Raw genomic sequence first — 288358 nt, 5'->3', positions numbered from 1 at the left:
AATTTAACGCCTTTCTCGTGTACCGACACTGCAAGATGGAGGAAAACCATCTCTTCAGGGATATTTTGCAGAAAGGGCACTGGCTAACCTGCATAGATTTGAGGGGTGTCTATCTAGCAGTACCCATTCCTGAGATGCACCAGCAATTATTAGAATTCCTCTGGTGATAGCAAAGGTGGGAGGTTATGTGTCTCCCTTTTCGGACTAACTTCAGCACTGTGGTGCTTCACAAAGCTACCCAGGAGTGAGACTGGTTTTATACATCGATGATATGTGTCTCATGGCTCAGGATCCGATGCGGCTGACAGAGCAAATGGGCCTAACGACGGGTCTCCTAGAGAAGCTGAGGTTTCTCATCAATTGGGAGAAATCCGAGACCAGGCCACAGCAGAGAATGGAGTTCCTGCGGTTTATCACTGACTCAAATCTGGGGCACTGTCTCTGCCCCTGTAGAAAAGGAACGACCCTTTGAAGCATCACATTATTGGCTTTCCATTAAAGACTAAACTTTACTTGACAGTCTTATGTTTGCTCAATCACCTCTTCTGTTTAAAAGCTTGTTTAACTAACTGATACATTTTCAATCAATCATATGTCATAACAAGTTGCATTCGTCAGTCATTTTACAGTCACTTATCTAAGAAGGAATCTGCTGAACCTCCAAGGGAACCTGACAGCAGGTGCGGACACTAAACAGGCAGACAACAGATGGCCGCATGGACGATTCAAGAGGGGGCTCTGAATTTCACCAGTTTCCTGGCAGCTGGCCAGCAGGACATACACTTCCTTCTCCAGCTCAGGGAAACATACTTAGTGTTGCAGCCCCTTGGTGCCCTGTGTGTACAATGCTGATCATTGTTTGGATTAGTGATGGGGGAAATTATAATTCAGATACCCCCAAGTAGAACACCCTCACTGTCGATACACACTTCAGTGCAGACCTTCAATAGGCCCTACATGAATACCTGTGTATCTTCAATATCATGAGTAGAATCTGTCAATCAGGGTTTTCACTAACCCCTAAGCTGTTCTACGACCTTGGCTTCTGCAATGTCTTGCAAAGATAATTGATTGATTGATTTTTTATTTATTATGCATTATACACAAGTGTTCCAAAGCGCAACCATGCATGAGAGGGGAAGACAAGACAAACAATCTTACTAGGCATCGTACATTCATATTATGCAGATGACCCCTACACACCCACACCCACAACATACCCACAACACCCGCCCACCCACACCCTCAACACACTCCCACCCACACCCCCAACATAAACAAACCCTACTTACCCTTTTTACACGCTGAGTCCCTGCAACGCCAGTTCCCTTTCACTTCTGTGATCGGGAACCGGTGCTGCAGGGTCCTTTTTTTTGGGAGCTGCAGGGGTGTCCCCCGCAACCCTGGCTCACTAACCACACAGTAAAGTGAGCGGGGTGTTGTGGGGGACAACCCCGCAGCGCCCGTTTTTTAGTGTTTTTTTTCGATTGCGCTCCGGGGGTGTCCCCCCCAACACCCGGCTCACTGTACCACACAGTATAGTGAGCAGGGTTTTGCGGGGGACACCCCCGCATCCCCTGCAGTCTTTTGTTTTTATACTTACCTACAATGCTACCACCAAAGGTTTGAACATTTGGTGTTCAAACCTTTGCTGGTAGCATTTTTCTGGCTTTTTGTACGGTCTGACCTTTTTTTTCGGTCCGATCGTACAATTCCCAGAGAATAAAGATCTCCCCTCCCACCCCCCAAGTCTCTGCTTGGAGAAGTGGCTCACCCGCAGAGAGTTGGCAGAAGACAAGCGGAGGACTCGGGAAGGTGAGTATTTAGGAAGAGAGCGTTGCAAATAGTGTGGGCCCAGGCCCCTGAAAGTCTTGTGGACAATGCAAAGGGTCTTCAACTTAACCCGTGCAGCCATGGGGAGCAAGTGAAGGGATTTCAGCTCCAGAGAGATGTGGTCCCTGGGCTTGAGGCCAAGAATAAGTCTTGTGGTTCTGTTCTGGATGAGTTGAAGAGGACGGAGGGTAGAAAAGGGCAGGTTGAGAAAGAAGCTGTTGCAGTAGTTCAGCCTAGAGAGGACCATGGTGCTGGAGACGGTGAGCCTCTAGGGGAATGTGAGAAAAGGTAGAATACCTCTCAGAAGGTGCAGTTGGTATTGGGACTTTTTAGAGATGTCCGTGATGTGAGATGAGAAGGCGAGAGTGGAGTGAAGCTGACCCCCAGGGTTTCTGCCACGTTAGTAGGTGCAGGCGTAGGGCCAAGGGAGGCCGGCCAGAGAGAAAGAGGTATGGTGCGTGCAGGGGTCCCAATGAGGACAATCTCTGTCTTACTGGCATTGAGGCAGAGGTCATTTGGAGCACACCACAACTGAATTGGGGCCAGACAGTCAGGTATTAGTGAGGAAGAGGAAGAGGTCGAGGGTAGCCTGAAGGAGAGCTGTGTGTCATTCTTGTAACACTGAACATTGGAGGTGAAGATGGCTATCATATGGGGCAGAGGGGCCATGTAGCCATTGAAAATCCAGGGGGGTAGGTCAGATCCCTGGAGGAAAACGCAAGTAGAGGGATTGATAGGGGAGAGGAAAGACCCCAGTTCCACCTGGGATGGGCTGTCAGAGTGAAAAGAGGTTAGCCATGCCAGGGCCTGATCATTGATGACCAGGGTATCACAGAGACGTGCGATGAGGGTTTTGTGGTTCACTGTATCCAAGGCAGAGGAGAGGTCAAGTAGAATGAGGACAGAGGGAGAGATAGAACCAAGATTTGAGAGCATATCTTCACAGGCGTTCAGAAGAGCAGTTTCCATGCCTCTGGATGGTCTAAAACCAGACTGGTGGTCGTGGAATGAGCCAACAGATTCAGCGCGGAGGGTAAACTGGGAAATAGCAAACCTCTCCAGGAGTTTGCCCTGGAAAGGAGTGATAGAGATCGGGCGATAGTTTTCCAGGAGAAGGTGCACAAGGGAGTGCTTAAGAGCAGTGGTGGGGAAAACTCCAGTGGCGAAGGAGAGGTTGCAGAGGTCAGCCAAGGCTGGAGCGAGAGAGTCAACGTTGTCCTTGATGATTTTGGAGGGACACGGGTCCACCTGTTTGGAGGAGGCTTTCATAGACCAGACTTTTCTAGTAACCTCCTCAGGTGTGACAGGGGAGACAGAAGAGAGAAGAAGGGAGGGGTAGAGGTGGCAAAGGGTGGTAGAAGAGATGTTGGTGCATGAGGTGGTGAGGAAGAGAGGGAGGATAGGATATCCAGTGTTTTTGAGGTGAGTGTGCAGCCAGGGCCGAGCAAATTGCCTGGGTGGGTGCAATGGTGGAGGAGGCTGCGGTAGGGTTGGCTAATTCAATGCAAACTTTGAAAAGTGTGTCCGTGTTACTGGATACTGCAGAGATGCGGGCTTGTATAAAGACTCTTTTCTGGGAGCGGATGCAGAGTCTATACTGCCTTTGGAGGATGCGGCAGGCCAGTTTGTCAGAGGGTGCGTCTGAGGAATCCCATTTCCATTTGGCTGTCCTGCACTTGTGTTTAAGGAAAGCCGATTTGGAGTCATACCAAGAGTTGCACTTCTTGGTAGGCTTCAGTCGTACCCTCATGACAGAGGCAAGAATATAAACAGTATTGGAAACAGAGAAGTTAAAGTTTGAGAGGGCTGTGGCAGGGTGGGAGTCAGTCACAGGAGTGGAAGGAGCTTAATAGGTGGAGGCAAAGGCAGCTACTCAGACTCTTCTCATGGGTCGGATGACCTTGTAGATGGGAGGCAGTGCCAGGCTTACCTATGCAAGGGGAGAAGAGAGCTTCAAGTGAGAAGAGAGGAGAAAATTATCAGTCCAGGAGAGAGAAGTAGTGAGAGGGATAGATAGCGGAATGTCAGTTGAGAAGAGAGCATCCAAGGTGTGACCAGGGCTGTCACATCACACACATTCATGACTTCAAAAAATCAACAGCCTACAGAAGGACACACATATGACACATAGATTTTAAGACAGAGCTATATTTCACATGGGCCTGCAGTATACGAACATTGTTACTCTCTTGCCAACATGCACTAGGGGAAAAGCCATATAATTGCTGCCATTTCTTCCATAAAGCTGTGGCCCTGAGTGCAGTTGTCCATTTCATGCATGCCTTTGAAGGACAATAGAGTTCGGGCAGAGTGTGAGACATATGAGCCACAGCGACATTCAGAGGAACCAGTCTGTTGGGAAGTGTCTGGATTTTCCTTAGGCTGAGGCTTAAGGAAAGTGGACACTAAGGTGAAGTAGTCCCTCTGTGAAGCCTATCCCCTGACGTTGACCGGGGTTCCGCAGCACCGACCTGGTAGTGATGAACTTACACATGAAATCAATGAGAATTGCAAGGTCCTCTTCTTTCCTGATGTAACATTAAAAAACTAAAGGTCTGTCTTAGAAACCCTAAACTGTGCTTAATATGAGGCTGCATGCTCTGGTTTCTAATCAAATTTAGAAGTAAAGCAAAAATATGTCCTGTCAGACACTACAGTCATGTTTGTGTGCCAGAATATGCATGTCAGACCATCACATGGGCTGTGTAACCTCTCGCACACAACCTGTGCTGAAATTACACACATTATCATCTTATCCATCCCATTTATCCCTCTTTATCCAGAGTTGCCACTGAGATCAGCTGGAAATTCAGCAGTTGAGGTGTACAGGACACAGCTTAGCCCCAGTCAGACCAGAATGTGCTGTTGAGTGCTGTGTTCAGCAGTGTGTTACTTACTTCAACCCAGTGTTGCCACAAACAAAGGGACTGTCTGAGGCACAGCTGAAGATCTTTGCAGATATAGAAAGTAAATCCTGCTCTAATACGAGAGTGCAGGTGTCTGTCTCCTTTTGCTAGAGACTCCCACAATTTTAGGGAGATTTGGCAGCTCTGTTGACAGAGAAATGTAGGGGGCACTCCATGACACGATATGGAATACATTGCCAGAAAAAAGGGACTAGCCAGAAATGCTGTCTGATGGTAAACTCCATTGAGGCAGTTAGTAATGTGGTAGAGTCCACATTATCCATACTTTCGTTCAGGAAAGTCATGATTCTATTAAAGACACAGAGGCCGTATTATGCGTACTGTTCTTTATTAAAACTCAAGCAGCAATCTTAAAAAAGAAAAAAACATTAAACAAAAATAAAAAACATTTTCTGTGACAATGTGGTCTTTGCAGTTTGAAACTCTATTGCCCTCAGGCATGACACTTGTCCTAGTCCATGAATCACAATGTTATGGTCCTATCACATCACAATTCCTCGTCCCCAATTCCTCTTTCTTTCACTGTCTCGCTGTTGCTTCCTCAGAAATGACTCCATCTCGAACAGGGTATAACGAAGAACAAAACTCGCAATGAACCGCCTCCAAATCTGGCAGGGATCCGCCCTGTGTTGTCTGCCTCTTTAGTGTCCGCACCTGCTGTCAGGTTCTTGCAAGCCATAAGCATAGACTTCAGAACTATACAGCAGAACACGCAGTTGGGGTAGATGAGTTTTCCTGATATCCTGCCGGTGATAGAGGAAATGTGTGTAGATTAAAGGCTCCCACAGATGGTGAGAAGATATGATAGGCCCCCATTTCAAGGTGCAGTGAGGTCCATCTAGTCACACGTCTACCGCACACAGGATTGCCAATGGCTGTAAATTAAGAAATACCACCTCCTGACTACATGAAAACAATCCTTGTATGTATAAAATAAAGTCTCTGTATTATTGTCCCATAATAAAATTATATTTGGTTTTAAGACATTTTGTATCCATCTCTTTTACTCTTCTAGTCAGTTGTCCTTCCAATGTGCTTATTGCTGTAGTGTCTTAGATGAGGGCCATCACTGCCCTCATTCTTGTCAGCTGTTCTACCTACTGTGGCTTTTTGAGCCAGGGGATGTCAGCATCTTTGCCCTTACCCATCATCTTATACATGCAACGTTGGTCTTACTCAGAAAAAACACCACAGGTACACACCCTACCGCCTTTTTCATAGGGTGAGATGGACATCAAAATGATCTGACAACCTTTGTCTGATTGAAACTATCTTTCAAATGTCCTGCACAACAAAAGCACAACCCTGGCAACATTGCCCAAACTCCTTTGAAAAGGATGCACTCCCTTTAATGACCAAGTATCGATGCAGTTGTCTTCAACTACATAGTTCATTCTTTTTCAATATTTAATAATGTTTCTTTTAATTAAGCATCATCCAAATTGTAGTTATTCATGAGGTTTGGCTCAAAATCAACATAAATACCTAGTTTCTTAACAACACATTTCGGTTTTCGGAAGTTACCAAACGAGGGTGTCCAGCAGAGGGTTGTTCAACTTTTAGGCTTTTCATTTACCTCCAAAATTTTGATTTGCTTTTGTTGATATGGAAGGAGTTAGAGTCCTTCACTCTATAATAGACTAGTCAGTACTTTCGGATGTGGTCTCTTCACCCCCTTTTGAGTAAACCACAATAAGGTTATTTGGTGCTCCTCTCCAGAAAGAACATGGCATGATAACATGTTCTGAGAGGAGAGTTTGCAGCACATGCTTTTTTGCTCACTGTACCTTTCACAGATGGGAAATATCCATTTGCATATCAGTCTTTGTCCCGCCCACATGGGCAGTCCAGCACCGAAATGCTATGGCAATTCCTCTCTGACCAAGAGTACCAACAGCAACCCCATACACGTGTTTCAGCCTTGTTGGGCCTCATCAGTGAGGTGAAGCTGTGCCTCTCTGAGCACAGTGAGCAGGGAGTCCATGTCTGGTTGCCCCCAGTTAACTCAGGGTGACCAACCCCAAGTTCCTTTCAAATATTTCAAAAAGGTAGCAGGAGCTCCTCTCCAGAAAGAACATGGCATGATAACCTGTTCTGGGATGAGAGTTTGCATCACACGCTTTTTTGTTCACTGTACCTTTCACAGATGGTAAATATCCATTTGCATATCAGTCTTTGTCCCGCCCACATGGGCAGTCCAGCACCGAAATGCTATGGCAATTCCTCTCTGAACAAGAGTACCACCAGCAACCCCATAAATGTGTTTCAGCCTTGTTGGGCCTTATCAGTGAGGTGAAGCTGTGCCTCTCTGAGCGCAGTGAGCAGGGAGTCCACATCTGGTTGCCCCCAGATAACTCAGGGTGACCAACCCCAAGTTCTTTGCAAATATTTCAAAAGGGTAGCAGGCGCTCCTCTCCAGAAAGAACATAGCATGATAACCTGTTCTGAGATGAGAGTTTGCAACACACGCTTTTTTGCTCAATGTACCTTTCACAGAGGGGAATATCCATTTGCATATCAGTCTTTGTCCCGCCCACATGGGCAGTCCAGCACCGAAATGCTATGGCAATTCCTCGATGAACAAGAGTACTAACAGCAACCCCATACATGTGTTTCAGCCTTGTTGGGCCTCATCAGTGAGGTGAAGCTGTGCCTCTCTGAGCACAGTGAGCAGGGAGTCCACGTCTGGTTGCCCCTAGGTAACTCAGGGTGACCAACCCCAGAGAGTCAGGCACATAGTCCTAACAATGTCCCAGAAGGAGAGCTCAGCAGCAATGTGCTCGCCTTGGCAGCAAGACCACATGAAGCCACAGGTTTGATGCCCCCGTCCGCGCTTAGACACCTCTGGGTATTAAGCACGTTATAAATAACCTATCATATCATATCAATTCACACCTGCCACTTGTTAACACTCCCTGTGAGAATAAAAGGTGGCGTGCACAGGCACACTCTGAGCGAGGCTGGGTACCTGAAGGAACAGCTATTTTGGGGCTGATGTGAACCAGGCTGGAAAGTTGGAAGGCCAACGGGCTGATCAGCAGTTGCACGGATCAAGAGAGAGCCAGGCGAGAAATCCACACTTTCAGGAAGCCATCAGCGTTCCAAGACTGAAACAGGGTGTGTGGAAGAAAGAAACCTTCAAGTTGACTGAATGCAGCCTGCGACCCTCCCGGGTGAACGGCAGAGTTGTGGAGGAGCAGAGGAGGCATTAGTAATGTCCTTGAAGGTTGCATGAATAAGATGAAAGAAGACCAATTAACACGACCAATGAGTTATTGAAGGCAACACAAGCCTGGTTTGTGTTAAAAGCAAAGGTGACTGTAATCCGAAAGTTGAAGGTTGTGTGTGTGCTGATAAAATGCAAATAGAAAGGACAATTGCTGAATTGTGAAAAAGGAAAGGATACAAAGAAACAGTAGTCCTGCGAGCTAAAGTCACCAATGCATAAAGGTGCACACGAAAAATAAACACACGTATACAGCTACGATGAATGTAGCATTCCTGGCAGCAGTGATCCTGGGACACCGTAGGAGGAGGAGGAGAATAGTCAGGCCCCGCTTGTATTTTTACCCAGGACCAGCCTTTTTGGGATGCCTGATGACCAGGTCTATGGCAGGTATAGTTTTCCACATCATATCATCTTAGACCTGGTCACTGAGTGGGAGGATGACATCACATCACTGACCCTGTGTTCCCAAGCACTAAGCCTGTTGGAAAAGGTGCTCAATGTACTGCATTTTTTTGGCCACTGGGTCATTTCAGCGGACAACTGCCATAGTTGAGGGCGTTTTACAGCCCGCACAGTCACGCTCCTACACCAGGTGTTGGCAATCATGACTGCACGCCCCTCTGTCCGCAGGCACATATATATGCCCAGAACACCCGCAGAAAGGCAGGCCGTGGTCCAGGACTTTTATGGGGTGGCAAACTTCCCCAAAGTGCTTGGTGCCATTGATTGCACCCACGTGGCCCTACGTCCACCTAGGGCCATAGAGCACATCCATCGGAATCGCAAGCACTGGCATTCCATCAACATGCAGGTTGTATGTGATGCCAAGGAAATCATTACCTCTGTGTATGCCAACTATCCAGGGTCCACCCATGATAGTTTCATATTCAGAATGTCACCCCTGCACCGGGACCTGGAAGCTGGGAGGCAAGGCAACACATGGCTCATTGGTGAGTATAAATGCCTGTGCACATGCATGCATGTTAGACACAGACAAATAGACAAAGCCAACTAATGACAACCATTCGCACCTCCCCAGGGGACAGTGCCTACCCTCTGAGCACCTACATGGTGATGCCAATACCGAACCCCACCACACCACCCCAGGTAAGATACAACGCAGACCATATTGCCACTAGGGCCATAGTGGAGCACACATTCGGAGTGATAAAGTCACGCTTCCGCTCCCTTGACCACTCTGGTGGACAGCAACTATATGCACCACCAGTAGTGTGCAGGATCATTGTGGCAGCATGTGTCCTGCACAATGTTGCAACACAGCGTGGCATACTGGTGGACATGGTGGTGCCCCCACATCCCCAACCACATGCATGCCCAATGCACATGGTGAGGCAGCCCGTACCAAGCTTGTGGCGCAATTTTTCACCTAAAATCCCACCCCTGCAGAGTGCACATATGCCTGGCACATTCCAGGAAACAATCGATGTCAAAGGGACAATCAACTGTCCCAACTTTACCACCCTGAGAAGTGTCCTTGGAAGTGCTACATTGTGTACATCCCTAGCTACTTAAACTAACCCAACCCTGTGTGAACAAAAGGCACACATTGAAGATGCAACATGCCACTGACCCTGTGCAAAACAGCACATCTAAATTCTGGTATGTCACCTAAACCCTCCCAAACTTCATGTCACCCGGTTGCCACACCATGCCATGGCATGCAATGTCAAAAGTGACAAATAAATGGCCAACACATAACACTACTGTCACAAAGTGCACTTCGACAAATGGAACTAGGTCAGAAATAACTCACTCTGACACATCAAAATAAAATCGTACACAGGAACATCCATTTTCCAGCATAACATATCATAAACACAGGACCCAACAGTGTCAATGTCAGACAGTGACCAATCACAATAGCACAAGTGCCTCCATGTGACAAAGCTACCACATGGAACCCTTCTATCTTGAGTGCGTCTCTGCTATCTAAACGGGGCAGGGTAACGCATACAGCAGGAAGGGTATCAATAATGGAGACAGTCAAGGTAATACATGAAGATGTAACATGACAAAATGCACATTCACCAATGTCCAAACAAAAATGTATGCTAAACATACACTGGACAAACAATCATGAATCCCCACTAGGGTTTGTATACACATATTGGGCTTCAGACTGGCCACAGAAATGATGGAAGCCCAATGCCTCTGTAAGTTACTTTCACACGCTGCCCTCCTTGCAAGCCCATGGAAAGGGGAAGCAGGAGTGGCATATGTGTCTGGACCCTAAGGCACAAACAAGGAGTGTACCAACACGAGACAAGACTGTGTGGGCCTAGCCAGAACACACAGTGGATGCCTTTGAATGCCACACAAAGCAACACACTGTCACATGAATGCACAATAGACAAAAAAATAAAGTAAAACAAAAATCAAAAATGGCCATGGTGGACCGGGGGGGGGGGGCACCCAGGAGGAGGGAGGTGCAGGGTGCACCTCAACAACCACATGTGTGGATGTTAATAAAAATGCAAAAAAAATCCTTCATGGGTTCATGGCCTGCACGGCTGGCATAGAGTGGGAGAGCTGTTGATTCTGTCATCACCCTCTGGTGTAGCATTAGGTGTGCGTGGTAAGGAAGTCTGACCACGTATAACCCTGGTCTGATCCTCAATGGCAACGACTGTGCAGGCCTGAAAGGTTTGATTCTGCATCATGATGGTCGGGAGGACCACATGCAGCACTTCACGTGATGCACAGAGTTCTGCCTGCAAGACCTCACAGGATGCATGGATCTCCGCTTGCAAGACCTCACGGGTTGCACAGAGTTCAACAGAGACGTTGTGCGTCACCTGCTCCATCTGCTGTTCTGCCCGTCTGCTGCGGGCCAACTCGAGTGCAGCCAGAGTAGATCTGTGGGAGGTATTCTCTTCCCTCAGGGCAGCCCTGTGGGCCTCAGCCTCAGCAGCTATGGCTGTGCGCGCAGCCCGCAGTTCAGCCCGCCGGTCCCTGTTGCTGGCCTGTGCGAGCAGCATGTGGACTGCAATGCCTGCTGCTGGAGCTCCATCTGTCTTTCGGGGGGGAGAATGGAATTGGCCACCCTATCCATGTCCTGAGGCAACATCTCACATTATGTTTCCTGTTGCTGTGCAATAGTATACATGGATTGCTCCCACACAGTATTTCTGGGTGGCACACGGCCACTGGTTGCCGGACCCCACACCTGCCGGACCTAAGGATACCTGGCCCTTGCTGTGCTGGTGCTGCCTGTGGCTGCAGGACTGCATTTCTCCCTTGATCAGCTGCCCCAGGAACAGGAGCCAATACTGTGGAGCACGACCCTGGCCAGGATGGTCTGTAGCACCAATGGATTCTCATGGGCTGCCACACCACACCCTCCTCCACTGTATCCAGTGCCTCATAACCTGCACAAATAAAATAAAAACATGAATACACATGTTAATAGCACAGGCCACACATATAGGTATTACAATGTTGTCAGCCAACACATGAACCTGCCATGTCACATATGACACAAAGTCAGGCACGCACGCAGTGTCAATGAAATGGAAGGGGAGCCGGAAAGCAGACATGGATGTGTGTCAAAGGGCAAAATAACACATATACTGCATAGCACCTGCATCACACACAAGCATCTGACTGGCATAGTCCTTCCACAAACATGACTGATGCCAATACACAGATGGCACGTAGCATAGCCATGCCAGAACTGTCAACCAGCCTCAGATGGAAGTTGAATACTACTGACCATGAGCCATGTACAATGCATGTCAGATGACATTTTATGGAATTCACTATTAGAAAACACACAAGTGTCTCAGGGTGCAACAACACTAGGGTGTTGTAATACAGTGAGGGCAGGCACACAGATTCAATAATGCTAGGTCACATTGACATCACGTAAGTGAATAGGCATGTTGAAGGGGATAACAGGGTTTAGAAGTGTGTGGGTGCAGTGCATGGGTACAGCCTCAAGTATGAATAAAAACACAGATCCAGTAATGTCAATGTCATGGCCTGATGGCAGTGTAAGGGTAAGTGCCGTCATCATGTGTAAAGTGTTGGTAGTGGGTTGTAGGGATACAGTAGACCCCACCCCCAAGGGCGGGGGATGGCTGGGAGGCAGTGCATGGGTTAAAATGGTTGCTCAGATGACCGTGTCATAGCAGACAGTGTGGGCAGGTGGCAATTGCATTCTCTCAGTCATCTGGAACTACAGCAGGGGGGAGGAGGACAGAAAGCACAACACATGAGGAAGCATAAGAAGTGCCTGCAGACCCGGAGAAGCTACACCTCCAGTTACATAGAGGCAGGGAGGATGTACCAGAGGGAGGCCCCAGCTCAACACAGATGTGAACCACAAACTAATTTCCATGAGGAGCAACTGACACTGAGGGAGTATGAAAGGGATGATCAAAGACCATGAGAATTAAGTAAATACTGGAGATGGAGTTGAAGAAATTGCTGGCCCAGGACCCATAGGGACTTGCTAAGAATGCACAGGGTTCAGGAATGTTATGTTATGTTACCTTCACTTATAAAGCGCACGGTCGCCCGAAGGCATCATGGCGCTGATGAGGAAGCTACCGAGCAGGAAGAACAATAGTAGGCAGGGAGCTAAAAAAGAGTTGTTTTCAGGGCTTTCCTGAAAGCCAGGTGGTTAGAGGTAGACTTGAGTGGCGGTGGGAGGGTGTTCCACAACCTGGCCGCAGCGATGGAAAAAGCTCTGCCACCGAGTCTTTCCTGGTTGTACCTAGGAACCACCAACAGGTTGCTGGTCGAGGAGCAAAAATTGCGTTCCGGGATATATCGGACAAATTTGGTTTGAAGAAACTCTGCTCCTAGGCCCTGGATTGCCCGGTGGACAATACACAGTGATTTGAATTTAACTCGCTGAGCCACTGGGAGCCAGTGAAGTTGGCGAAGCACTGGCGAAATATGTGCTCCATAAAGAGAGCCTGTGGCCAGTCTAGCTGCCAGGTTTTGCATGCGTTGGAGACGCTGGAGAAGGCCCACTGGCTGAGCGAGATACAGGGAGTTACAATAGTCCAATCGTGACAGGACTAGTGCGGCTACCACAGGAGGGCGCATAGCTTCTGGGATCATTGCGAGGACCTTCTTAAGTACCCTAATCTGGTGGTGGGCGGATTGGCAGACCGCTGAAACCTGGTTTGACATGGACAGGGAGGTGGAGAGAATGACCCCTAGGTTCTTAACTTTGTCCACCGGACAGGGCAGGGGGCCCAGAGAGGTAGGCCAGAAAGCGGGGGTCCATAATGCTGGGCTAGGAGAGCAACCCACCAACATCACCTCTGTTTTGTCACCATTGAGCTTGAGCCAGTTTTGGTCCATCCAAACACCGACTGCTTTTAAACAGTCGTGAAGACAGGCTGAGACCTCGGTGTGGTCCTGATCCAAGCGGATCAGGATCTGAGTATCATCCGCGTAGGAATAGCAATTAAGTCCATACGAGCGGATAAGGCAGACAAGTGCCCAGATATAAATGTTGAACAGGATAGGGGAAAGAGATGATCCCTGGGGGACACCACAGGTGAGAACACAAGGGGAAGAAAGGAAAGGGGGCATAGCAAGGGTCTGAGTGCGGTCTGCGAGAAAGGAGGTGAACCAGGCCAGGACTGGACCAGATATCCCGATTTGTGCCAGACGTGAGAGAAGGATAGGATGGTCCACCGTATCAAATGCAGCGGACAGGTCCAGCAAAATCAGAGCTCCAACTCCACCTGCATCAGCAAGTCTGGACATATTGTCTTGCACTGAGACAAGCACACTCTCTGTCCCTCTTCCTGGCCTAAAGCCTGCCTGGGCAGAGTTGAAGATCTTAGAGGATTCTAGGAAGGAGGACAGAAGGGGCGTGACCAGAGATTCCAAGAGTTTAGACAGGAACGGGAGCAGGGATATGGGGCGGAAGTTCGAGGGGATAGTCGAATCCAGTGTCGGTTTTTTTAGCAGGGGAATGACCCTTGCAGATTTAAGTTCTGGCGGGACCAGGCCAGACTGGCAGGAGTTATTTATAGCCACTGTAATGACGGACAGAATGTCTGGGGCAATTGTCTTCAAAATGCTTGCCGGAATAGCATCTTCTGGGGAAGAAGATTTAATTTTGAGGATCGCTGCTAGAACCTCAGCCTCAGTAAACAGAGGAAAGGTAGACCAGCTAGCCGGGGGGTCAGTGGGGATAGGTGGCACAAAGCTAGTAGTGCAGGGGGATTGCATGGTGGAGGATTTAGCGATGTTAGATCGAATCGTGTCGATCTTCGTGATAAAGAAAGATGCCAGATCATTACATATCTTTTGCGATGGTTTAACCGTGGATGTAAGGGGCTCAGAGGAAGCGAGTGACTGGACAATAGAAAATAGTCTTTTGGGCTTACATAGAGCACTATCAATTTTTTTGCAAAAAAAAGTAGTTTTGGTCAATTTGACATTGGCTAAGTAAGTAGAAAGACTAAGCTTGTACAGATCTTTAAGTAAAGGGTCGTAACTAATCCGCCATTTACGTTCAGCTTGTCTAAGTAGCAGGCGGGCGCTTTTTAGCTGATCAATAAACCAGGGCTGAGAGGTAGTCTCTGGCTTTGAGCGAGTTTAGATGGAGCAAAGACGTTGGCGGCAGAAAGCAGCGACATTGAAAGCGTAGATAGCGATCCCGGTCCCAAAGAGGTGCACTTTGAAACGATACAGGCAGCAAGTGACTTAGGATCAACTGATCGCCAAGAGCGAAGTAGCATCTTGGGGGGGGGGGACTTTACAGACGGGAGAGACTGGTATAAAGGAACATGAGATCAAATGATGATCAGACCAGGTCACTGGCTCAATAAGGCTCAGGCCAAGTAGAGCATCATTGGCAAATACCATATCCAGAGTATTTCCATGTAGGTGCGTGGGTGCTTGGATCAATTGACAAAAATGAAGATCGAGAGGCTATCCACAAGAAGATTAAGTTCATCCGATCTAGGTAGGTTAAAATGCAGATTGAAATCACCTAATACCACGAGATTAGTGTACTGCAGGTTAAGGGCAGCGATAAAGTCTGCTAGGCCCTTCCCAAAAGTGCCTGTAGGGCCCGGGGGTCGATAAATGAGCAGGAGGTGGATGATACAAGATGGTGGCAGCACACATCGGCAAAGAAGGGCTTCCATATTAAGTGTGTGCGAGCAAGGTATCTGACTAACCGTATACGTGTCTCTGAAAACAACTGCAATACCTCCACCACGCTTTGGGGGTGGGCGATCATGGTGGGTAATGCGGTAATTGGGGGGGAGGGCTTGCACTACCGCAGGCGCCGAGCTCGGTGTCATCCAGGTTTCGGTTAGACATAGAAAGGCAGGTTGCCTATTTGTTAGCAGGTTCCCGATCTCACCCGTGTGAGCTGGAAAGGACCTAGTATTCAACAGGCACAAGGAGGGGGCATCAAGCGTGGGCGCAGTGCTGTGAGTACTTCTAGTGGGGGAGGGGGTTGGTGGGGCTATGTTGTAGCTCCAGCCAGTAGGCCACCTGTTGTTGGGGGGCGCTAGAGAGATCAAAAGACTTCTGTATGGGAAGCCCTCCCCGCACGTCCCGGCACGGGCAGGCACAGACGGGCTTGCCTTATGCGCGCCTTCGGCGTGCTGGCGGCGCGCCCGCCCTCTGCGCCCTCTGATCCAGCACATAAGTTCCTGGAGCGGGATGAGAGCGAGGCGGGAGGCGGAGGCTGAGCCCAAGGGCAAAGAAAGAGGACTAGCAAGTCGTCTGGCCCAAGGGATTCCCCCTCAGCAATGCCGACAGGGTTAGGCAAACAGTCCGTCCCTTCAGTCATTCAATATCTTCATTCACACACATGAAAGCACAATATCACACAAAGATAGTATCAAGTAGAATTGTAAAACAAGTATTAAACAGAGTATTTTAAAAAAATGGTTAAAACCAGTTTAGTGGCTGTCCTCGAGTGGAGCAGCTTTCCTCAATGTGCGGGGGTGTCCGATCCAGCGAATGAACACTCATAGCCACTGTGAGCCTGTGCCATCATCACAGTCCTAGGGAGATACCTTGCACCAAGCCTAAAGGACTTTTCACACAGTCCAGGACTGGCATAGTTGCAGAGGGAAGAGTGTAGAATCACAGAAATTCTGGTAAAGCCCATTGCAGTAGTTCACCATAGGAATTACCAGTCCTCTGGAGACAGTAAGCTGCTGGGGGATGGAGAGGAAAGGAAGAATGCCTCTGAGGAGGAAGAACTTGCAGGGTGACCTAACAGAGACGTCAGTTATGTGACGATAGAAGACAACTGTTCAGTGGGAGATCATCACAGGCTAACCGGCGCCGCGACCACAGGTTGGAGCAAGAATAGGGCCAAGAGAGGCTGGACAGAGAGTGTCATGGAAGGAGGGAGCAGGTGTGGTGATGAGGATTGCCTCTGTGTGCAGCACATGGTTTGTATGCAGTCTGCATGACAACAAGCACGTATCAGTCCAACATCACATGGGTCACACATGGCAGTCATGTCAATGTAGCCTGAACTGGCAGACAATCATAACACATCACCCAAGCAACATACACATGGCCTGTACACACACTCATCACCACTCACTGGACATTCCCTGATACATTGGCAGGTCTCCCACGCCTTGGATCTTCCCCACTGCAATGAAATCACTAGCGATCTCCTGATGTCCAGTGAGTTCATTGTCCTCTGGAGAAGAGGTGAACTTAGCAGCCAGCTTGTCTTTTGCTTGGTGTCGGAGGTCATTCCATCGCTTCACAATATCACCAGCTCTGCGCCTCTCATAGCCCAAGGCGCTAATACGGTCCGCAAGGCACTGCCAGTGGGTCATACACTGAGCAGATGTATGTGTGCTCCCTGCCTGCACCAGCATGTCACGGCTGTGTTCCAACATGTAGTCCACGAGTATGTCCAGTTCCTCATCACAAAAACTCCTTTTTCTCGACGTGTGAGACTCCTGTGCCGTGTCTGGGTTCTCAGCCTGTACTGCTGGAGCATGCTTCTGCTTCTTGTGAGGTGGTGCAGACCCTGAGTGGCTTGTACCGCTCTGGTCAGTAGGGGCTGGAGTACAGGTGGACTGGCCTATGGAATCAGCCACCAATGTAACTACAGAAGGTTGGCTTGCAGGTATCAGTAGCTGGGTGCTGTTGCCAGGACCCTGCGCCGCGCGTGTCTTGGTTTTAGTGACAAGGGACTTAGCACCTGAGTCACACTGGGCCGGGACCAATCCAGTCCTGGCTGGGTGACCCTGAGCCAGGGTGCCGGTTGCTACAGCTGCCCCTGCAGCTTCCAGACTCTGGCCGGTGTGAACAGCAGATGACACTGCTGCTCCAGATCCCCGGGTGCCGGTGCCTGGAACTTGCACTGCACGTGTCTTGGCCTTCGGGACATGAAAATCCGCCATTGAGTCACCCTGTCCCTGTGCCGGGACCACTACAGTCCAGGCTGGCTGAGCCTGGGAAGTGGTAGCCGCAGCTGCCCCTGAAGCTTCCACACCCTGGCTGCTCTGGACAGCAGATGGCACTGCTTGTCTGGCACCACGGGTGCTGGGTATGTCAGCAGCTGCTCCATCTCCCTGCCCCGGTTGGATGTGGGGCATAGCTCTCCCTGCATGGGCCTGGCGACCTTGCCCACGTTGGACCACCTTGGCCACCCTGGCCACGTCACCCAGCTTGGCCACGTCGCCCACCTTGGCCACCTCTGGCAAGTCTCCCACCTTTGCCTGCCTTCCCACTTGTTGCCCTCCCAGTCATGGCACTGATGGACTAGCGCAATGGGAGGTACAGGCAACAATTGTCCTGGGCAATTGGAGTGAGGGGGCAGGGTACGTGATGGAAAACGTACCACTGTGCTCCAGAAAGGCTCTATGAGACCCCTGGTGAAAAAATAACAGGTTGCACAATGCTCAGGCACCCCAAAAACAAAAATCAATGTGTACGCTACCCTCGGTAGCCCACGTCTGAGTAAAAAACATCCTGCAGTACGCTGTGTCACCCAGCAACACAAAAAATGCATACGCGAGGAACACATAGGCTACTATGACCTTGAAAATGGGTACGCGACACACAGAGGCAACCACAGTGGGAACAGTGCATGCACGACTCGCCGTCTCTCATAGAATTAAAAAAATCATATGCGCATTTCCGCGTAGGCAACTCCCCTGCCAAAACAAGAAGTACGCACTGCCATAGTAGTGAACTATTCACTTCCGTCCCCATGAAAAGCACATACAGTGCACTGTTGTCCTACGCAGACCTTTAACCCGATACTGAACGACAACGCCCAATGTCCAGCGTGTGCCACATAACTTACGCGCTTAGGGCCTTTCCTTTGATTACACGCTAATGCAGTGTTTCCGCACATGCAGAGTCACTCTGTTTCCAGCTGGCCACGCAAAAGAACATGGAAAACCCACGCTCCTGCCTACAAGGCCATTTACCTGGCTCCAACTGCCCGAGCTGCCTCCTACGAGCCATCTGCTGCTGCCAGCCCACCTTGTGTGCCTGCTGCCCACATGCCCTGCATTTTAGTGCCTGCTCATCGGCCATTGCCAGTGATCCTGTCATTGTGACCACCTCTGCTGATCCTGAAGACTCCTGACTGCCATACCACCACTCCGCAGCCAAGCCCCAGGACCACCTTGCCCACCCACACCTACCTCAGGGGTTGCCATGTCTGACACCACACCATCTGAGGCAAGTGGCAACCCCCGGCAGAGAGGCAGAGGGCTGTCAGCTTCTCATCCAGGGAAGTTGGCATCCTGGTGGAGCAAGTCCTGGGGCTTCATGATGCCTTCTTCCACGGGCCATCGCAAGTTGGCAATGAAGGACGGAAGAAGATCTAGGGGGACATCGTGGGTGCTATCAATGCAGAGGGGCTGGCACCCCGCAACTACCATCATGTCCACAAGCACTGGGAAGACTTCAAGTCCAGGACCCACAACAAGGCCCGGTGCCTCATCAAGGCTAGTGATGATCGAGCGAGGTGCCGGGGCCGGTTAACCACTTGACGAGATGAGAGTCCTGGAGCGCTTCTACCCAGTGCTGTACCCCCAGGTCTTGGAGTTGGTGCTCTTTCTGGAGTCGACTGGTAAGTGTTCATGTGTTCTTGTCCACCATTGTGCATGTGCATGTTGACATGTGGCTGGAGTGTGCACCTTGGCCTTATGTCTGGCATGCCTCCTTTACAGATGTCTGTGTGCATGTCCCTGACAGTGCTGCATGTGAGTCCATTCAAGCATGTCCTACATCAATGGTGTCTGTGTTGCAATGCGTGATGCGCACCGGCATGTAACGATGCGCACATGTTTGCATACCTGTGTCTGGCCTGGGGTATGCGAGAGGTGTGACACATGGGTGTTTATGTCACCATCATGGACATGCATGGTGTACATGTGCATGTGTCTGAGTAGTGAGTGTGTGACTGCCCAACACTCCGCACGTATGTTACTTGAGTTCTTGATTCGTGATTGCCTCATGCTGCCAATTTGCCCTCGAGTGCACTGTGACGTGATAGCTCCATGGCCTGCCTCATGACTGTCAAGTGATGTGTGTGAATGAGATGTGTATGTCCCATGATGTGTGTGAGCTGAATACACAATTATGATCTTGTGTCAGTGCCTTGTCCATGGATGTGAATGTCTGTTGTGAATGACAGACATGTTTGTGAATGTGTGTGAATGGCACTTCCCTGTGTGTATTGGAGGGTGATGATGGTTGTGACCTTTGACAGTGCCACTGATGTACATTTGCATTGTGACAAACACACATACACACATATGTTCAGTAGCCTGATGTTTGTGTTCAATGTTTGCCTATTCACAGTGACGATGGAAGAAGAGAAGAAGAAGAAGGAGAAGGCGCTGTGGAGCATCGCAGCAGGGATGCCTCCACCAGGCACAGATGCAGGGCCCAGTCCTCCTCCCAGGTACCGTCATGTTCCGAGAGCGAGGAGACTGGTGCCGCGTCCATGACAACGGCCACAGCTGCTCAGGGGAGGCCCAAGAGGGTGAAGTTGGTCATGGGCACCTCGGCAGTGAGAGGGACAGGTGAGCCCACAAAGGGGCAATCCGATGCAGAAGACAGTGTGGAGTCATTCAGGTTGGTGGTGGTGGAGGAGGAGGACGAGGAGGAGGCCATATCAGCCCAGCACATGGGGCCCGGCAGGGGTGATGAGGTACGTGTGTCTGATGCAGTCCAGGATCATGGGCCGGAGGCAGTGCAGGTCACCGTGGAGGGGCCTGTGACTGATCTTGTCCCTGGAACTGCGACTGCACCAGTATGCACCTGCGGGCATGCCTCAGGCCGGACCCATCCACAGGTGGCAGATGTATCCACGTAAACAGATCTACCACTACCTGCAGATGGAATTCGTGAGAGGGTGGAACTGTTGCTAGCTGGTATTGCGAGGCGTACAGGCACCATTCGTGATGATGTGCAGGTTTCCAATCGGGGGCTTGCACATCATCACGATGAGGTCTGTCGCCTCATTAACTGGCGAGCTCAGTTCCTGGTCACGAATCTGGTACATGTGCTGGCCACTGCTGCAACCCCCTCCTCCTTTTCCTCCTCTATGCGCCAGTCATCCACCCTGCCGTCTTCCGGCCCAGATACCACCACGGCCCCCTGTGTACCTGTCCCAACCCCGGCGGCCAGTCTGGTGGAGATCACATCCCTGCCACAGTCGGGAGTCGAAGGAGGATCAGCAGAGGTTGTCACCGCAGAGACAGGAGCTATGGCAAGGGAGGAAGTGCAGGCACCAAGCAGCAGGGCATGTGCACAACGGCCCCGGGTTGTGTCATCATCGCAGAGGCTGTCCCTGTGGCGCAGGCACCAGGCATTTTGGCAGCAGCAGGCTCAGGGGAGGAGGCAACAGGACTCGGGGCGTTCATCAGAGGGGCAGGTATCGGCCATTGGGCAGGAGGCAAACGTGGACCTTACGACAAGGATGTCTTCCGTGTTGGAGCGTTTGGGCCGTCAAATCGGGGCAGAGCAGCAGCAGGCACAGGAGGCGCGACTCACCATGGCCAGGGCGGTGAATTCACTGCGTCGGGCAGAGAGGAGGGCGGAGGTCCTCGAGGAGACTCGCAGGGAGTTCGAGAGGAGCATGGAGGAGTCCCTGCAAGCCCTCAAGGGGGAAGCCGAGGCCCGCCTACTGGAAGTGGACGCAGTGTTCGATGACGCCCTGGCGGAGACTATGAGAGAGCATGGTGAGGATGAGGAGATGGACTAGCCCGCTGCCTTTGTATATAGTGCTTTAGGAGTAGGTTTCATTTGTTTTTTCTTTTTATTTGGAGTTCCTGGACTTTGCTGTGCATCTTGTAGTTATTTTTGTATTGCATTATTAGGATTTTTCTACATGTTTTGGGACCATGGACCCTGGATCTTTGTAAATATTTGGTTTTTAATTTGAACAGTTATTTTTTAACCAACGAAGGAATGGTTTTCAAATGATATGTGATTTCATTTGCACATACGTTAATGGACAAGGATCACATTTTTGATTCTTTCATTTTTTACATCACATTGATTTTGTTTTTCACTTTCTTTTGGTTTTTGATTTGGTTCATGCATGTTTAATTTTATGTTTTTACTGTGTGTGACTTAGATACATGTTTTTTAATATAATTTTTTGACATTGAAATCGAAGTGGTATCTTGTCTCAATGGTTTAGTGCATGCTGCACTCCTCCATGACTCATTTGTGTGTCTCTGCTGTTAACCAATGTTGTTCATGTGTGTGCACATGCATGCATGTGTGATGTTAGGATTCACATTACATAGGGAGAATGACCAATGGATGGGTGTTGAGGTGCAGCAGTGGGATGCAACGTGTGGTGGCATTTTAGTTGGCATGTGCTGCGCAATTGTATGTTGGTCCATTGTGTTTTTGGGGTGGGGGCCGGGGACATGTGGTGGGGCCTGCCTGCAGGTTGCCGTCACTGGTGGGGGTTGGGGACATGAGGTGGGGCCTGCCTGCAGGTTGCCGTCACAGGTGGGGACTTGTGGCGGGGCCTGCCTGCAGGTTGCTGTCACTGGTGGGGGGTGGGGACATGAGGCCGGACCTGCCTGCAGGTTGCCGTCACAGGTGGGGACATGTGGCGGGGCCTGCCTGCAGGTTGCCGTCTCTGGTGGGGGGTGGGGACATGAGGCGGGGCCTGCCTGCAGGTTGCCGTCACTGGTGGGGGGTGGGGACATGTGGCGGGGCCTGCCTGCAGGTTGCCATCACTGGTTGGGGGTGGGGACATGAAGCGGGGCCTGCCTGCAGGTTGGCGTCACTGGTGGGCACATGAGGCGGGGCCTGCCTGCGCGGTATGGTCACGGGTGATGGGGTGGTCATGTGGTGCGGGCTGACTGCGGGGTGTGTTCACAGGTGATGGTGGGGGTCCCATGTGGTGTGGGCTGCCTGCGGGGTACGTTCACGGGTGATGGTGGTGTCCCATGTAGTGTGGGCTGCCTGCGGGGTATGTTCACGGGTGATGGTGGGGGTCCCATGTGGTGTGGGCTGCTTGCGGGGTATGTTCACAGGTGATGGTGGGGGTCCCATGTGGTGTGGGCTACCTGCAGGGTATTGTCACAGGTGATGGTGGGGGTCCCATGTGGTGTGGGCTGCCTGCAGGGTGTGGTCATGGGTGATGGGGTGGCCATGTGGTGTGGGCTGCCTGCAGTGTATGTTCACGGGTGATGGTGGAGATCCCATGTGGTGTGGGCTGCCTGCAGGGTGTGGTCACGGGTGATGGGGGGAGCCATGTGGTGTGGGCTGCCTGCGGGGCATGGTCCACTGTTGAAGTCTGGCTGTCCCGTGTGGAGGCGTCTGCTTTCAGGGGAGTTGTGCGTCTATCACGGGGCACACGCTGGCCTTCCCACGTGATTAGGCTGGTATGAGCAGGGTATGCGATTTTGCTGGGGCACGGACGGGGTACGTGCAGGCATTCCCACGCGATTTGGCTGGTGCGAGTGGGGTACATGATTTTGCTGGGGTGCGGATGGGGTATGCGTGGCCCTTCCCATGCGATTTGGCCGGTGCGAGCGGGGTATGCAAGTTCACTTGGGTGCGGATGGGGTAAGCGCGGGCCTTCCCATGCGATTTGGCTGGTGCGAGCAGGGTACGCAATTTTGCTGGGGTGCGGACAGGGTACGCAGTGGCCTTTTCACACGATTTGGCTGGTGCGAGCGGGTTATGCTCTGATTTTTCACGCCATTACGATGGGGGGCTGTGTGCTGGGTCACGGATGGCACGGGGCTTTGCGCCGTATTGGGCATTTCACTGGCTTTTGCCTGTGCATGGGGGTGTGTTGAGGGCGTTACTGGCGCTGCTTGGTGTTCATTGCACCACGGCTACTGATGCCTCGAAAAATCCATGAATACACGTGCCACGCAATTGCTGGTTCGCGCCACAGCTGGTGCACACGTGACACACGCTCCTTCTCGGCATGCAGCACTTGCGCTACTTCTGCGCAGGATTCTATGAATTGGGCCCTAAATCGGAAGATTTTGCAACATTTGTAAATTATGTTTTCATGATTATGCATATACTCTAATATATAAGTTATAAATATCTGTAGGATATGGTTGTACTGTATTTATCACAGTTTGTACAGTTAAGTGTGAACAGCATGAATTAATGTACAAACACACACACTTAAATATTGCGTCCATACTGTTTTGGAAAACATGTACACAATACATGTTTGACATTTAAAGCATTACACAGTAACAGGTTTTGGATTGAACTGTTTTTTTAAATGTAGTATTATGCAAGAAAAGCACAAGATGCAAATACTTTCAGTAAATTGTTTCTATCCTACAAACTTTCAGAATCGCATCCAGTTTGTTTTAAGATGTAACTTAAAATAAAAAAGGGAGCATCATTGAACCATGTGACAGTTCACATTAGAGGTAAAATTTGGATTTTCGCTTTGTGAGAGTAGAGGTGTAGTGGTTAATGGAGCTAGTCCCGCATGCACAAGGTCTTGAGTTTGAATCCTCAGTGGAGTCTCTCAATTTTTTTTTTTTAAAGGATTATAATTGGCGATTCGTATTTTTATTTTTAAAAAGGAGGATTATAATTTGGAAAACGAAGAGACAGACTTACCGTGACAAGTGAAACCTTTTTTGGGGGCATGGCTTGTGACACCTGCCAGTGGAACGTGTCACGGGTAGTGGTGACATGCAGTGGCGTGTCACTGGCATATGACACATGCCATATTCGGCTCCTACCACTACTGCAGGCCAGCGCAGGGATCTTCTGGCCCCAGCAATTTTTGGTGCGGCAGTTGAAGAATTTTAATTAAATTAAAAAAAATTAATTGTAAAAGTATTATTGCTGTCTTGAACCCTGGCCTGCAGGGTTGCGAGACCGACAAGGTAAACATTCTTACCAATCTCATATGCACCGGTTACTTCTTTTAACGTGGGTCACTCTGAATATGTTATGCCCAATATAAGCAGCTGTTGCAGATAAAATCGCTATCGTCGCTATGGCCTTGTCGTTAACTGTTTAGTCTCACAATTCAGAATGGCAGGTTCACGACCGTTCTAAAATTATATGGGTATTTTTTTCATTACAATTGCAATGCAATGCAAATTAAACTTGCGCCAAACTGGCTCCTACGGCGAAAAGTCCGCACCAAATCAGCCCACGCGAACCAGCAGCGCCGAAATATCCTGCTCGGCGCTGGGTATTTGTTGAACCCGATTCACAGTCATCGACAGCGTTGGATTGTTGTTCATGTGTTCCTCGCTTACCCACTAGGTGGCTCTGTAGGATGACAAATCACACATCTCGATTTACTGAGGTTAGTGGCGCATACAAACCAAAGCACGCCTTCCAAAAAAGCCTACGCTCCACACTTCCTCTTCGAAAGCAGAGACGTGCTCATTGAATATTTCATGTCCGTCACTGTGCATGAGTATTGTTCCTCGGCAGAAGCAAATAGATGTGCACGTCCACACAAAAAAATTCACACATTTACACTCTCTCCTGCTTTAAAGCACTTTCAGAAGATGGCGATAACAATATTTTATGATGGTTTTATAAAGCGTATCTGTAAAGTGTTATCCTAATGTTAACATACAATTGGTCAAGCACTATGCTACCCCACGGATACGACCTGTTACCACGGTGGGCTTCCTGAGTGCTGTGTGGTGGGGCAGGTTGGCAGTAACAAGCAAAACCTGAAATGCGTAGGCAGCAATGCTAAGTCACACCATGCGTGTAGGACTGCATGCTGAGTGAAATGCCTACAGTTGAACATTCCAACATAACCTTCTATTAAGGATAGGGAGAATAAAGCTAACACCATGCCCTTGTTGTTTATTTTATTGTAATACATGGCAGCCTTCAATATCCTTATAAAAGCCCGGAAATCATGTTCTTATTACAGGCTAGTTGTAACATCACAACTGACCTGTAATAAGAAAATGGCATCACAAGTGCTGTGCTATCAGTTATTACGCTTCAGTTATGATGTCACAATGACTGCGGCTTGAGCAGCACAGAGCTGAATTCCAGCTGTCACGGCAGCACTCAGTTAAAGCAGTTAAAAGCTTATCAAATTCCTCGTTTGCAAAACCGTTTTCTGTGACGCGGTACAGCCAGCCAGACAAGGAACTGTTTATGGTAGAAGGTTTTAATTTGTGCACTGCTGAAGTCTAGCAGATGTAAGCAAGAATGTTCACGTCATTGCTTATTTTAAAGCAAAGCACATTATGATAACGTTTGTTATATGTATTTTGATAAACTGCTTAAGCAATTTTTTCTGGAGCACATTGGGGGCTGCATATGGCTTTTTAAAATCCAGATAGATTCTACATTACTTAAATGAATCAGCAAATGGAAGATCTCCAGCAATAGCTTAAGCCAGAGGCTTATGTGGGGCCACGTATTATTAGGTTTAAAATACTTGCATGTCACCTCAGAGTTTCGTGATCTTATACATCTATTTGGTCACGGATCTCCTCGGAGACTTGCAATATCCTTATAACATACGGTGAGGGATACTTTATCCCATATATTATTTATTTTTTGCTCAACCTCTTTATACAGCAATTAGTGTCAGGTGTATTACATAATTGTACTTTTCAAGGCATCACAATAAAACAAAGTATTATTTATGCACATGAAACCCAAACCATAACAAATATTTACATGAGCTAACTCTTTAAAAACATGTGGTCAAGTGTTTAACTCTCCAACATCATGGGTTCACCACTTAACGAAAGTGTGTGACCCTGGGCAATTCATTTAATCCGTGCCTTATCTACAGTCCTCAAATTGATTCAGTTCTCAGTTTAGACTTATATATGCTGGTTTAAAAAAGCCTCAATCATAATTTACTTGACTATAGAGTTGCTCCATATGTAATAGTGACCATTCTCATATCTCACATCACAATTATTAGTCTCTTGACTTACGTATGGCAAATTCTTGTTATGACACACCCATGGAGCTCCTAAATTTCAAAGACTGAAGACACTCCTTGTTATTTCCTTTTCTGTGATGTCACTTCTGATGTTGTCAATACATATGCGATTTAGGGGGTTTGTGTTTATTTTGCTATTCTGCAAATGTCCAGGACCAGTCCCGGAGAGAAAGCTAACAGCTCAGTGCCCTGTATACATATTGGTCCTAGGCCAATATAGACTATAGGCAGAGAGAGGGGTAATTTTTTTCTCAATTTTGTTATAGTTAGTACATATTGGTTCTACAGTTTTGTGGTATGTATGTGTTACCATGCCATTTGCCACTCATTTTTCACCAAAACAGTGGTTAGGGGTGCCAAGATAGGTGCAAAATAACACCATACAGAGTCGTGCATACAGCAGGCCTCTTCTGATCCGCTTCTGTGCCTAAAGTGGCATGCAAAACCATTTTGTAAAGTTGGCCACCCTACTTAGACTGTAGCATCTTACAACTTCTGGTCCGTTGTGTAATGTCCATTCAAGGTCGGGGTGGACTGGGGTTCAAGACCATGTAAGAATGGGCCTTGAGTCATCCGAGTGAAGGTGTTTGGCCGTTAGCTAATGAAAGGTTCTCGGTGCAAGAAAGGGAGCTTACCCTACCTCCTTTCCACACGTTCCTCTGATACAGTAAAGACTGGGAAACATTGGAGTTCCAGTCAGCTCAGTCAGTGCGGACCCTGCTTTCCCTGAGAGGAGCTGCAGCGACGTTCGAGAGACACTGCACCTTTCATTCTAAAACTTTCCTTTATAAACGAACTTCCGGCGCGCAGCGTGGCGCGGAGTTCGGCGCTGAGTTCCAGTCAGCCCAGTCCGCCTCTGTGACGCGGGAGACGCCATGGATTCTACTTCCAATGTTTACAATGATCAGGAAGTGTTGTTATCAGGAGTTGGTCTACACACGCAAAACCGTCTACTAAAGCTGCGGCGGCTGCAAACCAAAGCAACCTGTAAAACAAAGGTAAGCAAGGTGTGTGATTCCTCTGGTCCCCCCCCCCCCGGGCAGCTCTAAACTACGGGGGACGGGACTAATGCGTGACTCTTTGCCTAAAGCAGGAAGCACCTCTGTTTGTACTCCTGCTGCAGCGATGGTGGTAGCTGCGGTACATCAGCCCTCTGTGGTGCAAATGAGTTCTTCTACCGCAATCACCGTCACTACCGCCATCAACACTTTGACTGAAAGCGGCAGAGACACATCAGAAGAAGTGATGTTGAAATCTACTGTAGACGCTGAAAGTGAAAGGGGTAATTATATAAAGAGCACGAACGAAAGAGATGCAGTATTAGAAAAAACATTAGCTCTTACCCAGCCAGGTCCTGAACTATTGACGTTGAATACTGTATCTCAGCAAGATGGTGACTCATCGAAGCAGGGTATAAGCCAAGGTGGGAGTGTAGCATTGCGAGACAAGCAAGTAACAATTTCAGAAATGAATACTCCTCCACCAGCTACAGTATACCATGATGCTTCAGAGACAACTTTCACTTTGACATAACAGACGCTGATATCTTAGCGATAAAGTCACCTGCAGAGGATGTACCCCAGAGATTATTTCCGAAGGAAAGCTCCTTTCAACAACAAAACAAGCATTCTACAGAATCTGAGAGAAACTGTAAAACACCAGAGGCTGCCACCACCCCAGAAGTGGTGATTACAAAAAAGCAGTTGAAACAAGACGTATACATCAATTTGGAGGAAAACATGGACCCTACGACCAAGGAGCAATTGGCTGAAGTAAATGCATCCAGCGGAGATATCGAATCTGCAACAGAAAAAGAAAATAATAAAACAGATCAGGTAGAACCTGCAAATACCCTGATACAAAGGCCCAATCCGAGACTAGTGGTAAACACCACAATGAACTTTGATGTGTCGGCACGAGAAGCGCGCCTTACCGAACGGTTAAAAGCAGACTTCATCCAAATGAGAGAGCACCTCAACGATAGTTTTCCTAAGAAAAAAGATCAGAATCTTTGGATCAAACGAAACGTGAGCACTCTGACAAAGGAATCTACACACAGAAACGGTAAAGAAACCTTATTGCAAAATCCGTTGATAACATTATGCCCCATCAACCTCGACATCACAGATGAGGGCCAAGAAACAAGCGGCAGTAACCTTGTAATGACCTTGGACCAGGAGGATGAAGAGCCAGTGTCAGGAGGAAAAACGAAAAAGCAATGCTCAAATGAAGCTCAGCAAGCAGCCAATCACCATCATGAAAATCCAACAACCTCCAAGGGGAACATTTCTATAGCCGCAGGGATACACATCCATAATAATGTTTTGGCTGCCACATCCATCTCGATGATGCCGTTTATGAAATTATATGAATCATTAAACAATGCACTGCGAGATCAGAACTCTGTTCTAGGAACCTTAAACAACAAAATCTCGGCAATGGAGAAATTGAATGAGCATTTAATTTCACAGTTGGACTCGGAAGCAGCAACTTCGTGACAATGGCATTCGCGACTCAACGAAATAACGAAGCGTGAAGCCCATGAAAAACTTGATTTAATGGAAGCCATTGTAGAATGTACAAAGTGGATCAGACACAATGTAGCGGTACAGCCGCTAGGCTGTTGCGAGAGAAGCAGACGTAGTAGCCAGCAACACTGCAACAACTTGGGGCTTCTTACCCAGACAAGCAACACAATGTCACAATCTACAAGGGACGTTTCACCAAAAGAAGCAGTTGCGCTAAAAGAGAAGTTGAGAGACAAGGAGTCTAGCAGTTCAACAACAACAGCTGAAAAGGATGGCCGTAAGGCTAAGACCTCAAAAACCAAAGTAAGTGCGGTTGCAGAAGTAGAGAACTCTAAATTGCCAGGCACACATGAGGCAAGTAAGAATACGGTAATCGAAACACAAGTGGGCAGTACATCTACTGAATTGGTAATTCTACCACAATCAAATCAAAAGAGTTCTGACATAGTAGAGGAACAAATGGCCTCCTTTGGGATCTTTTCTGGTACTGCAAAATCAATTAAAGTAGTAGCCACCAAGTCAGCATCGCAAAAAAGTAAAACAGTAAAATCTACACAAACAAAAGGCAAGGGACCTGCCTCCAAACGTCCCCGTACAAATGAGGCAAAAAAGTTCATACGAAATCTGACAACTCCCCCTCGACTAGAAAGTGAGAAAAGCAGTAAAACAACTGTGCAAATCGAGACTCCAGTCAAAGAGTCGAATCGTCTCTTAATATTACCCAAGGAAACAGTGAAAATCCAACAACTGGCTATAAACTCAGAAAATATGATAAAGACGAACGAAGATCACGAAACACTGACAGAGGAAGAGATCAGCAAAGATCGCAAAAGAAAAATTATGTGGCGCAGCCGGTATGTGCAGTTGCACCCAAAGGAACAACCACAAAACAGTAACAAGAGATACCCAGTCATTTCGGACGCCCGAGAAAAAACAAGTAATAAGTTGCAAGATGCATTACAAAATGCGCCTTCAAAGTGTAATCGCAAATACACCACTGCTCAAGCTCAAAAACAAAAGCAAAAAACGCAGAGTGAAAAGGAGACTGCGTATTCACATGGAAAAAACAGTTGGTGGAAACTGGAATTGGAAAATATATTGGATGATAACAGTGACCTAAATTTAAACAGAGCTAATGTAATGAGGTTATTACATTATGTACCAGCACTACGTAATATAAGATCGGACGACATTGCCATCGTCGAATACAAATCAGAAAGAAGATCAGATTGGGTGATGCTCCATATGAAATCTAAGAACGTAGCTAAACCACTTTTGGAAGCAAAAGAAGATCTTCTGTTTTTTGGGTTTGATCTGACAGTTTGGGATGTCCAACAGCCACCAATGAACGAGGCAAATGAGCAGAAGCAGAATAGATCCTCAAATAACAACAAAAGAAACAACTTATGGAAACAAATGAAACAGCAATCATCTAACGCAACTAGAATGCATGACAACAAGATCCATGCTTAGGATCACATAGGGTCAAGAGGTGTGACCCAACTTTTAACATCTTGGAACACCCATGGTTTTGCTCATTTATTCAAGGATGGCGATATACAAGATCTAAAAAGTACCTTTATTTGTCTGCAAGAAACGTGGCTGCGAGAGCCTCCATCAAGTGACGGATATACAATATTTCTAAACACAGCAGGAAAAAATATATTTGGACGTCCCTTTTCTGGCCTTCTAACCATGGTAAAGAACTCGGCAGGATGGGAAGTGTTATACACTCATAATCCAAATGTGTTCGCTCAAGCTTTAACATTGCAAACAGTAGTTGAAACCCAGGATGGGAAATCTTCAAATCAACAACTACTGCTATTGAACTTATATTGGAATCCTGTGATGATTGCCGAAAAAGAATTTCTAGATGCGGTTACAACGGAAATAGATATATGCTATGCATCTTTCTCTGATCCGTTTGTAATAGCATGGGGAGATTTAAACTACACATGGTTTGATAAGGTTAAAATGCGTAAGCCATGCAAACTATTAAAAAGTCCATCAGAGTCAGACAATCGCGGTACAAAATGGGAATTCCAGTTGATGCTGCGACAATGTGCAATGCTGAACGGTGTAATCAAGGGAGACATCCCCGCAGCCGATACGTGGCAGCGAGGGGACACGTCAAAAACCCTTGATTATATTTGGGCCTCCGAAAATCTTCTTTCGCATATTACAAACCTTGTGATAAAGAAGAGTGTAAAAAGTGACCATGATCCGCTAGTACTGTCGTGGGAGAACCCGTACAAAAAGCAGCTGCAAAGAGCTATAATTCCACTAGACATAAATAATGCCCAAAATCGAATACGAATTAACAGTAAGCAGATTGACAAATTAACAACGGATATATTCAAACACAGAAATCACAGAATCAAGTGGAATATATATCATTACTAAAAAAGTTTTCCCACATAAACAAACCAAAAGTAGGAAGTATCTCAAATACGCATCAATTCAGCCCAGCCTTAGATGAGGCAAAGAAACAGCTGCAAAAAGATCAAGATCCGTCCGCAGAATTGCTAAACAGCTGGGAAGAGAAATTGTTGTCTACTCTAGAAGCGGCAGACGTAAATATGCCAATGGTAATGAATACTCTGCAATTGGCAACAGTCAAGCTCAACCGATGGAACTGGATCATAAATACCAATATGAGAGTCGCATTGCCTATGAATATTGATCCAGGTATGTCTTCAACAAAAGTAGAAGACCTACCTAGTATCTTACCAGATTTCCATCACAATACCATAGAAACCAATTCTTAAGACTGTGACTCAATCTTTACCACACTCGCGAGATCTTGATGAAAAGGAAAGATCCAGCGACAACAAGTGACATCTGTCGCTATTGTTTGACAGAGATCGAATTATTGAAACATCTGATAATTGAATGCCCAAAGATTGCCAACCAGCGTTCACAACACTTGTCGTGCTTTGCGCCAAAGAATGGAAACATGGCTGAATGGTGGAGTTAGGTAATATCAGGGATTAACACCAATTTGACATGCTCGCTCATTAATTTTGTTGATATGATACTCCCATGGCAAAGGAAGCTGAAGTGATAGTGAGACGTGAACTATCAAATTCAAGCAGGGGGAGCTGATGAAGAGAACTGAATAGAGAATTTGAAAACTCATAATGATGAGTTGAGTGTGAATTTGATGACTGGAAGAGATAAACTGTGGTGGAAAGGCAAACAGGAGGAGAATTGATGGCCATCCTCTTGCCTTGTTGTTTTTCCATCCCATCGCTGGTTGTCCCATTTCTTGCTCCCCTTTAGGAAATTGGAATGTAGTGATGAAAACTGTGACAAAAAAAGTTTGTTTATTTTTCCAAACTAAAGTCAATAAAATTTAAAAAAATAAAATATGATATGATATGATATGGCATTTAAAATGCACCTATACACAAGTGTTTCAAGGCACGACAAGGCAAGGGAGGGGAAACATAGGGAGGACAAAGAACAATGATTTTATAGGCCTAGTGACATTGAGATTGCGCAAGTGCAGGAGAGTGGGGAGGGGAGAAGTACCCGGGTATTGGGGGTGGGAGGGAGGATAATCAAAACACAGGGGTGACTGATTCTAAATCCTGGTCCTTCAGGCTATATAGCATATACAACACCAAAAATATGGAGCAGTGAGTGGGGGATGACACTTAACACTTCATTTGTCGTTTCACATATATCAACAAATATATATCGTCAGAACAATTTCTCTTTTTATTTAATATGAATCTTTAAAAACAAATCCATTTTCAAATATTATTTACAATACCTAAATTTGTACAGAAATACAATAATACATTTTTATTTTCAATTCTTAAGATTTTTTAGGATTGGTCGCTCACACAATCAAATATCCCCACTATTCACTAGCATTCGTTCACTCTACATACACTTCCCAACATGCAATACTATGTGACCCTCTATATTGGTCATGTAGCTCTTATTAGCCATATTTAACACATTTTAGTTCCTCTTCTCCAGTAACAGGTAACCCAATCTGTATAATGGTATTCCCACAGATTTCTGGTGTCTACACATGGTTCGGTTGTCTTGATTGGACTTAAAAAAATAGTGTCCATTTAATGCTGCAACCTTCTTCAAGACAAAAACAGGACACTAACTACGTCCTATTGCTCTTGGTAGGGTGAGCCACACCACCTAGACATAGAACTTCATGCGGATGAACCCAGATGTATGGACAAATCCAAACTTCATTCCTAGGTTTTGACCTGATCAGTATGGTCTCTCCTCTGTCACATCTGACACTATTAAAGTGCTTCAATATGTCGAAGTGCTCTCACATGGTTCTCTCCTGGCAGTAACAATTCTTGCACCCTATTCCTTTCTGTTGTCCAACTTCGCCAACTCTTCATTGCTACCATAAAATGGCTTCCTTTCCATAAATTATTTCATCCTCTGTACTTCAATGGTTCATTACTCGCACCATCACGCTCAAACATTCGGAAGCAGCGTGATGCCCAGAAGTGTGAAGTGTATCTAGAGTGAATGAATGTGAGTGAGTGGTGGGGATATTTGATTGTGTGAGCCACCAATCTTAAACAATCTTAAGAATTTACATTTTTTTTTGTATTGTATTTTTGTACGAATTTAGGTATTGTAAATAATATTTGAAAATGAATTCGTTTTTAAAGATTTATATTAAATAAAAAGAAAAATTGTTCTGACAATATATTTGTTGATATGTGAAACAACAAATGAAGTGTTAAGTGTCATCCCCCACTCACTGGTCCATATTGTTGGTGTTGTATATGGGGTGGGAGGATAGACAGGTGTAGGACAAGAATTATCACAAGTAGAGCAGCCAGCAGGTGGCAAGTGCAAGTGTTAGAAGTGCAGACAACAGGTGTCTAATAAGTGCAGGAAAGGGAACTGTAGGGTTACAGATACAGACCACTAGTGCAGGGGGTGCCGGGAGGTAGTGCAGGTGTGCAGATGGACGGGCGGGGACCTGGGCCTGAATTCAGAGGGTAGTCAGGTGACCAGTGAGAGTATCAGATAGGAGATCAGCAGTGGAGAGGAAGAGAGAAGGCAGAAACAAAGAGGAAGGTATTGAGTTTCAAAGAGGCACAAAGGCTTTTCCAGAGGGAGGCCCCAGCCGAAGAAAGAGATCTGCCCCCAACTCGTTGCTTGGAGAAGCCACTGACCCGCAAGGAGTTGGAGGTGGAGGAGCAAAGAGTTCGAGTAGGAAGGTACTTTCGAAGAGAGAGTTGGAGGTATTGTGGTCCCATGCCCCAGAAGGCCTTCTGGACAATCCAGAGGGTCTTGAACTTGATCCTTGCAGCCACTGTGAGCCAATGGAGAGATTTCAGAGCTGCAGAGATACGATCCCTGGGCTTGATGCCAAGGACAAGTCTTGCAGTCTTGTTCTGGATTAGTTGTAGAGGACAGAGAGTAGAGGCATGTAGATGTAGAAAGAGGCTGTTGCAGTAGCCCAGCTTAGAGAGAACCAGAGCTCAGGAGATGGTGAGCTTCTGGGGGAAAGTGAGGAAAGGAAGAATGCCTCTGAGGAGGTGCAGCTTGTTTGACTACTTAGAGACGTCAGAGATATGAGGAGAGAAGGAGAGTGTGGAGTCGAAGATGACTCAGAGGTTTTTAGCCTCACAGGTGGGAGCAGGAAGAGCGCCCAAAGTGGGCGGCCAAAGAGTGACAGAAAAGGAAGGTGCTGGAGAGCAGATGAGGGGGATCTCTGTCTTACTGGCATTAAGGCAGAGATCATTGGCGCCACACCACTCCTGGATTGCGGAAAGACAATCCGGGATGAGAGAGGGCAAAGTGGCGGCTGAGGGGAGCCTAAATGCGAGCTGAGTGTCTTCCACATAGCACAGAAACGCATAGAAATAGTTGGACACTTAAGCCAACAAACTTACTACAATTTGACTTGGATATTAATAGGAGGGAACGCCTCCCTTAGAAGAGTGCACCTGCTGCCAAGAAGGAGACCATCTAAAAGGATGTCGGAGGGCTTATCACATTTTTAGGGTTTGTTCCTGTTCGTTCCAGGAAGCATCCACACTCCTTCATGTGTCCAGCATCCTTCCCCCAAGGGAGCTAAATCAAGTTCAGATTTGTGTTACTTCTAAATTGGCTCAGTTTGTGCAATGAGCCCATTCTGTCGCACAATAAGATCTTACCGACCTGTTCCGGGTTCTGTATGGCTCAATGGTTAGACCAAGGTAACCAGGACAATACTAAGTGTTGAGAGACACCAGAAAATAGCGTTGTTTATCCCCTCGTGTTCCAGTAGCTCACTGTGCCTACCCTGATAGGAAACTAAATCGGAATCTACAGACTCTGAAGGAGTTAGTGTCCCTAGTGTATCAACTGATACCACTACTCACTCTCCAGTTGCGACAATTAAGCTCTCTGCCGAGCAAAAGCTCCTTCTAAGGGAGGAGGGCGGGAAACACAGAGTGATTGCCATGCACCACCACTAAACAGAACTTGTTGTTACACAGCACATGTCTCAATTTCATCTTAGCCAAGCACAGAATGATGACACCATCGCTCTGGGCCACCAATTCACATGTTGGTCACTCTGTGTGTGAGGGGGGTTGGGAGGGAGGCAGAGCATCTGGCAATTTGGTTTACTTTTCCCCCCAGAAGCACCCCTGGCCTAGAGGTCTGCTTTCGGGGGACACTGTGTGGGGGCCGAGAGGGTTTGGGGAGGCCCCATAACCAGGCTGTCCCTGCACCCCGTCTCTAACCACACAAAAAAAGCATACATAGACACAGAAATAATGAAAGCAGGCATCTCCCCCATTGGCTCTTCAAGCCCATGTGATTGCCAGCCTGCAGATCTGTTTTTTAACAGCTTTTCCCTGTGAGCAGTATATTTCTCAGTGCATCCCAGAAGCCTGTAGCCAGCACCAACAACAGCTCACTCCCTGTTGGAGTTCGAGCTCTGCCGAAGAAGATCCTTGCACATGGACCAACATTTTGTGTGGCCTTTGTTTCTGAGTGGATATTTTGACATGATTGGCCCGTGCAGTCCCTATTCAGCCAGTGAACCCATGCCCAGCGGTGTCTCAGCACTTGTCGCCTACAGCAAAGGGCTGCACAGAGAAGAGCAGGTTTTGTTTTGGGCCTGCTATGGCCTGGCAGATCTGGGGGTCGCCCATTCTGTCCTAAAACCCCCTCCATCTATTTTCCCCATCATCCAAAACTACCATGTGAGTCTAATGTTATAAATCTGCACAATTACTTGTATGATCTTCCACCAATCGCCAATGTATATAACAACTGCACTTTGTTAATTGCAGTTCTAGGTGACCTGTGATTTCCTAAATTGTATTTCTTGGTTGCGTAGGACCCCGTCATTTATTAAATTGCATTTCTTGGTCACCTATGGCCCAGTGATTTCTTAATTTGGATTTCTTGGTTACCTGGTACCCTGTGATTTCTTAAGCAGCATTTCTTGGTTACCCCAGGCCCAGTGATTTCACTTAAGACCCAATGGTACCTTTGAGCATATCTTGGTCCAACTTCCCACTCCCACCCCTCTTACTATGCTTCTCGTCTGCCACCCAGCAAGCACACTTCTTCTTTGATCTTGGTATCTTAATTGAAACGCTCCCAGTTGACCTCCCTACCATCACAATGGGTGACCTCAACCTCGCTAATATGACTAGGTCCTAACAGCTCCAACCTGACTTCCCTTTACCGGACTACTCATTAGTCAGCCTACATGACTTTCCATCCCACACTCAAGGCAACTCTCTCAATCTCATACTCCTATCTTCCACGCTGGTCTTCACTGCGCCCACAATCGACCTCTCCCCTCTGGCCACTCTCTCATTCACTTCCACCTCTCTATTCCTACTCACTCTCCCATTACCCTTCCTCATCTATCACCAGTGATAAATACAAGCACGACCCCATGGTCGCCTACCGTGACCAAGTCAACATCTCACTCCAAGTTCTCCTCCACTTGATCAATCAATTGGACTTGCAATCAGCGAACTCAACTTTGCACTGTCTACCCCCTTCAGTGATCCCTATACTGCCCTCTTCTTTACCCTTACCACACCTGTGTCCTCAACCATGGATGTCCCCCACATCTAGGTGCAGGGGACAGCAATGCACCACTGCTTACGTCTTTGGTGCAAAGGCTGATCTCCCATTTTTCTCCTTGCACAAAATGACTCTCTACTGACCCTGACCACAGCTCTCAGCACTGGCAAATGCTTCTATTTCATTAATCTTGTCTCATCTCTCTCAGCATGCACCCTCACAAAGTATCTCATGACCCACGAGGCCATGCTTCTACCAAGATGATGGCCTCCTAAAGGGACTTTTGGGGCTAATTCCCGCTCCTTCATAGTCCTGGCATCCATCACCCAGGCCTACCTCCGGTTGACATTTTTGGTTACTGCTAAATTACATTAGTTTGATCAATGAGTCAATTACTTTATGCAATACAAGTTTATTGACCTATCTCAGTTCTGTATGTCTCAACGGGCAGACTATGGTAGGTGGCACAGTTAGAGGTGACAGGCAATGATAAAAGCATTGCTGAACATCTCGGTTCAGGTATTTTGATGTGCCTACCAAGTTAGGTAGCTAGATAAGAGCACACCAACTCTGTGTAATCAAATGCCATAAATAGTACCGCCACAGCTGCCAAGCCATTAGGCTCTCACTGGCTGGGCGGCACAGACCTTGTTGTGCACTGCCACCAAACAGAACTTGGCAGTGCAAGTCCCTCGCTATATTATTCAGGCACAAGGTGATGATGCCATCACACCAGGCTGCCGCATCACATGTTGGTTGCTGCTAGAGCTGGGGGTCCAGGAGCCAGGCTGTTTTGTGCTCTCGCCCGACATGTCTTCCCTTCCATAGAGGTCCCTGTCTCGTGGACATTCCCTTCAGTTCCAGGAGTGTCACAGGTTAAACCGCACAGCCATACTGTAGAAAACTCAGTTATATCCAATATCCCCTGCTAAAACCAATTTACGATTTCCACATATCAAGGGTGAGGCCTACTCTGTGGGTGAAGGAAAGGCTAAATATCTGATTGTGTGAGCAGAAGGATGAGAGAGTGCATTGAGTAAGTGCATGATTCAGTGGCCTAAGGCTTCAATTCAGATTGGTTGCAGTGAGGCTCTGAGCATTTCAGAGGGCAACATTGGGGTGGAATGGAATGAGGGAGATGTGTTAGGAGTGTACATACAGTGATATTGCATCATAGTGCATCATCACAATTGCCTGACAATCATGGTAGATAAGCTGAGCGTCCATCTCAGGTTGCTTCATGGCAAGTTGGTATCTGGATGTGCTGAGGGAATACTTTCGAAGCATGGGTTTGCGGAAAAGTGAGCTGAGTGAGCATGTGATGGTGTTTTTAAGCGTGAGCCGGATGAAACTGGAATGATGTTTGAATGCATAACACTGGCATTAGAAGATGTAGTGGCCTGTGAGCATGTAAGTCTCTCAAAAAGCCTTTATGGTCATTTTTTTTAAATCTTGGAAACCATAGCCTTTGAGATAAATTTAGACCGAAAAGATGCAGACAAAATGTTGTTCTTTTCCTTTCTGCCCATAGGAAACATTTTGTGCATTACTTTCAGGGCAATCATTTTTATGCTTGCCATACGGCCCCAAAACCAGATTCACATGATTCCATTACTTACTTGCTCATCACCTTCTCTGACTTAATGCATATTTTATGGCTATGTGTACATTACAATTCACAACTTTACGTTTATATCAATATAATATCATGTTACTTTCCCAAAGTTGCCGGAAAGAGGGAAGACAATCGTATCCTATCCATTTTTAAATAAGCACTGTGAGACCTAATCACCAGCCACATTTCATATCAGTAAAACTTTGGACTAAGAACCCAAAAATCTGAAAAGCGTGTTTTTCACAAGATGAGGGATGGATGAGAACAAGAAGGAAATTCCTCCTGAAGATCCACCTTTTATGTAGTGAAACACGTGTAGAGGACACAGATTTAATTAATCTAAAGGACCAAGGTCTAATGAATTCAGAGTTTCAAAAGAGGACAACAATTTAATCACTCTAAAGGAGATACAATTAATTCAGTGTTAAAAAAAAATTACCTGAAAAATAAGCACAAGGATTGACCAAATGTATAGCTTTTTGAAGACTATATCTCATCTATATCGAAAATACTGCATAATATTGCAAATTGGGATTGTTAGGAGAAAAATAAGTCTGATGATTTAAGATTAAAACACCTTTAATTTTCACATTGGAATTTTAAATACCAAGGATTCAATATTGCAAATCAATATTAAAGAATATTTCATCTAAAAACATCCACGTGTTTTTGCTTTTTTAGAACAATTTTGGGATTTGATCAAATATCACCCAGTCAACTGACAACTGAGCATTACCTTCCAGGGCCTTGAAGTAGATCCCATTCATTCAAAGTTTCCTGCAGTCTAATAGAACGCTTATTCAGTCTCCATTTGTTTGTTGCTGTATAATATTTCCTGTTGAAGTAAAACCCACCTTTTAATTTCTAATATCCATTGAGAAATCACTGAACATTTGGTGCATTTCCAAGAAATCACAGCTCTTCTCTTAGCTAGTAAAATCAAAAAGTAGGCTATTTTAAATGAATCATCAGACAGCGCCATAACATATGTCAAACTCCTGCAAACCTATGATGACATGTTGGACACTCGTGAAGTAATGTTGAGTTAAGGGCATGTCATTCTGCTGGAATAAAGTATACTTGTATAACATTACATTATTTTAGAATTTCATGTCTATGAACTTGTCTATGTATTTTATATTATCGTGTTTTATAGACTATTTAATGACAGTTTTTATTTCCCAAATTATGTTCTGTTGTGACATTTTATTGTTGTTGTGTAAAGGCAAAAAGCAACAAATCGCCATGGCTGTTATGTCACACTCCCCACCTTTAGTTTTTCAGACCAGTAGCATAGCGTTTTTCAATTTCCCTTAAAAACAGCTGTTTTTTATTTTGTAGTAGAACAACACATATATTTGTTTTTTTTTTAAAACAATTCATTTATACACATTCATTAGCCAAAACGAGGCCTTCATAAAATATTTTACACAATGATAACACATATCTATTGTTCGGTGCATACAGGCCCGAAACAGAAATCCACTTCACCTAAAAACCACATTTAAACATTGCCACGAAAAACGGCTGTGCTGGCCCTGGCACATGTGTGGCAAGCATTTGAACATTTCACCATAAATATGTCTGCGTTTGCTTTTCCTTCATCTGAATAATAAGAAGTTATGCCCTGCATTCAAAAACGGCCATGTGTTTGCTTCTCTTTCATCTGAATAACAAGAAGTTATGCACTGCATTGAAGAACAGCCCAGCATTTACTTTATTGCATCTGAATGCCAAAAAGATAAGCACTTCATCAAAAAAAAGATGGCCTTGTCTTACTATTAACTCACATGAGGGACAAGGATTTCTACATTGCAATCCGACATAGCTTTTGTTTTCCCTTTCATGTGAACCGCAGTGCTCTAAAACACTGCAAATAAAAAAAGCGGCTTGGCTTTTCCTTTTTTATTCCGTGTCAATGGACCAGCAGCCAATGCAAACCCACTCAAAAGGACAAATTAAAAGAATCCCATAAACTACAGAATCGCATTTCAACATTAGATGAAAAATACGGCTTGCACACGTGTGAAAGAAAATGAGAAAAATGACTTCAAAAGCCACTGTGAGAGGATAGCTTTGCTCGCACAAAAATGTCAGTGAAATGTGTTGTGGGTGGGGGATTGGTTAAGCAGTATACATTATATTTGTCCCCTCAAGACTTGAAACACCTTGGAAGAGGCTCTGAAGACCGTAAAAAACAGTTTTTTTGGCTGAGGCAGGAAACTTCTCAATTGAAAGCCTTACCTCCCACTGGAAGTCGCACCTATAAGTGAACCATTCTGCAATGACATGTGATGTGGCTGAGGGCGTTCTAATTCTTTGCTCTGCCAGACTGGAAGGCAGTACTAGCAGAGAGGACAAAGAAAGAAAGTGGGGCCAGAGCTTGACCAGGAAGTGTGAGTTTGTTCTGCACCCACTATCAAGGACAAACTGACAAACTTCAAAGGGTGTAATACAAGCATTTTTGTTGCAAGCTGAGCCAGGGGATGAAGCACTGCCCTCCCATATGTGACAGATCCTCCAAATTGACATTAAAGGATTGATTCATTTTAGGCATTTCTCCCAGCACCCATAATAAGAAATACATTTATTTTCTGCTATTTTCCCATGTGGTTTTCAGGTGGTTGTTTAGAGACTAAGCGCATGTTCCTAGGACTTTGTGGACTGAAATGCCCAGTAAAGACTCGTTTCTGGCTGATTTAAAAATGGGACGAATATGAAAATTGGTGGAAAGATGGAAAATGAGAGTATGAACATGCTTAATCATTTTCAGAGTTATAACTGTTAAGCATTTTATGAAAAGGAAAAAAAGGTGCAAAGGGGCCATGCTACCCTGCGATCGGCTTGCCTAATTCCCTACGACCCCCTGAAACCGCCTATCTATTTCTTATGGCAGTGGCTAGTATAAGTTTAAAATTAAGATACATAACTCACATAAAAAAGTGGACCTGAGAACAAAGAACTATGATAAATGATAAACAGACAGATGATGCTATCTCTCCATGAACCGATAAGTCCAGGGGGTGGAGAGAGGAATGGTAGGCTGCCCTATCCCAGGGTAGGAGTAATTCTAGAGCACTCCTCCTAGATTGTAAAGTGGATGATGCCATTTGTGCTACATAAGGGGGGACTCTACTAGACACAGACACACAAGAATCCAGGGAGACAGGCGAAAGAGGACGGAGGGAAAGCTGAACCTTACAATCTTGAAGAGTGCAGAGACCAGACCTCTTGCCTAGCTGCCCAGAGAGTCCTGAGAGCCAGCTGACTTTCCAGAATCCCAAACCAAGTCTTACTTTGTAAGTAGCAAATAACCCCAGCCCTAAATTGCATACCCCTCTCCTTTTGTAACATTGCATCCCATTGAAACCCCATTGAAATCCCATTGAAAGTCCCAAATTGCCAGTACAATTCATTTGCCTTCCCATTGTAGAATCTGTATTAGCCTGTGTATGTCAGCGTATTCCTTTGATAAATCTCTCAGTTGTATGTAGAAATCCTTAGCATTATTTTGAAGTCAATCAATTAATTCCCCATTGAAATTCACGGTACAAGTTGGTTAACATTCAAAATTAACGCCCTTGTGCCTAGTGTCTTTCTTTACTAACTATAGTCATTAAAGTATAGCCTCAACAGAATTAGTCTCTGTGTAACTGAAAACCGAATTTGTCCATGTATTGTGTGCATTCCCCACAAATTCCTATTTGGCATCTGTACTATTAAAAACCCCAAACCGTAGTCCCATTCAGAGCAAGCCCTTTTGCCTAAAATCCTATCTGTTATGTGCCTCTGTCCTTGTCCTTGAAAACCGATTTCCGATTTTGAAAGCAAAACCATTTCCTTAGCTACCTGTCAGTGTAAATCCAGTGTAAAACGAATTTCCATTTGCCGTTTGTATTTTTTTCTTTTGCATTTGCTGTCATCTCTAGGTCTCTCAGATTGTGTAAAACACTCTTCCAGATCCCACTCCTCCTCACCTGAATCTTAGGATGATGATTTCTTCTTTTGACCCTTCTTCTTCTGAGGCTTTTTCCGTGAAAAGAGGTATGGCTGTCCTCGGGTGGTAGCCACCCTGATACCCTGGAGAGACAGGGGAACAAAGGACCCCCTCCCGAGAACGCCAGTCAGAGGAAAAAAGTAGAAGCTCAAAAAAACCTCTCTTGTAGCTGGTTTGGATTGTTGAAGGAAGGTACCAACTTCTATGTCTGTTGTGGGCGTTGTTCAACAAAGTTCCCTGTTTCAGCACAGGAGAGAAGATGGGTGGAATATCCAAGAGGGGTTCTGTAGTTTGGCAGTCCTCTAGAGGTAAGGAAGAAGTTCCCATTGCGGCAGGAAAAAACGGAACGGAACCGCTAAGGACCGCTCCGAGGGAAGCACCTTAAAGAGAGGAAAGCAAGGAGAGAGGCAGAAGGTAAGAAAGGAAGCCTAAGGTAAGAATAGTAGAGAAAGGCTAGCAGCAACAAACGCGGGGAGCACGGGAGGAATCTCAAGGGAAAACGGAAAAGTAGAAAGGAAGGTAAATAATAGCCAGAAAAAAGAGTAACAGGAAAAGGAAATAAAAAGCTGGAGTAAGAAGAGATTAGCGAAAGCAAGGAGGGACCAACCGAAGCCAGTACCTGAAAGGAAAGGTACAAGCTGCGGAGAAGACAAAAGGCCAGGGGCAAAAAAGAAGGGCGAAAACAGGAGGCAAAAGGGCCGGGGCGAGACCCGGAGGATTAGTCAGCCAAAGCGGCAGAAAAGGGTGTGCGTTAGTACCCGGAAAAAAAAGTGAAGGGGTTGCAACACGCAGGTTAGAAAAAGGGGCGTGGTTAAATATGGAACCACAACAATAGAGACAGAAAGACTAGACCAGAGAAACAGGAAGCACAGAAACAGAATGGAACATTCTAATGGCGGTGTAGCCGCCAGCTACTCCATAAACTCCACAGAGATAGGTGTGAGGAGCACATGACATTTGCTTTTTCCCCAAAATCGATTTCCTTATCTCATTTCCACGTTGGTCTGTGTACTGATTAGTAGTCTTTAAGCTCCCCTATATCCTCTTATTCTAAGTAATAAGCAAAATCTGATTCTGCCGTCTTGCTCAGAAAACGGGTTTTCATTTTCTTTTCTGACTTCTCATCTTGGGGTGGTGGGCTTTATTTCAAATCCGATTTTTCTCTCTCTATCCTTACTCCTTGCCACTGCCGTCCATTCGAAGGAATTTTGTTGCAGGGCAAGTGCTACACCTTGATTCTATCACTTGATTGAAAACTGTTTCTTTTTCCTGTTTTGCCATTAAATATATGTGTAACTGTGCTAGGATATCTGAACCAATTGTTCTGTGGAAATCATTGCCTTTGTGTTGCCACATATTCGTGGCTGTTTTATTTTGAATATTTTTGCCTTTTCCATTAAATAATAAATTAATTAATATTTTATTGATACACACCAGCATGGTTCCTAGTCCATTGTGACACGGGGTATTTGTGAAGGTTGGGTGCGAGACGGGTTGGAGGCGTACTCAAATAAAAGAACCCGCAGTTTATAAAAATAAAAAGTGCTTTATTGTACGCCACATTCATTGTTGGGGAAGGAGTCCCTGGCTGGAGTGTGCCATGTTATAAAAACCGTAATAAAGTGGGGGCTCGTCCGGGATTGAGGTTAGAGATTTCACCTGTGACAGTCCAACACAGCGGACTAACCCATTGAAAGTAGTGTTACTTTTAGTGGCTAGAAAGCTGTGTTACACCGTAAAGGTGCCATCCAAAAACGTAGGCCAGAACAGGGTAGAGATTGTGTCCTTGCATAGATAACCAAAGTCTTCAAAATGAGCACTGTGGACATTAATATGGCTAGACAGCACCTTCTGTCCAAATTATTAATTAGAGGGGAATCTGCAGAGCAAAAACATGAAACCTGGCAATCTAGCATGATGCAACAGGTGACCTCTATAAATATGGATATGTGGCAGGACAGTGGCCTATTACATCAAGCCCTGAGTTCCGTATGACTCAGACCATCAAAGATGAGCAAATCAAAATGGTCAAACTCACTGCGTACATGTACTTCCAAATGATAGCAGGGTCCGACCTTCCTGGCTTTCTGGCCCACTGTAGCTCTGTACAGCGAATTCGACCAGAGGAGGGGTCCTGTCTTGCAGTTTGGGTGAACTGGTTGGTCCCACAAGCTCAAGGGAAGAAGTTTCCTGGAGGATCTTCTCTGTCGTCGGATTCTGAAGATTCGGACCTGCAGCAGGGCTTCACCGCGCGGTTCAGACGTTGTAGGGGTCCTCTTCTGTCAACTCCTCATTGGTTCTTTCGTTCCAGTGGCGACTCTGCCTTTCCAGTCCCAGAGACCTGCTTTTTATGCAGTTTTCCCCCATTCACAAAGCCTGGCTGTCAATCACACAGCAGGGTGGCTGTCCTGGCAAGGACAGTCACCCCACCAATCAAACAGGAGTGCGTCTTGGGTTACCAAGGGAACCCATGGCAGGGGTCCTAAGACCCCTCCCTCACATCCTGCCTACCCAGACTTTCAGGCGCCTTAAGGAGGGCTTCTGTGCAGAAACCCGTGAAAAGAAGGCGAACAAAGGGACCAAACCTGGTTTGACGCGCAGAGTAAAATACGAGAAAGACAAACCCAGCCGGAGCCGAAATAAAAAAAATTTGGTCAAGTGGGTTTATGTTCGGGGCTAATAAAATAGCCTAAAACAATACCATGGTTATATAAGCTAACCGTGGTATGAAAAATAGGGTAGTTACCACTGTCACCAGCCAAGTCTTGATGAAAAGGGAGCGAAACAGTGCTCCAAGAGAAACAGACAAAAAGGGATAAGAATTAACCCTTTCCAATACTCCATGTAAGATGGGTTGTACTGGGTCTGTGATTTAAAGAGACTACATAAAGTTAATGGTAACTTTACATGTTTCTAGGAAACAGTAGTCAGTCCCAGAAAGTCAGTGGAAAGTCTAAAAGACAACCCTGTGTCACTGCACTGAAGGTGCTGTGCAACACACATAAAAATGATGCTCAGGGAGTAGGTGAGGCTCCAGAGCCCAAGATCACACAAATGGTAAAAATACACACAGCAAAACACATGTAAGAGTGGAAAAAAGGCTCACACTCTTACCACGTAAAAAAATAAACCCTAGAAATCCAGCAAAGCTGCTGAGGGACTCATTAGGTAAGGGAAATTAGCCATTTATGAAAATTCTCCCTAACAGGTGCCATAACACAGCTATATGTAAAGTGTGAGGGGAATAAGACTGGAGAAAGAATTAAGAATACTGAAGGCCAGAACCCTAGAAAGAAATTATCTTGTGTAAGGTAGTCAATTCGTACGGTAAAAGCAAGTGAGCTCACCAATTCAGTCTGTAATCCAGAACCTAACGACAAATATGTGAATGAAGGTCAATGTATGCCTGAGTATAGTAGTTGAAAAGGTAAGGGCAAAGAATACTCAACGTACCCGGTATGATAACCGCTTGTAGAAAAGTAATAGGAAGGCAGCAAATTGGATGGTCCTTTTAGCAAATAAAAGTGGTACGTGATTTGGGGCTCAATCAAATCTGATTCTGTATGGTAAAGCAGGAAGGGGAAATCAACATTAGATGTCCCTTCTCAAACAACATAGGGAACATTGTCTGATGTCAATACTTAACAGTAAAAGGCAACCAGATGTGCAAGAGAAATAATCTTACCTTATGTCAACTCTATATTAAAGCTCCAAATCATGTTGGTCATGCAAAAATGTAATCAGCGCAGTTCCTGGTTTAAATCCCTTTAATGGTAACAAAAAGATATATCTGTAACAGTCCTCAAGAAACGTAACAGTGTATCTGAAGAACAAAGTTAATAAAGAGGGTAAATGAAACTAATGTTGTGTGGCTTACCTGAGTAACAGATTGAAGGACCCTGTAAGGGACGGCGTTCAGCGCGTGTAAACTAGCGCGAGCGCCATTATTAAAGGCAATGTGAATCTCCATACAGAAACGTGTGATGTCACTAGCTGGGTGCGCAGCATCACATGTTCAATGTATGATGTCATTTGTTTATTTTTGAACGCCCATGCGTGTTGCAAAATCCACGTGTCAAAGATCTACCAGAGTCACACGCTCAAACGTGTGACGCCATTTGTTTGTATCACCCGACCAATTTCTCAAACTTCTTTCTGCCCGCAAACCCTCCGGCTCTCCGCTAGACCCTTGCCCGGCCACAACCCTCAAAGAAATTTTCACTTCTACTTGTGCAGGAGAACATGCAAGATCCATCATAAATGACTCCCTTTCCTCGGGTATTTTTCCCGACGCATTCAAAATGGTCCATGTCAAACCTCTATTACAAAAAACCTTCCCTCGACCCTCTCAAGCCCAAAATCTACCGCCCCATCTCAAACGCCAGATTCCTTGCCAAACTCATTGACCGAACCGCCTACTCCCAACTAAATGCCTTTGTTGAAGCCAACAATCTCCTAGTCCCTGCGCAATCAGGTTTCAGAGCCCGTCGCGGAACTGAAACCACCCTAACTTCAATCTGGGATGACCTTAAAATCACGGCAGACTCTGCGGGATGCGCCGCATTAATCCTTATTGACCTATCCGCTGCCTTTGACACAATCATTCACTCAATCCTCCTTGACCGCCTCCACTCCCTAGGATTTCATGGAACCGCTCTAAAATGGATAGCTTCATTCCTCAAAGATAGGTACCAAATAATGATACTCTCCGCCTATTCCTCCCAAGCCCGACCAGTCGACACGGGAGTCCCACAAGGAGCATGCCTATCTGCCCTCCTGTTCAATCTCTACTTGACCACCCTCCCACCAATAATTCGTTCACACCATATCCTGTGTTACAACTACGCTGATGACACTCAACTAATTCTAAAACTCCTGAACCCAACTGCCGACCTGACCTCGCCTCCTGCCTCCTTGACATAGAGCTCTGGATGACCCAAAACCACCTCTTTTTAAACCCATCCAAAACCGAAATCATGGTATGCGACAACTCCGAACTTCTTCCACACCCACTACCCTGGCTATCCGCCATGGGCAACTCACAGACTCCCTCTAACTCAGTAAAAAACCTTGGATGCACCCTTGACTCTGACCTAACACTCTCGCGCCAAGTCAACGTCTCAAAGTCCTGCCACTACCACCTTAAAACTCTTAGGTGCATCTTTCCATATCTCTCCTTTCCCAACAGACTCTCTGTGGTCCAATCAATTGTTATGTCAAGACTGGACTACGCATACCCCCTCTACCTCAGAGTCCACGCTTACCAACTGAATAAACTTCAAAGGGCCCAAAACGCCGCAGCCAAACTGCTACTTGCGCTTGGCCCGAGAGACCACATTTCCGCCGCCCTTAAGACTCTCCACCGGCTTCCAGTGGCCCGAAGGGTGACTTTCAAAACCTTATGCATTTCCCATCAAGCATTGCATAAAACCGGACCTCAGTATCTTCAAGACAATCTAAAACCCTATCACCTGCACATACCCTAAAATCAAGCTCAGCTGGCCTCCTAGTCATACCTAAAACAAACTCAGTCAGGTTAGGCGGATCATCATTCTCAACCTTGGCCCCCACGCTGTGGAACGCACTCCCACCCCACATCCGCCTAACTGAAGATCTAATGTCCTTCCGCAAACTACTGAAAACTTGGCTCTTCCCCTAAAACCAACCCGTACGCAAACTAACCAAAACAAAATAGCAGCAGCTCAATGAGACCAATCCTACAAACTACTAGATCCTGAATAACAATAAGACAAATAACAATACATCATGATCCATGTGAGAAATCGAAAACTAATAACCGCTAATGTAAACTAAAAGGACAAACAGAATAGAACGAGTAAAGTAGACCAAAGCAGTGAAGTGGATAAAAAGAATAAATTGTACGGAAACAGTAATGAAGTTTAAATTAATGAAATGGATGTAATGAGTGCAATGGACAAAATGAACAAAAACGGGCGAAATGAATCAAGAGTAGAGAATGGAAAGATGAATACAAGAGACTGATGAGTACACAGACAGACGATTCCGACTGTAAGAGTGCATAGCATAAATGGAAAGAACAGAATAGAAGATTCAAGTACATGAGACGAGAGCAGTGCATGAAATGGATAGAGAGCACGGAACAGATCCAGTGCATATGACAAGTGACATGGCCTGAATCGATAAAGCATGATGAATGAACAAAGTGAATGGAGCGGATGAAATCGTTAGAATGGATGACGCGTGTGGAACGGATGAGCTCACTGAGCGGACGAACGCGTTGAGCAGATGAGTGCGTAGATTAGATGAGTGTATAGAACGGATGAGTATATAGAACAGACAAATATGCTGTGCGGATGAGTGTATAGAGCGGATGAGTGTATAGAGCGGATGAGTGTGTAGAGCTGATGACTAGAGCGGACGACTGCGTAGAGTGGATGAGTGTGTAAGTGCGGAGGAGTGTGTAGAACGCAAGAGTTCATAGAGCAGATGAACGTATAGAGCAGATGAGTATAGAACGGATGAGTGTGTAGAGCGGACGTGGCTGTAGAGCAGATGAGTGCAGAAGTGCGGAGGAGGTGTAGAACGCAGGAGTGAATAGAGCAGATGAACTTATAGAGCGGATGAGTATAGAACGGATGAGTGTGTAGAGCGGACGTGGCAGTAGAGCAGATGAGTGCAGAAGTGCAGAGGAATGTGTAGAACGCAGGAACAGATGAATGTGCTGACCGGATAAGTGTATAGAGCGGATGAGTGTATGGAGCGGATGAGTGCGTATGAGCGAAAGACTTTGTAGAACTGATGAGTGAATATAGCAGATGAGTGCGTGGAAATGACGATTTCATGGAGCGGATGAGTGCGCGAAGCGGATGGGTGCGCGGAGCGGATGGGTGCGCAGAGCGGATGGTTGCCACAAGCATGATGGGTGCGCAGAGCGGAAGAGTGCGCAGAGTGGAAGAGTGCGCAAAGCGGAGGAGCACGCAGAGCGGAGGAGTGTGTAAGGAACAGAGGAGTGTGTAGAACAGACTAGTGGGCAGAGCGGACAAGTGTGTAGAGCAGACAAGTGCGTAAGAGTAAATGAGTGTGTAAGAGAGGAGGGGTGCGTAGAGCGAGTGAGTGCGTATAGTTTGTGAGTGCATAGAGCGAGTGAGTGCATAGAGCGGATGAGTGCGTAGAAAGGGTGAGTGCGTAGAGCGGGTGAGTGAGTAGAGCGGGCAAATGCGTAGAGCTTGCGAGGGCATAAAGCGCACAAATGCCTAGAGCGGACGAGTCAATAGAGAAGACGAGAGCGTAGAGCGCATGAATGCATAATGTGGATGACTGCGTAGAGCGGATAAGTTGCGTAGAGCAGATGAGTTGCGTAGAGCGGATTAGTTGCGTGATGAGTTGCGTAGAGTGGATGAGTTGCATAGAGCGGATGAGTTGCTTAGAGCGGAAGAGTTGCTTAGAGCGGAAGAATTGTGTAGAACAGATGAGTTGCGTAGAGCAGACGGAACGGGTGAAGTATGTCGATGGAATGGGTGACGTATATGGATTGAATGAGTGATGTATGTGAATAGAACGGGTGAGTATATAGAACAGACGAATATGCTGTGCGGATGAGTGTATAGAGCGTATGAGTGTATAGAGCGGATGAGTGGGTAGAGCTGATGACTGTAGAGCAGACGACTGCGTAGAGCGGATGAGTGCGTAAGTGCGGAGGAGTGTGTAGAATGCAAGAGTTCATAGAGCAGATGAACGTATAGAGCAGATGAGTATAGAACGGATGAGTGTGTAGAGCGGACGTGGCTGTAGAGCGGATGAGTGCAGAAGTGCGGAGGAGGTGTAGAACGCAGGAGTGAATAGAGCAGATGAACTTATAGAGTGGATGAGTATAGATCGGATGAGTGTGTAGAGCGGACGTGGCAGTAGAGCAGATGAGTGCAGAAGTGCAGAGGAATGTGTAGAACGCAGGAACAGATGAATGTGCTGACCAGGTGAGTGTATAGAGCGGATAGAGTGCATATGGATGTCTGGCCAACTGTGACTGCAGGAGGAGTGTGTAGAAGGCAGGAACAGATGAATGTGCTGACCGGATGAGTGTATAGAGCGGATGAGTGTATGGAGCAGATGAGTGCGTATGAGCGAAAGACTTTGTAGAACTGATGAGTGAATATAGCAGATGAGTGCATGGAAATAACGATTTCATGGAGCGGATGAGTGCGCGAAGCGGATGGGTGCGCGGAGCGGATGGGTGCGCAGAGCGGAGGAGTGTGTAAGGAACAGAGGAGTGTGTAGAACAGACTAGTGGGCAGAGTGGACAAGTGTGTAGAGCAGACAAGTGCGTAAGAGTAAATGAGTGTGTAAGAGAGGAGGGGTGCATAGAGCGAGTGAGTGCGTATAGTTTGTGAGTGCATAGAGCGAGTGAGTGAGTGCATAGAGCGGATGAGTGCGTAGAAAGGGTGAGTGCATAGAGCAGGTGAGTGAGTAGAGCGGGCAAATGCGTAGAGCTTGCGAGGGCATAAAGCGCACAAATGCCTAGAGCGGACGATGAGTTGCGTAGAGCAGATGAGTTGCGTAGAGCGGATTAGTTGCGTGATGAGTTCCGTAGAGTGGATGAGTTGCATAGAGCGAATGAGTTGCTTAGAGCGGAAGAGTTGCTTAGAGCGGAAGAGTTGCTTAGAGCGGTAGAGTTGCGTAGAGCAGACGGAACGGGTGAAGTATGTCGATGGAATGGGTGACGTATTTGGACAGAACCGGTGACGTATGTGGACAGAACTGGTGACGTATGTAGATGGAACGGGTGACGTATGTGGATGGACGAGTGCGCAGAACGGTTGAGTACGCAGTACGGATGGAGTGGGCTAAGTATGTAGATGGAATAGGGACGTATGTGGATGGAATGTGGATGTATGTGGATGGAATGGGGACGTACGTGGATGGAATGGGGACGTAAGTGGATGGAATAGGGAATAGGGACATAGGTGAATGGAATGGAGACGTATGAGGATTGAACGGATGAAATAAGTAGAAGGTACCGATGTAACATGTGAAAGGTACGGGTGAAATATGTGGAAGGTACAGATGAAAAATATGGACGGGGTGCATAAAACAACTTAGAATTCACGGTAATGATCGAAGTACATGAACATATCCGAGTGCATGGAACAGATCCGAGTGCATGAAATGGACTGGAGTGTGTGGAATTGTTTCGGAGTGCGTGGAACGGTTTCGGAGTGCGTGGAACGGTTTCAGAGTGCGTGGAACAGTTTGGAGTGCGTGGAACGGTTTGGAGTGCGTGGAACGGTTTGGAGTGTGTGGAATGGTTTGGAGTGCGTGGAATGGACTAGAGTGCGTGGAATGGACTTGAGCGCTTAGAAGTGCGCGACATACATGAATGGTTTGGAATACAGGTAAGTTTTGAAAGAGCATGTAAACCATCTTATCACATCACCATGCTTACTCTACTCTTTACACCACCATTCAACTAGAACACAGAGATACTATGACACCATTCGGTATAGCTGTTCTCATACCAACATCTGCCTCATACTCCACATCACTCTTAACTAATCACTGCTGGTTTCACACCCCCAGCCAGGCGTTCTCCTCAGGCCTAACGTAGCCAGAACCGGTCTGGATAAAACCTGCCAGAACAAACACATAGCCCTGATCTCTCAACCACCACACCTACCGCTATGAAGCAGCTATTACACAAATGCCACACCAGCTGCACACATATCCAGTGCTCACAAGCACCTTTGACTCTCTCTACTCTCTCTACTCTTTGGTTCCCGAGGGCGTTCAACCTACCAGCGCCTTCAGACCATACCAATGGTACATAAGGCGCTATATAAATGCAAAGTAACATAACAAATATTGAGCTCTCCCATGTGTGTTACAAAATCACGTGCTAGAAGTCATGCCAACTCTAAGCCTGCATGTATTGTAAAGAGTGTAGCAGTATTTAAAAATGTGATAAATTAGTGAAGAAGGTGGCCTAAAATGGCAGATGTAAGATAACATGGAAATTCCAATTAGAGGTCTTTAGATGGTCTGCTGACAAAGGTTAATACGTAATGTAAGAGGGTAAATTTCATATTGCTTGTGGGGAAAATGTACCACTGGTTAGTGAGAATATTACTACCACAATGATTTTGGAAGACCGACCACCGCAGTCTGACAGTATTGGTGGTAATTCCTGATTGATGGCTAATGTAAAGGCTTATTCTAGACATCATAAGGACAGCTCATTATCCGGTTATATTAGGTTTGCCTTGGTTGAAGGAACACAATCCTGCCGGAGCCTTGTTTTTGGGCTCAGAACATTGCATCCACCGGTGCTTGGGCCATAAGCAAAGATTACCAGAAGATTCACCTAGCCACAATTCGCAAATCAAGGAGAGCGCTATATTAAATCAGGTATTTTCTCATTCTGAATATTCGGAACTTCCCCCACATAGGAGAGATGATTGCGCCATAGATCTGGTTCCAGACAGTCCACTTCCGTTTGGTCGTATGTACATTCTTTCAACAAAGGAAAAGGAGGTTATGAAAGAATATCTGCATACTATTTATGAAATGGCCTCATTGCAGAATCCACCTCTCTTGCTGCTGCTTCTTTGTTCTTTATTCCTAAAAAGAACACCTCAAAATTATGCCCGTTTATAGACTTTAGAGGCCTGAATAAGATCACAGTCCCTGACAGGTACCCCATGCCTCTCATCCCGGATATTCTGGAGGCAATCACATTTACACCAAGTTGGACCTCCGAGAGGCTTATCGTTTAATCTGTATCAAATCAGGGGACGAATGGAAGACAGCATTTAGAACTCCATTTGGTCACTACCAATACAGGGTCATGCCTTTCGGTTTGGCGAATGCACCAGCCGTTTTTCAATGATTTATGGATCATTTATTCACAGACATTTCCCTTCACTACGTCATCATCTATTTGGATGATATTCTGTTGTTTTCATCATCTTATGCTGACCATGTTCAGCATATTACAGAATTGCTACATAGACTACAACAGAACCATTTATTATGTAAGATTAAGAAATGTGAATTTCACCAATCTAAGGTAGCGTATTTGAGGATACATCCTTTCAGAACAAGGGAAAGAAATAGATCTGACAAAAGTTTCTGGAATAGTGGAACCGCCTACACCTGTTTCCGCCAAAGACATTCAAAGATTCCTAGGCTTTGCAAACTTTTATAGATGCTTCATACCCCACTTTTCCACTCTTAAACAACCAATGGCTTTTCTCCTCAAGAAGGGGGTCAAGTTTGTTTGGTCTTCGGAGACACAGAGATCCTTCGACAAACTGAAAAGATTGTTTATCAAAGCCCCTATTCTAATAACTCCAGACCAAAACGAAAGATTAATTGTGGAGTCTGATGCTTCCCATCACGCTTTGGGAGCGGTTCTATTGCAAATGGACTCACAAAACATGGAACACCCCATGGCTTACTTGTCTAAAACGTTATCACCTGCCGAGTTAAACCATACAGTTCTAGAGAAGGAACTGCTAGCCATGAAACAGGCATTCGGGGAATGGTGTCACCTCCTCTTAGGTGATCAACATTCCAATGAAGTCAGAACAGACCACCATAATTTATGGGCTCTTCAATATGCACAGACCCGCAACAGCAGGCAAGCCCAGTGGGCTCATTTCTTCTCTCCCTTTTGTATGTTTACTTTCATCCCAGGTCAAGTGTATCTCAGGGCAGATGCCTTAGCTAGAAAGGATCAAAACACAAAGAAACCCTTTAGGTCTGAACGATTGTTTCTTAAGGCAATCTTTGTTTCAGTTATCCACAACTTCTTGCAGAAGATAGAGAAAGACTTCAGATCTGTAGAACTTTCACAGCCAGAGTTGCTTCAGCGACATCATCTGACAAAGAGAAAGAGTTGTTTTTTCAAGGACCAGAAGGTGTTCATCCCGAATGAAGTCCTACTTAGGCTCTGTCACAATTCTCATGCTGGTCATCAGGGCTTTGTGAATACCCTCGATTTGGTACACCAACACTTCTGGTGGCCGGCAGTAAGACAAGACGTACAGGATTACATTGCTTCCTACACAACATGCCTTCAAACTAATGTCTTCAGGAGCCATCCAATTGGTGAACTAGTTAGAATGAAAATCCTGACTAAACCATGGCAAGTGATTGCAACCGATTTTATCTTTCATCTACCAAACTTGGAAGGTTGTACTGCTATTATGGTCACTGTTGACACCCTGACCAAGATGGCACATTTCATTCCTTTACCCATTGTACCTTCTGCAGCCAGTATGGCTCAGGTCTTTTTGGATTGTATATTCTCACTACATGGATTACGTGAAACGATCATATCGGATTGGGGTCCGCAATATGCATCTCAATACTGGAAGCAATTGTGTAACATCTTGGGGATTTCCTGTGCCCTTAGTTCTGGCTACCATCCACAAACGAAAGGGCAGACTGAACGTTTGAATCAAACCCTAGAGGGGTATCTACGTTGCTACATATCCTCCATGCAGGACAACTGGAAAGGGTTGTTGCCTATGGCAGAGTTTGCATATAACAGTGCTACTCATTCAGGCACGAAGGCCAGTCCCTTCTTTTGCACATATGGATATCACCCATCTGTGTTTCCCACTCTTGTTCTGACATTCAGCGGGGGCATCGCACGGCATGTAATGCTTTACCGGATGCACAGTCCTGCAGTAAGTGGAATGCTGGAATGCTGACATGCACAAGTCTCCAGCCACTCCTATACAGTTTGGCGACTCTGTTTGGTTGGCTAGCAAGTTTCTCTCCAGACGACTGGTGCCGTGTAAGCTGTCTCCTAAGTATTTTGGCCCTTTTCGGGTGTTGGCTCACAAGGGTTCTACAGCCTTCAAGTTACAGCTCCTGCATTCCTAGAATCGCATACATACAACCCACCTTTCATGTGTCACAAGTGAAGCCTGATCTAAGTAATCAATTTCATCGAAAAGGCTACCAGGTTGCCTCCTCCTATTCTGATGGATTCTGGTCGTGAATACGAGGTGGCTGGGATCTGTGATTCTCGCAATCAGAGAGGCATTCTGCAATATCTAGTGGACTGGAAGGGGTATTCACCTGCGGATCGTTCTTGGGAACCGGCTTCTGCGGTACACGCCCCATGTGTGATTCGTTCTTTTCATCGTTGCCACCCGAGTAATCCGGGGTTCTCAGTCCTTTGGAGTGGAGATACTGTTATGTCTAGGCGCCATGGCTGGTCTCTCTGGCATTGCTGGTGCTGTATAATGGGTTTGCATGTACTGCCTCTCAAGATTGTACCGGGAGGATAGCTCAGCGGCAAAGTGCTCGCCTTGGCAGCAAGACGACATGAAGAAACACAGGTTCGATCCCTGGGTCTGCGCTTAGAATCTCTGGGTATTTAAGTGCGTTATAAATACGTAACTAAGACAAAAACAATTCCAGTAACAGCGCCTCGATGCCCGCAGGCTGTGTGAGCGCTTTCGAAAAATGCAAATAAATAAATAAGATGGCGTCCGTTCTGTAGAGCTGCATTTCAGTCCTCCCAGAGGAAGTGAATAAAGGTGCCCCTCTCCTTCAGTCGGATCCTGTATTTCAGTTGCCGTGTCCAGAGCAACTGTGCGTTGCTACTCCTAAAGTTTCCACTCTGTGAGTCACGTATTAACTATTAGGTTTACTAACCATAGTCATAGCTTAGTGATTCTCATAGTCATTGCACTCTCTTTCGCTCTGTTGTCATCTAGCTTGCAGTTACGCCTTCTTTCCCGCTTCTGACTTTCTCATCTATTTCCGAATTCAGAACCGGATTACCCCGGAACAGCCACCGTACCCAGGACGTATGTAATCCCATTTTTCTCATCATACATTCCCCAAGTTTCGTTCACCTTTGGTCCCGTTTCTCACTTACACTCTCCTTACAGCACACGTGTGTGGATGTATGCACTCGAACTACATTACCCAGCAAGCATAGTGGAATATCGCTGGCAATCAACTCACATTGCTTCAGAAACATGGACAGGCTATTTGTTTCTGGTAGGTTTCTGCTACCTCTGCGCGCTATCTCTGATTTCCTCTGAATCTTTTTCACTAAGTTTTCCTCTATTGTTGGAACTGTCAAAGGGTTGCCTTTGATTTGGATGTCTTTCTCTTCAGCCCCCTTACATTGAGATCGATACCCAAGGACTCCTGTACCCAGGATAATTCCATTACCATTTGTGTACACATAAAGAAGGCGTTACGGAGCTTGTATTTACCACGCGCCTTTCATTACAGGTCGGATCAGCTGACTTCAGGAACGGGTCATTCAGCCACAGTTGTCCCCAAGTCCTGATGTACTTGCTCAATGCTCCCTAGCTGCACAGGGTTTTTCCCCCACAAGGGTTTCCCTGGCGACTGCACTCCGTTCCTGATTTTCCGGGTGTGGTGAGGGGTAGCTAGATGAATTGCTCACTTCTTCAAGCTGTTTCTAAAGAACAGGTAGGTGGGATACTCACTGCTTGACTGTGGCATACAGGGGGATAGATCCATTCTGTCATAGGTAACATAACAGGGTGCACACGAACAGTAGGGTGTTCATCACTACCTATTTCCATGCACTTCCTAAATACATTATGACGCAGTTGGTTAGGGACTTCCACAAAGAGATGACCCTGGACTGGGTAATAGGGCAAGCTACCCGGATCTATGAGGTCCAAAAGGAGTTGAAAATAAGAATTCCCCCAAAAAACCCAAACAAACCAATACCCCAGTCGCTGCCAAGTTAGTGGAGGTGATGGTTGCCCCCATTTTGGACATAGAAATGGCAGGCCTAGAAATACACCTCCCACTAACCAATCAATTCAGAGTCAGAGACGACCCTCTGACCAATCCCAAACTGGTGGTAGTCCGGCAGGGTACCCCACAAATGTGTCACCTGACTCTCCCACCTACATCAGCCCCAGGTACAAGGGGAATTGTAACGCTCACCTGATTCCCGCAGAGGCGCCGGTCTTGACTGGGTGAATGCCGTATCTTCAAAGGTGATGTGTAACACACGGTTGGCTCTTTGGGCTGGACCTCTGTGCACTGTATGTCTGACTCGAAGAGTAAGATGTCTGCAGATAGAAAATATGGGATTAATGAACTGGGGTTATTGGGTGCCTCTCTCCTCTTCCCTTTCTCTTCTCCTGTAGAACCCCAAAGGTTAACGCCCTCACCTTAGGTAAGTGAACGCCGAGCTCTCCATCTGCCTCGGGGCAGGGTGCCGTAACCAGTTCCTTCACTGGATAAGGGTGCAGGCCTCTTGACCTCAGAGAACTGCTGTCCGTCGTTAACTGCACGAACGGTAAGTTCTGGGCGCTTCAAATGTCTTAAAAGTCTTTTGTAATGATATCTCTTGTTTTGCAGAGTTCCGGCGATGGCGGATGGCGGGCTGATGAGAGTTGAGGATCGAACCCGCGTGAGGAATAGAAGCGCCTGGAAGCACGTAGGTAAGCGCTTGTAGCCTGCTTCACGATGCGCACTAACTGTCCCTTTTATCTTGCAGGTACAAGTTCGGAGCTTTAGAGAAGCTGAAGGGTGCTGGAATACCCACTGGATTCGGCGTGGGAAGGAGTAATGGCACGTGAGTAATAAAGTTGCCCAATGTCTTTAAACGCACCTTCTTTTGTCTTTCAGATGCGGGATGCAGCGCCGAAGGCCTCCGGAGCGTGCGAAGAGCTGGTAAGCTTTTGTCTTTCAGATGCCGGAATGCAGTGCGAAGACCTCCGGAACATGCGAAGAGTAGGTAAGCCTTTGTCTTTCAGATGCCGGAATGCAGCGCGAGGCGTTGGTGACAGCCGATGGACCAGGTAAGAGATGCGCTGCCACTGAAGACCGTAGTGCTAACCTGTTCTTTCTTTGTCTTTACAGGTGCTGCTGAAGACTGGATTCCAGGATGGTAAGCCTTTGTTTCCTTAGGCCCAGGATCAGAAGCAGAAGACACGATGAGCGTTCTGCTGCAGAGAATGCAGAATAACACAAAGCAAGATTCATCCATCGGGTGTGGTTTAAATAGCCTCCTGTAGTGCTTAGGTGTCTCCTTCCACAGCCACGCCTAGGTAAGAAAAGAGTTCCTGCTTTCCAGAAGAGTTCCAGTGTTCTGAACCTAGGGAGTGGCTCCTGCCCCACCCAACAGGAAAAGTAGTCCCAAACAGAAGAGGATCCGGGGTTCAACTGGCAGGTAAGTAAGCAGCATGGTCTGCTGCAGGTAAGTCCACCCAAGCATTATGAGCCCGGCGCTTCCAGCGCTGGGACTGGGCATCTTTATGAGCCTGGTGCCACTGGCGCCAGGACAGGGTCCAAAAGGTCCCAATTGGGACTGGCTGGCACTCGGAACCGGGGTTATGGGTCTGCTTCCAAGGGAGTTGGGCAAGTCCTGATCTTTTGGAAGCAGAGATCATGACAGCACCCCCCCTCAAGGCCCCTCCCAAACCGGGCTTCTCCAGGGGTTTGGGCTTGTTAGGAAATGTTCGATGAAATCTTTTGATTAGACGAGGCGCGTGGACATATTCTGCAGGTTCCCAGGATCTTTCTTGGGGACCGTAGCCTTTCCAGTCAATCAGGTAAAATAGTTTAGATTTGGAGATCTTGGAATCCAGGATGCTTTTGACTTCAAACTCGAGTTCTCCATCAACTAGAATAGGTTTTGGAGATGTAGTTAGTCGGGTTTGAGGTTGCACGGGTTTTAATAGAGAGACGTGGAAGACCGGATGTATCTTCATGTGAGGGGGCAAGTCCAACTTGACCGCTACTGGATTTACTATGGTAGTGATGGAATAGGGACCAAGGTATCTTGGGTTGAATGTGCGTGGTCCTTTTAGAGGTAGATATTTGGTGGATAACCAGACTTGATCTCCTACTTGATATTGGGGGGCTTCCTTCCGATGTTGGTCTGCTCCTTTCTTGTATTGTTCTTTAGCCCTTTGAAGGTGAGAAACGGCTTCCTTAAAGGCTTGGGTGATTGTAGAATGCAGGTGGTCTACTGCTGGTGTTCCAAGATCTTGGAGTGGATCCAACTCCGAGGTTCGAGGGTGACTACCCTATAAAAGAAAAAACGGGGTCTTCCCAGTTCCCGAGTGGACAGAGTTATTGTAGGCATATTCGGCTATCCAAAGGATATCTTTCCAAGTTTTTTCAGTTTGTTGTAGCATGCAACGCAAATACTGTTCCAGAGTTTGATTGGTCCTCTCGGTTTGTCCGTCGGTTTGAGGGTGGTGGCTGGTCGAAAGTCTCACATCAATTTGAGCCAACCGACAGCAACTTCACCAAAAATGAGAAATAAATTGACTACCTCGATCCGAAATTAGAACTGAAGGAAAACCGTGCAGTCGGACGATGTTTTCGAGAAATTCTCGGGCCAGAGTTGCTGCTGTTGGTAAGCCTTTGAGTGGAATGAAATGCGCCATCTTGGAGAATAGGTCCACGATTACTAGGATCGTATTGTATCCGGAGCATGGAGGTAGATCGGTGATGAAGTCCATAGAAAGCGTATGCCAAGGGCGAGGCGGGATGTCAATAGGGCGTAAGAGGCCGGCTGGTTTTTCCTTTTGACTCTTGTTTTGGGCGCATACTCCACAGGACATTATAAAGTCTCTGATATCTTTTTTCCAAGACGGCCACCAGAAGTAGCGCTTGATCTTTTCCGAGGTCTTGGTCATACCGGGATGTCCTTCCATTAAAGAATCGTGATAACAAGAGATTACCTTTTTCTGTAAATCTGTGCTGGGCAGGTATAACCGTTCTTGGAAATATAATAGGTTGTCCTTCACCGTAAAGTCCTTTCCCTGCAGATGCCAATTCTGTATGTCTGCTGGAGTTACCAGTAGCCTGGCTTTATCCTTAACTTCCTCTATGGATTGTGTGGCGATTACACCTAGAATTCTTTGTTCGGGAATGATAGGTACAGGTTTAGGATTGATCAAATGTTCTTCCACTCCCATCCGAGAAAGGGCATCAGCTTTACCGTTTTTTGTACCAGGTCGATAGGTAATTATGAAGTCAAACTCGGCAAAGAATAGTGCCCAACGGAGTTGCCTAGAGGATTGAGCTTTTGCGGTTTTCAAATATTGCAGGTTTCGGTGATCTGTAATCACAGTAACGGTGTGTCGGCCCCCCAGAAGATAATGCCGCCAAGCCTTAAAGGCGGACTTGATAGCTAGAAGTTCCTTATCAGTAATAGTGTAATTGATTTCAGGAGGCGAGAATTTGCGGGACCAAAATGCCACGGGATGCAACTGATTGGTTACTGGGTCCTTTTGTGATAGAACTGCCCCCATGGCAAGGCTCGAAGCATCAGTTTCAACGATGTAGGGGAGTTCTGGGCGAGGATGTTTTAAGATCGGTGCAGAGATAAATCTAGTCTTCAAATTCTGGAAAGCTTGTTCCGCCTCGGTAGACCATTCAAAACGTTTGTTTTTCTTTAACAAGGCGGTGATGGGCTGGACTATTCGAGAGAATTCGGGGATAAACCTGCGGTAAAAGTTAGCGAAGCCTAACATGCTTTGAACACCCTTTACGGAGGATGGCGATGGCCATTTGAGAATTGCATCGACCTTCTTTGAATCCATACGCACTCCGCTAGGTGATAATATGAATCCCAAGAATTCAACTTCAGTCACGTTGAAAACACATTTTTCCAACTTAGCGAAAAGTTTGTGTTGACGCAATCTCTCGAGGACCATTTTCACGTGTTTCCGATGTTCAGTTTCCGATGAAGAATAAACAAGGATGTCGTCAATGTAAACAACAACACACACATCTATGAGCTCTCTGAGGACATCGTTCATAAAATATTGAAAGGCGGCCGGGGCATTGCAAAGTCCGAAGGGCATGACCTGATATTCAAATAGCCCATACTTGGTGCGGAAGGCCGTCTTCCATTCATCGCCCTCTTTTACTCGTACCAAGTGGTAGGCTCCTCTAAGATCCAGCTTTGTATATATGCATGCTTTTCTGACTTGGTCCAGGAGTTCAGGGATCAAAGGTAACGGATATCTATTCTTAACGGTGATCTGGTTCAGGGCGCGATAATCTATACAAGTTCTAAGGTCCCCTTCTTTTTTTGGAACGAAGAACAAAGCTGAGGAAGCAGGGGACTTGGAAGGACGAATAAACCCATTCGCTAGGTATTTATCTAGGTATTGTCGGAGGTGAAGATTCTCAGGCTCAGTGAGGGCATAAATTCTACTACAAGGAGGAGTAGATCCAGGTATCAGGTCTATCTGGCAGTCATAAGACCTATGAGGAGGTAGAGAGTTAGCCTGATCCTTCCGGAAAACATCTTGGAATTCTAGGTATTCAGGAGGTAACTGGGGAGCCTCCGAGGAAATTGCTGCCAGTGCAACACCAGGTCGAGGGTGACAAGTAGAGACACATTCTGGAAACTGAACCGTTCTTGCTTGCCAATCGATCTGAGGATTGTGCTTCTCTAACCAAGGAATTCCTAGAATAATCTGGAACTGAGGGGCCTTGATCACATCGAACACGATCTTCTCATGGTGTCCATCTTGACTTACTAGCGTCACTTCTTGGGTGGTATGCGTTACTGGTCCGGAGGCTATCTCCGTACCGTCCACTGTAGTAATGACGTCCTTTACAGCCTTTGGACAAAGAGTCAGATTCATCCTCAAAACCATTTCATGATCCACATAATTGCCAATGGCACCGCTGTCGACGTAAGCTTCAATAGCATGTAATCGATCCGGATGTTCAGGGCTAATGAGGACCATAGGTATCACGAAATGCGAGGTCACGGAACTGGTTTTAACGCTCGGCAAGAGGACCTCTATTCTTGTCGGGCGAGGTCGTTTCCCTGCTCAGAGTTTGTGACCCTGGTAACTGCAGCTCCTACTGCCTTCTTGGCTGGTTTCACCGGACAGTCTCGAAGAAAGTGCCCCGAGTTTCCGCAATAGAGGCATAATTGCAGCTGTTTTCTCCTTTCCCGCTCCTTTTGTGTTAGTGGTCCTTTCAGGCCCCCTATTTGCATGGGTTCCCCGGAGTCTACTCCTTTGGTAGGAGTTGGTGGTTTGGAAAATACTCGAGCATCAAACTTGGAACGATCGGCCTTCCTGTTCTGCAGTCTGTGGTCAATTTGAACGACTAAGTCAATATAGTCCGAACAGTCTTGCGGGGGATTCACTACTTGGGCTAACACATCTTTGAGCTCTCCACGTAGACCTCTATAAAACAGCGTAATCCTTTTGTCCTCAGGCCATCGAGTTTCCACTATCAGTCTGTTGAAAGACGCAATATAAGCCAAAAGGTCTTGATTACCCTGTCGCAATGAAAGGAGCTCATTGTCCAAGGCCTGCCCCTGTGAATGTCTTGCAAACAGTTTTTCCATACTGAGCTGAAAAGCTTGAAAATCATGGAGAACCGGATCATCTTGATTAACTAGAGGGATCGACCAGTCTGCCGCATTGCCACTAAGGTACGAAAGCACGAAAGCTACCTTAGCTTGATCAGTTGGAAAGGCTGCTGGCCGGCATAAGAAGTGCAACCGGCACTGATTAATGAATACTGCAAACCTCTTTGGGTCACCAGAAAATCGTTCGGGCGGAGCCAGAGGTACATTCCCAGGTAGGTTGATCTGCACTGGGTTCGTAGAGGATGTTGAAGGAAGATTTGCCCCTGATGCGGGTAACGGAGTTTGTCCGTCTTGTGACTTTAGCAATTGTCTAGCGAGATCGTCTGTTCGCTCCTTGGAAATAATCAGTTCCCTTCTTAGAGCATTCGTTTCCTGACGGGCTGCATGCACTTCTGCTCTTAGTTCCCCAAGTAACTGGGCTAGTTGGTCGGTATCCGAGGTTTCCATAGCGCCTGGGTGGGAGTTTTGCGGTAGGCTTTGTGTTCTGTAACGCTCACCTGATTCCCGCAGAGGCACCGGTCTTGACTGGGTGAATGCCGTATCTTCAAAGGTGATGTGTAACACACGGTTGGCTCTTTGGGCTGGACCTCTGTGCACTGTATGTCTGACTCGAAGAGTAAGATGTCTGCAGATAGAAAATATGGGATTAATGAACTGGGGTTATTGGGTGCCTCTCTCCTCTTCCCTTTCTCTTCTCCTGTAGAACCCCAAAGGTTAACGCCCTCACCTTAGGTAAGTGAACGCTGAGCTCTCCATCTGCCTCGGGGCAGGGTGCCGTAACCAGTTCCTTCACTGGATAAGGGTGCAGGCCTCTTGACCTCAGAGAACTGCTGTCCGTCGTTAACTGCACGAACGGTAAGTTCTGGGCGCTTCAAATGTCTTAAAAGTCTTTTGTAATGATATCTCTTGTTTTGCAGAGTTCCGGCGATGGCGGATGGCGGGCTGATGAGAGTTGAGGATCGAACCCGCGTGAGGAATAGAAGCGCCTGGAAGCACGTAGGTAAGCGCTTGTAGCCTGCTTCACGATGCGCACTAACTGTCCCTTTTATCTTGCAGGTACAAGTTCAGAGCTTTAGAGAAGCTGAAGGGTGCTGGAATACCCACTGGATTCGGCGTGGGAAGGAGTAATGGCACGTGAGTAATAAAGTTGCCCAATGTCTTTAAACGCACCTTCTTTTGTCTTTCAGATGCGGAATGCAGCGCCGAAGGCCTCCGGAGCGTGCGAAGAGCTGCTAAGCTTTTGTCTTTCAGATGCCGGAATGCAGTGCGAAGACCTCCGGAACATGCGAAGAGTAGGTAAGCCTTTGTCTTTCAGATGCCGGAATGCAGCGCGAGGCGTTGGTGACAGCCGATGGACCAGGTAAGAGATGCGCTGCCACTGAAGACCGTAGTGCTAACCTGTTCTTTCTTTGTCTTTACAGGTGCTGCTGAAGACTGGATTCCAGGATGGTAAGCCTTTGTTTCCTTAGGCCCAGGATCAGAAGCAGAAGACACGATGAGCGTTCTGCTGCAGAGAATGCAGAATAACACAAAGCAAGATTCATCCATCGGGTGTGGTTTAAATAGCCTCCTGTAGTGCTTAGATGTCTCCTTCCACAGCCACGCCTAGGTAAGAAAAGAGTTCCTGCTTTCCAGAAGAGTTCCAGTGTTCTGAACCTAGGGAGTGGCTCCTGCCCCACCCAACAGGAAAAGTAGTCCCAAACAGAAGAGGATCCGGGGTTCAACTGGCAGGTAAGTAAGCAGCATGGTCTGCTGCAGGTAAGTCCACCCAAGCATTATGAGCCCGGCGCTTCCAGCGCTGGGACTGGGCATCTTTATGAGCCTGGTGCCACTGGCGCCAGGACAGGGTCCAAAAGGTCCCGATTGGGACTGGCTGGCACTCGGAACCGGGGTTATGGGTCTGCTTCCAAGGGAGTCGGGCAAGTCCTGATCTTTTGGAAGCAGAGATCATGACAGGAATAGAACCATCTTGGAGTACATATGGACTCCCCTGACCCAAGAGGGGGATCCAATCAGGTGAGTACGGCCCCAGGAAAACTCCCTCCACACTTCCCTCAGGAGGGCAGTAATCTTCCACCCTCTAGTTTAAGTTTCTACCCCAGGTACCCTCAAAATCCAAATGTTCAGAACAGCCGTCCTTTCTGTCCCCGCTTTCAGGAGTCTAGACCACCAAATCAGGGAGAAGGAATGCCAAGAATGGAGGGTTACCACTGAACCATCCATATCAAGGCTTCTCAGGGAGAAGGGAGACTTACCCTTCGCGAGATAGCAAAGAGTTGACTCAAGACTCTAGTATCAGCCCGAAAGGGTGTCACAACTGGAGCGCCAGGTCCAGAACCTAACCCAAGACCTGAGTCGTGTGTTGAGGACTCAGCAGAACCCTCAGAGGAACATGGCTGCTCAGAACAGCTCAAACGCAGGGTCTGGCACCCCGGAACAATGGCGGGGAGAGAACCCCGACAACCAGCAGGTTCCAGAGGAGGAGGCTCGGGAGGAAAGGGGATGCAAAGCCCGAGAGGAAGCTTCCTTCCTCACCCATGAAAAGCCCCTACAAACCTCTGAACCTGAACTCAAATCTCCTACTCCCGAAAAGCTGTAACCTAGGGAACAGAGGGTAAGTAGGAGAAACTGAGGGACAAAGAAGACCCATTTTGTGGAGGAAGTCCGCATCCTCCATTTTGGAGGGGAAGAATCCTTGGAGGATTCTGGGAAGAAAGTCTTCTCTTTCAAGGATGGGGGGAGTCTCCTAAGAGAGGACAGAAACTCCAAAGCCCGGACGCTTATGTACATTTAAATCACCATCTCCAACAGCATGGGTTGGGTTTGAACCCACCACCATTAGTTGACTTAGCACACAACACCATTCAAATAGGGGTGGATAACAGCGACCCTAGGAGTATCACTCTGTGCGCAGACACCTTTATTGAAATGGCGGTTGATGACCAACATTTCTCCATTGACCTAGGGAGTTAAATCATAGGACCGATCCCCAATGACTGCTATGACTGTGACAATGACATACTGCCAGAACAGATCTTTACCCGGCAAGGGGGGAATTTCTTGGTGTACTCTCCCTGCTCTTACGGGGCAAGAGGTGACCTGCGACATCAGGAAGGATGAGGTGGTATTCCAGGTCCACAGTGACTGCCTCTCCTACCTGAAACCTCCTGTCCAGGTCAACACCATAACCAGAGATCTCTCCACACAGCTGGAGGACACTGTGGAGATTGCAGGCTTCAAACAGATGGTTGAGGAATGGATCAACCTTGCTGATGCCTTTGAGGCTAAGGAGCAAAAGCTGAAGCAGGTGTTTTTAGATTTTCAAGAAATCTTTGCTGTGGACTCGTACAACTGTGTTCGCACCGAGATACATTCTACATCCATGCCCATGGACCCTGGGATGACTCCCGTATATCGATTGCCTCTCGCATCAATGGAGTCCCTCACAGAAATCATAAAGAACCTAGAGTCCAGTGGGATAATTCGTCCAGTCCACAGTACCTTTAACAATCCGGTACTGGGGATTCTGAAACCTAATGGCCAATGGAGACTATACGCAGACCTTAGGGAGCCGAACAAATGGGTCCACATGTCCCAATGCCTCTTCCCTACATTGACCAGGGACTGGCCCAGATCTAGGGGTCAAAGATATACACTGCCATGGACCTGACCAATGGATACTGGACAGTACCTGTAAGTTGGAAAGACCAGTACAAGCTGGCCTTCACCTTCAGGGGGCAGCAGTACATATGGACCCGAACTCCCTTCAGATATATAAACTCTGGCAATTAATTTAACAACTTTCTGCACAAGGCCATACCCGACTTGAGTGAAAGGGGTAACCTGGCCTATGTGGATGATGCCCTAATTAAAAGCTCAACTGTGGAGGAACACATAGCGGAAATCTGCTATGTTCCGACCCAGTGTAAGGTTGCCGGAGCCAAACTTTCCTTTCAGAATGCACAGCGGTGTACGACCCGTATGCTTCTTAGGGCATGAAATCACCCCGGAGGGTCTCTGTACCCAGGTGAAAAAAGTGGAAGGACTACTAAAACTGGAAGACTCCACAATTCTGTGTGAACTAAGGAGCCTTGTTGGACTGACTAATCACAGTAGAAAGTTCATAGAGCATTACGCAGAGGTCGCGAGACCCCTGGTCCATTTATTAAAGGCCGGTGTCAAGTGGGAGTGGGGTCCAGAACAAGCAGAGGCAGTGAAACAACTGAAGAGAAGCCTCTCACAGGTGCCTTGTTTAGCTTACCCCATCAAAAACAAGGAGTTCTTCTTGGAGACGGGGTTCTCAAATACAGCAGTATTATACCAAAAGCATGACAAGGTAAATAAAGTAATCTCCTATGCGAGTAAGACTTTATCCTCTGTGGAGGAAAAATTCAATGATTGTGAGAAGGCACTCCTGGCAATGGTGTGGGCATTGAAAAATTACCGCCCATTCATCCAGGGGGAGCACATCAACGTCGAGACTCCTCACCAGCCTTTGCAATACCTCCAAAGTGACAGAATCCGGGCGGGGAATGTGAGTAATTCCAAAATTACTTCCTGGATTCTGTCCATGCAATGCTTTCCTGTGGAGGTCAGAAATGGCCAAAACAAGAAGAGTCCCCTCGCGCAAGGTTTGGCTGGCTTGAATGATTGTGCCCGAGAAAACTGTCTCGACACCGATAGTCTCAAAACATAAGACAACATGGAGGCATACCTGAATTGCCCGAACAAGGTCTATGAAGAAGACACGTGCAAGGGGTTGCCCACAGTTTATGTGGATGGGTGCTCCTACCATGTTGATAACAAAGGGAAAAAAGGAACTGGCGGGTGGCGTTGGGAATGCCTGGGTGAATGATGCCCCGGAGCCCTCCTCTGGGTACAAGATCGGGCCCCAAAGTAGTCAGGTGGCAGAGTTGATGGCAGTTCACCAGGCCATCCTCACTGCCGTGCAACACCGACTCCATGAACTGGTCATAATCACTGATTCATATTATGTCCAGAATGGGTTCGTGGAGCACCTGATTAATTGGAAAACCAGATGCATGCTGTGTGCAAACAATAAACCACTCAAGCATGGCAAACTAATACAATCCATTGATAATCTGGTCACCTCTAATGGGATGACCATCTACTAGAAAAATATCAAGGCTCATTCCCGAATAGAGGGGCCAGACAAAACAGGAAATAACCTGGCTGACCAGTTGGTCAAAACCGGAGCCATCCAGGGGGATCTCCTTGAGATCAAGTCCCTGTTGGGGGAAATCCAGGTCGCTGCTGTCACCAATTCCCAACCGCTTGCCCAAAATTAACTCTCAACTGCCCAGTGGAGTAAGGAGACCCCAGATGCTGATCTGATTACGGCACAAAAAGGGGATACAGTTATTGGAAAATTTTATCAACACATTGAAGATCCCGTGATGTTTCCTCTGACCAAAACCAATTATATAGGGAAAGAGGATCTCCGGGTGTTGATGAAGTTTGCCAAAATGTTCAGAATCCAAGACGGTTTGTTGGTAAGGAGATCCATCTCTGGATATGACCAGTGGATGGTACCTACCTCATTCCGAAGCCTGATGCTAAGTCACCCCCATGACGCGGCCACAGCCGGTCATCGGGGGTTTCATACTACTTTGGAAATCTTGAGAGAGGTTGCATACTGGCCACACATGGGGCAGGAGCTCGACCAATATTTGAAGAGGTGTCTTGTGTGTGCACAATTTCAGCCAAGTTCACTCACACAGCGAGCTCCCCTCCAGTAAAGGGGGATGACACTGCCTTGGTCAGATTTACAAGTAGATTTCATCGGGCCCGTGATTCGCTCCTCTAGGGGAAACAAGTACCTGTTAACAGTAACATGCTTGTTTACCAAATGGGTGGAATGTTTCCTGGCCCCAAATTGCAAGGCAGAAACGGCAGTTGCTGTGATGATCAACCACATCTTAGCGCGTTTCGGCCTTCCCCAAAGGATTGTGTGAGACCGAGGAAGTCACTTAACCAGCAAGGTGATGACAAAGATGTGGGAGATACTTGGGGTAAAGATAAATCTCCATATTGCCTACCACCTAACCTCTAGTGGGGGAGTTGAGAGGTACAATAAAACAATTGTGAGCATTCTTAAGACGTTTGTGGCAGACTCTGGGCCTAGTTGGAACATCCGACTACCGCTTGTCCTGATGGCGTTCAGCTCTACACCATCTTCTGTGACCAAAATGTCTCCATTTGAGCTAATGACTGGACGAAAAAATTGTGCTACCCCAGCATCTGCTCTACAGAACACAAGAGCAGACACTGGTTAACGCACCCACAACACATGAATATATTGAGAATCTGAGAAAACACCTTCAGCATGCTTTTGTGTACGCTCAGTGGAATCTGGAGAAATCGGCAGAGGAGATGAAAACACATTGCAATTTAAAGACTACTAAAAAAGAATATCAAGTAGGAGACAGGGTCTACTTGTACAATTTTCACAGGAACCAGACCAAGGAGCGGAAATTCCACCCCTCCTGGCGTGGCCCCTTTGAAATTGTAGACAAAATCTCACCTGTCGCCTATAAGATCCACATCCCCAAAGGAGAACAGGCAGAAGATAAATGGGTCCACATCAATCAGTTGAAAATCTGTCATCCCAGACACGCTTTGCGACTGATTGATGAGCCAGATGAAAGTCGAGCAGGGGAACCATCTGAAGAATGAAAAAAAAGAAGAAAGGAGAAAGATCAGACGGAAATATATATATATATATATATATATATATATATATATATATATATATACATATATATATATATATAGTGAAAATGAAAAAGAAAAGTAAAGTGATATATGGAAAAAAGAATAAAAATAAATGTCAGATAAAAATTGCAAGTTATTGTCGTTGTAAACCCCTTGTAAATCTTCCGAGAAAAATATCAGTAAAAGGTACTAAAACTTGTTTTTGTCTCTCTTCTATTAGAGAATTAACATCCTTACATTTCAGCCTGGAGAGGAACACCCTGGGGGCCTGGAAGGGAAGGAAGGAAAGAGGGTGCCGCACCACACTCTTTAACATAAAGACAGAAGGGGATCCTGGAGTGCCACTCCCTGATGAAGGAAAATGACTCCAAAGGAAACCCCACTCTGGCCTACAGAGTCATGGAAGAGCGGGGGAGGGGAGATCTATGGGGTGCATACAGGCCCGAAACAGAAATCCCCTTCACTTAAAAACCACATTTAAACAATCCCTCAAAAAACGGCTGTGCTGTGCTGCCCTTGGTACATGTGTGGCAAGCATTTCAACATTTCACCAAAAACAACTCTGCCTTTGCTTTTCTTTCATCTGAATAATAAGAAGTTATGCCCTGCATTCAAAAATGGCCCTGTGTTTGCTGCTCTTTCATCTGAATAACAAGACGTTATGCACTACATTGAAGAACAGCCCTGCATTTGCTTTATTCCATCTGAATGCCAAACAATTATGCACTACATCAACAAAGAAACAGCCTTGTGGTACTATTATTTCACATGAGGTGCAAGGATTTCTGCATTGCAACCCGACACGGCTTTTGTTTTCCCTTTCATGTGAACCGCAGTGCTCTAAAACACAGCAAATGAAAAAAAAGCGGCCTGGCTTTTCCTTTTTTATTCTGTGTCAATTGACCAGCAGCAAATGCACATCCACTCAAAAGGATGAATTAAAAGAATTCCATGACTTACAGAATCGCATTTCAACATTAGATGAAAAATACAGCTTGCACACGTGTGAAAGAAAATAAGAAAAATGACCGTACCCACTCGATATTTTAGAGCACTACCAGACCACTAACCATGGCCTTGGGCCGTGCCCACTGTCCATTTTAGAACACTACCAGAGCACTAGCCATGGCAGTGGGCAAGGCCCCTGGCCATGCCCACTGTATTTTTTAAATCATTATCAGGTCACTTATCAATGGCCAGTGATTTTTACCCCCAAGCTCACTGTATCTGTTATTACTAAAATTACTAATACCTTTTTTATTACTTTTTTTGCCATAGACGCATGTATAATAATAATGAGTGTTTCCTGTTTTTAGTGTTTAATTTTTTTACTTCTGGTGTGTTTTTCCAGCATTTTTTCCCAAAGAATCTGAATCTTTGTTTATCAGCGTTTTCTCATGTGCCCCCTTCAAATAATCACTAACTGTTTTTTTCCATTGTAAACAAACAAATATTCTTTCATTGTTTCATTGCATGCATAAGTAGGGTAATATCTCCTGTGACCAGCTGCAAGAATAACATATGCGCAGGTTTAAGAGATTAACGTTGAAAAAAGCCCAATGCAACCATTGCTCAAAGATGTTCATCAATCACTGACTGATTTTGACCTGTTTTCGCAGTGGTATTGTTATGTTTAAAAGATGGCGAGCTTTGAGAACTCGCAATTATTTCAGGCAATGCACATTGAGATGAAATTATTTGCCAAGGATCACACACTTTGGCGAAGCAGCATGCTACAAGCCCCTTGTTTTATGGTCGGTTTCTTGGTGACTATTAAGGTACATCACTCGACCCCAACTAACCGCATTTAAGCAGCGTGGAAAAGGGAAAAGATTACTGGCTGCAAGAATAACATAAGTCCAGGTACTTTTGCACCATAGCGAAAAATCAAAAGCTGGCACCCATGAATATACGTACAGTAAGTGAACATATATATACCAGAAAAGAACTTGAGCGAGGTAATGTTCCAATAAATATGCTGGCAAAGTATAAAAGGTGCTCACCTTTTAAACCCAGCAATCTGTAGTGAAATATTCCATGGAAAACAAAATCCCAATACGAAACAAGTTCTTGTGGTCTTGTGGGTAAGCGTTTGCACTTGGAACATGACAACCAGAGTTAAATTTTGGTAGTCAAATACTTGAGCAAGCTTGCCAACCTAAAAACAACCCAAGGGGTTGAACCCGCCCTCTGAAAAAAAGTTACGTTGTCCACCCACATGTGTCCTTTACTTGTGCCCTGAAAAGCAGCCACAATCAGGGGGAAATAACTACACCAGTGTCCAGGATTACAACCGCTCGTGACAATTCCTGGGAAAATGACTTATTTTCCCTTGCATCATTTCTCCTCCTCACCCCCATATTTGGCTTTCAACAATACTTTGCTTTATAAAGATAACTTGAAAACTACACATACCATAGTGTCACTCAAATATATAAATCCTTATATAACTATGTTGGGCAAAAAGTGTACAATTGTGGCATTATTCCCGCCATCCTGACTGGCAGCTGCTCTTTTCATGTGGGCCTCATGGCAGCTTGCCCTTTAGAGTGCAATGCTGCCGTGTGTTTTCTTAGTGTGTTATGAGATATTTAAAACTAAGATATTTAAAACTAAGAAAAGACACAGCATCCAAGACTGAACTGTCTCCCATCCATGCAGTAACCGGGACCGACCCTGCTTGGCTTTAAGGCAAGGAAAGGGCTGGCCGCCTCATGCCAAGTGTCTTGTAACTTTTGTTCATTTTTTAGACAACACTGCCTGAGGGGGCCGGCCCCTTCCTCGCTTTGAAACTATGCCGGGTTGGTCCCGGTTACTGCATGGATGTGAGTCCCAGATGCCTATTTTAGTATGCACTACAGATAGCTGCTGGTATGTGTAGTTTTATAGCCACGAATATCGGAAAAACGGGCAAAACAATACTTTTTTAGCCCCCAGGGGCTCCCCAAGTGCCCCGCTCATCTGTGCCGACTCTCCCGCTCCCTGACTCCCATGAAGGCCTCCTCGCCTCCACTGCCCTCTCCCATTCCTTCCCACAACATGCCCCTGGTTATAGCCAAGGGTATGGGGAGAATGTTTGACGCTTGTGTTGCAAACTTGGTCCCTAACCACCCTACAACTCTCAGATTTCCCTTGGTGTCTTCTTGCCTCCCTCCCACCTCTAGCCTGTTGGCATTTGCATGTTTTCTATCTGCAAAAGCAATGTTTCTGTGTTTTGTTTTGCAATACCCTTGGCTATAACCTGGGCTATAGCCGTGGCAATCTCTTGCATTGAAAAAAAGAAAAGATGGCGGCTGTTTTATTCATAAACACCCGGATTCTTCTCAATGTACCAAAGATACAGCTATTTATTTTGGAGAAGGGGCATCCCTTTCTCCGGCAAATATTTAAAAAGGTACCGGACGGAATAACCCCAAACTACAAAAGGATCACGAGTCAACGCTTGGGGCCCAAGTTGTTTAGGACCTGGTCCAAATCCGTCCAGCGGTTTTGGCTGTGTGGCGTGACAGGAATTTACCTTTTTATGGGAAAATGAATGGGTATTCTGCTGAGATGCACCCTGTCTATGGAACAAGTTACCAATGGAGATCCTACACCTCAGGAAGGATCTGAAGACCCTAATCTTCAAATAACATCTTGCCATTGAATTGATCCACTCCACCCTGCCTCTCCACAGGGGATCCTCTCCCTACTCCTCCAAGCTCCTCTGCACCGTACCACTAACCCACCTGAGTACATCCCCTATGTACAGCAGTCCTTTACTTCCCAGCTAGGTTTGTGCTTTGTAAATTCCATGCATCCCTACATATACCCATATCGACCCTGCAGGATAGCTCAGCGGCAACGTGCTCGCCTAGGAAACAAGACGACAGGAAGCAACACAGGTTCGATCCTGGGTCTCCGCTCAGAAACCTCTGGGTATTAAGCACGTTATAAATACACAACTAAGACATATTCCTTAACAGTGCCTCGATGCCCCAGGCCGTGTGAGCGCTTTAAAAATGCAAACAAATAAATATAGTCTGTGGTCTGAAGATGTGATTTTTTTGGGTTGTCTGCTGCTGTTGTCATTAGCACCCATGTTCAAGCGACAGGGAGGTAGGTGACTGAAATTTAGGCCCATGGTTGCTTGTGTTGTTCTCATACTGAGAATATGTTGCTCTATGTAGCTAAGTCACTTTATAATGTGGAGTGTTTGCATGCGTTTCCCACCAATATTTATGTTTTTTACACGTTTGTGTTTTAGGTTGTGCCAAATCATTTTGTAATTTGTTGTGCAGTACTGTGTATGTTTTAAGTTGTCTTGTGTCATTATCTTACGCATTCTACATGTGATATTTATAGTATATTCATTATTGGTCACCACTAAGAGTAAGTCAATAGGTTAAGATAAACAGGGCCTGATTCACAAAGAGATGCACTGGAACTAATCGATATTCACAAAGCCTAAATATGGAGTTGCACGGGGCATGCCTGAGATGCCCCAAAGAGCGTTTTGTGCATCGGATGAGCACATGACCATCTCGATGATGCTTCAAGAATCCGAGGACTTGCTCCAGTGTCAAGCTTTGGGAATCTGGTATCAGGGAGCAAGTGCACGACCAGCCTCTGGTTTGCTTAAATGCTAACCTTGGTGAAAACGACCCATCATCTCCTACATAGAAATACGTCTATGAATACTAGACGTATTTCTTGGTACTCTAAGGACCGTTATAGACACTTATTAAACAACTTAAATAATAAAACAGGTTTACAAGAAATACAAAAATGTGGGAGCATCCCCTGACTGAGAACAAAGAATGCCAAAAGAAAATTGTTTGGTACTGACTCAGAGAGGAGAAATATCCATTTGCGTTTCAGAGAGGTCCTCCTCCCCATGACCCCACAAGTAATGCCCAGCACTGAAATGCCAGGCAATTCTCCTCTGAACAAGAGTACCATCAGGAACCCCATACATGTGTTTGTGTTCTGCCTTGTCGTGCCTATCAGTGAGGTGTAGCTTTGCCTGTCCAGGCATAGTGAGAAAGGGGTACACGTCTGGATTACCCATAGTAAGCACATTTTGAAAAACATGGGGGTTTAACACTAAACTACGACAGGTAATCCTCCTTGCTGATGGCACCCATTCTGGGGTATGGATTATAATTATAATTGGTTATTTATAACGCATGTTATACCCAGAGGTTTCTAAGCACGGAACCGGATCGAACCAGTGTTGCTCTGCGTCCTCTTGCTTCCAAGACAAGCAAGTTGCCCCTGAGCTAAACTCCTGGCCCTAGAAGGTCTGCTGCAAGTGCTCCCCACACTGTAGTTGCCCAGCCAGCTGTCAGAAGTGCCTCAGCCTAGAGTGGGATCTGTTCACGTTGGAAGGGGAACAGGGAATGTGGACCATCTCTCAAGCGTGCCTTTTTCATGTGATAGTATGCCTATGCAAAGGACACAAGTCTTACAGATGGCGTGAAGGGGACACAGGAGAACAAGGAGATTATCTTTAAATGTGCAAAAATGAAAGATCATCCATTGTGCCTGTTTGGACTAGGCGCAGGGGAAGGCCCAACCTTTCATGCAATTTGCTGCTCTCCTACTTGTATTTCTATCCTTCATAGAAGGATAGAAATAGATATTTATTTTTTACTGCATTTCACGGTGACAGGCGTGCGGTCACTCTGAAATACGCTCCAAACACCCACGTGAGTGCTGGGAGTGTGTAATACATTAGTGGCAGGAGCATACTCCAGACACTAAAGTATTTAAGCCGCTGGGTATTGCATCTTGATGCTACTCTTCAGCCACCCCTGAAATGCAGAAGTGACCTTTGGGAATAAGGTTACCTGCACATTTAATGAAATGGGCACAAATGAAAAAAGAGCATCTTCTGCCCTTTTTCCATTTGCACTCCATTTTGAGAATCTGCCTGGTTGACTGTTCGCCATAGCACTACACCTGTAGCATTCACACCCTTTTGTGGCAATATATATTGATCATGTGCAATCATGAAAGTTGAAATGCATATTGATACAGTTGAATGCCACGATTTTTCAGAAGTTCGCTGAGTGTGTTAAACACTCATTACAGAGGTTTGCGTTCATGTGCCATATCACAATACCAAATTCCAGCTAGGTAGACTCAAGTCTTTCCAATGTCTGAGGTTGATAAACGTATGTGTATATATACTTTTGTAATAGTAACACCTGCTATGCTACAAAACAATGCACCTCATTAGAAAGTCTTAGAAAGTACCCTCTAAGGAACACATCTCCAACAAAAGGAGAGAACACAAATGGCTTAAAATCCACGACCGCATCTCCCTCAAAACGGCATCACTCACCTACAAATGTTTAAACAACGCAGCCCCCCCCTATCTTGCATCCAGAATAAAGAAAAAAACGTCCACCCGCCCCACCAGATCGATTAATTCCTACTGCCTGCAGGTACCCAATTTCAGACAAAAGAAAACCGGCGGCAGCAGCTTCCCTGTCTTGGCAGCCCAACACTGGAACGCCCTCCCACTCTACATTAGGACAGACCAATCCTACTATAGCTTCAGGCGAAACACCCTCACTTGGCTGCGGGCCAATGATCCTCACGACTAACCCTGCCATCTAATCTGATCATGCCAGTGCTATAACCTGACTACCATGCACAGCCTTAAATATGTAAATATGTAAATGCAACCGAACTGCCCCTATGCACAGCACTAAATATGTAAATTTGTAAGCTTTCGCTCAATTATATGTATATATGCACATCCCACACAATGTAACTGTAAATGCAATGCTCTTTTTCTCATGCCTATCTTATTCTGTAACCAAGTTTTTATGTAATCCTATCTTCCTGACCTCTGTTGCGCCCTGTTACCTCTGGGTTTTGCGCGCTATACTAAATAAATAAACAAACAAACAAACAGAAAGTGCTAGCTATGAAAAGCAACATAGAAAAAGGATCCTCACTCAGATATTGATTTGAGTTCCCCAGATAATCCTATGCATGTTGCTGAAATCTTTAAAGCGATAAAAGATTTGAACACGAGTAAAGCACCTGGCCCAGATGGTTTCTCTTTAGATTTCTTTGCACATTTTGCTTCCACCTTGATCCCAAAATTAGACTATATAAATTATCTTAGATTGGTAAAGCATCAGGCACATTTACAGAAGTCCTTTTGATTCTTTTCCCAAAACCAGATAAGGCTAATGAGCTACCTAAAAATTATAGGCCATTAGTACCCGGCGCAGTTATGTTTAATGAAACAAATGCACTGATGTGTGCGTTTGCAAGCCTTGCCACACAGTAAGCCCACTTAATTTCTTGCGCATCCCTCGTGCCAGTCTTTGTTTTTTTTCTCTTTCCTTTCAGGCCACTATTGAAAGGGAGAAGGGACTACTATGGCAGCCATTTTTTTGTTTACTTTTGTTTATTTACTTGAATGATTGCCCTGGAAAGGGAGAAGGGACTATGTGTAGTCCCTTCTCCCTTCCTGTTTACTATGGCCGCCACGGAAAGGGAAAACAGACTCTATGTTAGCGGTGGCATTTTTTTTCTTTTTTTCTGCTGCGAAACCCAACACGTCTCGCAACCGGAAAAAAAAACACCATTAGTACCCAAATCTAACGGGCTGGGGTACTAATGCCAATAAGCCCCACGCTTGCAGGCCCTTACAACGTTCGGAAATGCCCCCGGGGCCTTCGTTAAGGCCATCGCAACACTCAGGCCTGTAACTATGGGCCCCGGAGGCATTACCTTATGCGGTAATGGCCTGCCGATTCAGGGTGTATTGCCTAAATATCACTAATTAACTTGGATTGTAAAATGTTTGCTAAAATATTAGCTGATAGAATTGAATTGTTCACACACAAATTGATCAAATCCGATCAGGTAGGTTTTGTCAGGGGAAGGAATAAATCTTCCAATGCTAGACTGTTTATGGAGGTGATTCATAGTATTAATTTAAAAAAATGATTAACTGATAGTTATATAACAATCAGTTGGATGCTAAAGAAAAAAACATTTAATCAGGTAGAGTGGGATCATCTATTTGAAGCACTGAAGTGGCATGGCATTGGGAAAGGCTTTCTGTCCATGGTTAATCTTTAATATTCTGACCATTCATCATTTAATTTCATGAATGGTAATTTCTGCTCTTTCTTTTCACTGCAAAGAAGTACCCGACAAGGTTGTCGCTTATCTCCAACTCTTATTGTTTTATCCCTTGAACCTCTGTTAGAATTTCTTCGAGTGAACAATCAAACTCCAGGTATTATGTGTGGCAAATCTAAAATTAAAATGGCAGCTTATGCCGATGACATAATGTTTGTTTTTTTAAGAATCCAAGGGTGATGCTTGTCAACTTAATGGATAATTAGTTGGTCTCAGGAGGATAGCTCAGGAGGATTGCTCCACGTCGCAGGTTCAATCCCCGGGTCTGCACTTAGAAACCTCTGGGTATTAAGTACGTTATAAATAACCGATCATAACATCATATCATACAATTTTCAGAATTCTCTTGTTATAAATCAAATAAGGACAAATCGGAAATGCTTCCACTTAATTCCTTGTGTCTCAAACATGACTTTGCCAACTCTGGCTTGAAGTGGTGTCCGGTTTCCATTAATGTTTAGGAATCTCTATAGCATCCTCGATTGCAGAAAGAATTTATTTGAATATTCAAACCCTTTTTTTATCAAGATTGCGTGAATCAGCTGCATTGTGGTCCCCACTATATCTAACGGGATATGGTAGGCTTTAATCCATTCAAATGATGTTCACGCCGGTGGTTCTATATTATCTACAGGTGCTTCATATGGCTTTACTAGCTTCCGTCTTTAAATTTATCAACACGATTCTTCTAGACTAGAATGGGCCTCATTATAAGTTTGCCGGGCCGGTAACTATGGTACCGGTAAGCTTGCCGGTACCGTAGTTACCGGACCGGCAAACTACGAGTTCTGCTCACGGATGCCTTCCCGCCTGCCATGGCTGACCTGGCAGGCGTACCGGCAGGGGCGAGCAGAGCATGTCGGATGCACCAATACCATTTGAATGGTGCCAGTGCGTCCGACCTCCCCATTCCCATATAGCGCTATGGGGCTCGATGGGAATGGGGAACATTTAATTCTGGCGCCCGCGAATGGTCAATTACCGGGTCGGGCAGGGGCGTAATAACCCGGTAATTGCCTATTCACAGGCCCCGAAAGATTTTGCAAGTTTGGCGGCAGCCTGACGGTTTTGCGGGCAAGGCTACTGCCAAACTTATAATGAGGCCCACTCTCTTTAAGTAAATAAAAAAACTCATATGAAAATGTGGGGGTTAGTTTTCTTGATTTCAAGTGTTATCACATGGCCTTTATACTCAAACAAGCTCAAAACTGGTTTCTCCCAAATGAACATGAGCATATACCCAAATGGTTGACAGTTGGAAAGAAGCTAATTCACCTTTTGATATTAAAGATATCACATATATTTTGAATCGATCTAAATCAGTCTATTCTAAATCAATTTATTTGACAATCTCCTATTTAAGGGAATTCCTATTCTATCATACAGATAAACCATCAAAGGCAAAGGCTTTGTCTCCATTCTTATAGTGTAATACAAAAATAACCATTAATGGTATATCAATACTATGGAAATCCTGTTTAAACAATGGTGTAAGGTATGTTAATCAGTTTATAATCTGAACTAATATACTTATGAAGAATTTAAAGTTAAATTTGCTATTCCTACCTTTACATCTAATCAGTATTTTAGTCTGATGTATACCTGTTTGGATTCTTTGAAGACAGAAGGCATAGACACACTAGCTATGGATCCAACCAGACTTTGAGACATGGCGTTCATCTGTTTATTTAAAGTATCTAATTTCTATAAAATATTGAATAATGGAAGACCTCCAAACTTTAAATGGTCATCAGAATTACAATGGTAGTCGTATTGTGAAATACAGTTCAATGAATTGGCATGGTCTTCTATTTGGTCCAAGACTAAGGTGGTTTCATCTTCAGCAAATGTAACGCAAACACTCTTCTATTTTGTTGATAGAGGCATTTTTTCTAACCCTGTTGAAGTGATGTAATGCTATATTCGTACATGATGATTTATGCCGGTCTTGTAACTTAGAAACTGGGTCATTTAAGCATATGTTCTAGGAGTGCTTTCTTATGAAAAAATGTTGGTCTCAGGTATGGAACTCCCATCAACATATATTTAAAATCTCCATCCCTTTAAGTTTTTCCAATATCTTATTAGTTAGTCAGGCTTTTCATTTGATGAAAGTTAAACAGTAGTATGTTATCTTTGATCTATTCCTTTTAATAGCAATCATCTGATAACTTCTCAATGGCAGGACTTTCAAAATATTACGATAGAGGGCTGGAGGAACAATATATGTAATATTCATAGAATGAGAAATGCATGCCTAAGACACCTGCTCTTTCTACAAAATATGAGAAGACATGGCATTTCTGTGTAATTTAGCTAATACCAATTTATAACAGACTTAAGGTATTATCTGAATTCGTCTTAAGAAAACAATAACTATCAAAATATTAGTTTATTGGAATATAAATAGATGTACCATATGCATTAGGATATTAGTATAGGTCTGTCTCGCATCTCTGCCTCTACCCCTCTTTTTCCGTTTGTAGCTGTTATGTTACGTTTTATATATCTTGAGTGTTCTTTAGTTTTAGATTTGATCAGATTCTTACAAGGATCCCTTTAATAATGTTATGATTGGATATATAAAAGGTATCAGGATTACTTACATATATAGGCTTGAATGTATTAATAGTATATGTTTATAAACTGGATACCTATACTTTGCCTACTCTAAATTCTACATTTTGCTATTATGGCAAGTATTTTGGTGACTATTGTTTACCCTTTTTCTTATATAATATGTTATTGTGCTAAGTGCTGGTCAGGATGGAAAGGCTCGCAAGAAAGCGAGTGCCACGGGAGGCCAGGTGGACAGAGCCAGGGGAAGGCAGAGAGTGCAGGGGAAGGAAGGTCCAGGAGCTAAGTGCGAGGTAAGGGGCTGAAAGGGCTACAAGGGTGAAGGTCCAGCCAGGCTAGTGAGGGGGGAGGGGCGCGGAAGGGCAAGTGCAGGATGAAGGGTGCGGGGGAGTCCAAGTGGCGGGGTAGACGGGACTAGGGGGGCCTTGTGCCCTGTAAGTCTCTGAAGGAACCAGGCAGCCAGTCAAGAGGCAGACAGGGACATTAGCAGGGGAGAGGGAAGGACAAAGAGAAAAGGTAGGTCTTGAGAAGTTCCCGGAACTTAAAGAGATCCGGCTCAAGTCTGAGAGGGGCAAGGAGGACCTTCCAGAGAGAGGCACCTGCGGAGGAGAGACATCTACCCCCCACTCTCTGCTTGGAAAAATGTCTGATCTGCTGGGAGTTAGAGGTAGACGATCGAAGGGCACTAGCAGGGAGGTATTTAGGGAGAGAGAGTTTGATGTAGCAGGGTACCAGGCCCCAGAAAGCCTTGTGGGGGATTCAGAGGGTCTTAAACTTGATCCTCACAGCAATCAGGATCCAGTGGAAAGAGTTTAAGGCTAGAGTGATGCAGTTCTCATCCTCATTCCATTTTTTGAATAATTCCAGAATACAGCTTTTATGTTGTATCATGGCCAACCCTACAACATTTGATAGGGAACCATCCAGGGTATGCTTAGTTTTGTAAATAGCTTCCCCCTATTTATCTTGATCAGGGTTTCTATTGAGATGAGCCCAAACTCCTTTCTAAGTGCTTCTATTGTAGTTGATCGTGGTAGCCCCGGGATCTTTCTCCAAATTGCACCTTCTGCTTAATCAGCCCATAGGGAATCATCCCTATATGATGTCTCCAATGCATACAGCACTGATGGATCAAGCTTCTGCTTGTATTCATTTAACACACCTATAAGACTAACAGCTGTTATTTCTGTTATAGCAACCGAAAGTGAAATTATTCTTGACCTTCTTTTCTTTAGTAAGAGTTCACTATTCAGTCCCACCTCAATGTCATAGCCCAGATAGGTATAGCTAGATACTCAGGCCACATCACCCAAATTAAGCCTAATTCTTTTATGATTAGAGCCTTTTTTCCCAAACACCATATATTGTTTTTTTCAAAGTTTACTATCAGCCCATTTTCATCTGCATAGTCAAGCATGACATGCGCACTATGGCATAAGCCAATATAAGTACTATGTAACACTGTGGAATCATCGGCATATCCTAGCCAACCGATTTTCCTAGTGCCAATCCTCGGAAAAGCATTCTTGAGTAATGTCAATGTGCTACCAATATCCTCAACATAAAGATTAAGCAGGAGGGGAGCCAGAACACAACGTTGTTTGACTCCCCTCCTGATAGGGATAGTATCTGTAAGTTCTCCCAATCCATTTAGTCGTACTCTGGCCTTATAACCACAATGCAGAAGCTGACATTCATACTGTAAATCATTGGGCAGGCCCATTTTCTCCAATTTGGACCACAATTTCCTTCTGTCTATGGTGTCAAATGCGGATGTGAAGTCCACAAAAAGGATATACAGATGTAAGGCATCTTCTATTTTGCATTGCTCAATCAATGTGTTAATGGTAAGGATATTTACATTTGTGGAGAGGCCCTTTCTAAAGCTGTCTGGCAATCGCTAAAGATATCATTTGCCTCAAACCACTTATTCATTTCCTTAAGTATTAACATAGACAAACTCTTGCTAGGCACACCCATCAGAGCCGGCAGTCTATAATTTTCCAGGTTATTGTGTAGGCCCTTGTTTGTGTAGGGCAATGATTTTGCACTGTGCATACTTGCCAATTCAGATAGCTACGGTCAATTTTTTGAAAGCTTTACATCTGGAAATGGTTATTGGTGTGATTTACGATGATGATCATGATTGTTAAACAAATTAGTCAGTTGAGCTGTTAGTTAAGATATTTTTTCTATACAAATTGTTATCCTTTTAATTTTCTTGTTCTTAAAGTTACTGTTTTGTATTTACTATGTAACACTTGTTGTTTATTTTTAAATTTGATTAACATTGATGAAAGGTTGATTAAGTTCAACTAATACAATACAATAAAAAAACAAACAAACAAAAAAAAGTGGGCCCTTTTTGAGAACTGGCACCAAGTGAGACATCATCCAAGAGTCGGAAAGCAGACCATATGTCTTTACCTTATTGGGTAGATCACACACAGTGTCTGCCCAGAGCAGAGGGTTCAATAACCTTTCAGGCCCGGGTGCTCGTGAATGTTTCAGTTTCCTAATTATCTCCACAATAGAGTAATGATCAAAAGCAAGTCTAACCCTGCCTGTAGCTCCAACAATTTCATCCATACAATCAAACTTCTTCTTAAGGAGTGACAGCCAAATAAGCCCACTAAAACAGCACTGCAAATCTGTTTGGTTCCTTTGAGTAATGGATTTGTAAGATGACCACAACTTTTTGCTGTCACTTTCAAGCAAGATTTTTACCATGGATTGCCACACCACATTTACAGTTGATACTTTGTACTGTTTCATCTTATTTATATATATTTTATATTTGTTTTTATAAACAGCACTTTTCTTCATCTGGGAGGAATAGCCTCTCCGGGCTCCTAATTTCTCGCCTCATATGTCTGTTTGCAACAGCTATATTTTTATTGTAAGCCTTCTTGGACCACCATTTATATTCATGCAGATAGTTTCCCATTGGTAAGAAATCATACGCAATAGAGTTTATCCATTTCACCATATCATTGGCAGTATGTAAATGGTCTATATCAACCTTGGTTTGTGACATAAAAGACTTCATTTTTACCAGGTTACGTCCAACCCAAGGAGGTTTCCACCCAAATTTTATTCTATGGCCACTACTTTATCATAGGTTTTAACCCTAGGCCCAGGAGGATTGCAGCAGAAGATAGAATGGTCACTATGAATATGCATCACCGCGTTGAGATCCATAGCCCACTCCATCACCTTTTCGCTAACATAGACATAATCAATGATAGAGGACAGCTCGCCATGTAGGTGCAGCAGGAACATCTCCTCACAGACAACCATTTAACACGAAGGCCATCTATATCTTCAAAATACTCAGACCATTCACCAAACCGCTTCATTTTCAAGGCATTTCTTTAGCCTCAACATAGCGTCAACATCAGCAGACAGACAGTTGGTATTAAGGACTCCACACAGAACAAAACAGACATGGGGTTCAGTTGGAGCTGTCACACACCATTCCATGTATACATATATATATATATAATAAAAATAGTACAGCTGATGCTTTCAAATCCACCATACAAGCCCTACTACCACTGTTAGGGAGAATTCTCATAAAAGGCTGATTTCCCTTACCTAATGTGTCCCTCAGCAACTTTACTGGATTTCTAGGATTTATTTTTCTCACCTGGTAAGAGTGTGAGCCTTTTTCCCACTCTTACATGTGTTTTGCTGTGTGTATTTTCACTTTTGTGTGATCTTGAACACTGGAGCCTCACCTACTCCATGGCCTCATATTTTCATGTCTGTTACACAGAACCTTCAGTGCAGTGACACAGGGTTGGCTTTGAGACTTCCCACCGACTCCATTTTCTGGGGCTGACTTCAAGATACCCAGAAGCCATACCTATGAGAACTGTTACGGCTCAGGCTCTACTTGATATTTTTACCAGAGTAGGGTTTCCTAAGGAAGTGATATCCGACAGGGGATCCAATTGTATGTCCCACTACATGCAGGCCATGAGAAAAGCTGTGGTGTCACTTACAGGTTCTCTACAGCCTACAATCCACAGACAAATGGACTGGTAGAGAGGTTTAATCGTACTATGAAGAGCATGATAGGTGCTTTAGAGGAACCCCTTAAGAAATAGTGAGACCTTTTACTGCCATGCCTTCTCTTTGCATATAGAGAAGTCCCTCAGGAGGGAGTTGGTTACAGTCCCTTTGAACTTCTCTATGGCCATCCAGTCAGAGGTCCATTGGCCCTTATCAAGGAGGGGTTGGAGAGTGCTCCTTCCCCCAAGCCAGTCAGAGTGACTGACTATGTGATAGGTCTCCGGAGGAGAATGTCACACATGATGGCAGAAGCAAGTGATAACTTAAAAGCAGGTCAGGCTCTGGTCAAACATTGGCATGACCAGAAGGCCAGCATGTTTGAGTTTACTCAAGACCAGCTTGTATTAGTTATGGTGCCAACAAGGCAGAGGGCCTTGCAGGACATATGGATAGGATCCTTCACGGTTGTGGACAAACTTGGAGAGGTGAACTATTTGGTGGACTTAGGCAGACCTAAGGAGGATCCCAGAGTCTTTCACACCAACCGTTTAAAGGCTTATGTCTCGAGACCAGAAGTGGGAACTTTGCTTCTAGCTTCAGCTCAAGAGGAAGAGGAGAGTGAACCTCTACCTGATCGCCTCAGAGGCGAACCTTTAGATGAACAAATAGAAGGAGTTAATCTCTCTTCTCAACTGACTTCTGAACAAGACGAGGAGTGCAAAGTTCTGTTGAATCAGTTCGCCTCCCTGTTTTCACTAACAATAGGCTTGACCCTTTGGGTCCAGCATGATATTCTCACTGGTGACTGTTTACCTGTGGAATGTAGAGGTTACAGAATGCCAGAACATGTGAGGTCCCACATCAAAGGAGAGTTCAACAAGATGCTTGATCTCTGGGTTATAGAGCCATCTACAAGTCCATTGTCTAGTCCAGTTGTTCTAGTACCAAAGGCAGGATCCAAGGAGTTGAGATTATGTGTGTACTATAGAGCTCTAAATGCATTCACTAAGACTGATGCCCATCCTTTGCCAAGGACAGATGAACTGGTGGATAGACTTGGTTCAGCCAAGTACCTCAGTACATTTGATCTAACCTCAGGCTATTGGCAAATAGCACTGACAGACCATGCCAAGGAGAAAACTGCATTTTCCACCCAGTAGGCCTCTACCAGTTTAGGGTTATGCCTTTTGGACTAAAAAATGCACCTGCTACATTTCAAAGGATGGTTAATCAAGTTATGAAGGGGATGGAGGACTTCTGCATGGCATACTTGGATGCAGTGTTCAGCCCTCCATGGAAAGAACATATTGATCACCTGGGATATGTTTTGCAGGCTCTTGAGCAGGCCCATCTGACCATAAAGGCAAGCAAATGTCAAATTGGTCTGAGTAAAGTGGTCTACCTTGGTCATGAGTTAGGAGTAGGCGAAATAAGGCCATTGCCCCGCAAAGTACAAGCTGTGCAAAACTGGGCTACCCCTACTACTCAAACCCAAGTGAGAGCTTTCCTAGGTATCACTGGGTACTACAGGAATTTCATAGAGAACTATGGGTCGATAGCTTCTCCCTTGAATGTGATCTCCTCTCCAAAATTCCTGACAAAAGGTTAGATGGAATGAGGAGTGCAATCAAGCCTTTGAAAACCTGAAGAAAGCCCTTTGTCAAGCTCCAGTCCTACGAGCTCCTGATTAGCACCAACCCTTCACTGTGCAGACAGATGCCTCCAATATAGGTATAGGTGCAGTCCTTAGTCAACTGGATGAGAAACGTAGGGAGCACCCCATTTGCTTCATCAGTAGGAACCTGAAGGAACCAGAAACAAGGTTGGCAACCATGCTATTGTGTGGTCTCTGAAGAGGTTTAGACCATACTTGTATGGATCTACCATTGTGATTCAGACAGACCACCAACCCTTGAGACGGTTAATGCAAATGAAAGGGGAGAACCTGAAGGGGCCCCTGAGGGACCTTCGCGTATGGAAACAAGGCACAATCACCACACACGAACTGATACGCCAGACACAAGGTTGTATTCCCAAAATCTAGGGATTATTGCAAAGCAAATAGTCTCAGTTGGCCAACTGGTCCCGCGCCCCGCGATGTGTGTCTACCAGACCTCGGGGGACGCAAGAGAGAGAAATTCATACAACATTTACATATATACAAAACAAGCATCTAGTAATCAGTAGTGTCACAACTTATACCGCCCCTACTGCATTTCCTTTGAACAAGGCACGATGATTGACAATGGTGACGAGTATGACACCTTCAAACATTCATTTAGTAACAGTTTGCAATTTTGTAAGCTCAGAGACATAATCTTTGTTTTAAAGAACACAATGCTTCTGTTTCTACAAGCAAGCTGTGCCTAGGGAGAGACACATTCCAGGCCTTGCTATCTCCTCGTTTCTATCTGTGTACTGGGGGTCAACTTGCTCTTCAGGGCTCTACCGGGCTCAGGAAAGGGGGGGCGCAAAAAAGAGCATAATTCAAGTAATTTAATGTTCGCTCTAGTATTCCCACTGTGCTTACCGAGACTAGCTGGCACCTGCTGTACTGATTAGAATGCCTTGCTGCTCACTCTCCAAGGATATGCGAGGGAGGGGACCGGGCATTTCTGTCTGGGTTACTGCGTTATGTTTCATCATGCCACTCGCGGCCTTGCATTGTGCAGCAGCGAAGCAGAATAATATTTCAGCAAAGCAGTTTTACATGAGGCAAAAAGGCAACGTTAGAGAAAACAAGAAGAAAACAAGATGGCGATTTCAGTCACCTTAAAATGGCCGCACCATGGTTAAGCTTTTGCTACACCTTTCTATTACTAAACACATGAGGTGGTTGGTCTTCGGCCAACAAAGTGTAGTGCCTCACGATCGAGGGGGTGTCTATTCTTTCTGGACTGACAAAACCCTCCTTTTGGCCGTATGCCAAATGCCTCATCCATACATTGCATCCTCCTCCGACCGAGTATCTGAATCAAATTCTGAATCTTGCACACTACTGGTCTCATCTTCATTATCATCAATATCAATTAACATGAATTCTTTTACTGTTCTTGATTCATCATTGCCATGAGTATTTGATTTAATAGTGCTCTCTTTTTCTATCATATGTACACACTCTTCACTTATTTCAGTGCATATTACAGGTAGGCAGTGTATGCAGCAGCAACATGTCATGAATATTCCTAGTACTGCTACTAGGATCGCAAATAGTTTCCATCCCCACAAATATAATAAGTCCCAGAACCAGGAGCCTATATCCCATCCCCCTTCTTGGGTATGGAGCTCAGAGCTCAAGACATGTAGCTTTTTTTATCGTTTCAAAAATCGTGGGAGAGGAGTCGTTTACGAATACACAGCACGCTGATCCCACGATTTTGCAATCACCGCCACGATCAACCAGGATTACATCAAGCGCCATTCTATTTTGTAGTGTCATTAACCTAATCCCTTTCTCCTCTAATGTCATGTTGTATAATATATCTGTTGTTCCATTTATTGTTTTTTCTAAGATTCTGGATAGTTGTCATATATTATAGGAGTTTATTGGTTGGGCCAAAAATGGTATAAATGATTTTGCTACGTCCTCTACTATTAATCCGTCTTCATTACTCCTCCGTGGCCTAGATCTAGATAGTTTGGCTACGTCTGTTGTTTTTAAAACAAATACCCCTGGGAACAAAAGTCCCAAATAACATGTACCTCCCCAGTTTCTAGGCAACCAGGGATATGCTTTTTCCCCACATATAAAATATACAGGGTCACCTACATACACTGGTTCTACTTCCCTATTAAGAATCGCTGTATTCATACATCTAGTAAATGTCCCTACTGAATAGGAGCCCTTCTTCTTTAAGCATAAAGGAACAGAACGTGGGCTGTAGTTTACAGGAGGGAGGCACTGTATATTTATTTCCTTCTGATCTCATACGAAATATCATTACAGATGACTTTTCCGGCACAAACAATCTGTCGTGTGGCATTGGTTTGGGCGTAGCTTTTGGCATTATCATTCGTGCTCTATGAAATATGGAGAAACCTATGGGTCTCATAATTATCTCCTCAAATTCATTCATGTTTGTGCTATCTAATTGACCCGTTTCACTTTTATTCCATTTCCCATAATATAATGTACTCAGGGATGCACTGCATGCAGAACTTAATGTTAGTGGCTGCATGTACCAACCTATTCCTTTGTCACCATGTTGTGGCAAATGAGCACACACCCAACAGTTATTCTTTTTCAAAATGGAATGTGTCATATTCATTATTTGCAGTAATGTGTTGTTTCCATAACCTTCCCTATGTTTTTCTTCCATTGGGGACAGAGTGTAAGTAATTACATGAACAGGGCTTTCAGTGGTGGAGATGTTTCTCATGGGCAAGAACATTTCTAATGGGTGCATTTCTTCTAAATACCATAATACCAATACTGTAATTATTGGGGCCAATATACTCATTATACACATTATTATCGTTAAGCTCAGCATACAATTTTTTTGACCATTTCCTTTCTGTGACCTTCTATGCGCTATGTTTAATTCATTATCAGTAGTGGTGCTGGAGGGGGCAAAAGCTGGTCCCGGCATTTTTCTCTCACGGTCCTTCTTCTTCTGCAGTCTTCGTCGTGAATGTCTCTCATCGTTGCACTTGTTGGAATGTCAATAAGTTCGATAAATGTCAACAGTCTGTTCTGCCAGTTCTTAGCAGCCTGGATTGCTGCACGCTGGGCAAGATCTCTGTGCGTCTACACATTGCTCAAAGAACTCCAGAGCAGTTATCAATTACCTTCGCACCATGTGCGCCCCGTTCGTTCGCACGGGTTCAGGACACATGGATTTTATGTTAGCACGAGGAGCCTTGTTTATTGGACTCTCCGATTTGCACAACCCTCACGTCGCTCTCCTCTAGGCCTCTGGTTCCTAGATCATCTGAGAATAGAAAACAGAGACAACAAAAAGATCAACAGAAATGCAGGTTTGATCACTCCTTCTTCCTAGGCCGTAAATTGTATCGCCTTGTATCGCCTTGCTCCTGGTATCGTGTGATCAATGAATAGTCCCAGACTGCAGCTTTCGTTTCAGGTTCTGGCGCAATGAAGAGGGTGGACGCCAAAGTGGTACACGTTCTACGTCTGTCAGCAGTGATACAGATTCTGCTGAACAACGTTGGGGCATTCCTTGCCCTTCCTCTTTTACAGCAATCTTTTCAGGCTTTGTTTCAGGATCGGGCAGATTTTGTAGCAAAGAACTGGCAATCGTTTCTTTCTTTCTGGGACCGCTGTCTCTTTTTGGTCGTCTCGATCAATCAGTCTTTCAGATGGTGCTGGGACCTTATTGGCGTGTGTTGCATGTATCCACGCCTTCCTCCCATCCACCCAAATTGCTGTCTGCATGGTTAGGAGGATCAGATAGGGCCCACGCCATCTGGGTGCTAACGATGTCTTTCGCTCAAAATTAGCACCCAGTTTCCTGGCTCCAGTGCGTGTCCCGGGCCAGTATCTTATTGGCAATGCCTCCTGCACCTGCTGACGAATCAAACGCAATTTTTGAATTAAAAGATTACAATAAATGCTGAGCACAGGGTATTCGAGTTCCCTTAGCCTTTTTGGCTGAGGTGCACACCAAACATTCGCCGGTCTCCCCATAACGAATTCGTATGGGGGGAGCCCAGTTCTTGCCTGCACAAAAACGCTAGCGGTAATGCATCTACCCAGCTTAACTTGTTTCCTGCGCAAATCTTGCCTATCTTAGATTTCAAGATACCGTTGTGGCGTTCAATAAGACCGGGAGACATGGGATGTCTAGAACAATGGAATCGCTTATCAATCTGGAGACCTGCACAAATCTGTAATATTACTGCGCCCACAAAATGTGGACCGTTGTCTGACCATATGACACGGGGCAGGCCAAAACGGGAGAAGTATTCCTTTAACATTACTTTTGCCATGCTCATGGCAGTGCAGTCTTTCAATGGATATGCTTCCACCCATTTGCTAAATGCACATATGACCACCAGAACATACTTCAAGTTTTGGCATCCCTCCATCTCTATGAAATCAAAATGGATTACCTCAAAAGGCATAGAGGGAGGGCCAAAACTGCCTGTTGGAGTCACCGTTCCCTTCCCCACATTGTGTTGTAGACACGTGATACAATTCTGGACCAACCTCTCTCCATTTTTCTTTATGTGCGTGTTCTACCATACTGTGGCTAAATGTTGGACTATCTTTTTGGCACAAATATGAGTAGGGCTGTGGGCCATCGTGACCATTGCAGTTAGATAGGAATTGGGCAGCATCCAGTTCCTACTCTTCTTGTCTACCCAGGAACCCTCCAGATCTAATTCAGCAGAGCCCTCAGTCCACCCTTTTATTTCATCTGCAGTGGCTTCTGCCCGCATCTCTTTGACAGTGGCAATTCCATTCTCTATCATGCAGGGCACTTACTCTGACTGTACTGTTAACATTTTGGTATTTAGGTCAGTGACAGTTTGTTTCGCAATTCTGTCTGCAAATGCGTTTCCCTCTCCCACTTTGCATGTTACTTTTTTATGCGCCTCGCATTTTACTATTGCCAGGTGCTTTGGACACGTAAGTGCAGACAACAATCGTACAATCAAAGGGCCATGTTGTATTTTAGCCCCATGTGATGTTAGGAACCCTCTCTCAGCCCAGAGTCGGACAAAGTTATGAACCACGCCAAAGGCGTATTTGCTGTCAGTATAGATGTTTACACTCAGATTTTCAGAAATCTCACAAGCTCTGGTCAAGGCTATTATCTCCGCTGCTTGTGCAGAGTTGTAGGGGATTCTTTTACTCTCCACAATACTTTTTAAAGTGGTGATAACGTAAGCAGCAGTTGATGTGCCATCCGGCAATTTAAACAAGAGCCCTCACAAACAACTCTCAATCTGGCTCTTTTTGTGGGGTATCTGTTAAATCAATTCTCCCCTTCGTTTCTTCCTCAGTAACCATTAAGCAATCATGGGGAGGTGATTCATTCCCATCAAGTTTTTCCATGGTTAGTGGCATTAATTCAGCAGGATTCAAAGCGCTACACCTCATAATTTGGATGTGTGGCGCAAAGAGGACAATTTCATATCTAGTCAATCTAGCAGAGGTGAGGTGTTGCGTCTGCGTTCTATTGAGTAGAACGTCTATGGCATGTGGCACCATCAAAATTAAGGTGTGCCCCAATACCATCCCTTCCGTTTGTTTCACTGACGCAGCAGCCGCTGAAACAGCTCGCAAACATCGTGGTAGTGCGCTTGCTACAGGGTGCAGCGCAGAAGAAAAATAGCTGCATGGCCTATTTCTTCCACCTTGTTCCAGTGTCAAAATAGCCAACGCGCAGCCTTCACTCTCGTGTACAAACAATCTGAAAATGTTTTCATAATTTGGTGTGCCCAAAACTGGAGCAGAACACATCGCAGTTTTGAGCATCTCAAATGCTTTCTGACATTCTTCATTCCACTGCAAAGGCATCACAACATCCTTCTTTGTCAACTCCACCATTGGCTTCACAATCAGGGCAAAAGTCACAATCCACTGCCGACAATAGGAAGCCATGCCTATTATAGCTCTGACTCCTTTCTGTGTTTTTGGAATAGGCATACCAGAAATGCTCTCTATTCTCTCTGGCATCAGTCTTCTCCCTTCGTTCGAAAGTAGGTAACCCAAATAAGTCACCTCCTTTCAAGAATATTGAAACTTCTTTAAACTCGCTTAGTGGCCATATGCTGCCAAGTGTGTTAATAGTAAAACAGTACTCTCTTTACAAATCTCTTCTGTATCTGCAGCGATCAACAAATCATCTATATATTGTAACAATACACAACCTGCTGGTAACGCTAGCATGTCTAGTTGTTCTTTCAATGCTCTGCTGTAAATACTTTGACTTTCTGTGTAGCCTTGTGGAATTCACGTGAATGTTAACGATCATCCTCCTAACGTGAAGGTGAATAGATATCTGCTTTCCTTGTGCACTGAAATGCTAAGAACGCATCCTTCAAGTCAATAACACTAAAATACTCAGCTGAGGCAGGAATCATGGTCAAGATCATGGTAACATCTGGGACTATCAGGAATTGAGGATCTACCACCTTGTTTAATGCGCGCAGATCAATTATGAAACGGTACGGTACCTCATTACCTCCTTTCTTATACACTGGGAGAATGGGACTGTTACAGGTGCTGCCTGTAATCTCTTCAATCACCCCCAATTCTACCAAATCAGAAACAATACTTTTCAATCCTTTCTTTCCTTCTACTGAGATTTTATATTGCGGAATACGCGGTAACGTTACTCCTTCTTTCAAAGCAATTTTCACTGGTTCTATCTTCAAACATCCAACATCATTGTCATTTATAGCCCAAATACAAGGTGGCACCTTACTTAATTCGCCTGGCAAAGGTTTAGACACGAATTCCGATACTGGTACATTCTCTGGTGAAATGGTCAAAAATACTCCATCTGTTGTACGGTGGATTACTGCACTCAATTTCTTCAATACATTCTCCCCACAGTTCTCTGTTAGAAGGAATGGACAGTATTCAGTGAATGGGCCTAATGTCACTGCTACTGGTTCGGACACTGGATTTATCACTGGGGTGCCTGCGAACCCTACTGAAATATTCGTTCGCCCTGACAGTGGTATTTCTGGAACCAAGTGATGGTCTATCAAACACTTTTGTGCCCCGGTATCGACAAGGAATTTGTGCTCACTATTCCCGACTTTCATTTCTTCGTAGGGTCCTTTCTGATTCACGGGAATAGACGCTGGCTCCAACCCCTGTCTTGGGCTGTCCTATTGGGGAAACAACACATCATCCGATGTGTAATCACTGCTGTTATTATAGTATGCTTTCGCATGAGTATCGAAAATGTTCTGCCCCTTCCTCTATTCCCATTTTGCATATTCTGCTGGCTCTGATTCTGATTAGAGGTTTGATTCTGAGCTTGGTTCTGATTTTGGGTACCATTCCCTTGACTATTTTGGTGCTGCTGCATGTTATTTCTGTTATGCCCATTTGCTCCTGAATGCCCCTATGCTGTCTTCACTGGCCATACCCATTTCGATTTTGCAAGTGTGGACATTGCGCTTGCCAGTGACCTTCCTCTCTGCAATACGCGCATTGATTCAGTCCCAGGGGCCCTCAATGCATGTTCAAATTACCTCTGCCCTGGGTGTTTCCTCTACCTCTATTGTGTCCCGCTACCTGCTGGAGTAGCACCTCAACTATTGTTCGTAATGCTGCTATTCTCATTGGCAAGGGGTATTCATTACATATCTCATGTATCTCCATTGTGGGAAACCTAGGATCTGAAATCCATTTCAACGCCTCTCGTATACACACTTTTAGTCGGTCGCCTGTCTGTCTTGACAACGACAAATATCGCCGCTGTATATAGGGCTCTACTGCTTCAGTTCTATCTCTCCTAATATTTCTACTCCTATACCCAGGTGTGGCAAACATTTCAGCATATTCATTGTCAAGTTCATTGTTAAATTCAAAGAGTTGGTCTACATGTTCCCTCATCTCTTCATCCCTCCCTCTACAATGTGCCAATGCATTCAAATCCAACAGTCGTTGCGGAGGCAGCTTCCCAATTAACTGTTTCCATCTAGCCACTAAATATTCCCCCATGCATTCCAACACTACCTGTCTTTCGTTGCTCCTCCTGAAGTCGAATATTGAGGCCATCGCTGACGTTTCATCATTCCCATCTATATACATTTCGGCCTGTTCTTGCTTCCTCTCCTTGATAATCGCACTACGAGTTACTCTTGTACATCCCCTTTGTTCAGCCCCTTCTTCTTTTTCAACAAGTTCAAGTTCAATCACGGAAAGTGCAGATGGGACAGAACCGATCTCTTGAGAGGGAGGTGCGGATGGGACAGCAGGACCGGGAGGTGACTGTTGCGGCGGTGACTGGCTAATGGGAGGCACTGTTTGTGCAGTGTGTAGCTGGGCTGGGATTTGGTGAATTGGGAGGGGCTGAGCAACAGGAGGGGGCTGAGCAGTTGCTACTGACGTGATCGTTTTAGTCTCTCTTCTTGGACCTTGCTTTGTGTCTGTCAATATTTTATCTATTAATTTGTCTGATGAATGCAACTATCTTTTCTATGCTCAATTGCTCGCGTCTATTTGACTTTCTCAAACTATCATTCCACTCCTCCTCTTCGCTCTCTCTGCTTTCGACTTCTCCCTATGCGCATGTTTCTCCTTACTTTTCCAACGAAGCATTGCTTCCCTTCTTCAGTCCCTAAGGATATCAAATACTGCAGGGCGTGTTTTCTTTTTCATCAACACCTTCTCCAAATTATCTATTCTTGTCATCTCAAAACTCCCATGATTCGGCCATTGAAGACCTTCCTGCTTTCTGGTTTGCTTATGCCAAATCTCACAAAACATTATCGCTCCCACACCATACTTCACATACATCTCATACGCCGGCGACCCCTCGGGTGGCGCGACCTGGCCAGTTTCCAAACATTGTCCGCCGCAGTAGAAAAATCCTGCTAGGGTGGACAATACCCCAGGCATGTTTTAACCTTACCCTTGGCTAATCAACCTTACACTGGGTGTTTGATATTGCAAAATCAACTCTCAACCAATATCAGGATCACTTTTGAATCGGGGCACGACTCACCTGATCAATCAAGTTGTCTTTTCAAGACACAATTCGTCTGTATACTGACGCAAACAATGACGTCGTGTATGCGTATCTTGGCTGACTCTGCCTTGTTTCGGGACCCTCGCCCCTTGTTCTCTGGCCGGGCACGTCGATCAGGGATCAGTTGTGTGCAGATCTGCAAAGGAATCTCTCATCGCTTTCGCAAGGGCACCCCGAACACCTCTTGATCCCGGCTCGATCGTCCCGTCCTCGCCTTTCTTTCCGCCTTCCTTATTTTTCAACGTACACGATGGAACAAGTGGGGGAGGGTCCCTATTCGGGCGCCATCTTGAAGGGGCCCCTGGGGGACCCTCGCGTATGGAAACAAGGCACAATCACCACCAGGGGTGTTGCTAGGTCTAGAAAGGATCAGGGGCTAAGCTAATGTTGGGACTGGTGGGACTCGGGGCTAGCTAGCATTTTGTTTGTAGCCCCTGAGCTTCTATCCGGGGCTACAACCAAGAGACCCGGGGCTATAGCCCCCTCAGCCCCCCCTAGCAAAGCCTCTGATCACCACACACAAACTGATACACCAGACACAAGGTTGTATTCCCAAAATCTAGGGTTTATTGCAAAGCAAATAGTCTCAGTTGGCCAACTGGTCCCATGCCCCGCGACGTGTGTCTACCAGACCTCGGGACAACAGTTACATATATACAAAACAAGCATCTAGTAATCAGTAGTGTCACAACTTAAAACGCCCCTACTGTATTTCCTTTGAACTAGGCACGATGATTGACAATGGTGACGGGTATGACACCTTCAAACATTCATTTAGTAACAGTTTGCAATTTTGTAAGCTCACAGACATAAGTCTTTGTTTTAAAGAACACAATGCTTCTGTTTCTACAAGCAAGCTGTGTGTACGGAGAGACACATTCCAGACCTTGCTATCTCCTCGTTTCTATTTGTGTACTGGGGGTCAACTTGCTCTTCAGGGCTCTACTGCGCTCAGGAAAGGGGGGCCGCAAAGAAGAGCATAATTCAAGTCATTTAATGTTCGCTCTAGTATTTCCACTGTGCTTACCGAGACTAGCTGGCACCTGCCGTACTGGTTAGAATGCCTTGCTGCTCACTCTCCAAGGATATGCGAGGGAGGAGACCGAGTATTTCTGTCTGGGTCACTGCATTATGTTTCAACATGCCACTCGCGGCCTTGCATTGTGCACCAGTGAAGCAGAATAATATTTCAGCAAAGCAGTTTTACATGAGGCCAAAAGGCAACGTTAGAGAAAACAAGAAGAAAACAAGACGGTGATTTCAGTCACCTTAAAAATACACCTTTCTAAAACTAAACACATGAGGCGGATGGTCTTCGGCCAACAAAGTGTAGAGAAAACAAGACGGTGATTTCAGTCACCTTAAAAATACACCTTTCTAAAACTAAACACATGAGGCGGTTGGTCTTCGGCCAACAAAGTGTAGAGAAAACAAGAAGAAAACAAGACAGTGATTTCAGTCACCTTAAAGTGTAGTGCCTCACGATCGAGGGGGTGTCTATTCTTTCTGGACTGACAAACCCAAAACTTCTAAGATGGTCAATCTGCCTGCAAGGGTTGATTTTACCATTGAGCACAGAGCAGGATGCCAGCACCAACATGCTGATGGTCTCTCAGAGATGTTTGTAACCGACTAGAGGTAGAGATTCATCCAGTAGTGGATTAAATCCTCCTGTCCCTTAGTCTGGAGGGCAGGGGGCGAGTGTTAGGAAGAATTCTCAGAAATGGCTGACTTCCCTTACCTAATGAGTCCATCAGCAGCTTTGCTGGATTTCTGGGATTTATTTTTCTCACCTGGTAAAAGTGTGAGCCTTTTTCCCACTCTTACATGTGTTTTGCTGTGTGTGTTTTCACTTTTTGTATGATCTTGAGCAGTGGAGCCTCACCTACTCCATGGCCTCATAGTTGCATGTCTGTTACACAGCACCTTCAGTGCAGTGACACAGGGTTGTCTTTGAGACTTCCCACCGACTCCATTTTCTGGGGCTGACTATTGTCCCCAGAAAAGGGTAAAGTTGCCATTAACTTTACTTTAGTCACTTTAAACCACAGACCCAGTACACTCCATCTTACATGGAGTATTGGAAAGGGTTAACTCTTATCCCTTTTTGTCTGTGTCTCTTGAAGCATTGTTTTGTTTCCTTTACATTACGACTTGGCTTGTGGCAGTGGTAACTACCCTAACTTTTCTACCGCGTTTATCTTATATAACCATGGTATTGTTTTAGGCTATTATATTAGCCTCAAACATAAACCCGCTTGACCAAATACATTTTATTTTGGCTCCGGCTGGGTTTAGTCGCCATTTCTTTTTATTAAAGTCTTTCTCGTGTTTTCTCTGCGCGGCAAACCGGGGATGATTCCTTTGTTCGCTGTCTTTTCGCAGGCTTCTGCACAGAAGCCCTCATTAAGGCGCCTGAAAGTCTAGGTAGGCAGGATGTGAGGGAGGGATCTTCGGACCCCTGCCATGGGTTCCCTTGGTAACCCAAGTCACACTCCTGTTTGATTGGCTGAGGGGACTGTCCTTACCAGGACAGCCACCCTGCTGTGTGATTGACAGCCAGGCTGTATGAATGGGGGAAAACTGCATAAAAAGCAGGTCTCTGGGACTGGAAAGGCAGAGTCGCCACTGGAACGAAAGATCCAATGAGGAGCTGACAGCAGAGGACCCCTACAACGACTGAACCGCCCGGTGAAGCCCTGCTACAGGTCTGAATCTTCAGAATCCGATGACAGAGAAGATCCTCCAGGAAACTTCTTCCCTTGAGCTGGTGGGACCAACCAGTTTGCCCAAACTGCAAGCCAGGACCCCTCCTCTGGTCGAATTCACTGTACAGAGCTACATTGGGCCAGATAGCCAGGAAGGTCGGACCCTGCTTGGGTTTTAAGGCGCGCACCTTTTATTTGTTGTTTGCTCTGCTGCTGGTTTCTTCTCTGGGTAGTGCAGGACCCTCCAGTCTTCCTACTTCTTGTCAATCCGACAGTCGCTTCAGGAACCGTGAGCCTGCAGGAACTACCAGAAACGCCTGCCTCAGCTACAGCTTCCTCTCCGTTTTAAGATACTGTGCATATCCGGTTGCTCGTTTCGTTCAACCGCAGTGAAAGTGTTTGAAATCTTTCTCCAAACCGAGGGCTTGTCCTTCTCTTCTCTTTAAACTAACTTTTGTATCAACCAACCTCGTCCGGAAACCGTGCCACGATCTTTACCGCGAACTACCCTGAACTGTGTGATCTTGAGCATAAGACTTTTCAACCATTGACTTTGGCCCTAACCCTTTTCTACCTCATTCTATCTCTGTAGTTCCTCTTGTTCAATTGCCCTGAGTACTTCCCTGTTGGTTTGATTTAATTTCTATTAACTTTGTCTTTCCCTCCCTTTCTAAATTGCTAGAGTGCCATTTTGCTCCCACTTCATTTTGCGAGCTTAACTTGTCTGGAATTTAAGTGAAGTGGTGTGGTGCATTAAGAGTGTGATTTTTAGACTGCTTATAATAGTGTACTGTTATACAACTGAAGAGTGAAATACATGTATATTTTTTTACTTGAAAACCTTGAGTCAGTGTTTGCCTGAATCATAGTAATTGCTGTCCTTTGTGTAACTATCTGGTACTGCTCACTTACTCCTGAGATATGTCTGGCTTCTCAGCCATCACTACCACTTTAACTGTGTAGTACAGGCTTGTACCAAAGGCGAATTTGTACTGTCACTTGTAGTCTTAATTGTGTGTGGTGTTCCCAAAAGGTACTGCATATAATTCTGCCTAACACTGGTTTACAGCAGTGAGGATCAAAAGTATAGTAATTACACTTAGAGTACTGCTATTACCTTAGATCAACTAACCACAAGGCTAACATCACTAAAAAGCAATATTAATCATGTCTGATATGGAAAGCCACAGGCAGGAGACCCTCCTGAGTTACACGGCTGATTATTTAAGAAACGTGTAAAGAAAGGAAACTCTCTGCCAAAGGCAAAAATATTGAATTAGTTCAAAGGTTGTTAAAGAACCAACGTCTGGGGATTGGGTCTGAAATGCCTGACTCTCTAGCAAATGTGGAAAGTATTGAGGATGATAATATGTCTGTCAATGATGAGTTGGAAGAGGTTGATGTGTCTATGAATGGAAGCCTCTCTGCCTCCTTGCCTGCTCAGCAACCTCAACCCTTGCCCACCGTGACCCCCACAGGTCCTACACTCAGTCCTGAATTCATTGCACTAGAGAAAATGAGGCTTGAACTGGAATTCAAACGTTTAAATGCTCAAACAGAACAAAAATACCAAGAACTTAAACTCAGAGAAATGGAGTTGAATCATGAACTAGAAATGAAAAGATTGTCTCTTGAAAATGCTTCTCTCCCAGAGTCTTCTAGGTCTTCCAGTCCTTAGAGACCCCGTATGCCTAAAGAAAGTGTGGGTATGTATGAGGTTAAGCTTGATATTTTGGATTGGTTGGCAATGTTTCAGTATAACCATGGTATTCAAGTTCTTACAGGGAATCAATTGCTTCCCTGGCTCTTCTCTAGGCTACACACTGTTGCATCTGATGTTGTGATGGAGTTGGGGGTTAGGGGGTGGATAGGATGGATTATGAGTGTGTGTGAAGCTAGCTTTAATTGCTAGATTTGGGAAGACCCCTTCCCAGTACCTTAAGAGGTTTAGGACTTTTAGGACCCTCAAAAAGTATGATGGCACCCCTTGGGCTACCTGGGTATGTGAGTGTTTGAAAAACGTAGATGGTTGGATTAAGGGTTACAGAGTAAACACTTATGAAGGAATGAGAAATCTTGTTATGTTGGAGTCTATTTTTGATGTCTGCTCTCCTGAGCTCAGACAGCACTTCGCTGATTTTAAGGAGATAGATCCAAAGAAGCTAGCTAAGGCTGCTGACTTGTGGGTTGCCAACAGGGCTACTCACAAGGATTCTGGGGCTACTCAGAAAAAGGATGAGGAGAAACAGCCAAAGAAAGATAACAAAGAGAATTCTAATACCTCCAATCCAAAAGAGGGCCACAAACAACAACCTAAGGGGAAACCACAAGGGAAACCAAATCAGGCTAGTGCACCAATGTGAACCCAAACCAGATGGAGGTCAGAACAAACCCCCATTCATCAAGACATTTGGGAAATGTTATGTTTGTGGGTCAACTGACCATGGGAAAGGGGATCCCAGATGCAAGGTTAAACCTTTAGGGGTCCACCCTATCTCTTTAGCCTTCTCCCCAGAGGAAGAAGTACTTATGGCAAGTGAAAACTTTCACCTACTGGCTGATGAACCCATGAACGTCTCAGCTGTGTTTCTTTAGTGTCCCTGGGCTTGTGGGAGCCACAGAATCTAGATGTCTATAATTCCATCCCAGATAATATTAAAGAGTATTATAAAGATAGTGTTCTTATGAATGGTCAGGAAACCCCTTCCATCAGAGACACAGGAGCCAGCATAGCTGTGGTGGATTAATCATTTTTCAAGGTGGGGGGTGTTGCTAAGGCACCCAAACACCTCACCAAGTTAGCTGGAGGCCCTGTGCAAATGCTTCCCCAGTTACCAGCTCTCATCCAGTGTAATGATATTACTTCCAAAATACCTGTTAGTTTGCAAAGTGAAGCACCTCGGAGAGTCCTGTTGGGTAATGACCTGAAACCTCTTGGAGTTGTGTCAAGCACCCCCAGGCCTCCAAGTAAAAGGAAACAGGAGCTCACTAGGTCTGCAAGGGAGAGAACCCTGAGAGGCTCTCCAGAGGAGTTGATAGAGGAGACTATCACTCCCACTCCACAGGAGTTGCTCACTGCCATTTCTAAGAAACAGAGGCAAGGGGGAAACCCAAAACCTCCAGGAAAAAGTCAGACAGCACCCCTGTGCTACCAACAAGGACATCCCAAGATTGTCCAAAGTCACACCTGTGACTACTCCACCTGCTGAGGCAGAGTGTGAGGTGCAACCTTGTGTGGTTGAGCCAGTATCTGAAGAATCAGATCTGGAAGAAGACACTGTCTTAGTTGGAGATCTTGACCCTGTTGACCATCCGAGCTGCAGTCTTTACCGGCAGAAGGTGGACCCAACAGGGCAGACTTTAGCAAAGGACAGAGAGAGTGCCCTACTCTTGAGGGTCGTCGAAAAGAGGCTGCTAACCTACTTGATGGGCAAGAAGTTGGCAAGCACAGGTTGAGCTGGGAAGATGGCCTCTTCTACAGTGAACCGACTGAGTCTATCCCTTGGGACTGCAAAAGAGTTGTAGTGCCCTTGCCAACAGACTCCAGTTCCTACAGTTAGCCCATGAGATACCTTTGGCTGGTCACTTGAGTTTCAAGAAAACCAAGGAAAGGCTCTCCCTCTACTTCTACTGGCCTAAAATGGGTGCAGAAGTTGACAAATTCTGTAGGAGCTAAGAGTGGAGCCAAGAATGTGACACCCCTGGTGCCTCTCCCGCGGGTTGGAAGTTCCTTTTAGGAGGGTGGGCATTGACATTGTCGGTCCCCTTGACCCTCCCACATCTTCAGAGAACAGGTGTCAGGAATCGAGGGTGGAAGCTGTGGGATCGATGGACGCTCTAGTCCTCACCCAACATGGCTGCCTCCACTATAAATTTAGGCCCCGCCTCCAGCTCGGCGCGTTGTATCTGTGTATTGCTTACACTTCTACCAGCGCTCAGAGTAGCTCGTAACTTTTCTCCGAGTATTCCTCCTAGCTCTCGTTTTTGGCGTGAGCTTGTTATTTTCTCCTGTGTCCCTCTCCCCTTTCTGTCCGCTCTGTGTTCTAGTTCTATGTGGTTTTTCGTAACCGACTATCTGTGTTCAGCCTTTCTCGCTAGCGAACCCCTTGCGCGTTCCGCTTCTTGCTTACCTTCTGTTTACTTTTTCTCCACTTGCGAATCCCTTCGCACTCAGCTCCTCGCTCTGCCTTTCTGAATCCTTTTTCTCCGCTCGCGATCTCTTTCGCGTTCCGCTTCTTGCTTACCTTCTGTTTACTTTTTCTCCACTTGCGAATCCCTTCGCACTCAGCTCCTCGCTCTGCCTTTCTGAATCCTTTTTCTCCGCTCGCGATCCCTTTCGCGTTCCGCTTCTGGCTTACCTTCTGTTTACTTTTTCTCCACTTGCGAATCCCTTCGCACTCAGCTACTCGGTCTGTCTTTCTGAATCCTTTTTCTCCGCTCGCGATCCCTTTCGCGTTCCGCTTCTGGCTTACCTTCTGTTTACTTTTTCTCCACTTGCGAATCCCTTTGCACTCAGCTCCTCGCTCTGCCTTTCTGAATCCGTTTTCTCCGCTCGCGATCCCTTTCGCGTTCCGCTTCTTGCTTACCTTCTGTTTACTTTTTCTCCGCTTGCTTATCCCTCCGCACTCTGTTCTTCGCTCTGCCTTCCTGTACAGTAAACTGCTTGCGGCCTCTATCTGCTTCGGTGTCCGAAGCATCTGACACTCCCGGCATTCTGAAGTGTCCTGACTTTGGAGAAAGCTCTCGCTTTTCAATCCATCATAACTGAACCTTCATCATCTCAGCCTGGGAGAACCTGCCTTATACCTGGCCTGGAACCACTCCTCACCTTGCCTGCAGATCTTCGTTCAAGGGTTTTTTCTGCCGTTCCGGCTTTTTCCCTTGGGCACCGAGGCTGGCCCACTGGGAGCCCCCCACGGCAGGTTTCCACTTCTGCCACGGTGGCCTCCGGAGGGGCCAGACCTTACTTGCACGATAAGAAGGTTAGATCACCTAAGGATCTTATCTCTAACAAGAAGAAGGAACGTCCCCGTATCCGGACTACGGTAAAGGACTCAATATCAGAAGATTCAGGTGAGAAGAAGGGGGAGGTGGAGCCGAAGTCTGACAACAGGTTTATCCTGGTTGTGGTAGACCATGCTACAAGATACCCAGAAGCCATACCTATGAGAACTATTACGGCTCAGGCTGTGGCTAAGGCTCTACTTGGTATTTTTACCAGAGTAGGGTTTTCTAAGGAAGTGATATCCGACAGGGGATCTAATTTTTTGTCCCACTACATGCAGGCCATGAGAAAAGCTGTGGTGTCACTTACAGGTTCTCTACAGCCTACCATCCACAGGCAAATCGACTGGTGGAGAGGTTTAATCGTACTATGAAGAGCATGATAGGTGCTTTAGAGGAACCCCTTAAGAAAAAGTGAGACCTTCTACTGCCATGCCTTCTCTTTGCATATAGAGAAGTCCCTCAGGAGGGAGTTGGTTACAGTCCCTTTGAACTTCTCTATGGCCATCCAGTCAGAGGTCCATTGGCCCTTATCAAGGAGGGGTTGGAGAGTGCTCCTTCCCCCAAGCCAGTCAGAGTGACTGACTATGTGATAGGTCTCCAGGGGAGAATGTCACACATGATGGCAGAAGCGAGTGATCATTTAAAAGCAGGTCAGGCTCTGGTCAAACATTGGCATGACCAGAAGGCCAGCATGTTTGAGTTTACTCAAGACCAGCTTGTATTAGTTATGGTGCCAACAAGGCAGAGGGCCTTGCAGGACATATGGATAGGACCCTTCACGGTTGTGGACAAACTTGGAGAGGTGAACTATTTGGTGGACTTGGGCAGACCTAAGGAGGATCCCAGAGTCTTTCACACCAACCGTTTAAAGGCTTATGTCTCGAGACCAGAAGTGGGAGCTTTGCTTCTAGCTTCAGCTCAAGAGGAAGAGGAGAGTGAACCTCTACCTGACCGCCTCAGAGGCCAACCTATAGATGAACAAATAGAAGGAGTTAATCTCTCTTCTCAACTAACTTCTGAACAATAGGAGGAGTGCAAAGTTCTGTTGAATCAGTTTGCCTCCCTGTTTTCACTAACACTAGGCTTGACCCTTTGGGGCCAGCATGATATTCTCACTGGTGACTGTTTTCCTGTGAAATGCAGAGGTTGCAGAATGTCAGAACATGTGAGGTCCCACATCAAAGGAGAGGTCAACAAGATGCTTGATCTCTGGGTTATAGAGCCATCTACAAGTCCATGGTCTAGTCCAGTTGTTCTAGTACCAAAGGCAGGATCCAAGGAGTTGAGATTCGGTGTGTACTATAGAGCTCTAAATGCAGTCACTAAGACTGATGCCCAGCCTTTGCCAAGGACAGATGAACTGGTGGATAGACTTGGTTCAGCCAAGTACCTCAGTACATTTGATCTAACCTCAGGCTATTGGCAAATAGTACTGACAGACCATGCCAAGGAGAAAACTGCATTTTCCACCCAGTAGGCCTCTACCAGTTTAGGGTTATGCCTTTTGGACTAAAAAATGCACCTGCTACATTTCAAAGGATGGTTAATCAAGTTATGAAGGGGATGGAGGACTTCTGCATGGCATACTTGGATGACATTGCAGTGTTCAGCCCTACATGGAAAGACCATATTGATCACCTGGAATATGTTTTGCAGGCTCTTGGGCAGGTCCATCTGGACATAAAGACAAGCATGTGTCAAATTGGTCTGAGTAAAGTGGTCTACCTTGGTCATGAGGTAGGAGTAGGCGAAATAAGGCCATTGCCCCGCAAAGTACAAGCTGTGCAAACCTGGGCCACCCCTACGACTCAAACCCAAGCGAGAGCTTTCCTAGGTATCACTGGGTACTACAGAAATTTCATAGAGAACTATGGGTCCATAGCTTCTCCCTTGAATGTGATCTCCTCTCCAAAATTCCCGACAAAAGGTTAGATGGAATGAGGAGTGCAATGAAGCCTTTGAAAACCTGAAGAAAGCCCTTTGTCAAGCTCCAGTCCTAAGAGCTCCTGATTATTACCAACCCTTCATTGTGCAGACAGATGCCTCCAATATAGGTATATGTGCAGTCCTGAGTCGCCTGGATGAGAAAGGTAGGGAGCACCCCATTTGCTCCATCAGTAGGAAACTGGAGGAACCAGAAACAAGGTTGGCAACCATGCCATTGTGTGGTCTCTGAAGAGGTTTAGACCAAACTTGTATGGATCTACCATTGTGATTCAGACAGACCACCAACCATTGCGATGGTTAATGCAAATGAAAGGGGAGAACCCAAAACTTCTAAGATGGTCAGTCTGCCTGCAAGTGTTGATTTTACCATTGAGCACAGAGCAGGATGTCAGCACCAAAATCCTGATAGTCTCTCGAGGATATTTGTAACCGACTAGAGGTAGCGATTCATCCAGGAGTGGATTCAATCCTCCTGTCCCTTAGTCTGGGGGGTGAAGGGGGGCGAGTGTTAGGAGGAATTCTCATAAATGGCTGACTTCCCTTACCTAATGAGTCCCTCAGCAGCTTTGCTGGATTTCTAGGATTTATTTTTCTCACCTGGTAAGAGTGTGAGCCTTTTTCACACTCTTACATGTGTTTTCCTGTGTGTATTTTCACTTTTGTGTGATCTTGAGCACTGGAGCCTCACCTACTCCATGGCCTCATATTTTCATGTCTGTTACACAGAACCTTCAGTGCAGTGACACAGGGTTGTCTTTGAGACTTCCCACCGACTCCATTTTCTGGGGCTGACTACTTTCCCCCATAAAAGGATAAAGTTGCCAATAACTTTACTTTAGTCACTTTAAACCACAGGCCCAGGACACCCCATCTTAAATAGAGTATTGGAAAGGATTAACTCTTATCCCTGTTTGTCTGTGTCTCTTGGAGCATTGTTTCGCTCCCTTTACATTAAGACTTGGCTGGTGGCAGTGGTAACTACCCTAACTTTTCTACCGTGGTTATCTTATATAACCATGGTATTGTTTTAGGCTAGTATATTAGCCTCAAAGATAAACCCGCTTGACCAAATACATTTTATTTTGGCTCCGGCTGGGTTTAGTCACCATTTATTTTTATTAAAGTCTTTCTCGTGTTTTTCTCTGCGCGCCAAACCGGGCATGATTCCTTTGTTCACTGTCTTTTCGCAGGCTTCTGCACAGAAGCCCTCATTAAGGCGCCTGAAAGTCTAGGTAGGCAGGATGTGAGGGAGGGATCTTCGGACCCCTGCCATGGGTTCCCTTGGTAACCCAAGTCACACTCCTGTTTGATTGGCTGAGGGGACAGTCCTTGCCAGGACATCCACCCTGCTGTGTGATTGACAGCCAGGCTGTATGAATGGGGGAAAACTGCATAAAAAGCAGGTCTTTGGGACTGGAAAGGCAGAGTCGCCACTGGAACGAAAGAACCAACGAGGAGCTGACAGAAGAGGACCCCTACAACGACTAAACTGCCCGGTGAAGCCCTGCTGCAGGTCTGAATCTTCAGAATCCGATGACAGAAAAGATCCTCCAGGAAACTTCTTCCCTTGAGCTGGTGGGACCAACCAGTTCGCCGAAACTGCAAACCAGGACCTCTCCTCTGGTCGAATTCGCTGTACAGAGCTACAGTGGGCCGGATAGCCAGGAAGATCGGACCCTGCTTGGGTTTTAAGGAGCGCACCTTTTATTCGTTGTTTGCTCTGCTGCTGGTTTCTTCCCTGGGTAATGCAGGACCCTCCAGTCTTCCTACTTCTTGTCAATCTGACAGTCGCTTCAGGAACTGTGAGCCTGCAGGAACTACCAGCAACGTCTGCCTTAGCTACAGCTTCCTCTCCGTTTTAAGATACTGTGCAAATCCGGTTGCTCGTTTCGTTCAACCTCAGTAAAAGTGTTTGAAATCTTTCTCCAAACCGAGGGCTTGTCCTTCTCTTCTCTTTAAACTAACTTTTGTATCAACCAACCTCGTCCGGAAACCGTGCCACAATCTTTACTGTGAACTACCCTGAACTGTGTGATCTTGAGCAAAAGACTTTTGAACCATTGACTTTGGCCCTAAGCCTTTTCTACCTGATTCTATCTCTGTAGTACCTCTTGTTTAATTGCCCTGAGTACTTACCTTTTGGTTTGATTTAATTTCTATTAACTTTGTCTTTCCCTCCCTTTTAAAATGGCTGGAATGCCATTTTGCTCCCACTTCATTTTGAGAGCTTACCTTGTCTGGAATTTAAGGGAAGTGGTTTGGTGTATTAAGAGTGTGATTTTTAGACTGCTTATAATAGTGTACTGTTATACAACTGAAGAGTGAAATAAATGTATTTTCTTTTTCTTGAAAACCTTGAGTCAGTGATTGCCTGAATCATAGTAATTGCTGTCCTTTGTGTAACTATCTGATACTGCTCACTTACTCTTGAGATAAGTCTGGCTGCTCAGCCATCGCCACCACTTTAACTGTGTAGTACAGGCTGTACCAAAGGTGAATTTGTACTGTCACTTTTAGTTTTAATTGTGTGTGGTGTTCCCAAAGGGTACTGCATATAATTCTGCCTAACAACCACCATTAGGTGGAAAACTACCCCTGGAAGAATTTACCACTGCTTTTAGAAATGCCACTAATAAAGTTTTTGATATTCTTGCACCTCTCCGCCCTGAAAAAAATAAGAAACAGAAAGGATTTAAACTCTGTTTCTCTCCCGAAATAATTTCCGCTCAGAAAAATAAAAGGAAGTGTGAATGTCAATGGCGTAACCACCCCTCCCCTACTACTCTGCTGACCTATAAAATAGCGATCAAAGAGTATCAAACACCTTACTTACCTTAGGCTAAACAACTGTCCCTCAATGACAATATCGAAAAGGCCTCGATAAAATCTAAAGAACTCTTTTCCGTTCTTAAAGAGCTTAAAGGCCCCACTACTGAACATAGGTTAAATATAAACAATGACTGGTGCCAGAATATACTTGACAGTTTCTGTCAGAAGACTCTGCTTCACCAAGATCGCATCAGGAAAAAGATTGACTCTCAATGTTTAACCAAGGTTTCAGTGCCTCCACTCTTGAATGAGCCAGATCAAATAATAAAACCTTTTACATTTACCAGAATGACGGAGGAAGAAGTTTTGGTGATTATTGAAGGGCTTAAACCTACATCATGTAAGGGGGATATCTTTCCTACCACACTTTTTAAGAATTTGCAAACACCCTTACACCATGGGTCACAGAACTCATTAATCGCTCCTTTGACGAGGCGGTTGTTCCTATTTGCATCAAGGAGGTATGGATTACCCCACTGTTAAAGAAGGATAATCTTGACCCCCTGATGCCGGAAAACTATCGTCCCATTACCAAAGTCCTGTTCATGCTTAAAATCTTGGACAAGATAGCTTATATACAGCTTCAAAATTTTGTTGAAACTAACAACATCTTAGCTAAGGAGCAGTCCGGTTTCAGAACTAACCATGGAACCGAGACAGCCCTTTTAGGTCTGAAGGGCAGTATAACAGAAATTATTGAAGAAGGAAACTCTGCTCTCCTGCTTCTCTTGGACCTATCCTCTGCGTCCGACTTGGTTGATCACAATCTCTTAGCAGAGAGATTTCAGAAAATAGGCCTATGTTCCCCATAAGCAGTGCTATGGCTAAAATAATTTCTTGGCCCTAGGAGTGCCAGTGTTGCTAAAGGATTCTCAAAGTCTCTGAAAGTTCCCGTTACATATGGTGTCCCTCAGGGATCATGCTTGTCTCCCCTACTTTTCAACATATATATTAAATGTTTATGCGACCTGTTAAAATCTGTGGGCATACAATTTGCCAACTATGCCGATGGCACTCAGATAGTTGTTAAACTATCTGGGTCTACAAAGATGTTCTCGCCACTATTAATAAGATTTATGAGGCAATCCAGAAATGGATGGCCCTTAACTCCCTTGCCCTTACTGACAAAAAAACAGAGTTACTGGTCATTAGTACACCTCATAGGCTAAAAATGATGGACGCATGATATAAGGCCTTTGAAATAGGTGGCAATAACATTTTAGTATCTGAACATGTAAAGACCCTGGGAGTGTTTTTTGATGCCCATCTGACTTTTCAAAAGCATGTGTCCTACCTCAAATCGTCATGTACCTTTTTCATTCACCTTCTGTGGTAAATACATCCGTATTTGTCAGAAGTCAATAGAGCGTCCATTGCAGAAGCTATAGTCAACACCAAGTTAGATTACTGCAATAGTCTTCTTATAGGAACCGCTAAAGGTAACATTAGGAGTCTTCAAACCATACAAAACGGAGCTGTATGGGCTGTTTGTGGATTGAGTCGTCAATCACATATTACAGTTTACCGGAAAAAACTACATTGGCATCCGATCGAGCAGCGACTAAAATGTAAAAGTCTAGTAATAGTCGTTAAATGTCTTTCAGGCAATGCCCCAGAATATCTTAAATCTAGGCTACAAATGGCCACACCAAAGCGCTACTGGCGCAACCACGCACCATCTCGAGGAAACTAGGCAGAGCAAGCTTTGCTACCTGGGCTCCGAAAAGTTGGAACATGATCCGGCTCCACCTTAAACAATGTGCAACACTGCAGCAGTTTTGAAAGCGTCTTAAGACGTTTCTCTTTGATGCCTAAATCCATTCTTAAGCATATGATAAACCCGGTTACTCTAAAGGACCCTGGCAGTCGCCATTCCAAGTGACGTCCTCCCCTACTCTGAGTTGATTTGTTTTTTGTTTGTTTGTCCTTGTGAGTGCCCTGAGACCTTCGGGTGAGTGTTGCGCTATATAAAAATCTATTTAGTTAGTTAGTAATACATGGCTGAATACTTTTAGTTACCATACCTCCAGGAGGGTCATATATATTCTCCACCAAAATTATATCTTTAGACCAGAGATCCACTGAAACCACAAGAACATTATTAATATCTTCTTTTAGGAGAATCTCCCTAGATTTAAAATCATTAGATATAAATGTAACAACACCGCCAAATGGACAATCCTTTTTGCCTTTTTGCAGGTTTAAAAAAGCTTGAATAGCCATTTAGTGTGGTGGCTTCCTGCAGCCAAGACACCTGCAGCATGATTTATATCCGCAGGCATTAAGAGTTCAATAGAACCATCCTGCCTGGATAGGTGGCTATGACCCCTGGTGTTCCAAGATTTTATTATAAGGGTAGATCATGCATGCTCTGGTAAGCACTGGTGGAAGAAAGGAACACAACCACTCCCAATGGGATTTCACAGAGGGATCACGCGATGGTGGTAATAATAATAATAATTTTGCATTTATATAGCACTACAAACCCTCAGGTATCTGAGCGTTGCTATTATTACCCACAGTGTGTGGTGCTCAATTATCGACCTCAGAAGGACGAAAGGCTGAGTTTGGCCCTGCCAGGATTAGAAACTGCATCAGCAGGCTCTGCAAAGATGTCAAAGCAAGCGCTCTACTTGCTCTGCTATCGGACCTGCTTACTCATAAATGATCCATCACAACCACTTCATTCCTCAACATCTTGTCAGGCAGTACCCTAGTTTCAATTGTTTCTCTGGGAACACACAATTGAGGTCAAAACTCCACTTTAATAAGGACTCAGCATTGGTTCTAATGAAAGTTGCAACCTCAGTAGTAGTACAATGCACTCTGTATACTTTAATTTCACAACATTTAGCCTTCTCTACATATACAAAGTTCTCACTTGTGACTACTCAGAGCCAGCACATTACTAAAAATAGAAACCGATCAGCTATGATTTATAGCCAAGTCAGAACTAGAGAACAGACTATTTATCGGGAATTGCGTTGCTGAAACGAACTTTGCATCCTTTTGCTGGGCAGAATGTTTCAATTGGGCCACACTGGTGCCCAATAGTAGCCTTAGGGATCTGTATAGAAGACTGAATTTGCAGTTATTATTCACCAAATGATGTATTCCCTTTGTTTTAGCAATCATTGGGACCATGTCCCCTTGCCGGCTGTCTTCTTTAGATGATACCGACACTTCATTTAGGACTGCTTGATGCCTGTCCGCTGACCGCTTTTTCTCTAGATTAGTAAGTAACCTACTTGTCAAATTGCCCCTTCTTTGGATGCCCTTATTATTTTTCCTGGCAGGCCTTCTCTGTGCTTTTTTAAAAAATTGCCAGTGAGTTTTCTATTTGTACTAGAATCATCTTAAACAATTATAGATACATCTTCTGATATAAATCTCAGGGACTTTGCTGTTTTTCTTTTTCTTCTAATTCTCCTCGAAAGATGCACCTCTGACTCTTCATCCTCATCACTGCCAAGTAGAATTCCTTCCTACTTTTGTAGATTCCAAGTTTTCAATATTTGTAGCCCCAGGTGCCGCGACCACCAGAGAAACATTGTGTGATGCTTTAGGAATCACTGAAGTAGAATTCCACCAACATCACATTTTTTCCCAATATTTTCCAAAATCATAGAATGTTTAGGCACGAGCAATGAGTATTGCGGGTTATTTTAAGAAGAATGTGTAATGCAAAACTTGTTGCCATATTATGTGCATCTAATGAAGAACAGATCTCATTTCGACTGTCCACTTTCTTTTGATCAATACCAAGCTCTCCCTCCATCCTGCCACTGAGGGGGTTGGACTTAAAGATTGGGCAGAACCTGCTTGTCTGGAATAGCAGAGGTTTAGTAATGAGTTATTGTTATCAAGCTCTGCTGTAGCAGAAGCCCCGGGTGTTGCTAGCAATTTCACACAAGCCTCGTATAGGATGAACATCAACTACCCCCACAGAATTGCCTCGAAATATTCAGTAATTGACCCGTGTTTTCCTGAGGTGCCAGGCAGCCGCTGTTTACTGACTTGATCAGCCGCTAGCATAGTCTTGCCTTTCCAAGCTGCGTTGACTGCACCTGTGTTCCCATTGGGCAAGTTGTAAACTGTATTGCCTTTCTTGCAGGGCACAAAAATAATAGCAAGAAAAATATGATGTGCCTTAACAGAATGAATTGCTAGCAGGTTTTATATATGGAAAGGTATTCAGCAATACGGTGCACCAAAGCACCCAAGGCACCAAGGCACACTCCTGCCAATGTAGAGTTAAACGCAAGCGTTCACGCACCACACCAAGCAATAGTCCAAAGTGAGGCCTACTTCTCCTTTATCAATTCATTGTAATACTGGCCTTTGCCTCTCCCATCTCAACTGCCCTTCTCTGTACTTTGCACCGGAAGGGCAGTACAGGGGCTCCTCTTCCTCCACAGGTGATAGTAGTTTTAGAGATCGATGAGGAACCACCAGTAGTTCTTGTTTAAAAAACAAGTGGTTCAGAATTGTGCAGCAGGAGTCCAAACACGCACCAGAAATGCTTTTCTCAGAGGCAATATCTCCTGCCTTAACTGTCCTTCCCCGCCCTTCACCTAAGAGAAATGTGTCCTACGTACATAGCTTATCCTCTTCAATTCCTTGTGAGCCATGTAGTTGCTCATACTGCGGCATCCTTAATTCTGAGCCAAGAAGATACCCTTTTTCTTGCATGAATTTGTATTCCTGCGCCTGTCAGCATTACAGCCTTGGTTTTCGTTCTTGAGGCTTCTTGCTTACTATTATACGATACTGACGTCCATTGTCTTAGTATGGCTGCTTTACTCGCGTTCTATTTCCTACTTTAGCAAGCTTCCATATGTCTTATCTACCTTGCGTTTCTGCATGTATACATCTATTACATCTCTTGTCACTTATTTTCTTAGTGTATATGGTTTTCTTTGTAGTCTCATATATGTTTACTTCGTCACTTTACTCACATCTTCTTTCTTTAGATATCCATGCATCGAGTTCAGTATGTCAATGTATCTTCTCTTTTTTAGTGGCGTCACTTTACATCTGCCAGACTTTACTTATAGTTCTTCTATGTCCAGTGGTGTCTGCAGGCTCATGTCTAACCCATCAGTTTGAGGGTACGGTTGTCTTTGATGTGGCATTGGGACGATACCAGGTGTCAAACACAGTGCTTTCTTGTTCTTCCAGTATGATGGAGGTGAAGGGGTGGGCTCCATAAATGACGTGTACATCTGCCTCCCTACATTGGCCATTTGAGTGGAAGGGGATCCAGATAGAAGAAAGCTGACCATATATTGCAGGCCTTTGACAAGCATACTTTGTGGTCTGCTCATTTACACAAATAGAAAATTTGTTTTTTTTGTGTACAGTTCAAAGGTATATCTGCACGTTTATAAATAACAATATCACAAGTCTGTGTTTTGTCCATATTTAAAGCTTTGAAATAGAAGAAGGAAAACCATACAACATATTTTAAGATCACATCAATTAGAATGCGGGTACTCATATACTTCCCTTCATGATGAAGACAGTGAAGATAGAATCCTTCCTATTTTGCATAATATGCTTCTATAACATTTTGCTTTTAGAAATGGTCGTGTTGGGTTCTGTGCTTTGTTTAATTTCCAAGTCAGTTCTATACAATTGGATTCTTTTAGCTAATGGTATAACTGGGAAATAAATTGGCAATGTGAAGAAATTGAAGAGTGGGCACAAAACCCAGCGTAACCTCTTAACCAATGTGTGATCCTCACCTCATTAATCTCGTATTGCCTTTCCTCTCAAAATCACCAGTCTCTAAACCTTTCAAAATGGTAACCCTTCAGAGTGATTTCGTTCTCAGGGCATGATCATCAAACAAGCCTCACTCATGGTTTCACTGGCTGCATAGTTGCTGACTCTATATAATAAGGAGCATTGTTGGATTGCACACCACAGCCACGTGTCTTTGCTCTGTAATGGCAGTACTATTTGAAAACTGTGTGCCTCTTCTAATCTCAGTCTGTCTGGAGACGGACACCTTTCTGGTAGCTTCTAATCTTCATCCACTATCTATGCTATAGTGTGTGCAGCTTTGGCCTTGGATCCAGTTGGTCTCCTTTATGCGTGCTTGAACATCTTTGCATTCTGTGAGGCAGCAAATCGGAGTCGTCTGTCTATTCTGGATTATGTGCACCTTTTGCATACGATCTGTGACCTGCTTTGATGATATGGCCAGTGTACCTTGCCTGTGGCTATGCTTGATTAAAAGCGTGCTCTACCGCTTCTAGGACACATTTACCCTTCTCGTGGATTGCTAATGCTGCCCTTGGAATGCTGCTTCTTTATCCTGATTACAGCAAGGATGAAGAGGGTAATGGGACTGAAAGGGGATACCCACGCTTATTTTGATCACTGGGAGGCAGCATATCAAGCTATGCGTGGTGGTCGCGGTGAGGGGGGACGCAACCAGATAATCGTATCCCTTCATCCCTTTGGTTCCGTGGAGGGGCCCCCCAAAGGTCTTCGTGCGCTGGGGCCCAAAAGTGCTTAAGATGGCCCTGCCTCGCCTGTTGGACAGAGTGGACACACCCCTTCCAGTGCTACCCTTCCTTGGCACATGGGGCTTTTGTGGCTACCATGTGTAAAGACTGGAGGGGGGTGTCTGTACTCCTGCTCTCTATATGACAGAGTGGAAGCAGAGCGCACCCCAGCCAAGATTCTCTATTCGGTAGCTATGCGCGAGCAATCAAGGTTTAAGCTCTCAGAAGGTGATGAAGGCTGGTTCTTAAGTACATTGTAGTCTCCAAGCACCCACAAAGGAATGTCCACACACTGTATTAGTGAAAAAACAGTCTATATATAATTAAGGTTCAAGGTTATATACACTATCACAATAACTCACGTTGTGCTCAGTTGATCTACAATGGCAAATATATAATATACACAGTTCTACGTGGTACCACAATTACTATCAGATTTCATTAAAGAGCATCAAAAGTACTTTGGTCAAATGTCACACAAATCAATTAATAAAAGGAACCAACAATAGGCACAGGAGGAAAACAGTTGGTTAGAACAACTGGCAGAATACTGGCCCTGTTTACCTAGACACAGTTCTGTGGGAGGATCCCCCCACCTGGGCAACCTGTAAATAAAGATATAATACAAGCCCAGTCCATACATTGTTTTACAAGAGTTTTATTTCCTTCTAAATAGTTCTACAACCCCAATGTACCTGGAATAGCAGAGATCAACGCCGGGTCGTCGACGGATCACTGTCGTTGCGGCAGCCGCTTCGGTTCTTGTGGTGCTCGTTTACAATCGGTTAAAAACGCCCTGCAAGCTGAGGCGTGCAGTGCACCTCGACGATGAGTGTTTGTTGATGCAGGGAGTCAATGAAGAACTTTGGCCAGCAAGGGTGAGGAGTCGTCAGCATCTCTGCGGTCTTCGTGTGGCAGGAAACCCACCGGTGGATTCTCCTCGGTCGTCGGCGGCCTTGACTTTCAATGGCAGGACGAAAGCGGTTGATGATGATGAGCAAGGGGGTCCTTGTTTCAATGTTCTTAGGCAAGGGAGCGCTGCGGCTCCGGTCGGCGACGGCGGTCGTCAAAGGTGATGGACTTCAATGTCTGGGCGCTTCACTTCGTGATTTCGCAGTGGTCCCTGTCTCCGGTCGGCAGCCTTTCGAGGGTCTGACGTCCAGTGAGATTTGGCAAAGCACGATGGTCCCTCGCAGCCGGTAAGAGGTCGCCTAGTCAGGTCCTCTCTTGGATCAGTTCCTTGAAGGCACAGCAGCGTTCAGATTAGCAAAGGACAGCAGCAGCGGTTCTTCTTCTTCCAGTGGGCTTCAAAGTTAAGCATCAGTTTCAACTTCAGCTTCTGAACGATTTCTAGCAGTGAGAGGCCCCCAGATATACTGTTGATCTCCCATTCACTCTGCTGGGTCACACTCAGGCAACCAATCATTCAGAAGGGCATTTAGGCAGTCAGGCAGCCAATCAGGCGCACGGTGCATTCAGGCCATTCTTCTCCATCCAGACACTCACAACACAGAATGTGTATTCGCACAAGCACTCTGCCATTCAGCACTACACACTGCATTCATACCATTCATGGCCTGAACTTCCCCACACTACCATATATGGAACTTCCACCCAAAATCCAGTCAGGGAGAATGGACAGAATCAGGGCTTCCCGGGACTTTGGGAAAACACAGTAACAGGCGATAGAAAGCAAGAGGCCACAGGGGCCATCTTGGTTCCTATCAGGAATCCACTGATTCCTATGACAGGGCTTGGGCATCCCAAAATGGAGGATGTGCAGGGGACCTGTCAATTCAGCATTGAGCTGCCACCAGCCCATACCCTGCTCTGTGGGTCACACACAGGTGTCCAAAAACATACACTAGGGGCACAGGGCTGTACCCCCACCCATGGGTGCCATAAGGGTATCCCAAGGGTCTGTACACTAAAAATAGGAAGAGGTGTACTGCCAGGAATCCCACATGGACTCCTGGGCAGAAAACAATACAGAACACATGAAAAAGGAGTACAGGACAAGGACAGGAAGGCCCTGTCCCTCCAATGCATTTCCAGCATCACACCATGTCACCATTTGGTATCGTGTGCCTGCTTTGTCTTGCTGAAAATATGGGGGGCAGGCGATGCACCGACTGTGGTGCAAGAATAGCAGGCGGCACTGGGCTGAGATGAGGGGTGGTGTCAGGCCCCCTCTGCACTCTGGGGAAGATCTCCTGCCTCAGCTTCCCCTGCAGAGGAAGTTGTAAGAAATGTGTCGTCTCCTCAATGGGTAGAGCGGGAGGTGTGTGTGAGGGCGGGCGGGGGTCTGGAGTCATGTGCAATTAGAACAGTAATTAGCACCCCTGACCCTGGCGCTAATCAAGCCCGGGCTCACCCCCTGCGCACCCTGTGCTCGTGTAATCAGACAGGGCAGTTCGAGGGCCTGCTCCCCGGTCTGAATGGGGCTAATCAGCGGCGGAACGCCGCAAATCAAGACAAATTAACAGCCAGGGGAGCCTGGATATGCGCCAGGGAGGGGCCGGGCCTGCCCCCTCTCCCACCAGGCCCCCCACCCAACCTCTCCCTGGGCCCTGCTCGCAAATCACCGCTCTCGCGGCACGGCAGAGGTTAAACAATCAGATCTGCCTAATTAGACTTTATTAATCAACATAGTATGCATGACATTAGAGTATTTAGGAACAATATTGCAGCGGGGGGGGCGGAGGGGTGGCATGTCTTCTTTTTTGGGTGATTAAATTTGATTTCCAGAACCACCTCCTTAAATGATGAAAATGTGCACCTCCCCCTCCCCCCCCCCCCCCCCCCAATTGTTTTGTCTGTGGCGAGGGAGCAAGAATGGTAGGGGTGGGGGCACTTCTTACTGATCTAACACTTCACATGCTCCCCCGTACCACTCGCCCAGTCTCAACTGGGCCTTGATGGTCGCCCCCCCTTATTGTTGTTCTGTGTCTCTTGCTTTTCAGTGGCCCTACCTAGGAGCACCCACCCCTCCCACTCCCCTAATTGATAACTGTCGCAACGTCTGTAATTCGCCCCCACGAAGTAAAGTGATGAAAACCGAGAAAGAAAGGGCCAGCCTCCGGGATGAGACCCCAAACATCTGCCCGGGCTCTGCCCCCCAGCTTCTGCCTGTCCGCCCCCTAAACTCCCACAAAGGCGCCTTGTTTGAGCCTCCGAGCCTCCGCCATTAGCAATCATCAATCAGTATTAATAATAGCTGATTAAACTGGCGTGGATGGGAGTGGGGGGGCGCCTTCCTGGGGCTGCTCCCCCGGGGCAGCGGGAGGCTCCACTCCCTGCCAAAAGGCGAAGGGACTTGAATGAGGAAGCCAAGCGTAATTTGAGGAAGATGGATGAGTCGTCGGGGCAACTCCCCCTCCCTGCACCCTCCCCCCGCGAGGGTGGGCAGGGGAGGGAGGACGCCGTGGAGGAGGGCAGAGTGTGAGAAGATCGAGTGTTGGGGTGCGGGGTGTGCAGCAGCCCCCTCAGTGTCTCCTGGCTCCCCTCCTTGGTTTCTGCCCCTAAGAGTGCGTCCATCAGTGTCTTGCCCCCAGTGTGTGCCACCCTGGGTCTGCTAGCCGGTCCTTCCACTGAAGATGCCAGCCTTCGCCTCTCTCTGCCAGGGCTCTGCCCGCTTGAATTCTCGTGTCTGTGACCTGGGGCAGGAGTGGCACTAGGGCAGGAGATGACTGTGGGATCGGTGGGTTGGCTGTGACCCCGGACGCCCTTGGCACAGGAGGTTGGACGCCGCTCTGGACTCCCCGGGACTAGGGGCTGGCTGGTGGCAGAAGTTCCCGCGTGCCACCATGCAGAGACCCAGCGGGCAGGGCACGGCGTTCTCCATCGACTCCCTCATCGGGAACCCACAGCCCCGCTCGGGGCACCTGCTCTACACCGGATACCCCATGTTCATGCCCTACCGGCCCCTGGTGCTGCCTCACTCGCCCATGCCCCCGCTCGCCCCCTTGGCCTCTTTCGCCGGCCGCCTGACGAATACCTTCTGCGCCAGCCTGGGCCAGGGCGTGCCCTCCATGGTGGCGCTCACCACGGCGCTGCCCAGCTTCAGCGAGCACCCCGAGAGCTTCTACCCGCCCCAGGAGCTGCCCTCGGCCCGAGGCGGCCTTGAGCCCCAGTGCAGGAGGCAGCCGGAAAGCCTGGACGGCGAGGAGCTGGCGGCGCGGGAGAGGGTCCCCGATCCGCCTCACTTCGAGAGCTTCGCGAATCCCACAGGTGAGAGGGGCGCTGCGGCAGCTCGGGGTGTTGCTAAGATTCTGCTTCAGCTTGCGCGCCTGGCATATGTGGGGGCAGCGCTGGCCTCGGGACAGCATCAACTTCTTGCAGCTGCGCGGAGTTCGGCGCGCTCCCGGACACAGCGCCTAGATGGCTCAGTACAGGATCGGGGCGCTGGCTCCCCACAATCTCGAGCCACAAAAAGTGAGATAAGGAGTGCGCGCCCATCCTCTCTCCGGGACAGGTACGGGTGCCAGTGGCACAAAGTGGATGCGGGCACCGGGCGCTCGTGTTTGCAAAACACAACGTATGACTTTCTGTAGAAAGTGCGCACCGCTTGGGCGTATTTTGTAGAACATTCATCGAAAGTACTAGCTGCAGAAGTGTCCCAAACTTATCAAACTGTCCAGTATTGGTCCAAAAACCAGCATATCAGGCTCTGCCCGTTCAGAGGGGGGTGAGGGACACAATACATCCTTATGCCAATCCGGACTGGGCCATGGGAGTGTGTGTGACGGGTTTCTGGGCAAATGGGGGAAGCTTTAATGAAATATTGGGCTGTTACGATGGTGATTTTAAACAATGGTACACTCCATTGTGCTTTAAAAGGCCCCCGTCCCCGCAAGTGGTTCCCGAAACTTCCCCCCGAAGTCATGGAAATACCGGCACTGCGATTAGTAAGTGTGAGACACTTGTTTAGTTTATTATTGTATTGTGTGTCGAGGGCCCTGTCTGCAATGTACAGGTGCGTGGCCCGTGTTGTGGTCGGGTGTCATTCCGCCCCCGCACGGCCCCGGCGGTCCTCTGCTGTCTCGGGCACGGCCCGCCGGGGCGGCAAGTGTCCTGGGCGCCGCGGGGGTCTCGCCCTTCAACGCCGAGCCTGGCGGGAGGAGTTGAGGTCTGGAGTGGGAGCAGAAGAGATGCCAGCCCGGTGCCTTGCCGGGCATCGGTCCGTCCCGCGCCGGGAGCTCATCTCGCCAATCATGCCTGCCCTGCCACTCATGCCTCTGTAATAAGGGGGGGGGGCATTATTACACTAATAATGGGAGCATCAATAAGTAGGAGTTCGTGTACTCTACAGGGCCAATTGATGGGGAGACGGCATATCTTTGGTGCTCTAGAAAAGTCGCGGCTTTGGGTCTCCTCGTTTCAACGCATACAATATAACCCTCGAAGGGGGGATAATGGACACCCCCTTTAATCGTCTCAAAATAATACCTCCGTCCTATGAGCAGGTTTTGCGCGTGTCTTGTTTTATGACCGGCGGTAATGGCTGTCGCGGAGATCCGTGCGTTAATCACCAGCGACCCTCCCTGGGATCGATCATTCAGGGATGAATCAATGGGGGGCCGGGGGTTTGTGTCAGCAGCCCTCGCGATAGGGACAAGAGGGGAGCTGCATATCCGCCCCGTCATCACAGCAGATACTTCAAATGGGCAGAACAAAGCTATGCCCATGTATGTCCAGTTCCCACGAGCTGCGGCGCAGGGGTCCCTGTGCACTCTTAAACGGGCAAGACAGCATAAGCGCCTGGAGTTCCGGCGTAGCATTTTAAACGCTGAAACAGCGAAACCCAAAGTTGCGACTTTTCTAGAGCACGAAAGACACGTCTCCCCACCCCCAATCAGTGGGCCCTGTAGAATACACGAACTCCTGTCCCTTTGGACCGACATGCGAACAGAAGTTTAGATGTAGGATTTGGGCCGTTGTATAGCGCCTCTCCTCTGGTACGGAAGCGCTGCGCTCTATTTTGCCGTCTTAACCACTTGTGGTGACTCTGGGGTCGGGTGCCAATACGCGTTTGCGCCCCAAGTTGCATTGGGTGGGGATAACCTGCGCCGCTAGGTTTAGTGGCCCGTGGTCGCCCCTCTGCCCCTCGTCGGCTCCATTCACCGGGTCGGTTACTTTTGGGTGACTTCAGCCTGGGGGTGGACCTAGAAGGGGAGTGTAGCGCCAGTCAGGGATAAAGATGGACTGTGTCCTTTCTTGTATGAGTTCCCTTGCCTCTGGACGGGCTTGCAGAATGCGTGGAGAGGGGCAAGAAAGAGGGGGAGCAATGGGGCTTAGGGCCAGACCCCCCGCCGGAGCCAGAATGCAGTTGAGGCGAGCCTAGCCCCCGTTGCAAGATTGGGTGAGAGAAGGCTTCGCACACTGGCGAGTGGTGGGGCCCGGAACAGAAGGAGTGGGTGGGGGATCGCGGCGGAGGTGAGCGGTGGGGATGGGACAAGGGAGGCAGTGTGGGGGGGGGGTACCGAAAGGTACGGTGGACGGAGGCAAAAAGAGCACATGCTAATTGGGGGTAGAAGTTCGGAATATGTGTAAAGAGGGGTGGGGCATGGGGTGGCTACAGGTTAAGGGGAGGGGAGGGTTGGGGAGGACTGAGGTAAGGGAGCGGTGTTGCCGGGATGGAGGCTCCGAAGTTGTGTGCGGGGTAAGGTCGGTCCGAGAACGGATGGAGACGCCGTAGCCGTGTGGGGAGGTTTGGGGGTATAGGTGTGGTTTAAGGACCGTGGGTCTAAGTAATGATAGTGGGGAGATAGCGATGCAAGGGGGGAGCCTGCGCAGGACAGGGGACAGAAACGCAGGAGAGTGGGGAGGAGTTGAGGACAAGAGCAGCGGATCAGAGCAGGGATGATATGGGGGGGGGGGGGGCTGGGTGGAGTGGCCACATCACGGATCGGTGTGGAAGTGGCACTGGGCAGCGCGCGCGTGTGAGGATCCGGAAGGGTCCCGGATAGGCGCAAGCAGGATGGTGACTGCATAATGCTGCTGCCGTCGGATTTATGCAGGTCAGAAAGGGAATAATGGCTGGAGAAAAGTCAGGCATCGTGGTGGCAAACGTCCGAGAAGGGGGCGCGGCCGGGGGTGTGAATTTGGCAGATGGGGGCCAGGAAGAGTGGGGTGGGACTGGCGATGCGGCACACGAAGATGTGCAGGTTGAGTTTCGGGCCACCTCGCATCCAGGGCTTTTTGAATCAATGTTGTTTCCTAATGACTAACTCGCTCTACTTTTAACCGTTTGCCCCTTGCCAAGTCCTTAACCTGCCGTCACGCCGGCATCCGGCCCACCCTAGTCTCTCTATATGGCAGTTACAACATGACGCTTCGACTCTTCCCTTTTCTGTCGCGATTCTCTGCACTGTTCTCCAGATCGCCAATGATTTTCTTGATCTGTTGAGGGGGATCCCCGATCTGTGACGTCATGGTCACCTCAAAGTGAAAGCGCTTCTCTGTTTCGGCGCCGGAAGCAGCGCTAAACCGTCTCGCCCTTTGCTGCTAAAATGAAGGTGTAGTTCGGGTCTCGGCCTGGAAGGGCTCGGGGGATCTCACCGAGATTATAACGAAAGACGCGGTTGAAATGCGCGTACGGCAGCCTCCGCCTTTCACCATTCTGAGGCGCAAAGCTTTTGCCATTCTACGAAGCAACGGCTATGTGGTTACGATTCAAGTTTTCGACAAAAACAAATATGAATATTAGTATTACACCTAGGTTCTTTCCACAATGAATAATGTCTCTTTATATATTTGTTATTTTGTATAGCGCCTACTGCCATGGTTATGGCTTCGTAGCGCTTTGGTGGATGAAGGCCGTAGTCTGTGTAAACATGAAAGTAAAAGAGCATTACATTGCATGCGACTGAAACACAAAAAGAGCATTATATATATATATATATATGTTCTACTATGTAAAGCGCTTAGGCGTAAGCGCTTTATAAATAACACATTATCATTATTACATTGCATGCAACTAAATTGGGTGACCATTCAGTTACTAGCATGGATGACTAGTTTAAAACATAAACACCATTCAGTGTTCGGGCGCAAAGATGACGGTATGTGTGTGTGCATATATGTGAGCGTCGATCGAGAGGCCCTCGCTTCTCGGATCTGTAATAAGAGATGTTACTTTTGAATGATACTTATTTTGACAGTGAACGAGTGAGTTTGCCCCGTGGGGGGGTGAACGTGTCATAGCAGAGGGCGAGATTTATTTCAAGTTCACAGGCCGGCCTCCTGCTTTCTGATGCTCCCCCCGCTCACCGTAGCGCGGTCTTTGCAGGGTTTCCCCGCGCGCCCTCCTTCCTAGCTCGGTACGTTCAGGACCTTTACGTTGGCTAATAAGTAATAGCACTTACCGGAAGGTATCCGGCAGTAAACGTGTTATTAATTCCGAACGTGAAGGCCGTGAACACATTGATATGTAACTGCGCCACATCTCGTCCTCTGTGCCCTTGCTGACCTCTGAAGTCGTTTATTTAAAAAAATAACAGTAAAACACGTCATAGATTCATCACCCAAATGTCTCATATATATGCAAAACCGCAATGGGTGACGTGTATTCACCACCTGAATTTAGTAATTACTTTTCTAGCTTTTTCTATCCTTAATATTTGTCGGTGGCATTGTTGCGGGAGTAACACAATCGTGCAATATTTTAGTTTATGTAGTGCACACCTTAGACAAAATCTCGTGGCACTTAATAACGGGCCTTGTTACATTCAGACACAACGGTAATACTTTTTGATGAGAGGCTGTCTGGGCTTGAACCCGTGTCCGTGGCTGCTCAGCGCGCCGAGCTGGTATTGACGGGGCTACATAACGAAGGGGGAAATTAAAGTGTACACGTAAATCCCTAAAATACTGACTAAAGTTTTCCCTATGCGATATCCTCGAAATTGGGACGTCTCTTGAAGCGCCTGGAGATCCTGCGTGTGCGCTTTATTTCCCGGCATCGATGCCTAACATTTCGCATGGGGGTTTCAGGTCGCTGTATCGTCAGATGGTCATTATTACACACGTTCAGGCAACGGATATCTACGTGTACCGGTTGCGCCCACCTGTTCAGCAATTCACGGAAAGGTTTCAAATCATTTAGCGCAAGCGTTGTTTTTAATATCATGGGCCGCACTCCCGTTTCAATCCCTAGACACGTTATTGTCCGTGGAAGCTGGCTTCGACGTCTTTCACGGGAGCTTGCAAAACTTTTTGAGTTGCCTAATTTTGATTCCATGTGCTCTAGTGTTCGCTGGCCGCATTTCATAATTGCGGGGGAAGATCTCACGCCCGAGACACGTCTCTTCTTCTGGCGGGGGAAGTTCGGTCTGGAGCATAACATTGCCTCTGGCACCAATGAAAGAGTGGCCCACATGTTGCAAATAGCAGTTCATTCCTTATGTGACAGGCTGAATAGTATCCAAGTGGGGAGATTTTTGATAAAATGTGACCCCAAGTGTGCGTTATTTATTCAGTAACACTGCTCAAAACTACTATCCGCATGGTGGAGGAGCTCATCAAACTGGAGCACATTGGCCAAGAAAGTAGCCCACTTTGACCCCCAAAAGTGGCCCACACTTGCATGTTGAGGTGTTGGAGGAGCAGGAGGGCGGGGGTGGTCGCGGCATCTCGGGGATAACGGTCCAAGCGGGGTTGGGTAATGAGGGGCTGATCGCCAAAGGGGTCACTCATGATTTGAGCGGATTTCCTTTCTGTGAATATCACGCGGCCTGTTTTTTAAATTGGCGATTTTGGGAATCGATCTGCCGAATAAACAGCACCGACAACCCCCCCCCCCCCACAATCTTTGCCCACAAGTGCACGAGAGTCGCCAAAATGAAATGCGGCATTGTTGATGGTAGTGTCTTAAAAACTGAACTTTTCTGTTCACCTCTGAAACCTTGTATTAAGGTCGCCGTTTTGCACTGTGCAAGATCTAGTGCCCCCCCCCCCCCCCCCCCGTGAAAGAGGGGTAGCTATTTTCACACGCAACCACATACACGGTGCATAATAATACAGCACCCTCATGGCAGGCGCGATACACGTGGCGCTGCACGTCGCTCAGTTACAGGTGGCCCATCTGTCTCCATGCAGTGAAACCGCATTTAAAAACACGGAGCAATATCGTCCATTTCAAAACGCCGCTTCCCGCGCGCTCCATGCGACCGTTACACGCCCCGCGGGTCGCGCCAGGTGCGCTGCGTGGCGTATTAATAGTAATCGCCCCCGTCGCTTGGCGTGATAGCAGAACAGCGTTTAATCCGCTGATCCCACTCCACAGGGAGAAGGGGTGCGAAAGGTCAAGACCATCTATATATATCTATATATATATGTCTGATATGTCACGCTGCCCCACAGGAAGTTTCTTTTTCATTATTTGCCACGGTTTCCTCCGGAAATCCAACCTGGGCGGGAATGATTTTCGCGGAATCAGCTAGCCCCCCACCCCGGATACAAGACTCCCCCGGACATCGCTCCCCGCTGTGCTTTTGATGCGGCCGCGGTGGGAGAGAAGTAGAACTGTTTTAAGAGTGATTCCATAACTCCATCTGACAAAATGTGGGGGGACTGAGGGTGGGGGGGGGGTTAATGGACAGAAAGTCATGTGAATCGGAGAGGCAGACGGGGAGGGGGAAGCGGGTAGTTGTGAGGACAGAAGGAAAAAGCAAAGTCGTTCTTATGTCAAAAAGTAGTGGCGAGAAGCCCATTCCCGGTGGCTAATTACTCAAAAATATGTACCCACGGAGAGCCATCTTGTGGACTTCAATAATCGAGGAGCAGGGAGGCAGCTGGTTTGTGGTCATGGGTGTCCAGTGCCAAAGTTTGGCAGCCTAGACAGAGAAAGGACAGCCTCCATTATTGTATTTAGCGCGTGTCTGCCAATGGTGTGGCCATGTAGTGTTGCTGCCCGCCTTGTGCATGGGTGAACACTCGTGAATGTTGTGCCAGATACCAGCTCTTTTGCCCCCCTGACCTAAGGTCGCATCTGCTGTCAGTCGTACCTACTCCCTTTCCCCTTCCGCTTTTCTTCCCCACTTATTCTTTATCTCCGCAGAGTAAGGTCTGCATACCTCTAGGGGGGTGGACAATACACCAATTTCTTGGCCAGCCTCGGTGCTCCGAGACCACTACAGTGGTTGTTTGGCAAATTATAAAAGTTTGGTAACATAGCATAACCAAGAGGGCGCAGGATGTGCTCGGATTGTGGTGCTTGTCATTTGCACTTGTTTCTGCGGCATTTGCAGAGGTTGTGGAGCAGCAAAGAGGTTTACTCGATAGTTTACAATGCTATCGAGGCTACTACAAATGTGAAGTCCACGCTTTTCAGTCTGGGTGTTGTAATGGGTCTTTGCTGGAGAGGTGGCTGAGCCTGTGCGCAGGGTTTCTAACAACCGTATTGGCCAAAAAAGAAGAAAGGCTTTCCTAGAAAGATAGGTGCTCCTTGGATGCCAGACGTGACTTGCAATCGAGTGTTGGCTTAGGCAGATGAGAAGGTTTAGTCAAGGTGCGGTTTGGAGGACCCCAGGGTTATAATTTGGAGCACAGGTTACACCCAAGTCGGTACAGTTGTTTGTTACATTGTAGGAACTTGTGCCCGAACGCTTGGAAGGCCATGCGTGATGCAGAGAGCTCTGAACAGGAAGCAGTGTGCATCAGGAAGCCGGCAGGTACATGTTGGGGGTCGGCGAGAGGAGCTTCCAGAGGTAGGGGGGTTGTTGAATTCTGTACACTGTGTAGTTTGCAAATCATTTATTGAATTCCTATAGCGCAATATTACTAAATAGTTTCCCTGGTGCATTTCCAGACTGCCAACGCTACATGTGCTGTTCTTAATCCTGAAAAGCTATTGGGAAGAGCCAGGTTTTCCGCTTACACTGGAGAGTAATCAGGGAAGAGCAGGTTCTCAAACGCCCTGGGAGGGAGTTCCTCCGCTTAGGGCCCACAACAGAGAAAGAAAGCCGACATCAAATCTAGGCCCCATAAGAAGGACCCGATCAGCCGAAAACAGCCTGTCCGGAGAAGTAGAGGTTATGCCCACGTTATAGAAATGCCGGCCCTTTTGTGAAAAGCAGCAGTAAATTATAATCAGAGTTTGAAATGCAATCCGTTGCTTAACACTCATACTATCCTCATAGAGGGGAAGTAATATGGTGATCGCGAAGCTCACTGAAAACCCATCGAGCCACCACATTCTGAGAAACCTGGAGCCTCCTGAGATGAGGCTCGGGAAGTTCAAGGAATAGAGAATTGGCATAGCCCAGGTTCCACAGAACCAGGGCCGGCACAGCCCTGATTCTTGCTCAGCCAGTCAAGACGGAAAAAAAGGGTCACATTTGACGGAAGTAAGAAGCCACTACCGGATTCATTTGAGGGGTCAATGTCAGATCCCTGTCAAGCCTGAAGCCTAGGTCTTTCGCACTGGTAACCAGGCACCTGCGTATGGCCATAGAGAGAGGCTGACATATATTATCCCATAAAGACTCCTGACCACCAAACACCACCACCGTTGTTCTCAGTGTTAATGATGAGTGAGTTTGACATACACCCGAAGCAAGGCACAGGGGTACCAAGCTCACCCTCTAAATGGATGAGCACCTGGGTGTCGTGAGCATAGGTGGCAAAGATTCAACCAAGGATGCCAAAGGCTGCACATGGATATTAAAGAGAGTGGTGGAGAGCCAAGAGCCAGTGCCGGATCAAACCCTCTGGAGGCCCCTAGGCGCACCCCCTCGCTAAAGATCTCCTAAACATTTATCATTTTTTGCACTGCTTTGGTACCTCTTCTTTTCCAGCGCCGACATTATGGGTCTACAAGAGCGACGACAAACAATATTTACTCGTTCAAGAAAATTAAAGAGTTCCTAAGTCTCAGCCAAAAAGGAGTAAAAGTGCCTGAATAAGATAGAATACGTGCATCTGATGTCACTGGTCTATGTACTTTAAGTTGTTAATGGGTGCATTACATCAATCAGTATTTTCTCTATAGAGCCTTTAATGTAAAGTTTTCATTCGTTTCTTTTGAGTTGATTCATATTTTTCTATCTTTTGGAAACAATTTAAGAATTTTCTTTCAAGATCAAATTAATATTATTTTTATACGTTGTCACAGGGCCCCTAAAAGGAGTGGGACCCATAGGACGGTGCCTACTTTGCCTATTCGGTCATCCGGCACTGCAAAGAACTCTGGTGGACCCTACATCTCAAAGGTGAAGCTTTGGCAGAGAAAGGAACAATAGAAACCATTTGTATCTGATTAGTCATAAAGGAGGAATGCCATACCAAAGCATCACAAGTCACCTCACCAAGGACTAGGCGCTACAAAAGTATGTTGTGATCAATGGTGTCAAAGTTCGCGAAACATCAAGCATGATGAGGCCCACAACACCAACCTCTTTCACTATTCTTTGAATATCCTTCCATGCACCCATCATTCTGGATTCCATTCCATGACCAATGGTGAAACCTGCTTGCAAAGGATGCAACCGGTAAGAAGACTCTAGATTCTATAAAGTTACAGAACTGGCTTATAGCTATTGATCCAAAGCGTTCAGCCGCTGCAGAGAAACTGGTATGTGGAGTTTGCTGCGGCTTTGGGATTATAGTGGAGGCTTCTTCAGAAAACGCTAGATACTAGCCTTCTTCAAGGTAGGTGGAACATGACCCTGAGATAGAGAGGAATTAATAACGTTTGCTAGCCTATCACAGCCCGCAGAGGAACACAATCTCAAGACTTCACAGGGCATAGGATCGAAGTTTCTGTAAACGACTGGCAACATCCTCTGAAGAAACAGGCACTCAACAAAAAAGCTGATTGCTTAGGGGTTGTAGTAGAGCTAGGCACATCAGTGGCAAGGTTCTCAGCCAGAGGCTCTGACTGATGCTACTTTATCATTACAATAAAGTGCTAGTGATTCACACCAAATCCAAACAAGGAACTATTTGAGGCGAAACAGCCTTAAGGAATGAGAGTTCTTAAAAAATAGAGACCGCTTCCCCTTTAGAGCATCTCGGGAGGATAGCTCAGCAGCACCATGCTCACCTTGAAAGCAAGACGACTCGCAGCAACACTGGTTTGATCCCCGGGTCCACGCTTAGAAACCTCTGGGTATTAAGCGCGTTATAAATAACCGATCATATCATATTTGCCGAAGAGAATATCCCCGGGTCCGCGCTTAGAAACCTCTGGGTGTTAAGCGCCTTATAATGAACCAATCATATTGTATTTGCCGATGAGAATAACATTGTTGTTTTGCTGCTACAGATGCACATGCAGAAGATATGTAAACGAAGTGGATGTAAAGCGTGTCTTCACTTCTTTCTGCATTTTCATCTTCTGCGTTTGCATCTTCTCCATTTCATTGATTGTGCTTATTTTTCAGGGACCACGCACAACCCATGGAAAAAAAGTAAGGGGATGAAAACATTTTAAGGTAGGGGGGGCGTGGGAGGCTTTCCCTCTTTTTCTTAGAAAAAAAAAAGAAAAGATGTAAAAGCCGGTGATGTAAAGACATGGGACAACTGCCACAATTGCTTCTTTGCAGACTTGAATATAGCTTTATAGACCCCGCCCGAGGGCCGTACCAGGCGTTATGGGCACTGAAGACCAAGGTAAAGGCCTGAGCCCATCGAGAGCCTTTAACGAGGTATGAGGGCCCATAACGACAGTAAGGCCAGAGGGCAAGGTCTATAAAGCTATTAGAACCCATGGTCAAAGAGAAAGAAGTTCATTTAAAAATATAATTTTGTTATTATTACATTTTTTGGGGTGGGGGCCTTGAATATTACCTATGGAATAAATACGTTTTAAAAAAACATGAAACATAACATTACAAAAGCTATTAGAACCCATGCGATCCAAACTAACCCCTCAATACGAATATTTTCACATCAAGGACTTTCCAATGCAGGTTGTAGAAAAGGTCAAGACACTGGGTATGATCATGGAGGCATCTATGTGGCCTGATGCTCAAGTCTCGCATGTCACAAAAAACTTCCTATATCATCTTAGACTATTAAGAGTAATAAAGCCCTACATTAGTGAAGAGAACTGTACGACAATAGCCAGAGAATTATACTACCGTGGCTGGACTACGGAAACTCACTAATGCTTAGTGCAAATAAACAGTGCACCACAAAACTCCCAACACATACAAAACATTGCCATCAGGATTATCAAGCAGAAACCCAAGACAGAACACATTAGTAATGACAGAAGGGAACTTCATTGGCTCAAAGTGGAAGACAGGGTATTGTTCAAGGCCATGACGCTGGTCCATAAATGCCTTTATGGGAAAGCCCCAGCTTACCTCAAATCAAACATTTCCATATATGTTCCAGGCCGCTCATTAAGATCTGAACACAGAGGCCAAATCACAGGAGCTGCCCACAAAAGATCCAACGGAATTGGCAAGGTTTTTCACATATCCGGAGCTGTCAAATAGAATAGTCTGCCTAAGACTAGAAACCAACATTTTGTGCTTCAGGAAAAAGCTGAAAACCCTCCTTTTCAAATAACTCCAGAACTACACTACAGTCTATATATTGTCCCGTCTCCATGTTAGTCTACTTGTTGTCTTATGTGTTTTTATGTGACACCCTGATGCCTGAGAGCGACCAGCGTGATACAAATAAATAAAATAAAATAAATAAAAATGGCCAAAGATAAAAAAGTTCATTAAAAATATAATTTGTAAAATTATTATATTGTTTTTGGGGGATTTAAATATTCCTTGTGGAATATTCAAGTTTAATAAAATATGAAAAATAACACGACAAAAATATAAGTCATGCTTATTTATAGTAAGCTATTCTTTTCACGAACAAACTATTAAACGAAAAAGGACAGTATTTGTAGGAAATTGGAATTTTCACCTTGGCCACTAGAGGGGGCGAATCACTGTTAATGCACAATTTTCCAAGCTGAAGAAAGCAAAGGGCAAATTTGCAGGCTATAATAAAACTACGAGCTATACTGTTTCTTATAGCCGGCAAATTGACCAACAAGAAAGGGGTTTTCACCGCCCCAGGGTTCTAATTTGATGTGGATTGATGCCTAGGAGTGCTGAGGTAGGGTATATTGACACAATCAAGGCGCTAGAGAACTTGATTCATAGTGGCTTTGGCATAATCGTTGACTAACAGGAAGATGATAATGTGCCACAGGATCTTTAGCAGGTGAAAGTTGGATCTGACCACAGAGCTGATTTGTGTTGTTAAGGACAGATCCTCGTCAAATGTGGCTCCTCTAAATATTTTGTGGAATTTGAAGGATTGGACTGACGGGCTCTCTTCTGCTAACCAGGGGGGCAGAGGGTAGTTGCTAGAGCAGTCTGCCTCTTCAGGTATTAATCAGAGGCACCACCAAGGGGTGGCCAAAGGGGCCACGGCCACCCTTATAAAAACGCTACCCTCTAGCCCCCGCACTCCCAACCGGCCTGTCTGCCTTTTATGAATGCAACTTTGTGTGCCACCCCAAGTGTCCTCATCAGGCCACCTCTATGGAAAATGTCTGGGGGTGGCACTGGTATTGATCTCAGTCTTGCCTGCAAACAGTTTCATTGACATCCTGGGGCTCATTTTGGACGATCTGTAGCTTTAACAGAAAGCTTAAATGTGACAAATCAACTTCCGGGGCACCAGTGGTCCAGGGATGAATATCGGTTTATAAACCATCAATCACCCCCACACCTCTAGTACACTAGAAGGGATCCAAACAGATTGGAACACACGTCAATTATAAACCTCCTGGTCCAATTTTGGTAAGTGGGCGGAGCGGTAGGCTTATCTCCACAAGGCTGTGGATCGTTGGTTAGCTGAAACACAGCAAAAATACAATTATTACCCGATGATAAAAGGGACTGTCCAGTCAAGGTTGTATACAAATACCTACTTTATTATCATTACTACAGATAGTTCTAGCACACAACAAAATACAACCCACACTGTAAGGGAACACAGAGGACAGACAGTTTCACGAAGGAAAGGGAGGCACTCTGGATACTGCCAGGAGGGTAGTCGGTAAAGCAATCAGTCTTAACTGTTCAAGGTTATTTGGTTTCAGCACCAAAGGGAGCAAGGGGTTGTAAATGTCACTAGGAGCCTTCGGAGAAGAACCAGGGGGACAGAGCAACAATGTACCTGGTGCTTGAGATGTTCTTGATCTTCGACAGCGTCGAGTCAGTTCCAGGATGCTTTGCAGCTCCTACGACAGAGTTCAACACGGGAGACAGCTGTGGGTATCAGGCGGCGGGCAGTTTGGCAATCAAGGCTGGACAGGCAGCCGCAGACTGGCATACACTGTGACTCGGAATCAAGAATCGTCTTTGTGCTGGATGGCGGATCTGGAACGCTGGTTGAGGCGTCTCGAACGGCTTTAGTGACTGCAGCGTGACAACAGTCAGTGGTGCAGTCAGTCGCAGTTTGATGGCTCGACTGCCTCGAAAATGTCCTTAAAAGATGGTCGCTGGTTGATGCTTGTGTGGCAGTCCTCCTAGATTCTTCGCAGGGCTTGTGGCCTCCTTTCAAGGTGGACGGCCCAAAGCTGAGGAGAGTGTTTGCAGGCAAGGGCCTTGTCCTTTGTTTAGAGATTCTCTGGCACTTCCCACCTAAGAAGTTTGCTGGCAGAACCTAGCAGGGCACCTGGTGTGCTGGCTGGGTGCCGGTTCTGGAGCTGCTGCGTGAGTCCTCTGAGTCTGGTATCTCCCTCTTTTCTGTGGGAGATGTTTAGGGGAGGGATCTTGCTTCCCTCTTGGAAATCCTAGCCTTCCTTCACTGTCGGAAGCTGTAAGGTAGACTGAACCTTCAGCTAGGGTCCATTGATGAGTTCTTCTTTCCTGCTTTTGCTGAATCCTTCAGATGATCTGCTAAGTGAGGGGCTCAGCCCTGATTTAAAGCCAAATGGGCCCCAGTGATTGGTGCAGGCTAAGCCTACCATAAGAAACCAATCCGGGGTCCCTACCAACAATCTTCTGTTATGCGTGAGGTCAAGGCCAGAGTGCTTTGCAACAGGAAATGTAAGAGGTGACAACTTGTACTCCTAAGTCCTGTTGTAGATCAAAGTTTCTCTCTGGTTAACTGAGCCCTCTGTGGCTCTTGATCAAAGCGCAGTTTTCCCTTGAGGTTTGTGGTGAGAACAGACTTCTCTCTCCCTCAAATCACATACTTCGACCCTCTGAAAGGGGTCCAATCTGCAGGGGTTGCCTACGGTAAATAGTGTACCCAGACATGCCATTCACTGTCCTTCATACATAGGGGTGGGAGCTAGCTTCAAGGTGAGACATCGCTTAGCAAAGAGGTGTTCATTTTCCTACCCATTGTTTAAGTTCTGTGACCAGGCCTATTTTCAGGCCTGCTTCAATTAACTCTCATCAGTATGCACCGCCACCACACAGAACTTAGTCAATCGAACAGAGCGATTCCATGGAGTCTTTGATATTTAATTAGGCTGGCCATGGGAGGAGGCAGGTGTTGCCCTTCTCCTCTGAATGTTTTCATGCACCCCTCGCTGTCACTTGTCAAATAAATGGGACAGGGATATCTGCGCTTGTAGGCTATGTCCCCCAGAGTACACTGGACTATATGTTTGTTGTGCGGCTAGCATCAGAATATGTGTGCGGGTTAGCCCCACACATTTTCAGGGGTTGATCTCTCCATCATTCATTTTCTTTTTCAAAAAATGAAAAAGGCCAGGCGTGCCTACACTCCCTGTGCGGATGGTCGAATTCCTCACGGTAAAAGCCATGCGTAAGACTTTCACGCCTTCCATTAAGGTCACAGCTAATTTTTCATCTATTTGTATGGTTGAGAGGAGGGGCGCAACACAACTTGCGTTTCCACCGCTCCCGTCCCCTCCATCATACAAATCCGCCAGCATTAGCGCCTGCATGCATTTTCATGCGTGCACAAATGCTGGGGATCCCTATGGAGCCTGCCGGCTGGCGGACTCCATACGGATCCATTGTAAATTTGCAAAGCGGATGTCCAAAAGTAGAGGGCAATAGGCTGCATACACACTTGTATGCTGCCTTTTGTCCCCCCTTGTTGCATTCTGCTGTGCAAATGACCAACATTCAGCAGCGGGGGCTGGTTTATGTGTATGTCTACACCTAACGGGTCCCCACTGCGGAATTACGCGGAGCAACAAAATGAGCTCACCTGTAATCTCTGGTAAGCAGACATTGGATGAGGTTACTGGTGGCAGAGGGTTGAGGGGGAGTTAGTTGTAGAAGTTGCAATTGGAAGGATTGGGTGAGGCAAGATGGAGGCTTTATTATTGTACACACTTATAATGCGTCAGAGCCCGCAAGCGTCGGGGCGCAGATAAATAAAAGTGAAAGAAAGAGAAGGAGAAACAGAAGGAAACTGCGAATCCCATGATTATTACTCATAAATTATGGTTTTCAACCCTTTGCAAAATTTCAATACGTCATTTTCTAGGCGCAGGAGTTTAGTAAGTTTATTCCATAGAGTGGCGGATTGTACAGCAAAGGATCTGTGCATGCCTCTGGCACGCTTACTCCTAGGAAGATGGGAGAAGATGGGGGGATCCAGGGGGAACGCAAAGCGTTTCCCACGGGGTGATTTTGGGCGCTGCACAGGCCAGCGAGCTGGCCCGTGCCTAGAGCGCCCTAGTGGGTATTTAAGGGGGGGGAAGGTTCTGGAGCAGGCGACAGTTAGGACGTGCGTTTTGAAGATGGAGGGGCATTGCCCCGGAGAGAAAGCGGGACTCATTGAGAAGATGGTAAGGAGACGGTAGGGACCAAGGGATAGGTAGGGAGGAAGTGGATCTAATTAATTATTTATTTGTTGGGGAAATGAAAGTGTTGAATTATTAAATTGGTTGTTAAAACATTTTTGTTAGTCTGTAAGGCCAAGGAGTCAAGTTAGCGGTTAATTGTGAGCTTTGGCCTGTCACATTAAAGCAACCTTTTCCACTACAAGCGAGTCTGGGTGTTTTGTGCAGTAAGCCAAAAAAGCAGACTGCTGCACTCGATCTGGTAGTTCTACCCGTTTGATGAACCTTAATGCAATCTTTCAAATAGCCCAGAGCTATTTAGGTACAGATTGAACAGAATGGGGTTGAGGGTGCAGCCTTATTGAGCCCAGATAGGGTAACAGGTGTTGTTGTTTCAAAGTGAGGAAGACCTTTTGGAGGGAGTCAGATAGAAAATTAAGAACTCAAGACTGAGACTTGCTCTTCGAATTGTAACCCTCCGTCCCGCCATTTGAAATGCGGCACATTTTAAAGGCACAACCTACAAAAGAGGCAGAATAGCTACACGTGTAAACATTGCGGAATCGGAGCACCCAAAAAAGTGGTCACTGGCCCCCTGATACTTCTGGCCAATCTCAGCTCTTGTTCGAGGGATCGTGGACTCACAGCGATTTCAGTGGCGTCTGGTAAATGCTCAAATTAACGCATACAACAATTTCAGTCTGCTCTTAAACACTGCACATTTTAAGCAAAATCCTCCCACGGGAAAGGCAGTCTCCCCATGCTGAATTAATTAAAATAAAACAATAGAAAACTGCCAGTGGAAAACAACAGATTTTCAAACAAATCTTCAGAGGGGAGACAGTGTGCCGCCACGGGAAACAGTTTACTAATGCGGCTCAGCTCATAGAGAGTCCGAAACACTGGGACCTGAGCTTCGAGTGTAGTAGCTCCTTAAAGCAGAAGGCATTCATTACACATATTTAAAAGGGATATTATAGATGCGAGAATCAGTTGATGGACTAATGTGAAGAAGGCTTCTTACAACCCCAGTGTTTGCCCTCTCCTCACTAGGTGTCAACTTGTCATGAACGGTTGCCATGAAATTAAATATCCAGACTTGTAACAATAATGGCTATACTTACATAGAACGCCTACCAAATTAATCATCTCTACGCTCTCACAACAGTCACTATTATTGTCCTCCTAAAGGAGTCATCATGATATGCTTGCTATACGTTGATGTCTTTTAACACAATTTTGTAGAGAATTTAATACATTGGAGGAGAATCTGATTTTGTGCTCGAGGTTCCGGTCCCTCGAAGAGTGCCCCTTGACAAGCCCATTCGCCACCCCTCCCCCACTCCCACCACAACTGTGTCAAATGTATGGTTTACATTTGTGGGTTGGAACCAATATTGGCTGCGGGAAGTTTAGGGGCATTCTGCAGACTTCTGTTCAAACATGTTGTTTTCATGAAGATTTCTCCCACTTTGTGCCAGAGTCGAGTGCAGGAGGAGGGGAATTGGCGGGGCGTTGGTGCTTGGATGTTGACTACTTCTTAAGGGGTATGCAATTAAAGAAACTGTAACCTGTATCCAGCTGAAATGTACAAAACCAGCATGACCCCAAAATGCAGTCCCTCCTTTTGCATTAATTTTGCAGGCTCAGATCAGAGAAGCGAAGCCTCTGGAATTCAAACCCAACACCTCCTGAACCCTGGTAACCAATGAGCGCTGCAACCCTGCCGCCTGTTTAGGAACAACTCCAGTCTGAGCCGGGGCACATCCAGGCAAGACCCCTGCTTCAACATTGCTAGGGCCTGGGATGGAATTTATAATCTACTTAATCCGGGAAAAGAAGTATGGCCCTCGTGCTTGACTGCTCATCCAGCCTTGCACTTGGGATACCACCGGCATATATATTTAATGATCTGTCTGATTCGCAGATAGAAAGTGTGACCTCAAAAGACCCCCTTGTGAACGCCGGCCGGCACATCCAACTGGTTGCACTCAATGACGGGAGATTTCTCACGCAAGAGACATGAGGGCACGAGCCAAGTAAAAAATAGGAAATTGCACCAAATGCTCATTCTGGATGTGTGTCAAAACTGTGCATCCGCTTCACCAGTAGGTGGTGTAGACGTAGCTGCCCGAGGCACCGCATGACCAACGCGGAGTGCCTTCCCATCTCGGTCACCCGAGAGAAAACATTCACCAAGCTATACTGCAAACAGTCCTGATTATACTATCTAAACAAATGTGCAACTCCTAACACATGCACATTCTAGAGCAGCCGCTCTTTCTTGGGGGCCACTGACTGCCAAACAGAAGAGAGTATGAACTCTTAAGTATTCGGTACTTTCCTTGCAAAGCGCACACTATTTAGGTTTTGCCAGCAACCGATTCTTGCAACGCCAAGATGCGTCCGAACTGAAGATGAATGAATCCAACTATGATCTACACAGAGGCGTTGCTAGGGGGGGCTAAGGGGGCTATAGCCCCTGATCTTTTGGTTGTAGCCCCGGATAGAATCTCAGGAGCTACAGCCAAAACACTAGCTAGCCCCCAGTCCCAACAGTTCCGACATCAGTGTAGCCCCGGATCTTTTCCAGACCTAGCAACTCCCCTGGATCTAGATATGCACTCATGCATTGGATAAACATATTGAATCTGCACAGTGTCTGAAGAATTGCAGGTGCATTGCCTAGGCCAAGTGGCATTGCATGATACTCGTAATGGTCAAATTGTTGTCTAAAGGTGTTCTTCCACTGCTTCCTAAGCCTTAATCACAAAAGGCAATAAGCCGCCTGCAGGTCCAAGTTTGAGACAGTGGTTGCCCCTCGAACAGACACAGAAATGCTGCCAATAAATGGTGCAGGGCATTGATTCCACATTGAACCACCACCAATATTCCCAGGCCGTTTTTCAGTAACTACTTAGCCATTTTTGTTCTGGCAAAATTGGGGTACATTTGTGCAAATTATTTTAACCACCCTCCAAAATAAACAGCCTGACACACACTGCTAGGCTCTGCCCTCATGCGTTAGCTAACACGCACTCCTGAAGCTGTCCTTCAGGCATCTTGTTCTGAGTCTCCCTACGCAGAGTGGGTATATGGGACTGCAATCTCTTGTTTGCTCTGCATAGGACCTTGAAGAATTCCTGATGGACGAGGCTGGTTGTGCATGGTGTTGCTCTTGTTATCTCAGGTAGACTGGATGCCATCCAACCAGTATCTCATCCCACCCACCGTTTTGACCATATCGTTTTCAATGTTTGTTTATTCTTTTGATAAATCGGTGGTCTCTGCTTCTCAGGAACTGGACGGCCTATCTCGGAATGCACTTGTCGTCTCACTGTATAAACTATGCCACAAGACCCCATAACACACTAACCAGTGTTAAGCTCAAGATTCTACGCTTAGGGGACATAAAATAGGCTAAATATCACTCTAGCCATTTGTTAAATGCTGTGCCATTTTACCAGGACATTTGCAGCTTTCTGCGGGATTAAAAGAAGGGACGAGGGGGCCCAGGGTCCTTCCCTGTGAATACAAAGCCCAAGAGTAAAGGAGATTCAGAGCAGCAAGCACAAAGAGCAGGGAGCAGAGGGAATAGTGGGCAGATGGTAAACACAAAAAGAAAACTGTGACAATCCATGATGCCTCTTGCTTTGGATCCTTAGGATCTTGGGCCCAGAAATGGTTACAATTTGACTTTGTAATACTCAGGTTTTTCTACGCTTACGCCCTAGCCAAGAAACTCACCTCTTCCATTGCAGCAAAATTACTGTTTTATAAAGTGCAAGGCACCTTGCACGAGAGCCTGATCTACTAGAAAACAAGCTATTTCTTTTCTAGTGGAATCCCCACATTTTCTCCCAATGAGCAAGTCAAACCTTTTTCAGGAAATTTAGAAAATATAATCTTTGACTGTTGATGGTATCCTCCATTCTGTTCCTCCTCCATCCACCCAGTACTCTGGGGAGCTCGCGGCACCAGGGAGTTGGCATGCTAGGATAATTATCCACCCCCTGGAGATCACGTTCAAAGAAGCAACTACCACAGAACAAGACTATCATCCCCATCAACAGTAGTTTGGCACCTAAAAAAGGGTTGCCCTCCTGGCACAATGGGGCAGCAAGAAGTTTGTTTTAAGTATTTCTTTAAAAACTTTATTTCCATTAGGTTTTAACAAATTATGCAACCAATACATTCTCTTTTATCAGCATATTGTGAGAATAAATATTTCTTACTCCTGCCCCCCTTTTCTCCATTACCCCACAAACAATATAAACTTAAGCCGTCTCAGCAGAAGTTTCCCATATTTTCTTTGAAGGTATTGTCTTTCACCAAGCTCACACCGCACACTCATGTCATGTGACCTTTCCAGCGTTTGTACAATGCCTGTAAGTCTTTCCCACTGTCATGACATTGTTTTCCAGGCATAGGCCTTAGCCAGTGCCAGGAGGATCCACCTCACCCTCTGGCGAGGCATGCTGTCTCTGTTTGTCAGTACACTCGGAATTGCCAGCGGACTCCCTTTGTCTATAGAGATCGCTAATACGCTATCAATAGTGCGAAAAACCCTCTGCCCGAATGGGGAGACCCGTGGTCACGACCACAACATATGTGTGAAGGATCCCCTCATTCCACAACCTCTCCAGCAGGTATCCCCCCGGGTTAGTTGAATGTTCTCGCTCTTGATGGGTACCAGTAAGCCAGTGTAAGACAGTGTAAGACACAGTACAATGGCCATTTTGAGTTTGGGTCTCTTGGTCCTATTGACCATCCTTTTAGGGTCTCTTACCAAGTGCCCCCCTCCCATATGCAGGCTAGTTCGTTCTCCCATTCAGGCTTGAAGTTTGGCAATGGAGTTCCCCCCGGATCTATGTGAAAATATCGAATCCATTACTGCGAAGCCAAAAATTACCATTTATTTTCTATTACCCTTTTTCTCCACATACATATGAGGATGGAGACACCCTGCAGCTCCCCCATGCCCTAGCCCACATTTGTTATTACCGTAAACCATCCCCCACATATATATGCAGTGAAATGGGGATGTTCCTTCCTCCTCCTTCAATAGGCTGCACGCCATTGCAATTGCTTTCTTTACCCCAGCATAGTGGTCTAGGTACATCTGAAAGGTCAAGTATGCTGGACCTTCGTTGGAAAGTTTTGGGTGTGAGGGTTTCAACAATCCCACAACTGAAGGTACTTCCAGAACTCATGTTTTTGGAAACTGAAACGTCCTCCACATGTTTTCAAAGAGTGCCTAAACCTCCCCTCATAGCACTCTGAGAGTGTTAAGAGTCCGTTGTCTAGCCATGTTCGCCACCATATTGGATGTACCTCTGTTTGCATGTGTTTATTGCGCCAGTTTAGAGCCTTTACTGTAGGCTCCTTTTTTTTAACCTTTTTTCCTGTGAATGTCCAGCCATATCAAGGCACACACGCTAGAATCTCATTTGTGTGATGTAAAGGGAGACCATGAACAAAATCTATGTTTTTGTAAGAGTGCACTATGTGGTCCTCGTACAAGGCACAACATTGTCCAGCTGTGCTAGCCTAGTGGCCCAGAGGTAGATTTTGGAGTTAGGCAGATTCACCCACCTTACCTTTGCTTTTATATAGTGTCTCCAATCTTATAATGGGTTTCTTTTCACGCCATAAGAATGCATAAAGTCTTGATTTTAATTTCTTGAAATATGATTACAGGATTGTGCAAGGGAGCATGCTAAAGCAATATAAGGTTCTAGGCAGTGTGACCATCTTATAGAAAGATGCTCTTCCCACGAGCGGGATTGGAAACCTACTCCATGTCTGCAAATCCTCTTTAATTCCTGACCAAGCCTCATCCATATTGAGTTTAACCATGACTGGTGTGGATCTAGTCAGGGTTACTCCCAAATAACTCATCTTATCCCTCGCCTGTACATTTAACATAGGTAGCCAGAGCATTTGTACCTCTTTTTCCTTGAGGGTGCAAACTTCTTGTTTTTCCTAGTTCATTTTATATCCCGAAAGATTACCATATTCTAATGTGATGTTTACTATTTAGGGTTTATCATTGTCCGGATTATATCAGTGTTTCCTCTGCGTATAGAATAATTGTGCGTATCTCCCTTCTCATTTTTAGGCTTGGAATTCTTTCCAGCTCTTTTGATGTGACAGGGGACATCCTGCCTCTTACAATTCTCCAATGTCAGGGAGGACAATGTTGATTCCATAGTCGCTATCGACAACTGGGGCGAATCATATAAGGTTCAGAGCCATTATACAAATCTGTCATGAAAATCAAATTCTGCCTGGGTGCATATTAAGAAGCGCCATACAGTCCTATCAAAGACCTTCTCTGCATCGCCTGAGATTCAGGTGGGCTTACCAGGAAGTTCTTGGGCTGAGGATATTATGTGTGCCAGCCTATGTATATGATCTGTAGAAGTTCTCTTTGCGATAAAGTCTACTTTAGGTGAATTATATACCTAATGTGTTCTTGTACTCCATCTGCCAGGATTTTAGTCAAACCTGGTTTTAGTAGGGCCAGAGTCCAGTAACTCTCCCATTTGCTAGCATCTTTTCAATGTTTTGGAAGTACCACCACTGTAGCTTGTTTCATGGAGGCTGCTATTTTCCCTTGCTCCAAGAATGCATTTAACGGACGTGTTCGGTGGAATGCCACTGCTTCAGCTAGACGTTTATAAAATTCTTGTTCAGAAGCATCTGGGCCGGGGCCTTGCTAGTCCCCATGCTTTAATTTTGCGCTGCACTTCTTCAGCCGTGATAGGTTTTACCATCTTGTTTGCAGCAGCGTTTGATAGTTTAGGAAGGGGGAGTGAGTCTTGAAATGGACAAAGCTCGAAGGCTCCCATTGGGGTGTTAATAAAACATCCTGAATGCTTTGTTAATTTTTCCTGGGTCTGTTGTTAGACTACCTGATTCTGACCGAATTCTGAGTATTTGATTCAACAATTGATTTTGTCTTAACTGCGCCAGCAGTTTTCCCAGTTTATCACTTTGCTGGCAAAAACAGGGCTGCGTCTGTGTACAAGCTATTCATTTCCACACTAGACTTGTTTAATGTCACAATGGTGGCAGCATTTAGGTGTGCACAGTATTCTTCTTCGAACCTCTTGATGGTTGAACCTCTTGAGTGTTGAACCTCTGGATGGTTTGCTCGAGCAAGGCATGTCTTGCCTTGTCCGCTCTTTTCTTGTGTGAATGCTCTTCTACCAAGAATCCCCCGAGGACAGCCTTGGCTATGACCCTGAGGGTGTGAGGCGGAAAATCCTGTATTATCGTTTAGTGACATATATTCTTGTAAGGTAGCTTTCATGGCCTCCCTGTTTTCTTGTTTGGTGAATAATGAGGGGTTGAATCTCCACAAAGTAGTTCCGCTTTCTACCCCCATCAAGTTTTACCTGACTAACATTGGGGCATGGTCTGGTACCACGCCTGCTAGGATGTTAGCCTTAACAGCTTTCCAAAAATTTCGTTTTTAAATGAAAGTAATATAGAGCCTAGAGAGTGCCATGTGACGTGGTACTTGGGTTATTGTGCCTCCATAGATCTAATAAGTCATTCGTTTCCACCATTTGGAGAAATGCCTATCTAGCTGGTGTCAAAGTTATCCCAGTTCCATTAAATCTCAAGTTGTCTTGTATTTGATATCTTTCACAAAGCAACCAAAAAGTATTTTATTATGCTGTAAGAACTTAATGAAGCAAAAGCCAAAGCGTGTTTTGACCTATGTAGTCTTCTTCAAGGATATAGTGTATGTTGTATTGAAGTTTCCGGTTCTCATAAATTACCAATCTTTCTTATTGTTTTATGGCAGTGGTCTGCCAATATAACCATTTTTGGGCTACAAGCGGATATTGCCTTCTGTTAGGAAGATTCTCATGTTTTTTTTTTGTGGTTCATCATTATATATTCTTTAATTATGTATCAGCTTGCACGCTGGGTTCGGCAGCAGCGCTAAGCGCCGTTCGGCGTGAATACGTCTGGACCATTTTCTATGTGAAAGATATCAAATAAAAGACAACTTGAGATTTAATGGGGCAGGTGCGCATATAGGCACACATACTCAAATCAACAATAATTTCGACTATGGCCTTGGGCACAGCCACAATGTTTTGTGAATGCTATCCCCCATTACAAGAACCAGTTCTAACTTAGCACAGAAAGGATAGTGTCTGTAGGCTCAGACACATATCAGCAGTTCCCTCTGTTCCTCCCGACCTGTCAAGTGATGTGTCCATTACTTCATCCAATCCCCCTAATATCAGTCTATGGTAATCTCCTTAAACAAGGGTGGATGTTTTGTTGTTAGGACCATAAAATGACAGAAAGAACTGTGTTCCTCCCTTGCAAAGTCCCAGCGACCAACACCCAACCCAGTGACCTCTTGGATCCATCTTCTTGTGCATCACTCTGAAATTAGTATTTGCTCGTAACAGGATTAACACTCAGTTCTTTTTTTTAGTGCCGGAGCATGAAACCCCTGGATATTCCATCTGTATTTTATTATCTCTGATTCTCCACTGTCTAGATTAGTCTCTTTGAAGAGTACAGTCTCTGCTGCTTTCTTCCTTAGGTAGATAGTTTAGAATTTTTCTTCTTTTCATAGGTTAACATTAACATTCTAGGATTGGATATTCAAACCAAAGCCTCTGGGCAACGAGGATTTATTTCAGTAACATCCAGGGTGAAGTCCCCAGAATTGGTTTTATGTAGATTCTTTGCAAAACCCACTATAATGTGGCATGGAGGTTTCACAGATCTGGCCTCAGTGTAGAGCCCTGTTTGCTCTTTCCAACTCTGTGGTATCTTCAATACCTATTCAGAGGGATTCAGTCAACAGTTGAGGTATAGAGGTCTTCATATTTGACCCTTCTCTCCCTTCTGGGATTCCAACTATCTTGATATTGTTGCATCTCCCTCTAGCTTCAAGGTCCTGTGATTTTTCTTCCATGATGGTTAGTTTCTGAAGAAGATGAGTGGGGCAATATTTTTGCGCGTGTATTTCATTCTCCAATCGTAAAATCCTCGACTCCGCTTCATCCATTCTCTTGGTGATGTTGGTCAGGTATGCCTTCATTTTTTGAATATCTGTTTTTATGAATGCAACACTGTTTGCAATAGTAGGTGTGAAGCTAAACATATCTTTGGGCATGTGGTCCCTTTCCTCCCATAATGACTGTAGTCTAGTGATTTGTCTGACAGTTTGTCATCAGTGTCTTGCCTTGTTTCTGCTTCCTGTGGGGTGCTTCTGTTTTGTTGCAGAGTGGGCAATTGTGTTGGGCTGCTTACTTTTTAAAATTGGGGTGGTGTGTCTGTTTGTTCTTTCCTCCATTGTGGGGGCCTCCGGGCAATGTTTTCCGATGCAATCTCTAAGCCCTCTTCCGTGTGTCGGTCAGGGTTAAGGTCATCCCTCCCCACCCCAGCACACCCCACCTCAGGCCCTCCAATCCATTCGATAACCAGTCCAAGGGAGGTAAGAAACACGCTGGTGCCCTTGCTCAATGCAGCTTTTCAAAGCAGCTTTGTCTTGTTATCAGCCCTGGGTGCTCGTACAAAGTATTTTTTTCTTTTTTTTAGAGGGAGCGGGCCTCTATCCCCTTAGTCCCTGGCACAGTGGTGCATGACCCATGCAGAGTTTCAGGCAAGATTTTCTGATTCCCTCAGATGATGGGTGTTTTGGAGGACAGCGCTGTCCCATTCACTATTGTGTTTGTCGCCACTGGGGTTGACAGTGCCGGCTGTCCCAGTCTCTCCTGTTTTGGTTCAATCAGCTGTTATTTCAGTTGATTTTGGTGGTATGGACATGGATTTACTGGGCATCACCTCACCTCAGTGTCCTGACCAGGAAGGCGTGAAACATTTTAAGTTATGTATTTATTTACACTTAAGTTGCATACCTTCTGCATTCTACCTACTGGCCTCTGCTCCTCTTCAAAAATGACTAGTGTCTATTTTGTCACCTCAGATCTGTCCCGAATTGCGAGCTTGCAGAGTCGTAGGACCCCAACTGTCGCTTTTTGGTTCTGTCCAGGCGGTGAGCTGATTTGCCTCGCTCCTCAGTGTGCAGAGCAGCTCACGATATTTGTACCTGCAACCTGCAAATCACACACACATCGCAGCAGCGAGCCCCCAACCTGCTGAGCTAAGTATCGGCTATAGTACATGAGCAATTACATGTCTGAATGTTCTCAAATTTAGAAAGCAAATTACACCCTGTATTGGATACCATTAAACTGGTAACTGAGATTTAACAGCAGGCCAGTTCATCTGCAGGTCTGCTGCAAAGTTGGCCACATGTCAAGCCTGCATGTTCTACTTTTCAGGCTTCAGAGGCTGGCAACATACATGCCATTGGGAGGGTTCATAACTGTGTAATAAAGAATTTAGAGTAGCGCAGGGAAATCAGCGCACTCACACGGCATCCCATACTCTGGGCACTCGTTACCTCAAACATGCAAACAAACATCCTGAACAGCATGCCATGGAGATAGGAAAGATAGACACATTGCAACAAAGCATTAATTGTGGCACTGTGAAATCAAGGGCCACTTTATGATCAAACATTTCTACACTATATACAGGCTTTTAGGCACAAAGATGTTGTCAAGTGACCGAGGACACCAAGATGGCATGTCTTGTGATGATCATAACAGAGACAACAGCAGAAAAACATGCTATAACTGCAACTTGCGAAAAGCAAAATACATAGTCTGAAATGGATGCTTATTCTACACTTAATTCTTTTTGGAAGTTTTTGCCTGCATTGTGAATTTGAGGTGTTTAAGAACAGACTAATGGGGTGATTCATGGAATGATTGTGCGCCAAAATGCTGTTTTGCGCTGCGCCTGGCGCACGCTCCCTCTTTGCGCCAGGCGCGTGCACTACTTCTGTGCTGATTTCGATTAATTGACCCTTAAATCAGTGACTCACCCCCTTAAGTGTGCCAGAAATGGATCTTGAATGGGTCTAGCAATTATTGTATAGAATTCCAGAAAGACAAATTATGAGTTATTCCTATTATTTCTTATTTAGGCTCAGTGCTTAAAGTGTTACACTTGTGGAACCCCTTGTTTTTTTTAAGAGGCCTGAACAAGAAAGCCAGCCTCTTCAGTAACAAAGAGCCACATGGCGCTGTCCACAGTCCAGGAGCTTCAATAAAAAAAGAAAATCTTTAAAAAAAACATTTGAGGAGTAGCAAAGGAGACCACAGGAGTTACAAGGGAGACCTCATGGGTTGCAGGCGCGACCCCCCCAAATGACATCCCTGGGCAGGAGGTTTATAATTTAATGCATATGATTGTTCCCATGCTAGGTAAGAAAAACACAACAGAACCTGAATTAGCTACAGGTGTGTTGTGACTACAATTTAGGTTACGAAATATGCCAGAGTTCAGTTCACTGTTGCAGCCTACCAGTTTAAATTTCGGCATGCCAATTTTCAAACTTGCAGAGTTACATACCAGCAATGTCAGGCCAACTTCAGTAACACAATTCATGCCAGTATTTCAGCAGCAAATCACTTTATCAAGGGGGCATGCAGTCTTGCCGCAAAAAATAGTAGTTCCAGTGTAAAGAAATCAATGCCAATAATACTGCAGTAAAACACATTGGGCCTCATTATGAGTCTGGCAGTAGCCGTGCGGGTAAATACCGGCACGGCTGCCGCCAGAGTCTTTTTTCCGGCGCCCGTTAATGGGGCCGTAACGTGGCATTACAGACCCGGCGGTCCCGGTAATTCACTATTGCCGCGCATCGGAAAAAATGACTCCCCATTCCCTATTCTATTCCTGCTTACCAACGATCCCACTTTTTGCCCTGTTTTCTTTTCTTCTTCATCCCCGGACTATGTTCTGGTTACCCAGGGAGGGCACACAACACGCCATTTTCTCAGACAAGGTACCAGCACAGTGAGACCACTACAGTGTTGATTGGCATACTGTAACATCTTTATAATATTCTCTGTCCAGTGCCCCCTGACCATGTAAGACCAGATGTGTCCAGAAGAGGAATCCCCTAGCACTTAGTGCCTCCTTTCACCCTGCCCGGTCCATGCTTGCGCATTGGGCTGGGGTCAATGAGTTGGCCCCACCTGCAACCTCAAATAGGGAGGCATTAATGACCCGATGGTCTCTTCAATAGACACCATATTAGCCATCCATGACATAACATATTGTTACAGACTTAATCATCTGGCAGCACCCTGCTCCCCGACACCCTGCACTGGGATGTTCATGCCATTGGTGGGGGCTGCACTTTGGCCAAGCACGGCACAGTGTGGGCTTTCTGGGTGGGAATCTCTAGTCTTTGTATTTGCAACAAATCTACACATTTATAGATTCTTCGTAAGTACAGAGATGGCGCACTGTAACTCCAGTTGCATTACAGAGCAAGTATCAGAAAGACGACCGAACTGTACTGAAACCTGCCTTACAACGAGCAGATAACCAGGGGGGCCCGGAAAGCTATTTGCATAGCGTTAGGGCTGAGCCCTCCCATCCCTTACAGCCTGTGTTGCCAGTGAAATATGCATACAATGCAGGCTATGTTATATGTTTCCAGCATACACCTTCTCCTTTCAGATGGTCCTTTAAGATCTTATCTGGAGCCCAAAGGAGTTGATGCTTAAGTAGCAGTGTTGCTTGAACAACGTGCCCTCATGTACCTCTTCACGCAATCACAACATATCCCTTCCAGGAGTTCACATCATTTTAAAACTTCGAGAGATACTCTTATTGCTGTATCATCCAAATGCTGACAGACTTTGCCCAATTTATAATAAGGCCCGGAAGGCTCTTTTGAACCAAGCGGTGGTGCTATAGTTGTTCAAACTGGAAAAGCAATGTTAGAAAGCATGTTTCCGGAGGCAGCAGGTAAGGGTGACACAGGTCCTTTTATTAAGATGACATCAATAGGACCGGAACATGCTGGAGCTGAGCCCAATGGCTCCAGCCACACTAGCTACATGGTTCTAACTGCCTGGCCTGGAACTCCTAGCTTCAAATCACAAGCACTCTGGAACATTTTCTCCATGACATCAGACCATGGCATCACCAGGTACATCCAGGCATTAAGACACAACATAACAAATGTTATCGGGTTCTGCATCTTAAATCCCAGAACCTTCACATTGTTTTTGGATTTAATTAACCCATTGAATTAGGAAATTATTACCATGTCATGATATTTTTATTCTCTTTACGTTCTCACTCCTGCCTGGAGTTTGTAATGGCATACAGAATCCTGCTTGCTTTCATTTTTTATAACATCTTATTGTAATGAATGAACTGAACATAATTCCAGTCATGTGTTGGACGTTGTTGTGCATCTTTATGTGTTGGTCTGAAGTGTTACAGTACCTGGTCAGCCTCTAACGCGGAGCTGTAGGCCTGAGTTTGAGTATGTTATTTGCACTCTGGATTGCTTTATTCACGGCTCATATGGGAGAGCTCAAGAGTGCATTAAGTCTCCAAGCACTGCCCTGTTCCCCTTCAAGTTTGGCCACTGCCGACATGTTTGGCCACTGCCGACTTTGATCTCCCCTTCAGCTGTATTCTTTTGCAGGCAGCACATGGATTTGGTTCTATGAAGGTTTGCTGCATTTTATTTGCCGAATGGCAACTTCACTGAATTTGTTTCCGCCAAATGTGCACAAACAGTGGGAGGGGGCCCTCCTCCGTTACACCCACCACCCCATTATATTCCTCACCCCAAATGGCCATATACCCGTGTGTGGTAAACACAAATCAGCAGAAAAAATACAGCAATACAGAATTCGACAAAATTGGCATTTGGCAAAAGTGAGCTAGACCTACGGATTCTCCCTGAATTATTGGATGGCGATTATAACTAATCAGGCTTTCATCTTTGCTGTGTTTTCTGTTGGTCAATTATTAGATTCTGTAGCATTAAAACGGACAGTCTGAACATTGGTGGAAAAGAAAAGGGATGCACCCCGTTGCTTATAGCCCTTTGCCCTTTGCGTTCTTTTATACCTGCCATGGTGGTGGTCAGTAATGCTCTCTTAAACCTGCCACATTGGTGACCAGCAATACGTTCTTAAACCTGCCACCGTGGTGGACAGTGTGGCGTGGTGGACTAAGGAGTCGGACAAAGGGGTGGCATGTTTCAACACGTTTTATTTAAAAAAAGAAAAGGTTTTACCTCTCCCTATCTCTAAAAGGTTATCCCTGCCTAAACAGATATCATTTGTATGCTCGCCGTCAGGCTGTTTGTCCAAATGAAAAGAGTCTGTCCTCTGTCCAAAACCTACTCGAACCCTACCACTAGTCTACAAAAGGGTTCGGCATCCAAAAGAAAAACGTGTCAGGAGAATGTCTCTCTTCTCGTGGTGAACTGACTCAGTCTTTATATCTTTCCCATCAATCTTTTGCTCTACTTTCTGATAAAAAAAAAGAAGAAAAAAAAGAGTATGGTCTCAAGAGAATGACTCCCTTCTCCTGACCCACTTGTACAGCCTTGTGGGCTGCCTTGGGATATTCTTTGACAATAGCCCTCAAATGTCTCTATGCTCATTCCAAAGAGCTTCTGAAAGCTTGCTTTACAGTTCCAGAAATTCTTTTCTGTTTTACGACGTTATGAAGAGTATATTGCACTGCCTACGGGCGTACCGCGCACTAGGGACTGTATCTGAAACCCCACAATCGGCTGCCCTTTCCCTTTCCCCACCCCCTGGCACTGCCCCTCTCCCTTTCCCCTGCACTTGCACAATCTGAATGACACAAGTCCTAGTAAGATCGTTGTTTTGTTCCCTTTGTCTTACCCTTTCCTTGTCTTGTCGCACCTAGAAACACTTGTGTACAGACACGTTATAAATTACTTAACAGTATCATATCTCCAGATAGCTCTTGTCGTCTAGGATCCTCTTTAATCTTACATTATCATTGTGTCAAGGGAGATTCCTCCTGATGCACTCTATTTTTTTTTTAAACCTTTGAATATCACTATTCTGACGAGGGAGATCACTCCCGAAATTCTCTTGCTTATCTGGGTATCACTACTGCGATGGAGGAGATTACTCCCAAGGCTTTCTTGACTCGGGATTTTCTGGATAGCACTACTTTGACAGGGGAGAATAACTGAGACTTTATTGACTGTTGGTTCTCTGGGTATCACTACTATGACAAAGGAGATTACTCCTGAGGCAACTTCCACTCTCTGTGTCTCTTTGGTAAATATTGTGACAGGGAGATTAATCCCCATGCAACTTTCACTCTCTGTGTCTTTTTGGTAATTACTGGGACAAGGGAGATTATTCTTGATGCAGCTTCATCACTCTGTTCATCACCGGACCCCACCCGGGTTTCCTAGCAGTTCCCGTTACCTTGTTTGTGTAGGGAACACATATCCGGTTCGTCCCGGGAGTCGTCGCCTTCTGGTTCTCCTGCACGGCTCGGCAATGGATTGGGTGTGGTGGTCTCGGCTTCGTTGTTGGATCAAGCGGTTCACCTCCCAGAGGTCACGCTAGCACCTCGACTTCCCAGGCAATGTACTGAGTCGGCTCTCTGCCGGCTCACAGGATTCTTCTGCTGCTTCCACTCTTACGCTTCCTCTATTCCGAGGGCCAGCTTCTCTGCACAGCTAACAGGTTCGCAGGTTCAAACTTCCCGGGCTTTGATGGCTCTTTGACAGCTTCTCTCCTCTTCCTTCAGTTCTTTCTCAGTTTTTATCTCACCTAGCTTGGCCGACACCAGCGCAGTGTCATAGTCTTTTGATTGTTTCCATGATGTTCTCTTCATGCCTCCTCGTGGCCACCTCTTCATAGTACTCTTAGAAAAAGAGTGCAATCAATCTTGTTCTCCCTCGGCTCAGTGGTGTCAAGTCTCAAGGAAGGAAGGGAGGGAATGTTACAGCAACACACAGTAGTACTTTCAATTACATTTTCTGCAGACTTTTGGGATTTTATGGGAGCAAGAGTGTTAGGGAGTTCCTTCACAGAACGGAAGTCCTTATCGCCCTAAGGGGAGTCTATCCCTGTAAGGTCCCGCTTTCCAGCACCCCTAGCGGAACTATTGGGGAGCAGCCTCGCCTCCCTAACCTCACAGGGAAGGGCTCCCGCCGGGAGAGAAGTGTCAAGACTCTGTGAATGCCCTCTTAAACCTGCCACGGTGGTGGCCAGAAGTGCTCTAAAAACTTGCTACTGTGGTGGTCTGCTATGCGTTTCTATTTTCTCAACTGAAGATTTTTTAGAAAGTACATTGTTAATTACTCCTCTTGCCAATACCCTAAACAGCAGACTTTGGCAGCTCGGACTAACGGAGGGACCCTGTCTAGTGTTGCTGCCTTATATAATGCTGAGAATGCAGGGCTCCACATCTCACTTGTGCACGGCCTCACAGCTCCCCTGTCTTGCCGCAGTCTTAATAGCTTCTAATTTGCAGTTGCATACAACGATAGTCCCCTTCTGGTCCATAATATTTTCTAAAAATGTGATGTTTTTTCTGCGCATATGCAATTGCTCCTATCTTGATGTTTAGGGACAGGTTGAACTTAGTTTTAAAAAAAAAGAGATTCAAAAAGATTTCAGTTCTGTTCAGTGCCTCATCCACGGGATAATTACTCAGATAACAACAACCGGCGGGAAGCTGAGCGTTTGTATTGTTTATCTGTTGAAAATAGAAATAGAAAAGAAAGAAGGAAGGCAAAAAAAGAAAAGGGATACAAACAGGCGCGAGAAGAAAAGGAATCAATACATGTGATGAAAATAGAAAGGGGGAAAGGCAAAGAAGAAAAGATACTAAGAGAAAAAGAGGAGGGAGCGATGGAAAGAAGAAATGATGGATTTAATGAAAGATGAAAATAAGTAAGGAAGGCATAAAAATAGGACATGGGAGGAAGGATGGAGGGATTGAAGAAACTATGGAAGGATGGAATTCATCCATGAAGGAAAGGCTGAAGGACAGAAGGAATGAACGAATGATAGAATACATGGATAAAAGACTGATGAAGGAGAGTATGGAAGGAAAGAAAGCTAGATGAAGTTAAGGAAAGGAAGTAGGAATGATCACATAAGGGAAAGGAAATAGGGAATGACGGAGGCAAGGAAAGAATGATAGAAAAAATGATGAAATAGGGAAGGAAAGAAAGTAGAAGATAATAGTAGGTAGCAGGATAGACCAAACGAAGGAAAGATGGAATGAAAGAAGGAACTGAAAGATGGCAGAATTATTGAAGGTTAAAATGAAGAAAGGAGAAACAATCAATTGTAGAAGGAAATATATAATAAAGGAAAGAAATAAAAAAGATGGGGAAAAGGGACCAAGAAAAGTAGGAAGGAATGTTGGACTACAGTCAAGAAGGGAAGAAAAGGGAAGATACCATGCATGAAGGAAGGAAAGAAAAGACAAAGGAGGAAAGCAAGTTGGGAAGGACCAAAGGAAAGAAGAAAAAGCAAAAACGAGAACAGGAAAAAGTAGAAGGAAGGAGGAGAAAAGAAAGAAACAGAAAGGAAAGGGAAAGCAAAAGATGGGAAGACGGATACTAAGAAGGAAAGAAAGAAGATTCGACAGATAAAAAGGGGAATTATATTGGCAAATAGCATTATGTACATATCAATTACAAATGAGTTCAATTTAGTATTGCATCACAGCCCTTCAGAGTTGTCATCCATTTTTCATACCTTGTGCCAGTACCTTTTGCCGCTCAGAGCTGTAGTAAGTGTCCTACATTGATCAGTCAATTCTATTATTGATACTGTTGAAAGGAGCCATGGCCTCATCTGAGACACTGGGAAAGAAGGCTGTTTCCAGGAGCCGACTGGGGGGCTTATGTTTGCACTAATTATCCTTTTATTTAGTCTGTTAGTGTTTTCCAAAGGGATTACTTCAATTCTTTAAAGTCAAGTGATTCATGGCAGTGCCACACTAAAGACGATCAGTATGTTTTGACTAGGAAGCCTGTGGGCAGCAGGAGCAGTGGTTCACCCAGTATGCAGGAGAGGTCGTCGCACCACTACTGGGGAGGTGGTCTCGCCACCGCACAGTTTTAAATTTGTGTGTATTGTGAATATTCCTAAGCATAAGGGGTTCTGTCCGGACATGGGCTTCATACTTGCTCTGACTAAGGAATCGAGCATTACCACACTGATGCCCAACAAGGCCGAAAAAGTCGTGTGTTGCCTGTATTCTAGTGGGAGTGGATATGGCAGGATCAAGAATGATTTGCATATTGCTGGTCTTCTGTAATGGTGGAGCCAAGATTAAACACAATGGACCTCATTACGAGGTCGGCGATAACCCACCAGTGCTACCGGCGGGTTGCTGCTGACCTTGTAAAACTGTTCCTGCCGCCTCATATCCCAGTGCCACCAGGATATTAAAGGTGGCGACGGGCCGCAATGTCAGTTGGTGGAAACGGACTCTACAGAATTGGGGACATGGACGAACAAGCCGGTGCTTCTGTGAAAACCATGCCTGCAGGGGCCGCTGCTCCCAGGATATCAGGCCCCTGCAGGCAATCTCATTGTCTGGTGGTCCGGAAAGAGTGCTGTTACGTTGCTACTGGCATCCTTATTTCCGTACCCCCAGACTGGAATGAAGCGCAATGTCATAAAAGCTGCCCAGAGCAATGCCGGAGCTTAAAGCCATCATGGTGTTTTCGGTACACCACAGAAGTCCTACTTGTTGTCTAGTAGTGTTGTTCGCTGGAAAATATAATAGTGATGTTGCATGTTTAGATCTTTGATGTATGTTGTGTTTTTGTTTTTGAAACACTTATTTTGGAAACAAATGTCATGAGCCTCAGATAAGAAAACAGCATAAACTTTTCATGAACAAAATGAAAAACAAATTTTATGAAAAATCAATTCAACTCTAAAATCAATATGCTTATAATACTGTGATAAAACCGTAATTGGACATCGGGGGAGCCATTACGTGTTAGCATCCATGTATGCGGCTATGTACTGCCAATGTTTCATCATTTGCACAGCAGAGTGCAAAAGTGCAGGGCAAAAGGTGGCGTACAGCAGAGGGATCTCCAGCATTTGTATGGCGGAGGGAAAGCGAGGCGACGGAAACGCAAGTTGATTTCCGCCCCTCCTCTCCACCATACAAATGAATAAAAATTGGGGGTAGCGTTAATGCAAGGCATAAAAGCAATAGGCATGTACTCCTTCCATTAACATTGCGCCCCGATAGAACATGAGCCCCATAGAGTCAATACAAATGATTTAATGATGCATTTTCCACCCGCACTGATGTGCTGTAAGTCGCTACTTTGGTACTATTCCTTGAATGCTTTATCATTTATGTATGTTTATGTTTACAAACACAGATTGAACCAGAGAGCCAAACATCGATACATGTTCAGAAGTATATTTTTATCAAGAATATGCGAGCGAAATGAACAATGTTCAATAAAAGCATTAAAAAATCTCCAACGTTATTTTGACTCCCTACCCTGTGCACTCACACAACCCACCTACCAAGGGTCCAAGAGACAAGAGGAGGAAAGGGAAGCAAAAGTAGCCAAATGTCCGAATGCCCCCCCATGCCGACGAAAAAATATATTTCACTGATCTACACTCATTATGTGGCCATCCACATGTCTTGGACTGCAACGCCAATCAGCCATAGTAAACATGGCCACTAGTATAATGAGTGCAAGTAGACCGCTGTTATGGCTACAATCAGCCCTATAGATAAGGGAAGGGGTCTATCGGCCTATTCTACTCCCTAAAAATAGGCTAATACTCCCCCCAAAAAATAGGCAGTAAAAATACTCCCAAAAGAAAATAGAAAACAGACAAGAAGAACCTTATGGCCTTGCTTTCACCCACATCTCTATGGATGTGTTTGGATCAGGAGTGAACACAGTAGCACAGCAAGAAACTACTATTCTACTGCCTCACTGGAAAAAGTAAACATGTATCTTTTAATGTGCATAAATAACTAGGTACCAGTAAATAACTATTATGATATGATACATATTTGATATTGCTGTCACGGTGCTTGCCCGCCGACATCGGGAGTAGACCAGCCTGCCCCAGGTACTGGCACTTATGGGGACCTTTAAGGCCCCAAAGGATTGCCTAAGGGATTCCTGGACTCAGTCCTGGCGCCGTTGGCTCCAGGCTCATACTGCCCTCTCAAGCAAGGCAGTTTGGAGGGGAAGAGTAATCATGTGCAGACCAGTCTGGGGCATGCTGGAGGGACTACTTTACCTGGGATTACTTCGATAGGCTGTGGTTGGAGGGACTACTTTACCTGGGGACTACTTCTTGAGGCTATATAAACCACACCCTCAGAACAGAACACGCTTCGTGTTATTCTGCACTCCTGCAGCGTAACGCTCACCGTGTCTGCTAGCTTCAGCCCGGTCTTCAGCCACGCCCGTCCAGGTCTTCACGAACCGCTGCCTGTAATTAAGGAAAGGAAGGGAGAGGAGAAAACAGAACAAGGCTCTTACCTGACGCTCCATCTCGATTGTTCTGGAGCCTCTGCCAAATAGAAAAGGAAAACACCCGGTTAGCCGTGCAGAACAAAGGACCACGTTAAAGACATTGCAACACTGCGCAGCGCTAATACTCACCAGAAGGCTGCTCACTCTTGCGATCCATCGAATCACCATCCCGCGATCGCCACTCCGGAGCTGCCGCACCTGCCGAACAGAAAAGAAAGCATCAGGTTAGCTGCGCAAAGGGAAAAGGCCTCATTAAAGACCTTAAAATCTTAAGCAGCGCTAATACTCGCCTGAAGGCTGCACTCTCTTGCGGTCCCTCGAGACACCATCATGTGATCGCCGCTCCGGAGGCACCGCACCTGCAGAATAGAAAAGGAACAGCAGGTTAGTTGCTCAGAAGAACAATACTGTATGTTAAGACATTATCGCATCACGCTAGCGTGGAAACTCACCTTGGAATTCTGCTCACCATTTTCGGAGAGGAGTCACGCTTCATTAGGTGCACCAAAGGGGATCCTGCAAAGAAAAAGACACAGAAGTGAACTTTTGGCAACTTTAACTTTAAAGCAATCCATACCAAGGAGTATTGGTATAAAGACTTACCCACCTAGTCATAGTTGTCTGGCACTCTTCAGGATCAGTGAAGTAACCAGATCCTTGAACTGCTACGCACCCCTGCATACAATCGCATGATGGAGATTCCGCCATTCATAACACTAAGGTGAGACATAGTAGAGGGGTGCATAAGGAGATCACGGGAGGTGGGAGTCGGTCCTCCTCCTTACGGCTAGTTAACATTTCATTTCAACATTTTAGGCAAATCTTCTTTCATGATGGAAGGGCAAAAAGAGAGAGGGCACGTGGAGCCATTCATCATCCCGCTACGTGTGACACTGGCAGAGACAGTTACCGTCCAGCTTCGTTCGGCGCCCCTGTGGAGACCAGGTGAGCGTAACAATTACAAAACCATTACCGTTTTCCAGTTAACACATATTTTTTACACGCTTTTAAAATACTCCCATTGGAAATTGGACTTCCAACTTTAAAAAATAGGGAGTAAAATACTTCCACTTCAAAATCTTATCTGGAGCACTGGTTGCCCTTTATGATATGATATGATATGCCATTTATAACGCACCTATGCACAAGTGTTTCAAGGCGCGACGAGGCAATGGTGGGGAACAGAGGGAAGACAGAGATAGCGATCCTACTAGGCCAGGTGACATTGAGATTGCGCAACTGCAGGGGAGGGTGGGAATGGGAAAAGTGCGGGGGGAGGGCAGGGGCAGTGCAGTACACAGGATAACAGTAAAATAAATAAGACAATAAGAGAGAGGAGTGAAGCAGGGGTGCCCGCTGGCCCCGGCCCTGTTTCTGGCATTCATTGGAGACATCCAAAACGAGGACCCAACAATTAGAGCATTTCCCCCAAAAATATGCAAAACCCCGATAACACGTTTGCTTTATGCAGACGACCTGGTCCTAATGGATCATACACCGATTGGTCTGCAGCGTCAACTGACAAAGCTCCAAGGGTATATGCAAGAAAACAAACTGGAAATAAACGTAAAGAAAACAAAATTCTTAGTACTGGAAAAAGCGACCAGGAAAACAGAAAAATTGAAACTAACTTTGGAAGGATCACTGATCGAGCGAGTGTTTAACTTCAAATACCTAGGAGTAACCCTAGACTCCTCTTCGCAAGACAAAGCCATGCAATCGGTCCTGATGTCCAAAGCCAACAAATTGGCAGCCCAAGCCAGGGCCATAGACAAAAAGTTTGGAAGATTCTCACTTATCCCTGTGCTAGAATACTACAAGAAAAAGGTGATGCCGACACTAACATATGGGGGAGATGCTATGATGAACTTACCACGATCCATTTGGACAAAAATTGAGGCAAAGTTCTGGCGAAAAGTCCTCAGTCTCCCAAACTCGACCCCAATAGCCTCAATTCGACGAGAGCTCAGTTTACCCTCTCTCAGAAGTTCAGTCTCACAATCGTCTCTAAGACTGTTCAGGAAATGCCGGATGGCTGAACCACCATCAATATACTTTCTCATCAACCTCGAAATAGAAAGGAATACAAGCAAAACCCTCAAAAAATGGAAAGAAGAAAACTTCAGCTTGCTAGAACAGGTCAATGCAGACGAAGAACAACTAATAAAGTACCCAAAGAGAACCTTCACCAAAATCAAAGAACTCGACTGGATAAGCACCCTGGAGACAGCAGGAAAAAACAAACTAACCTTACACCTGCCGTCAACCACGAAAAAACTCAATGAACTCCAGGAATATATAAAGAAGTTCCCATCCAGGAAAGGGAGAGACATGCTGATGAGAGCCTGTCTAAATGTCTTGCAGACAAATGAGATCCTGACAATTAGAGGCCAGTCGGAGAACAATAATTGTCGATTTTGTGAGACACAAGAAAAGGAAACAATCCGCCACTTGCTCCTAAAATGTGCCTCAAACCAACATATAAGAAGAAGATACTTAAAAGCAACCTTCTCAGATTTCATCATAGAGGACGAAGAAACATGTTGGTCTCGTTTGATTGGAGGCGACAAAACATCATGGCAAATAGCATCCTACAAAATCTTGGAAGCCATAAACTGGCCGATAAAGGCACATTTTTAGAGAGCTGTTCTCATTTTATCATCTTCTTTCCTTTTTATCTTCGCCACGCTCACAGACACAGACAGAAACCTCAAACTTTGTAAAAATCTTTTGATTAAATACAAATAAAAAAAAAAAAATAAAAAATAAGACAATAAATAATAGATAAAAGTGCGGCCAGCTAGTGGCAAGTGCTGGGGTAAGTGCAGACATCCAGTGTCAAGTGCTAGTAGGGGCTGTAGGGATCCATAACAGTCCCCATGTGCAAGGGTTTCCAGGGGGGGTAGTGCAGGTGTGCAACTGAGGGGGAGGGGACCTGGGCCCGAGATCAGAGGGTAGCCAGTTAACCAGTGCAGTTTCGGTTTCAGCCAGGAGATCAACAGGGGAGAGGAGGAGAGAAAGCAGAAGCAAAGAGCAAGGTCTTGAGGTGCTCCCGGAACTGAAGATGGTTCTCCTCAAGTTTTAGTGAGGCAGGGAGGCTGTTTCAGAGGGAGGCCCCAGCAGAAGAACGAGATCTACCACCAACTCACTGCTTGGCGAAGCGACTTACCCTGAGGGAGTTAGAGGCGGATGAGCGAAGAGCTCGAGAAGGAAGATATTTAGGAATAGAGGCCCCAGGCCCCATAAGGCCTTGTGGAAAATCAAGAGGGTTTTGAACTTAATCCTCACCTCCACTGGGAGCCAGTGCAGAGATTTCAGTACTGGAGAGATACGATCCCTGGGCTTGAGGCCAAGGACAAGTCTTGCAGTCCTGTTTTGGATGAGTTGCAGAGGGCGGAGAGTAGAGGCAGGCAGATTTAGAAAGAGGCTGTTGCAGTAGTACTACCTAGAGAGAACCAGAGCTCTGGAGACAGTGAGCTTCTGGGGGAAGGAGAGCAAAGGAAGGATACCTCTGAGGAGGTGAAGCTGGTAGTTTGACTTCTTAGAGACGTCTGAGATATGAGGAGAGAAGGAAAGGATGGAATCGAAGATGACCCCCAAGGTTTTTAGCCTCAGGTGGGAGCAGGAAGAGTGCCAAGAGAGGCCGGCCAGAGAGTGACAGGAAAGGAGGGAGCAGGTGTGCCAATGAGGAGAATCTCAGTCTTACTGGCATTAAGGCAGAGATCCTTAGTAGCACACCACTCCTGGATGGCGGACAAACAGTCAGAAATGAGAGAAGGAGAAGAGGTGGCAGAAGGGAGCCTGAAAATGGGTTGAGTGTCATCCGCATAGCACTGAAAGTTGAGGCAGAGAGCGGCAATGCGGTGGGCAAGAAGTGCCAGGTATTGGATGAACAGCCAGGGGGAGAGGGTAGACCCCTGGAGAACACCACAGGTAGAGATAGAGTAGAGGAAGGACCCAAGTTGGACCTGGGAGGGCCGATCAGAGAGGAAAGAGGTCAGCCAAGCCAGGGCCTGATCGGTGATACCCAGGTTATCACAGAGACGGTTGAGCAAGATGTCATGGTTGACCGTGTCAAAGGCAGAAGAGAGATCAAGTAAGATGAGGACACAGGGGTTGTTGGAATCAAGGTTGGAGAGCAGGTCTTCACGGATGCTCAGGAGAGCAGTTTCCATGCTTCTGGCAGCTCTGATGCCCAACTGATGGTCATGAAGACAACCAACATATTCTGCGTGAAGATTAAGCTGAGAGATGGCCAGCTTTTCCAGGAGTTTGCCCAGGAAAGGAGTGATGGAGATTGGACGATAGTTAGCCGGGAAGGCAGGGTCAGAAGAGGGTTTCTTAAGAAGAGGATGCACAAGGGAGTGCTTCAGGGGAGAGGGGAAGACCCCAGTGGCGAAGGAGTGGTTGCAGAAGTCAGCCAGAGCAGGGTGTCAATGTGGTCCTTGATGGTTTTGGAGGAACAGGGTTGAACCTGTTTTGACAAGACTTTCATAGATCGGACTTGTCTAGAAACCTCGTCTGAGGAGAACAGGGGAAAGGCAGAGAAGGAGGGAGGAGAGGTGGCTAAAGAAGGGCCAGAGGAAGAGCAGGGAGTAGAGGGAGGAGGGGGAGAGGAAGAGAGAGAGGACAGGATGTCCTGAGTTTTAGAGATGAAATGAGAAGCCAGAGCCGTGCAGAGGGTGTGGGTGGGGATAGGAGAGGTAAAGACCAGCAGGATTGGCCAGCTCCCTGCAAATTTTAAAGTGTTCGGCCGAGTTGTTAGATGCCGCAGATATGTGGGCTTGGATGTGGGCTCTCTTCTTGGTGCGGCCTTCGGGGCAGGCGGTAGGCCAGTTTGTTAGAGGATGTTCCAGAAGCACGCCATTTCCTCTCAGCCACCCTCCACTATAGCTTTATAGACCTGCAGCAAGGGCCGTACAGGGCATTATGGGCCCTGAAGACCGAGCCTTTAAAGAGGTATGATGGACCATAACGCGCGGTACGGCCCTTGCTGCAGGTCTATAAAGCTATTAGAACACCCTCATTGTTTAATTAAAGTTGAATAAATGAGACATGTTTAATTGAAGAACAAAGCAAAAAATTGTAAAATGGTAAATAATTGTTGCAGACATTTTTTGTACTTCAATTAAACATGTTTCATTTTTTTTGTAGGGTTCTGGAAGGTGCTAGGGAGGGAGGATTATCATAATAAACAGAAATCAGGTGTAGGTATGCCTGCCCCCTGCTCTAATTAAGTTTCCTTTAGGTGTGCCCCCCACTACACAAATGTTACAAATTACTCAAGCTACATCTGCAAACATATCACATTAACAGGCAATTTACTCACCTTTCTGTGCCCTTCGTCTCCATTGGCACTTCCTTGCTCCACTGAACGCCCAGAAGTGCACGCAGCATTTCATTTCATTTCACTCCTGCAAACAAGCTTTTCCACACGTTCCACATAACGCTGCAGTGCAGTTTATGTCAGATCCATTTTTATTTATGTGCAACGCTATGAAAGCGTTTCCTTTTCTTTCATTTCCCAATTAATTTCACTGTGCATGTCTACGTGCACACGTTGGTTTTCCAAAGTGCATTTCGGAACGGAAGGTTAACTCTTTCCGTTCCAGAATACACATGCAGCCGGAACTACGGGCTGTAATCAATTTGCCGGCTATACCAGTGGGTATAGACCGTAGATTGACCAATCACCATCACAGAAAATTCGCTAGGGTGTTCTAATTGCATTTAAGGGTGACAAGGTCTGAGTCGTACCAAGAATTGCACCTGGATTTGGGCTTCAAGCGGATCCTCATGACAGGGGCAGGAACATCAAGAGTATCAGAAATAGCAGAGTGGAGCATGGAAAGGGCTGTGTCAGGGTGTGAGTAAGCTAAGAGGGGAGGAGGGGGTGAGAAAGTGGCGATGAAAGCCTCCACTGACACACGCTTCAGAAATTACACTTAATGAAACAGAAAACGTTAGCAGGCATTGAATGGCGAAATACCAAAATCACCAAAAAAGGCCTTGGCACTTGGAGGGGAAACCCATGGCAGTTAACAGTTGGTGGACAAAGTGGAGGATCACAGGAAGGGTGATGATGCAACTGGAAGAGTCAGGAGTTCATTTGAAAGGAAGGAGATACCTTTTCAGAGCAGTCTTGTATCTTGATACTGTGGGGATGTACTTCAAGTGGTCGGAGGGCATAAAGAGACCCAATAATAGGGGCCAAGGAGGGCGAAGGAGCAAAAGTGTGAGACCATGCAGGGAAGATGGCAAACAGGGAGATAAAGGACCGCTTCAGATGCCCCCTAGCTTGAGAGGAAGTTCCCCAGTTTTGGGGACTGGGAGCCATTGATACTTATTTTGACGCCCAAATTAAAAGCTGCTAGAGTAAAAACATGTATTGTCCACATTTTTTAGAAATAAACGACTGAAATGCCAATTTCCTAATCCGTTCATTTGAGCTGTGGCTTTAAGGTGGGCAACCTGAACCAAAAAGACTTTAACCCCTTAAGTGCCAAGGATGAGGTATCTCGTCCTTGGCAACAGGGAGGTAATCCCAAGGACGAGATACCTCGCCCTTGGCACTTAAGGGGTTAAGATATGGAAAGGGTTCATGGTTTATCAATCCCTACTACGGCAGTGACAGCTTTGATGCACATTATTCATGGCCATGAAGGGTCAATAATTCTAGTTAAATATCTACATATCTATTTGATAGGCTTTTAAGACAATAGGAAGTTACAACGCAGATTCTACAATATGGCAAGTCTAGGCACCTGCCTGGGTTACCAGCGGGTCCTATTTTAGGCTAAAACCTCTCGAATCAAACCAGTGAGAAAATGAAATCTGTCCCCCTAGTCAGAGTGGTGGGCACAAAATCCCTTCACCTGTGGCTGCATGTCTTCCTGCACCCACCCTGGAAGTGCCACACAACAAACCCTCTGTCTCAATTTCTAGAAAGGAAGCCGAGATCAAATTGGAAACGTAGGTTTGGACCAAATTAGACCTGGACGGATAGCAAAGCTTCTTGGTCCTTTGACACTCGTTACCCAATGTCGCTTTGTGTTGATGGCGCACGAAGAGGGAGTGGCGAGTTATTCATCGAATAGACACAGATTCATCGGCCGGAGTAATTCATTTTCCTCTTTTACTTCTTCATGATTTTTGCAGGATTCATTTAGTCTAAAATAAACATGTTGGGCCAGATCCATAAAAAAATGTTTTAACGCAAGGGAAGTGATGCATGAAAATCCCTCTTAACTTGCATTGAAAAAAGATGACCTCTACCCCGATTTACAATGCCGATTAGAAGATGGCCTCACCACCCCACTGTGAAAGGGGCCTTTTTCATGCATTTCAAAAGCACATTGCAAGTCACAAGCGGGATTCGCAATTGAATGCATGAAAAGGCCTGTGGAGGAGAAGGGCCGGATTCATTGATCATGTTGGGCAAGATGTATGGGGGCCTTGGCTGCGCCTTGTGCTTGGGCGAACGTTTGGCGACGTTGACAATGGTGGACATCAATTGCTCAAAGATTCGCCTAGGCCTTGACGTGCTTACTATGGTGGCCATAAACTGAAGTCACAAAGCTCTTCCTACAATGTGAGGCAAGCAAGGAGTCCCTTCCTCTTCTGCCCCCTCATCCCTGCAGGTCAGATGTTTAATTTACTGGAAAGGGTCTTTATCAGACATAGAAACTTCACTAATTACAAAAGAAAATATGGGTCCTGCCCCATACCTCATATTGTATAACATCCCAACTTTCCCACTGAACTTATTTTTTCTGCCACTGATTCGATGCTCTGTGGGTAGAACATTGGGTTACTGCACCTGCACTTTGGTAATATTGACAGTGGCTTCGTAGTTTCCAGCTCACTGAAGGATGACTAGGGTTGTTAGCTCATCCTTTACATTCTGGCTGCTCAGAGTGCTGGCTGCGTTCACAGATACAAGCCCACATTCCTAGCAAGCTGTAGGGCGCTCCCTATCGCAGCTCTCCTTCTCCACCACCACCCCCACCCCCACTGTTTAAAAAAAAGATCTTTTGTAAAACGTTCAGCTCCATTCCATTGGTGAGGCAGCTCTTGTCTCCCTTTTCAGGCTTCATTATGTTTCTGTGGTTAAGACTGAGAAGGGACTTGCCCCGCGAGCATCAGTGAAGCTGTTATGTCCAGAGAAGCTTTGATTTATCATCATCACTATACTTCTGTTATAGCACTGTGCTAGTGGCAATGATAACCCACAGGATGGACCTTCTCTGTCGTCAGTGGTACTGCACTTCCCTTGCTATGGAACATTGCTGCGGTATACAGTGATTTCAACGAATTTACAATAACGAATCACTTTTATAACAAACCCTAAATAACAAAAACATTTCTAAGGGGTAAGGGAGTAAGGGAGTGGGGTAAGGGAGTAAAAGGGGTGGGGAGGGGTTTAGGGTGGGGTAATAAAGCTGGGGAAATGGTGGACTGGGGGGGGGGATCCCTCCCTCCCCCAAATTGAAAAAAAAAAGAATTAGTCTTTTTTCGTTATTTTAAATTCATTGTGAAACCTTTTGTTATTTTTGAATTTGTTAAACTCACATGGACCCCATTGCTGCAGTCCTGCCCTTAACATGACCCATGAATGGCCCTGTGAGCGTGTATCGCCTGATTATGTGTAGTATTTTATATTAATTTTATTTGAATTGCAATTTTCTTCCCTTGCCTCTTCACTGTACCGAGGCTGCTTACTCTGAGTAATCCATGCCTTATTGCCACTAGGCAGATGAGAGAGAAATGGGCCACGATTGAGGTAGGGAGGGGAGCGCCTGGAACAAGGTAGCAGTGGGGGGACTCTTTATCATAGTAAAGGGTTACTGCGTAAAATGCTCAGCCCCCATTGCATATAGGCAGGTAGGTTTAGGTAGCACTATGATAAAGGAACTAAAATCAGGTACTTATGATCACGGACGAACCTTTCGCTTTTTTAAAAGAAATAAAAGGAAAGAGTACATTACTTGATGGGTTCGTCCTATTCGAGAAAGCAGAGTCTGTTGAGAGGAAGCTTTCCAGGTGATATCAGAGGCCGGCTCACTGAGTTTTCAGTGAAGAGAGTCAAAGAGCACAGAATCCAAACTGGTTGTGAATGGGATAGAATAACAATATAGGGGAAGACTACAGAACAGGAGATGCAAAGAATCTGAGTCTAGAGTGGCCTTCAAGGATGGTAATTAGATAGCACTGGACATCTAAATCCTCTTTTGATCAGCGAATATACCAAATCTTATAAGACGGTAAACCTTGGGAAAAGTTAAGTTGATGTATGTTAGAAAAGTGAAAAATAAAGATTGAAAATCGGCAGTCCATTAAACTCGCCCTATGCCTGGAGCATAACATCAACTCGAAGTCTTTTTAAGAGAGAAAAGTTACAAAAGTAGGCCTTCCATCATGAACAATAAACAGAGGTAGTGGTGGCAGGGAATCCTCATTACTCATGAGTACAGATAGCGAGCTAGGATACCCCAGATTAACTCAGAAGAGCACATCTTTTGGGTAAATAAATCACCCTTTTTAAAAAAGAAATTAAAATCACGCAAATTAAACGGTAAAATGTCCTTTCATCGCGGGATGCTTTTTTTCGCTGGGGTTTTTACTGCAGATTTTTTAACTGAAAAAACTCATCGAATTTTTTGGGAGGTTAGAAATATATATATATATATATGGGGTGTGGGTGTTCGAGAATAGCAAAACAATTAAAGGGGATGAGGGCTTGGGGGGGGGGGGGGACAAAAAAGCATCCTGCGATGAAATTACATGGAACCAATTAAACAGCCTGAGGCTTAGTAGCTAGATATAGCATGTATTCTATTTATAATAATCATTCTGGTGGTTTATATAGCTCCACTATTACTGGGGATCCAGTTTCAGAACACTTGGTAAGAGATGTAAACAAGTACCCTCATTAGTAACCATATGGTGGTCCCCAGTTTGCATCCTTCGAAGGATGAAGGCACGAGTTGAACCCTTGTCCATGTGGCAGCTCATGTGTAGACCCCTCTGCATTTAACACTGGCTTCAGATATGAAAATGTCTCGTGGCCAACCTTTCCTTACAATTGTTTTTCTGTAGAGTTTTATATGTTCCACTCTGTACACAGTACGGCCACTGTCACAGTTTACAAATAAAAGATAACTATAGTAAATTAATCTGAAAGTTCACTTCTTCCTAGATTATGATACGTCCAGAATGTTCAACCCATTTCTCTCTTTGCTTCAGGAACTTGAATGATGACTCCCAGACCCACTTAAGTGTCCTCGGGCCACACATGTTACCTGCCTATTGAATTGGGTGTATGAGAATGTTCCGCAGAGCTGTTCAATTTTAAAAAAATTCAGTTGCAACGCAAAACAGGCCTCTCCGGCAAGGCCCTTATTCAGTTACCAATGTGTGGAAAATGCCATAGAACAGTTTATTTGAATCATATTTGTACTCAGTAAAGGGGCTCCCGTACACTCTTGAATTTTAGAAAACTTGGGGTTTCACCCTAAGAAACCCAGGGTAATCCAGACGTGGACCCCTTGCTCACTGTGCCTCAGAGACGGTCAGCTTCACCTCAGTGAGGAGGCCCAACAAGGCCGAAACACAGGCCTGGGGTTGCTGATGGTACTCTTGTTCAGAGGAGATTTGCCTAGCATTTCGTCTTGAACTGCTTTTGTGGGTTGGGCAAAGACTGATATGTAAATGGATATTTCTCCTCTGTGAAGGGTGCAGTGAGCTAAAAAGTGGTTGTAGAACCTCCTGAGGGGAAGAAATTCCATAGAACAGGGTATTTGATCCATGCTCGTTTTCAGTAGAGGGGCTCCCACTTTCTCTTCATTCAGTTACCAATGTAGTTTAATTGCAATGAGGGGTTCCACCCATTGCAAGAATAGCACATGAGGACTGTGGAAAGGATACAGGTCTCATTCCTCTTTGGAGGTCTTAATTAAGGCACAGAAAGTTGAAAAATACGGGATTTCACATTGAGGCCAACAGAGGTCCTCTTGCAATTCGAGTAGTGGCGAGTCAACACACTGAAAAAGACTATTAACTTAAAATTATACCATTAGTACAACATTAGTTGCTTATTCAAGTGTTCGCTATCCCTCTAGCACAGGTGCCATAATGTTCAAAGTTCTTCACAGACACAGCAGGCATCTGACTACCCCTCACTGATTCCTCAGTTTCCAAAAAATGCAACTAGGGACTACACGGATTCAGGATGGGAGGCAGATTGGAGCTCAATTATTTCATATGTAAGTAAGGTGTTTTTATGGAGGGCAAAGGGATAGGACCAAAAACATAAAGAAAGCTTGAAATGAGGATAGGCCACCAAGCTAAGGATGTACGCAACATTGGGACCAGTTTTCATGAACTCGGCTGCTCGTTAAGAACCTTCTAACTGCACTTTACAATATTCACCAAAGTGGTTTAAAGGCGACAAATGTGCCAGTCTACAAAAAGTATGCATGCCTAGATAAAACCATTATATTCTGCACAGTACCATCCAGGTGGTGCCGTCTTATTCCATGCACCAACCACATAGAAAACACTGGGTTCAGACTCACATATCCAGCAATAACTTTCCATGCACAAATGCATCTTAATAATGTAGGTACAATCTCACTCTAGAAGCCATTTGCTTCTTCACATGGCAAGTTTCAGTCTCCTGAATCTATGTAGTGCCATTATACACAGTCGCAATGCACTACCTAGGTATAGCAGTGCAAGCATAGGCACATCCTCATAGGCTTAGGTGCTTCCAGTGCCTCAAATGATGGTTCTAGCCACTCTTTCCTCAGGTTCAGCCACACCCTTGCACTCTCCTGCAAGCGGAAGGCACTGGGGAGGCAGGGGCTCTCTCCCATCAAATGTGCTCTTACTGTGCAGAATGCGGGAAGCTGCAGAGTGGGGCGCTAGGGGAGGCATCTCAACCTATGTCCATGCCCTCCTCTCCTGGCACCTGTTTGGATTGGAGGAGCAGATTTGGCATCTGCTATGGATTTAGAGCTATTGTTGATGCATAACAGCAAGAAGTAGGTTTTGGGCAAGGGTATAGGAATTCCAAAAAAGTGACTGTAGCAGCAGCCTGCCATCCATGTCCACCTCCCTTGCCCTGAACGGTAAATAGTTTGCGCCAGGGATGGGGCCAAAGGTGGCATCTTTAGGGGTATTCCGACAGAAAGGTGACAGGGGCAAGGGAGGCTGACAGCAGGTACTCCCTTTTCTAAGTGCATATTAAAGTAGCAAATCGCTATCATGATGGATGTTACAGCAGAATTGTTGAACCCCTATATCTGACCAGATTTCGCTGCTGTATGGGAGAGCAGCATGAGGTTGGCCTAGCGAGATCTTAAAACCCACTGGTTCATGAGGCTGCGGTTGTCTCCCTGTCAAAGGACAAGATGCTCTTAGTCTTTCCATCTGCAGCACATCTGAACAGAGCGAGCGTTTGCAATTGAGGCTGTGAACATGGCAGGAGGTTTTTATCTCTTAGAATGGGGAGTTGGGACAGCCAGGATTGTACCCTCGGCTGCCGAGAACCTTGTGACACAGTTCAGAACTTGATATTAGAGTTACTAAAAAAACACTGTGTTTGCAGAGCTTCCACTCGGACTAGTGCAGGAGCTGCAGTGCATGCCGAACATGGCTGTTTGGATGCAGAAACCTGTCTCTTGCTACAAGGTCATCACTACTACTTCGAGCTGCACAGGTGCCTAGACAGTCACCTTTCACAGTGCACTCTTGATACCAATGCCTATGACTCGCTGCTGTGTTCAGAGTCGCGAGAGGCACAGTTATGGTAGACCTCTACTTCATATGACCTCAGTGTCTAACAGTCCAAAACCTGTCCATCTACGACCGTGCATGCCTTCTCACATGAGGTCATCAGATTAAGGAACTCCCTTCCTCTAGCGGTCATGCTCTTGCAGGACCACACAACCTTCTCACACGTCACATGAATACCCTACCCGTCAAACAATATCTTGCTCATCAAGCCACTCAACCCTACCCCCCCTTTGCAGCCTCCCCTCCCTTGCTTCCCTTACCCATTCCTGCTCTTCTATTATCTAGGCACTCTACCTAAAAGCCCCCCAACCCCCACCAACCTCCTCCTCTTAGCCTCTCACCTCCACACAACTCTGCTTCTCCTCACCTTTGCTTCCACCAGGTCCCATCAACCCTCAACCAAATTTCTCTCTTATAGGGTCTCTCTGTGTGAGTTCGGAACTTCCCTTACTGTCTGTATATTTGGTAACAAACATGACTGGATTTTCTGGACTCCCAAGGCAGTCCTCCAACCACATGATGAGCTCAGCCCCTTCCCTTCATGGATCCAGGAGCACAGCCGATATATTCGGCCAGTGCCATCTTGGATCTGTGGTTGACTCGCTGTCAGAAGTGTCGAGCAAGGATGTGTGCTTTGGGAGTCTTCCTGGTGTGTGAGTTACTGCCCTCAAAAGTATTTTTCCCTGCGTGCGGAACTCGCAAACTCCAACCCGGTAACCTGCAGTCTGTCTGAGTCGCTCTTCACTGTGAGGTACATTGCCCAAGGACAGCTAATCGTCGGTTTCTTGGTTGCTCAGTATTTAGTCTGCATGTCTCAGAGTCCCTTAAAGAGACAGGTCCTTTTAATGGTGCCCTGTGACACGTCCCCACCATGGGTCTAGGAAAGTGTTGGGTAGATAAGGGGACACTTCCCACATCAGGCCTGGGGGATGTATCTGATAACCGCATCCCATGGTTACTCCATTCCCTTACCCATGCCTGAAACTCAGAGCCAAATTGGAATATTCGTCTCACCTGGCATCGTACCATTGGTAATATGTGCATGGATACTGTCCAGGGGAGATGAGCAGTACATGTGGTAGCAAAGTAGGATGCAGGAGACCAAACCTACATGTTGCAGTGGTGGCCTCTGAGACTCTGCTTCACCATAGATGAGGAAGATGCGGGTAAACCGCAGGAAACATGGTCATATAGAAGTGTCAAGATCACCATAAAGCCAGATTACGCCAAACTTTCTCAGATGAGGATGTATGAGGGAATAAGCTTTGAATGCAAACTTGCTTTTGAATACGAAATTTAGACGGCTGTGACATGGTCAGGTACCTGACCCTGTCAAGAGGGGATCGGGACATCTCTCAACCTGGGACAGGAGGCCTATCAGAGTGTGTGCCAGAGCCAGGCTTGCCCCAGAGAGGGGGCGTTGGTGTTGGGAGGGCTATGGTCTATGTCCCTTCTACTGGTGCCTGACTAAAAATGTCAAGTATCTCTTGCTATCACCTCCTACTTGCCGGGCCTTGCTGTGGCTAGTGTTCTTTTTCAGAAATCCAGATCCCAGAAGCTATTGTGGCAGAGGAGAGAGTAAACAACCCAGCAGTAGGAAAGCTGGCAGTGAAATGCAAGGCCCTGCAGCTGTGAGCGCTGAAGATCAGCCCTCCACTCCGAAAGCTCCAGGACAGACAAACAAACACAGGGCCTCATTCCGACCCTGGCGTTAACCAAGGCGCTATTAGCGCCTTGGTTGACGCTGTTATTTTTCCGACTCCACCATGGTGAATGGCGGAATTACCGCCCCATTCCAAGGTTGGCGGGGGCGGTAATTCCCCATTCACCATGGGCCCTTCCCCATTCCCATTTTTGCCCCATAGGGCTCAATGGGAATGGGGAAGGCGCTAATTACGGCACCGTAGCTCCTAGGTCCCTTTGCGGGTTGGTTTTTTAACGCCTGCAAAAAGCAGGCGTTAAGTACCAACCCGCAAAGGGAACTCGGAATAGGGCGGTAAGGGTTTCACGGCACCGGTCGCGTTACCGGTGACCGTTAACCCTTACCGCCCTACTCGGAATGACCCCCACAGACTTTGGGACTGCGTTTGTTGCCAGCCGCCATTGTTGAACTCCAGTATACTCGTGTTTTTTGAAGACTATATGCATAAGAATTTTGGAAATTACTATGTTTGTAATACATTGCCAATCTCTGGCAGACCCGCACTTGGAAGGGAACAGAGCATCAATGGCATTTTAAAGCCTTGTACCTGTATGACCCTCAACCGGGTGGAAACAGGGTAGAGAATGGACTGGGGAACCAGTTAGGCTCCAGTACCAATTGGAGGGGAAAGAGGAGCATTAAAGAAAACACTGGAAACAGGGTAATGTGGGTTGTTCCAGTGAGGTCAAAGGAGGGATAGGCGAACTGAGCAACCAAGAGGAGGAAAACAGTGCAGTGGAGCTTGAAGAAGGATTGTAAAGAATGTGTGCAAAGTGAGGCATTGGTGGGTGAGAGAAAGCGGTACATGGGTGTGAGAGTATATGTATGGTGAGTTAAAAGAGTGACTATTATTCAGTGTAAGAGTAGTGGGTGCATGTGAGAGGGAGTGAAACAGGCACATCAGCATATGAAAGAAGGGTGACTGGGCGAAGGTGAGGTGGAGAGTATTGGAGTGCTGTAGTGTGGAGAAGGGACGGTAGTGGAGCATAGAGTGAAGAAAAATAGTAGTAGGAGATGGAAGAACAGGAGAGAGGCAGACAAATATAGAAAGGGGCCGAAAGTGGAGAATGAGAGGAAGAGAAGGAGATTAGAAGGAAAGGAAAAAATGAGACAACCTTGGGGCATGGAGTTCAGGGGCATGAAAGCATATGGCTAAGTGACAACTGGGTGATTCAAGGGCACCCCTTCTTAAGACCTTTTGGCATTTGTGGGACCGCAGTTAGGGTCCACCTAGAAATTCTCAGAGGGAGCCAGATAGAGAAGCCGATTGCCTTTGAGCCCTCATGAGAACATAGGCAGTAGGGTTTACTGATTTCTAGCAACTACTTTGGGATTAAGGGATGCTTGTGCTAGGGAGGAAAACACCCACGGGAGACAAGAGAGAGAGTGGCCCTTAGTGGGATGCACTTCTTAGTTTCAAATAAAAACCCTTGAACTGTATTCGAGAGTTGGTGAGTTCTTGAGAATATGTGTAGCACTACCCTATTGAGATAAAACAATGGTGGGTTCCTAAAACCACTGTCAGGATAAATCTTGTAGCACTCTGAGACACCCAGAGCTTTTTTAATTTATTAATAAAACTAGCTGGATTAGTGCCATAGATTGGAGTTTCTCCACTATTGAATAGTTTATGCACTGTGAAAGTCTTCTGTTAGGAGGAGCAAACCGGGGGCAACAAACCTATTAGGTGAAAGTTTGTGATCTTGCCCAATTTAGGAAAGGCCTCTCTAAAGTTGGTGGGGTGGTATCACACCTTTAAATAGTCAATCTTCTTCTGCCAATTAGTTCCCATCAAGCCTTGTGCAAGGGGTTCAATCCTGACAGTTGTTTAGTGTCTTCCGCCTGGTGATGTCATACCCACAGTACTTTGTCTGCAGGAAACGGGACGAGGAAACAGAACATTTGGGAGCCCTGGGATAATCCAAGATGATGGTTCCCTTTTGTGGATTGCTGATTTTCTCTTGGATACTCTAACTCGGCCCCCTTATCCTGTCTGCCCACACCAAGGAGTTTCCGTTATTACCACCATGGAGTGATTTCCTTTGGCCTGGAAGATCTTGTCCTTGGAAGCACTGGACTTCAGCTTGCCCTCGTAGGACAGTTCTTTTCTTCCTGTAAGGTGACAACTCTTTCCAGGGAAGACATTACGACCCAGGCGGTAAGTTACCGCCTGGGTCGTACCTTTACCACCATGGCGTAAACTACGTTTACGCCATGGTGGTTGGCGGACTTACCGCCCCATTCCGAGGTTGGCGGGGCGGTAAGCCCCCATTAACCCATTTACCCTTCCCCATTCCCATTTTTGCCCCATAGGGCATAATGGGAGTGGGGAAGGCGTTAATTACGCCACCGTAAATTACGGTGGCGTAATTAACAACAAGGTCCCTTAGTGCCATGGATTTTAACACCTGCTAAAAGCAGGTGTTAAATCCTCCATGGCGCTAAGGGACCTCGGAATCAGGCGGTAAGGGTCGGCGCTGTTTACGCCGCCGTAAACCCCTTACCGCCTGGGTCCTAATGAGGCCCAAAGGCTTTTACTGGAGCAGAGTCCACATCATCTCTTTTAGGTGAAGCTCAGTCCCAGACAGTGAATGCACAGGATGCCCTAACAGGAAAGCCACAAAAAATGTAGCTGACAATAAAATGGCACCAAAAGATTTTGTATGATATAATTGTGGATTCCCAGAGACCACTGTGTCATAACCAGCTTTGGGCTCCATCAGTCTGTTGGCATGAATGCATATGACCCTTTGTATGTCCATTTTGCAAAACTACAATGCAGCTGCTGAGAGGTGTCAGTAGACCCGCCTAGCAAAGGTACATGCTTGCACTATGCTTTTCAGCATGGAGCATTATGAAAGGGGAGGTCGGATTAGAATGACTTACTTTCAGAGACAGTTCGTTCCAAATGATTTTAAAACTGAAAATCAAACAAGCTTAGTCTATTCTGGCAGAGTCATTTTCAACCAAGTGCTTGCTGAGCACAGTAGACGACTCTGTTCCTAACTAGATCCTATGACAAGACAACATCAGAGATTTCAACTGGCTAACCTTTTCGCTCACCCTTAAACAGGTTGTAAGTGGTCTCACACAGGCACCTACAAGGACAGCAGATAGTAATGTGCAGGAGTGTCAGTGTTCAGAACGCACGTGCTTTTCTTTAGATTTTTAAAGGGAGAATGGGAGAACCAAACTTGTCTACTAATTTGTATAGGTGTGCGTGATATTTAGAGGGAAGAAAGTACACATCAGTGGTCTACCCTCCTACTGTAGGTAGGGATGGTTAGCATGCATGGGAAACCCCACCACCTACAGTAAACAATGTAACACCCCACAGCACCTCCACCTGCTACTGTATATGGTGCAACATTTAAGTCATTTATCTTCTTCTGTGCGTGCACATTTAAACTAGTGTGGTACTGGACAGCAGGCCATTTGAGAGTAAATATAGGAAATGGCAAGCCTTTGCTGGATTTATGTAATGGAACACTCAGAGCCAAAAAGCTCCCTCAGTTTGGGGCACTTTTCTGGCTTGCTGAATTCGGGACCTGCAGGTACAGCCGGCGAAGTGGCTCATGGTTTGTAATGCACAACAAATATCTATATGGTTGACTTAAAAACAGGTCCTTTAAAATTGTACCAGAGTCTGCAGTTTAATTGCGATATAGAGTAAAGTCTTAAGTGCTGCCATTAATACTTGCCGTCTTTGTCAAGGCCTACTGTCTTTTGCCATTCCAGATAGACCGAAATGGCCTATGTGAAAAGGTATGAACAACTTGCAAAAGTCCAGAGGCAGGCAATCAGTGCGGCCCCTTCACCCATAGCAACCAACCAACAATTGAAGGTTCTGTGTAATAATGTCCCTGCAAAAATGTCTTGACAAAAATGTTGCTGTTTTTTGCTGACCAAAGAAAAATAGAGTGTGTTGACTCTATTAGGACTGGTGCTCTCAGTTTTCCCTAAAAATAGGGAATGTCCACTTTCGCACTGTGTGTTCGTATTTTCGTGAAGATTCAAATTAGAAACTGTACATCGTTTTCTTAAAAAATATATTTTTATTTCACATCTAATGTGACGTCTCTCCTGAATATTCTACTTCATATTCAATGAGGCCTGGCATAAAGATATTGGCTCGAATTCTCTGTACGTTTGCCAATGCATTTCGGTTATTATTACCTTCGTCAGGGCCGTACAAATATTTCGTTATGCCTAAATCGTTCTCTGTTTCAAAACAATGAATCAACATAATCATAAAATACTCATTTAACAGTAATTCCAAAAACAAACGCATGTAATCACACATACCCATTCCAAGGTGTGTTTTTAAATGTTCCAACAGTGAAGTGGTGAATAGGAAAAACAGAAAAGAGAAATCTTTATTAGAGATCGGTAATGTGACTCGCCTTGCGATCTTAAATTAAACTGTGTGGCAATTAGGTAATTAGTTAAAAGTACCTTATGGTTCAAAGGGCTCTGGGTCCCGTAGAAGAAGTGTCCAGTCTGAGTATACCTGTTAATGTTATGTGAAAAGTTATCAGACTGAGGTATATCACTCAGCACATTCTAATCTGGAGTGTGAGACACACTCTTACCGTTACTCAGCAAAATGGTTCCGTGCTGGTCAAACGTGTCTGCAGGGGCGCAAGCGCGAATGACGGGAGCAGAATTTATGCGTTGCCATGGAGATCCAAAGGCGTTGTGTGGTAACATGTACGCCTTGGGTCCCACCCCTGTGCTAGCACAGTAGGCGGGACTGTCGCCATGGCCACGCTGCGCTAATTAGAGTAGAACTGGATGTAGTGATGGGAGCAGAATTTGTGCGTTGCCATGGGGATCCAAAGGCGTTGCGTGGCAATAAGAACGCCTTGGGTCCCACCTCTGTGCAAGCACAATAGGTGGGACTGTCGCCATGACCACGCTGTCCTTATTGAAGTAGAACTGGATGTTGTTCTTCGGCGGTCTAACGCCTGTGTATGTTGAGAAATCTCGTTGTGCATTGCATGAATGCAATGAAAACAAGTACTGGATTGTTAAAGTGGTGCACATCTTGATAGCACAATGTGTGAATGTAGTGAAAACAGGTCCTTGATAGTTAAAGTGATACACACCTTAATAGCGGGGTGTCTACTACACCCAGGTGTCATAAAATGGTCCTAGAGGAGGACCAGATGTTAAGATACGTTGTCAAAGGTATTAATGCGGGCAGAGGTCGAAACCAAATAAGGGGCCAGATTCAATGTCTAGGGGGGTGGGAGGGAGTCAATAATGTACTAACAAAATGGGAAAGTTAAGGCATGAATACCTTGTCTGGAAGGGTGTGATGGAGTCAATGATCGGTAAGCATGATAGGAATGTTACAGAGGCACAGGTAAGGGTCAACTCAAAAAGGAGTCTGTTGATACAGTTAGGCCAATGACGAATTATGACGGGATAGTGGAATTGGATTAGAGGAAGACAACTATGCTAATCCACATATTCATAGGTAGCACATATAGTTTATTTCTTCATTTAGTCCCCTGGGTGTCAGAGAACTCAGTCGATCAATCCAAAATGTTTCTCGTTGGTCAAGTCTTTTTTGAAGATTCTCATATTTGTTGTATTTACGGACCACTTCTAAGATTACAAATCTGATCTGTGCCAGATTATGGTGTTTCTCTTGCCAATGCCTGGCCACCGCCGAAGTTACTGTGTGATTCCTTATGCATGAACGATGTTCATTCCATCGGATTTTAGCAGTCCATTGTGTCTGACCAACGTAGAATAGTCCACAGGGGCATTTGATTCCATACACAATATTCTGTGTGTCACACGTGGCATAGTCTTTCAACTTGATCTTAGTTCCAGAGTGTGGGTGGTTAATACTCGATCCTTTGATGATGTAATTGCAGTTACTGCAATTGAGGCACGGAAATGTGCCTATCCGCTCTGTTACCCTTTTCTTGCGCATTGGTTTAGTTTAAACCAACTTATCTTTTAGGTTCTGGCTCCGTTGGTACTCGAAAGTAGGGAGTTCTTTAAAGAGATGTTCTATTCTCTGATCACAGGTTATGGTATTCCGATTTTTCTTGATTATGGATTTTATCCGACTGCTTTGCCTTGAATATTTTGATAAAAAGACCAGTGGGGGCAGTTGTTCTGTTTTTGTTTTGGGTTTCAATAGTTCTTCTCTGTTTTGTGTGGCTGTGCGAGCAGTAGCTATGTCTATCTCTTCTTGGGAATATACCCTCTTTCCAAAACTTGTTTCCCCATCTCCGTCAATGATTCCTGGCAGTTGATAGGGTCACCGACTATTCTTTTTACCCTTAGCATTTGGCTATAAGGGAGATTCTTAATAAGGCTGGGTTGGTGAAAACTTAATCTTTGTAAGAGATTATTGCGATCAGTATTCTTGCGATAGATCGTGGTGCGGTATTCGCAGTTGGTAACTTTGATCTCCACATCCAAAAAATGTATGATTTTATTCGAGTGTTCGTGTGTAAACTGGATGCGGGGGTCTATATTATTCCGATAGTCAAAAAAAGTTAGAAGTTCAGATTCTGTGTTTGTCCAAATGCCAAAAATATCATCTATGTATCTGATCCATATCGACAGATTATTTTGCCATTGAGGATTTTTGAGTACATGTTCCAATTCAAATTTGTACATAAATGTGTTGGCATAAGAAGGTGCCATGATGGCCCCCATCGATATGCTTGCCACTTGTAAAAAATATGAGTTTTTGTATTGGAAGTAGGAGTTATTGCTGATGAATTCTAAGAGTGCCATTATGAATTCTTTCTGTGCCTGAATCTCATCCTCTTGTAGTAATAACCATTCCACTGCTTCCCTACCCAAGTCGTGCGGGATGGAGGTATAAAGACTCTTGATGTCTACAGTGAAACAGATGTGGTTGGAATTAAATGGAATTGTTCTCAGTTGGTGCAAATAATGAGTAGAGTCCTTGATGTATGTGCTTGTTTTTTGGATCAAGGGTTGTAAGAAATAGTCAATATATTTTCCCAACGGTTCCAGAATACTGTTCATACCTGCGACTTTGGGCCTCCCTGGTGGTTTGTGTAGATCCTTGTGGACTTTCGGTGGTGTATAAAAATGCGGTATACGAGGATGTGGGTTAGTGAGGAACTTTTTTGTGTTGTGTGAGATCCATTCTAATTCCTCAGCTTTTGTCAATAAAGTCTCCAGGTTCTTTCTTATTTCTTCTGTAGGATCTGTGTCCAAAGGAGCATATGTGTTTGTATCATTCAGTTGCCGTGCACATTCATGGTCATAATCTTGACTGTTCAAGACAACTCTTTTTGCTGAGACATTATTGCATTGCACATGGAGCAGGAGACATCCCTGCAACCCATGTTCATACATAATGTCACCATATATACTGCCTGATTCATGGAATTATTTGCGTGAAAAACGCAGATGTGCGCGCCTTTCTGCCCGAAAATCCCCATACTTCAAACAGGGTTTTTCGGGCAGAAAGGCGCGCAAATCTGCGTTTTTCACGCAAATAATTCCATGAATCAGGCTGATAATGTTGCCAATGGCTTTTCCCGGCGACATTATGTATGGGGACATTATTTATGGGGACATTATTACCTGATACCGAATTGAAACAAAACATTTAAAAAACTTATAGTATAGCACATTTAAAGAAAAGAGGCACTTTTAGAATATTCATAAGTGTAAAGTGTTAGAGAAAGTGGTAAGGGAGTTGCTGTGACCCAAACTCTCAACCCCAAACTTTAAGTTAAGACATTCAAAAAGTAATTTAATAACAGTAGTGCATATTTCATGTTTTTGTAACCTTACTTATGTTGGGAAGCAGAGAGGGTCTTCACACCGTCCTAGGCGATACCGAACAAGAACTAGACGCTAATAGAGCACATCCAGGGAGCAGGGGTGAGGTAGGTGCACATAAAGGGGTGTGTGCGATCACCTTACTACATGCATTATGAGCTATATGGTAGATGCAGGTGTGAAAGCCATCTTGGCAGATGGCAGCCATCTTAGAAGTTAGGCCCAAGGGTGGTGAACAGCATTTTATGTTTTAGTATTAGGCCGCTTGCATGAGCGCGAACACCACCGCCAACCTGGCCAGGTCTCAGAAATCCACAACCTCCTCCATTGTTCACAAAGTTACATGCCCTTGTGCCCTGGGAAGAATGCGCCCAGCAAGGTCATGAGAAAGGAGCAGAGCGCCTCTTGGCAGTACCATCCCACGGAGCAGATAGCAAGACCCTCCTGCCCCCAACGATCCCCACATGAGAAATGCAGCTTTGCCATGCTTTAATCCCATGACCCATGAATGCCACAGCACCATCCAAACCGAAACCACCGACCATAAAACTTTTACACCCCTCGATCGATCACTAAGATCAGAAGGCAAGGCAATTGTGCCTTCAGGGATTGGTCACGTTATTTGTGCAGCGAGCTGCAGGTTGGCATCAGAATTATAGCCCAAAACTAAGGTGAAGGACCTTGGGAGTTGCTGATCTGTCTGGGAGCGAGTGAAGTGTGTGTGAGTTAATGTGACTGTGGTTCTCCCCAGAGCCTATCCCTGTATCTGCCAGATGCATTGTTACAATCTTAAGAATAACATTGTGTGTCAGAGTAGCTAATTAATTGTTAGATCAGCTCACCGTGGATGACAAGCCCAGCAGCACCCACATGAACAAAGATGTTCTGTAGGCCTCGGCCAATCCGTATTGTAGGATTGTACTATATATGATTACATCACTAGTGACGCTGTTTGTGCTTATAATGTGCCGCACATGCCAACGGATCCAAGAAAGTTCAGTGGCAGCAGAATTCTTTGCTGATGTATTCCTATTTTTTTCTTGCAAGAGTGTCTTGGGCTTTTTTCCCTAGCTGGCTGTATTTTTTCTGGTGTGAGCGTTCACAGGCGTGTTTTCACTTAGTAATAAAAATATGTTTGCTGAGTGGGAACAAAAAAAGAGCAATTAATGACAAGGGGTTTCAAAACTTGACACTTTGATCCCTGGAAAAGTTTTCTTAACCCATGCTGGCCAATTTGATTGACAAAATGATTAAATACAGCTGCCAAGTGAGTGGACTGAATACCTCAGCTTCCAAACCACAAGGGTAACTGTTGCTACAACCCTACATAGGCTTCACTGTCAGACTGTATGGTGTATGCAACAGTTAGGATATTTGAAGAGCAATGCACCAAAAATTCTGTGCATATTTTAAGAAGCTTGCTTTTTTAATTCTTCAGTTTTGTACTTAAATGGCACAACTGTTTGTAGAGCGGTAACTAAAAAGTGCCATTGCATGTCAAGGAGTTCTCAAACTATGCACTTTGTTGCATGGTGGAATGACTTAAACCTCTGCAGCATTGTTGTACACGCAGTGGCGGGTGCGCTTAATACCAAGACGCGAGGCTTGCTGCTGCTCCAAGCTTACATAAGCTTTGACCGCATGGTGTCCATGTTTTTGTCTACTTGTCAGCCAATAGACTAAAGCAACAAAATAAAACAATTAAAAACAAAGCCAATAATAAAAGGCATTGGCAGAGGTGAGATTCAAATACTATTCCTATTGCTGCTCTCTTTCTGGAGGCGAGTGTTTTAACCACTTCACTACCAATGATGTAAGCATGAAACCTGTAGAAATGTAGATAAGGGCTTACTTATGATTTACTATATACTCTGCTCAGACAAAACCTTGCACATAGGTAGTTCAGTTTCTGCCGAGAGCCACAACATGGCAAACGCAGAGAAGTGATATTCGTTTCTTTTCAGGCCTATTGATGATGGAGGGAAAAGTCATGAATGAACCTTGAGACAAAGGGTTTTGTATCGTGTGTTGGCCAATATTTCATATGTCAATGCCAAGTAAATATATGAGATTTGTACATTTGAAAGTTTTATGTAGATTTCAATTGAGGACAGGATCAAAGAGAACATTACAATCACCAGTGGGGCCAACTTGGTCACATATGCCAGAGTAATATCCACTAATTTTGATCTATCTGGAGAATGTTCGCAAATCACTAGGCAGGCACATTTAAGATTATTTACCATCTGGGTTGGCCTCTTTTGCGGTGGCACCAAGATTGATTTGCATATGTCTTTCCCCTTCTGTAATGAATGGCAGGCTATAAAACAATGGTCTAGAGAGATGCCCAGATCAACCTCTTAGCCATCAATCTTAGTTTTGCAAAAGTCAACACTGGGTGAGACAGGAATGCTGAGAAATGTGTTCTCCAAGCTTGCTGTGCCCAGAGCTCCAACCTACATCTGAAAGATTTCACCAAATGAAGAGGAAACGTCTGGGGTTCCATATGGTCTCCTGCAAAAGGGATGTAATCCAGCAGTTGAGCTGGGCTGCCACATTAAGGGTGGGACCCCGACTGATCAGCGTATGGCCTTTCCCCTTCTGCACTGCTATGTCAGGCTGAGAAACACTGGTCTGCATTGTTACCTGGAGCAATGCAAGTGATTCATTCATCCTGTCAAAACCTTGCAGCCATCACGTTTTAGATTAGCAATCGGCTCTTGTATGGACATTTTTCCATACATGTATTTAAAAACAAAATGTACACCCAATTTTCTTTTAACATGTCCTGGAAAAAAAATAACTTTGCTGGACAAGTTTGATTAACTCGAGCACCACGTGCTGCTTCTCCTTCAGCAAAGCAATAGTGCATTTCTGTTTGAGGGTGTAGGTTAGACATGTATGTGTTTAATGTTGCGAGAACAATTATTTACAGTGCTGCTAGTAGCTGCAATAAAGGTATCAGAGAGAAGCCAGCTGGAGACCAGAGTGGACCTTCAATTGGGACACAATAGGCCAGCTGTATTTTCAAAGGTGGGTTAAAAACCTGCAAATGGCCAGTGGCAGAGAGAGAAAGACCTAAACCAGATATGGCGAACACAGAGAAATACACGTTATGCCAAGTTGAAGAATGCATAAGAGGCAGAAAAATAAAGGCACCCACTCTCGCTCGATCTATAATAGTTAAATACATGAGTGAATGTGCATGGACACGTGTGTAGTGTGTGCTGCTGATTCAAAAGCCTTTTGGCACATGAGAAAAGGTAACATTCTACCAGAGGTAACATGAATGGTAGATATGAGTGTCACCAAGGTGCTAGGACCAGGGCCATCTCGGCCAGTTTACAGAGATTACTACACCCGCAAACTCATGTGGTTGTGCCATTGGTCCTGACTGTTTACTCCCCCATAGTGCCTTAGGTACCTTCTATCACACGATTTGGTAAAGCTCAAAAATCAGGCGACTATCCATGGCACTCGAACAACACATCCCTGATGACCCGAAGTTCTCTATTCTTGACATATTGTGTGAGACGGCCTATTCCCGGTATGGACATTTTGTTTTAAAAAAAATGCATTTTATCAAATGCAATGATTGTAGATCAGCAGAATTATCAATGAGATGGGGAGCCAGAGACCTGCTCACACTGGGATCAGGATCAGAACAACTGCAGGCCAATGGAGAAGCGGGTGTATAGATCCCATGGTTGCCCCCACTGGAATAACACCTCAAAATTACTCCAGGGCCATGTTGCGATGTGTATTTATAACTTGTATTTGCCACTGATCGATTTGTTATTGCTGTTTTATTCCTATGATGTACCATTGCATTTTTGTTTTGTTATCTGTTACAAAACCCAATAAAAAAATGTATACCAAAAAAAACTGTTTGATGTACAGAATTACACGAACTGTTAAAGACACATTACAAAGTGACTAAAGCAACATACACACATATAAAAAAATGTAATCTAAAAATGACGAGTTGGGCGGTATCCCAGCGGTAAATCCGCCGGAATCCTGCCCGAATGACTGTTACCGCCACTTGGTCTACATTTATTTTAAGTCCATTGGACTCAATGGGACTTTTTTTGGTGGAATTACAGGGCGAAATTACCATTGTGGAATTTCCACTGCGATAATTCTGCCGATTCTGCCGATTTTTTTGGCAGTGAGTTGGTGGATTTACCTCCAGGATTTTCCTAGAGGCAAATCCTCCTCTCCAGGCCTGAACTCGTAGTTTGGCGTAATGGTAAAAATGGCGGTAACGGAGTTACCACCAACTTTACCACTTATGGGAAAACTCTTAATGAGGGCAATAGTGATTCAGCCGATTCTGACGATTTTTCGGCGGTGAGTTGGATGATTTACCTCCATGATTTTCCTGGAGGGAAACCTCCCACTCCAGGCCCAAACTCATAATTTGGCATAGTGGTAAAGTTGGCAGTAACAGAGTTACCACCAACTTTGCCATTTTCCGCCAAACTCGTAATGAGGTCGATAGTACAGTGAGCAGATACTCCATTTGTTACAATAAGAGAATATGTATGTTACCCTGACTAACATATGCTCTGAGGGCCTGATTCCCAGAAACATTTTATAATGGCGAAATCCCGTAGGAAAACGTTCTGTGAAACAGGCCCTAAATCGTTATCCACAACAATAAAATGCTAACACAAGGGCCAGTAGAATTTTGGTTGTGGATGTGGCAGTCGCCTGTCCACTGTCAAGGAGTAAGTGGCAGTCATCAGGAGATCTGCCTCATCCCATCCCAGGACCCATCACACTCTAGCTCTTGGAGGTGCCTTGCCCCCTGCATCGTCCCACTAGATGTCCCCAGAAGAAGGCAGGGGGCTTCATCACACCCTACACATGAGTCGCACTTACACCCCCCCCTGATTGTGGCCAACCCAAGGCACCGGCAGGTCTGATGCATACTGATCTGTGCACACATAGAGTGCACAGAAACATTATTTATTTCTGTAGTCCTTCTCCCACCTTTTCCCACATTCCTTTGAAGATGCTCTGAAATAGCTGAGAAGTGTTGGTTTTAAAACAAGCAAATCAATGATAAAAAGATGGCGACTGGTGGGAACTGAGCCCCAGAAGTAAAGTGTGGTTTTCCTCTGTCTAGAAATTAAATATACAGCCGAATATCCTGATGTCAATTGATGAGACAGCTAAAACGAGTAGATATTCGTACCCGAGCATCGAACGTATTTATTGAGGTATGCCCTAGTGTAGTTAGGATTTAAAATGGGAGCAGAGGTCTTTGATTTGGTTCTCAATGAATATGAGATGATTGTGCTTAGCCTTACATCGGGAACCCGGCAACCTTGCAGGAGGAAAGACTAGATGCCAGCATATGGGAACAGCAGCTCCTGCACCACAGCCCAGGAAGGTACCCCCATTATCTGGACTGTGATTTGCTCATTGCATGAAGAGATCAGTGAAAGGAGATTGCAATCCCAGATGAGAGCTACAGGAATGGGATCTGCAAGTGAAATGAGTTCTGATCTTTAAAGTGACATACATCAGGAATCTAGCCATACACATGAGCAGCAGATCAGCTAAGCAAGGCTGGGGCTTGCTGCTCAACACTGGGGCCTCCTTTTCCAAGCCCTTGGAGCACATATAAAGGTGTTACAAACTGGCGTGTAAGTGGTACGCTAGCTTTAACGCCTTCATTCATGCACCTGGCACCGCTTGGTTTTTGGTGGCGGAATGGGGGCACGCGAAAGATGTGCCGTTTTTTTTCTTTGCATTTCATTCCTGCTCTACTTGGTATTTTCATGCTGTCATGTGGAATCAGCCTGGTTTTAGCACCTGCTAAAAGGAGATGGATTCCACAGGAATCTTTAGCAAATGGGTCCCGCAGGCGTAACTGTGGAGGGCGTTTGCACCTTTTGCACTGCGAAGAGCAAACTAAATTAAATTCAAGTTTGCCCGTTTTTGCATTTTATTTGTACTGTGCAATGCAAATGCCAAAAACTGCACAGAGATCTTTTTGCATTAACGGACAAATGTTGTGGATCCACGCTGTACAATTTACTCAGTTCTTTAAAATGAGACCACAAAAGGAGTATAACATTTTACATTTTAAAACCTTTCCATTTCCAGCATTACATGGTTTGGTTGAAAGTTCATAATACATTCAAATGAAATATTGAGCATTGCATTATCAGTAGAGAGATCTCCTATTGGAGGACTGGACAGTGGCGCCATGATTCCTCATAATGTAGGCGTTGGCCTTAAATGTTAGATAGTAGTGAGGATAGGGGTGATACCAGTGAAACATAACCAGTGATTACTATGGAGTTCATAGTCTGCCTCTGTCGTTGATGATCGTTGGAACAATGAAAAACGTGCCCCAACGTCCTCTCAGAACAGCTAGAATAGTAGGGGCACTGATCTAGGTATCGAAGATTTCATCTAAATGAAGCATACCATTCACGGGTGCCATTTTCAAGGTGCACGCTACTAGCCAACCATAAAGTCACCCGCCACCTCCATTTTACACATACATACTCCACTTTATGTCTCACTCACCAAGGTTCAATTATCACTAGCCAGTGGCTAGTGGCAAGTGCCCATTTTGCACCCTCGTAATCAACATACTTTATTCTCTAGTAGTAGACTTTCAAAGACTTCTTTTTCTGACATCCAGAAGAGGCTGTCTCACCACCCATGCACTCCTGGGAGCAGAGGCTGTCTCACCACCCAAGCACAGCTGGGAGCAGAAGCTGTCTCACCACCCATGCGCTCTTGGGAGCAGAGGCTGTCTCACCGCCCATGCACTCCTGGGATCAGAGGCTGTCTCACCAGCCAAGCACTGCTGGGAGCAGAGGCTGTCTCACCAGCCATGCACTGCTGGGAGCAGAGGCTGTCTCACCACCCATGCACTGCTGGGACACCACCCATGCACTGCTGGCAGCAGAGGCTGTCTCACCACCCATGCACTGCTGGGACACCACCCATGCACTGCTGGCAGCAGAGGCTGTCTCACCAACCATGCACTGCTGGGAGCAGAGGCTGTCTCACCACCCATGCACTGCTGGGACACCACCCATGCACTGCTGGCAACAGAGGCTGTCTCACCACCCATGCACTGCTGGGACACCACCCATGCACTGCTGGCAGCAGAGGCTGTCTCACCAACCATGCACTGGTGGGAGCAGAGGTTGTCTCTCCACCCAAGCACTCCTGGGAGCAGAGGCTGTCTCACCAGCCATGCACTGCTGGGAGCAGAGGCTGTGGCACCAGCCATGCACTGCTGGCAGAAGAGGCTGTCTCACCGCCCATGCACTGCTGGGACACCACCCATGCACTGCTGGAAACAGAGGCTGTCTCACCATCCAAGCACTGCTGGAAGCAGAGGCTGTTTCACCAAACATGCACTCCTGGGAGCAGAGGCTGTCTCATCACCCAAGCACTGCTGGGAGCAGAGGCTGTCTCACCACCTGCGCACTGCTGGGAGTAGAGCTGTCTCACCACCCATGCACTCCTGGGAGCAGAGGCTGTCTCACCACCCATGCACTGTTGAGATCAGAGGCTGTCTCACCACCCATGCACTGCTGGGATCAGAGGCTGTCTCACCACCCATGCACTGCTGGGATCAGAGACTGTCTCACCACCCATGCACTGCTGGGACACCACCCATGCACTCCTTGCAGCAGAGGCTGTCACACCACCCACGCACTGCTGGGATCAGAGGCTGTGGCACCACCCATGCACTGCTGGGACACCACCCATGCACTCCTTGCAGCAGAGGCTGTCACACCACCCACGCACTGCTGGGAGCAGAGGCTGTCTCACCACCTGCGCACTGCTGGGAGCAGAGCTGTCTCACCACCCATGCACTGTTGAGATCAGAGGCTGTCTCACCACCCATGCACTGCTGGGACACCACCCATGCACTGCTGGCAGCAGAGGCTGTCTCGCCACCCATGTACTCCTGGGAGCAGAGGCTGTCTCTCCACCCATGCACTCCTGGGATCAGAGGCTGTCTCACCACCCATGCACTGCTGGGATCAGAGGCTGTCTCACCACCCATGCACTGCTGGGACACCACCCATGCACTCCTTGCAGCAGAGGCTGTCACACCACCCACGCACTGCTGGGATCAGAGGCTGTGGCACCACCCATGCACTGCTGGGAACACAGGCTGTCAACCCACCCATGCACTGCTGGGAGCATAAAGGGCAGGCTTCTGGTAATGCGTGTTCTTGCAATTATTATACAACACACAAGAGTTGCTTGCAATGTACATTTATTAGAGGATTATGGGGGCGGATAAGTTGGGGCCTCACCCGCACTACCTTTAGCATATTGTCCTCTGGTTGGCAAGAAGTTATAATGACGCTGAGGTACAATATACATTCTTTTTAACAAGAAAAAAGGACCATTGTCCCCTGGGCATGATAGCGAGTTCATGCTGACCACAATCTGATCATCTGCTAATGAATATTAAACCCACACAGCAGGAGGTGGGGTTTTCTGCTTGGATCATGCCACAGCTGTTGACTTCTGAGCCATTTCTGTTAATTGGAGAGCTACCGCTTGATATAGTCTCTCAGGGATTGTTTTAACCTCTTAAGTGCCAAGTTTGCATAGACTTACATAAAAGTCTGGCACTTTTATTCGAACCACTGAAGAGTCTGCATGTATCCTTTTGGTAATGACCTTTTGTTGGTTGTGAGCAGACACCTTTAGTTGCAATATCGGAAGGAAAAATAGCTTTTTTGAGTTCTCGTCTTTAGAAATACTTTAAAGCATTGATTTCTTGTAGCTGTTCATGCTTTTCTATATCCCTCCTGAGCTATAGTTAGTTTTCATATTTTTGGTTAGTTTTCATATTTTTACTATATGTATGGACAGTAGGAGCTAATCTAAAAACGAACATACTATGGGCTGTGATGACGTCGCCTGCCTGCTTTTAGGGACTCATAAATTGGTGAATCGGGGGACGGGTTCCACCCCGAGCCAGGGAATATTGGGCCCTGGTGCGGTGAGGATCCCCGGTCATCCCACCTATGTGCCCATGACGTTGCATGGGACAAACATAGTGCAGGAACAAAGGCTGGACATGGGGGCCTAGAACTCCCCTAACCACCGGGCCCAGTAGGCAGGCCTGCCCTAAAAGCAGCGACCCTGCCCAAACCCCTTTCAACACCTTGACGGGCAATACTGACCTAATGCCTCCCCCAAAGAGAGAGCCTGAAACTCCAAATCAGACACAAATCTCCAGTATTGACAGTGGAAGCGAGTGTATTTATACTGTAACATCTTCACCAGGCGCATAGAAGCAATCCTTTCACAAAGCTTGCAGAACATGAAATGCATTGTGTGGCTACAATGATACCATTTCGCAATGTAACGAATGCTGAGAGTTCAGTGTTGGAGGAAACGTTTCAGAGGCAAAAAAGGCCATCATGAAGTGACTTGGTTTGCAGTTGGCGCTGAGAAAAATCAACAATACATACATAAATAAATTGTACCCCAGCAGGAGATTCTCATGTTGGGATGCAATGTGGCTAATTCCCTGCACGCTCAATAAAGCACCATTTTTTTAAAATCTTGCCCACTATGTTTCCAGCCTCTAAATCACAGTTTCGAAACACAGAAATGCTCAGCTCAGCACAAGAAGCTCCAGGGAGGGTTACATTAGAAAGATTGTGACAGTGAACATTGCCCCGGGACTCCCGTTAGAAGGCCTTGCCCCAGTACCTGAAATAACAGACACAGAACTTCTCATCTCGACGCGCATGCGCAACGACAAAACATTGCCGTCGTGCCACGTGACTGTATCACAGAAGATTACAAAGATGGCGAACAGGCCATTTATAGGCATGGTCCAGCTGTGTGGGCCCAAAGCAGTCTTTGGTGCACTCGGGGATAACGGCCAATCGCAGCCCTCACCAAATAACGAGCCATAGGCGTACATACCTTCTCTAAAAAGCTAACGTCCAAATTACGAGGCATAGGCACAGACCTTCTCTAAAAGGCTAACGTAAGGAGAGGATTATATAAGCGCCCTGTCGTAGTTCCCCAGTTTGAGTTTTGGAGAAAGTTGCAGCAAGTGATGGGACAGTGTTGGAGAGCAATGGTGTTGATAAGGAGGAAGTGGTAACAAGTGAGTTTGATATGCTAACAACTGAGGAGAGAGAGGGTTACAACTGAGAAAGTGGTGGCAACAAATAAGGACGAGTGAGGCATAGACGATGAAACAACAGTTGAGAAGTGAAGAGGGCAACTTCCTAGCCAGAAAGCATAGGAAGGCACAAAGAGATGGGCTGGTGAAAGGTAGGCTGAGGAGGCAGCCGGAATGACAGAGAAGTAGTCAAGGTGTCAGAAAGGGAGCTCCAAGAGGTGAGGGAGGGTGTGGGTCCAGGCTTAAGGATGAACCACGGGCAGTGCTAAAAAGTGGGATACACAATCGTGGGGGGGCTCTGAATGGGGGCATAGCCATATTGTGCTGGGGGTTGCCTAAAAAGAGGAGCAGGTGTGTGGTGGTCTAAAATGATGACAGGACGTCTGTAGTGCCTCTGTGTTTATTGGGCAGTTACAACATAAAATGTAAATTGTTGTCCATGGGTGGAGAGGGCCTGTACTCACAGTTCTGATCACGTGCCCTCTAGTTGCTTCACTGAGGGCAGGGTGTGCACAATGGTGGCACGCTGTAAGCTTCCAGGGCACCCATGTGGCCTCCTGTGGCCTTGGAGTTACGCTCCTGGAAGCTGGGGCCCTTAGTTCTGGTGATCTGGTGTCACTGGGCTCCTCTGTGCAGGAGCAGAGCTGGGGCGGTCTGGTCCTTGCACTCTCTGCCGTCGATTTACGGGAGCGTCGGTCCTCGCGCTTCTCGTGGACCCGAGATCTCGCAAGATCGCCTGCTTGCGATCTCCCGACGTCTCCACACACCTCCTTTGTTGGGAAAAAGGATAGGTGGTCATTGCATGACAAAGTCTGCAAACTTGCTGGGTTTTCTTTTCTCTCGCTGTAGTCTGCGTTGATCTGGGAGCGAAGCGGGGCTGCGGTAGACCACTTGGAGAGCTGCGGGTGGATCGGGTTCTCCTTGTCTTGTTCTGCGCTGTGACTCCCAGGGTTGGGTTGAGGAGTTGGTGCCTGAGAGTTCATCATGATATGGTGTCTCCGATGCATCTCTTTCTGACTGATGGAGGTTGTCGGGCGGCTGTTGTTGGCCTTGCTCTTTTCCTGTTTCCAACAGTGGCTGTTCGATGGATTCCTTTCTGCGATACATAGCCACCCTTTCTAGATTCCACTTCCTTCCATTGCTGGTGCAGATGTGGTTGGCCCCCTTCTATGGGACTCCTGTATTTGGAGCCGGTCGTGGTGTGTTTATGGGGAAGGCATATCTTCACCAAGTCGCCTTTGTTAACCTCTGTGTGACGAGCGACTCTGCGTGTGTTCCCTTGAGCCATCATGGCTTCTTTGTTTCATTGCATGCGAAAAACTATATCTTTCATATCCACGTCTTCATCATCCCTCACTTGGTGGAGCCAGGGTGGCACCAGCGTGGATGCTGCCCTTCTCCCCCTCAGCAGATGGAAAGATGAAACGCCAGTGATGGTGTTGGGAGTGATGCGGTGGGCTGCAATGGCTTCCTTGATGGTCTTGTACGGGTCTAGGCCCAAGGCGAGCACCAGTTGCAGCACGCCTTTGATGAAGGGGTTCGCCCTCTCTATAAGCCCATTGGCCTGTGGGTGGTAGAGGCTTGCTCTCAGCTGTCGGACGTTGTTGAATCTTAGGAATTTCTCAATTTCTCAAGAAACCAACTGGACCCCATTGTCCGTCACAATCTCCTCGGGTAGGCCCTTGCGCTGGAATATGGCGGTGAGTGCCTCGATGACTGTTCTCGTTGTAAGGCTCACCTGGTATTCACAGGGACGTCACTCAGCCTGTTCTGACCTCTTACGACCTAAAACCCTTCCCTGGAGGCTATTCGACTGGAGACTGGGCCTGAAACACAGGATTGGTAGAGTTTAACTCCCTATTGTCTCTGTGTGCTTGAACCCCTTCTTCCCCGGGGTCCAACCCTTCCCTTTGATCCACAGCTCACCTTGTTTTCTTGGATAGTGTGCTCTCCATCCTGCTTTCAGCACAGGGGCGCGTTGATTGATGCGGGCTCGTTGCTGCCTAGTTACTTCACTGGCAAGAGTCCGACAGGTAAGTATAATGAGTCTTTTCAACAGTTCTCTAACTTCGTTCCTTTCCTTCCTTAGATGATGGCCAGCGTCCGGGGATGGCGGCGTGCTGCTGAGATAAGTAGCGCTGAAGGTGAGTGCAATGCACCCCTTTCATATTTGCATTGAACTGAGTTCTTTTTCTGTGTCTTTTAGGGGCTGCGATGTTTTCAGCGTGGATGCCGGTTATGAAGAACAAAAGCGGTGGGTAAGCGCGGTATGCAGCGCCTCTAGATGTTTCCACGCTAACCTGGAGTGTCTTTTGCCTCTTGCAGGTGGATGAGAAGTTCCGGAGACAGAGTTCCCCAGAGCGGCTGGGATTCAGGTAAGCGTTTGAAGCTCGTACAGTATTTAAAAATAAGCGAAGATTTGCAGAATGCTTACTAATGCCTTTGTTCTGTTCTTTTCCCTTTTCCTTAGGAAGCGGCGTGCCGGGATGGGAATGACACCGCCGAAGATGCCCGCAGAACAGAAGGAGCGATGAATGATGGGCACAAGTGCGGCAAGGTAAGGCTGTTACTAACAGTGTTCTTGTTCTTGTAGGAACTGAGCACAGAAGAAAGATGCAGGCCTACTGGAGACCGATCCGAACACGGTGAGTGTCACGCTGCAGGTGCAGAAAACGCAAAGCATGTTTCTCAGCCTGGGTGTGGCTTAAATAGTCTCTGGGTATCCCAGGTGTCTCTGGGCTGAACCACACCCAAAAGACTAGACCGCACATACAGTTCTGGGAACCGAAATATGTGGGGCATCCATCTTGTCCCCATCAATGCACTACAAGTCCAATCCCCAATGTTATCCTATGGGAGTGAGTGAGTCTGGTGGCACAAGCGCCAAGTCTGACTTCAAGTGGGACTTTGGAGGGATGGAGAGGCCCCTGAGGGGCATGTAGGTGATCGTGGCCTGGCTCCAGCCTGACATCTTGGAGGGCTGGGGACATGAGGGCAGGAATCATGACACTCGTGGTGATGTCCCAGGTGAAATCAACTTCTACCCACTTGGAGAAGTAATGAACCATGACTATCCCATATTTGTGTTCTGGGGACATGCTGTCCAAGGGCCCGATGAAGTCCAACCCTAATTTGCGCCACACCCCTTTGGGGACTTCGGTGGGACGCATGGGGGCTTGTCTCACCGACAAGCGCTTGTCGCTGTTCATGCATTCGTGGCATCTCTCAACCATTTGCCGTATGTCCTGATCCACATAGTATTACCTTGCGGATGCCGCCAGGTGGGATCACTAGTCGCCTCTCAGAATGACTCCGTTCATGGCGGTGATTTCGTCGCTCACTTTCCAGTAGGGACGTAGACCTTCAGGGATTGCTCTTTCATCGGGCCACCCATCGCAGACCCAGGCTGATATGCGCAGTAGAGCGTCGTCCAGCTCGTACTCCTCCTGCCAGTGGTGCTCACTCAGGTCCATGTACTCGCCGTTCCGCAGGTCACTTATGGAGGCCACGACACACTCATCCTCAAGGAATGTAGTCCCATGGGTGTTTTGATTCAAGAGCCTGGACATGCTGTCCGCTTGTGCGTTCTTCCAGCCGGCAATGTGGGCTATCTCATAAGTGTACTCTTGAAGCTTTGCAGCGATCCTGGCCAGCCTCGGGGTGGCCGTCTTGCTGCCGCCTGGGCTTCGCATGTGGATGAGGGGCTTGTGATCGGTGACCAATCGAAATTTCATGCCCCAAACATAAGATCTGAAGTAGTCAACGGCCCAGACACATGCCAGCATCCCTTTTTCTACGGTGGAGTAATTTTTCTCCGCTGAAGATAGGGCTTTCGACGCAAATGCTACGTTCTCAAATTGCGATGTTCTCTGTGTCACCCTTCTTCTGGGTCAGTGTGGCCCCTAACCCGTACGCGCTGGCATCCGTTGTGATGCAGGTCTCCCATTCAGGGTTGAACGGTTTCAAACAGGGTGCGTGTAGGATCCTTCTTTTGATTTCAGTGAAGGCTTCATCTTGCGGGGTATCCCCAGACATAGGTTGTGCCCTTCTTCAGGAGTTCCCTCATGGGGTTGTGGTTTCGGAGAACCTCGGGACACATTTTGCATAGTATTCCGCGAGGCCCAGGAACAAGCGTAATTCTTCTCTGGACATCGGGGCAAGGGGGTGTCTGTTATGGCCTCAAGTAGGTTCTTCTTGGGGCTCACCTCATCCTTTGAAATACGGTACCCAAGGTACTCTACCTCACTCTCTCTAAAAACACATTTCTCGTGGGATAGGTGGATGCCTGCTTCTTGAAGTTTGCTTATGACTGCCGTGAGTGCTTTGTCATGGGTCTCAGTGTCCTTGGCATACACAAGGATATCATCCTGAAAGTAGGAAACGTTCGCGACTCCCTTTAATAATGAGCTCATCATCCTTTGGAATGTGGACACTGCCAAATACAACCCAAACGGCATGCGAGTATATTGGAATGTGCCAGAAGATTGCCGGTTCTTTCATCATGAGCACAATTTCGCTGATGATATGATATGATATGATATGGTATTTGTAACGCGCCTATACACAAGTGTTTCAAGGCGCGACGAGGCAGGGAGGGAGGGAAACAAGGGGAAGACGGACAAGCGATCCTACTAGGCCAGGTGTCATTCAGATCGCGCAAGTGCAGAGGTAAGGGGAAAAGGAGAAAGTGCAGGGGGAGGAGGTGGGGGGAAAAGTGCAGTACAAGGTAAGTGGCGTAGTGAAATAATAACGATAATAATAAATAAAAAGGGCCAACTAGTGGCAAGTGCGAGGTAAGTGCAGAGCAAGTGCTGAGCAGGGGGCTGTAGGGATACAGTGACAGTCCCACAGTGCAGGGGGAGCCAGGGGGGCAGTGCAAGTGGAGAGTGGCTGGGCCCTGGACCGAGGTCGCTGAGAGTGGCCCAGATGCAGGTTAAGTACAGAATTCAGTGGGGAGTTAAGCAGGTTTAGCAGGGGAGAGGGAGAGAGAAGGCAGAAGCGAAGAGGAAGGTTTTGAGGTGCTTCCGGAACCGGAGATGGTTCTCCTCAAGTTTCAGGGAGGCAGGCAGGCTGTTCCAGAGGGAGGCCCCTGCTGCGGAGAGAGATCTACCCCCAGCGCGTTGCTTCGAGAAGCGGCTGACCATGAGGGAGTTAGAGATGGATGAGCGAAGGGCTCGTGAAGGAAGATATTTAGGAAGAGAGAGTTGAAGGTATTTAGGCCCCAAGCCCCAGAAGGCCTTGTGGACAATGCAGAGGGTTTTGAACTTAATCCTCGCAGCCACTGGGAGCCAGTGAAGAGATTTCAGTCCTGGAGAGATACGGTCCCTGGGCTTGAGGCCAAGGACAAGTCTCGCAGTTCTGTTCTGGATAAGTTGCAGAGGGCGGAGAGTGGAGGCAGGGAGATTAAGATAGAGGCTGTTACAGTAGTCCAGCCTAGAGAGAACCAGGGCTCGGGAGACAGTGAGCTTCTGGGGGAAGGAGAGGAAGGGAAGAATACCTCTGAGGAGGTGCAGCTGGTAGTGTGATTTCTTAGAGACATCAGATATATGAGGAGAGAAGGAGAGTGTGGAGTCGAAGATGACCCCGAGGTTTTTAGCCTTGCATGTAGGGGCAGGAAGGGGGCCAAGGGAGGCCGGCCAGAGAGCTGCAGGGAAGGAGGGAGTGGGTGCGCCGATGAGTAGAATCTCAGTCTTACTGGCGCTGGGGAGCGGGAAACTATTGGTACCAACCTCTAAGTTCAGGCTCCTTAGGTCGATGCATATTCTGAGGTCATTGCAAGATTTCTTCTTAACCAGGACCACTGGGCTCAACCACTCGGAGGATTCCACTGTTTCAATGGTCCCTTCCACGACCATCTTCCGGAGGTGGGCTTCTAATGCTGGTCTTGCCGTAGTGGGTACTGGCCTGACTTTGTGTTTCACCGGCACTGCATTAGGTTTTTGGCGGATTTTGTGGATGTAGTTCCTCACTTTCCCCGGGGTTTTGGAAAACAGGCCTGGAAAAACTTCTTTAAAATTTTGCGCTGCTCCTGCAGAGACCATAAGTGCCTGTTCCAGGGTGTTGGGATCCAGTCTTATACTGAGCCTGTGTTGGTCGTCCCATCCAAGCACGGCGGGGCCTTTGGACGAGAAGTACACCTTGGTGGTGGTGGCCCTGCCTTTGAACTCAATTTGAGCTCAGATGTAGACGAGTAGATCGACGTTTGCGTCTCCGAAAATCGTCGACTTTTGCCTGGTCGTTCTAATTTCCACTCTGTCTTGTCCCAACATCTCCTTGTACGTGTTGATGGGAAGGATTGTGAGATCTGAGCCTGAGTTGGCTATGACGCGTGTTTGCATGCCGTCCACTTTAATGGTGTAGTGGGGCTTTTCTCTCCTGGCATGGAGGGTGTTCACCATGATGACCATGGGTCTGTCTTGTAGCTCGTCTTCTTCACTCGACTCGCGGTCACCATCGACGTGGGTGACAGCTTTTTCCCGCCAGGTGCAGGCCGAAGCCACGTGACCTATTTGTTCGCACTTGGAGCACTCCTTGTTCCTGGCCGGGCAGTCGCGATCGTTCGCCACGTGTTTAGTGCTGGTACACCTTTAGCATTTCGGTGCATCTTTTTGCCTAGGGCCCTTGTCTATGGGGCTGTCACGGGCCTGTTTATCTCTGCGCCCTCTCCATTGCAGCGCTGTAAGTTCAGGCACTGGCGGGTGGCTTCCCGCTTCTTTGCGCCTGCTGGAGGTTTCTTCTTCCGCACTGGCAATTTGGATGGCCTTATCGAGGGTCACCTCCTTTTCTTGGATGAATTTGTCCTGCACTTTCCTGGAGTTCGTGTGAACCACCAGCATGTTGCAGATGACTTGTTCTGCGTTTTCACCGAAACCGCATAGGGATGCAAGCTCCCTCATCCTGGTGATGTAGTCATCCACGGGCTTGTTTCCCTCTTGCTTGCGGGTGTAGAACCTCAGCCTGTGCAGCACCACGTTCTCCTTATTGGTGAACCTCTTCGCTATGCAGCGGATTGCCTCCTTGTAAACGTTGTCGTCCTCATCCTCCACTTCAATGGCCTTTAGACTGGCAAAGATGCGCTGGCCTTCAAACCCCATTGCGTTTAGCAACATCGCTTTCTTCCTGGGAGATGCGTATCCCATGCCACCTACAGCCTCCAGGTACATGGAGAAAAGGGTCTCCCAATGCACCCATGGAATTGCTGGGGTCCCGGGTGAGGGGAGGAATGCAGGGGGTGGTGTAGTGCCTTGCATGGTGGACCCGTGGGTCTTTTGTATCCTCGTCGCCAAATATGTGGTGGTCTAAAATGATGACAGGTGCTTCTGTGTTTATTGGGCAATTACAACATAACAGGTAAACTGTTGTCCATGGGTGGAGAGGGGCTATACTCACAGTTCTGATCACGTGCCGTATAGTTGCTTCACTGAGGGCAGGGTGTGCACAATGGTGGCACACTGTAAGCTTCCAGGGCACCCATGTGGCCTCCTGTGGCCTGTGGCCTTGGACTCTTAGTTCTGGTGATCTGGCGTCACTGGGCTCCTCTGTGCAGGAGCAGCGCTCGGGCGGTCTGGTCCTTGCGCTCTCTGCCGCCGATGTCCGGGAGCGCGGGTCCTCGCGCTTCTCGCGGACCCGAGATCTCGCAAGATCGCCAGCCACGATCTTGCGACATCTCCACAAAGTGCCTTTGGCAGGGCCCACCTATCCCAAACAAGCCATACATCATGAGGCCGTGCAATGTACTTTGGGGCACTCAGAATTGCCACAAGTAGTCCTGTCTCCATACTGCAAAAAAAGCTGTCCCACGTTCAGTTTTTGCTGTTTGTAAAAAAAAAATAATAATCTGTTTCTCCTTCGGGATATAAGCAATTCTATCAGTGAGTGAAATCACCTCCATTCTGTGTATGACTCTGGCACAGCGTGGTTAATATCTTTTTAAAGTGGCCATTTAGTGTTTTAGCTCTCCTGCTGGCTGCTCATGCCATGATAATATGCTCCTATTAACCCCTTCTCATGCCACAGTAGGAAGCCAAAGCCTGTGAGCTATAGCCTACACCCCCTCCAGCCCCCTTACATGCCTCTCTGAAGTTAAAACACACCTCAGGGCTATGTGCTTTATTGTGTTGGTGCCGACGTGAGGCACTCATGTGGGGACTCCAATGGTGTGAAGTGAAGTTACTGCTCCGCAAATAGCATTTGCCAAGGGAACACGACCTTGGCTATAGCATGCTGCGCCTAGGTCATCAAAGATGATTGTACGCCTCAAATGAATTGCCATTTTCTAGTGACAAAGCAGATGGCACCTCCCTGGGCCAGTGGCCGTTAACGAGGGATCACTTTTGACTGCCAAGGTGAGAATGTTCTCTCCCCTCCTCAGTGCAAGTACACGGCCTCAAACGTGGGTGCATCCCTGCCCCTCCTCTTCCCCCCTGCAAACGTAGCCGACCTCAGCTGTTTCCCGTACTGGAGGGGCATCAGGGAACCCCTGCAGGGCCCCGGGTGGACACCACTTTTTCGATGCTGGCCCTTTTAAAGCCCTTGCGAAGGTCCAGCAAGTAAAGGTGATGACCCTGGGAACGTCCGTTTCCTGAACAAGATACTCTGGTGATATAAGCAACTGTCCAACAGATTTAATACCTGACAAAGTGACTTTTCATATTTGAGGAACAAGATCAGACGAAAGGGTTGGTGACCCCCTGGGAAACCCACAAAAGCAATGGCAGATGAAACAGCACACCACAGTTTGAGAGACTTATTTTTTGGTTTATAATTGCCCCATCTGGGTGGATTTATATTTCAATAAACATTTATAAGCGCCCCGTGCCCACTCGCGAGTCAGTTTTCCGTGAACCATGCATAGAACATCCTGACAGGTAGTGTCAGTGGTGGGATGCATTGAGTCGAGCCCACTAATGAATTAAGAGTGATGCCTACCAAATTGGGTCGCACCAGGTTCTTAAGGATGGGTCTTATACGGTATATACACAGTGGAGATAGCTCAGAAAGGGCGTGCGGTCATCTCCACTGGCCTAAAGGCCGCACTTCTCGACTGGACATATGGACGTCAAGTTTGGTGGTTGGATATAGAATAGACATGGGGCTGGAGTTATTGGCCCAGGTAACAGAGCAGTGGCTAAGGTCCTCCGTTTCAATAATGGGTCAGAGTTTCCAGGCTCAAGAAGGGGACCAGATATCTCAATTGATTTGTGAACAATGCACCCCAGCCAATGCGGAAGAGGCCCATGAGTTAGAGCAGAACAAGAGGAGTTCTTTGGGGTTCAGTTCCTCCTACTTTCCTGGTGGGAAGGGAACTACCTTGTCGCGAATCAGAGTTCTGAATCCTGTCATCAGCTGCCCCCTTTCCGAGTCTCACAGACCAGGCCCATCAACATCTAGGGAGGAATTTGGTACTGTCCAAAATAACAATCCTTTCTAAAGGTCAGTTTTTGCTACATCGGTCTATTCAGGGGAGGGTAGAACTCTAGGGGGCACCTTACTTTGTAAAGAATTGGGGAAATTGTATCATGTCAAAAACATTGTAAATTCATTGGGCATGAATCCATAAATAAAACCAAAAACAGTGTTTGGACTGTCCCATGCAACACGTCAGAAAGAGGTTGGGAGATCCCCCCCCCCCCCACTTCAACCATTTCCCCTCTTTAAGGAATGTTTTCTCCACAGTTGTCATGTATGCTATGGGTATCCTGAGCTCCTCCAAGGCAGATAACGGTGACATAATAGTTATTTTGGATCACGCCACTGTTCATGGGGTAGACTTCCATGCATGCAATCACAACACATAGCGTATGATCACACATCTAATACCCTTCTTCTCCTAAATAGGATTCCTAAAACAGATGATCACAGATTAGGCTGGTCCGATAGCACAGCGAGTAGAGCGCTCGCTTTGAAATCTGTGCAGAGCCTGCTGATGCAGTTTCTAATCCTGGCAGGGCCAAACTCAGGCTTTCATCCTTCCGTGGTCGATAAATGAACACCACACACTGTGGTAATAATAAGCAGCGCTTACCTGCCTGAGGGTTCGTAGTGCTATATAAATGCAGATTATTATTATTACTATAGGTGACCCCTGCTATGCCCCATATCCTGACTGATTACTTAAGCTTGAGACCCTCTGCACTTCAGTTTACCATCCACAGACCGATGAGTTATTGGAGCGTTTTATTCAGATGTTAGAAGAACCTTCTTAGCAAAATGTGTTTCGGGACGCTGGGAACTGGAATGACCTTCTACTGTGGGCCTTGTTTGCTGCCAGGAACATAGCCAAGCTTCTGCAGGCTAGTTTCCCTTTTCATATCGTTCACAGAAGGAAACCTTGTTATTTCCTTGCCACCCTGAAGAAAGGTTAGGAAGGAGTTTTTGAGATGGTAACTGGGGAGTTCGTTCAAGCTACCCAGGGCTGACTAAAAATAAGACGCCTGTCCTAACAGCAACTGCAAGATAGCCAAGAGAATCAGAAGAGGTTATACGAGCAAGGGAACCAATTATGGAAGTTCAAGATAAGTGACCAGGACCTTGTCTTCTTACCAACCACAGAAAACAAGTTAACTGCCCTTTGGCCTGAAACCAACCAGAGTTCAAAAGGATGAGCACCGGACGACTTGCTAAGTTTACCACAGGGATTGGCTGAAGCAAGGCTTGGTGTCAGACCACGGGAATTGGCTGAAGCAAGGCTTGGTGTCAGGCTGCCGAGCCCTCTCTAATTCGACCTATATTAATGACTGCAGGCACACCAGCTTTATCAGAACGAAATCCTTACCAATCTTCAAACTGATCATCAACCAGATCTACAAACACTACCTGCAAAACTTTTTGGATGTCTTTTGCGAAAGACCTGGGCAGGCACACTGCCTAATACACCAAACTGAAACACTACTTGGGATTCAGTTGCGCTCCGGCTCTTACGCGTTCCAGAGTCAGTCTTCTGTGCATTCTTTACAGGCCTTCCTGATGGGACTTCCATACTTCGAAAAATGTGGGCAAAAACTAACTCCATTTGGACGGGTCCTAGAATAACTCTGATTTGCTCCATAAAAATAATGAGAATTCTTCTTTGTGAGAGATTTTGCAGAGGTGTCTTGTGAAGTTACAACATGGGCAGCGGCCTCTCAGAGTTATCTGTGTTAAAGGTTTACCTTCTATCTTTAGAATAAATGTGAACGTTTCTTTTGTGGCAGACACCAAATCCCGTATTTTGATTCAGGGGCCAACGGCTACCTTGGACCTTTTTTTCTTTTTATATAAAAGTTTGATTTTTATTCAATACAAATTAACTTTACAAATTCACTGTAAAACATATTATCATAAAAATTCGTAACACTCATCCCTCCCACAGGCTCCCTTTCCCCCTTCCCCCAGTCTGCCCATCCATTTCATCCTGATATTCCAGCATTTCGCAATCATGTCCAGTTCAAAGAAATGCGACCTACAGCCTATCCACCAAGTTATACGTTACAGCGTGTTTCAATCGATTCCCAACCACTTTCACCAAATTTGTTTGTGTTTTGTGGGGCATCCTCTTGAGCTATACACCCTTTCTTCCAGTGCACAATATTGATCCATTGCTTCGCTCCACATCGAAATGCCAGTGGCCGCCCCGCTCCGCCCCCCACTTTGCTGCAATATCCCTTTTGGCCACCAGGAACGCTGTTGAGGCAAGTTTCTTTTCCCAGAGTGTGATGTCGCTTTCCCCCCAGATATGTAAAATTGCCACACCAGGGTAGGTTGTAGGACGGAGGCGTTTTCTTCCTGCCATGCCTGCTGCAGCTCTCCAACTCAGCTTCTTTGATGAGGGGGCCCCAACTTATCAAATACTTTCCCAGCTTTCCCTGAAGCTACACAGGCTAGCATGTCGGGGTACAATGCAGTCGACAATGAAACCACAATCTTTTCTCTCCACATGATCCTATCAGGTGACAGAGCTTAATTTTTTGCCTCTTTGGAAAATTCCAATATAAAAACAGAAACCACTTGTGCATATAAGTCAAATAAGTAACCAATGAATCCCAAAGTTTTTTATTGTTCATAAAGGACTTCCATTACACAATCTGTTTGTTCTAACTAAAACTATAAGGGGCATGAGATGCATCTGCTCACATGAGTAAAATATAGTAATTTGGTGTAATCTGCTCTCCAGATACAAGTAAAGTGAACGAACATGACCTACATGTGTTTCTTACTGTGTAACTTTATTTTGCGCACTCCTTCAGGGTAAAAAGGAGCAAGAACAAAAGGGGATACAAAGTAAAACGTGAATAAATAGAATCACATATAGCTATGTCTGTTTTTTAAACTTAACTTATGTTTCTTAATGTAATGGTGCTCCTACCTTTTAGTTATGAAATTGTAGTAATAAGGGACAGGAAGTAATCGTATTTAAAAAAGAATAAATGTATATATATATCCCTCTCTCTGTATTACATGGCCTGCAGTAGGGGCCATGCAGTTATGGTTAAGTTGCTCAACTCACCGGAAGAGCACTTTTTGGGTGGCTTATAACTTCGCTCCCCCCAGGACAAATCCTTACCAAACTTTGCAAAAATAATATATGGCCCGGTCGGAATTTCTTTGGCAAGTTTGCTGAGGTTTCGTCAAGGGCAGGCAAACTTATAGGCAAGGTCCCAAAATTTAGTTTTTTCCATAGGCATAATGGAAAAAATGTTTGCTCATGCCTACAGCCCAAACTGCTGCATGGATTTTCACCAGATTTGCGCCAGGAGCGGTGGCTTTGCTTTGAAAGCGTGCTTTTGTAAATTTGGTGTAAATACGTCCACTAGTTTTTTTTAAAACAACCAAAAAGTAGGTAAAAAAAAACAAGTGATATCTAGGTCCCTGTTCAGTCTGCGGACGGGCATTCGATTGGCCTTGACATCGGACGCACCCACTGATTGGATAGTGAAAAGCGTGAAGTGCTTCAGATTTTTGGAAACGCCCGCCATGTTGGATTTGCGGACATCTGCCAGTCTCCCCAGACACAGTGGTAGAAGCATATAAAAAAACACAACATTGCACTTATCAAACTTATCAAACAATCTCTGGGGAGGTGATGGGTGATGAGGATGGGATGGGATATGGCCGTAAGAAGCCAAAAAAAGGGTGTTTTTCACCCCCAAAGCCTGCAAACAGTCCGGATGTTCGGGTACAGGTCTGTGATGTTCGCGAACACTTCAGATGTTCGGGGACATCTATTCTTATTTCTGCATTACAGGGTTGGTGAAAAGCAGTTCTTGGATGGCTTATAACTTTGGCGCCACTCAATGAAACTGCATGACATTTTGGAATTTTATTCTAGACTTGATTCTGAATGGTTCTGGAAAGTGTGGAGCTGTTTTGTCCAGAGGGAACACATTTAGAGGGGGGGTCTCAAAATATTATAAAGGTTTATAAATGTGGTGCCATTTGACAAATCTGCACAAACGTTTGCAAAACAATTTTAAATCTAGATATACATGTTTTTGTAAAGTTGGTGGGATTTTCTCAATAGGGGTTTAAATTAGAAGGGGGTCTCAACATTTTTGCATGGCTTATAACTTTGTTGCCGTGTGACGAATCTGGACAAAAGTTTTCAGAAAGATTATAGACCCAACCTTCAATGTTTGTGTAAAGACTGAATGGATTTTTTCAAGTTATATGACTATTGTATGTACATACATTTTGAGACTTTTGAAAAAATAAAACATAGGCAGATTTCAAGCAAACTCGTGTAAGGAGCATCAGCAAGGACCTTAAAGCATGGTTTTGCAAATGTGCCTGGGTTTTATTTTTTGACAAGTGTCATAATGTAGGTACAAAAAATAGTGATATACCTTTGGTAACTGAGGTATAGCCTGTGGCCATGGGCAGTGGCCAGATTTTCCGGTTCATGGTATAAGGTCATGACCCGGACCATCTGGCTACTGGCCATGCCTGTGAGGGACGGAAAATGGTGTTAAAGTGGCCATGTCCACCTGGGACCGCCTTGGTAAAGTTATTCGAAAGTAGGATAGGTTTGTAAGGGAAAAAAAATGTTGTTGTGGTAATATGGTCATAGGGTTCTGACTTTGCCTTCTGCAGGCTGCCATGGAAAGGGAAGAGGGGCTCTGTACGGAGCCCCGCCTTCTCTTTCCATGGTGACCATCTTGGAAAAGGATGTTCCTTCCTACAGTGGGATGCCCTGTTTTGGGAACCAGGGGTGCTTATGGCCTTTATCCCCCATTGCAGGGGCTGCAATGGAGGATAATGGTCCGGAGCCCTCGTTGTTTATTTACTTATAACGCGCCGAAGCTTGCAGGCATGAGGGCGCACACAGACACACTTTGCTTGGGCTGTGGTCGCTGGAACGGGGGATGAACGTCACATTATTCCCATTATCATAATACAAAATGCTAATGGAAATATTGGAAAAACGTATTGAGTCTATGTACTTTACTGAGAAATCTAAAGTAGATGGAGTCTATAAGATTTCTTTTAGTTCTATTTTTGAACTGTGGAAGGTGGTTCCTAAAGGAACTTTTCTTTTGTTGTTTTAAACATTTTCTTTTTGCAGTAGAGGTTAGAATGTAAGGTGAGGAAGGAAATGAGGGAAGAGGCACCAAGCACTAATTTGGAGGAGCAGGTGGACTGGGGAAGATGTTGCGTGTGTGTTGCTTCTAAGGTAGTGGGCAGTGTTTCTCATACTCATTGATTAAAGATTCAAACGCACGTCGAAATTGCTTCCCCCTGCAGAGTGGTGTGTTGCATTATATACAGAGGACTGTTGTCTTCCAAAGATATGGATCAACAGCCTCTTTTATTGCCTGTAAGGTCGCTGGTGGGATTTTGTAGAAAATGCAGTTCCGAATTGTCCTCGAAGCAAGGACCCAAACCCGAAGTGCAAACGTGTTCATGGACACATCATCATCCGCGTGCAAGTGCATTGTCACATGGCACTGCCCGGAAGTACCACAATGACGCCAGACTTTCATGGACGTCGACGGAAGAAAAAACTGTGGAAATATTATAGAAGTGTTAAAAATGATGCTAGAAGGTGGGACATGGCAGAGTTTTAATGTGAACCGTTGTAAATTGGACAAAAACGTTGCTATATTGGGGTAAGTATGATATTAGTAATTTGTAGGAAAATAGCAGGCACTGGTAAAAACCCCTGGAATTCTCTGAAAAAAACTTTGTTAAAGAGACATTATGGTTAATTTGCACCAATAAACACCTATACAATTCAAAGTTTTTTCATTAAATTTCATAGGTTTTTATTAGTGCAACTTAACCATAACGTCCCTTTAAAACAGTTTTTCAATGAATTTCATAGGTTTTTATTAATGCAACTTAACTATAACGTCCCTTTAACAAAGTTTTTTCATTGAATATATGTGTGTATATATATATATATATATATATATATATATATATATATATATATATATATATATATATATATATATTTCTGAGGCTTGTGGAATCTGCTTAGATCACATGCTGTGCATAGGCCGACATCTAGTGGAAGCTGCATAGTATTACAGTTTGTTTTTCGAAACTCGAAAAGGGGCGTCGAAGTAGGGCGTGCCAGTAATACTATTCCTATTGTGACTTCCACTGTACCCATGATCCCTCACGCGTGTAGGACCCTCAGATTGTTTTTTTCCGCCATACTTGTCGGAACTATAGTTGCAGAGTTCCCTGGCGTTTAGTCATTTGTCATAAATTTAACAAAAACAAAAAAAAACCCTGTTCCTTTAATCCCACGTCGAGATTCCGAAGATCAACGCCGGTACTGAAGAACGAACAGCCGTCGAGACTGCACAACAGACTTTGGGCCTCGGAAGGCCTCTGGCCTCGGCCCTGCAAGTAGGGAGCGTGGGGGGTGGACATACTCAAACTCGTTTATTTTCCTATATACACTCGCCCGCTGCCAGATATTAATTTATGGAGAGTACTCTATTTAAATTCTGCCCTAAGTGCAACCGTAAATTCCCGTGGGTAGGTAAGCTTAACACCTGTAATCTGTGTCGTCCTAGGGATCACCCCGAAGCAAATTGCAGAGCTTTTAAGCTCTTCAAGGCAAAGACACTAAAGGACCGCTCCACCAAACGTTGGGTCCACTACGCCAGGCAGCTTGAGGCCATAGACGCTGTGGGTTCCTTCAGTGGTGGCAGCAACGCTGCTGTATCGGACGGTGAGGGCACAGGGGTGTCGTTAGACACCCAAGCGCAAGCCCCCCACCTCGGAGGACTGTCCTGCGGGTCAGTTATGAGGACAGCACCCAGCAGCAAGAGCGCTACCCACACATCTTCATCTAAGCACACTAACCCCACCCGAGACTCGACACTTGTGTCAAGTGATCGGCAGAAAAAGGCACAGAAAGAGCAGTCTGCAGAATCGGTGTCCTCTGGGCGTTCCAGGTCACGGTCGCCTCAAGACACACAGCAACCGTCTACGATTGCTAAGAGTGCCACATTACCTAAGGTCACAGAGGTATGGTCGTCAGAAGACAAATACGACCTCTATCCCTAAGCAGCATGTTCAAAGTCGACTCCAGCAATTCGTTCTACGTCTGCCTCTGAGTCTCGACGTCCCCCCTCTAAGACTGCAGAACCTCATGAACCCAGCTCCGAATTTCGAAGCCAGGTGTCGAAAGATTCAGGGAAAGCCAGAGAGTCAGAGAAACATGCCTCTACACATAGTAAAAGGGAGAAACAACAGAAAAAAGCTTCTGGACACCAGGTTCAGAAGGAGAAACACAAAGCTTTAGAGAAGTCCAAGACCCCTGACCCTGTCACTAGGCCTAAAGTTGTCCCTCCCACTCCCCAGGATATGGGAATAGAAGAGGAACCACAGCAGGAAAGGGTCATTCCCAGTTCCAGAGAATGGAGCTCGGAAGACATCGACAGAGTGATGAGGAGAATGTCTTTTATGGCAAATATTTACAAGAAAAACCCTGAATACTTCCAGAGCTATCGGAATACCCCTGCTACCTCTGCCCCTTCGGGATCCAAAGACCCTAATCCTCCTACTAAGAGACTCCATACTGAGACTCCAGTTCAGGGTCTGATTTCAGACCCATTCTCTATTGAACCTTACCAGCAGTATGCTGAAGATCCTGAGATACAAACACTGGACGACCAGGCAGGGGTCAACTATTATGGAGATGATGAGGACCAGGATGAGGAGGAGGAAGACGAGGCAGAGGCCTATAGTCTCGACTCCCCTATTCCCAAGGACCCACTGGTGAATGACTCACTTGTGGACAATCAGCTATTACTGAATGAGGTCTTAGCTAAAGCTGCAGCCCACTTTCAGATAGACACTCAGGGGGCTCAAGAAGAGAGGGACTTTGCAGACCAAATTATGGGGGCTAAAAAATCAATTTCCCAAGCCATACCAATCCTGAAGTTTATTCAATGCAGAATTGGCCCTTCTCTGCTCACCCCTAATCTTACCCGGGCAGTTAACCCAAGAATAGAGAAATTATTCAGGGCCACCCCATCAGACCCACTTTACATAAGGGGTCAGCTTAAACACGACTCACTAGTGGTCACAACCACCAGAAAGAGAGCATGGACACCTCTAGCATCTTCTTAAGCTCCCCCAGACACGGAGAGCAAAAAGATATATGGCCTAGGAATGAAGGTAGCTTCCACTTCCGCTTATCAGGCAAGAATTGCTAATACCACCACTCTACTGGCAAGTTACAATTGTCACCAATGGGAACAAGTAGCTGCCCTCATTGCCTCTAAAGATGCAGTTGGCCCAGATCGCGTCGGAAGGAAGGTCGGTGTCCGGTTGCATTCTCAAGGCTACCGTTGACGCAGCAGGCAATGCAGGCTGGCTTATCGCAGAGAGCACAGTAATTAAGAGACACGCTTGGCTGAGGCAGTTGGGTTTTAAACCCGAGACTCAAGCCACCCTCATTGACATGCCGGTGGAACCAAATGTCTTGTTTGGAAAAGCTGTGGAGGAGGCGCTCAAAACAGCCAAGGACGAATGTCTACACAAAGAAGTCGTAGGAGACCTCTTCTCACAGAGGGGTTTCCCTACTATAGACCTATTCGCCACAAGCAAAAACAGACAATGCCCAGGATTCACATCCAAGTTCCCACAGCCAGGCTCCAAGGGGAACGCTCGATGGATGAACTGGTCAGGGATGTTTGCCTACGCTTTTCCGCCAACCCCTTTAATGAGGAAGGTGGTCAACAAGATACACAGGGAATTGATGACGCTCATCCTAGTTGCTCCCTTGTGGGCGAGACAACCGTGGTTCCCACACCTGCGCAAACTGGCGGTGTGCAAACCCATCAGACTCCAGTGCTGGTACAACCTACTCTCCCAACACGGAGGACAAACAGTGCATCCTCAACCCAACTCGATGAACTTGGCAGCATGGCTCCTGAAGTCATAGAGTTTGGCCATCTCAATTTACCAGAGAGATCTATGGATATCTTAAAAGAATCAAGAAAACCTAACACAAGGCACTGTTACTTTGATAAGTGGAAAAGATTTGTTATTTGGTGCCAGAATAAACAAATCAACCCAGTTGATTGCACTCCTTCCAATATCGTCACCTACATGCTCCACTTACTGGATGAAGGGTTGGTATTTAATTCACTCAGTACAGCCTACATGGGAGGTGGTGAAGTACAGCCTACACCACCTCCCATAACAAGGTGTCATGGTGGAAGATGCCAGTTGTGAAGGCCTTTATGGAAGGGGTGAAGAGACTCCACCCTCCAATTTCTAACTCACCACCAGGGTGGGACCTTAATGTGGTACTTGCTAAACTCATGGGACCCCCCTTTGAACCCATGCATAAAGCTAGTCTCAAACACCCGACTTATAAAACTGCCTTCTTAGTAGCCATTACATCCATAAGAAGGGTCAGTGAAATTCAGGCTGTGACAGTGCAGGATCCTTTCTTTAGTATACATAAGGATAAACTGGTCTTACAAACTCACCCTAGGTTCTCACTTAAGTTTATTTCCAAATTCCATGTTAACCAGTCCATTGAGCTACCGTCTTTTTTCCAAGAACCCAAAAGCTCTGCTGAGGTGAAACTACACACGCTCGATGTGAGAAGACCGGTCATCTACTACGTAGACAAGACCAGACCGCTAAGAAAAACAGATCAACTGTTTATCTCTGTAGCTACAGGCAGACAAGGAGATTGCGTCTCTAAAGGCGCCATCTCTAAATGGATAATTAAATGTGTACAGCTGTGCTACGCCCTTTCAGAAAAGACACTGCCTTTTACGCCAAGGGCCCACCCCACTAGAGGTACTGGGGCCACTCTGGCTTTCATTGCAAATGTACCCCTTGACACCATTTGTAAAGCCGCTACATGGAGCTCTATTCACACTTTTACTCAGCACTACTTCATTGACACTCATTCCAAGACAGATAATCAAGTGGGACAAGCGGTTCTAAGACATTTGTTCACTCATGACCCTTCTCACATCCCACCTCCTTCTTCTAACACTGCTCGCTAATCTATGCACAGCATGTGATCTAAGCAGATTCCACAAGCCTTAGAAGGGATACATTACTCACCGTAATCGTATTTCTGATGCTTGAATCTGCTTAGATTCACATGCGCCCGCCCTTCCTCCCCTCTGAGAGAAGACGCATGGATGCTTGTAGTCTTATCTATCTATCTGCTTGGAAACTCTGTACTCATGCTACTCCTCATGCTACCTCATGTCAGAAAAAATACAATCTGAGGGTCCTACACGCGTGAGGGATCATGGGTACAGGGGACATCAAACTAGGGATAGAATTACTGACATGCCTTAGTTCAACGCACCTTTTTGAGTTTCGAATAACAAACCGTAATACTCTGCATCTCCTACTAGATGTCGGCCTATACACAACATGTGAATCTAAGCAGATACAAGCATCAGAAATACGATTACGGTGAGTAATGTATCCCATATATAGCTGGAACTTGTGGATCTGCTTAGATCACATGCTCTGTCCGACATCTAGTGGAAGTCGCAGAGTATTATAAGATTTATTTTTGCAACTCGAAAACGGACGTCGACAGGGCATGATTAGTAATACTATCCCTAGTGTGACATGTACTGTACCCATGGTATTTCACGCGTCAAGGTCCCTATAGAAGCTAGTCGCAAATGCTGTGTTCTCTTCTAGGCTGATGCCTTTGATTTACTAAAGTTATATTTGTAGAATTTCTTCTTTTCCTTAATTGTTCGCCTCACCGCACGACTGCTCATCCACTCGACGGCTCCTGACGAACACCCACAGCGCCGATAACTGATCGGTCGACGCCCAGATGCAGCTTTATGCGCATCTTCGGGCTTCGACCCAGTACCGTAGGAAGAGAGGGTGGAGGTTCTCTATACTGACTCCTATTAGAGAATGTTTATCCTATTAGCACCTTTCTTCTCTTTTCATCCAACTGCCATGTTTATACATAATAGACAAAACCCCATTTACATTTTGTCCCTCTTGCCTCGGGAAATTTCAGTGGAAAGACATGCACCGCTTGTGCAACCACTGTCTCCCGAGGGATCACGTCGAAAAGCACTGTAAATCGGGTCAGCTTTTCTGGCCGAAAACCCTAAAAGATCGGCAGATGAAACGCTGGCCGTCTCACGCTATCCAGGCTGAGGCTTCCATAGACGTGACGGAAGACGCCAGCGAGGGCAGTTATGGAGTCATGAGTGACGCAGAGGGCGATCGGTATACATCCAGGCCCCAAGTGCTGGCTCCCGACTCTGGGAAGCATGCCAGCAATCCTGTGATGGAGAAGACACCCGGCGGCCACGGCACACATAAGCATAAACACGCTAAAGACATACCCCATGAGCATCAAGGCTCATGCGGTGGCCGGGGATAAAGCCTCAGGCTCCTCCCTGTCCTCTGGGCCATTGTGAACGCTTTCGCCTATCGACAGCTCCCGAAAACCGAAACAAAAGGTCGGGTTAGACACTGCATATAAAAAGTCCCTCCTTTTGTGCGCCGAAGAACAGGCGTCAAATAGCATCTCAGTGTCTCCTAAAAAGCACCGGAAATACAAGCGCTAATTCAAGAACATTTTAGCGCATCTCTTCTAAAGGTAAGGTCGCCAAAAAAACACAAAATGTTGACGCCATTAACCCCTGAGGCCACTCAGACAGAGTATTCGACTCCCATAGACACCCTCTCTGGGGCTATGCGCCATAAAGACAGCCTTCTCACAAAAAACACCCCTAATAAAGATGTCACCCTTTCCCAGGGCCCTGTCATTTTGGGCTTCCCACCAGAATGTCGTTTTACACCAGAACAATTTGACATGATCCTAAGCCGAATGTCTTGTTTCATGGACTTTAAGGACAGACACCCAGATCAGTTAACAGTACTCAAAGATGCCTTGCAGCCAGGGGCATCAGCAGAGCCAACCCCTGCTAAGAAATTCCACCTTGAGCCACCGCCCAGCACCTCTTCTCTAGGCACTCCTGCCTCAGCACCCCAAGACAGCTCTAAATATCAAGACTGATCTCAAGACCCATATTGTTATGACCAAGCAGGGTCTCAGGGGGATCGCTATAGCCAAGATCAAGACCAGTACTAGGATGATGACGATGACAACATTTATGTAGTATAGTGACCCGACCGCCTGGACCAAACGGTTGCAGACTCGCCAGTTGACAACCAACTCCAGTATAACTAATTGTTACTGAAGGCGGCGTAACATTTCAACATTGACACTGAGGACACACAAGTCGATAAGGACTTTGTGGAAAACATACTGGGGGACAAAAAGGCAGCCACACAATTCATACCTCTCTTGGCAATCAATACAGAGACGTATTCGGCCATCCCTCTTAACACCTAGTCTTACAAGACCGTTCAACCCAAAAATAGAAAAGTTGTTCAGTCCCGCACCCACTGACCTCCTGTAGATAAGGGGCCAGCTCAAACGGGATTCTCTGATAGTTACTACCACCAGAAAGAGGGCAGGCACTCCACTTGCATCGGCAGAGGCCCTGCCAGATAAGGAGAGTAAAAAGACTTATACATTTGGGAGAAAGGGAGCTTCCTCTGCAGCGTACCTGACAAGAATTGACAACAATACAACCTTGTTAGCTAGTTACGGCTGCCACAAATGGGACGAGCTTCAACAACTACAGACCGTCCCAGAACCTCTGAAGGCCCAACTGCTTAAAACTGTTTCAGAAGGCAAGCAAGTTTCAAGCTGCATCCTGAAGAACAATCTTGATGTGATGGACAAAGGGGGACGCATCATAGCTGAAGAGACCCTCATTAAGCGGCATGCCTGGCTTAAACAGTCAGGGTTTAAGCTAGAGACCCAAGCAACCCTCCTGAACATGCCAGTAGAACCAAGCACCCTATTCGGTAAGGCCATAGCAGACGCCCTAAAGAGTGCCAAGGACAAGTACGACACTATTAAGTCCCTTGGGCAACTGACTAAAAGGCCTTATTCCCAACGGGGTTCCCCAAATTCAAAAAGATTTTGGGGACAGAGCGGTCACCGTTCCTCAGGCTACTCTCAGGGAGGACAGTCCTTGTTGTCGGAACCAGTCTCAAGGCCAGAGTTCCTCGTCCAGCTTTCAAAGAGGGAATAAAAGAGGGAGAGGTAGAGGCAGAACCTCACCTGGGAGAGGTTCAGCCCCTCCCAAACAATGACACGTCGTTTCAGGTACCCTCCTATACAACTCCAGTAAGAGGCCAAATCTCTCAATTCACCCATGCATGGAAGGGGATAACATCGGACAAATGGGTGTTGTCCACTGTAGCAGGCGGGAACTGCATCGAGTTGATTCAGAAACTACCTTATTGCCCACCAGGACAGAAGAAACTAACAGCAGAAAAAGCAGCCATACTGCTGGAGGAAATAAAGGCACTGCTCGAGAAGAACGCAATAGAAAACGTCCCGGCGAACCAGGTAAACAAGGGTATCTATTCAAGGTACTTCCTTGTGCCAAAAAACGACCATACCATGTACCCAGTACTAGACCTGCGCCCTGCAACCAAGTATGTAAAACCACAGAAGTTTTGCATGACCACGCTTCAGTAAACGGGGGGACTACATGGCAACATTGGACATTAAAGATGCATACTTTCATATTTCAATGCACCCTGCGCACAGAAAATACCTGTGTTTCAAGATGGCAAGAGTACACTACCAGTTCACAGTACTCCCATTCGGCATCGCCTCGGCACCAAGAATGTTCACCAAAGTGCCTGCAATGAAGAAAAATATTTAGTCCAATTATTGGTATGATGGTATGGAAACATGAAACTAATGTAGAATGTTACTTAAAAAGTATATTAACCCACATACCCAGAAAATGCATCCATCAATGTGTTTGCAAGACATTGTAATGTGGAATGTCTTTGTTAACGCAGTGTATTTCTTCTTTGAATTAATGCATTTTTAATTGCCTTCGCTTTATTAGCACAATCAGGTAATTTTCGGATCCCCGGGAACGATAAAGGGGAATAATAAACATGCATAAAACGTGTATGCACAGTTTTACACATCATTTACCCGCTCGGGGAATTTTACAATTTTGGGCACGCAGAGCAGAGGCACGTCATTTAACGTTTGTTTCTGCCTCCCCCTCCACCCCAATCCTTTTTAAGTGCCTCCTGCAATGCGTGCATAGCATAGGGGTGTTGTATTTTCTATTAAGTGTTTATTGCACAGCGGGAATTGCCAGTGTGTGCACTTATGCATGCTGCGGTCCCCTCCATGCAAGTTCCATGCATGATGCTAACGCACGCAAAACACGTAAATCTGGGCATTTGCAGGTTTACGTGTCACTTTAACACCATGGACGGAAGGCAGTGTGTGCAATTTTTACACGTGGTTTTTACTCATCAGTTACTATTCTGAGGGATTGCAAAAGTGATAAAGGTGTTAAAGTAACACGTTAACCCAGGTATGCTCAGAAAAGAACCAGCTACTGCACACTGCCCACTGCCAAAGACTCAGCCCACACCAGGTCATTCTAGTACGCAATCACCATTGAAAAGCCACCACAAACCCATTTGGTGGATGCATACAATGACCGAACATGCTCTCCAACAACAGCCCCACATTAACATTCTCAACTTCTACACACAAACACACTATGTAAAGAGCTACAAAGCCAATCAACATATCTTTCCCAACTGATTTCAAACAGCAGAACTTTTCATCACTACATCCAACTTCCATACAACACCCCTGGCCAACACACTTGAGCACCATGGGCACACAAGATCCCCTCTAGACAGAAATGCCCCTACGCTGTTCAGAACGAACACCTAGCATCGGACACACATGCAGAGCTCAGGCTACTTCCCGTATGCATGCATCAACACAACAGCAAAGCTATCTATCATTTTCCCTCACTCCCACTATCCTAACCCACCCACTCTGTTTCAGAGCCTCCTAAGCGCCTGGAGAACCTCCACATGCCATTCGAGAAGGTTCTAAATGGGGTAACATAGCATAATTCTTCATGGAAACTATTTAAAATGACAAAGTGGGCTGCAGTGCACGTGCATAGGTTGGTGTTCTCGTCCGTGCAATTACCACTTAAAAGAAAATGACCCCCTAACAGAGTGATAATCAGTATTAACTATCACAGATGACTGTTTCTGTATTCGGATCCCTCTCATGATTTAAAAACGAGTGATTCGGCCTTTGGTAGAAGGCATATTTGTGATCAGCACTCAGATCAGCGGCTGATAATATGTTAATTGAAGAGTCTTCAGGTCCTTCTTAAAATATGTTTCATCCCAATAGGAGTGTTGGTGAGTGGCATAGAAAAGTCCACGTCCTTGATTTCTCCTTAGACTTATTGTTTTCCAATATGGCAATGTGGTGGCTTCTTGTGTTGTGGAGGCCTTCAGAGATGGCACATCTATCAGAGGGATGACTTGATTCTGACTGTATTATAGACAGTGCAGGCTACTTTCAAGATGATGCCAGCATGGAGGGGTTGCCAAAAGAGAGGCTTATGGATAGGTGACATGTGGTCAAATTTCTTTGAATATTTTATGAGACAGGCTTCTGGATGGTGGATGGCTCTTAGCTGTGCCAGGGTCGAAGGTCGGACACTGTGGAAGGTGGTCAATTCTACTGTCCAGAAGGGCTAGGATGAGGGTTTGCACTGTGCTTCTGAAGGCGGGATGAAGAGAACGGTCTTGTGCAAAATAGTGAGCTGATAACAGGATGTGTTCTTAAGGGTGTGAGGCTTGAAGGAGAGAACACAGTCAACAGTGAATCAAAGTGATTTAGTGCTGGGAGTAAGCTGTGGAGATTTTCCGCCAAGCTTCCTTTCCGTCTGCCAGTTTTGCCATGCATGTGCCTGATGGGCCTTCCAAAGAGGATACCTTCTGTCTTAGGGTTCATATTTACATAGGCACTTGCACCTCAGCCATGAACAAGTGGACGGTATACTTTCCGTTGATAGATGTTGTTGACACAGTTGACCTTCAGGTATAGCTGCGTATCAACTACATTTTGTTGTATATTGATGTTGTGATTAGCAAGAAGTTTCCCTAGGAGCTCTTTGGAGAGGTTGAAGATGGCAGATAATTGGATGCGTCATGCAAGTTGCACAGTGACAGAGGGATCAGTTGGCATCCACCTCAATGAGATGGGACCTGTTTACGAGTAAATAAGCGGCCCAGTAGAGTACTGATTTTAATGCATGAGGTAAAGATATGGGGAAGTGTTCAGTGGCGGACTGTGTCAAAGACAGAGGAATGGTCAAGAAAGACTAGTAGCTCTGGTTCATCTTTGTCTAGAATGTGTGGGGAATCATAAAATACCTAAATGGTGGCAGTTTCAGTTCTGCATCTCCATCTGTTGAAGCTGACTTTGGCTTTAAATTGGGGTCAATTCCTAAAAGTACAGCTTCATGTCATGAATGGTTTTGGTTGGCTGTAGAGATTGGGAGGTGTGGTGAAGATGTATATTCATGGCAGCTTGGTCTTTCAACTTCAAGGGCACAGCAAGCAGGCCATAGATGTTTGTTGGCAGAGAGTACTGTGATACAGGCATGGTATTATGAGAGAAACATAGACACAGTGATTCAGGTTTATGAAAACCTTTATTTTGTAAAAGAAAAAGGGATTTTGGAGACTGCCTAACTTGCCCTATGTCTATAATGGGAGTAGTCTCGACCATCAACAAAAATATAAGTCCAAAGTCAGTCAAGTTAGTCAAAACAAATGTGTCTGTGTTAAACCTATGCTTATTCTCACACTCTCTAATACAATAATGTGCATGGGATTGGAATAAATAAAAAGGGTGCTTCAAAGTAAAGGTCACAATAGTATTGGAGCTGGTCCTCGGCTCCCTTCCCCAAGTCTTGAGTCACTTTGGAATCAGCATGTGTTCCTCGGCTTTCAAAGGCGCTGCATAATGTTCTTTTTACAAAGTTCAAACAGCTCTGGTCGCACAAGTTCAAAGTTCCTTTAGGTAACAATTCCTCTGTGTCACCTCTCCTCAGGAAGTCTGCTACTTATCATTAGTTCATAACACTTTCACAGTTTACAACAGGTTGATGTATGGGTGTGTTAGAGGTCTTTTCACAACGCCCAGTATTTCTCAGCTCCAGGCGGGACCACTCTGACACGTTGGCCCTCCTCACACAGTTATTCAGCAGTTCAACGAATCAGAGACTTTCGATGAACACACAGTACTTCCAGCCCTGTGGGGGACGACTCCGACACCTAGGCCTCTCTTTCAGTGTTCTCTTCTCATCGATCCCCCGGCCCCTTTTTGCAATTCAATTTCGGCTTACTTTCATCAGCATGCACCCGGCACCTTTTTACAATTCATAACCAAGTTTTCACAGGGTCTCAGCGGGCCTTTTCCTTCAAGCATAGCCCCCCTTCATTTGCTTCCATATTCGCTCTCTCTGTGAACTTCATTCCTGTACACAATGTCTCTGTTCACTCGAGCTCCTTTCCTGGCCCAGGATAATGAACACCCTTCCACGGACTTCACTCTGCAGAACAGCTTTGCAGTTAACCCCTTCTAGTTCCTTGGAGACACAGCTCCCTCGCCATGCTTTCATTAGCCCTTTACACCATAGGCTGTCAGCATCACAGCCCTCCGTTCTCCCCCAGCAGGTCTCGGGTTCTCTGGGCGTCCCGGTTCACCTGTGCTCTCGTACTCTGCTTTGCTAACCTCCTCGGGCTCCAGCCCGCTATTTTGTCGCTCTGGTTATGATATATGATATGATATGGTATTTGCAATGTTCCTATGCACAAGTCATAGGGTTTGACAGTGTGTAGAAGATCCCCTAGGAGTAGGGAGGGAAAGACCCTTAGGTTTTCCACAGTACCCATTAAAGAGTAGTGCCTTTGTGGTTGTAGTTTTTTGACAAGTTGGTGTATGTTCATGGTGGCTAGTAGGTCAGGGGTGCTTCTATGGGTTAATTTATGGGCTAGGCTGCCAGGCTTGTAGAAATTTCAGAGAAAGGTGGTGTTGGAGTAGTTGGCAGATTAGATGGGAAGTGGCTGTCTGTCTCTTCATGACTGGAAAGTGGGGAGTGACGTGTGAGGAGCTCTGTGAGTTGAGCATGAGGCTGAATGACAACCTGGTCAGATGAGTCTAAGTGGAAGAGAATTGGATTTGGAGGTTTTGTGGGTTGAAACACCAGGTGCCTCTTCTATTTTGCTTATACTGCCATGCTTGCATGTAGTCAGGCAAGCTATAACTGCTGTTCCGGAGCAGTCTCTCATTTTATTTTGCGGAATGATACAGACATGATGTGTCACTCACTGATGGACTGAGAAAGAAGAACATATTTCCCTTTTGAATTTTGTTGTTAGTCTTTTTATAGCTTGCTAAGCAGTATATTTCTCAAACTCCTTAAGGGGACATTGCCTTTGTGTGAATAGAGTATTTGATTATTTGTATTTTTTAGTTTGCAAAATAACAATATGATAGATATGTTTCGTTTATCTGAAAATAGTACAGTAACTCTATACCTGACAGCTTTGCACCCTTTGGAATAAATCATGCAGTGGTTCCACTCACCGCACAATATAACTTAAATACATAACTAGCTAGACTATGGGCCTCATTACGAGTTTGGAGGCGGGCCTGGCTGCCTCCAAACTCGGGCCCGGGTCTGTGGTCCCTGAATAGGGAAATACCGGGCCATTCCGACTTTGGAGGGCCCGGTATTTCCCCATTCAGGGAACCCGGACCATCCCCATTCCCATTCAAGCCCCCATAGGGCTCGAATGGGGCCGCCAGACGCCCAGAGTGGGTCCTGCAAGGGGACCTCATAATAGGGCAGTATGGGTTTAACGGCGCCGGCACCTTTACCGGCGCCGTTAAACACATACCGCCCGGGTCGTAATGAAGCCCTGTATCTGGGAGTTTTTTTATGATACATGGTTGGAGAGATGGCAAATATCTGTAAGACTTAGATTTCGTGTTTATGCATACATTCATTAGAGGTTGACTGGCCTCAGCAGGCTGAAAAAGGAGCAGTGAGGGGAAAAAAACATGAATATGGTTGGAATCACAAGCAGGCCGAGGCAGCATGTGCTTTCCTGAGGGGCTACTGCCTCGCGCAGCCCCCAATGCCGCGTGGAGCAAAGTGGCAGTCATGCAGCTCTATGTCTGCATGCAGTCAATCCAGGCCACATGCGAGGGAGTGGCCTGTAGAGAAGACAGCGAAGGGCTTCGGCAGCCAGTTGAGGGGCTGATTGCAATGGCAGCACCCCAGTCACAAAGGAAGAGGCGACTTGTACAGGCAAAGGGGATTGCCAGCCTGCCCCTTGTAGTGAGAGGGACGGGCGCAAGACTGCCGGCAAGACCCAGTTCGAGTCTAGCTTCCAGGCCACTGATGAGGTTGCAGTGGCCACAGGGAGATGGAGATCCAGGCTGCCAAGCCAGCGGGGCGACCCATGACAGGACTGCACCCTGAACAGGGATGCAGCCCACTGCCGGCTCACAGGAGCCATCATCAGGGGCCCCCACTCAGGTCAGCGGTGGCCAATGGTAGGATGTTGTGAGCTCTAAAGAGACGGTCGGGCCGCCCGCTCAGTGACAGCCATCTGGGCAGTTGATAGAGCGGTTTGGAGAGTTAGGCCATTCCCCTATTGCATACTAGGAGCAGGAGGCAGCTGGAAGGAGCACTGCGGCATAGGCCCACTCTTTCAAGAGCAATGCTCTATCATGCAATCACCACCCACTCCCATGAGACTGAGATGCGCATCCACCATATAAATATACTAGCGTGCACACTGGAAGCGTGGGGAAAAGCACAGGCAATGCCCCTGAAGGAGTCAAAAAACAGGTGCTGTGCCCTGATTCGGCATGTAGATGATGACCACAGGAGACAGTGGGGCTGCCTCCGGCATCCTGTAACTGATGTGGTGTTCATTAACAATGGTTGTTATATGAATAGCTGGGGATATTATTAGAAGGTAATTTGTCAAGATGGTTGTCATGGGGTGTAATTGTTATGCTCACCTGGCTCCCACAGGGCCGTCAGTCGGACCCGGACAGCTGCGGTCTCCGCCCACGTGATGCGTAGTGCAGCGATGACTGACTGGATCTGCCCTCCTAATAGTGTCTGCTTAACCCGTAGAAATATTCTCCTGCAAGTGGAGAGATGGATTTAGCCACTTGTGGATTCAAGTGAAGGCACTCCCACAGTCCTCCCCAACTAATCACCTCCGAAATGCCCTCACAGCAATCTCACCTTATGTTCTTGAAAGATGAGCTCTCCATCCTGCGTGGATTTGCAGGGGCGCGTTGATTCCAGTTACTTCACTGGTTTGAAGGCTCGGGAGAGTTCCGGAGAGCATTCACTCTGAGGTTCCTGGTAAGGTCAGTAAGTATTAAGTTCATAGAGTTCAATATGTCCGATGTTCACTCTCGTTCCCCCCTTCCTTCCTTGTCTTGCAGCTGGCTCGTGAAAAGATGCTCTTGTGGTAGCTGGTGGCGCTCAGGTAAGAGTCTGTATTACCCGGCGCTGTCCGGTAAATGTTGCACGTGGAAAACGTGTTGTTTTGTCTCTCTTTACAGATGCGGCACATGAAAATATGGAGAGTCACGAAAGGATGCCTCCGGTGGTAAATCAGGGAAGTCTATGGTGGTAAGAATTATATTTGTGGTTCCCTCGGCTCACCTTGTGGTTTTCTTTTGTCTCCTAGGTGCCGAAGTTCGGCGAAGAAATGATGGAGGCAGCGCCGATCCAAAGGATGCTGTGAAGACTGGTGAGTATGGCGCGGCGCTGCAGCTGGAGGTGCAGCGCGTGCAGAAATGATGTTCTTTACAGGTCCGGAGACGAGATGGATCCAGAATCAGGTGTGGAATAGAAATAAGTTCGTTTTCTAACCTTGTCCCTTTCTTTCCTCTTTGTTTTAGGAGCTCCGGATTTGAGGTGGGTGTGGCAGAAGACTGGATGCAAGCTGTAGGCACGGTGAGCGTTACGCTGCTGGATGCAGAATAACGCAAAGCGTATGTTGCTGGTCGGGCGTGGTTTAAATAGCCTCAAAAGTAGTCCCAGGTAAGAAGTCCCTAGAACCACACCCGAGTAAAAAATAGTCCCTGTAGAAAAATAGTCCCTTTCAGGCTTCATGTTGGATTGGAGTCATTTGCAGCATGGTCTGCCAGAGGTAAGTAATGACTATGAGCCTGGCGCCTTAGGCACCAGGACTGATTTCTATTATGAGCCTGGCGCCTAAGGCGTCAGGACTGAACCCAGATAGCCCCTAGCCGGGGCTGCTGAGGTTTTACTAAAAGTCTAGATGCCTGCTCCCGGGGCTGATGGGCTTGGTCCAGATGCCTGGGGGTAGGCATCATGACAGTAATTGGTAGCCTGCTACAGGCCCCAATTGTGCATTGGGCCACTTTAAGAACTAACTACTAGCTCAAATCTAAGGGTCAACCATAGAGTGTGAGTTAGGATTGTAGTGGGTAGCAGCTCTGAATGTTCTTCTCAGGGGATTGTTTTTTGTGACTCTGTTAAGGAACGGGTGGAAAGTCTGAGCATGGTCCCATTGGGCAGACATGTGCAACAGTTACTCAGGTATGGATCAGAAAGTTTATGGAGTGCCAACATGTAAATGTTCACTGTTCGGAAAAAAACAGTTCCTCTTTGGGACAAAATGCTATCTGCTTATATAGTGGTTATTGAAAAAAACTCAGGATTGTAGCCTATCTCTGGCAAATGAAAAGGTGTGCCTGGCCAGAGGCAAAGAATGCACAAATTGTAAGAAAATAGGGAATTATTTTGCCAGGGCGTGTCACTGGCAGAGAAAGAAAGTGACGTCAATAGAAGCAAGGGAAGAAACGGCGGATGATGAATCAGAAGTTGATAGACCAACAATCATTATGGGGAACAGTTTGAAAGCTGGGAGAGAGATACCACACTGCCTGATCAAGGTAGATGGTAATGAAACCAAAGTAATGGCGGATTCGGGATCAGACTTGACCATATTACGTATTTGCACCTATAATGAAATGGTAGGAAAAAAAGAAGTGGAAGTTCGGAAGATGAAACACTGACCCAAGGCATTTGGCAGTGCCACAGTATGTCTGTTGGAATACATTAAGGGGACCATAGAATTCTAAGTCAGACAGATGCTAACAAGAGTGTACTTTTTCAAGGAGGGTCGGGCAGTGCTCGGGTGGGATGACCAGGCAACGTCAAACATCAATCTGGATCCCAGCAGAGAAGACCAGGGCCTCTCGATAAGAGCAGGAGGAGCATCATTGTCCATAGAGGAGTTTGCAAGGTTGTTTTTAGAATAACTGGGAAGGATAAAGAACTATGACCCTAAGATTCAGCTGAGGGAAGGAGCAGTGCCATTCAAGCCTTGTCAAATATTAAGCGAAATGTGTGCCACAATGCTCTGAAATGGCGGCGTCCATGAGAGAACTGCTAAAGACCAGTGTAGAGTATGTGTGGAAGCCTGAGCAGAAAGGATCATTTCACGTAGTAAAGAAATTGATAGTTGAAACCCCATGCCTAAGACCATTCAACCCGATGTGGAAAATTTATATCACCACAGATGCAAACGCCTATGGGTTAGGAGCAACGCTTACACAGAAAAGAGGTGAGGTCGAGCATGTGGTAGCATTTGTGTCCAAGGCACTGTCTGAGGCAGAGAAAAATGACCCCACGGTAGAGAAAGAGATGCTAGCGTGCGCATGGTCAGTGGAGTACTTCAGGACCTGTGTGTGGGGCACCAAGCTTCATCTGGTCTCTGACCAGAAGCACATGTTGCACATGTTGAGCCCAGGGGTCACGAAGACATCCACTCCAAGATTGGCACGCATAGCTGCAAACTTCCAGAGTACACATGAATAATGCATATTCCGGGATGGAAGAATTCACAGGCTGACTGTATGTCATGCTTACTTGAACAAAGTTCTTAAATTACCACATTTCTACAAGATGAGTGTGTGGTAGCATCAGTTGGGTACTTGAGGAACAAAGAATTAATGGAAATGGGCAAGAGCCACTGGTTAGAGGAATCGACTAAAGACAAAGTTGTGGCGCAGTTGACGAGATGGGTCAGAAACGGTCAAATGAAAGTGAGATTCCACAAGGCCTGCAACCATACTGGAAAGTGGCAGAGGAGATACATGAAGAGAATCGCTTACTGTTCAGCAGTGACCAAGTGATACTCACCACAGTAATGAGGAAACTAATATTGTATAGCGTCCATTCAGGACATGTAGGAAGCAACATGGTGAGACGCAGGATAAGGAAGTCATATTGGTGACCCTGCATGGACCAGGACATCAGCAAAATGATGGACAGATGTCATGAGTGCCTCAACAGTGACAAAAAACTTAAATTGATGGATGCACCCCTTGTCCCTATATGTAGATCCCATAGGGAGTATAGGGTTGGACTTCATAGGTCCCTTGGAATTCATGACATCTGAACACAGGTATGGCATTGTGCTGTAGATTATCTGTCAAAATGGGTGGAGATGGAATTCGTGCCTTACATCACCATGACAACAGTGATCGATGTCCTCATGTCAGTGTTCCAAAATGAAGGGCAACCAAAAGAGCTAGTGTCCGAAAATAGAATCCAACTGACATCCATTGAGATGGAAAAATGTATGAGGGACAATAACATAAGGCAGATCAAGTGGCCCTGTCTCATCCCAAGCCAATGAGCTGATGGAAAGAACACATAGATTTATAAAAGGGGTCATTCAACTGGCATCAGGTAGGAATCCACACGAGATTGTGAAAGAGGCAGTAGCCGCCCACAGGCTGACTCTCAACAGAACTACAGTGGTGTCGCCCTTCCACATTCTAAGAAGCAGAAGAGCTGCATCCACACTAGTGCCTCAATGGCTGTCCAAAGTGAGAGAAGACGACACGATTAACATGGAACATGGAAAAAGTGGTCTGGAGGATTAGAAAAGTAAGGACCACATTAAAAGGTGGATTGGCAACCACAAGCAGTGCAAAGGACTGAAGTAGAAGAGGGAGATCTGGTGAAGATCAGACTACCTCACAAGGACTGAGTGACAGGTTCCTGCTACAGTCCAACTATCCAGGCTGTGCAGAAAGGCACAAATCATGTGTGTACCCAAGATGAACAATGGGGGAATTTAGAGAGAGTAGCAGTGTTTGGGAAGGGGATTGCAGTAGTAAACGGGTCATCGCCCCACACACAAGCAATCAAAGGAAGCAAGTCACCAAGGGGAAGTGAAAAGACCAGCGAATAGGGGATGACCAGTGATCCAAGTGATAAAGAGGTCGAGTCAAGTGGGGCCGAGGAATTGCGAGTGGAACCAGGAGCTCAGACACTCACGAGAGGCAGTGATGGAGGTGAGGAAGTACAACCACCCACTGCAGTGAGCGAAGCAAGCTGGCCACAGCGGGAAGAAAGGAAAACAGTGAGGTTTTAGGTCTTCATAATGGAGTAGGACATCATGTTTCTCAAGAAAAGGATGTATGTGAAGAGCTAGTCTCGCGAGAGCGGTTCCAGCTGTGATCTCGCAAGACTTCCCCCAGAGTACGGGCGATTAGATCAGAGAACAGACGGAGGCAAGGAGTGAGCAGTCGCACCACGGCGCTCCTCTTGCTTTAGAGAGTAAAGGCCCACAGAGACACGGCAGCAACTGTGTACTTTCAAAGCGCGGTAAGTAACGAGTGTTCTCATCTAGTCCAAAGTGGATTAGTTCTTCTTTAACCCTCAAATATTCACGTCCCTCAATCTGGGGTCGCAGGGCTGCCATGTTACTTGCTTACCTTTCCCCCCAGTTCGCACCTTGTCCACTTCCCTCCCACTGACGTTGGGTGTTTTCCATTGAACTTTTCTGACCTGCATGCCTGAGGAGCTGGCTTTGATTAAGACCATTGTCTAGTGCCCCAATACTCCAGAAGGTCTTCGCCCTTTGCATCCATTTCCCTCAGATGATAGAGCCTGCAAACATTGGCTAAAGCATATTCACTCCAATACATTATTAGCGTTCAAGATAAAGGACTTGATATGCAAGTGCCAACATGTTTTACAGTTTCTCCACATTTTTTCTAGCCCTCTGACAGTGCCTGGAGGCTGATACAGGATGAATGAACTGAGCAAAATATGTGGCTTAAACATACATGTATTTTGCCAATTTGTGAGAGACCACTGAGTTGCCAACTATGTGCATTTCCCAACGTTTATATTGAAAAGATGAAGTGGATTGGAATCACAAGTGAATTCCTTGACCACGTTATGTCATTCGCTGCATGTGACACAGCCTAATATATGGACAATGGACAAGAATACATGTTGCATGTAGGTAATGTTTTCTGTGCACCTTTTCAAGACTTCAACCATTTTAACACACATTGTTTACATTTTTCTAATCTAAGTGTTCAGTTCGCTGAGTTATAGTGTTTTTGTATGAAATAAAGTACAACAATGTAAGGAAAGGAAATTGTGCTTTAGTTAGCAGAAATGTACATAACCAATGCATTTTTTATTACTCCAGCGAAGGGTAGTCAAATCAGTGACGATTCTTTGGTGAGAACTGTAAAATAACAGTGGTATTACTTGTAATGGAAAGAGTGAAACCGAGAAGTTGTACCACAATTATTTAAAAAAAAAACATTTTCAGCAAAAATGCATCATGGCTATCACATGCACTATGAACTAGCTCCTTTGAAACAGAGACACCCAGGCGATCAATGGACATGAAAAAAAGACGGTATTCGATTTATATAAGTAACTTTATTTAAGTGAAAATTAACTTTGATACGTTTTTTCGAAATGGTACATATGAGAGCAATACCAGTCAGTGAACTTTCGGAAATTTCGTTGATGGAGGGGAAACCTGGACACATTGTTTATTTCCAGAATTCATCTCAGCTACCACTTCTAAAGGAATCCGTCGTACATGGGGGCATTACAGAGAACAGCATAGTTATAGATTTGATAATAGGGCTGCACCTGTTCATTTTCACTCTGCCTATTTTTTCTCGCCTGTGCAAGCAATACTATTGTTCTTTCGTAGCGCCTCTCATCTTTGCTCATTATTTCTTCACTGGTGCACGTCAATAAAAAGCAAAGCAAGACCCTTAAACTAAGTGTTTGACTAATAAGACAAAGATAATCATTTTTTTTTGTATTGTTTGTTGTGCCTTATTTTCACACAGAAACATTACGACTCAGCAAACTGGACAATACATTTGAAAAACGTCCAAAACATGTGTTGATACTGTTACATATAGCAGAAAGCCTTGGAAAGGAACAGAAAGCTGCACAAACATCTATTGGCTACTTGCACCACGAAAAAAGCTTATCTCAACTGCATATTGACAAAACAACTTCTGTGTTACACTAATATAATAAGTCACCATTTTTCTGATACACTCCTTTTTAAAAGAAATGCCTCTTGTTTACATACGAGGTCCATTGATTTGATTTATTAACGCGTGCAGCGTGCATGCTGTGGATCAGATCATCTGTAGAAATGAAAAGACCTAGTTTACTAGGATTCTGATTTGCGGCTGCAACTTGCAGCGCCTGTAAACTGCGGCTGCGATCAACCACATTTCGAGGGCACGTTTCCCTTGCAAGATCCCTCCTACACGACAAATGATTCATGCAAATGATGGTGAATCGCGAAACACATACCCCTCCAGACCCAAGTCCCTGCAATGCCAAAGACCACAACGCCACACACAATAAAATGAACGTGTGCTTGGAAGTGGAGTAAAACTGAGGGAAGTGAGCCACTGCAAGGGGAAAGGTTCAACACGAGAAACCCTCCTCAGCAAAGGTGGATTGCGCCAGGTTGGAGGGAGCATGGGCAGCTTGTTACTGGAGCAAGTTGCTTTTTTTGGGATTCTCCCCCTCCAGATAAGCCATTTGGTTTCTACAAAAGGGGTGTGTTTGCAGGCATGCATCCAGTGGAGTAACGTTGCTGAAAATGTTGTGGGGGACATGACATCTGAAAATAAAGTGCTCCAATCAAATAAATGGGGACAGAATGGTGTGCCATGAAAGTTGGGGGGGGACAAACACCCCTGTGCCCCCCTAAAATGACACCCATGCACGCATCCCTCCAGCCCATCTTGGCAGAGGCCATTTGTTTTTGCCTATTGCTGTTTTCACATTTAAATGAATCAGGCAGTTTGCGCCAAGCCGCATGGCGCGCATTTTCACAGCCGCGTGTCCACTTGCGGGCTGCCCAATCCTGTGTGCCTGCTCTGGGTAGTAGTATGCCTGCGGTAGTAAGACCGGCTTCTTCACAGTTGTTCTAGCACACCACATATATGCTTGACTGCTATTTGTAAAGAAGCCCATTTGGATTCTGCTTTTTCATTTGCTTGTGGTATCATATACTTCTAAAAGGCAAAACAATGCAATAAAAGAGTCCCCTTTATATGCCCAACAAACCCCTTTTCCAAAAGTAGACCCCACTCATGGTCCCCTTTCCCCCCACAGTCCTTTTCCACCGTTACATGTCATTTTTGAAGACCAAGAATGCCATTTCCATCTTTCCATTATAATGCTTTGAAGTGGAATTTGAACCTGGAGGCCCTCTTTTTCTCTGTGGTTAGTGGAAAGAAAACATACAAATACAAGATGGTACTGCTAAAATGGAGCCTCATGGCTCCTCAAGAGAAATTCATCGTTCAGTTCCCAGTGTGCGCTCCAATATGCAGCGCTGTGTAAAATATTTAGAAGTACATTTTACGTAATGGTTGGGGCTTTTGTGTAGTTTGCTGTACAGTGCATCGGGTGTGTGTGTATACACACACGCACACATATCTGATGATCTGTACAAATATATATTGCTATGGATCACTGGTTGTTTTTGATTTTTTGATTGTCAATCAAAGGTTTTTAATTTCCCAACAATGCAAATCGATCAATCACGCATCATTCTGAATTCAATATACTTATACCACTCTTAATTCCCAAAGCAATCAACGACCTGGATAACAGAGGTAAATTGTAATATTTTTAATTAAAACTCAGAACCAGTTTCTCAAAGCCACAATCTCTTTATGTGCATTTCCTGCAAACAAACCCTTACTAGGGCAAATGTGAGAACAATGTGGCAGTGGTTTTAAAATACAGTGGACTGCAGCAGATCGTGAAGTATGTATAGAAACTGGGAAAGTACTTTAAAGACACATACGTGATTGGTCCTCTCCTGGTTGTTGTAATTCCTAGCACATACAAACCATTTTTGACTGCACATTCCACTAACGAAATAAGGAATTGAAGAGTTTATACCGCATAGCTAGGTTCCCACCTACATGGCGCCGCATGCTCGCACTTCATAAGAGAAGTTAACAGTGCAGGTCTCTATGCGAACTACTTTATGTATACCCTATATTAAAAGGCTATTTTGATCATCAAAAGAGGACACACATTCATTCGCTGCCCTTGCCGATTTCAGCTACGACGGCAACAGAGGAAGCACTGGGCCTTGGCTGCCTCTGCTTGCACCTTTGACCGACAAAGAAAAAAACAAGCGACAAACTCATCCCTTTTCTAAAGCCCTTAAGTGAATAGACATAGGACCAGCGTCACTGATATGCACACTGTCTCATACAAACGTTGACTAACCTTATGCTGGGATTATGCATCATGGAGTAGTGGCCTTCCATATGATATGATATGATGTGATAGTTTATTTATATAGCGCCTATACACAATGTGTTTCAAAGCGCTTCAAGGCACATGAATGCACTGATGAAACCTGCTCATTTTCATCTTTTTTCCTTGAGGTTTATCTAAATCATTGACTCCGATCTCTAATTTCCGTCTTCTCATGAAATCTCTTGTTATTTCTCGACTTGATACAGGTAATTTACGTATTGTCTGTTCCCTTATCCACACGCGTGCCCCTGAAAGCATTTCTGCGTGCTCCAGCCAGGCACATGGAGGGAGCCAGGAACTGTGAGCACATTAACTCTCAGCTCAAGAAGTTGTACTTGCTTCCTCAGGATGCTGCTATCCAATTTATGGTAACATGATTTACACATAAGGTAGTACATGCCTACTGCCCAACCTAATTAGCTGATTTCTTGTGATCTGTGTGAGCTTCAGAGTCATGACGCCCTTTGGCTGGAGGTCCCAAAGTTTATGTTCCTCCTGTATGGAACTCATGGTGGCAACAGTAAAGACAGGCACAAGTGATCACAGTTCAAGGGTGTTTATTAAACTGTATGCAGGTTGAAAAAACGCCTAATCTAAACCTAAATCTAAGATGGGAGCAAGCTACGACCATCAAATAATAATAAAGCAGTCCTAGTGGCTACTTGTCAAATAAATAGGCCTATACTAAAAAAAATCTATTGCCAATCCTTACAAGTAAATACAAAAAGAGTGTGGGATAGGGGTCCTAAGTGTTAACAAAATGATAAGTCAGGATTTGGTAGCCGGGGTCTCCCTTCCCCACATTTTGAGCACAGGACAAGGAGGGACTCCTGAGCACAGCACACTCTTGAGCTCTCGCTGCACGAGACTACAGTTCCGTTCTCAGGTATCAAGATCGTCTGTGGTTAAATCTCTTTTATGCAAAGAAAAAAGTGTCTTGCCTTCCAGGACCTGATGTGATCAAATTAACCAAACAAAAAGTTATTTTCCGTATGTACGTTGGGTAATGACTTTTCAGCCCTGGATCCCCTTTTTCCGGGTTCAGGCCTTTCTCGATTGTTAGGCTCCATCCGTCGGGTTCACTACAGCTTTTATTCACAAGTCTTAACGTCCTTTTAGACAATCCACTGTGGACATCCCTCTGCCGGGTTCACTCTTGTCAACCCAATGTTCATTGGGGCATCATGCTTCGCCCCGTTCGTCAGGCATCCCTCCATCAAGTTCACGTTTGACAGCCCTTCAGTTCCTTCTACTTTCGCACTCGGTGGGATTTGCTTCCCTTTGTTTTCCAACTACTTGTCAGTCAAAGACTTTCGACTGTAGAGGGGGTTTTGCTGGATCCCTGTATGACCACTTTGACCTTTTCCTTGTGGCTCTCCTAAGGCCTTCGGGTATCGGTAGTTTCAACAATAGTGGAATCAACAGAATCTCTTGAGTGAGCACCCACGTGGTGCCGGACCCCTCTGCAGCTGGTTTCCCCCTGAGGTGTTAACAGTTCTTTGATTTTTCTTTATTTTGCTATTTGCAACTTTCGTTCAACACAGTTCGGTTTCTTATCACTTCCCCTTTCGACTCACTTGGTGTGATGAACCGCTTGGCTTTTCGTGTCTTTGGAGTCAAGTACGGTCCCACGGTAGAAAGCGACCCTTCTTGTCCTAGTTATAAGTGTAAGAGGGCTTTGTGTACCGTTGACATCTGCTGCAACACACACTGGCTATTGTTTGCAGTTTTATGATTTGGATGCTTTGTAGGTCTGGCTCAGAAAGGGCAGGGTTGCTTCTCTCCTTGTTGCCCCTTCGGTTCTCACCGTTTTTCTCCTCCTCTTGAACTGCAGTCCTGGGATAGCTATCTCGTTGTGCGGTCTGCCTTGCTCATAGTGTGCTCTTGTGCTCTACCTTTTATCCCTGTGGGGAAGGGAAAGGGCCGTCAGGTGTGTGTGGTTCTAGTCAATTGCCTGCCTTTGCCTGACCCTTGTGTTGGGACATGTCAGGTAAACGGCTCTGGTGTTAGTCCGTTGTCTTTCGTGTCATGAGAAAGTGTTTGTGTCGGGAAAGGGGGTGGGGGTGGGGTTTCTGAGTATCCTACGTGGTAGGATGTGGAAAAGGTGTTATAAGAAGGGGAATACTGGATCTCACCCATCGGTGTCCCACTTCCACTCCCTGAGGACCCCCCATCCAGGTGATCCTCCCACACTGGTCCACCCCCAGGAACTGGAACCAATAGCAATGGCCGTGTCTTGGCCACCTGGATGACAGATCCCTGTGCACTCCACTCTGCACATCTCTTTCTCAGCAGCTGCAGCAAAGTTTATTGTCGGTTGAAGAGCTGGCTGGGGTACCAGTTTGTTTGGTTAATTTGGTAATTTTCTAATTTATTTGCCGTTGTTGATTGATTGTTGATTTTGCGTTACCCAGGTATCCTAATGATGTTTTGTTGACATATGTATTTTATTTTTGTACTTTTTTGTACTGCGCCTTGTCGCACTTTTTAGAGGGACTGCTACTGTGCTTGAGGGACTTCTACTGGGCGGCCCCTCTTGTGGCCATGACATTGGGGAGGAAGATGTGAAAAACACTGCAGCCACTACTACTATAGGTCCTGTTCTGCTGATATGTGCGATTGTGAGAGAAGATCGGAGCACAGTAGTGTAGCAGAGGACTCCTCTTGGTGCCAATTAGACGCTGCTACCAGAAAGGTCTCATAAGGGCTTTTGGAGCGCATTTGTTCTGCAGTGTCAGCAGTAGGCCTGTCACTTGCATGAGAGTCGCAGAAGAGCAGCGCCTCAGAAAGCAGAGTCTGTGGAAGTAATTGAGGGACTAATTAAGACTTTTCAAAAGCTGTCAGTCCAGAGCGAGATGGTGTTGTCTATGAGGCCGGTAAGGTGATCTTTTTTGTGATACCTCCTGTTTTTCTGTCTGGAATGATCTCAATGTTGACTAGATCCAACTCTACATGGCATTTGATTCCTATCATTGACCTCTTACTTCATGTACACTCTCTGCCCTGATACTTTCATGACACTATTGTTTTCTTCTACTGGCAGTGTGTAATGAAATAAATCTCCCTCGCCCTCCTGTTGGGTTGCCTAGCTATTACCCGATTCATTGTGGTGCATCACAGGACTGTGATACGACATTCCCTTGGCAATTGTACACCTTCCATCTGGCCTGTCATTGTGGTAACAATGGGTGACCTAGTAACCGTGACTGCCGACACACTACAGTCTCCTTTCCTGCTGTGGCTTCATTCTGTTCCACCAGGGCTTCTTCTGAAGGCAGGAGCACATATACTTTGAGATGCGGTCACTGTGCGCTTCTAGTCACTGAAGGACCCCGCCTCTGTGTGCCCTTCTCATGCTGGCGCTGCCACTGGACTACTTTTCGTGCCTCATCATGGTTGTTTGTCTTTTATGGCTTTTCCTTCTTTACTGATATGTCGTCTCTTACTTTGTAATGTACTAAAATATGTTGAAACGTCTCTCAAGAAGCTTAAATCTAAGGCATATTACTGTTCTAGCAACTAAACATTACCATCATCATCAACCTTATTCCAATAATGTAATACGTTAAAGTTCAAAGAAATAAACAGTACACATATTTACGAGGATAGCACGGGGTGGAAGTAAGATGACGCGAGCACCACAGGTTCGATCCCCCGGTCCGCGCTTAGAAACCTCTGGGTATTAAGCGAGTTATAAATAACCACTCATATCATACACTAATCAGCGTACAGAAGGAATAATACAATATGTAGAAAGTTATCAAAAAAGCAAACAATACAAAATATTAAAACATTAAATTCAAGAAATGTTCATAACACGGTTTCTGAAGGGCCGATCGCAAATAAAAATCAAATCAAATTGCAGACTTAAACTCAAAGTCACCTAATGAAAAATAGATGCAAAGACTTCTCTAGTGGGAAATAAAGGTTTTCTCAGGGAAGAATAGAAAGCGGTAAGAGCACCTGTTTGATACAGTTGTCTCTTGATTCAGAGTCAGACCAGTGCTTTGAGGTCAGTCATTCCTTAAGAACCTAGCAGCATTAGAAATGCCTTCATTCTTTCAGCCTTTCTCTGTGGCATATATGTAAGCTATATAACTGAAGTATTTAAATGGTTTCTGTACAGTAACCAGCCTGTATACCACATCTCATCCTGGTGACACTCTCAGCGTCTTATGTCACAGATTTTAGCAGCAGCAGGCTAATATTGATAGCAAAGGTAAACAACAACCCTTTTGGATCCTGTTGATGCAGTGATGCGGGAGACCAAACTTTTAAAGATTAATCTGTTCCATGCCGCTCCACACTACCATGCAAGGATTCCCATCAAGCTCGCCCCCAAAGTTAATAGAAAATTACCACTTATCTTGCAAATAACAGTGGTTGTGGTTCTCGGGCTATGCCTCACAGTTACACAGGATCAGCCCCTTTTCAGCTTAGATGAGTATAACGCATAAACTGGGCTCAGAAAGCTTGTTGCTGTCAGGTCTTACTGAGGACTGCTTATCACTGCCAACCCTGATACCAATTCATCTTCCCCTAGAAAGAGCGAGAACCAGTTCTAGGCAGGCGTCCCTAAGATCGCACCCCATATTACATATAAAGAATGTTGTAGCTCAGTGCACTCTACAATTCCCTGTGTAAATGAACCCATAGACCTTTCTCCTTTAGGTTACAAACTCCATTATGAAGTCAACCAATTGGAAACCCTTCTATGCTTCACTGAGCAGTCAACTTTACTCTGTACAGTAAAACGTATCGCCTACCTCCAGATCCATAAAGGAAAGGCTGAACCAAAAGAGGGCAAAAGAGGGCAAAAGAGTGCAGCCTTATGATTTTATAGTAGTACATATGCAAAATAAAGGCAGGGTGAATATGCTTTAAGCATTAATTTTTGCACAGCATTAGCTTTAAGAGTCCGAAAAGAATGTCTTTACATCTCAGACTGTGTTGCGCAAATTGGTAAATCGGGTGTTTACAAGGAAGTTCTGTGACATTTGTTCCCAAAGCGAATAATGGCATGATGGAAGTTTGACCTTGAAGGTTTCCACAGGGTTGGGTAAATCCAGTGAGCATAGGAGTGCAGTAGGAGGCAGGCTACACACCACCACGTGCCAGGAGCTGAGTGTGTTTTGTTGTTACAGACCAGCGGATATAAGAACTGTTTGAGCTGAATGAGAAAGAGATCTCTTGGAAATCCAGGGATGGAAGAGAGACTGAAGGATGGATACTGATTATTTCAGGTGGGGCTGGAAACCTACACAAGCTCAGACTAGGGTTGTTCCATAAAGAGCAACTGTTTGGGTCTTTTCTTTGCAGTCAAATAAAAGGGTCTGGGTAAGGTCTTTAGCTCTGCATAGAAATCTATAAATATATTTGGGAAAGTTTGTTTGTATGTTCGGGGTTGGCTCCTGCCCCATAACAGTTGATGGGCTGCAATTTTGGTCTTCGTGTTTCGCTTTGAAATTTTTGAAGTAAGGTGGTGTTAGTCCCTTTTTTTTCGGTGTCCATAGGACACCATGGGGATGTTGTCAGAATTACTGCAAGCAGTAATTCTGCTGACTTTTAGCATTAAAGGGGAGGATTTAAATCCTCCACTTCAACAACAAACTCAGTTTTTGACGGAGCGGTAAAAATTGTGGTAATTCCATTTCCACCAAAAAGAAGTGGCAGTAACCTTTTTACCGCTCGGTCAAACTCTGAATGAGGCCCTTTGAAAGGTGGACTGAAAACACTAGATTAAATAGGTTTTCATGATTCCAATGGAGGATCTTTTTGTTTTTTTTTGGAATGTATAATAATACGGTCATATTGCCTGGCGATCCTAAACTTTAGAATTCCTTACCAACAAGTTTCAACAAAAGGGAATACTGTTCACATGGCACAAAAAGTTCAAGATTAAAAAAATAAATACAAAAAATTAATGATTATATGACCTTACATTCAATCATTAGCAATTGGTACCAAAATACATTCAAGTTTCCATTTTGATTGTCACCCAAAATACTGCTGTACTCCTAAGGCAGATGTTTTCTACAATGTGCGCCACCTCATCATTACAGTTCTTAAGACTTTGTTTTCTGTGTAGTGATGGTGATTAGTACTTCCAACCACCAGCCTCCCCAGTATCCCATTCATGCATTTCATATAGTGTGGAGCAATTATTTAACAGGTACTTTTCTTGCATATAACCTAAAAGCTTACAGGAATTTAGAACATATGGATCCAATCTACAACTTCTTTGACATGGGCACTTGTCCGTTCCCTTGGCCTAGTACTCCCATTCGTCAACAAAAGATAGATATGGACCTTAATCTGGTCCTGGTGTCAACTCTTGTTTATTAACAATGCTTTGACTCAACCTTTATGGCTATCAGGATCATCATTCAAATCAGATAAGATTCTCCATTCCTCAACTATTTCTTCCTCACTCGAAGAAGAGGACTCCTTATTCCTTTCTTCTTTTTCTTGGTAGACCTTCTCTTCTTGAAGCAGTACAGCCTTTCTCGAAGGGAAGCCACTATGTCTGCCTGACCCACTGGCGGAATAGTGGCTCCTTCTCCGAGGCAGCAATACAGGGGAAAAGCCTAAACAAGCGGAAAAACCCCTGGAATGATGTGGTGTTGGTAGAATCCGATTGGAAGCCCCTGGTAAGGCTGGAGGTGTTTGGATTATCTGGTGAAAGGTCTTTGGTAAGTATGGAGTGCAAGGTGACTTCCCAGGTACAGAATGGAGTGAGGAGAAAGAGCAGGTACCTGTGAACCAGCAGTCACAGAAGGTAGGCAGAGTAGTTAATGTGTGGGAACTCATAGAATCCAGCAACCCAGGGAGAGAGAGCCGAGACGAAGGGGGGAGTCCGGAGGATCCAGGCAAGCCAGCAGGGAGCCGGTAGAAGGTGGAATAGATCTGGAGAAGGCACTGCACTATGCAAGAAAGGACAGAGAGATGAAGGAGCGTGTGGCAACAGGCAGAGGCAAGCAATGCTCAGAGAAGGAAAGACATGAAGGACCTAACTGAGCGTATCACCCGTAAGGAATCCAGAAGGCTTGCAACGCGTCGAAGCCGGGGGGCGGGGCGGATAGAACTTATCCAAAGCGTCGGCGGCCATCTAGAACGTCACCCTGCATTCACAACGAACGTGATGTGCTGTTCAATGGCAGAATCTCCTTTGACTCCATAGATGCCACAGCTTGCCAAGCGTGCCAGAGCCCGAGAGGATGTTTTAGCTCTCACTGGCTCGTAGGTGGTATTCGGTAGACATTGTTTGTTACAGAAGGCAGAATTGAACTCCAGGAGGTTCTTGGCCCAGTCTATGGATGGATTATTTTTCCGTAGCCAGGAGATTCCCAATATGATCGGGAAGTGTGCTGCTCGAATGATATCGAATTGCAGGCTCTCGTTATGTTGACAAATAGACACTTGAAGCTCTTCGGTGGTAAGAGTAATAAGGCCTGAGCTGAGAGGCTTGCCATCAACTCCTTCGACCTTTTGATCCTTTTTCCTCTCTATTCTGGGAATCCCTTCCTTATTGGCCCAGATGTTGTCAATGAAATTTCCTGCTGCACCGCAATCATTGAATGCTAGGGTGTCTTTATTTTTCCGGTTGACAGTTAGCTAGATGGAGACCACCACTAGTCGGGTGTCATCATCTGGTGACGTAACTGAAAGGGTGGTAAAGGGACTGGATGGAGAACCTCAGTAACCCGTCTATTTTAGGCCCGAGGTTGGTCGTTTCCTGACCACCAGGAGGTACTTCTGGACAATCCCATAACAGATGGGAGTCCGATCCGCAATACATACACAGCCACTTGTCCCTTCTTTGCTTTCTTTCTTCAGGCGTGAGTGGGGCACAAGCCGCGCAAATCTGCATCGGTTCGTCCTTGTGAGCTTTTGCCGGAGGGTGCCCTTCTTTCAGTTCTTCTCTCCGTCAGACGGTAGTCTATTTGTAGTACAGTCAACAGTAGGTCGACAAATGAGTTGGGAGGTGGAGTACGGGCCAGGTCATCTTTAATCTCCTCTCTCAGAACCCGCCGGAAGATGGTATACTGAGCAGATTCCAGTCAACGCGCTTCGGCTGCTATGCGCTTGAAAGTGGTGATGTATGAGAGGAGATCAGCGGACCCGTTTGATGTCCAGTACATCCTCGCAAGCGGAATAGACCGCTTCGGGTCTTTCAAAGGTTTGTTTCATCAGGTTCAGAAAAGCACCATTGTCTTGTAAGACTGTAATGGCAGAGGTAACCAATGGTGTTGCCCAAGCCAGTGCGTTACCCAACATGTTAGATACCAGACATCCGAACCGAGCATGGTCAGAGGCCCGGAAGGTAAAGTGGACCACACATGCTTCAATAAACTCTTTAACTTTCTTTGGAGATCCGTCAAACCTTCCGGAGGCCAACCCCATGGCAGGAAGATTTGATGGATGATGTTCTCTGGCGGTTACTAACTGTCGTAGTACAGTGTTCTGGACTTGAGATTCTGGACCTCCTGCATGAGTCCCTGGACCAGCACAACTAACTCCTGCACCTGTTATGCGGTGGCCATATGCATTTCTTGGCATTGCAAACTATCAGGTTTGTCACTCAAATCAGATAAGATTCTCCGTCCCTCATCTGTTTCTTCCTGACTCAAAGAAGAGGACTCCTTATTCCTTCCTTTCTTTTGTTTCTTGGTAGGTCTTCTCTTCTTGAAGAGGTACTGCCTATCTCAAAGGGAAGCCACTATGTCTGCCAGAGCAACTGGCTGACTAGTGGCTCCTTCTCCAAGGCAGCCAGACAGGGTAAAAGCCTAAACAGGTGGAAACACTGCTGCAATGTTGTGGCTTTGGTAGAATCCGATTGGAAGCCCCTGGTACGGCTGGAGGTGTCTGGATTATCTGTTGAAAGGTCTTTGGTAAGTATGGAGTACAAGGTGACTTCCCAGGTACAGACTAGAGAGAGGAGAAAGAGTAGGGACCCGAGAACCAGCAGTCACAAAAGGTAGGCAGAGCGCCTAATGTGTGGGAACCCAGAGAAGCCAGCAACCCAGGGAGAGAGAGCCACGAGGAAATGGGGAGTCCGGAGGATCCAGGCGAGCCGGTAGGGAGCTGGTAGAAGGTGGCGTAGATCCAGAGAAGGCACTGCACTATGCAAGAAAGGACACAGAGATGAGGTAGTGCGCGCCAGCAGGCAGAGGCAAGCAATGCTCGGAGAAGGAAAGGCACGAAGGACCTAAATGAGCGTATCACCCATAGGGAATCCAGAAGGGTTGCAACACGTAGAAGGCAGGAGGGCAGATAGAACTTATCCGAAGCGGCGGCGGCCATGATGGAAAACAGCTAGACCGTCACCCTGCATTCACAATGAACGTGATGTGCTGTTCAAAGGCGGAATGTCCATTGACTCCATAGATGCCACGCTTGCCGAGCGTGACAGTGGCTGATGGCTAGGGGCTGATCAAAGATTCTTCCACTATGTATTTAATGGGGCTTATTATTAACCAATGGCAGGAAGCTTGTTTGTTTCTGGAGAAAGTGAATAAGAAGGTAAAGCAAGTCTCCCTGTTGGCAAAAGACACTTTTAGACAATGGGCCTCATTACGAGTAGGGCAGTAAGGGATACCGGGCACCGGTAAGGAGACCGGTGCCGGTAATCCCTTACTGCCCTACTACGAGGTCCCATAGCGGGTCCCTCCAGTAACGCCTGGCCTGACCAGGCGTTATGGACGGGACCCGTTAAGGGACCTTGAAGCTAATAACGGTACCGCAATTTGCGGTACCGTTATTAGCGCCTTCTCCATTCCCATTGAGCCCTATTGGGGCTCAAATGGGAATGGGGTATGGCTTTTTCAATGGGGACTTACCGGTCCCGCAAAGGTCGGACTACACCGGTAAGTCCCCATTGAACGAGACCGGTGCCGGACACGTTATTGGTGGCAGTCATGTCGCAAATAGCGCCATGACTACCACCAATCTCGTAATGAGGCCCAATGTCCTAATGTCATTGCGCACCAGTTTGGCACTATAGGGGTCATTTAGGGAAATACAAGCAGCCTGATACTCCCTAGTCCCAACTTGAGGCTTGCAGGGTATACACTTGTATTCCAGGCTGTAGGGCTATTGAATTCCTCCTCCATACGTTTCCTCCAACCTTGTCATCCAATATGAATCCCCATGTCTGAGCCCCATAAAAGGCAACTGGGTGATCTTTGGGTTTGAACAGAGTCAACAATACCCACTCCCAAAAGATAGCAGTTCATCCTGTTAACAGGGCCAGTAAGATGAAATGTGTTCCTTTTCTCTCTCTAGCACGGCTACTCCAAGTGCAATTTCTACAGAAGAATAGACCCAATACTTGTGCGTTTTCACTGTTTACACCTTCTTATTGCAGAAGGAATGCTTGTGATTAACCTTGCCCCTAAAAAACACACAGGGCCTCATTACGACCCAGGCGGTAAGGGGTTTACGGCAGCGTTAACAGCGCCGACCCTTACCGCCTGAGTACGAGGTCCCTTAGCGCCATGGCGCTTTTAACACCTGCTTTTAGCAGGTGTTAAAATCCATGGCGCTAAGGGACCATGGAGTTAATTACGCCACCGTAATTTACGGTGGCGTAATTAACGCCTTCCCCACTCCCATTATGCCCTATGGGGCAAAAATGGGAATGGGGAAGGGTAAATGGGGATTGGGGACTTACCGCCCCCGCCAACCTCGGAATGGGGCGGTAAGTCCGCCAACCACCATGGCGTAAACGTAGTTTACGCCATGGTGGTAAAGTCACGGCCCAGGCGGTAACTTACCGCCTGGGTCGTAATGAGGCCCACAGACATTGTTTTTAGTGATGTTTAATTGATGGTCTTTATGCTTGGAGTAGGTTAAAAGCTGGTGTAAATATTGTTGGGGGCCATGGAGTGGAGGGTGGGGTTTGAGACAGCAATATACGCTTATCTGCATATAAAAGAGTAGTACATCATAGTTTATCAGTGAGAGGCAGTAGCCCATTAAATCTACTCGGCCTACCCCAAAGGTCAGAAATAAAGAGGTTGAACAGCAATGATTCCACAAAGCACCCTTTGTGTAATCGATTGCTTATCATGATATGCCCATCTGGTTTCACAGCGTCCTCATGCGGTATCCTCATCCGGTTTTCTGAGTGACTTTCAATCATCAAAGTTAGAAGCTCCATGTCCATTTCAAATTTGGCTAATTTGGCCTCGAGTCTTGTGAAGACTCCCTGCATACAGCAAATAACCCATTCCACCTGGAAGCTCAATGCCTCAACTAAGCATGCTACTCTATAAAAGCATTCCGTGTTATATAACATATCATAAGTTATAATAAGTAACGAAAATTCAAAAATATTCACGACAATGTGATGATTAGAAAAATATGTCGAGTTTTATCTCATTAAATCTGTGGATATTAGTCCTAAAAAGTAGGTTACTCTTAGTACAAGCAAGTATATTCACACATACATGATTTGTGTGTAGCTGATAAAGACAGAATGTAATACCCCTAATCTGTTTCTCTCTGAGAGGAAATAGAGACAATACATTATAAACATAAATGTACTCATAAATCAATTTAGCACAATACATGCTCTGCCATGAAACAATGATAATGACATACAACAAAGAGTTTCATCATTGTGTTTATGATGTAGACCGGCAGGGCATGTTTTGACTGACCATCCGGGCATTATGTCAGCTCATGGTCTTCTATTTATTTATTAGTGGGGTGACTTTTCTTCCATCTCTTAAGTGAGAATTAATCATGCGTGGCGGTTGTTAATTTGACAATTTTTGTAATCGCATTGTGTAATGAGGGGCGGTAGACGGTTTGCAAAAGTAAATGCATTTTTATTCAGGGATAAGGCCTCCTGGCCAAGAGGGTTAAGGGGCTTAAGTGGTTTCAGTCCCTGGCATCAGGGACCGTTTTCTCCCTTCGATACGGAACGTTTCATCTTTCCTTCCGACGTTTGCCCTGGTCCTAAGTATGCCCAGCAGTATTCTGACAGTTGGTCCTGCCGCAGGCGGGAAACAAAGAACAAAGAGTTTCAGATCGGCACCCTCTTGAAGTCCCGGCCCGTCCCTCCCCCGATTCAGGATGTAGTCCGGTCCTCCCGTGTAAACCCGCCCCCCCGTCTGTTGCTCTGTCTGCCTGGGTCACCATGGCTTCCGGACCTCCTTGCCTGCTCGGTCATCTGGCCATGGGGAACCGCTATGTTTCCCGCTGGGCTACAGTGTGGGGCACTGACAGGACAGCCGCATCAGGGAGATGACGCCTTCCCCAGGTAGGTTACCTACTGACTGCTCCCGCTCCCTATCATGGTAGGGTTTGGCTCGGTCCTCCCATCCAGGTAACCTGGTGGGAGAGAGTTCAGAGGAGGAGTCACATGCCGCTGATGGGTTCCGATTCGTTCTGGGACTAGTGATGGGTCTCCATTCCACTTTCTGATAGGGGTTATCCCAGCGGTCTCCTCCAGGTAAGCTTGCCCGGCTACACACATGTATTCTCAATTTATATATCCCTAATTGATCATGTAGGAAAACTGTTTGGGATCATCCACATTAAAAATTAAAATGTGCACCATTGTAGCATCCCAGCTACATGAAAGGAAGCTCGCCTGGCGGCAGAGAGACCTGCCTGACTATGACATGGTTCCACATGTCACATTTCATTGGTGGTGTTCAGTATTCTGGAATTAAGAACTTGAGTTGAAAGACAACGGTTATCGAGTTGCTGCTGGCTTGAGCAGACTCCCTCCTCCTTTCCCCATTCATTATTACTATATACTTAGGTAAATATGAAATATAATATTTCCTTATAAACTCAACTCGTGCAATGTCCATCATTCCTCCTCAATACTACAATTGGCGACAAGGATTTCTTTCTGATTGACCTCCAGCTGTTCTACACGGAGCCGCTCTGCTCATGCCCGAGCGTTGCAGCGGCCCGAGTGTGTTTCCTGAAGGTAACGCGCTTCAATCCCTGCTGTCCATTTCATCGTGCAGTGCCAGCATATGCCTGCCGCATGACTGCTGCCTTCCCTGCTTTCATGCGGACCTGTTTACTCTACAGCATTTTCATCGTTACATTTCCGGAATCGGCACGCGCGCATGCGCTTTGATTGCTTTTGGGGAATCAACGTTACGACGCCGTTTAAAGAGATACACACGCTATTTCTGCTCGCCGGCATGTGTTATGAGCAGAGGATCTGTATATGAGGTTATTTTATGAAGATATTTCAAGGCTTTTCAAGGACATATATACACTTCTACTGCACATGATGGGCTTGTGATAAGGGATGATAAGCTACATGTCTGTTGGATATTGATGGACAAATCTTACAGGAGCCTGCACAGAGAGTATATACAGGCTGCAATACTGGCAGCAATTTCATTAGGGTTTGAAGTGTTGCACGGGAAGTCCTAAACCAAGTGTATTATTTCACAGCAGTCTCACAAGGAGTATTTCCTTTATTTTAGGGCTGCTCAGATACATTAAAGGACAAATAGTACACGACTCTGGATTGCACTAAGTTTGTTCGTCTGTAGTTCACATCATTATACCATGGCTTTCAGCAGTGTTCCCCCACCTGCATTTTTTATGCCGGGTGCTGACGAACCTAACATTCCATGGAAAAGATGGATCAAGTCATTTGAGCATTGTGCTGGAGTCGTTTGTGGCCCTAATTGCAGTGCAGAAAAAAGGAAATCACTGTTGCTCCATTGTTTGGGCCCAGCTGGTCAGGAGAAATATGAAACCCTGCCAGAACTGTCAATAGAAGAAGGCACTGACATCAGTGAATATGAGTGTGCTGTCAAGAAGATTGACAAACACTTCGAAAAAAAATAAGTATTATTTTGGTAAGGTATACATTTGGGAAGAGAACACAGGAGGAGGGAGAGAGTGTGGAGAAATTCATTACTGGTCAGAGAAAACTCGCCAAATCGTGCAATTTTAATGAACAGCTTGATGAGAGACTAAGGGACCAGTTTATGTTGGAATGCCGCAGTGCTAAAGTGAGAGAAAAACTCTGGTCAGAAAGTGACCCACCCCTGGATACTGTACTTCATGTGGCCAAGGAAGTGGGACATACCGAAGAATGTGTTAAAGAATTGGAAAATAAGATGAAACATATGAAGATGGAGAATGGCAATATTAAACCCATCAAAGCATCTTGTAATAACGCTGAAGAAAATGAGTCCATATCTATGATCAACAATACTTCTGTCAGACGGAAGGTGCCTAATAGGCAGTATGGGTCGTCACAACCTGATAAAGGGAAATACAAGCCTAGTCATAAAGGGGCTGCCAGTGATCGTAACAGGAAAGATAGCCCCGACAAGCAATCCACGAACTTTAGAAGGAGACGCCAAGGAAAGTGTTACAGATGCGAAAGTGTCAATCACTGGGCCGATGATCCAGATTGTCCGGCCTTGAAGATCATCTGCAGCAAGTGCAAAGGCAAAGGTCATTCATTATTCAAAGTGCTGCAGATTCCAAAATACTTCTACTAATTGGATTGGAGGTAACTCGGATAGTGGCCATATATGTGGAGAGGAAGGTGAAGAATGTGTATTTGTTATAACTGGAGATGATGACAAAGAAGTCCTGGAGAGTCCCAAAGCCTTGGTTTCGGTTGATGGTGTAGAAGTAAATATGATGAATGATACCGGTGCAAAGTACACGCTGTTACCACAACATTTATGGAATAAAGAAAAACATGAATATTTACAGGAGACCGATATCAATCCCAGAGCTTATGGTGGAGAGAAAATTGACACCATAGGTTGGTATTGGGCGAAATTGAAGTTTAAAGACAGAAGAGCCAAAGGTAAAGTTTACATTACTAATGTGGGCAGGACACCACTCTTGAGCTGGACCCATCAGAGTAAATTGCAAGTCAAGTTAGACTCTACCATTGAAGTCTCCGTGTTTGCAATTAGTAGTGATGAGAGCAAACCGAGTAATGACCGTCTCATGAATAAAATGACCAACATGGAGATCATGCAAGCCGTTTTTCACAAAGTTGTGGGATGTCTTCATGGCTATGTGCATGAAATTCAGTTGAGACCAAACCATAATCCAGTAGCCCAGAAATTGAGGAGCGTTCCTTTGTCTATGCGAGATGAAGTCAGAAAAGAGATGAGAAGAATGGAAGAATTGGGCATTATTGAAAGCATTGATGCTAGTGAATGGGTCTCGACACTTGTTGTCATAAGAAAGAAATCTGGTAAACTCAGAATTTGTGTTGATGTGCGTGAATTGAATAAGTGTGTTGTTCCATATCGACACGCCCTTCCCAACATTCAAGAAATAATCTCTACTATCGGACCTTCAAAGTTTTTCTCCACTTTGGATTTGACTTCTGCATATCACCAGATTAAATTGCATAAACGCTCTAGGAATCTTACTGCATTTATTACGCTGGATGGGCTTTACCAATTCAAGAGGATGCCATTTGGGTTGGTGTCGGCAGCTTCTGTGTTCCAGAAAGTGATGCATAACTTGTTCAATGGTGCAGCTGGTGTGATTTGCTTCCAAGATGACATTTTGGTTCATGCAGACAATCAAATGTTTCATGATGAGAGGCTGCGGTATGTATGTGAGAAGTTACACAGAGCAGGAATGATGTTAAGTAAGGATAAATGTAAAATCAACTGTTCTGAAATAGAGTATTTGGGGCACAAGATTTCTGTTGAAGGAATTTCTCCCAGGCCACAATTGGTTGATACGATCAATAAGATGCCAATACCGCGCAACAAGGATGAAGTTCGTACATTTATTGGAATGGCGGAGTATTACTCCAAATTTGTGAAAGAATTTACAATTCACACAGTTCCCTTACGAGAATTACTAAAAAGTAAGGGTTATGAGTGGAATAATGATTGTGAAGAAGAGTTCAATTTCATTAAGACTGCTATAAACTCAGCTCCAGCTTTGAAGAACTTCCGCACTGGCAAGAAAGTAATCATCACGACTGATGCTAGTAATGTCGGCTTGGGAGCTGTTGTCACTCAAGAGGATAAAGAGCGTGAAGTTTTAATTGCATTTGCTTCAAGGTTGCTGAAAGGTGCTGAGTTGTCATATGCTGCAATCGAAAAAGAAGACTTGGCGATAAAATGGGCAGCTGAAAAATTCAGGAGTTTTATATGGTGAAATGAAGTTGAATTCCGTACAGACCACAAACCATTGACTCATGTATTTATGTTAAAAGGTCTAGACAAAGTTTCCAATAGAATAAGGAGGTGGGTGATGTTGCTACAGGAATTCAATTACACAGTAATATATGTACCTGGAGCTAAGAATGTCAAGGCTGACTGTTTGTCTTGCCAAACAAACATTTCAGGAATTGATGATGGTGAAGATGACATGGAAGTCGTTTTGAGCATTGAGGCAGCATCTATTTCAAGGACTGAATGGGACAATGCTGAATGAGAAGACTAGAATTTCAAATGTTTGAAGGAATTACTGAATTGTCAGAGTCCTTGGAGCAAGTCGAAATTTGAAGATGCAAATTTGATGGCATTCTGGTCTATCGCAGATGAGTTGCATGTACATGACAAATTCGTTATGAGAGGAGATAAGATAATTCCCCCTTCAAGTCTACGCCAGAGGGTCATTGAACTTGGACATGAAGGCCATCAGGTTATTATAAAAACCAAACAAAAGATAAGGAATGACATCTGGTGGCCTGGATGTGATTTACAGATAGAACGCTACATCAGGGACTGTATCCTTTGCTGCAATAGTGAAAAAAACTGTGTGGGTGTTAAACAAACCATGGTAATGACTGAGATTCCTAGCAAAGTATGGAAGGATGTGGGCACGGATATCCTTGGTCCAGTGAGTAGCAATGGTGTGCAGAAAAACTGTTTAGTGATTATTGATCTCCTCACCAGGTGGGTAGAAGTGTTGATTGCATCTAGTATTACTGGGAAAACAGTGACTGATATTTTATCTGCTATCTGTGAGAGGGAAGGATACCCAGGGAGCATTCTCTCTGATAATGGTACTCAATTTAAATCCAAGGAGGTGGCAGAATTCTGTAATAAATATTCTATTGAGCATAAAACAAGTTCCATTTACCACCCCAGACTCATGTGATGGTTGAACGTTTCAATAAGATATTGAAGGAGACGATCAGAATGGCTTGGTCCAATGGTATGAACTTGGAGGATGCGGTCAGGGAAAGGGTGATTGCTCATCGCTTCACACCACATTCCAGTACAGGTCTTTCGCCTTTTGAACTCAGTAGAGGAAGGAAGGCCAATACTAAATTGGCTCCTGTGTGGCTAGACAACAAAGGTAAAGGGGTAGAGAAGGATTTTGGTACAGTATGTAACAAGATCAGAGAAGTTCAAAGGAAGAATAAAATTGTTTTTGAAAGGAGAGCACACAAAGACAAGTATGATATGGCTATAGTTGTGGGGAAGTTGGTTAGGATACGACTTCCTCCCGCTCTTAGAGTGGGCCCATGTAAGTGGTCTAGGCCTATTAGAGTTGTAGAGGCATTTTGCCATGCAGTTAGAACGGAAGATGGAAGGGTCTGGAATTTTGAGAGGATATGGGTATGTGAGGACAGAAAACATAACAAGAATGGCAGTGAGAATGTCAGTTTGGGCGTGAAAGAAGGAAAGTATGGGTTTGATGGTGAGATTGATGTGAGGAAGAGGAAATGTACACCTAGTGTTAAAAACAAACCAAAAGACGTTTCCTTGTCAGTTAATTCCAGAGATACTGGTTGCAAGTCCAGATGGGGAAGATCACATCGTCTACCAAAACGGATGGAGGACTATGGGCCTCATTACGACCCAGGCGGTAAGTTACCGCCTGGGTCGTACCTTTACCACCATGGCGTAAACTACGTTAACGCCATGGTGGTTGGCGGACTTACCGCCCCATTCCGAGGTGAGTGGGGCGGTAAGTCCCCATTAACCCATTTACCCTTCCCCATTCCCATTTTTGCCCCATAGGGCATAATGGGAGTGGGGAAGGCGTTAATTACGCCACCGTAAATTACGGTGGCGTAATTAACAACAAGGTCCCTTAGCGCCATGGATTTTAACACCTGCTAAAAGCAGGTGTTAAAACCTCCATGGCGCTAAGGGACCTCGGAATCAGGCGGTAAGGGTCGGCGCTGTTTACGCCGCCATAAACCCCTTACCGCCTGGGTCCTAATGAGGCCCTCTGTGTGATTTTTTGTTTTTTTTTTGTGACTTTTACATTTTGTTCTTTTATTCTGTCATTTGACCATTATTTCCTGAACATTATAAAGGAAGGGAGATATGTAGCATCCCAGCTACATGAAAGGAAGCTCGCCTGGAGGCAGAGAGACCTGCCTGACTATGACATGGTTCCACATGTCACATTTCATTGGTGGAGAAAACACTGGCTTTGTTCAGTATTCTGGAATTAAGAACTTGAGTTGAAAGACAACTGTTATCGGGTTGCTGCTGGCTTGAGCAGACTCCCTCCTCCTTTCCCCATTCATTATTACTATATACTTATGTAAATATTAAATATAAGATTTCCTTATAAACTCACCCCGTGTAATGTCCATCATTCCTCCTCAATACTACAACCATCAATAGGAAAATGTGTTAATCTCTATGCGTCTTATCTTCAGATATTTTAGTCTGCTTTATTCTAATGGCAATGAGGTTGAAGACCTCCCTATAGCATACTTCTTGGAGCCCTTTTTCAAGTGTTCACGGGCAGGAACGACACAGAGCGTGGGCGGTCACCGGTGTTTATTGCATAGATTTTTCCAAGTGAGCAGCTCTTTTTGGAAATGGTTACTAGTGTCAACTATCAATAATCTGTGAACATTTTAGGAAGGAGTTTGGGGACGAACTAGAACCATATAAAACACGTGGTGCGTGCGGCCACTTTTCATCAAAGTCAGGTTAATTAAATTTCATCCAGGTACATCAATTGGATCAATGGGTCTGGTGACATTCCTTCTTTAACCAAATAAGCATCCCTTACTTAGAGATACATAAAATATCCATACACTTGCACTCATTTTAACAAACTGTGGTTATGTGGTTTCACTAGAAAATTCATACCCATTATTCTGGCCGCCGTTGCAATGTTCAATGTGAACGCATTTTCTTTTTCCACTTTATACATTAGTCATTCAAGAAAACATACTCCACATCATGGCAGTTCTGAAAGAATGCGCGGGAAATAAAGAGCATTTACTTAATGAAGTTCATACACTGCCCTCAATTTTGCAAAGAAAAAGCATTGCACTCTGCGCGCTAGAATTTTATTTTTGTTTACCGTTTTCTACAGCCTTTTCTCTGGCAGAGCATCTGTTCTCTGTGGTGCCCTTCTAGTTTGTTAACCTATTCCATTTGTGTTCATGCGTGCTCTGTGAAAACTAGGCTTGTAGTTCGGTTCCACCTGGCCATTCTGGTAGTACCATAGCAATGGACTATGAAGCAAACTGAATTTTTGTTTCACTTATTTTCCATCCCCTATTTTGATAGTAGCTGCTATTGAAACATTTAATTTAATTTGTATGTGCATAGTGTTAAATCCTCATATGTTTACACGCCAAATATTCTCAAATCTTTGTTTTCACTAGTTAAGTACTCAGCATTGAAGCCTTGCAGTATGTGTCATATTCACATGTTTCTCAGCAGTGATGAACAGCGGCAAGAGGCTATCAGGTTTGCAGTTTGCGCTTTACAAATTTATCCTGCAGACCTCTCTCTCTGGCCACTGTGGCTCTATTTGTATCTTCTGACTAGTCCAAAGCATGTATGTCTGCATGGGGGAATATATCATAGAATAGTTCATTCATAAGTAGATAATTGGGTGCATCATGTTCATGCTCTTCATATCTACCAGTTCAAATAATATGGCAAGTATCCAAAATAAAATCACAGAAATGCTAAGGTGTCGTCTTGGCTGAGCAATATAGAGCATTCTGTTATTTCATTGGGTCCCATTTCGTGGCTCCGTGTTTGCAAAACCCATTTCCCATCCACTATGTCTGACTCATGGGGTCTGAGTACTGTGTTTTGGTCTGTCGCGTATCTAGTACAGACCGTGTGATGACATTCTCAATATGCTGTTTGTCCAGGAATTGTGCAATACTAGGTGCCTGCTTATTCTTTGTCCTAATTCTGGTGCTGTTCAGTTACTTGGTCCCCCTCTCTTTTGGTTTTGATCAAGGTGACACACAATAAACCGTAAGAATTATTTATAGTACTACAGCTCATATATTTTGTTAAGTTCCACATCCTCAAAAATAAGGTTAATATAAATATGACACAAAAACTGACATGGCTATTTAGTAGACAATCTTATACGCTGTGGCTCAAAAATCATGACCAATGGTCACCTTCACCCCTTCCTTGGACAAAAACATTTTGTTAATGTAAGGCTGCAGAATATATGAGAATTGGGGCATAGAGATTCTAAGGGAGATATGCAGAGTCATAAGGCTGCAGAATATATGAGAATTGGGGCATAGAGATTCTAAGGGAGATATGCAGAGTTGAAAAGGCTGCAGAATATATGAGAATTGGGGAATAGAGATTCTGAGGGAGATATGCAGAGTTATAAGACTGCAGAATATATGAGAATTGGGGCATAGAGATTCTGAGGGAGATATGCAGAGTTATAAGGCTGCAGAATATATGAGAATTGGGGCATAGAGATTCTAAGGGAGATATGCAGAGTTGAAAAGGCTGCAGAATATATGAGAATTGGGGCAAAGATATTCTGAGGGAAATATGCAGAGTTGAGGTGAAAATGATGGGAATTGGGGTGGGCAGGGACCAAACCCGAAAGACTCCCATGTTGTTTGCACCATGTTTCCAGTCATGGGCTTTCGTTGAACCAATGATTGTCATAAGGTGTGTTAGCGTGATTTCTTCAGTATAAAAAGACCAAGATCTCACAAATGTACTTATTTATTACATGAAACAGAGGGTGACAAAAGTGGTGCCCCATTGACATGGGGTGAACTGTTCACCCTATATGCCAGTCTGTCACTCGTGTAAGCATGAGGGTCTTGCATGCCTGGTTTGCCTTTCTGCCAGGGGGTGCCTGTAGTTGTTGCATAACTAGGGTTGAGGTTTGATAGAGTATGCCAGACTATAAAGCAAATGGGAATGGGTGGCGCTACATGGAAATTCTGGCCTCCACACTGTGAGGGCTTCCTGAGCACATCTCTGGGTCAACACAAAACCATGTATTCACTAATGCCAACAATTCCCTCCATTGTACTAGAATCTGTCATCACAGGAAAATCCTTGCTATCATAAGAGGTCTAATTTCCCCCGTTTCCAGATCAGCAATACATTTTATTCAGTGCCTATGTCACAAACTCACCACTACTGATACAATCCCATTTCATTTCTTCTACCCAAACCCCTTCATGTTTTCCCTTTTTGTTAGTTATGTGTGTCCCTTTCCTATTCCTGCTTTTGCCTCCCCCTCACTTTTGCCCTTTTACCTTTTTTCCTACTCCACATAGTATGGTGCTGCATAAAAGCCACAAAAACATACCACAGCCTTTAGCAGCAGTACAAAGTCATCTGCCTGTGGTATGACACTTACATGTACTGTGTCTAGTTCTGGAGGGAAACCTCTAGCTGTCTTTAGATGGGTAGGAAGACCTGCCAAAAATAAATTAAAGAATATGAATACTAAAAGACACCTCTGTTTTAATCCTCCTTTGGTACGGATTCTGGAGGCAGGGGGTCAGCCGTCAACCTGGTACGAACCTGAACGTATGTAATTCAAATGTAAATACATTATTAGTGTTGCAAGGGTTTGAGGATTCCCCAGGCAGATCCTGCCCACAGTGTTGTCCTGTTCACCATTGCAAATGCACTTGATAAGTCTATGGAAGTGATATGCAATAGTTTCCTATTTAATCTCACTCTTTTATTTGCTAAATGGAAAAAATTGCTTAATTGCCTTTTGAGGAAGAACTTTTTTTGTAGCCCGTTTGAGACCAATTTAACCAATTTATAAGAGTGAGTTACTCCATGCTGTTAGATCCAGTAGAAACAATTTAGCAAATATTTGGCACTTATTTTTAACAGTGCTATTAATCTAAAATTTGACAGGTTTCTCTTATCCCTATTTTCGTGGAGAATTAAGATGCTTTCTTGCCAGCTCATTGAAATTAGTTGAAAAGTAACGTCTGTCTGATAAGGACGGTAGATATCAGTGGGCCATTCCATAGCAGCAGATTTTTACTAATGTGGCTGAACACCTATTAGGGCCAGGGTGTATGTGAATATTTTGATCGGGATACTGCATTAAATTTCTATGGCTGGGTAATAGCCATTTTGGAAGCCTGGTTGTTTAACCAGAAATTCATCAGAAATGTTGCCAAACAATTTGGCAAGTACTTTAATTGGATCAGAGATTGAAGAAGCAACATCTTGCTTGGTACTCCAGGCTGTCCAGCAGTCAAGGATCCGAAAGCAACACTTTAGAGATTAATACTTTATGCATTTGTGGTGGTTGATCTATTTAATTTGTTTTTGTACTTATATTGCAGGTTCTTGATATCTGGAATGTGCCATTTCACCGTATTTTATATCACGTTAGACTGCAATTGACAATTGTATGCTCTTTTAACGGAATACTCCATAACCGTCTTTTTGGCGTCCAACTCAATAGTATTTAAGAGACGTATGAGCTGAGCTACAGCTGTTGCACATTTTGTGTTATTGTCGTGCCAAATAGGTTGATTTCCATCTGCCCTTTAAATGCGACAGGTTTTGTTTTAGTTGTCACTAACCAGAGAAAATTGTCTCTTAATGTTGAACAATCACTCTCTAATCTTAGTGATACCCCAAAGTAGGATTTTCAACATTATCTAATCAACTTATAAACCACATTTCTGACCTCATTAATACTACTCTGCCTTACCTTCCCTCCTTATCTCACTACAGAGCCATTAGACTTGTCCACTTGGCAATCTTTGCTTTGATTTTCCAACAAACTAGATTTTTATGAGTCACGCACGTTTAAAATCTATATGATTGCATTAATATATATGTGAAATGTATACAGCATATACAAAAATTGTACGGAAATATACTGCTAGAATAGAACAAGCAGTATTACATACCTATTCACAACTGTGCCTTGAGAAAGCCTGGTTAAGGGCAAATCAAATGCATGTGCCTCCAAATGGAGTGGGTAGGCACCTTTTTATCTAAAATGAATACCTATGGTAATTGACTAATAAAAATCACTGAACATATGACCTCTTTGGTTTTATTTCAAGAACTAGGCGCAAGTATCCTTCCAAACCCACCCCTTTTCAGAATTACTTACTGACTGGCTATTAAATACCAGTAATTGCAAGGATCTGCTGCCAAGGCCTACATGGTATAACCAATTCCTAGCATTAATACTAGCTGTAACAGGATACAGAGTACCCAATCTCTTATAACTAGTTAAAGGGAAGGCGCACTGACTAATATACACCACCCTGTACTCTTTTACAATTCCTTACACTGTTTCACCACCAGCTTCACGCCCATACCTTTGACATATGCAGGTGTTAGCAGGATTTTAGCTTCTTTGACTACTGCATCAGGAAATTTCTGGCCTGTGATACACACAGTCTATATTTGAGGTGTCTGGGCCTCAACCACATCTGGAGCTCTTGCACGTTGCGTTTGACTCTCGGCTCCCATCCGCTTCGTCGAAGACTTAGTCAGTGGAGGCATCTTTTTGGTGCTGCTCCACTGCGTCCCATGAAGGAGTTTATCATAAACCAACATTGGAGGGCTTGATTTTCCTCTGAGGTAAGTAATCTTTCTTCACAGGCACCCCAGGTGGCTACTCCTTTCCTGGGAGTGACGCAAATGGGAAGGGGGTCCTCTGGATCCTTCAAGACCAACCAGAGATGGCCCGATGCCTTTACGGCTGACATCTGCTCTAGAGCTGAGGGTTCTTTAAATCCTAGTACCGGATTAAGTTCCCAGGGGGCAGGAGTCACCAACAAGGTCATCGCTGAGGGCACTTAAGTCCCTCCCGGCCCACACTTAACACTCCTGTCACCCCTACTGCCTTGATGTGCCCAGGGGTCTCTCAATGCCTGGCCCCAGGGGGCTCCACGTTTGTAAATAAAGGCCCTAATGTGTCTGCCTTACAGCGCTCGCGCGACAGACGTGCAACCAGATCGCCCTGGACCCTCGCATGATTAAATGAGACTCAACCTCGCAGCAAGACGCAATAAGGAAGTGTCCCTGTGTTGTCTCCCGGTCCCACTTGGGACCACAAAGAAAAGAAATAACTAGAAAGGGAAACAACTGTCCCCTTGAAAAGAAATTGGGCTCAACCAATTAAACTGGTCACAACCGCCCCAAAAACATCCCTACGCCACCTGCCTTAATGGAAGGAAATGTAAGCAATGGGGTTTGCACCTGACTCATTCTGTACTAAAATCACAAGTATGTCCGGAAGATGACTCTCGCTATCAACTACGTGAACACATGGACACAAGTGTATCACAAGTGAAAGAGCCGAAACACGTGTCGACCTAAGAGAGAAACCTAACACCACAGTTTTTCGTGCTTCTACAAACTATACAGACACTGAATAAATAATCAAGCTACTTTAACCCGCAACAAATAATTATCTGCTGCATAGTCAATGGAAACCAACGCAAAATAAATACTGCAGTAGAAACTTGTTCTGTCCTTCTATTTCAGTGCTCTGCTACGTGTCCAATAAAGTAACATACAAAGTCACCATATACTAACCCCCAGTCACATCTCACTGACCGAAGTGTTTTGTGGAAAAATTGTTGCACACTATATATATATTTCTGAGGCTTGTGGAATCTGCTTAGATCACATGCTGTGCATAGGCCGACATCTAGTTGAAGCTGCAGAGTATTACAGTTTGTTTTTCGAAACTCGAAAATTGGTGTCGACACAGGGCGTGCCAGTAATACTATCCCTAGTGTGACGTCCACTGTACCCAAGATCCCTCAACGTCTAGGATCCTCAGATTGTTTTTTTCCGCCATACTGGTCGGAAGCATTTTGCGGAGTCCCCTGGCCTTAGCCATACTTTTGCTAAAATATTGATTAATTTACATCCTTTCCCCATCCCAACGTCGAAATTCGACACTCGAAGCCGGCTTGGAGAAGAAATCGACCGTCGGCTGCTGCACGACGGATTTGGGTCATGGAAGGCCTCTGGCCTTGGCCCGGGCCTTGGAAGGCCTCTGGCCTCGGCCCTGCAAGTAGGGAGAGTGGGGGGTTGGACATACTCTACACTCTTGGTATATAGGTACACCTTATACATTTCCTACACTTACCAACCCGCTGCCTCAAGGTGCGTATGGAGGGTACCCCTTTTCAATTCTGCCCCAAGTGCAATCGCAAATACCCTTGGGTCGACAGGCACGCCACGTGCAATCTCTGCTTGCCGAGGGACCACCCCGAAGCGAACTGCAGAGTGTGTAGTAGGTTTAAACGTAAGACACTTAAGGACCGTTCGACGAAGCGTTGGTCCCACCACGCTAGGCAGGCAGCCATGGCAGCGGAGGGCGCCTTCAGCGAGGGCAGCGACGCCGTGCTTTCGGACGGCGAGGGCATTACAGCGTCGAAAGACAGCCGAGCGCAGGTCCCCGACCTCGGAAGGTCGTCCGACACGGCGGCTATGGGGAAGACCCCCGGCGACACAAGTGCTTCACACACCACTCACACAAAACACACGAAGTCCAACCGAGACTCGATGACGTCGAGTTCTCGGAAAGAGGCACAAACAAAACGGTCCGAATCGGTGTCCTCTGGGCGTTCTCAATCGAGATCGCCGCATGACTCCAGGCAAACATCCACTCTTGCCAAGAGTGCCTTGCTACCTAGGCTAACAGAAGTTCGATCGTCGGAGGACGAAGACGACTTCCACCCTCAGGCCGCTCTCCAGGAGTCGGAGCCCGCAGACAAGATCAGCGAGGCCCCACGTTCGAAGGACAGGGACTCTACCCCCGATCCTCGACGCCAGGCGGCGAAAACCTCCGGAGCCACAAAGGGACAGGGAAAACACTTTTCCACTGCCGGGGAGGGGAGAAAACAGCAGAAGAAGCAGCCTCTGCACTCTTCCACACCTGTGATACACTCCACTCCTCCTAAACAGACAGACAAGACCAGGTCTGTTGATATTTCTAAAACCAGTAAATTACTTAAGATAAATCTCCTAGACTTTCTGAAAGAGTCATTCCCAGTTCCAAAAAATGGTCGAGGGATGACATAGATAGGGTCATGTCAAGGATGTCTTCTTTGGCAGACTTTTACGATAAAAATCCAGACCATTTCCTTTCATATAATCCACAAGGGGCTACACCCTCAGGCTCTAATGATCCTATCCCCCCGAGTAAGAAGCCCCGGTTTGAGACACCGATGAGGTCTACAGACCCCTTGGAGGTACAACCATACTCACAGCCATACTCACTGTATCAAGGAGAGACTTCCTTTGGTGAGGACCAAGATTTTGGCATGGTAGAAGAGCAAACCGGGACCGGCTACTATGGGGATGATGAGGACCAAGAAGAGGAAGAGGAAGACCCTGAGTAGATTCCCCGGTAGAGAAGGAAGCCCCGGTTACCGACTCCCCTGTCGATAACCAACCCCTCCTGAACGAGGTTCTCGCACGAGCAGCAGAACATTTCCATATTGACACCCACGGTGTCCAGGAAGAGAGGGACTTCGCCAAGGAGTTAGTGGGTGAAAGGAGGCCCAGACCATCCCTATCCTTAAGTCTATTCAGCGGAGAATAGACCCATCCCTGGTGAACCCGAACCTCACCAGAGCAGTCAATCCCAGAGTTGAAAAACTTTTCAGGGCAGCCCAGTCTGACCCTCTCTATATAAGAGGACATCTGAAGCCAGAGTCCCTAGTTGTCACTAACACTTGTAAGAGGGCTGGAACACCCTTGTCATCGTCCGAAGCTCCTCCAGACAAGGAGAGCAAAAAACTATATGGTTTCGGCAGGAAAGTAGCCTCAACGTCCGCCTGTCAGGCAAGGATTGCAAACTCCACCACCCTGTTGGCCAGCTACAACTGCCATCAGTGGGAAGAAGTTGCGGCACTCATAGCCTCTGCACCAGAACCCTTAAAGGGCCAGTTAGCACGAATTTCCACAGAGGGTAGAGCCGTGTCTGGTTGCATTTTAAAAGCAACTTTTGACGCCACGGACAACGCAGGCAGATTGATAGCAGAAGGTACTGTTATCAAGAGACATGCGTGGTTACGGCAGTCTGGTTTTAAGGCAGAAACCCAGGCATCATTGTTGGACAAACCGGTGGAAGCCGATCTGTTGTTTGGTAAGGTGGTCGAGGACGCGCTGAAGAATGCCAAGGACGAATACGAGACACTCAAGTCCCTTGGCTAGTTAACCAATAAACCCCCTAACCAGAGAGGGAATAGTAATTTTCGTTGCCCACGCGGCCAAAATTCCCAGAGAGGATCAAACTATTCCCAGGGGCAGGGTACACAGTGGAACAACAACAGCCAACAGTCTACCCAGGGTTACGGCAGGGGTAATAGGAGTGGACGTGGTAAAGGCAGAGGCAGCCCCAGTAAAGGAGGCGGCACGCCTCCACAAAAGCAGTGACGCTCAGTTCAGGGTCCCTTCTCACGCAACCCCAGTAGGGGGACGCATTTCCAACTTCACCCAGGCTTGGGAAGGGATCACATCAGACAGATGGGTGCTGTCAACAGTATCCGGAGGGTACTGTATAGAACTACTGCAGCGTCCCCGGAACCATCCTCCACGACAAAGAGTACACTCTATAGAACATCAGAAGATTCTCCTCGAGGAGATCGCCAATCTGCTAGCAAAGGACGCGATAGAACTCGTCCCGGGACACCAGGTAAACAAGGGTATTTATTCAACTTACTTCCTTGTGCCAAAAAAAGATTTGACAATGCGCCCAGTATTGGATTTACGGCCTGCCAACAAGTATGTCAAGCCCCAAAAGTTTCGTATGTCTACGCTACAAGAGGTAATCCCCCTCCTAAAAAAGGGGGATTACATGGCAACCTTGGATATGAAAGATGCCTATTTTCATATTTCCATGTTCCCAGCGCACAGAAGGTACTTGCGCTTCAAGGTGGACAGTCGGCACTACCAGTTCAAGGTACTGCCCTTCGGGATAGCTTCGGCACCAAGGGTATTCACCAAGGTACTGGCGGTGGCGGCTGCACACCTACGCAGGGAGGCAATCCCGGTGTACCCTTATCTGGACGACTGGAAACCCCAGTAATTTGCAGAACAAACATTCAAAGGACTATCGACCTCCTCCACGAATTAGGCTTCTAATCAATGAGAAGAAGTCAAGCCTGGTGCCAAGCACCTCCAAACAGTTCCTAGGAGCAATTCTAGATACTCAAGAGGGGTTGACTTATCCTTCAGAGGAAAGAATTCGGAATATACTACTGCAAATTCCGCAGTATCAGTCCGGTCACCAAATAACGGTACGCAAAGCAATGCGTTTGCTGGGCATGATGGCGTCATGTATTTACCTGGTCCCCCACGCGCGCCTGTGCATGCGTCCCATGCAGGAATGGTTGGCGAAACAGTGGTCTCAGGCAAGTGGTCAGTGGGACGATCTAGTGGTCGTTTCGCCAACACTAGTACAAAGCCTTCACTGGTGGACAAGAGAGAATCTTGCACAGGGAAAACCCTTTTACGATCCGGAAGTACAGGCAGTAGTCACTACCGATGCATGTCTGACGGGGTGGGGAGCTCACCATCTCCACCACACAGCTCAGGGTCTCTGGTCTCCCTCAGTGGCCAAGAACCACATCAACCTGCTAGAGCTTCTGGCAGTATTCAGAGCGCTTCAAGCGTTCGAGCCCCACCTACTAAACCTGTCAGTGCAAATTCGGACGGACAGCACAACAGCCATGTTCTACCTGAACAAGCAATGAGGGACTCGTTCGCCAAATCTGTCCAAGCTTGCCCAGAAAATCTGGATATGGGCACTCAGACGGAACATCTTCCCGTCATCACGATATGTTCCAGGGGAGCTCAATTCCCTAGCGGATGCTCTGAGCAGAGACTCCCTCCCAGAAGAACACGAATGGGCTCTACACAGAGAGGTCGTAGAAGATATCTTCTCTCAGTGGGGTTTCCCCACTATTGATTTATTCGCCACAAGCGAAAACAGACAATGCCCAGGATTTGCATCCAGGTTCCCCCAACCAAACTCCCAGGGGAACGCCCTGTGGATGAACTGGTCAGGGATGTTTGCGTACGCTTTTCCACCTCTCATCAGGAAGGTGGTCAACAAGATGAACAGAGAGTCGATGACGCTCGTCCTAGTTGCTCCCATGTGGGCAAGACAACCGTGGTTCCCACACCTACGCAGGATGGCAGCGTGCAAGCCCATCAAACTTCCAGCCTGGTACAACCTACTGTCCCAGCACCAAGGTCAAACAGTGCATCAGCAACCCAACTCAATGAACCTGGCAGCATGGCTCCTGAGGTCATAGAGTTTGGACATCTCAATTTACCACAGAGGTGTATGGACATCCTAAAGGAATCTAGGAAACCAAACACAAGGCACTGTTACTTTGACAAGTGGAAGAGATTCGTTATCTGGTGCCAGAGTAGACAAATCAACCCAGTTGATTGCACTCCTTCCAATATTGTCACCTACATGCTCCACCTGCTGGATGCAGGATTAGTTTTTAACTCACTGAAAGTACACCTGGCAGCCCTGTCGGCATACACCACTTCCCATAACAAGGTCTTGTGGTGGAAAGTACCAGTAGTTAAAGCCTTCATGGAAGGAGTAAAGAGACTTCACCCTCCTATTTCAAACCCACCACCAGGGTGGGACCTTAATGTGGTGTTATCTAAGCTCATGGGCCCCCCTTTCGAGCCCATGCATAAAAGCAGTCTCAAACACCTGACTTATAAAACGGCCTTCTTAGTAGCTATTACTTCTATAAGAAGGGTCAGTGAAATTCAGGCTCTGTCACTGCAGGATCCCTTTTTTACTGTCCATAAAGACAAACTGGTTTTACGCACACACCCTAGGTTCTCATCTAAGTTTATATCTAAATTCCACGTAAACCAGTCCATCGAGCTTCTGGCTTTCTTCCAGGACCCTCAAAGCTCGGCTGAGGTGAAACTACACACCCTAGATGTGCGTAGGGCAGTCCTCTACTATGTAAATAAAACCAGACCGCTAAGGAAAACAAATCAACTGTTTGTCTCCGTAGCTACAGGCAGAGAGGGGGATCGCATCTCTAAAGGTGCCATCTCAAAGTGGATTATTAACTGTATCCAGCTGTGTTACTCACTCTCTGAAAGAACTCTGCCTTTCATGCCAAGAGCCCACTCTAATAGAGGCATTGGGGCCACTGTGGCTTTCATTGCAAATGTACCCCTTGACACCATTTGCAAAGCAGCTACTTGGAGCTCTATTCACACTTTTACTCAGCATTACTGCATTGACACCCATTCCAAGGCAGATACACAAGTGGGACAAGCGGTTCTAAGACACTTATTTGCTCATGACCCTTCTCACATCCCACCTCCTTCTTCAGGTACTGCTCGCTAATCTATGCACAGCATGTGATCTAAGCAGATTCCACAAGCCTCAGAAGGGATACATTACTCACCGTAATCGTATTTCTGATGCTTGTATCTGCCTAGATTCACATGCGACCCACCCTTCCTCCCCTCTGAGAGACGGCGCATGGTTGCTTGTAGTCTTACCTTTCTATCTATCTGCTTGGATTATCTGTACTCACGCTACTCCTCAAGCTACCTCATGTCAGAAAAAATACAATCTGAGGATCCTAGACGCGTAAGGGATCTTGGGTACAGTGGACGTCACACTAGGGATAGTATTACTGGCACGCCCTGTGTCGACGCCCATTTTCGAGTTTCGAAAAACAAACTGTAATACTCCGCAGCTTCCACTAGATGTCGGCCTATGCACAGCATGTGAATCTAAGCAGATACAAGCATCAGAAATACGATTACGGTGAGTAATGTATCATATATATATATATATATATATATATATATATATACATATATATATATACATATATATATATATCTTTTATTTATTTTTTTATTTTATTTTTATATACTGATATATTTACTGTATTTCTCTGTGTTTTGTTTTGCGGATTTCAGCGGCTTTTTATACATTTTTGTATACTAAACAACATAAAATGTGTTGTATCGTTTTTTAATAAACAAGTGACAATAGACTCCTGTGTGATACTCTGTTCCTTCTAACTGTATGCACAAACAGCGGCAAACAGTTTTTTATAATTTATAACTAAAACGGTGTAGGCTCATTATTGCGTTTTTGATTGAGGGAGGGGTAACCATTCTCCTAGAGATAGACAGATGTTTAGTTTCTTCCACATTTGAGTCTGGTCCCATGAACAAAAAAGTAGAAGTACCCAGAATATTGACTGACTCTACAGGCTACACAGTTCGCAAAATGGTTGGCCAGAAGACAATGGTGCATAAGGAGCGCAATGGCATGTCAAGTGAGCATTCATGCAAAATTCCTACAGTGACACCTTTCATGGGTCCGGGCTCCCACGTCAAGACCTGGGATCTCCGGACAGTTTTTTGGCAGGGGAGCTGGCTGCAAGAGGAAATGAATCTTTGGTTCCTCTGCCTCCAACAGTACCTCCAGGATCGTTTGTACCTGGCAGTCTAGCTTCTGGTGACCTTTTTTCCAACCTTATCACTGACACCTACTTCATGGAAACCTTGTTATAGACAACCGTACTGAGTTCCATCTACTTTGTAATGGATCCCTTCTCCTGCACTGCAAACAGCAATCTGGACTATGGGGATAGCCACCCAGACTAGCCCAGAGGAGCGCTTTTATTTATATGTTTCAAACCAAGCCAGGGCCATGACTCAGTATTTTAAGGGGATCATGAGTGAGCTGATGCCTCAGACACCCTCATCTCCAGTCATGCCTATGCCGACCATGACTCCATCCACTTCCTGCTTCCCCCAGACACAGGAGCCTGCCCCTTCTGCAGTCGCCTCGAGCTCTGCCTCTGCTGCCCATGCCGGCTTTGTTGCACCCTCTGCCTGCCACCGCCACCAAGACAACCACTGTCTCTCCCAGAGGTCCCGTCGGCTCAGCGGCCACCAGTCCCGAAATCGGTCCCCAGCAAGGACCTCAGCTATCAAGTGAAACTGAGGACGGCATTCCTCACTCGGCTAAAGCCTTCCACAACAGGATACTCAGCCTGGCAGAGTCCCGTGGAGCTTCTGCTGCTGAAGAGCTGGAATCAGGGTCAGGCTTCCTCTCAAAGCTCTTAGGCCTCAGATCCTCTGGTAGATCGTGAGTTCACATTCAGAAAGACGTTCCGTTGGAAGCTTGCAAGATCTGGCAGAAACACCACTCCGTGCAAGCCACCAACAGCAGACTTGATGTGCCCTACAGGCGTCTCACATCTGACAAATTATGTCTCACCACACACCCACAATCACACTGCACCAAGCATTCTTCCTCCGGAAGTGCCTCATCATCACTGGCCAAGGATAGCAAAGTATAACAAACCTTCAAGAGGCCTGTAGAAGCATGTTTATGGCAATGCCTTTTGCACTTCAGGCAGGGCAATGTTGATGCGCTTTTGGCTGCAGCTAATCAAAAGCTTTGCAGAGAAATCGGGGACTTGCAGGTTTTCCTTCTTCCCGGGCAACAGCTAGCATTTATTTCAGGCCTGACCGAAGCGAAGCTCAAGCAAATATTACTGTCTGGATACCAGTTACAAGGCTGGTGCCAAGTTTGGTGAGGCTGTTCTGAGCAACATATTCACTAGCCACTAGTGCTTTATTCACTAGCCACTAGTGCTTTTCCCTCCCAGAGATTCTATTTGTTGTGAAATATCCCATCAGTAGGGAGGAAAGGGGACAGAACGTAGGCGTAAGAAACAGTTATTCACCATAGTAACCACTGTACTCCTAGTCTACAGTCCTCTTTCCTCCATATGACCCCACCTGTCATCCGTAAGTCTATTAGATAGTAGGAGCTGACAAGCAGTCAAGGACTGACGGGCACGGCCAGTGGGAGGAGTCAGTGTGACCGGGCATGCCTAGGCACGCCCTTACGTGCAACTAATTTAAAGAGGAAGTTGCATTTTTGGCTTAGGGACGGATCCCATCAGCATTAAGAACTAATAAATAAATTATTTTATATCACGTTTCATGCCGGAGACCAGCCTCTGCGTTGTCCTGTTTCCAAGACAAACGTGTTGCCTCAGAGATATCCTCCCGCACTGACTAGGAGTACAGAAGCCACTGCGGTGAGTAACTGTTTATGTGTTCCTGCATTTGTGCCATTTTACAGCCTCTTAAAAGAATGGTGACAGTGTGACTTGTAATACTAGAGAAGCTAATTTTTTTCTAAGTGCAGGGGTAACAGTGATTTGTGTAGGTGCAGGGGTAGCAGTAATTTGTGTAGGTGCAGGGGTAGCAGTGATTTGTGTAGGTGCAGGGGTAGCAGTAATTTGTGTAGGTGCAGGGGTAGCAGTGATTTGTGTAGGTGCAGGGGTAGCAGTGATTTGTGTAGGTGCAGGGGTAGCAGTGCTTTCATTTAAGCGCTCGTTGAAGCGTTCTGCGTGTGACCTACATCTCACAAGTTTGAATCCTAGCAACATTGAATCAGCATTTCATCCGTTTAAAGTTGATCAGCTGAGTCTTATTATGGGCGATAACAGTAACATACTGTTAATTACTTTGCCACAAATTGGCTATGTATATAAAACAAGGTATTATTATTGTTGACTATTTAGATTATAAAACATGTTTGCGTATCCAAACTGGGCTGGTTGCTTACTATTTTAAACCATTGCACCTTGCTTCCTGGTGACGCAAAAAGGGAAGTCCCTCAGTTTTAAATACGACCCCTTGCATTTTATAGAGTTATTCCTTCTATAAACCTTCTTTTAGAATATTAAAGATTTGTTTTTCTTGATATCCAACCATGCTGCCTTTTGATGAGTTTTTTTGTAAATGGTTTAAGATTGTGCTGGCCAAAAATGAACGCAATTCTCTAATTGCGGTCTTAGTAATGTCACTGTAAATTATAATGATTGCTTGCCCAGCCCTTCACGTTATCATTCTTTGTATAATGTATTACCTGCTTTTGCTTTTTTGACACTCAATCACACTGCATTCATATGTCTTTTTGAGAAGGATCTAAGTTTAATAATGGAGATCATAGTTTTGTATTTCAACATTTTACTATGGGCCTCATTCTGACCCTGGCGGTATCATTGTGGAAAACCTGCCAGGATACCGGCAAATTGCCGTTTCCAGCACTCGGTCCCATAGGACACCATGAGGGGATTTGCCATCATTACCAGCACCGGCAATACCGGTGCCAATAATTACAGCTTTTTTTGCCGATAGGGTGCCTGCCTTATCTCCAGCTTTTAATTGGAGGTAACTCAGGTGCCCCACTGCCAAACCTGTAGACGGCCGGTTTCGGTCAAGTGCAGGTATCCATGAATACCGGCACTTCAATATCGGACCGGCCGACTTGGAATGAGACTCTATGTGTTGTGTGTTTTATAACAGATATATATCCTTATGTGCGTGCACCCTTTGAGCACTCTCACAAACCTTTATTCGCTGTAATCTTTTGTCCTTCAGTCTTCTAAAAGACCTCAAATCACTCCTCTGCTCACTTCTTACAGCATTTTATCTTCCACGCTCTTTCTTCTTGCGCTTCCCTACTCCCTAACTCTTTCAAAGCTGTATTCTCTCTTTTCAGTGCCGGCTCTGCCTCTGAAGTCCTCTGCTTTCTTAAACTCGAGGTTGTGAATGTATTTCCCCAGGCCTTTAAAGAAGCCTTGCCGCTCCCTACCACAAAGAGGCCCTCCAGGGAACCTCCTTCCTAATTCTTAATTCCACCATCCTAATTTAATGCCAGTTTTTCACTGTAAGAATTTGAGGCACTGTGTCCCACTTCAGCTCTCTGTTCATCACGATTCATCTCCTCTCTGGCCATTAGTCTAAATGAGTGTCTCCTCAATCTCTCCTCTTGCCGTGGTAATCCACCCAGCCATACTTGGAAACTTTCTTCTATGGGTTTCAGCCAAGCTGTCCGTCCTCTCTCTTATGTCTCTAGAAGCTCCTACTAAGTAATGCCCGGGTCCTTCTCATTCATCCTCCCCTCTCCTCCATGGCCTGATGCAAGATTTAAAGTGTGTCCCTTTACTCTGTTTAAATCATCGCTCTCCTACTATCGTTCTCACTTCTACACCCCTGGTCCTCATATTTACCTGCTTTCCCCACTTTTATTCAGTGCTTGTACACTTGTGTTCCTGTCTTTACTGTTCACCGTTGGATTTACACCCATTCCCTGCACATTTATCCATCTCTAAAATGGCAAAGCCTTCTCTACTCTGCACTACTTTCTTCTGTCTGATTTCCTTTTCTGCTTCAGGTTGCTTTTGTCTTTCACTTCTTTCTCTTTACTTATCTCCTCTGTTTCCTACTCGTGTCATTTCTTACCTCTTTTGTAAACTCACCTTTACAGTATTTTACTCTCTATCACCTTATACATTATCAGCGATCTCATTTAAACCTTCCTGTTTTTTTCTGTCTGGATTATTGTTCCTCTTTTCATCGAACTTCCTCTCTTTGCCTCCGTCTCCCTTTTGGCCTTTTCAAAAGGCCGAAGTTCACCCTCTCCTTTGGCATTTTTACGTTTCTGACACCCCAATGTATTTATTTTCAGTAACTGTCTGCCTTTCTCCTTACACTTCATCTGTTGACTCTTATGCCCGATTTTCAATTCTATCTCTTTCAATTCTATCTCCTCCCTAATGATGTCCTCTACTGACGTCCCATGCCCTCTTGTCGCTCTCTTTGCTCAGCTCCATGCACAATTTGCACAGAGTCAAAAAGCCCTTTAGACTCCACATAAAATGCAACTCAAAAGGTTTGCATCCCAGAGTCTTATTAGGAAACATGTACAATTCAGATGCAACTTAAATGTCATGAATGGCATAATTGAATGCTCCTCTCTCGTTGCGTGGTTCAAAACCAAGTTTTCTTCTCTTTCAAATAGCGTCTCCAGGTCACCACTCGGTCTCTTGCCAAATATTCCAAGGAAAAAACAGAATACAATTCTGAGAGGTGAATATGTTGGCCAATGGTGAGAGAACATTGCAGACTTACTCCAACAAGTCCCCCTGTGGTTCTGTGGTTTGCGTCAGCAGATCCAACAACCTCTTCCAGAGGTGGGGCTCAATGGGAGACTATAGGGGGTTTCTCTCAGGCTCTTCAGCCACCCTGTGACCAAGGGAGCTGCTCCTATGAAGCCCCAGCCCTCTCTTGCATTCCTGCTTACTGGGATGATGTTTAAGCGCGCCTATGGGTCTCAAACCTCACCCCTGGCCCTACTGCTGTCTTCAAACCTTCTGAATGTGCTGCCATAGACTCCTTCCTCTCCCCACCTGATCTGGACAACTGGTGAACTTACATTGTGTATCATCCTCACTGGCACTCTCCCAGTGTCTCAAAGGGAGCTTCAAATATAATCTCAGAGTCTCTCCTTTGCTTCCCCTTTCACCTTCTTATTCCCTTCCTGCTCCATTGATTTAACTTGGCCTCCAACCAATACATCACTTTCCCTCCTCTCCTCTCTGGTCCTCCTCTCTTTCAGTTCCTCATTCCAGTCCTCTACTACCTCTTCCCCCCCCCCCCCCGCTCCTGTTGCTCTCTGCTCTCCTGTATCTCCACTCTCTGCAACCTCTCTTGCCTCCTACCTTCACCTGTGCTTCTAATCTCTCCTCCTGTTTCCAGCTCTTTCCCACCACTAACCTCTCCTGCCTCTGCAACGTCTCCTACAGCACGCTCCTCCTTGCTGCTCTGCTACTCCAAACCCACACACTAACACTGGCACCGTCTGTATTACATAGTGCTCTTTCTCCACCCTCAGAGTGGGCTAAAGCCACCTGTTTGTATCTGTGTGTTATTATTACTGGGAGTGCAAAATAGAGTCCATGCATAATCCTTAATGGGATCAGGCGTGCGTCCTGCTGGGCTCCTCAAGGGGTGTGTCCGCCCCCTTGGATACCTCTTTGGGGGGCATGCTCATTAATGACCTGAAAGTTTGCAATAAACGCACCAAAAGAAAATTACTTTTCATTTCACTTTCATGTATCATAAATCTTGTTTATATTTACATATTGCTTTGCCAAATGCACACAAAAATGCTTATAATTGCCAGTTGGTTCAATTGTGAATAATACGCTTGTCTTCTTCTCTTCCTTTCAACTGTCTGTGTCCCCCTTTGTGTCTGTCCGGTGTGTTCCCCGTTGTTGTTTGCCCTCCCCTGTCTTCCTTTTCTGCATTGCCGGCTCCAGCGGAAGCAAAGATCTACAGCTCAGATGAGGAGAAGCTAGAGGTGAAGTCCACAGAAACGCATTTGAGCGAGAGAGACGAGGAGACCTCTGGAGACAGTGAAGACGAGAACTTTTTGGATGGAAGCAGCAGCCCTCTCAGGCCAAAGAATAAGTTAAAAAATGGCACTCAGGATCCGGCCCCTCCAGGGACGAATCCTGGTAAGAGTAGGAGGAGGCGGACCGCCTTCACCAGCGAGCAACTGCTGGAGTTGGAGAAGGAATTTCATTGCAAGAAGTATCTGTCTCTGACCGAGCGCTCGCAGATCGCTCATGCCCTGAAGCTGAGCGAGGTGCAAGTGAAAATATGGTTCCAGAACCGAAGGGCCAAATGGAAAAGGATTAAGGCTGGTAATGTCAGTAACCGGTCTGGGGAGCCTGTCAGGAACCCAAAAATTGTGGTGCCCATTCCTGTGCATGTCAACCGGTTTGCAGTCAGGAGCCAGCACCAGCAGATAGAGCAGGGGAGTCGCCCATGACACACGGATGGACACACACACGCACTGAGGACATCCTACCTCTTCATGGGCCAAAGTCAGGTCTCTACCTCGATCCCTTCTTTCTCAAGTTGACCTCCAAAACTAAAGCCCATATCACTGTCTCCAATAATTTGATGCCCGCCTTCTTTTCCCGCACAGCAAATCCTTCAGCTACCCTAATTTTTGGGTATTCAGGAAAATTGCACTTAACTAAAAGTTGAAAGCTCTGGCTGAAAGCACCTGTCAAGGACACTAACTACAAGGGCCCAAACGGTTGTGCCCACATTGTGAGGGCTCAGCGGATATGCCCAGCAAACAAGGGCTCAGAGGAACAGTCTTGGGGAATTCAGGATCAGAATATGTGCCCACGCCTACAAGGCTGATAGGATCTGACAGGGGATTGGCAGGACACAAACTATGTGCCTATGGCACAAGTTTTGTATTCCAGGTCTCCAAGAGGCTTATCATAATGCAGGTGTTTAAGGGCCCTAGCAAGTTTGAAAGTGGGTGTTCGTGTGGTATAACAACATTATCAATGATTCGTCTGCAAATTAAACTGAGTGCTTAATGGCACTAAAGTATACACAGCTAGAAGAAAACTTAGCTACACTGAAAACAGTGAGACTACAGCGTCTGCCACTACAGCTGGTCTCTAAATGACAATGGAACCTAGTCCTGGAAAGTTAGCCACCTTCTGACATGGCCACAAAAACGAGGAGTAGAGAAGGAAGCGAAAACATGAGACTTTGTGGATCCGGGAATCCGAATGGAGCAACAAGCAAAGATAATAGAAGGGAGAGTGGCAGGTGGGTCTAAACCCTGTCCAGCTGGAAAGACTTGGGCAAACCCACTACTCTGCAGAAAATGTGAAGATTCTTGAAAAGAAACTTTAATGTAGATACACATGAACTATTTGTAAAATACTGATTTATTTATTTATTTTGTGTGAGGTATGTAAATATGGAAGCTCACATTCTGTATATGAAGCTCACGTTGTCTGTCCAAGAAGCTCCTGTTGTATTTAGAGGAAGCTTGCACTGTCTGCATTTGAAGCTTGCGCTGTCTGTATATGAAGTACGATGTCTGTATATGAAGCTAGCTAGCACTGTTATGTACATGAAGCTTGCACTGTTGTGTAAATGATGCACTATGAAAGGCTCCGGGGGACCTACGGGAAGTATCCGTGTCACTAAAGGCTCTTGCAGGGTGCAGATGGCCTCAGGCGCAGTCAATTGCTAAATTCCCCCCTTTCCAACATCTTTAAACTGCTCTCGAACCACTGTTCTCTTTCATTATCTAAAATGTCTGACTATACCCGCTTCTTATACATCTGAGTGTCCGAGCTGGAGGGATGGTGTGGACTGAAGGGGCGGTCACCCGCCACTGGTCTCCTTTCAAATCCCGATGTAACCTATCCTGCCTTCCACAAAGTAGTGACATGATATTGACCATGGTATGTGGGAGCACCTTTGCCCTCTCTAGCAAGAAACCCTGTCGCCCACTGCTCTAATGTCCTCGCTCACCCTTTCCTCATAATCTCCTTACTATCGGCCAAAAAATGTGAAGAAATCTCTATGGTGTCCCCTGGCCCCAGTGACTTCTGGTCACAGATCCAACCTGGGGCTTCAGGTCATGGGGTCCACCTTATCGCTGACATCTCTAGCTCAAGACTTCGATTTTAAGACAAAGTTAGAGTATTTGGGCTTCCTGGGGCTGGTTATCTAGGTATGTATCTGACTACAGGGTGGGGATATACCTGAAACATTAAGGACGAGGCTAGATTGCAGGAAAGAGAATGCATGTCGACTTGGAGGCCACGGGCAACAGCGAGCACGCCGTCAATGCAGCCTCATTTAGTTACATCAAAAATTCACTCGAGAATGTGTTGCATATGTTTTTAATTGCAGGTGTGTTCAGATCAGGATCCTGCAAATCATCAAGTGGCAACATTTCAAAGTGATCTCGGATTTGTGTGCTTCGTCGAGGAGAGCAGGTGTGATACAAGCACACCTCGTGAAACATATTTTAAACCCTGAGCCACAGGATTCAACTGTTTCAAATACTCAAGCACTTCTCAAAACCAAAAAAAAAAAAAATAGTCGTCCATTCATATCATTAACCAAATCCAAACACCACTGGATCATTACATTTCTGTTAACGGGAAAAAGGTTATTTGTTTGATTCGTTACAATGAAGTGATCGTGCTGCAGCTGAGTTTTCCTCCATTGCACTGTATCTCTGTCTCCGGCTCCGGTATATTCCAATATAAAGTTTCATGTCCGTGAGTTATGTATTTATTTTATTTTGATTTTGTTTTATTTTGGTTTGTAATGTGCCCTATGCAAGTACACACTTTCTTTGACGGTCCAATAGAAAATGCACTATTGTCAGAGTATCCCACACAACAGAAATAATACAAGGACCAACAGCTTGTGTGGCTAGTTCTCATTCACTCCTCCAGATGATAAGACATGAAATATCTACAGCATGAAACAATACCCATTTCAAATGTCTCATTTTCTGTTGTCAACGCTACCATGGCTTCCTTCCAAATCGAAGCACCCAGGGTCAGGCAACCACAGAGTTCCAAGTTGGAGCCTCAAAACATTTGCAATTAGGTATGTGTTTCGTGTAATCCTAGAACACAAACGATAGCCTTAATTTAACCTTCTAAAAGCAGGGCCCAGTGATCTAATGCTCCTGGGTTCTTCGCGCTATATAAAAACATATTAACAACGCATAACAAAATTCACCGCCATCTGTGCTATAATTGGGGAGGACTTTAACTATATGAAAGTGTTACCCTCAGTTGCCTGTCACTGGGATTGAATACAGACTTTTTGGCAAAAGATTTTCTTGAATACTGGTTATGTCAAAGGCCATGGCACACTGAGGACTATGTATCAGAAACATTCCTTTTATCTCACAGAGTTCCCCTCCCGTCCATTCTTTCAGATGGGGACGGTACGGCTCTGCGGCACTGGGATTCTTGGCCTGGACCTGGTCTCCATGTAGTATTAAGTGTACGCCGGGGTGATATACTTGGTTCGAGGTGGCTTGGTGAATAGTACTCACCATAATCCTCCTAGCCAGAACCATGGTTTAATGTATGGAAATTGCAACATTTTGTTTTTAATGGGGAATTAACAAAATAGTAATATTTGGTTCCTGTTATTTATAGATATAGAGCCCTTATTTAAATTAAATCTGTACAGCTTATTGAGTGCTTGAGACAGATGAATCCAGTGATTTAGGGTTTAAACTTATTTTTTCTTGAGGCCTGCTTCTATCACAGTTTGAGGACCAGAATTGTGGGAACTGCAGCATAGTAATTAACATGTTGATCGATGGCCGCTAAGGTCCCTCTTTAACCTGCACTTTGCATTAAATAGTCAATTTACATTTGAGTGCAATTCTTCTCTTGCATAAAATAAAGTTTGCAGCAGTCAACAAAGGAGATTCCAGCCCAACTGGCTAAGCTGACCATTTCTCCACCAACATGCGTGTGTGGTACATAACCCAGGTAGTCAGAAAGGTTTGACTGTTGCTCACGCTAAGTCGAACCTTATTTGCAAATGGTAGTTGCTGGGTCTGGCTATGACTGTCCATATAGACGTAGTAGTTAGTCTTCCAACTTTGATAAGTGGGTAAGTCTGCAACACACTCCTACAGGGTTGAGTTATAATAATAATTGAAATTGTTATTTTATAAGGCGCTTAATACTGGAGACCAGTTTCTAAGCGCGAGACCGAGATTCAAACCTGTGTTGCTTTGCGTTGTCTTGCTTCCAAGAAAAACGCGTTGCTCCCGAGCTATCCTGCCTGGGCTTTACCTCCACCCTCTGACTGTTGAGACGCAACAGGACTGAGATTGAGACAGCTGCTCCCAATTAAGTACAATTTAAATTTCGGGGTTTGTGTCACTCATCAACGAGGCTTGAATGAATGTCTGACAAAAGTCGGAGAAATCCAAAAGTACAACAGTCTGTTAAGTGTACTCGCTCATGTCCCATTTCCCTTCTGCCAAATCTTGTCTTTAACTCCTAATTTCTCTCTTTTACTTACTCTCTTTCTCTCACCATCTTCAATGCTTTGTCAGTTAGCTATCGGGCTCTCCAAGGGACCAGGTCCTAAGAAGTTTTTGTTGCATTTCTAACACCTTAGTCTCATGCAAAGTCCTGTTTCATCATCCCACATCAATCCCTAACTTTGATCGGGTCTAAAGCACTTCCATTCCCTCGATTGCTCTCCACTTATAACGCCCCCACGCCTGCCCTCGTTTCCTCTCCACCTATTTAACAGCAACCTATTTCAACAGAAAAAAGCATATAACGAGAAAAAGGTGTGCTTCAAAATGTCATTAAAAACGCAGACTGTATTCTGTAAATAAATGGGACAAAGCACAAGAAAACATGTTACATTTTTCTCTTTGAATCACCACTTCCTCTGTTGAAAACTATCCCCTGATTTCCAGACTGTGTTGGTACCTTCCAAATGATATTATGACTTCAATAAATTATTTTCTATGTAAAAGGCAATGTGTCTCTGTTCTTTTTGCAGTGAGGAAATTCTCTGTAACAAATCATTATTGCAGACATAGGGCCTCATCAGACGTTGGGCAGTATCCCAGCGGTACATGCGCTAGGATACCGCCCAACCGAAATTGCATTTCCACACCTCGGTCCGGCGCTATTAGGGCCGGATCTCGAGTTGAGGGGTGGGGGGAAGTAAGTCTGCACCCAATCAGGCATTCGGGGCACTATTACCGCGGTGCTGTTAGCGCCATAGTAAAAGCGCCAAAAACATCAAATCACCACCTTTCTGCCCAAATTCGGGTTTGGGCGGAGCTGTAATGTGGTGGTAACACTGTTACCGCCGCATTTTTACTGCTCCGCCGAACCCCTTATGAAGCCCATAATCCTTTAAGGGATGTATTTTTTAGAGAAACTTGATGAAGTGGAATGTTCAAAACCATTAACAAGTTGCCCCTAGCCTGATTAGAATCCAATGTTTTTAATACTGACTGCTTGCATATCAATGTGACATTAAAAAGCGAGTATGTCTCTTAATTACCCAGCAGGCCATTTTACAGAGACACCCCCAGTCTCCCCCACTCCAAGCAACTCCTATGCTTTTTTTCTCAAACAAAATCATAGAGATCTTAGAATTTTGAAAAATAAAAATAGGACTTGATAAGCAAGAAACGTAAAGCTACGTGCAAACATCACTCTGAAACACTAAGGTAGTGGGATTTCAACGTGCACCATTACATGTCAAATGTTGAAAAACTCTAAAGCACTGTGTCCTTTCGTCTGAACCTATGCACAGTCGTGGGTATTTTGATAACCTGTCTACCTTTTTTTCCCTAGCATAGCCTGCAGTAGTAATGTCCTGTTTACATTTGGTTTTACTGCAGAGGGGGCAGAGTGGCTTTTGGGAAGGAGTGCCCATATCTACCGGCCGACATGGAGAGGGCGGCCTCTGTACCCCAAACCTAAGAGGTTGCAACCCTAAGAGATTTTGTTTAGAAAGATGGATCAGTTATCCTGTAGAAATTAGCAGCTACAGTGCGTAACATGACTAGTGAATTTCAAACAATGAAGAGCAATAACATCTTTTCTAAGGTAAGGTCAAGTGGTCTTATATTATTGGCAGATGGGTACAATATATGTTTAGCAGAATCCTGCGTGGTTCTGTTTACATTGAAGCCTGTGTATACTCAAAAAAGGGTTGTTTGTCTGAAACTTCCCACACTAGCCTACCCCACCTTCTCCCCCACCCCCACTAACATAACCCACACCCTTTCTTTCAGACCCACAAAAGTGCCTGGAGACCATGCAACTGACAGCGATGCAGAGTGTAAATCCCATAACATAACACCCCAGCTGTCATGCCAGAGATATGAGCAAGCAAAAAGGATGTGTGTGGGGAAAGTTGTTTCAGTTTCACCACTATTATTGTCTATTCTGCCTTACACCAGTACAGATAATCAAAATGTTCCATGTGAGTTTTCCTACCTCAACCAAAAAAGCCCCCCGAAAGTTATGTTGCATAAATTTAGACCAAACTCTTGTAAACATTCATGTTTCATCAATCAACTCCTTGAAAGGTATACATACAGCCAGGGCAGGTGCAAGTACTAGGCAAACTAAGCAGTTGCTATGGTGCTGGCCAGCAGGGGCGCCAAAGAGCAGGCTTTCACCTCTGTTTTCATGATTTACAAAAGATATGTAAACCACTCTGTATTGAAGTAGCTGCATAATGTCTTCCTGCCTTTAGGAGGCGCCATGCCGCATATCACAGTGCTCATATTTCTAACAGTCTCTAACATAGCAGTGGAAGTAGGGCCATTGCCTATTGGCGCACGTTTCTGAGCAGCACAGTAAATAATCTGTCTCAAATACAAGCTGGGTGGCCTAGCAGGAAGACATGTTGATTAAACAACATGGTCAGAACCAGGGCACTCACACCAGGAAAGCCAAGAGTCATGGTACAACTCTCCTAGAACTTCTGGCAGCAGAGCAAGGGATATGTGAAGTACACCTCACAGGTAGGTGCAGGAGGGAGCTGGGGTCGGTGTAGGGGCCTCATGCAAGTTCAGCAAAAAGCAGTTAAAGGGCCTTATGCACATAATCTCAGAACATGTCAAAGCGTGCTGTGCCTGCTGCACATTTCCTCTGAAACATTTTCATTAGCATGAACAAACTGATAGATATAACTTTCTAAGCAATGCTGGAAGAGCTGACGCCAAGCAATGGCCCCACAATTGACTTGTTTCAGCATTTGCCCTCCAGTGGAAGTAATGCATATTTCTTCATACAATTTTAAAACAACTTCATGAATAAATAGACTTTATTTTGGGCACACGCTATTTGAAAGTTTAATTTCTTTATGTCAGGGGGAATTCACAGCTGCAGGCATTACCTAGCATTTCTTGGAAAGTTAACAAAGATGCCCAATTAATTTGCAATTTTCTGTGCTTACCTTTCACGCAATACTGAACCGTACTGGTTATGCCTTGCTGTCTTTGCCAATATATTTATATAAAGTGCAGGTAATAAATCCAAGATAAGCATCATGCTGGCTGGGAAAATGTGCATGTTAAGGGTAAATGCATAGCACTCAACATACCAATGTTTTACGTAGGTCTTCAGATTTTAAAATGCGGGTCAAACTTTAAAATTACTGTGAAAAGTATTAAATGAATAGAACAATTTGGAAGGTCATAGTTGCAATTTGATGATGGAAATGGGGTCCGATGCTCCAAACTGATGGCCTGTGAAATCAGGGCTGGAGCATCTAATAATCCACTGGGGGTGCTACTGAGCATAGTGAACGCTGATGGTACTCTGCCTGCAGTGCACCTATTCTCCAAAGGGCAACGTGTACAAAAGCTTCCTGTCTCCCAGCAGTCTTAAACAGCCTGAGATTTACTAGTGGGCAGACTTGGGAGTGGTGACATTTTGCAATGGTTGTGTGCATGTGTGTGTGTTGTGCAGGCCGGCAACAGCTGCCCTTACCACCCCATCTTTTTCAGCTTGCCCTTTCACCCACAACTAAGTAAGTCTGGTAATTAGCTATTTGACGAGACTGAATGCAGAAAGCAGGCAATTTTGCACAGCCCCAATCCCCAGCCAGTACACAATCACTGGTAAGAGCTGCTGATTGGGTTAGAGGGTCATATAAAAGAGGAGCTCTCCACATGCATGGGAGCTAGAGTTCCTGCTGTGCATGTTCTCTTCAAGCGACACCTGCGCTGTCACTGCCTATGCTGTGAATGTTATCTGTTTACGGAGTTGCCCTGGCTTTGACAATTCTGCACCTCTTCTACTTTAGGAGCACATGCTGTATCTGCACCAGTGTGTGAGGGGAAGCTTGCACTGATCTTGTTTGTGCTAGAAATGTACTAATTTGAGTAAACTGTGCACAGGCCCTTGCAATCAACTGCTTTACCAATGCTGTACTTGTGCATATTTGTGAGGGAAACTTACACTGGCCCGGGTATGCTGTGTGAGTACCTGTTTGCATGTGACTTTGTCAGGGAAACATGCAGTGACCCTGCACATACTGTGTCTGTGAGGGAAGCCTGTCCGGCCCTACCCATGCTGTCCATGCTCTCATTTGTTAGGGAAACATGACAGACTTGTCCATGCCGAACTTGTACCCACTTGAGAGGCGAAAATGCACAGCTTGGCCACTCTATACATGTACTTTTCTGTGAGGGGCACTTCGATTTGCTTTTTTGTGAGGCAACTTCCACTTGAACTTGCTGCACGGTTTGTGAGAGAAGTTTGCTCTTGCTGTATAAATGCTGTATCTGTTTGAGATGGACTGTTGCACTAGCCCTGTCCATGCTATATGTATACTGCTGTATGTATACTTGGTTGCTAGGGAAGCTTGTAGTGGCCCTTCACATGCTGTACCGGTTTCTGGAAAGCATCCTCTGGCCCTGCCGAGGCGGTTCCTGATGAATTTTGAGGAAAGCTTGAAATAGCCTGGTCTATGATGTACCTGTTTGTGGAAAGCCTGTGTTGGTCCTGCCTATGATGTGCCTGTACCTGTTCTGTTTGTGGGGGATGCCTGTGCTGGTCCTATGCATATAGTAACTGTACGTGCTGTATTTGTCAGGAAATCGTGTGCTTTTGTAAACTTTGCAGCAGTGCTGCCTAGACTGTAATCTATGGGTGCCTGTGAAGGTGCTGCTTCCCATGGTGTACCTATTTGGTGTGTTATAGTAACTTGCAGTTTTGTTGACCATGATGTATAGGTCCAGTGTGTGATGGATGCTTTTAATTCTGCTCCCTATGGGGTTCCTGTTCTTTGTGTGCAGGTCACTTGCTATGATACCCATATTGTACCTTTCTGTATGTCGGGGAGTTTTCAACTACTGCATGTGATGTTTTGTCTTTTCTGTGTGTGAATAACGTTTTCTGTCAGTACTGTACCTGCTAGTGAGCTAAGGAAGTGACCATAGCACACATTCATGAAACACATTTTATAACTTTATGCAGCAAACTGAGTAGTACCAGGACAATCAGTTTGTGATGGGACATTTTAAAGAACATTAGGACAGTAAAATTGGTTAAAACTTGTAGCTGCACAGCTCACAAAACCCTTATTTAGTAAACCTGGTAGAAACAGAACTTTCCTATCTTCACTCCATACTGTGGCAGCCTGCCGGGAGGCAGAGCCACTGCCCCATTTTCTTATTCGTCCCTAATGGCAGTCCATTGGTGGTCATCAGCCTGGCAAAATAATTTTCAACAGGTGGATTTCCTGAAACGCCAGATGGTTATTTCCACCTGATTGCAGATGGCTTACTCCTGTTCTCCATCTCTGGGACACTCAAGGAATTCTTTCCACTCGGCCAAAAATGCAGTCGAACAATCTGTATTTTTCTGCGATCCCTGATATCTGGAAAGAGGATGTGAGGGGGCTACCAGCAAACATAGTTAGAAGTGGGGGTAGCAAACCTACTGACAGCCATTTACACCCTCTCACTTTCAGTGACTCGAGCGGTGGTTTCTGCCACTCTCTTTAGTGGAGGCTTTTAATAGATGCAGGTGGAGGTAGGAAAGAGGCACAGATGTGGCAAGCAAGGCCAGTGGTAGATCCACCTCCAGATAAGGGGTGCCCCCAGAGAGCTAGTGCGGTTGGCGCATGGAAGCAGTAGCCTCCTTCCAACAACCTTTAAATAGATGCCTACTGTATGTAAATAAAGTGTCTCACAATAACCCAGAAACCAGCCTCGAAGAGGCACACACACGTGTGTGTGTGGGGGGGTAGGAGGTATGTAGGAAGGGGATGTCTGAGGGTCATTCTTTGCAATTCTACTGATATCATAGGTTATTCATGCTTCTGCCTATTTATATTGCTAATCCTTCCTGATATGGACGTGGTTTCTAATCCAGCCTGTATATTATATATTGTGTGAATAAGAATGATTTAATTTTACCTTGTTATGAAAAGGTCTAAAACATGATGCAGTGCCTGCAGCTTCGGACCAAGTTAGGCAAGACATTCGTGTGAAGTGGCGAGGACTTATCTGGAATAAGGGGATTTTATGGTCAGGACACATGGGGTTGGTAGTGGGGACGGCAAAATAACCTTTTGCCTATGGTGCCAAAAATCCTTGAGGTGGCCCTGCATACAGCACTTAGTCACATAGGCGACGACATGTATAAGTGTCATTGAAAGGGTGAAAGTGTAAGAATGTGCATCACATTGGTCTCTTAGGTTTAGACAAAAAAGTTCCTGAATCCAAGCAGGTGAAGCAAAAGTCAAGCAGCTATCAATAAAACACACTAAGATGCACATATATGTATTTAGAGTGAGATCTCCCACACTTTACAATTAAAAACGATGAAGGACATTCAAATCAATGAAACAGGAAACACTGTGGGCCTCATTACGACCCAGGCGGAAAACCATGGTGCTAATAGCACCATGGTCCATGCCGGTAACTTACCGACTCTGCCATGGAGAAAGGGGGAATTACCACCCCATTACAAGGTTGGCAGGCGGTAATTCCCCCTTCCTCCATGGCCCTTCCCCATTCCCATTTTTGCCCCATAGGGCTCAATGGGAAAGGGGAAGGCGCTAAGTATGGTACCGCGAATTGCGGTACCGTACTTAGCACCAAGGTCCCTTTGCGAGTCCCTACTTTAACGGCTGGTGTAGACCAGCCGTTAAGGTCGGGTCCCGCAAAGGGACCTCGTAATCAGGCGCTAATGGGTTAACGGCGCCGCAGCCTTTTATGGCGCCGTTAACCCATTAGCGCCAGGGTCGTAATGAGGCCCAGTAAGTAGTAAAGTGAGAAACCATGCATTAACAGCAATAGCCAAATGCAGTGCCTCATAATTTGCATCGTTCCTCCATTTACATCAATGGAACCCCATCAGACATGTCAAGTGCAATCCAATAACTTGGGTAAGTGAAAACATTTGATTTAGTAATCGTAGGGCGGACATAAGTGTGAATGAATGTTCTCCCAATCCCCTCGGGCTGATATCAAAAATGCAAATAGTAAATAGAAGGAAACTCAAGTGGCCAAATGGCGGTCCAGCAGAATCAAACAATTGGCCATATGGGAGAATACACCTATCTGGGTAACTATAGTATTGCCTACATGGTTTTACTTGAAAAGTCTCCTAACCGCTATGCTTATGCTGGGATAGACCATAACAGCACTTTTCTCTGTGATTTGTAGACACTTCTCATATGCGGGACAATAGTGAAGGACTCAACAAAGAAATGTGTATTCATATATCTCACAAGTTAGAGATCTTATGGTCCTGATAGGGACAGCTCAAGCAGTCCTTCCCTACCGGGGAAGTAGGTCTAGTGCCTCCACAGAGTCAAAGTTCCAGGTACAATTCTAAGTAGGGAGCAGGAAGTCCTCAAATTCCCCTCAGAATAAGCGCTGGCAACAGCAGAATAAAGCACCTTTTGGAGTTTAGAAGGTAAGTGAATGTTTTAGGGGTACTCTCCCAAATGGCATCATGCAGTAAGAAGTGAACGGGGTGTTCAATGGCAGGTTACACCTATCTTGGTAAACATAGTACTTCTAACATGGTTTTACTTGAAAAGCCTCCTAAGCTAAATACACGTGCTGGAATACTCAATAATTGGATTTTCCTCTTTGATTAATAAAGACTTCTAGAATGAGGAGCAATACACAAGGATCCAAGAAAGACATTTGACAGCCACAATCCCCACATGTGTCCAGAACTAGACACGCCGGGGCTGGATTATGGATTGGGAGCAGACAGTCCCAGCCCACATTTCCGGCCAGTTCACACACACACACACCCACACACACACACACTCAGTTTGCCCAGGAATCCAAGCTGGATCCAGTGAAAGTATAGGCATTACATGCAGCTTCCACATCTTGAGAGGGTAGGAAGAAGGCCAAAGAACCGGGTCGAAAGCCGCATGTCAATGCCAATTTGAGTATATGATCCGAAAAAAAAAGTAGGACTGTGTTTGCTGTCACCAGCCTACCCCAGACACATCTCTAAGGTAACACAAATGTTACTAAAGAAAAAGAAAAAAAACAATACAAATGGCCCCTGCAACACTAAACTGTAAGGTTATATAAAGTAAAGCTGTACAGAAATCTCGCACAGTGGATAAAGTCCCCCTGCACAGATTCCTATATAGACTGATGAGTGGCCTGAAATAAGTGAGTCAAAGCAAGGGACGCAGGGCAAACAGACTTTACTTACTTCCAAAAGGCACTACAGGGGTTAAGGCATAGCAAGAAGCTGAGGGTTCCATTGATGTCAATGAAAGAAAGTTACAAAAAGGTGTGAATAGTTCCTATGAGTCACCACGACAACACACTACGAAGAGAAGAACTCATGGATCCCTAGTTAACAGCTCCGTTCCTGGGGGACGGAGATTGCAACACCATTCTAAAAGTGAGAGAACTAAATAATCCTAAACGGACTGGAGTCCTACATTGACCGGAAAATTAATCCTGAAATGCAAGCTCTTTATAACAGGTTGCACATAGGCTCTCCCTCCCCTAGTCAGTTTGATGTTGGGGAACTGGAAGAGTGAGGATTTCTTTGACTTCGACTGCGCCAATGGATCCTCGGTTTAAAATGTTGCCCACTTTCCATGACTGTGACCATTACTGCTTGAAACCCCTACTCAAGGAAGCAGTCATTGGACACCGCCAAGGAACCCTCTTGTGGGCCTGCAGCCAGCCAAGTGGCTGTGTTTGCGGTTGCCCGGGATATATGGAGAACATGCTGCACAGAAGGCGCAGGGGGCTTGCCTGGTGAGTCCCTAGAAAGTCTGGTAGGGAACTTCTCAACTCCATAGTAATAGCGGCAAGACTGGCAAGGGACGGGGAGCGATGAACAACCCTGCTGATTGTTTGAAGTTGTGGAATCCTTTTACCTTATTTAATTGTAATAGTTTGTATTTGCATTTGTATTTGGTTTATTTATAAAGCGCAACCAGGCCCAGGGGCATACTGGCGCGTACGTTTTTTGATCATGTTACATAAGAGTACAGTTACATTAGCAAGCAGTAGGCAACAGTTACAATAGTTGCGGTTACAAATAAATACATACATTGGTATTACAGGTACAAGCATACATGTTGCAATTAAGGCGGTGGGCCGAAGGTGAGATAGATAATAATTGTACTGCTTAATTGTGATTCTTTTACATTGTTTGTGAAAGAACGTGGTGCTGCTCAAATACAATTTAAATGCGTTGAATAAATACACAGACTTCTCTGGAAGTGTTGCACTTGCTCTAAAAACACACACAAATAATACACATGTATGTGCAACATTGTTTGTAACCCCCTAAATGCAGGGTTGGCAAATGTGCCACTCTTTTAGGATATTAGTCCAGCAAGTCTCTCTGTCAAACATATTAAAGAGGTGCTTGGCCGATATCTGAGGCTTAAGACCCGGATATCTGAGGCTTAAGACCCCAGAAACTACTGTTAAAAGAAAAAAAACAAGACTTCCAGGTCCAGGCGTGCTGGCAGGCTAGATCTACATTTTCTTTGCCTAAGAGCCCCTTTCACGCTTTGCCCTCCCATTTTGTTACAGTCTGCTATAGCTTCCGTTTAACATAATTTTATAAAGGATGATGTAGACCGTGATAAGCAGAGCCATTAATGACCACCATAACCAGAGTTAATGCATCTGTCTGGACATTGATCGTTGTGGTCTTTGATGACAATAATGTTACTCTGTGTCTGGTGCCGCCCTACGTACACTCAGGAAAGCTAGGCTTTGTACGCTCAACTACTTTGCGTACCAGCTGTGAGCCACGTAGGCTACGGAATACTGTCTATATTTCAGACACAGAATGGATCCCCTGGACAATGCAGTGCCGTGGCAGTATGGCCCGGAACCGCTGGTGGCCTCCTACCCAAGGCATGAGGAAAATGACTGACAACTGGTGACGCACAATGGAGATCTGACACTAGACCGAAGGCAAGATTTTGTATAGGAAATCAAATCCAGCTCCACAACTGTACAGTAAAAAGAAAGTAACAAACAGCTGAACTCCATGCCGCACTTGATACTTCTAACTTGTTCTGTTGATGTGGGAAGAGAAATCCCAGAAACCAAGGGATGGCCAGTGAATATGCACACACAAATTGGATCACATCCGTTGTTGTCCCTATTCTCTGCACTCCTGATTTAAATAAAGAGAACAGGGTCCTCTCTGGTTAATTCGTTTTTAAGCAATAAATCAATTGATTCAAATATATGCATCAACTCCCCAACACGTTTTGGGATCTCAAATCGCGTTATGAAGTAGTCTGCAGTTGAAACAATAACAAACCATTATGTAACAATTGATACCATGTAATGCTCTAACACTGATACTAAGGCAGAAAAGTAGCTAAAAGAACAGAGCTGAAGTATTAGACTAAAGTGAAATGCCTGGTCAATACGTTCATGCATATCAGATATGTCTTTGCCATGGTGAAAAGGCTGACATGGAATACTTAAAATGTGAGCAAGGAAGTTAGTTGCATATGGCTGGTGTACCAATGGCATACAATGGGCACAGACAGAGTTAACAAACTCATAATGCAAAGACTTCTGGAACTTGAAGTTTGATCCGCCTATTGACATATCAATAACATTTTGACTACATTAGAGACATTGCATAAACCCATTCCAGTGAATATATTCTTTCATTCCATTCACAAATTGTGTTAGCCAGATCCAAAATGGAAAACCTCTCTTTCTTTTAGTTTAGCTTTAGTCTCTGTTGCCCTCTAGTGTGTCTGAAGGTACAAGTTCTAATACTCAAATCTCAACTGGGCTGCGTTATGTTGAGATGCGCTATACTGTTTGAGTACGGTCACCGCGATAGATCAAGGCACATGGGCATTGTAATATAGTAATGGCATATTGGGTAAGATAAGTTGTGTACTCTTTAATTTGAGCATTCAGATACATTTTTACAACTGTAATGTCTATTACAAATGAAAAAATATAAACCAGGCAATGTTCCCTTTCGTTAGTGTGCCTAGAGGGTTACTTTATACGTACTGTCATTAATATGAAAGTTCCTGAGTTAGGCCCTATACTCATGTCGAAAAAAACTGTCTTGTCTACCATGAAGGTTGAGGACCTAAAATAACGAGGCTTGAGGACCAGGAGCACTCAGACACAGGCCTCCCTTACTGAGTATTTGTGACTAATCGGGAAGACCAACAAGCAACTTCTGAGGCGGAGTCTAAGAATTCCAATGAAGGAGAGTTCCCTGCTAAGTTCCAACTACCAGTTATCATGGACGGGCTAACCACCCCTTCTACCAGTCCACTGCATTCATAGATCCTTCTGCAGGAGGTAGTTGTTTCAACCACATTATGTTTGTCCTAGAGAGTCTGACTTGCAAAGTGGACAGCCCATTGGGACTTGAAGCATGACAAATTCCAAATAAAATAGGAATCTGGCACTGTAAGAACAACTGCTCAGGAAGAGCAGGACCAAGGGCTTCAGTGAGAGCTCAAGAAACGTGAACTGTTCACCTGGAAGTGTGTCCATGAATCAGGCACTGGTAGACAGCCTGGATCCCGTCTCCACCTCCTCCAAATACTAGGGGAACATATGTTGGTGTCTGACATGTCGTTATCTGGGTTGCAGGATTTGAGTTGCTATGCAGTATGTAAAAGGTAAACAGTGTCCTCCCCAAGGGCGGAGACAGGTTCCAGCAAGCTTAGAGACAACCGCCCTTGGGGAGGGATGAGCCAGTCCCAAGTCCCACATCAAACTGCAAGCCATCCCCAGTCATGTAGTCTGTCAACCAATCTCCAAATGCATAAAGCGACACACTTGAGATCCCTTACGTTGCAGAGTCTGGAAGGTGGAGTCCCTTTTTTGTAGGACTTCCACCCGCACTTGTGGAAGTCCTACAAAAAAGGGATGGGCCTGTGGCAGAAGGGTGTGGAAGTCCGGGCAACAAGCTCATTTGGAAATGGCTGGTGAAGTGTGCTGAAAGAGAGGGAGGCCAGAGGAGAAACCCAGGGGGCTGGGGGGAGGAAGACCCACGAGGCTGAAGGGGAGGCCCAATGGCTTGGTGAGATAAAGTCCCAAGAGGCAAGGGAGCGAGTAAGAGATAGAGACCCAAGAGGCTGGGGAAAGAAATACCAGAAAGGTGGGCACAGATAGATCCAGCAAGCTTGGGAAAGAAAGGCCATGGAAACTGGGGAGAGGGAGGGAATGAACAAGAGTATGACCCCAGGTATGAGCTCATGGTGGGATGTCGAGGAGAAGAGCAACATTGGGATGTAAGGCTGTAGAGTCACGACCCCAGGAGAGGACATGGTGAGAGGCCTAGAGAGGACATTGTAAAGACCTTAGGATTGCTACTTACCTTCCTATGGTCCTGGGCCATCGTGAAAGTACAGTTCCAGTGTGATATCAGCTATATAATCAAGCTTCAGCCTACAGTAGAGACTTAATATCCAGTAGTAGGACTCTCCACCGTTAGCTAGCTGCACAAGAACCTCGCCAATGAGATTACCAGAGACTGAGACTTTAGTACTGTGGTGACCTAAACCCTGTTAGATGCAATCCAAACTGCCTTAAATAGCTTGTCAGTCTTGCTTTCCATGTAGGAGTGGCTCCCTTCAGGCCACCTTCAGCAGTAGTGGTGGCCTTGCTAGGAGTTCAGGGACCGGATCCTGAATCATTAGCGAAGGTCAAGAGGAACACATACTAGTTCTTTCAGCAGCTAAAAAACTATCTGGAAACATTTCCCCCAAAGGTATTTTTTGTTGCCAGTTTATGCTAGCGGTTGAAGAAAGCCAAGAGACCCATGGCTTAATTAACCCTATTGGTTGGTTTTTAGATTGAGATGGGGATGGTAGGCATCCAAAATGGTTATGTCACATGCATATGTCACAGACCCCAGGAATCTTTGGGGTTGTGCACTTCCAAGATCGGAGAGATGTCAGTGGCTGAGTGAGCATTCTGGGTGGGCCTGCCAGTGGAGAATCCACTGAGCTGCCTGTGTGTGTTTGAGGATGAGCACAGGGGAGGGAAGAATTCTGTACTGATTGAGGACACCGTTTTCTCAACCTGAAAAAGACATGAAAGCTGAAAGAAGGGCATCCTGATCAAGCAGAGTTCTTTAAATCTTAAGGGAAGTGCACAACACTTGAGGCCCTCTCACAGGAAAAAAAAGAGAAACTACTGTAATGAATCCCATGGTGTCATCACTCCTTTCCCGGCAGTGGCCTCTCCCCATGTAGCTAGGGCATTGCAGCCTCTACCTGATCCTAACCCTGGGGGTGGCGATGTGAGGGAGGATCACATGGGATAAGGCAGCCCTCAGGAGGGTGTCATGACATCATCGGACGAGACATGGCATCCCCCTTTTTGTCTTTTGAAGATACTCCTGCCATGCCCCATGCCTTAATGGCATATTCTCATACCTCACCTCACCCACTTAAGAAAGGTACTGGAAACATTTTCACAGGATATGTATACATGTCCCTAAAATCTGACTTGCCTGTCAAGACTTCTGAAAACACCTTTCCAGGCTCTGGCTACAAGTCCTTCAAATCTGACTTACCTTTCAAGATTCCTAAAAATATATTTTCAAACTCTTCATACAAGTCCTCAGGAACTTACTTGCCGTTTAAGGTCACTGAAAATATATTTTCAGACTTTGCAAACATGCAAAAAACAAGGGGGGGAGGTGGGTCCTGGGATCGCCCTGCCGAATATTAGTCCCAGTTACAAGAGCCTTACCCAGATTTAGTTCACTACCTTTCACAGACGAGGACTATCCCAAACATATCAGTCTGTGTCCTGCCCAGGAGCATTGCAGCACCGAAATGCTAGGCAATTCTCCTCTGAACAAGAGTACCAACAGCAACCCCAGACACGTGTTTCGGTCACTACGAATAGTGAGCAAGGGGTCCACGTCTGGATTCCCCAAGTAACTTAGGGTGAGACCCAAACTTACTTAAATATGCAAAAAACAAGGGGGGGGGGGGTCATGGGAGTCTGTCTGCCAGAGATTAGGCCTGATTAGAAGAGCCTTAAACAGAATCTACAGCTCACTATCTTTCACAGAGGAGAAGTATCCCAAACATATCAGTCTTTGTCCTGCACAGGGGCAATCCAGCACTGAAATGCTAGGCAATTCTCCTCTGAACAAGAGTACCAACAGCAACCCCAGACACGTGTTTCGGTCTGGTTGGACCTCATCAGTAGGGTGGATCTGTGCCTCTCTACGAATAGTGAGCAAGGGGCCCACGTCTGGATTCCCCAAGTAACTCAGGGTGAGACCCAAACTTACTTAAATATGCAAAAAACAAGGGGGGGACATGGGAGTCTGTCTGCCAGAGATTAGAGCCTTACCCAGAATCTATAGCTCACTATCTTCACTGAGGAGAAATATCCCAAACATATCAGTCTTTGTCCTGCGCAGGGGCAATCCAGCACCGAAATGCTAGGCAATTCTCCTCTGAACAAGAGTACCAACAGCAATCCCAGACACGTGTTTCGGTCTGGTTGGACCTCATCAGTAGGGTGGATCTGTGCCTCTCTAAGAATAGTGAGCAAGGGGTCCACATCTGGGATCCCCTAGTAACTTAGGGTGAGACCCAAAGTTACTTAAATATGCAAAAAACAAGGAGGGTCCTGGGAGTCACTCTTCCAGACATTAGTCCAGGTTACAAGAGCCTTACCCGGTGCTGGACTGCCCTGGGGCAGGGCAAAGACTGATATGTAGTGGACATGACTCTTCTGCGAAAGTATGGTGAGCTAAATACTCTGGCTGAGACTCTAACCCAGGATATAGGCTGGTAGTGAGAAACTCCCAGAATCCCCCTTGTTTGAGAATTTGCAAACATGACATCAGAAAGCAACATCCATTTTCCTAAAAACGAAAGTACTGTGACTAAAAAGATTAGCAGAGTAATGAAGATTACTGGAAACCAGGAGTGCACGCTTCGCTCCAGTTGTCACAGTAATACATCTGATATTGGGAGATTTAAACTGGTAGACCAGCTGACAGGAGCTGTAAGACGCTGGCTGAAGAATGCTGCTTCTCTCTGTGATGACCAAAGAACCATGGAGCTGGAACGGTGTCTGTGGAGCCAAACGGCTTGCTGACAAGGAAGAAGGGAGCGTACTGTGAGAGGGAACATGCTGCAAGAATGCCAGAAGCAAGCGTAAGGCTTCTGGGTGTTCACAGGTACTTCAAAGCAGCCTACGCACAATTGAAGCCCAGCGGGACACATAGCAAGTGCGAGGAAGCCACAGGAGACAGAGAAGCAGAGGAGGCGAGAGGGAACGAAAGGCTAAGAGACCACTGCCTGTGTGCCATGACAGAAACCACAAAGCCAGCAAGAACCAGTGAGTCCACGTCCACCATACGTAAGAGGGGACACTGGGGCGCATTGGCAGCCTTCTCAAAACCTAACAAACGTGAATGGAATATATGAGAGAGATCAAACAAATAAACATTTCTTAAGGAGGCAAAGAAGAATAGGAGACTGTGAAGTTTATGAGTGTATGCAGTACATTTATGATAGAAGTCCTGACAGAAGAGTATACCAGGCAGATTAAAAGTGCAAGAACATGTATGAGAAGTGTGTAAGGGTGCTCAAAGCCCACATGAGAGAAGTCCTGGCAGGCGAGTTTATCAGGCAGATTAAACGTGCACAGACACATATGAGAAGATTGTAAGTGTTTGCTGAGCTCAACTGAGAAAAGCCCTGGCAGGAGAGTATACCAGGCAAATGCAAGTCACAAGCATATTCATATGAGAAAGCCCTGGCAGGAAAGCACACAAGGCATCATCAAGTTAAACTAGGCGTATTGTACAATATTCAAGGAAGTTCTGATAAGGATTCATCAGGACTAGCAAAGGACTTTGCAAATATATTGAATAGGATAGAAAAAACATGGCAGAAGAGTACATCAGGTATTCTAACACATACAGACTATCAGCCAAGTTGGTTTGTATACCAGTTGTGTTGTGGATCATGGGAAACCTAAGGAACTGATATTCTTGAATATAAAGCAGAGGGTGAAAAGAAATCCAGAGGAAGGGAACCACCCTCTGGAATAAGTTACTCTATCCTTCTGGAACTTTTTGTGTTGGAGTTGCATATTTTCTTTTTGAACATGTATACACCACTCAAGGCCAAAGGCATTATCCTTTTCACCTTATGGTTAATTCTGTTAGAGGGACAGTTTTGCTTTGGACACAGCTGGTCACAGCGGTGGAAGGGCTGCAGGTCTTTGTGGGGAAAGGAATGTGTGTAGCTGGGCTTACTAGAGCAACGGCCGCAAGCAGTAACGTTTTTTGTGATTAAGACATGCTGTTTGGCAGCTCATTGTTCGTTGAGGCTACATCCATTCCAGTCGTGCAGCGGGCAAAATCACTGATGTGAATGCTGAAGCCGCGTCGGACAAAATAGCTTCAGTTTCTAAAATGTCAGCGTCCATTAAGTCTGACTGGTGATGATCTCTTACCTGATTCGTGGCAGTGCTGACCATCGAAAAAGTGGAATTTGAGGATTTTGGTAACTGGAGCATCGCACACTGCACTGTGGCATGCGATTTTTTTCTATTTGAGAGCGGCGGAAATGCCTGTGCATTCAGTCCCACCACTAGAGTCATGGAGCCAACTAGTAAGACTATTGGAAGCTGGATTGCCAGGAAGATATTTGAAAGCTTTGGGATTGGATACTGGGCTGGGGTCCACTTTAGACAAGTTGGGGGAAGAGTCGAGGGAGGGGCTCACCTGTGGCTTGAGGAGCTGTCACGATCTTGTCATTGGGAAAAAATGTCTTCTCCATTGGCAGTGTCCTGATGCTGACAGTGCCACGACAGACAATACTCCGAAGCAATCCGCTTCGCTCCACGAGTGTTCAGTGTTTTTATTCAGGTAGGGAGGAATCCAGTACCAGCAACTGAAATGTTCAATAGACTCACACAGGCAAGTAGAAAAGGAGTAGCAGGGAGCCAAAAACTGACAATACTGACACTGACAACACTCAATTTTGTAAACTTGAGAAACATTGGGAACTTTGACAGATGGTCAAGAACTGTTAAGCCAGGGAGAATAGTTTTCTACGGATAAGCATTGGACTGAAATCAGGCAGGATTCCTGGAAGCTCTGAGAGAGATTTGGGTGATCAACTCTGAAGGCAGGACACCCTGCCTAGTTTAAAAAATATTTTTTTTCTAAGTGGTAGGGCCAGTTTAGAGGATAGGTTTTTGGACAGAGGACCATTTTTGTTATTTTGACTATTGACAAGCCGTGTAGTATAGTTTGTTAGGAAGGGAACTCCCCTTGTAGCAATATGGCCAGGGATGTACCCTGGTCCAAGTCCTCCTTCTGACTTGCCACAATGTTCATCTCTGCATTTCTGTGACAAAAACTTTTGGGAATAAGCTCTTGTTTCGATTGGGAACCATTTCTTTCCTTCTGGAGTAAAGGCTTGATATTTAATCTAATTTGCATACCCACAATGCTATGCCCACCTTCCTCTGAGCTGGAGGTGAACTGGATGGTGCTGTGCGGCAAGTGAATTTTGTTTCTAAAATAACACTACACGTTATTTTCCTGGGCCCAAAAGGCATTGCCCATCTTGCTGTGAACTGGAGGTAAATTTCCAGAGATGGCTTCAGGGTGGAGTTAGGCTGTGTGAAACTTGCTTCAAATGGCTTATTTTACTGTGGACCATTTTTGAAAAATAGATGAAAATGTTTTGGGGTAGTGACTTTTTTTTGTATTGGTGAAATGTTAATGCTTTTAAATGGCCACTTTCCTTCTGAAGCTGGGACATTTGAGAATGCATCCAACCCTCCAAGGACAATTATTTGTTTTCAAATTCATCAATTTCTGCTTCCTTTACTGGGCAAAACTGTATTTTAAAATTCACTTATTTGTAAAAAACGAATCAAGGACATTCCATGCTATATAAACCTTTAATGAAGAATGAGTTATATGCATATTTCAAAGCCATAAATGGATGTAAACTGGTGCCTCACCCACAGCCTGATGTCTAGGTAAATCGTCGTTGCTTGCCTGCGTTATGCACAGACATCCTCCTAAGATACATATTGGGCCATGGCGTTTCACTTTTTTATTTATAGATTAAGCACTAGCACTATGGTGAGCCAGGGAGAAAACTGTTATCCACACCCAAAGAGATGTACCAATTCAGGACTATGCCATGTGGGTTAAAGTACACACCTTCCCCATCCAAATGCTGGCGACTACTATCCTAACTGGACTGAAAGACTTCCCAGCCCCCCAACTCAGTGTCCTCGCTGTAATCCGTTTGAGTTGGCACTAACCCCACATTCATCTCACCTGAGCAAAGTGTTGCAGCCGATCTGACGAGCTAAGGTCACCATCAAAGTATCTAAATGTCAATTTGGGTAAGGCTTGGGCATCTACATTGATCACCAAGTTGGGGGGATGTATAGCACCAAGAAGCAGTTGACCAATTTTAATACTCTTCTTTGGCACCTCTGGGGCTTTGTGGAGTGGTTTGGGCCATACATAGCTGCTCTATTGAGATCGCAGACATCCAGGAAGAAGTCCAAGACCGCGATGTTAACTTAATGTCAGAAGCTGAAAAAAGCTGCACAAAGGGCAAGGTCCGGAACCCTTTGCTGATTTGTAAGTTCAGCCAAAATCATGGGAATCGGCTCTGAATGTTCTGGAGAACATGGAAGTGTAAGCTGGTGTGTTGTGTAGTTCTGTTAACGATTGATTGCAAAATTGGTGGGCATGTTGCGCCCTTAAGAGCAAAAGCGTTTATAAACATAACATTTCCTGCAATTGTGTAGGTTTTGCGTGATAGTAAACCAGTGGGGCAGGTAGTCTTATACATAAAAACATGCATTTCCCCCCAAAGAAGATGACAGTAAAATAAGAAGAGAAAATGTGTTTTGAAGTCCAACCTTAACTTTTATTTCTTTAATAGCCCACAAGACATGTAGGATAAAGGCAACACTACTCTGTCTCATGTTACACTAGCCAACCTCAGGAACGGATGCAAATACACCACCGATTACAAAATACACAAAAAATTAAGTGGACTTATTCTGTTTAATTGAGAATCACTAAGGCAAACACCTAACGTAATGTCAAGGAGAAAACAATTGACCATGTTTGTTGCCTTAGAAATGAGATAATGGCGACATCTTTAGTTCGCACAAAAAAAGCATGTATGGTAGACAAAATAATTTGGATCTGAAGTACAATTTGTCTGCATTACATGAGGCAAGGGGATTGGGTGGAAAAAAAATGTAGATTGTAAATGTAGAAAGGTATGAATAAACCCAAGATGGAAATGCGGCCCTGTGGATACTAGAACAGGAAACAAATCCAGGCTCAATGGGACAGAGCTCTGGTGCTACAGGCCTGTTCTGAATCTCCAGAATGCAATTAAATAGGGAGCCCGACCTTCAGAAATATGACCACTGTAAGGGCCTCATCACGGGTTTGGCGGAATGGTTATTGCCCATTCCCCATTGGGCCCATTCGGGAATTCCTCATTCCCCATTGGGCCCAATGGGGGAAATTCACGCTATTACCACCGGCAGTAAACGGACCGAAAATCGGCAAATTTGCTGCGGATTTCCCCCCAGCTCATAGCTGGGGGGAAATCCGCCAAGGTCATGACCCTTAAATGCATTGGTAATAGCGCTACCGCCACATTTAAGGGTTATCGCCAAACTCGTGATGAGGCCCTAGATCTTGCTGAGGACCACACTCAGAAGTAGATAAAGTAGAGACACTGGACCAGGGAGCCCACAGTAACTTGGCCAAATGCACAGCAAGTAGACACAGTATCCAGAGAGGACATAACAAAATGGCGATGCTCAAGAAGAGGCCCTATGAGTATGCAGGGGACAGCTTTGGTTCTTCCTACCTATTAAGCAGAAGTCCTGGTCTGTGTTTATTTCCACTTCCCTCTATTCAGTTATAGGGACGGAATGGGAATTGTTACTTATTTTGGGTAATACGAATCGCCTACCCACAAGGATACTAACAACAGGAGGGCAACCATACATAATACATTATAAGTAAACTCTCTGAAATTGGGAACCACTGGAAAAATCCAGACTGTGCAGTGATACGCCTCCTATGGGTCAAGGGGATACTGTTTAAAGCCATTAAGAAAAGACACACATGGGGGTGTGGCCAGCAGGCCACAACATGGCTACTTAATTCCTTCTCTCCCCCTGACTGAGAAATAATTTGCCACAGACTCAAACACATTACAAATTACATTTACTAGCATGGGAATAATAATATCAACTAATATTAATTTCTACAGGGCCAAATTAAGCAGCACGGACCAAGGTTAATAGCAATTTCACCAACCTGACTGAATCCGAACGGCTCTGCAGCGTCACACAATGATGCTGTGACCCTCGTCAGGAATGGCTATTGCGCACCAGCGATTCTGACCCTCGTTGGTGAGGGCCAGTGGAGAAGCGCTAACATGCAGCAGCCTTATTAAATGGCAGGAGAGGAGAGTAAGTGATCACACTTGCCTTTGTTTACATGTACTCGGCCCCCGCAATGATGTGACATGCGGGTGTGATGTGCTGCACAAGACCAGTGTTTCGTCATTACTGATGGGGTCTGTTTCACAGTGACACCTAAAGCTCACAATTAATACAACAAATTAACACAGTCTATTAGCAACTTGCCTGTGCTTTTCATAATCTAATTGATCGTCATTAAACTGGCTACTTTATGAACTTTTGTTCAACACTAAAACACCTATAAAACTCTAGACATCTCCTTTTCACCACCATTAGAGTAACAGAGAGCTCATAGAGTAAAACCACGTTTTACTTCAAACAATCCCTCTCTAAAACCTTTAACTGCTAGTTTCCTCCATCACCAGCAAGCACAACAAGTTCTTTCAGCAGCCTAAAAACAATCTCGAATTATATTTGCTGGTCAGAAAGTCTTCATATCACCAGATTTCTCCAAAGCAACCCACGGCAAAAGGAAAAGGTTTCTAGGTATGAGACTGGTATTAGAAAAACTGGGTATCAGATATGCCTGCTTGAACCTGCCAGAATGATTATTAGCATACCGAATGGTCCGACTAAAGAATGTCTAGAACCTGAAGACCGCTATAAGCTTAGACAATCACTTAATACCCACTCTATCGATGGTAAAATTGATTCTCCTTCAATGTCAGTTTGTTCTAATCAAGAAAACCTACATTCTTCACAAACAGCATATACATGCAATATAAATAACCCCTGAAAACTCAATGTATCCTGAAATAGATCTGATGCAGTTACATCTTTTCATATAAATCGGATCTTCAAGACAGAACTAGAGATACATCTAGATAGTCAATTAAGATGGGAGACTCAGACCTTACTTTTCTAAAGGATTAACAATGAACTTTCCGATGTTGAAAATGTCCTTTTCCAGCATCTTCGTTCTTATCTCTTCTATCCCATGCTTACCTACTACTACACTTATCCTTTTCTATTACTTATTCCTTAATTTCTCTCTCGGAATCAGTGGTGAGTGGAATCGTAGTAGCCACTCTCTGTTTTCCTTCTGGTGATCCCAAGATACGTGATGGCACTATTATTCCTCTCTTCTATTCTGCTTTGTCTTTTGCGTATGCCTTTTTAACTCACATAAACATTTTTTGTTTTGTTCCCTTTTATTTTGCCTTTTCTGCACTCTTCTTAAACTCCATAATTCATGTTTCAGCTA

General features: G+C 45.7%; 1 protein-coding gene across 1 annotated transcript; it reads left to right on the top strand.

Moving 5' to 3' along the window:
- Positions 1 to 117058: 117058 nt before the first annotated feature.
- GBX1 (gastrulation brain homeobox 1) lies at positions 117059 to 267152 on the top strand. Its single transcript, XM_069646013.1, has 2 exons — positions 117059 to 118320; positions 262109 to 267152. The coding sequence occupies exons 1-2, from the start codon at positions 117897 to 117899 to the stop codon at positions 262621 to 262623; spliced, it is 939 nt and encodes a 312-aa protein (XP_069502114.1). The 5' UTR covers positions 117059 to 117896; the 3' UTR covers positions 262624 to 267152.
- Positions 267153 to 288358: the final 21206 nt, after the last annotated feature.

The sequence above is a fragment of the Ambystoma mexicanum genome, chromosome 2p (genome assembly GCF_040938575.1).
Source record: "Ambystoma mexicanum isolate Mex_15411 chromosome 2p, UKY_AmexF1_1, whole genome shotgun sequence".
NCBI classification, from domain to species: Eukaryota; Metazoa; Chordata; class Amphibia; order Caudata; family Ambystomatidae; genus Ambystoma; species Ambystoma mexicanum.
This window is presented reverse-complemented; position numbering and strand designations above follow the sequence as displayed.

Bases quoted from the DNA above. Each gene is read 5' to 3' on its own strand.
- GBX1 (XM_069646013.1), top strand. From the start codon at position 117,897: ATGCAGAGACCCAGCGGGCAGGGCACGGCGTTCTCCATCGACTCCCTC. The intron at 118,321-262,108 runs GTGAGAGGGGCG...TGCCGGCTCCAG, and splicing joins GAGCTTCGCGAATCCCACAG to CGGAAGCAAAGATCTACAGC.